General features: G+C 41.2%; 6 protein-coding genes across 6 annotated transcripts; 5 read left to right on the top strand and 1 right to left on the bottom strand.

Moving 5' to 3' along the window:
• Window positions 1–2,126: 2,126 nt before the first annotated feature.
• LOC310936118 (vomeronasal type-2 receptor 1-like) lies at window positions 2,127–13,640 on the top strand (the record flags this gene model as incomplete). The annotated part of the gene is made up of 10 exons (XM_083900157.1): window positions 2,127–2,323; window positions 2,518–2,812; window positions 2,936–3,022; window positions 3,331–3,600; window positions 5,069–5,275; window positions 5,370–5,645; window positions 11,051–11,278; window positions 11,378–11,501; window positions 11,577–12,473; window positions 13,069–13,640. The coding sequence occupies 10 exons, from the start codon at window positions 2,127–2,129 to the stop codon at window positions 13,638–13,640; spliced, it is 3,153 nt and encodes a 1,050-aa protein (XP_083756283.1).
• Window positions 13,641–21,174: 7,534 nt separating this feature from the next.
• Window positions 21,175–22,419, bottom strand: LOC310936117 (uncharacterized protein F54H12.2-like; the record flags this gene model as incomplete). The annotated part of the gene is made up of 1 exon (XM_083900156.1): window positions 21,175–22,419. The coding sequence occupies one exon, from the start codon at window positions 22,417–22,419 to the stop codon at window positions 21,175–21,177; it is 1,245 nt and encodes a 414-aa protein (XP_083756282.1).
• A 42,813-nt stretch (window positions 22,420–65,232) lies between these two features.
• On the top strand, window positions 65,233–197,612 carry LOC310935482 (extracellular calcium-sensing receptor-like; the record flags this gene model as incomplete). Its single annotated transcript, XM_083899393.1, has 9 exons — window positions 65,233–65,465; window positions 184,913–185,207; window positions 185,302–185,388; window positions 185,594–185,863; window positions 186,105–186,311; window positions 186,388–186,663; window positions 196,194–196,418; window positions 196,504–196,627; window positions 196,702–197,612. 9 exons carry the CDS (start codon window positions 65,233–65,235, stop codon window positions 197,610–197,612), a joined length of 2,628 nt encoding a protein of 875 aa, XP_083755519.1.
• Window positions 75,181–78,094, top strand: LOC310936108 (extracellular calcium-sensing receptor-like; the record flags this gene model as incomplete). Its single annotated transcript, XM_083900148.1, has 4 exons — window positions 75,181–75,396; window positions 75,496–75,619; window positions 75,695–76,591; window positions 77,562–78,094. The coding sequence occupies 4 exons, from the start codon at window positions 75,181–75,183 to the stop codon at window positions 78,092–78,094; spliced, it is 1,770 nt and encodes a 589-aa protein (XP_083756274.1).
• LOC310936107 (uncharacterized protein) lies at window positions 115,676–118,572 on the top strand (the record flags this gene model as incomplete). The annotated part of the gene is made up of 4 exons (XM_083900147.1): window positions 115,676–115,850; window positions 116,109–116,305; window positions 117,515–117,662; window positions 118,271–118,572. 4 exons carry the CDS (start codon window positions 115,676–115,678, stop codon window positions 118,570–118,572), a joined length of 822 nt encoding a protein of 273 aa, XP_083756273.1.
• LOC310935825 (extracellular calcium-sensing receptor-like) lies at window positions 162,188–166,088 on the top strand (the record flags this gene model as incomplete). The annotated part of the gene is made up of 4 exons (XM_083899785.1): window positions 162,188–162,262; window positions 164,674–164,895; window positions 164,987–165,110; window positions 165,184–166,088. 4 exons carry the CDS (start codon window positions 162,188–162,190, stop codon window positions 166,086–166,088), a joined length of 1,326 nt encoding a protein of 441 aa, XP_083755911.1.
• Window positions 197,613–288,358: the final 90,746 nt, after the last annotated feature.

Below are 288,358 nucleotides of genomic sequence, written 5' to 3'. Positions count from 1 at the left end.
TGTGGTTGTTAACAAACTCTAATGGTACTGTACTTACAAATGCATATCAGTGTTGTTAATGTTGTAATGTTATCATTATTGCCTTAGTGTGTTATGCTACTAATTTCTATCTAGTGTCTCTCTCTCTCTCCTTCTCTCCCTCCCTCCCTCCCTCTCTCTCTCTCTTCCCCCCATCTCTCTCACACCTCCCTTGTCTGTCAACCTCAATAAGAGCAAGACTGAGTCCATTGTTTTTGGGAAAACCTCTCCGGCCTTCCCCACCGATGCCCTGGGCCCTCTCACCTCTAACATCAGGACTTCTGTCAGAAATCTGGGCGTGATTTTTGACAGTGCCTTTAAATTTGAGCAGCAGGTTAGTGCAGTAGTACGAAAAAGCTTTTTCCACCTGAGAACCCTCGCTAAGACCAAAGCCTACCTGCACCAGAGGGATCTAGAGGGAGTCATCCATGCTTTCATAACATCACAACTGAACTATTGCAACGCTCTCTACACCGGCCCTCGCATCGCTCCTGTCTGTTTGATCCTGTCAAGGACGAGTGAGCCTCAAGAAAACTACCCCCAGACCTTGCTGCTCTCATGGACCTGACTGGCCGTATCGATTCCCGTTTAAGGCAGAGGGTGTGGGAGAGGACCCGGTCACCCCCCAGGTCCAGCCCACCTACCCCCCACTGTTCATGACTCCTCACTCTGAGCCCATGCAGGTTGATTGAGCTCTGATCACTCCCGAGGAGCATCGGCGCCATCGAGAGGTGAACGCCTGTTTCTACTTCCTTGGCTACCGCATCACACCCTCTGGCATAAAACCTGATGAGGACAAATTAAAAGCTATGATGGGGTTCCAAACCCCATCCTTCATGTCATTCATGATGGTCTGCTTTACTACTATGATCCCAAAGCCAAATGTGGTTTGCATCCCTTGAGATAGCTGGAGCTGCATCTGCATCTGAATCTGCATGCCCCCACATCAAATAACGACATCTAAAATGGCATTATGTCACTTCCTGCTGGGGGCTTACCACCCTCAACCAAAGGCAAATGATCATGTGAACCAGACACTCAAAACAGCCATTACTACCTATGTTGGGGACAAACACGTCATAATATCATATCATAAATATCTGCTTTGCACTGTGTACGGCCCCCCACGAAAGCAAAGGCCTTAGCCCTTCCATGATGTATGGTCGGGGAGCTGGACCACCAAGTTTCTGAAAGAATCATGGCTTAATGGAAGTATCAGTGACTCCAGAGATAGAGATATAATGTGCTGCACCTTGCATCAAGTTGACAGATTTGGAAGAGTGGTTATCAGTGTTAGATCAGGTTTATCAGTGAACTTCTTTCTCTGAGGCTTCAGTTATGAACGAGATTGTGATTGTCAAGAAGATAAAATTCACAAGAAGCTGCTCAGAAGCAGAAGACAGAAGAATCACAAGAGCGCAAAGCTCATGTGATTTGTGAGGAAGTGGTATTTGAAATAATATTAGAGAAAATAAAATAAAACAGGAAAGAACACAATAATATGAATGATAAACAAAACATAATTCAGGTAAATATGAAGGATGAGATGAGGAGACGTAAATCTTGAGGTTGATGGGCTAGTGATGAGCATGGCTCGAGTTAGGGCCAGCTGGAACTAAGAGTCTCATGTCTCTACTGTAAATAGAACAAATATGGAAATTGGATATTCAATTTGAATATCTAACCATCTGGTTCAATGATAAATTGAACATTTTTATACCTGATCTCACCCCCACTAACATGAAAAGATACATTGTCAGGCATGTTTGTACCTAAATAAATCCTCCTTTCCTCTTATCTGAAGTACAGGTAGAGTCTGCTCTGAATCTCCCTGTAAAGAGCAGCAGCATCGTCAGTCCAGCCCAAACTCTGCTATTATTTTGATCGAGTGACCCCTTTTGGCAAAAACGACATACTGTGTGTTTCAATAAATAAATGAATAACTCAGTCTACAGCTTCTTCCTCTGCACTGATGGGTGGTGTGTTAAAAAATAAGCAACACTGCAAATACATAAAATGTGGTGCTATTGTGATGAGCCTGCACTTAGACAGGGACGAACCAGAGCAAAGTCATGAGAACATTTTTAGACAACAGTCTCCTCTTCCTAATGTTGTTCTCCTGCTTCTCCTCTGCTGTCTCCTCCTCTATTTATTCTTCCTCTTGTCAGTTTCAGGGACAGTTTGATCTAAATGGGATGAACAAACCTGGAGATGTGATTCTTGGAGGACTTTTCAGACTTCACTTCTTTACAGCTTATCCTGACCTGTCTTTTACCTCAGAGCCACAACAGCCTGTCTGCTACAGGTGAGTCTGTGAGGGAAACAGAATTAAGAGGCTACTGGAAAGTATAATATGATCTTATTGAAGTATTTAACTTTTATTAATGGTGTTGAAGCGCAAGTCACTATTTCCAGTATCTGATGTTATGAAAGGTGTAGCTTTCTCACATTGACTGTATGATGTATTTAAATGGTAAAAACTTTTATTTTATGTGTTAGTTTTACTGTGTTAGGATTCAGACTGGCTCAGTCCATGGTCTTTGCTATTGATGAGATCAACAGAAACTCAAACCTGCTGCCTAATGTGACTCTGGGATACAGTCTGTATGATACTTGCAACCAACTAGGAACTGCATTTCGTGAAGCACTGACCTTAGTCAGTGGTCAAGAAGAGCAAGTTACATTAGAGGAGAACTGTGTAGGAACTCCTCCAGTCCTTGGGATTGTGGGAGATTCTTCCTCGACTCGTACTATTGCCATATCCACAGTCTTAGGTTCGTACAGAGTGCCTCTGGTAAGTTTTTTTTGTATTCATACACTCATTCATTATTGTGATGTATTTTAAAATGTGATTCAAGTAATTAATGGAAAATTGAATGTCAGCCAACACTTCAATACATGCTCTGTTGTTTTGTAGGTGAGTTATTTTGCCACATGTTCCTGCCTGAGTGATCGACAAAAGTTTCCATCTTTCTTTAGGACAATCCCGAGTGACGGTTTTCAGGTGAAAATGCATAAAACAAATCATGTGCAACAACATTCTATGTACACTGCAGAGAAAAATAACCACTATTTGTGATTTGAGAAATGTTGATAGGGGTCAAAGAATAATAAAATAAAACAATTCACACAAGTGTCAAGTCTTTAGTGTGACCTACCCTTATACTTGAGTGAACCATAGTTAATGTTACTGGTATAAACCTGTTTGTCCTACTGTTTCATGTCCACAAATCTCTGCTGCTTGTTTAGCAGGATTTCTAGTAAAGATGATTCCAGCCTGTGCAGTAATCCCTCTGCTCTGTGTCCACATAGGTGAATGCTATGATTCAGATTCTAAAACACTTTGGTTGGACTTGGGCAGGTCTGATCATCAGTGATAATGATTATGGAGTCCACGCTGCCCGATCCTTTCACTCTGATCTGGGTCCAGCTGGCGGAGGTTGTCTGGCTTACACAGAAAGTTTGCCCCGTGTTTATGACCCTGCTGAACTAAGGAGAATAGTGGATGTGATGAAGAAATCTACTGTTCGCGTGGTGATTGTGTTTGCATATAAGGGTCACGTGATTAACCTCATGAAAGAGGTAGGTGTTGATGTATATTCAATAAATACAACTGTTTTCTCTGTAAATCTGACTGTTATTTTTGCATTTACTTAGTTTCTGGAAAAATATGTTTAAATGGTGATGTAACACCTCTGACTTGTTAAAGGTTCAACCAGGAGTATGTTAGAGTTAGAATGTTTATGCATCACTCTGTTTATGTTACTTTGTACTGTGTGTTTGGTTCATTTCTCTGGATTGTTCATAGGATTATGGGTAGTTTTGGTGAACTTGTTGTGGCCCTGAGGTCGAGAACACTCAACAAGTGTAAAACACTAAAAGTCATCATCAAGACTGGTAAAAGATATAGGACTTTTCTAGTCTTGATGACCACTCAAAACTACTTGAAAGTTACACTAATCCATCAAACAAATGATTCAGATTTTACTCTCACAAAACAAAATTATTATGTTGAATAAAGCATCACTTCAGGAAATAACATCTGGAAAAGTATTTAACTATTCTATTCTATTACTATTCAACAGTATTTACCTGGTTAGATATCATTAAGATTAAGATTAAGATTCCCTTATTAGTCCCACAGTGGGAAAATTTCCAATTTCTGCATTTTAACCCATCCGTGAGTTAAACACACACAGCACACAGTGAGGTGAAGTACATGCTAACCCAGAGGAGTGAGCTGCCTGCATTCAGCGGCGCTCGGGGAGCAGTGAGGGGGTTAGGTGCCTTGCTCAAGGGCACCTCAGCTGCGGACAGGTCGGGGTTCGAACCGGCTACCCTTCGGTCTCAAGCTTGAAGCCCTAACCACTAGGCCTCAGTTTTTAAAGTGTGATTTGTGCCCAATGCTTGATTTTGTAAAAGGGGGAGGAGTCTGGGTCAATGAGCCAAGCACTAGTTGGACAAGATGGTGATGAAGGAGTACCAGTGACAAAAGTGTGGACGAAGAAAGCCAGTGACAGCAGCTGGTGTTTGACCAGAGAAGCAATTGCTGATAAACAGTGTATATACTGCTTCTCTCATCAAATAACATCCGGATCAGCAAATAGTATCACTAGATGCACATATACACTGATTTACACCAGAAAAAATGGTTTAGGGTATTAGTTCCATTTTAAAAATGACCCACTATGTGGTGGGTTTGCCTGGATTCAATTGATTGGCAGAATTACTTTACAAGAGTACCTGGCTGCTAACAAAATATGGTGGACCCCTGCACCTCCACACCATAAGTCAATCCTCATGACTCAAACTGTTATAAGCAATAGTCATTCGCCACTTCTGTGCTTTTAGAATAGAGTTTGATGTCTTTTAACACTTAGATCAACTTCTGCTAAAGAGGTCGGCAATTTTGTCTGCAGTCAGGTCCTTCTCTTTTATTATGGTGCATACCTGTGTATGGCATCGACTACGTAAACTAAATTATTCATTATCTTATCTTTATCTAAAAAAAAGATGTATCTATATATTTGTTGACTCGTTCAATGTACAGGTGGTGAGGCAGAATGTGACAGGCCTGCAGTGGATTGCCAGTGAAGCCTGGGCATTAGGTGATGTGCTCCAGACTCCTCACTTCATGCCGTACCTGAGTGGAACACTGGGCATCTCCATCTGTCGAGGAGAAATACCAGGACTCAGAGACTTCCTGTTAAAAATACGTCCTGATCTACATCACAACAACACTGATGGAAACAACATGGTGAGAGTTAAATATTTCAATCTGACATGGAACTACCAAAAATTAAATAGTGTCATTATTTCAAGAAAACCTTTTTCTTTTATTTTATTTTCAGGTGAATCAGTTTTGGGAACACACATTTCACTGTAGATTTGCACCACCTCCAGCAGGTTGGGTGGAAGCTGGAGGAGAATTATGCACTGGACAGGAAGCTATAGAGAATGTGGAGAATGAGTTCTTGGATGTTTCAAACCTCAGACCAGAGTATAATGTGTATAAGGCTGTGTACGCTCTGGCATATGCTCTTGATGACATGCTGCAGTGTGAGCCAGGGAGAGGACCTTTCAGCAACAACACCTGTGCTCATTTACAAAGACTGGAGCCATGGCAGGTGAAATATCAGTTTCCCTAACATACTTTTAGGGCTCAATGAATGGTAAATGGTATGTAATTTGGGGGGTTGCTGTGAGCCTGGGCTGGGCTGGGTCTAGGTTATGGGAGGGATTGGGATTTGGAGTATTGGTGCTGTGCTGACCTTCTACTGGAATGTGGGAGTCATTGCCAGTCAGGAAACTGACACCCACAATAAGTGGTCACTCCTGCTTGCTCCTTATAGACCCCTTGGCAGACGACATCATGCACACGTCACCTTATCTCTAATGCATATGTCGGTTGCAGAAAGCACTATTGTGAGCAACACAACAACATGTCTAATTGTGCTGTAGGTTGCACTAATTGTTTTAACAAACAAGACAAAAGCCTGAAGTTTTACCGGATACTGAGTTGCACCCCTTTCATGGCTACCCGGAGACGTCTTTGGTTGCAAGACATCAGGAGGAGCGACTGTAATGAGCAAATGATAAAAGAAGCAAGAATTTGCCGTGCTCACTCCACATCAGTAAACATTGCGTGAATTTTTGGCATCAGGTAACAAGCTAACATGAACTTGTTCTGGTCACCCTTCCCAGAGGGTAGGAGTTGTAGGAAGCAGCCGGTAAAAATCTGGACACATGCTCACTTTCATAAGCATCCAGAGTCGTGTAGAACTTTAAGTTCTCCTTGGAATAATGGCTCGGAGTGTCAATCAGGTACGAGTGGATATCGGGCCACTGCAGACGGGGCCACTTCGTCTCATTATCCACTCACCGTAATCCACTCACCGGAGCCTAAAGCATATGTGTCATCAAGCTGTATCCCATTCACCAAGGTGAATTTCCAAGCGTAACTTGATTTATCACTAGGCGACATGCTGGCATAGTGGGAGGAAAACATCTCCTTTTTTTTTTAGCCGTCTGAATTTGTACATGAGAGTCGACCAACTTCACGACAACACTGCTACTTAAACTCTAAATGGTGACCTACTGCAACCACGCTGCGCGGGCATCAACAGTGTTCTTCAACAACCAAGAGCCCTATCGCTGCCCTGCTCAGCCTGTTACACCACATTTACACTTTGGGCTTTTGGTTGGACTGGTGAGGGGTTAGAGGCTGAGGCTGCTGCACAGTCCGCTTTACCATCCTCCTGGCATATTGGAGGTTTTGCCCTTGACATTCTCAGGGACCTGTCTCGGGTGCCCCTATCTGATAAGATTGATATTCAATTAATTTTTTTTTTAAATATATGTGACCCGCCACGGACCAAGCGGGAACAAGTCGGCTGAGCGCAAAACGAGAAAAACGTTGTTTTTTTTCAAAATTAGGGATTTCCGTTTTTTTCAAAATTACACAAGTTGAAGTTTTGAAGAAGCCACTACATGCTTCAAATCACAGTATTGTGGGTCTTAAAACCATAAACTTTGTGTTTGAATTAAGGTTGTTTTATCGCTGTGAATCGCTCCTAGTTTGGGTGTGGCGATCTCACATTCCAGAGCTTTTGTTGCTTTTTCAGCCAACTATGTGTGCAGTGTGTGTGTGTATGCAGTGCGAAATTAAAGCGTGGTTATCATCAAAGCAGTCATCATCAAAGCTTTGTTTGACAAAGGAAGGCAAAGAAAACCGGAGAATAAGTCTGTGGCTGAGCTTCTTCACAGAGAAAGCACAGAGATTGCTGGTGTGTGGACTGTTAGCATTTTAAGCTAGCGATCTTTATGCTAACGTGTTAGCAGACTTCATCGTCACAAAAACAACAAACAGATGATTATTCAGCGGCTGAAAGAGAGCAGGACACACACAGTAGTTGTCTGAGATGACGACGTGATGCCAGCACCGCCCTTATGGGTAAGTTTTCATATACGTTACGTTAGTGTTCAGTCACATACAGGGACGTATTTTCTTGTTATTGTTTCACTTGCTCCAGCACAAACATGTGAGATGATGGTGCACGCGTCACCGGCTGTTCTGGCTGTGTGCCTCCAAGCGTGCGAGTGGCGACACACGTGTTCCAGCGGAGAGTCCGCTTTTTTCCCTTTTTTTTGCCTCTCATTTTTATTATGGCTGTTCTGATGGTCAATAATGAACATTACAGCCATGTTTTTGAGCCTAAAATGAAGTAGTACAGTGTAGAATAATTACCACCATCGCATTGCTGCTGCTGTAAAAAAAAAAAAGTAGACAAAAAATTTGACATGTGGACCTAGACAATCGACTCTAAAAATGTGTGAAATTCCCATCCCTAATTATCAGCTCATTCAGGAACAGACTGATCCATTCACACTACACCACAGAAGCCACTTCAATGTATTTCATTAGTGTCTGATTTGATATTAGAAATATGTGTCTTTGATCCTTCTCTCTTAAGTATATATAGTATATTTTGTTTTCATGAAATAACAAAAACAGATGATGGAAATACAGTAGTACGCAGAAGTTTGGGCACCCCTGTAAATTTTCATGATTTTCCTTTATAAATTATTGGTTGTTTGGAAAATAAATTTCAGTTAAATATATCATATAGGAGACAAACACAGTGATATTTGAGAAGTGAAATAAAGTTTATATGATTTACAGAACGTCTGCAATATCAGCAGATTCTGGAGAACAATGTCCATGTTCTGTGTAGTAGTGTAGCTCACAACAATAGTATCTGTGCCCATACAGAGCAGGGTGTGGTTTCACTGACAGATTAGACCAGGAGGGGGTTGTGCTATGTAAATGTGATGATTCTGTCTCTTGGCTCTCAGAAGGTGTAAATCTTTGAGGCTGAAATTCTCCCCAAAGCAGTTTGACATTGTTGGAAAGCTTAGAAATCACACTTTTGGAATCTGTAAATAACTCCAAATGTACCGAAGTAGACTTGTGAACGCTTTTGCCATGGCTGGACACATATGTATTATTTTCATAATGGTGCCCCGTCTGAGGCTCTCAAATATACCAAACTTTGTCACAACTGTACATGTACAAAACGGCAGATATGTTGTTGTTAAATTTAACTTGAATTCTTGGAGTTTCGCTTGCTTGAATTTGATTGACTGATTAACTCAAACTTCCCGAGGGGCTTGGGAGTTTGCCAAACCAGTCTATGTGGTGTGTGGAAAGAGCATACAAATGTGTCCCTCCAGTTGTCCTGTAGGAGGTACTTCTGGTGTAAGGGGTGGATAGATGATTGCTATTGGCAGTCCCATCTCTGTATTCTTGGAGTGAGAGCTTGTGAACTCCTGCACAGAGTAGGGATGTCACGGTATGAAAATTGAACCTCACGGTTATTGTGACCAAAATTATCTCGGTTTTCGGTATTATCGCGGTATTTTTTAAAAAGTGTGTAAATATGTTCAGAAAGCATTGATAGTCCTAAAAGCTATGCATTTTTAATATACCGGCGGTGGGCGCTGCAGCTGTACTATCATGTTAACATTATTGACACAGTATTGTGGGTCTTAAAACCATAAACTTTGTGTTTGAATTAAGGTTGTTTCATCGCTGTGTGTCAATCCTAGTTTGGGTGTGGCGATCTCACATTCCAGAGCTTTTGTTACTTTTTCAGCCAATCAGCTGACGATCAGGAGAATACACATGGCTAATTAATATGCAGTACAGAGAGAGCGAGAGAGAGGGGAGAGATAGTGCATAGAACTTTCCTGTGCTTATGTGTGTGTGTGTGCAGTGCGAAATAAAAGCGTGATTGTCATCAAAGCAGTCATCAACAAAAGCTTTGTTTGACAAAGGAAGGCAAGGAGAACAGGAAATAATTGTCTGTGGCTGAACATCTTCACAATGACAGCGAAAGCTCAGAGACTGCTGGTGTGCGGACTGTTAGCATTTAAAGCTAGCAATCTTTATGCTAACGTGTTAGCAGACTTCATCGTCACAAAAACAACAAACAGATGGATTATTCAGCGGCTGAAAGAGAGCAGGACACACGGTAGTTGTCTGAGATGATGATGTGACACCAGCACCGCGCTGTACTGTTATGGGTGAGTTTTCATATACGTATATGTCCTGAGGGCTGTCGTCTCCTCCTTCGGCCATGATTCCAGCTTCGATAAAGTTTGAACATCAGGTTGTAGGCTACAGAATGCGCCTGCGCGGCAACTTCAGCAGACAGAGACGCTGGAAAGGCTCACGGTGCCTACACCGCGGGCGCGGTTATTCACCGAGATAATTTTTTTTTTTTAAATGAAGACGGTAATTATTATCGTCAAAAATTGTATCGCGGTTTACCGTTACACCGTTAACCGTGACATCCCTAGCACAGAGGTGTACTGGACAGAATTCACAATGCCGCCATGTACAATCGATTCTCTTCATAACTTTTATAGATAGGATTTGTAGGTGGTGTTTGCGGTGGAAAATCCCTGCCTCCACTGATTGAGGTGTGTTTTCTCATTTTAAGAGCTTAAGTCTTAGGAACATGTTCTTTACCCAATCCTTGTCTGTGCATGTGTTGCTGCGGTGGAAAAGTCGTTAATTTGCCATCTGGTCCATATCATCAAAAGTGTCCATTGTCCTCCTCCTCACATCACAATGGCAGATAAGCTGCAGCACTGTTGTGTGTCTACACTGTCCTCTCATTATGGACCAGCCTAACGTTTTAGTTTGTGCTTAATGGGAAAGTCTGTTAAAACAACAGAGAACTAGACTGCGTGTCTTATGTTCTCACTTTGTTAAGCGGTCTGCATTAGCTGTCACAGCGAGCAGAACACGCTGAAATGGAATCAAACACATGCAACAGATTTCATGGTTAAGTCTGAGTAAATGGGCTCAGTGTTAATGACATACAAGTCTGCAGTTATTTACATCCGCTACTTCATGTTAGCATCGTCAGATGTGGCAAAAATAAATGGGATTTATGCTGGATTTATCAGTATCCTCACATCTTCAACTTCCTGATTCCTTCATCTTACTCCAGAGTCACGTCAGAGCCTGGAGGGAAACTCTGGAATCTATCGATTAACTAATCGACAACTAAAGATAGCTGTGGACAGAAACGTGTTGTATTAGCATAATATTAGCATTAGCTAAGGCAGTGTAATGTAAATAATTGTTGTATTAACATTGTTGTGTTTATCAAGTGTTAACCACAAAATCTGTTGCTTGTGTTTGTTTTCATTGCTCAGTCTCCTTCTGCTCGGTGAGAGCAAGTTTCATAGTAGTGATACACCTCCACCATCTCTCTGGATCTGTGGGGATCCAGTGAATTTATCTCCTGTTACCCTGAAAACAGGCTCAGGCAATATCTCAGAAAACCTGTCTCTTTGGCTAAGTCAATGGCTATAGGGACCCCAAGTGCATCAGAGAACAATTGTTACATTATGTATCATCAACAGGAAATACAATATTGGATCCTTTAATGGCTTTGTAATGATTTATCTTCTATTTCTAATTCTGATAATTCTATGCATCTGATTATATTCTCCAAAGCTTATGCATTATATGGAAAAAGTCAACTTCTCAACAACATTTGGTGATCAAGTGTCATTTGATGAAAATGGTGATGCCTTACCTGTATATGACATCATGAACTGGGTGTGGCTCCCTGATGGAAGAACTAAAGTTCAGAGAGTGGGTGAGGTTAAGAGGTCAGCCTTCAAAGGTGAAGAACTCACACTGGATGAAGACAAAATCTTTTGGAACTTTGAATCCAAACAGGTTATTTCTTACTTTTCCAGATTACCATCTCTTTCCCTTAATCTTTATAGATGAGTCTAACAGACTGACTGACTGACAGACTGATGTTTCTCCACACAGCCTCCTCGGTCAGTGTGCAGTGAGAGTTGTCCTCCAGGTACCCGCATGGCCAGAAAGAAGGGGGAACCTGAGTGTTGTTTTGACTGTGTCCCTTGTTCTGAGGGAAAGATCAGCAATAAAACTGGTAAGTGTAAACTTTTAAACACCACAGTTCATAGATGTTGTATAAACATGTATCTCATCACCCTCTTTTTCTTAGACTCCATGGAGTGTACCAGTTGTCCAGAAGATTTCTGGTCCAGCCCCAAGCGTGACCACTGTGTTCCTAAGAAAACAGAGTTCCTCTCCTACCATGAGCCTCTGGGTATCTGTTTGACAACCACCTCACTGTTGGGCACATGTATCTGTGTTGTTGTTCTGGGCATCTTCGTCCATCATCACAGCACACCTATAGTTCGTGCCAACAATTCAGAACTCAGTTTTCTTCTCTTGGTGTCATTGAAGTTCTGTTTCCTCTGCTCGTTGCTCTTCATTGGACGACCCAGATTATGGACTTGTCAACTAAGACATGCAGCATTTGGCATCAGCTTTGTACTTTGTGTCTCATGTATCCTGGTAAAAACCATGGTGGTTCTGGCTGTGTTCAGGGCCTCCAAACCAGGAGGTGAGTCCAGTCTGAAGTGGTTTGGTGCTGTGCAGCAGAGAGGGACAGTTCTGGTTCTGACTTCTGTTCAAGCAGCAATCTGCACTGTCTGGCTTGTGTCTGCTTCACCAGTGCCTCATAAAAACACCCAGTATCACAGTGACAAGATAGTTTATGAATGTGCTGTTGGGTCCACAGTTGGTTTTGCAGTTTTACTTGGTTATATTGGTTTACTGGCTGTCCTCAGTTGTTTGTTAGCTTTTCTAGCAAGGAATCTTCCAGACAGTTTCAATGAGGCCAAACTCATCACTTTCAGCATGTTGATCTTCTGTGCAGTGTGGGTGGCCTTTGTCCCTGCTTACATCAGCTCACCAGGCAAATATGCAGATGCAGTGGAGGTTTTTGCCATCCTGGCCTCCAGTTTTGGCCTCTTGGTGTCGCTATTTGGACCTAAATGTTATATAATCCTGTTGCGACCAGAGAGAAACACAAAGAAAGCCATCATGGGTCGAGGTACTGACACTTAAATATAGCAAAATACACAAATAATGAATTGTGAGTTTAAATACACAGTCATTTATAATAATTACTGTATGTATTGAACAGAGAGACTTACTTTTCATTGGAACACAAAATCCAAAAGATAGTCCACAATTTTTAATGATTATATTCATTCCTTTCAACCCAAACTTCTTCCATATAGCTCCGATAAACTCCAGTCCACTTTCACTTTATGTGACGAGTTGGTGTAGGTTTTAATTTCCCAGTGCTCTGTTTGTGTGTGAGTAGTACATATAGTGCTGGCTTTGTGTCATCAAATGTATATTCTGTTAAATAAAAGTGCAGCGTAGAAATCCTTCCACTTTGTCATGCTATACTGTATAACAAATTAAAGAGCCCACCACCTGCCCAGGAGCAGACTGAACTGATGTGCAAACATTCATTGAAAAATACAGAGTTGCACTGTATGGCGCCCCTATCTCACCAGTGATGGCCTTGTTGCTGCAGGCTCATGAACTCCATGTGGTCATTGGACTCCTCCTGCACATTTGAGGAGAAACCAGAACAGTGAGCCCCTTTGTTACAAATGCTATCGCACTGGTTTCAGGTCCCGCATATGCCCAACCTTCCTCCAGGCTACCCACAGAACCAGGGTCCCTCCAGGTTAACAGGCTACCACCAGGCCTTTTGCAAGCCAAGGCTACCTCCAGCCTAACTTCACCAGGCCCAGGAAACCAGCAGCATCTGGCTACCTCCTGGCCCAGGCACCAACAGCATCCTGCGACTTTCAGGTCCAGGTCCAGGAACATCAGGCTACCACCAGGCCCCAGTAGCATCTGGCTACCACCAGGCCCAGGAAACCAGCAGCATCCAGCGACCACTAGGCCCAGGAACCAGTTGCATCCGGCTACCACCAGGCCCAGGCCCCACCCCAGCAGCATTTGGCTACCACTACGTCCAGGCCCCACCCCAGCAGCATCCGGCTACCACCAGGCCCAGGCCCCAGTAGCATCCGACTACCACCAGGCCCAGGCCCCAGCAGCATTCGGCTGCCACCAGACCCAGGACCCAGCAGCATCTGGCTACCACCAGGCCCAGGTCCCAGTAGAATCTGGCTACCACAAGGACCTGGCTAACAGCAACCATCAGGCCAAAAAAACAGTTCAGTGCTCCAACTGAGTTTCATGAGCCAAAATGGGCACAAAAGAAATTAAAAAAGACATAGAAGAAGAATAGGGAATACACCTTCTGTCAAAATTTTGATGGATGACCCCGATGACCCCCCTCAGGCCCCAGTCCCAGATTTTGAGATTTCAGAATTCCGACAAACGTCCTCATCAGATAGAGAGAAAAACCAATCGTATATGTTGGTAGATAATTCAAATAAAAAGAGGGAGCAACAGCAGAAACAGGAGCACATGGTAATCATTGAGCCCGAAGCATATAATCCCTGCCTTCTCTCTGACATCCCTGATGAAATTGAACCCAACATCTTTGGTGAATTCTGCGAACAACTCCCAAATGATTTAGGTGAGTTTTATTTTTGTCTCAACATGTTGTCAATGTTTAACTGAATGATGAATTGATTTGTTTTATTGTTTTATAGATTTACAACCCCAATGGCAAACCGGAAATCAGCTGTATCAAATCGTACAGGATCAACCTCATCCTCCTCCTCCTCCTCCTCCTCCTCCTCCTCCTCCTCCTCCTCCTCCTCCTCCTCCTCCTCCTGCTGCATCCCCTGCTGCATCTCCTGCTGCTTCTCCTGCTGCTTCTCCTCACCCAGATCCGAGTCCCCTCACTGAGATCGGAGATCTGACCGCATCTGAACGGTGTCAACTACGTACTATCGTAAATATTTTTGGAGCTCTTCTTAAGCTTCTGATTTTTGTGTTTAAACTGTTGGATACAAATGTGTAATGTAAATCAAAACTAAAAATGGGTGAAAATAGTGAAGGCCTCCCAGCTCTTTTGTCACTCGTGCAAACAGTCACTGCAGCCCTCCATAGAGACATAAATCAGGAAACAAACTCAAGCGTTCAAGTAAATTCAGGAAATGCAGTATCAGACCCATTGTTACTATTAGAACAAGCTTTGGCGCAACTTAATCCACCTCCAAATGCAGAATTACAAACGGAAGAAAATACAGAGATAAATTCAGGAAATGCAGTATCAGACCCATTGTTACTATTACAACGAGCTTTAGCGCAACTTAATCCACCTCCAAATGCAGAATTACAAACGGATGAAAATGATGAAATAAACTCAAATGAGGAGATAAATTCAGGAAATGCAGTATCAGACCCATTGTTACTATTACAACAAGCATTAGCGCAACTTAATCTACCTCCAAAAGCAGAATTACAAACGGATGAAAATACAGAGACAAATGAGGAAATAAACTCAAATGAGGAGATAAATTCAGGAAATGCAGTATCAGATCCATTGTTACTATTACAACAAGCATTAGCGCAACTTAATCTACCTCCAAATGTCGAATTAGATACGGATGAAAATACAGACCTAAACTCAAATGTTCCATCGATCCAAGTTGGTGCAGGGGTACCCTCGTCTCAGGACGTAACGTCCGAGGGTGTTAGAGAAATACGACGCGAGCGATTTAACAACCTTGAAATAAGACGTCTGCTGAACTTTCCTCAGCCCCAAACAGCCCCTGATTATGCAGATTTTTATCATAATGTCATGGAGGGGTTTCAAGAGACAATCGAGAGAGCTCTCTCAATGACTAATCGAGGTGATGTTATTCAGTTTGAAATAATTGGAGAAAACTTGCGAAACCACACGCTGGTTACCCTCGATGATAACCAAAATGCCATGGAGGTTTTCCAAGATACACTCGATAGATTAGTGCAGTCTGGAAGGGAAATAATGACTGACGGTTCCCTGGAATTAATAGTCCAGGTGATTCAAAACCCCAGAGGCGGTGGTAAACGAAAACTTGAAAAAACAATAGATGTAGAGATTGTGACGAAAAAATTACGTCATTTGTATGTAGTACACAACAGACAGGATCAGCTCTGTTTTGCCACCAGTATCGCTCACCTGCTCCATCCTACATACAACAGTCTTCAGGCGGCACAGTATGGGAGGGAGCTACAGCATCAGGCAGGTCTAAATGATCAAACACCCGTGACCTTCAGTGATATAGACAAATTTGAACAAATTATCAAACGTAAAATAGTAGTGTTTTACAGGGTGGCGGAAGACAAAGCGCTCTCTCATTTTGAAACAAACTATCCAAAACCGTCTGAAACCCTTTTCCTCTTTCTATTGAATGAGCATTATTATGGCGTAAAAAACACCAAGGGCTTTATAGGAAGCAGTTACTTTTGTGACTTTTGTTTCAAAGGGTACAATTCCCCCAACAAACATTACTGTCAGGGTTTCTGCCCCATCTGCCAAAATGCGGCCTGTCCCCTTAAAAAGTTTCAACCAACAATGTGCAGCGATTGTCACAGGATCTGTCGCTCTCCTCTCTGCCTGACGTGGCACAAACAACCTCAATTCAGGCCCGTGGCTAAGGAGTATGCTAGTAACTGCGACTTGGTTAAAAAATGTCTAAAATGCAAAAACACATACTATGTTGCCATAAAGGGAGAAGGCAAAGCTCACCAGTGTCTAAAACCAAAATGTAGGATATGCGGGGAAAACACTGACAATCTGACAAACAGTCATCTCTGCTATATGCAACCTCGCATGGCAACTGAGGAGTACAACGACAAAATTATTTTCTATGATTTTGAAACGTTTGTGAATCGCGCTGGCGTGCATATTGCCTTCCTGGTCTGCACTAAAACTTTGCAAGGTTTAGAGTGGGCATCTTTTGGCCAGAAATGCGTCAAAGATTTTCTTTTAAAGTACAGGAGACCTCGGTACAGAGGCACCGTGTTCATAGCTCACAATTCAAAAGGTTTTGATGCCTACATTGTTCTTAACAGCATGCTTGAGTTGGGTTTAAAACCCTCCATTCTCATGCAAGGCAGTAAACTCCTCTGTTTAGAAGAACACGATTATAGTCTAAAATTCATAGACTCGCTGTCTTTTCTCCCTATGCGTCTGAGTGCCATGCCTGTGGCCTTAGGTTTCTCTGAACAAAGCAAGGGCTATTTCCCTCATCTCTTTAGCTCTGACCAGCACCTCCAATACGAGGGGTCATTCCCCTCGGCTCATTATTACGGCGTAGAGCGGATGTCACAGAAAGAACAGGAGCGGTTCTATGTCTGGTACCAAAAAGCGGCCTTGGGTCGTTTTAACTTTGAAACAGAAGCTAGACGTTATTGTAAAAATGACGTTGATATTCTGCTTCAGGGCTGTGTTACATTCAGAAAACAATTTCTCAGTGATACTAAAGTAGACCCCTTTAGCTGCATCACCATAGCCTCAGCCTGCACAAAAGTGTTTGTCACAAATTTTCTGCCTGCCAACTCTCTGGCCATTCCTTCGCCAGACGATTACAGACGACAATTTAAACGCTACTCCAATGCATCTATCCAGTGGTTAGAATGGGAGGCGCGCGACAAAAACATCTTTATCCAACATGCCTTAAACAGGGGAGAGAAACAAATTGGCCAATATTTTGTAGATGGTTATGCTGAGACAGAGGATGGCAAGTGTGTGTGGGAATTTCACGGGTGTTTCTATCACGGGTGTCCCACATGTTTCCAGCCCCATGAAACTAATCCATTAACCGGTGGAAGTTTTGGTGAGCTGCATGCTGCGAGCGAGGAAAGAATAAGGACGTTAAAGTCTGTTTACGGTCTCAACGTCCTCGTCATGACAGAACACGATTGGTGTGAAATGACTAAATCTCATCCAGGGGTGATAGAGTTTCTGAAGGAATTTCAGGCACCCACCCCACTTAGCCCGCGTCAGGCGCTTTTCGGCGGAAGGACAAATGCGTTTAGACTGAGATACACAGCTGCTCCAAACGAAAAGGTGCATTATGTCGATGTCACGTCGCTCTATCCTTATGTCAATTGCAGCTTTCCCTACCCACTGGGGCATCCTACCATCATCTACAGAGATTTTGACCATCCACAAAACTACTTTGGCCTCGTCAGCTGCGTAGTCTATCCTCCTCGAGGCCTCTATTTCCCTGTTTTACCTCATAAAACCTCACGCGGTAAACTAGTGTTTGCGCTCTGCCGCACATGTGCCGAAATCAATCATCAGAGCTCTCCATGCCACCACGATGATGAGGCCAGAGCCTTGACGGGGGTCTGGGTGAGTGTTGAACTGCAAAAGGCCCTCAAACTTGGCTACAGATTGGGTAAAATCACAGAGGTCTGGCACTTTGATAAGCAAAGCGATGCGATATTCGTAGACTATATACACACATTTCTGAAAGGTAAGCAGGAAGCCTCAGGTTACCCGCCTGAAGCGAGGGATCAAGAGAGCAGAGATAGGTACATCAGGGACTATCAGACTCATCAAGGCATTCTGCTGGATGCTGATAAAATTGAAAGCAACCCGGCCAAGAGACAAGTGGCTAAACTATGTCTCAACAGCTTCTGGGGAAAATTTGCACAGAGAAGCAACCTCACACAGACCACACTCATGAATGACCCACAAAAATTTCTCCACATGATGTTTTCAGGACTGTATGACATCAAGTATTTCCACTTTATCAATGACCACACGGCGATGGTGCAGTGGAATCATCACAAACGATGCGTTGTGCCCCCGGGTAAAACCAACAACGTGTTTATAGCCGCATTTACCACCGCCTACGCACGTCTGACCATGTACAGTTATCTAGAACGTTTACAGGAAAAGGTCCTTTACACCGACACAGACAGCCTCGTTTATGTCGTGAAAGAAGGGGAGACGCCTTTAGAACTCGGTGACTACTTGGGTCAGCTTACAGACGAGCTGGGAGGCGACAGCATTCAAGACTTTGTTGCGGCGGGGCCAAAGAGTTATGCGTATCAGACCAGAGATAAAAAAAAGACGGTGCTCCGCGCTAAAGGCATCACGCAAACGAGTGAAACCAGTCAAAGGGTCAACTTTGACAGTGTGAAAGAGCTGGTGGAAGGTTACATCAACAACAACGTGCAGGATGTAATAGAAATACCCCAACAACAGATTGTGAGGGATAAAAAGAGCATTGAACTAAAAAATGTATCATTTCAGAAAAAGTTTAGAGTGGTGTATGACAAAAGACGTCTCTTAAAAGAGGGAAAAAGTTTGCCTTTTGGTTTTTAGAATGGAGGAGGTTGATTTTGACCCCAGATTAAAAATGCCTTTTTCCTGTTTGATTGTGGGGCCGAGTGGGTGTGGGAAATCCTACTTTGTAAAAAGTGTATTAGAAAACTGTGAACATGTCATGAATGGTTTACCTGAAAATATTGTATGGATTTATACTTCTTTTCAACCCATGTACAAAGAAATGCAAAAGATGAATAAAATCAAGTTTGTCAAAGGATTGCCTGATTCTTTTGAAGATGAAGACCTGTTTCCTCCTGATCAACGTCATTTGATTATACTCGACGACGTCATTTTCCAGGCCTCTGACCATCCAGAAGTGGCTAAAATATTCACCCAGTACAGACATCATAGAAACATGAGCGTCATGATGTTGACGCAGAATGTGTTTCACAGGGGTAAATACAGTCGTACCATTAGTCTAAACAGCAACTATATGGTGTTGTTTAATAACCCCCGTGACAAATTACAAATCAAGATACTGGCTCATCAAATCTTTCCCACGCAAAAGAGTTTTTTCATGCAGAGTTATGAAGACGCAGTCAAAGATTCTCACGGATATTTAATCGTCGACCTCACGCCTTCCTGCCCAGATCGTTACAGATTGAGGACGGGTCTGCTTCCTCAACAGTGGCCAGCCGTGTACGTACCTAAAACCAAATAATATGTCTGCAAGATTAAAAAGAAACGGCCCCTTACTGACGGCTTTGTATCACGCCACACCCCGGAAACGTAAGGCGATTCTCTCCCACTGCTCATCAGACTTTCTCCAAGCACTGAGTGAGGTGGCGTTAAACCTCTTGAAGGGGAACATCCCACTCTCCCCTTGTCAGTTCAAAAAACTAAAAAGCCGAAAAAAATTGATCAGACAACTGGCTGATAAAAAAACCAGTCTGAAACACAAACGCCAGACTCTGCTCAAGCAGTCGGGTGGGTTTATTCTTCCATTGCTGTCTGCAGCCGTCCCACTCCTGGGTCAGCTTTTTGGAGGGATTTTCAACCGCAAGTCCTAAGTTGTTGTGTTTTTTTTTTTTTGTTTGTTTGTTTTTTTTTTTACGTTGTTGAATCAACCATGTCGAAAATGTTTCTTGTTTCACCTCATCAGTTGAACCGACTGACACGACAACAACCGTCAGACATGAGACAAACGGTTGAAAATGATCTGGATGCAAAAATGAGAGCCGTTTTAAATGAACCAGGGTTGAATCAGTATGAAAAAATGAAAAAATATGATGCCTTACTGCAGCGTTATCTCACACTCATGAAGCAGGGTCAGCAGGAAGAGCAACGAGTGTCTTTGACGCTGCATTCCCCCACCGAGAAGCCACCGGACGATAATGAACCCATAGCCGACAATGTCATGGATGATGTGTTAAAAAATATGCCCCCACGTGATCGCAAAAACACTAAATACATCATCGGGAAATTATCCCAGAGCGATGCGGGGTGGAATTCTAAAGGGGAATTTGTTTATAAGGGGATCGCTGTGAAAGGTTCTCATATGATTGATTTATTTAAAAACCTCTCACTCTCTTATAAAAAAAAAGCACAATCTGCACCCCGTGGCTGGATGAATTTTTTGGACACACTGGCAGGGCTGAACATTCCTCTCACTTCCATCCAAAACCCCAAGGCTAGAGGTCAATATGAACGTCTCAAATTTCACGGGCTGCAGCGAGATGAGGAAGAAGGAGAAGCAGAAGAAGAAGAAGAAGAGGAGGAGGAGGGGGAGTTTTTGCTGGGCCCCGGGGGCGCAAAAGCAAATCCCAAGAGGAGAAAAACCCCTCACTCTTCACACTGGATCAACTATTAATTGTTATTTTTCACTCAATAAAATGTATATCATTTAAAAAAAAAAAAAAACAGAGTCAAGCTGATTTTTTTTTAAAACTTTTATTCATCTTTTACAAACGGTAACATTCTCTAAACATTTGTAAAGCACACGGTACTTGTTGCATGAATGAGCTCTGACATTCTGATGCTTTGATGCATTTACGATATTTATTCACAAAGTTGGAAACTTTACGGTCATTTTCTATGGCATCCTCCTGGTACAAAGACAGCGTTTGTTTAAAAGATAACCCGCAGGCCCTCTGGCAGAGATAATAAACGCAATGCTGACCGCAGACTAGAGAAAAAAGGTGTTGAAGTTGATGGGTGTGATAAAAAATTTCTTTCACTCCTCGCTGATTTTCCAAAAACTGTAAAATGCTTGAGGGGTAATGACTAAAGTCTGGTGGAAATCCAAAAGAATCAAAAAAGGTGGCTTTACCCCCCGCTTCCAACGTTAAAGCTATCCAGTGTTCTCCGGGTCTATGGCTTTCATGCGTGTTGACAATAAAATAGGCAGGGAGTCTGAAACTAGACTTTAAAAGAGGTAACTGATCGCAGGGCCACACTCCACAAAAAATATCTCCCAACAAAGGGCTCAAAAGATTCTCTAGCTCATGATTGTTCATGACGATTGTTTCAATAAAAAAAAAAAAAATCAGTAATAGTCTACCAGCACCTGTCTTTTAGAATTGATCTCTAAAACAGAATCATAACAGGCATAAACCACCAGAGTCGTGGTCTGAGGCAGGGGGACCCTAAATCTCATCTCCAGCCTTAAACTCCCGCTGGAAACTGGAGACAAGGCCTCGGTGTCCTCTCCAGGATTAAGGTTAAACACAAACAGGGTGTATCCGTTTCCAAACTCTTGATGGTCGATGCTCAGAGGTAAATCTTTGAGATGTCTACCGGTGGCTGTAAACAGGTTGTAAAACTCTCTGACTGAAATCCCCTGGTTAAATTGTGGCTGAAAAGCTTTAGATGGGACCTGTCGACCATCTTGACAGAGGGCAATGTATTCCACATCATTGTGGACAAAATTAAAGGGTGATAAGTCTGGTTTCCCTGTAAAGGCCTCGTGATTTACCATTCCCAAAACAATATATTTTGGCATGACTCCGAGAAACAGGTTCTCTTGGCTGCATATTCTGGAATTTTGAGGGATGGAGAATGTTTTCACGTTAACGCGTGACAGAGGGTAAAGGGCGTTCCCTCTCTGCAGGGCAGCTGTGTGACCCAAACGGACGGCTGGGTAGACGGTGACTTTTTTGACAAACAGAGATGCTCCCAAAATTCTGAGTCTGAAATCAGAGACTGCGTTTCCCATGAGGCAAAAGGCGTTGTTGGCCCTAGTGAGTTTAATTCTGGCATCCACAGAATTCAAAAGAAGTCTTTCGCAAAAGAATATGTCCCCGTGAAGAGGACCCAACAGATGTACTTCTGCAGAGCGCGCGGTGAAGGCCGCTCTCTGTACTAGCCCTTTATTGGGGCCGTTGGGAGCTACGTCGATAGAATCCATAGCCCCCGCCGTGTCTTTGTAAAAAAGCCCCGCGCTGAATTGACTCTTTAGCGTATGTTCAGAAAAGTTGAGCAGGGTTTCAATCATGGCTCTGTAGGGGTGTGTGGCGCTAGACTGGGAAATTAATCTATCCCCCAGAATAACGTCGCATTGGCTGAAGAGGGTATTGAGAGGATAATTGATGAAACCCACAGCGGCGTCGTTGGCCAGGTTAGAACCATCGGGATTGGTAATTTTCACACGCAGGTGTAGCAAGGTGTCGTTAAGATCCAGGTATTTTTCACCATCTCCGGGGATAAAAAACTCGATGGGACCCCCGTCAGTCATAGCGGACAGAGGAGAAATTTCTGTGTAAATTTTATCGTCGATAGACAGCTGAGTCATGGGTGCTGAAAATAAATCCAGCTCTGCCAGAGTGCATTCGGATGATTTCTGATGTAAAAGAGCCATTCTTTTTCTTTTCTTTTTTTTTCTCTCTATTAAAATATGTCGATGCGTTGGAGAGACTTGTTTCCCTTTGACTTGCTTTTACCAACTGGTTTCTTCTTTTTCCGCTCTCTGTCTTTTGTGGAAAGACGCTGCCCTGGTGGGCGCTTTCTCATCCTGCGTGATAAAATCATGAGGCCCCCACTTCCTTCTTGCTGCTGCTGCTGCTTATTGTTAAATTTAGCCACAGTGTGATTGATCACGTCCGAGGCAATGTTGGAAGCGGCATTTTTGAGATGAGGTTTAGCGATGGCAAAACCTCTTTTCAACATGGGAAACACAAAACGAAACAGTCTGGAGAATATAGAACCTATACCTCGACCATACATCACTGGCGATCCATAAAAACCGGGTAAAGACCCTCCCACCTGACTTTCATAGTAATTTACAAAACGGTGAGGATCCGTGTGAATCATTTTGTTTTTCTAGGAGAAGGAGGAGGCGGGCTTAAAGTGAAGCTTCACAATGCTTTTTCCAAAGATAAAGTCGGCGCACCTGTTTCGATCAGTTTTGATCTCAATGCGAATACTTTTGATGTAATTTTTGGACAAGGGGAGGTAATGTATCCTTTGGTATCTAATGTTTATCATATCACCAAAAGTCCCGGCTACTTTGACTGTACCCAGCAGCGGTGAATAGCTATCACCGACCGATTGATACTGAATGATGTCTGTGTAGACATACAGATTATAAATCCCCCTTCTGAGGTCACAGGGGTAGATGGTTCGTCGTTTGGAGAGAGGAAACCATTCGTTAGGCCTCAGACCTAACATGTAGGCCAGAGGTGAAAAGGTCCGCATTTTAAACTGACCGATGCCTTCGAAATCGATGCATTTACTGATATTATTGTATGTGGCACCGAAGCTGGGGTCATACTTTCTAATCTGCGGAATCATCTGATCCAATAGTTCTTTTGGACGTTCATAATACCCCCCTGTTTTAGCAAATTTTACAATAATCAAGGGTTGTGGCTCGTCTGTATTTTTGTTAAGTTCCACATAAGACTGATGCTGAGGTAAATTATACCATGTATGTGGGTAAACAATTTCACACATCCCTACCATCCATTTTCCATGCAGCTCTATGGGTGTGGCCAGATCCACAGTGTAACACGAAGGCGTATTATCACTAAACAACTCTTTACTAGAGTTGGAGGGTAGAGTGACATAAAACCCCTCAGTCAGTGCCTCCATGTCTCTACTTTTTTTTTCGATTATGTCTCAGCAAGGCCTCGACGTTTGTCTTTTATACATTTTTCAAATCACTGGCTTTAACCCAGCTAATGAATTTTTCAGGCCAGTTTTTCCAGCGTACCAACACCTCTTTCTGACCACGGACGACGCGTCTTTTTAAAATTGTTTCCACTTGAAAAGTGTGATCTCTGGTCATTTTCACTTTTTGCAGCTCTGGTTCATAAAATGATCCCTCAATAGATTCTCCGTCGTAATCTATCAGTTTGTATACGGGGGGAAAACGAGGGATGCACTCTGATACAGTAAAGGTCTCGTCCGTAAAGCTCTGTTCATATTTTTTGTCAAACACTCCTCTCAACTTGGATATTCGGACAACGTCATCCTTTTTGAAATTCATCTTTAATGCACCCTTTGGTCTGATGGGGAATGTACCATACAGATTTTGAAAAACTTGAAAGGTGTTTTCAAAAGTCACCTGCATAGGCATCATTTTAATACTTGTGTGATAGCTGTGATTATAACTTTTCACCAAATCAGGTAGGACCTCCAGGTACCGCCTAGTGTTTTTAGCCGTAAAGTATCGCCACATTCTAGTTTTTAAAGTGCGATTAAATCTCTCCACTACAGAGGCCTTGAGATCGCTGGCTGTAGCAAAATGGATAATTTTGTGTTTCTTCATCAATGTCTTAAAAAGTTGATTAAAAAATTCTTTACCAGCATCCGTTTGAATCTTTTCTGGCGTCCCACTCTCTTTGAGGACAGATTCAAACGCCCTCACTACTTTGACGCCCGTCTTATTTTTCAAAACACGGACAAAAGCCCTTTTAGAAAATATGTCAATAACCGTGAGTAAATACTTGAAGCCATCATTGTGTTCTGCTAAGGCTTGCATGTCGCAGAGATCGGCTTGAAATTGGTTCAGAGGCCTAGGTGCAAAAACTCTGTTGCGAGGAAAATGTATTTGAGCGGGTTTATGCAATGTATATGCATCCTGTCCTGCTAAAAAATCTTTGACTTTGTCCAACTCTACTCTTTTACCCGTCTCATCTTGCAAAGCCCGACGCAGTCTTTCTACTCCCCCCAGGCTACCAGGGTGAGATGGGTCATAATAAGCTCTTTTCATTCGACCTTTTTCAGACATCTTATCGGGTCTGACAGACACGTTGAAATAAAAAGAAGTGACAAAATGTTTTGTTTATGTCAAGTTTATTCTCTCAAAAAAAAAACAATCATTTACCAAAAGGACAATCACACACAATCTGACCATCATCATCATCATCTCTGCCCTCCTCCCAAAACTTTGTCAGCGCATGCAGTTGAGACATTTCACTTTCAGCTTCATACATATCATCTATCGCGTAATCAACGCGATCGACTGATTTCAGCTGGTGCAGCATCGTCTCTGCTGTGATTCTGACCTTGAGGTTGCTCGCTCTGATGTTGCGCAGATTCAGTAAATGTTGAATGGCGGGAACGAAACGAGGGCCGTACAGTCTCTTTGTCAAAGGATAAAAACGAGTCTTGTAAAACCCATCTTGAAGGATATCCAGGCATTGGTGTTGTCTCTGGCTGGGATGGTCAATCAGGCATCCGTGGCAGCAATCCTTCCTGTCTTCCTTGATAGCCAACGCTAGCAGATGTAGCACAGCCGATTTTACACAGTCAATAAAAAGTGAAGACAAAAAACCATCCGTTTCGTCCACCGTCTGTAATTCAATCAGAGGTGGTGTCACAGGAGAGGCTGGTGGTGTCACAGGAGAGGCTGGTGGTGGTGGAGCTGGAGTTGACCCGTTCCAAGGTCCATTGATGGATAGATCTAGCGGTTTTTGTTGAGTTAAATCATTGAGCGTACTCAGAAAAGTGGTCTCGAGGCGTCTTGGTGCGAGGGGTCGCTTGGTAGTCTGCATGATGATGCTTGACTCGAATGGGTCTGAGAGTCGTTGGTGATTGGTCTTTTTATACGTTGAGAGAGAGAAAAGGGGAGGTTCTAAAAGGAAATATTTTTTTTCACCAATAGCAGGTCGATCCAATTGCGACAGTGGCGAAAGAGATGGCTGAATTTTTCATCCATTTCTCCCAACTTCTCCACCCAAGCAGCCAACGGTATGGATAATATAGTATGAAATACGCCACAATCTGAATTGAAACACTCCAGCACCAGATCATCACCTTCTTCTTTTTCCTTTTGACAAGTCAGGACTCTGACACGGAGAAACCATCGACTCGTGTGAGAGGCTTTCGATTCCCAAACAGCACTGAATCGCTCTTTTCCGGGAGAATCTGAAAATTTTCCTCGCTTAGCTTGTGGAGAAGCGACGTCCTCAGATTCCTTCTTCTTCTCATCCACATTCCAGTCACCACCGTTGATAAAGTGGGTTATCGTATGTTTCAAAACTCCCCAGTCATTGGAAGTCATCAACAATATGTTGCTGGCAGGGGTCCATTCTTGATTCTTTTCTCTCTGATACAGACAGAGTTCCCCCGTTCCATACTTGAAGTCATAGCCCCAGACGCCAGATTGTCCGTAGGCCTCCAGCGACCATTCCTGACGCTGCAATGTAGCCGACGGGAACTGGATGCGTCGCAGGAATGCAATATGCTTCTTTGGGGCCCTTGTGATACCGGGCACATGGCTAATGCTAATCGGTGTCTCGCTGATGCGGGCTGGAGTATGCAAAACATTTTGACCCATTTTTTCTGATTGTCTCTTCACTTCACAAACTCCAAAATGCAGCCCTATTTAAGCATCAAAAACGACTTGTTCTAACATGTGGAAGAGCACGTGATTGTTAGGGCGGGGCATGGTTAGTGGATAGGGACGGGGGGTGAAGGGGGGCGGGGGCACGTGGTGCACGTGGTGACGTCACAGTTGCTTAGGGGAGGGAGGGGTGATGGGCTAACAGGGAGGGGAGGGGTGAGGGAGGGGGGCCTGAGGGGCTAACAGGGAGGGGAGGGGTGATGGGCTAACAGGGAGGGGAGGGGTGAGGGAGGGGGGACTGGGGCCTGAGGGGGGTCATCGGGGTCATCCATCAAAATTTTGACAGAAGGTGTATTCCCTATTCTTCTCATAGAAGAGTTAAAAGCTGCTTTGAACATGATGGGCGAGGAATTGACGACCATACAGCACCGTACTATAATACATCTGATGAATGAAATCACAGAACTTAAAAAGCTGAACGAGCAGCAGCAGAACAATATTAACTTTTTGGAAGCACGTGTATCGGACTTAAGCAGTACACACGTATGAATGATGTCATTATAACTGGACTAGTGATCGAGCCTCTGTCTTATGCTCAGGCCACGAAGGGGGCTCATCATTGTCATCATCATTGTCAGGCACAAAGGTTTATATTAATGAGCACCTCACCAAAAGAAATGCAGATTTATTGCAAGAATAGCAAGGTTCTTGAAGAAGCGAGGGAAAATTCAGGCCACTTGGACCTCTAACTGCAAAGTGTTTGTTAAAATGAATGGCATACCTGAACAGGCTAAAGTACTGTGTATCAGGAGCATTGAGCAGCTCAAAAAGTTAGGCAGTACATAGATCATTCCCATGTGTCTGAACATATAGTTCCTTTTCTACTTTATTTAGTTTTTCATTGTTTAATAATTCTCATGTTGTCATGATTGATAAAATAAACATCTTACGCAATACTGGATACTATAACTTTGACCAAAGCATGCCAGACTTTGATCAGACCATTGATTTGATGAATATAACCTGTACAATAACATAAATTCCAACAGTGGCTACTACACAGAGCGGCAGTTCAACAATAATATCAAACATGAATTTGGGATATCCATTATTCACTTTAACAGCAGAAGTGTCACGATCTCACCTGCACCTTCCTCGCTCTGACTCTGCAGGGGGCGTGGTTAACCTACTTCCTCCAAGACGCCGGTGATTGTCTACACCTGCGCGGCTCCGCCTCACCTGCTCCAGATGAGCAATCAACTGGGCTTAAAAGCGGAGCCCTTCCTCGTCACCGGCGTCAGATCGTTTTCTCACGTACATGGTAACAGACATGCCTATCGCTCTCTCGCTGAAACTTACCTGCTCTGGAAACTCACCTGCCTGTCTTCGCTCCAGGTTGCCACGTCTCCTGCCGCTCCACAAACTCACTGGTTGTTTCCTGTTTCCCTACGCTCCTGGGATCCTCGTCTCTGAACTCGTGAGTTTGTTCCTCGCTGGAACACTGCCATCCTGCCGAGCCACCCCCGCAGTAGCTGCAAGGACATTTTTCCTCCTGTCGCTTTGTCTATCCCCCATCGCTTCCTTATTTTTGGAAGTCGCTTTTTGTTATTAGTTTTGTAAATAAATACTCTTTGTTTTGAAATTTACTTACCTCTCCGTCTGCTTCCGGGTCCAACCGTAAACTAATTCCTAACATAACGATCTGACCAACATGGACCCGGCGGACGTTGACGCCCTCAGACAAGCTATTTCCGCGCAGGGCGTTCTCATTGGCCGACATAGTCAAATCCTGTCGGAAATCACGAACTCGCTCCGTGAGTTAGCCGCTAACACCGCTAGGTCGGCTAATCCTCCTGTAGCCGCAGCCGCTTCCACTTCCGCTAATCCGGAGCGGGACGCGGTCCCTGGTAGCCTCAGATTAGCCACTTCCGCTAACTTGCCACGGGAGCCGTTTGTTCCTACTCCGGAGCGTTTTTCCGGTGACTTAGGTAAATGCACCATGTTCCTGTTTCGGTGTTCCCTAGTCTTCAGTCTTCAACCACTCACTTATCCCAGCGACAGTGCTAAAATCGCGTTTGTAGTTAATCTGTTGTCCGGACGAGCCGCTCAGTGGGCAACGGCAACTCTCTCAAACGCCGCTCCCGCCTCGGTTAACTACGCTTCCTTCACCTCTGTTCTCCGTAAGGTTTTCGACCACTCACCTCAGGAGGCGGATATTTCAACGCGACTAATCATCACTGAACAGGGTAATTCTTCCGTCGCTGATTTTTCGATTTTATTTCGCATCCATGCCGCGGAGAGCGGCTGGAATGATTCGGCGCTACGTGCGATGTTTGTTAAAAACCTGAGGGGGGATATTCGGGACGAACTGGCGACACGAAACGACTCTTTTGACCTCGACTCACTTATATCGTTAACCATTCAACTCGATAATCGCATTCAGGAGAGAAGTCGGGAAAGGGCGGCGAACGTTCGTCATCTAGCCAGTCCATCACAGTCTTCCTCCAATAGACTACCTACCTCGGCACCTACTCCTCTTCGTCTTACTCTTCCTCTTCCTATCTCTTGTTCACCTGAACCGATGCAGCTGTGTCGGACTCGGCTCACCTCCGCTGAACAGACGGTGAGGCTACGGAGTGGAGCTTGCCTGTACTGTGGGGGACTGGACCATCAGCGGAACACCTGTCCAGTCCTCCCAAAAGACTGAGCCCGTCAACACACGCAGGAGTGTTGGCGGGCGGTGCTGTTTCCTGCTCGGCCCACAAACGGGTGGTTCTTTCCGGTCAGCTTCGGTGGGCACAACAATCGATTTCCCTCTCCTGTCTGGTCGATTCTGGGGCCGACGATTGCTTCATCGACCTACAGACTGCAACCCAAGCCGGGATCCCCACGGTACCCCTCGAGGAGCCGAAGGAAATCCACGACCTCGACGGCAGAATCCTGGCTACCGTTACTCACCGAACTCAACCCATCACTTTGGTCCTCTCCGGCAACCACTATGAACTTCTGCAACTCTTCCTGATCCCGTCATCGTCATCTCCTGTCGTGCTGGGTCTTCCCTGGTTGGCGCTACACAACCCACGCTTCGACTGGACGTCGGGTCTACTTTCCGGCTGGAGTGTGCCTTGCCACTCTCGATGTCTTCGCTCTGCCATGCCTTCATCTGCAGTCGTTCCTGCGCCCAGGGCTCCGGACCTTTCCACAATTCCCAGGGTTTACAACGACCTCTGGGAGGTCTTTTCAAAAGAGCTGGCGCTCTCACTTCCTCCCCACCGGCCGTACGATTGTGGGATTGACCTTCTTCCTGGAGCTACGTTACCTTCCCGACGCATGTACAACCTGTCACAGACTGAACGTTCCTCCATGGAAGAGTACATAAACTGTTCTTTGGCCGCCGGACTCATTCGTCCCTCGTCCTCCCCAGTCGGTGCAGGGTTCTTCTTCGTTGAAAAGAAGGACGGAACACTGAGGCCCTGCATCGTCTACCGCGGCCTCAATGATATCACCGTCCACAATAAGTACGCCCTCCCTCTTATGGATGCATCGTTCAGCCCTCTCTGCAAGGCCAAGCTGTTTTCCAAGCTTGACCTGCGCAACGCCTACCATCTGGTGCGCATTCGGGAGGGCGACGAGTGGAAAACTGCATTTAATACTCCGGTTGGACACTTCGAGTATCTAGTCATGCCCTTCGGCCTGACCAACGCTCCAGCAGTCTTTCAGCACCTAGTGAACGACGTCCTACGCGACATGCTGGACAAGTTCCTGTTAGTTTACCTGGACGACATTCTCATCTTCTCCGAGACCGAGGAGGAACACGTCCAGCATGTCCGTATGGTGCTGCAAAGACTGCTGGAGAACAAACTTTATGCCAAGGCCGAGAAGTGCACCTTCCACGCTTCTTCCGTCCCGTTTCTGGGGTTCATCGTGGACCAGGGGAAGCTGTCACCGGATCCGGCAAAGATCAGCGCAGTCAAGGACTGGCCCACCCCCTCCACTCGAAAGCAGGTGCAACGGTTCCTGGGGTTCGCCAATTTCTATAGGCGGTTCATCAGGGACTATAGCAAGGTGGCGGGACCTCTGACGCGACTGACTTCTCCTCAACAGCCCTTCTCCTGGTCCGACGACACCGACGCCGCCTTCAAACACCTTAAGGTACTCTTCACCTCTGCACCTATTCTCTCCCACCCTGATCCCTCCCTACAGCTCATCGTGGAGGTCGACGCCTCCGACACGGGAGTGGATGCGGTGCTGTCCCAATGATCGTCTGCCGACCAGAAGCTGCATCCCTGCGCCTTTTTTAGTCGCCGCCTTTCTCCAGCGGAGGCTAACTACGACGTGGGGAACAGGGAACTGCTGGCTGTCATCTTGGCATTGCAAGAGTGGAGACACTGGCTTGAAGGTGTGTCACTTCCTTTTATAGCATGGATTGATCATAAAAATCTCTCTTATCTACGGGACGCAAAGAGACTCAATTCCAGGCAAGCACGTTGGGCCCTCTTCCTGGGTCGCTTCGCCTTCACCCTCACCTTCAGACCAGGCTCCCGTAATGTTAAACCTGATGCCCTATCTAGACAGTTCTCACCTGATCCACCTTCCTCATCTCCTGACCCGATCGTGACTCCATCCTGCATCGTGGGGGCTGCTTCCTGGCCTGTGGAGGAGACTGTTCGTCGGGCTCAGCTGGAGGAACCTGATCCTGGGAACGGTCCACCCAATCGTCTCTTCGTGCCCGGTGCGGCACGTTCGAAGGTTCTGCAGTGGGCGCACGGGTCGAAGCTTACCTGTCATCCCTGCAACAATCGTACGCTCCGGTTCCTTCGCCAACGGTTCTGGTGGCCTTCCATGCCAGAGGACACGTCAGCGTTCATCCAGGCCTGTCCCATCTGCGCTCGGGGTAAGACCTCCAACCGCCCTCCAGCTGGTCTCCTGATGCCTCTCGCCATTCCTCACCGCCCTTGGTCCCACATTGCGGTGGACTTTGTGACCGGTCTTCCACCTTCACGCCTGAACACCACGGTTCTGACGGTGGTTGACCGGTTCTCCAAGTCGGTCCACTATATCCCTCTACCCAAGCTACCTACTGCCACCGAGACTGGGGATCTGCTGGTTGACCACGTTTTCCGGCTCCATGGGTTCCCCCAGGACATCGTCTCGGACAGGGGGCCTCAATTCACCTCCCAAGTCTGGAGGGCGTTCTGCTCGGCTCTGGGCGCTTCCGTCAGTCTGACCTCCGGATATCATCCCCAATCCAACGGCCAGACTGAGAGAGCCAACCAGAGCATGGAGAGCGCTCTCCGCTGCGTGGCAGCACGTCACCCTGCTTCCTGGAGCTCCATGCTCTCCTGGGTGGAGTACGCTCATAATTCCCTCATCTCCGCATCGACTGGCATCTCACCATTCATGGCTGCTCTGGGATACCAACCGCCCATCTTCGACTTCCAGGAGGAGGAGATCGCCGTTCCTTCGGTCCAGGCCAACCTACGCCAGTGCCATGCGGTGTGGAGACAGGTGCGGTCCTCCCTACAACGATCTTCCTTACAGAGCCAGAGGCAGGCCAACTGTCATCGCACCCCAGCGCCAGACTACCAACCCGACCAGAAGCTCTGGCTTTCCTCCAAAGATCTCCCCCTGCAGGTCAAATCCCGGAAGTTGGCTCCACGATACATCGGTCCCTTTGCCGTCGATCGGATGATCAACCGGTCCGCCGTCCGCCTGAAGCTCCCCAGGTCGCTAAAAATCCATCCCACCTTCCACGTCTCGTTGCTGAAACCTGTGGTGGAATCGGACCTGGTCCCGCCCTCCAACCCTCCTCCTCCACCCAGGTTCATCGACGGGGGGGAGGCCTACACTGCCAGGAGAATCCTGGACAGTCGACGCAGGGGTCGAGGACATCAGTACCTGGTCGACTGGGAGGGGTACGGTCCGGAGGAGAGGTCATGGGTTCCACGCCACTTCATCCTGGACAAGAGCCTGCTACGAGACTTCCATCGGGACCACCCCGAGAAGCCTGGTCTAGCGCCAGGAGGCGCTCCTTGAGGGGGAGGTACTGTCACGATCTCACCTGCACCTTCCTCATTATTTTTTATTATTTGTATTGTGTTTTGCTGCTGCTGTGTTTCCTCACTCTGACTCTGCAGGGGGCGTGGTTAACCTACTTCCTCCAAGACGCCGGTGATTGTCTACACCTGCGTGGCTCCGCCTCACCTGCTCCAGATGAGCAATCAACTGGGCTTAAAAGCGGAGCCCTTCCTCGTCACCGGCGTCAGATCATTTTCTCACGTACATGGTAACAGACATGCTTATCGCTCTCTCGCTGAAACTTACCTTCTCTGGATACTCACCTGCCTGTCTTCGCTCCAGCTTGCCACGTCTCCTGCCGCTCCACAAACTCACTGGTTGTTTCCTGTTTCCCTACGCTCCTGGGATCCTCGTCTCTGAACTCGTGAGTTTGTTCCTCGCTGGAACACTGCCATCCTGCCGAGCCACCCCCGCAGTAGCTGCAAGGACATTTTTCCTCCTGTCGCTTTGTCTATCCCCTATCGCTTCCTTATTTTCGGAAGTCGCTTTTTGTTATTAGTTTTGTAAATAAATACTCTTTGTTTTGAAATATACTTACGTCTCCGTCTGCTTCCGGGTCCAACCGTTAACTAAATCCTAACAAGAAGTCTGTTTTTAAACTTTCTGAGTATAAAGGAATATTTAGCACATTTCAATAAACCATTTAATATTATAGCTGTATCAGAAATATAGATTAATGCTGATAGGGGCATTGATTTTGATTTACAGGGATACAAACTAAACTATGTTAATAGAGAGAGCAGATGTGGAGGGGGGGGTGGCACTCTTTGCTGACAAAGGTCATGTCAGTAATCATGGAAGATGTAATGGAGTGTATATGTGTCCAGCCATGGCAAAAGCGTTCACAAGTCTACTTCGGGACGTTTGGAGTTATTTACAGATTCCGAAAGTGTGATTTCTAAGCTTTCCAACAATGTCAAATGTAAATCTGATCATTTTTGAAGAAGATGTGGCCATTTGAATGTAGGCACTCCTCAAACTGCTTTAGGGAGAAATTCAGCCTGAAAGATATTGACCTTTGAGGAGCCAGGCCAATAGCTGCTCATTTGAATCACATTTACCCACCCAGTCTAGCTGTCAGTGACATCTGATATCTGTTAACCCACAGGACAGAAACAGTGTAGCAGTTTGAAAAAAAAAAAAAAAGGAATGCATGTAGTTCATGTCAATGTAGTGTTATTTGCCATAAGTACTTCAGTGGGATGATAGGAATCAGAATTTACTTTATTGATCCCCAGAGTGAAATTCTTCTGTTACAAAAAGCACTTGAATAAAAATGAGAAACAAGAAAGGTGAAAGATAGATACATACTTCAAATATCAAATAAAATATGAGTATATACAGTGGGGCAAAAAAGTATTTGGTCAGCCACCGATTGTGCAAGTTCTCCCACTTAGAATGATGACAAATATCTGTAATTTTCATCATAGGTACACTTCAAATGTGAGAGACAGAATGTGAAAAAAAAATCCTGGAAATCACATTGTAGGATTTTTAAAGAATTTTATTTGTAAATTGTGGTGGAAAATAAGTATTTGGTCAATAACAAAAGTTCAACTCAATGCTTTGTAATATAACCTTTGTTGGAAATGACAGAGGTCAAACGTTTGATGTAGGTCTTCAGCAGGTTTGCACACACTGTAGCTGGTATTTTGGCCCATTCCTCCACGCAGATCTTCTCTAGAGCACTGATGTTCTGGGGCTGTAGGCGGGCAACACAGACTTTAAACTCCCTCCACAGATTTTCTATGGGGTTGAGGTCTGGAGACTTGGAAGGTCACTCCAGGACTTCGACATGCTTCTTACGGAGCCACTCCTTCATTGCCCGGGCGGTGTGTTTGGGATCATTGTCACGCTGGAAGACCCATCCATGTTTAATCTTCAATGCTCTCACTGATGGAAGGAGGTTTTGGCTCAAAATCTCACGATATATGGCCCCATTCATTCTTTCCTTAACATGGATCAGTCGTCCTGTCCCCTTGGCAGAAAAACAGCCCCAAAGCATGATGTTTCCACCCCCATGCGTCACAGTAGGTATGGTGTTCTTGGGATGCAACTCAACATTCGTCTTCCTCCAAACACGACGAGTTGAGTTTGTACCAAAAAGTTGTATTTTGTTTTCATCTGACCACATGACATTCTCCCAATCCTCTTGTGGATCATCCATATGCTCTCTGGCAAACTTCAGATGGGCCTGGACATGTACAGGCTTAAGCAGGAGGACACGTCTGGCTCTGCAGGGTTTGATTCCCTGTCGGCGTAGTGTGTTACTGATAGTAACCTTTGTTACTTTGGTCCCAGCTCTCTACAGGTCATTCACCGGGTCCCCCATGTAGTTTTGGGGTTTTGCTCACTGTTCCCATGATCATTTTGACCCCACAGGATGAGATCTTGCGTGATAGAGTTGAACTTTTGTTATTGACCAAATAATTATTTTCCACCATAATTTACAAATAAATTCTTTAGAAATCCTACAATGTGATTTCCAGGATTTTGCTTTTCACATTCTGTCTCTCACATTTGAAGTGTACCTATGATTAAAATTACAGACCTCTGTCATCATTTTAAGTGGGAGAACTTGCACAATCGGTGGCTGACCAAATACTTTTTTGCCCCACTGTAAGTGTGAAAGAGAGTTCAATATTTTCCAGGACTATATTATTATCTTCAATACCAGTTCTTCCCCCACAATGTGGCTGTACCCACTCTGTCCATCACAGTTGATATGCGGGCTAAATGGTGACTTCACAAACGCAACCTCTTCTGCTTACTCTTCTGTGCTGTAAACCTTTGGTGCACGGCATGTGAAGTCTTTTGCCTCATCAGAACAGAAAGGCCTGATTTTTTCAAAAAGATACGTCTGCCTGTCCATGGTCCGTCCAGGTGGGGCCAGGACGGTCATCAAAGTGTTTGATTATGTCAGTCAGAGTGCATTTGCCAATTCTGAAAGAAAAAAAAATACTTGCCTCAGATCATGGTTCATGTTGACAGGCACTTTATCACTGAATCAGTATAGATTGATCAGTAGTATTGCTTGAATTATGTGTGAATGCCACACCTTTATGTGCATGAATCGCACGTGTAATTAACACGTTCATCGCACATAGTGTTAATCACATGTTTGATTCATGCATGCAAAGGTGTGGCATTCACACATCATTCAATGCAATGTTAGGTTTACAACACGGGAGTTTGGTCTCAAAGCATATGAATTATCAAACTGAACCTGCGGGTGTACAACATCTCAAAGAGGGCCATGACATGCTCCCCTTACGACTTATAATAGACTCATCTGACCGAACACAAGTTTCGAAGTGCGTATTATTTTTAACACGCCAATAGTGAGCTAGCCAATCTCTAGTGTAGCTAATAATCGTTTTGGCAACATAACATTCTGAAACGCACCAGAAGTGTGTTATCCACACGTTATTCTTGCACAGCAGAGGTCATATGCTCCCGTACATATCGATCAGATGATCGTAGCTTATAATACGATCATCTGACCGAACACAAGTTTCAATGTGCGCATCATTCTCATTGTAATAATACAGTACCGAGGTAGTGAGCTAGCGAGCTTAGCAAGCACAGCTAATGACAATGTAGCCAAACGGCGTTATGAAAGCACAGTGGATTATTAAAAGACAGCGTCCCTATGTGCGTCTGTATGTGACTTTGAAGGAACACTAACATAACATAGATTAACAACGTTAATGAAAACTCACCCCATACAATAACTAGAAAAAGTGTCCCTGTATGTGACTGAACACTAAGGTAAGAAAACCTTAGTGATAAGAAAACTCACCCATGATGAGATAGGACGGTGCTGGCGTCATGTTGTCATCTCAGACAACTACTGTGTCTGTCCTGCTCTCTTTCAGCCGCTGAATAATCCATCTGTTTGTTGTTTTTGGGAAGATGAAGTCTGCTAACATGTAGCATAAAGATCGCTAGCTTAAAATGCTAACAGTCCACACACCAGCCGTCTCTGTGCTTCCTCTGTCCTTGTGAAGACGTTCAGCCACAGACAATTATTCAATCAATCAATCAATCAATCTTTATTTGTATAGCCCACAGTTTACAAAACATAGTTTGTCTCACGGGACTTCACAGGCTTGGTAACATCCTCTATGGAGTTAGATTTGTGTCTTTATTATTCAATCAAAAAAAAGTTTACTTCAATCAAAATAAATGTTTTCAATCAAAAAAACATTCACTTCAATCCAAAAAAAACTTTTTAATAAAAAAAAAAATTGTTTGAGTGCAAAAATACATTTGAGACTCAAAAAATGCATTTGAACACTGTTTCTTTGATTGAAAATGTTTTCTTTGATCGAAGTGAAGGTTTTTTGGTTTGAAGCAAGTTTTTGATTGAAGTAATGCTGTTTTGCGTTTGGGCCATATTATGGGTAGGACAGTTGTGTCTTAATTATTCAATCGCAAAAAAAGTTGCTTCAATCAAAAAAAATATTTTCAATCAAAGAAAAAAAATTAAGTGTGGTTGTTTTTTATTGAAAATGTTTTTTTTTCGATTTGAAGTGAAAAAAGTTTTGAAGTCGTTTTTTTTTGTTTGAAGTGAAAAAAGTTTTGAAGTCTTTTTTTTTGATTGAATCATTTTGATACAAACGTTCCACAGTGGGCGGGTGCTTCCCCATTGGTCAGACATGTTTGAGTGACAAGTGTCTACACCAATGATGTCTTTCTGACAAGCAAGTCATGGTCGTCAGCAAGTCAGGTCGCAGTGCAGTGGCAAAACAGTATTAAAATGATTTGTGTCGTGTTATTATCCCACTCTGATGTTTCGATTAAACATAAAGCTTGGTGTTAGCTATCTCAGTGCACGAACATCTAGCTGATAACGTGAGCCCATGGCTCTGCACACTGAATGAATTGTTTGTTTTACTTAAGTACAGAGGCTTGCTATGTGCTAGTGGTATGTTATGTTATAATAAGTAACGTAATTAGTGGTCAAACAACAGTCCACAGGCCAACTGTTGCCCGCAGCCCTGACTGTTTAGCAGCAACAAGTAATGCAGAGCCTGTCTTCTCACACAGTCCACAGTACAGCTGATTGACTATCTCGCTCTCTCTCTCTCTGGCGCGCGCGCGTTCATGGGTAGTGGTCTCCCCACCATCAAACGCTCACAGACAGAGGCAGGTGCTTTTATTTTGAGAGCGGAACCGACATATGCCGTTCCGTACGGGAACGACGAACCTCCCCCCGGTGAGGAGGAGGCAGCCAGTGGGGGGGAGAGAAGGCGCAGCGAGACGAGTACACATGTCCGCGGCCCAGGGAAGCGGCGAGGTCCGGGTGGGGGGCGCTGTAAAGCAGACGGCCAGAGCCGCCTGCCACCTTCGCCCCGAGCCTTTCCAAGCCGACCTAGAGCCGGTCGTGGCTCACCACCGGCGTAGGAAATGCGCCCCGCGGGGGCCAGCCGACAGCCGGTGGCGAAGAAGACCCTGCGAGGGAGCTCTCTCCGCACACTGGACCCTACCTTACAGGCAGGGCTGCGGGCAACAGTTGGTGTAGACACTTGTCACTCAAACATGTCTGACCAATGGGGAAGCACCCGCCCACTGCGGAACGTTTGTGTCAAAATGATTCAAACAAAAAAAAAAACGACTTCAAAACTTTTTTCACTACACTCAAAAAAAACCTTTTCAATCAAAGAAAAAAAGTGTTCAAATGAAATTTTTTGAGTCTGAAATATTTTTTGCAATCAAACACTTTTTTTATTTGATTGAAAATGATTTTTTTGATTGAAGTGATTTCTTTTAATTGAAAATATTTTTTTTTTGTTTGAAGCAACTTCTTCTTTGATTGAGTTATAAAGACACAAATGTCCTACCCATAATATGGCCAAAATGCAAAACAGCATTACGTCAATCAAAAAATAACTTCTAACCAAAAAAACCTTCACTTCGATCAAAGAAAACATTTTAAATCAAAGAAAAACAGTGTTCAAATGCATTTTTTTGAGTCTCAAATATATTTTTGCATTCAAACAATTTTTTTCTTTGATTGAAAAGGTTTTTTTTGATTGAAGTGAATGTTTTTTTGATTGAAAACGTTTTTTTTGATTGAAGCAAACTTTTTTTTGATTGAATAATAAAGACAAAAATCTAACTCCATAATCCTCTGTCCTTAGACCTTCGACCAGGGTAAGGAACAACTACCAGGGAAAAAACCCTTATAACAGGGAAAAGGGTAGAAACCTTAGGGAGAACCACAGGTGAGGGATCCACTCCCTGGACGGACAGACGTGCAGTAGATGTTACCCAAAAACATACAATACACAATGACATAGAATAAAAAGTGAAAAAGTCTTTAAATGCCAGGGTCCATCTGGATCACTGGGTTTGTCACAGCCTGTAGTGAAGGCTGTTGTGGTCAGAGACTTGAAAATTAGTCCTCTTTCCTGTCCTGACCTCATGTCGTTCACTGGTGTCAGCAGAACTGTAAGAGATTAAAATCAGTTAGAGATGTGCATGTGGATTTATGTGCTATATCTAATGGGGGTACATCGGGTAAGTGGTGAGGGATGAAAAATCGAGAACGGGGTAGAGAAAGTGCGGCTCGTGCAAAGTCTGTGTGCTTAGTGCATAATGTGAAATTCCCCCAGCAGTCTAAGCCTATGGCAGCATAAGATATACTATTCTAATCAGGACATACCTGATCTAGCTTCGATTATAGGCTATGTTAAAGAGGTAGGTTTTCAGTCTCACCTTAAAGGCAGAGACCGAGTCAGACCGTCTGACTGAAAGCGGAAGTTGGTTCCACAGGAAAGGAGCCTGGTAGCTAAATGTTCTACCACCGATTCTACTTCTAGTTATTTTAGGAATAACCAGTAGACCTGAGTTCAGGGAGCGCAGCGGTCTATTCGGTTGATATAAAGTGATTAAGTCACAAATGTAAGAAGGTGCCTGATTATTCAGGGCCTTGTATGTAAATAGAAGTATTTTAAAATTTAAAATTATTCTCCTGTTCTCTTTGCCTTCCTGTGTTCAACAAAGCTTTGTTGACGACTGCTTTGATGACAATCACGCTTTAATTTGGCACTGCACTGCACACACACACACACAACCGCTGGAAAGCCATGTGTATTCTCCGTGATCGTCAGCTGATTGGCTGAAAAAGAAACAAAAGCTCTGGAATGTGAGATCACCACACCCAAACACAAAGTTTATGGTTTTAAGACCCACAATACTGTGATTTGAAGAAGGTAGTGGCTTCTTCAAAACTTCAACTTGTGTAATTTTGAAAAAAATGGAAATCCTTAATTTTGAAAAAAAATTTTTTGTTTTTTCTCGTTTTGCGTTTTGCCGACTTGTTCCCGATTGGTCCGTGGCGGGTCACATATCGCAATCGGGAGTGCCTTTTCTTCAATCGCAATTATGTATCTGAAAAGCCAAGTTTCTGAAAGAATCATGGCTTAATGGAAGTATCAGTGACTCCAGAGATAGAGATATAATGTGCTGCACCTTGTATCAAATTGACTTGATTTAGAAGAGGGAATGATTGGTTATCAGGTTAGATCAGGTTTGTCAGTGATGTGGAGGTTGTCTCTAGACCAAGATGTTGCGAACTTCTTTCTCTGAGGCTTAGGTTATGAATGAGATTGTGATCGTCAAGGTGATAAAACTCACAAGAAGATGCTCAAAACCAGAAGAGACAGAAGAATCACAAGAGCGCAAAGCTCATGTGATTTGTGAGGAAGTGGTATTTTAAATAATATAAGAGAAAATAAAACAGGAGAGACCACATGAATATGAAGGATAAACAAAACATAATTCAGGTAAATTTAAAGGAAGAGATGAGGAGATACTTCTTAAATCTTGAGGTTTTTAACTAAATAAAGCATCCTTTCCTCTTACCTGAAGAACAAATATAATTAAAGCAACCACACTTGAGATTCATTGCTGGTTATACAGTAGTGGCATGGTGGGGCATGGTTAGAGCGATGGCTGCTGGAGGAATGGGAGGAGTGGCTCAGCCGGTGATCAGACAGCTAGACAGAATCAGGTAATCAGTCAGCTATATAAGCACATTTGTAACCTGGTTCTGATCTCTGATTGCAGTAGGCCACAGACACAGAGAGAGAGACACAGAGAGAGAGAGAGAGAGAGAGAGAGAGAGAGAGTGTGGAGCAGAGACATGATTCGTAAGTTCATGCACGAGGATAGCCATAATTGGCATACATGGTTGGACACTCTGTTGTTTGCAGTGCGGGAGGTTTCCCAGGCCTCCATGGGTGTTTCGCCCTTTGAACTCCTCTTCAGCAGAAAACCAATGACCCACTACGTCCCAAGTCGAGGTCAGTAGAACCCCATCCCCACTGTTCACATTGTTGGTGTTGCACTGCTTCTCCCTCCTGAGTCGCCGGATCGCCGACCAGAACCTCCTCGAAGTTGTCCGGAAGTCTTTCTCCATGGCCTCACGAATCTCCTCCCACGCCCAAGTTTTTGCCTTAGCGACTGCTGAAGCCGCGTTGCGCTTGGCCTATAGGTACCCATCAGCTTTCTCTGGAGTCCCACAAGCCAAAAAGGCCTGGTAGGACTCCTTCTTCAGCTTGACGGCATCCCTTACCGCCGGTGTCCACCAACGGGTTCGAGGGCCACAGCTCTGGTCAGCCGCCTTGACAATGGAGGCGCGAAACATGGCCCATTCGGACTCAATGTCTCCCGCCTCCCTCGGGGCGTGGTGGAAATTCCGAGAGGTGGGAGTTGAAACTCTCTGTGACAGGGGATTCTGCCAGACGTTCCCAACAGACCCTCACTACATGTTTAGGTCTGACTGGTATCCTCCCCTGCCATCGGAGCCATCAGTTGACAGCTCCGCCCCTTTCTTCACCCAAGTGTCCAAGACATATGGCCGGGTCTGATGACATGACTATGAAGTCAATCATTGACCTATGGCCAAGGGTATCCTGGTGCCAAGTGCGCACATGGACATCCTTTTGCTTGAACCTGGTGTTCGTTATGGACAATCGGTGACAAGCACAGAAGTCCAACAACAAAACACCACTCAGGTTCAGATCGGGGGGGCCGTTCCTCCCAATCACACCCCACCAGGTCTCACTGTCATTGCCCACATGAGCATTGCAGTCGCCCAGCAGAATGAGGTAGTCACCAGCAGGAGCAGTTTCTAGAACCCCTCCTAGGGACTCTAGAAAGGGTGGGTACTTTGAACAGGTGTTCGTGCATAAGCACAAACAACAGTCAGCACCAGTCCGCACCCCATGGGTGCAGGCCCGACAACCAGACACTCGCCATTGTGCCCCTCCCCCTGGCCTGGCTCCAGAGGGGGGTGGCCCACTTACGGGCGAGGGAATATGTGATCCATTAATTTTATTCTTCATAAGAGGTCTTTGAACCACTCTTTGTCCGGTCCCTCACCTAGGACCTGTTTCCCTTGGGTGACCCTACCAGGGGCATAAAGCCCCCGACAACTGAGCTCCTAGGATCATTGGGACATGCAAACCCATCCACCATGTTAAGGTGGCGGCTCCTCGGAGGCGGATGATGTAGTCCTGTTTGCCTCATCGGGCCATGATCTCCGGATTTTACTGGAGCGGTTCGCAGCTGGGTGTGAAGCAGTTGGCATGAAAATCAGCACCTCCAAATCCAAGACATTGGTCTTCAACCGGAAAAGGGTGGAGTGCTCTCTTCGGGTCGGGGATGAGATCCTGCTACAAGTGAAGGAGTGATGGAAAAATGGAGCGAGTGATAGCCAGACAGATTGGTGCGGCGTCTCCAGTAATGCAAACTCTGCATCGGTCTCTCTTGGTGAAGAAGGAGCTGAGCCAAAAGGCGAAGCTCTCAATTTAGAGGTCGATCTACGCTCCTATCCTCACCTATGGTCACGAGCTGTGGGTAGTGACCAAAAGAACGAGATCGGGTACAAGCGGCCAAAATGGGTTTCCTCCGTAGGGTGTCTGGGCTCTCCCTTAGGGATAGGGTGAGAAGCTCGGTCATCTTGGAGAGGCTCAGAGTAAAACCGCTGCTCCTCCGCATTGAGAGAAGCCAGATGAGGTTTCTCCGGCACCTGGTTAGGATGCCTCCTGGACGCCTCCCTGGTGAGGTGTTCTGGGCACATCCCACTGGGAGGAGGCACCGGGGAAGACCCAGGACTCGCTGGAGAGACTATGTCTCCCGGTTGGCCTGGGGACGCCTCGGGATTCCCCCGGAAGAGCTCGACGAAGTGGCCCATGGGGGCAGAAATCTGGGATTCTCTGCTTAAGCTACTACCACCGCGACCCGACCTCGGGTAAGCGGTAGAAGATGGATGGATGGATGGATAGATGGATGGATGGATGGATGGACATTTCACTGTCTCGACATGAGCACAGTGAGTTGAAAGATTTGGGATTCAAAGTTTCTAAATGTAAACATGCATGTGATTGGCAACCAACTGACACACATGGTGCAGTATTCTGCTGCATACACAGGTACAACTGAAAGAAGACCCACAATCCCTGTGGGCAAAACACACATATGATGTTGGCCTAATCTAAAATTCTGACCCTGTCACTATCATTCCAAAACCACATTACAGACCACGCCAAAAGCAGTATCCTCTCAAAAATTAGGCTATAGAGGGTATCAAATCAGTGTTTGAATCACTACTGGCTGCAGGAATAATCATTCCATGCGAAAACTCTCCTGTACGCACACCCAGTTTTCCTGTTAAGAAAATCAGGGATGATTAAGATTAAGATTAAGATTCCCTTATTAGTCCCGCAATGGGGAAATTCCAATTACTGCAACCGTGAATTAGTGAACATACAGGGATGATTAAGATTAAGATTCCCTTATTAGTCCCGCAATGGGGAAATTCCAATTTCTGCAACCGTGAATTAGTGAACATACAGTGAGGTGAAGTACAAATGAAGAAACCCCTAACCCCCTCACTGCTCGGGGAGCAGTGAGGGGGTTAGGTGCCTTGCTCAGGGGCACTTCAGCCACGGACTGGTCCGGTCGAACCGGCTACCTTGCTGTCTCAAGCTTGAAGCCCTAACCACTAGGTCACAGCTGCCATGAGAGGCAGCCTACAGAAACAATATATAATATAATATGGGATTACTTAACAATGTACTTTTTACAGCCTCAAAACAAGTGAAATATACTAAATATAAGCATAAAAATGCTGGTTTTAAGATGAGATTACACTAATAGTAACCTTTTACAGCCTAGAAATAAGTGAAATATTCTAAATATAAGCAATTACAAAGAAAATCTTTCTTACTTTTAGAAAATTAAGCAAAAAAAGAAAAATATTACATTTAGAGAAAAATGGTTTAGTATTAGTGGAGAATGACAAAGCTCTGTCTTCATCTAAGCAGGTTTATCTTGAAACAAGGCTTACTACATCTTAAAACTAAACCTTAAAACCTAAAGCCTGTCCTTATTTTTAGAATATACATCTTATCACAACCAGAATGACTTATAAGAGCGTTCAACATTTATTTAACACTCAACATCATGAGCAGTGAGTCAGAGTTGCTATGCATTCTTACAATCAATCTTTACAACAGAGACATTTGAATATATTTTTTTCACATTCCACAAAAGAGAAAACATAATTCTCAGCTCTCTCAGTTATGTATCAGCATTTTTCAAAAAAATGTATCCTGAAATACAGGCTTCGATGAGGTAAAACTTAGACTCAAGATCTGCTGGGACCCCTGTGAGTAATTTAAGCAAATAAATAAGTGACACTAATAAACTTGTGAAATACACAAAACCATTGTAAGGCACAGCTAACAATAACAAGAACAACTGACATCACAAAGTACTGCTTGATATTCAGCTACTTCTCGGTAAAAGATTTCCAATCAGCCATTGCTTTCTTGTATGCACTAGTGGCATCTTGATCGTGGATTGTGTCGCCAATTACCTCTGTTTGAATAACAGAGAGGAGTGTTGCAACACATTTAGGGTATGTTAAATGCAAAGCGTAGTAGTATGCCATTAGCACCAACATCCCTTCTGAGAAATCTTCCTGTGGGAGGGCGGTCACAGGTACGTTACCAACAGCCACGATGGTGGTTGATCCATCAAAAAGTAGAACAGGGGAGGAGAGAGGGCGCTTCTCCAGGTACATGGTGGGGTCTTCCCCTGACTGGAACAGGAAAAAAAAGAACAATGTGTAGAGAGTGAGAAGACATACAAATGTATTGAAAGTGTATGATCATTTTTAGATTAAATTATCAGGTTGCAACCAATGACTTGAGCACTCTTAAATTAAATTCACATTTAAAAACTCATTATTATCAGATTGTAAGAAATAAACATGAATTACTTTACAATACGGAAGGGGGGAAACTGATGTAGGAATTTAGGATGGATTAATACCCGATACAAGCTGATGCAAGGTGGTATATTTTAAATGTTTCATTTTCATACAATTAAAGGTTTTGCAAAACATTGTTTGGTATTCCTTTCTGTGAACACCATTTGAGGGACACTAGAGGCACTTCTGTTTCCCCCTTTTGTCATAAATTAGATCATATATATGATTGATTAGGTGTATTGTCACTGTAAATGTGAACAAGCACAATAATGTGAGAAAATAAAGGCATTTCAAAGAGGACAGTAAGGAATCGACACTAATATTTTCTTACCTTCAGGATATGAAGAAGTGCCTCACAGCTATTCCCAAGTTTCTTTGGTGGTGAAGTTGGTGAGGGGAAGAGGGATGGGAGTGCATTGAAGAGGGCAAGTGGGAAATCCACTAAAGAATATAAAGATGAACAGAATGGTCTGATGTGGTATAAATATCAATACATATACATACTGTATGGTATACCAACTTACCACTGCGGATATCCAAAGGGAAAGGGGGTTTCAGGACTTTCTTCCACACACTGTAGAACTGCACCTTGGCACAGAATTCTGCCCATCTTCCTTTTACTTCCTTGATGTATCTGCTGTTGGTGCCACCTACTATGCGCCGTAGCTCATCCATTGCCTAAAACAGCATTGTACACAGTTAACAATGCATTGAAATTCAAAACACAGATGGATACACAGTAATTCACAGTAATTCAAGTTCAGGTAGTAAAAAAAAAAGAAACGTACATTTTGAACATCTTTGAAGCATGGATTTGCCTCAAAGATGTTTGCAGGTCGGTCTTCTTCCCTTGTAACATCTGCATCAATGAAAGCCCTTCTGGCCTCAAACTCAAGGTCCAAAATTTGAGCAACATCATTTTGATTGGGTTTTGCATTGGGCTTATTGTACATGTTGCTCAAGGTTCTGTAGTGCCTAGCCTGCATCTTCAGACTGTCCTGGCCCACTGAAATGACAAAAAACAGAGCCGAGACATTTCAATGTAAACACTTTAACAACAACACAGGGGAAATAAAGCGTGGTTAAAATACAATGCGCTATTTTTTGAGAAACTTTTATCCATTATCAGGGTAGACAGAGAGGTGTGCTGAGGTGGGCTTACCAACAACATCCTTTGCAGACGTGGTTGGTGAAGCAACCACAGTCGTGGGTGCGGAGCATGAGGCGGAATCAGATGGCAGCAGTGATGTTTCGGTGCGACTCTTTGGCTTCCTTGGCACAGAGGGGGATGGTAGTGGGGATACTTTTTTGGGAAATAATGAAAAAATTCTCAATACAATTATAAGCATGATGACAAGCAAAATCGGCATATATATATATATATATATATATATATATATATATATATATATATATATATAAACAGTGCATGTCTAGCCATGAACTCTGGTTCAACAAATGTGGACAACTATAGTTTCATTACATGATTAAACATTTTTTAGACAAAAACAAATTTGTATGACAGCACCCTTTTGTTTTTTTTGGCCACAATTTGCACACCTGCACTGGAGTTGTCCTCGCTGACGTCATCATTGCTCTCAAGAAGTATGGTATGATCACTCGAGTAGCTTGTGTCTGTCCAATCTGTCTCCGTGTCCTGGTTGTCTGCGCTGAAGAGAGCTGTCTTGCCCGCTCCTCTTTGTGGTACGGAGCCCTGCCTCTTCCTTGGGGATCTCATATTCTGGAGTCGCTTGTACATTTTGGTGTAGATGGTCAGCTGTGGTGAAAAAATGTTAGATAAGTTGTTTGTCTTGTTGCTGACCTGTCTACAGTTTTGGTTTAGAAAAATAAAAAATATTACTTACATATGGCATATTTGTATCAGCATCACGTAGCATAGGGTAATAGTCGACAATCTTCTGTGACATGGCTCTCATTTCCAGTTTGGAGGGGTAACTTACTTGTTTCCCCATGGTACTAGCACGCAGGATTGCAACCATGCTGGTGATTGTGTTCCTTACAAGTCTGCAACATAGCTCCTTTGACATCTTGTAGTTCTTTTCCTTTCCATTGCAGAGCAATGCAAAGTACTGACTATGCACCATGTCTAACTCTGAATCTGTGTACACCACATACTCTGGAGGGTCTGGCATTTTCATTGTTTTCTCAGCAGATATGGAGGTGGAGGCTTGAGGCTGGCATGGTGGCATGGAGCTAGTTGAGGGCATAATCCCACTTCCACTACAAGTGCTGGCATCTTGGTCTGTGGTATTTTCACACTATTAGGATTATGTAGGATGAAAACAAAATGCATTAGGACCATTAAAAATATGGTACAATGTAATTCTTATAATTACTTATTCCAATTTGTGTTTACATTTTGATTGATGAACTCCCAAAGTTTCTTTCTTCTGAGAAAATTTCCAGGACCAGGAAAAAGATCCTTCAGGTCATCCCGGCTTAGGCCTTTCAAAGCCTCCTCATCGACACTGGCAGCTGTAATATGACAAATAAATATCTTTAGATGAAGCAATGCCACGCTACAGTACCAAACAACATAAAGAGGTGCCATTTATCTCTCCCTCTGAGCTCCTCCAACACATTTGCAAACTGTTTATCTAGTTGTCTGTGCTATGAACCCTCCTTTTTGTGTAATTACTGTAAAGTCAGCGAAAATAATCATAAGCCTATCTCACAAAGATGCTTGTCCCAACTAAAATCGAGGGTAAAATGTTGGACTTTAAACATTAGGCTACCTTTATGCCATAATATAAATGTAAAAAATATTACCAACACTGAATTTAATTCATTTAAAATATTTATCAGCACATTTGGGCTGCAACTGTGGCTATTACTAAAAAAAAAATCAGATAATGAACAGCAAAATTACTGATTTGGTTTACTTTAGCTATCAGCTATCCTTATTGTCTCTACAAACTATATGTCAAAAGCATCAATACATCAAATATAAACTTTATTCATCACTTACCCTCCAAGACCGATAGAGTGGATTCGTCAAAAATATATCCATTCTGGATTAATCAGCTCCCCGAAGAATTAACAGGTTTACCTAGCAAAAACACACAGCCAAACAGAGCTTGTTAGTTAGCATGCAAAAGTGCACATGAGCTAACACCAGCTAGTTTGCTAAGCAAGTATCCCGGTGGAAGGCAATTGAAACGGTAACCGTCACAGCAACAATCTGCTCTAAAATATGATTTTGGCAAGTAATAAAAAATAAAATTCCAATTAAGTTTACTGACCTTAAGCCGCTGTTCCTTCACGAATGTAACGCGCCTCTTTCCGTTAATCGAGCGGGAAATCGCTTGGACGTAACGTAAATCCTGACGTCATTGAGGTGGGACGGTTGGGCATGAACTGAGGATTCAAACATTAACTTGTTAATAAAAGATTTTTAAAACAAAACATTTACCATCTTAAAATGAATGAAATAACATATAAGTGGCTAAATTGTGTGTTAAAATAATAAATACAAATGATCGCATGAGTGCCCCGCCCGCTCCCCCTTCCACCTCAGGGTCATCAGCCAGCGACAACAATATCGCCGCGCAAACCTGCCGCAAACAGTGCATCAGCAAAGACGGTTTGGCGTCATGGCTGTGTGGAGGTGTATGATATGTTTCGTCTTTGTTGCTCTCAGTCTTAAAGTCCTTCTAAGCCACATTAATGCAAGCCACAGTCGCAGCCCGGATTTTTGGGTGTACTGTGGTATTGATGGATGTGAACAGGACTTTAGAGTTTTCAACTCCTTCTTTCGCCACATTAAACTGACGCACCTTCAGTATTTTAGGACTGCATGCCCACCAAGTGGATGGAATACGACGCCTTCAACTCGCTCTTTGGGACTGGAAACATTTGGTGTGTCCGTTTTTGCCAGCTGTAGAACTCCTGCAGCGGACAGGACTGTGGCTGTCCCACCTGGTGCCTCTCTACCTGAACCGTCGCAGCAGCCTGACGCTGTCGGCCGCCTTGAATCCGTAAGTTTTCACATTTGTTTTGACCTCTCGGGGCCTATCACGCCAGTTAATTTGCTCTCTGTGTGATGCTGACTTGTGTAAAGTGTTTTATTTTATTTTGTTTCCCTCAAATAATGGTGTATTCAAATCGTGGCTTCCTTGAATCTATACCGGGAGTGCTCGTGTTAATCATGCAGGATTTGAGTAGCCTATATGACATACTTTCTCTTTCATATACAGTAATCATCTCCAGTGAATGCTAAGTTACCTCCGTAAACATGACGTTATTCAAGTCAAAACAAGCAACAACACTCGCAATGCATGTCCAATTTAATAAATTAATTATGTGCATATTGCGCGCAGCTGGAGCTGTGTGCAAAACGCATTGAACAAACTTCACACTTACCTTGGATATAGACGATAGAGCTGCTCAGGTCCAAGGCCAGTGAAGCGAATGTGGGATTAAAATTAATGTTTTTCCCCTCTCGTGTGTCCGGTTCCTCATCAATTAGTTATTATTCTCCATAAGGGGAAATGGGGTAAAATGTTTTCAACTACTGTAACGTTATACAGAGTGCAATAACTGTGTGGAAAAATTTTCTCATAGACTGTGTTATTTATGTGCTTTAGTTATTAATTTAGTTTTTAGTTGTAAACAAAATAGTACCCAGTAAAGTTAAGGTTACCTCTGTAATTAGAGATGGGTACTTTGCTGAATTTATATCTGATTTATAATATTGAAAAAACACTTTTCACTGTAAGAAAAAACAAAAAAAACAAACATTTCAAATCAACCCTGATTGTGTCTATCTACTCTTACTTATCACTTTCTGAAGGAGGAGGCTGTTGCTGTGACATCCAGAGCCAGACCTGATATTGGCAGATCTGCAGCGGCATTTGCCATCAGTGTCCGGGAACAGTGCCACTTGTCACAGGTAAATTTGTCTTGATGGACAAATGCTTTAATGGTACTCTTGATATCATATTTGTGAATAGTTCCTTGATACAATGTATATATATATAATTATATAACATCTAATATATATGTTATATAATTACCGTAATAATTAAATTCTATATTTTAATGTTAACTATGGGCCTGTTAATGATAATTATATGAGGAGAAAATATATATATATATAATTTTTTTTTTATATATATTTTCACAGAGAACTGTGAACAGTGTCATCTCAGGGGTGCAACAGTACCAAGCTGCTCTTCTTGACACGCTAAGGGAGAGAATCAGAAGGGTGTTTGAAGAGAATCCAGAGACAACTGCTCAGCTCCAAAATGAGGCTTTGGCTACATTTAATACATTCATGGATCCTTTCTCAACCACAGCATATGGACAGAATAAAACCATCCAGGAACTATTCAATCCAGTCAACCCAGAGGAAGTTGTAGTATCCCAGAAGATTTGTTGGGTAAAATGTGGTCCTTCAAGGGTCATGGCCTTAAGAAACAAACGTTTTTACTATGTACCACTCATTCAAAGTCTTAAGCAGTTACTGACCAATGCTAGAATCTTCACTATGTTGACCACTGTACCACAAAGAAGTAGAGAGGGATTCTTGTATGATTTTACTGATGGAGCCCTTTTTACATCCCATCCCTTATATTCTCAAAGGCCAAATGCATTGCAAATACTATTGTACACCGATGAAATTGAAATATGCAACCCTTTGGGTCCCCATGCCTCTGCAAATAAATTATTGATGTTTTATTATACTTTAGGGAATATTGATCCAAAATTTAGGTCCAAGTTGGCTGCTATAAGACTCCTTGCTATTGCCAAGGCAAATGATATTTCTAAATGTGGTGTTGATGTTATACTAAAAAGAATCCTAAAAGATCTGACACTTCTTTACAACGGTGTTAGGATTGAAACCCCAAATGGTGAAATTGAGTTGTTTGGTGCTGTGATAGCCGTATGTGGAGACACACTTGCCCAACATGACCTTGCTGGGTTTAAACAAGGTGTTGGTTTTGCTTATAGCAAATGTAGACATTGTGAATGCTCCTTTGATGATATGCAAAGTATTTTTGAGGAGAATAAGTTTTCTGAAAGAACTTTGGAAAAGCACATCAGGCAATGTCTTGAAATAGAGAAAGCAAGCACAGAGACATTGAAAGCATCCCTCAAAACCACTTACGGGATTAACAGAAGAAGCAGGCTAGTTGATTTTCCAGCATTTGACCTGATCAAACAAACTCCACAGGATATAATGCATGTAATTTTCGAAGGTGTTGCACCAATGAAAAAAAAGCTTGTGTTAAAAAACCTGATTCTGTCAGGACAGATGGAATTAGATGAGATTAACTCAGCTATTATAAATTTTCCTTACTCACCTCTAGATATTCGAGATAAGCCATGTCCTATTAGTGTCAGCACTTTAGCTGCATATGACAATAAAATAAAACAGTCATGTGGACAAATGTTAATACTTTTATTAAATACTACCTTTCATTTTTAATGATATGGACAATGTGTATGTCAAATTTATTCTCAAATTAATTCAGATTGTTCAAATTATCCTTGCTCCTGTTATTTCATTAGAAACTGTATTACGGCTCAGGTACATGATTGAACAACATCTGCATCAGTTCAAAGAACTTTTTTCTGAATCAAATGTAATTCCCAAGCAGCATTACATGCTACATCTACATAGCCAAATTATATATTTTGGTCCTTTAGTAAGGAGTATGTGTATGCGATTTGAAGCTAAGCATAGCTATTTTAAGCAGTGGGCTTCCAAGTTAAATTTCAAAAATGTATGTAAATCGCTTGCAAACCTTAATCAGTTCCTTGAATGTTGTCAAAATGAAATAGGCACTGAGCATTCAATTTTTTGCTAGTGAAAGAGAATCGGGGCCTGTCTCAGCTGTCAAAAATGTTGATTATGTTAAAAGAAAAGTCAAAGATTTTTTAGGCATAGAGGTCATGCAATCTGTTGTCTCTGTGAAATGGTACATCCTCAATGGTAATAAGTACATTAGTGGGAAATTATTTTAGATGTTGATGATGCTTTCCCAGTATTCGGACTGATAAAATATATTTTTGTGATAGACTCCTCTTTAGTTGCTTTTGAGTACCAGCGTTATGAAACACTGAATCTGAGTCCAGAGTTGCTGGCATATGAGGTGGCAGTTCCCAATGTTGCCCAGGCTACAGAATTTGTAAAACAACTAATTGACTGTATTTCCTATTTTCCAGTCAGTTTTAAAGACAATACCTTTGTTCCAATAAAATATAGTCTGTGTGACATTATTGCCCACAGACATTAATCTGGAGGAACAATAAGTATGTATGGGTGTATAATGTATTGGGTGACCCAGTTTGCCTGTTTTCTGTTTTGTGTTTCCTTTGCCAGTTTTGTGAACATCATCTGCTTGATACTAGAGAAATAAACTATGTTTTTCAGATGCTTTTTGTGTGACTCTTGAATCAAGCAAGTTGAGTTTGTTACTGAATCTTAAAACAAGATTTATTTGATGATACTTTGGGAGAGAGATGTAATATATCTTATTTTAACAATTATTTACCTCATATTAAGATGTCCTACCTATTTGAGACAAAAAAGATAAGATTTGCTTGATATAAGACTATAGTGTAAAGTTGAACACTTAAAATAAGAAATTAACTAATTAACAAATTATCTAACAGTTCTAAATATAAGGTTTTTTTTTCTTGGTAAGAACCAAATAATTTGCAGTGTGCACTTAGAATGAGCACACAGACTTTGCACGAGCCGCACTTTCTCTACCCCGTCCTCAATTATTCATCCTTCACCACTTACCAGATGTCCCCCCATGAGATATAGCACATAAATCCACATGTAGCACATCTCTAAATGATTTTAATCTCTTACAGTTCTGCTGACACCAGTGAACGACATGAGGTCAGGACAGGAAAGAGGACTCCGTCATCTTCAAGTCTCTGACCACAACAGTCTTCACTACAGGCTGTGACAAACCCAGTGATCCAGATGACCCTGGCTTTTAAAGACTTTTCACTTTTTATTCTTGAATATTATGTATTGTATGTTTTGGGTAACATCTACTGCACGTCTGTCCGTCCAGGGAGTGGATCCCTCACCTGTGGTTCTCCCTAAGGTTTCTACCCTTTTTCCCTTTTACAAGGGTTTTTTCCCTGGTAGTTTTTCCTTACCCTGGTCGAAGGTCTAAGGACAGAGGATGTTACCAACCCTGTGAAGTCCCGTGAGACAAACTATGTTTTGTAAACTGTGGGCTATATATATAAAGATTGATTGATTGATTGATATTGATCATTTATTTTCCTCATTTGGGCTGGCAGAGGAGCTGCTGCGATGAAAGATCACCATCTTTGGCACAATGCGTAAAAACTGACCAGAGCTTACCCCTCAGCTCCCGAGGCTTTCCAGTCAGAACTGCTTGGTAGGGACTGTTTGCTTGGGGTGAATACATATTTGGAGCAGCATACACTCTGTCAGGGGGAGGTGTAGCTGGGGTTGTGGGGCACGCCCGACATCCCATACAGTGGGGTGGCTACTCGGGACCGGCCAGTTGGCTGCAGCACCATGCGCTGTAGCTGTGGGGTCTGGCATTGTGATTGAGGCATAATCATAAATGCCGGATACAGGGGTACACGTGGAGACTGGTGGGGCTGGTACAGAGGCAGGACCCACATAGCAAAACTGGTCTGGCCCAGTGATGGGCCACACAAGCCACTCACACTTGGCCCACATACAGCAATGAATTACGGTCCTTTAGTGGCCCACATCTGGCATCCGAAACATGGGCCACATAAGGCCCACAACGCAGCCAAACTACAACCAGAGCTGGCCCTATTCTAGCCCTATGTTGGACCAAACCATTTTCAGAAGTGGTTCCTGATATCAGCCTTAATTAAACCTCAACTCAGCCACTTAATTTATGTGCCATATTTGATCCAGATTTTTAAAAAAGCTTCAACAAGTATAAGTAGAAATGTACATTTATTCAAGGTATATCAATCACATTTCTTTAACATCAAACAATGAACCAGGACTCTGCACCTTTATTGGCACCATCAGTATATGAACCAGGACTCTGCACATTTAAATACCGTCAGGTCATGAACCAGGACTCTGCACATTAAAATTGTCAGTCCATGAACCGGGACTCTGTACATTAAAAAAACTGTTAGTCCATGAACCAGGACTCTGTACATTCCAGAACACTTTGTGAGTCCATGAACCAGGAGTTTAACCTGTGGTGCTTTCCATTCCCTGCTTTCGCTTCATCCTCTCCATTCTGCCACCATCTCTATCTGGAGCCAGATGTAACCATCTTTTGATGGTTGAATTGATTTCCTGATCCGTGGCACCAGATGTAAGGCGGTTACGCCTTACAGCAGCTGAAACATACAAGGACAAAGCACAAATGATTTGACATGAACATTTGGTATTATTAGGTAATGGCTACTGTAATTCTAGTAAAACTGATCCTGATGACAATATTCTGGTGCCAGATCTTAAGTGTTTCCCCTACATCTGCTGCTTTGTACAATACATTTCAATGCATTTTTTTTGTCATTTATATACGTGTAAAAACAAGGATCGACAGTGTTACACAAACAGCTGTTTGTGAGTAGCAGGGTTCGTACACTTTTTTTTAGCAATAGTTTTCCATGACTTTTCAATGACTTCTCCATAACCTTTCATTGACCTTTCAAGACCGAAAATCGGTGCCATCCCACAGTCTTACATGAACGTCCATTTGCTTTGACTGCAAATCTTTAAGACTTTCATCAAATAAAAAAACATATGCAGTTTGTTGCGACACGTCTCTCATGATCAGCATTTTGCACGTCTTTCAGTAGCCAAAGTTTAACCCATTGACTCCGGGAAAGCATTGCCGCACTTCTACCACTGACGCCGGGAGAGCGGCTGCGCGTTTTATTCTCTCATAGACGCCGGTAAAGTGGATACATCAGTTTTCGGGGGTATCAGGGTTCCTCAAAAATTGTTTTGAGATTACTTCGCTCGAACATGGAGGACTTTGACAGCGGAGAGATTTCTGAAGGCAGTGATTTTGAGTTTCGTCTTCAATGACGTCATCGCTGATAACTTTGAACGCGCTGAACAAATCGACTGGGATTTATGGTTAAGACATAATTATGTTTGAAGACGACGAGGTCGGCGATAACGACGATAAATACCACCGTAATCGACGGAGTGTTTACAACCGCGCAGCAGGGGTGACAGTGGATTTACATGCAGATGCAACAGCGCTGTAAGCATCATCAACGTCACATGTGAAGCAGTCTGTTACAGTCATTACATGCTGTTCTTGTTCTTCACACTCCATCAGGACTAAATCAAGGCACTGACACAAGTTGATATAACTTTATGTTCTTACTGTTTTTTAATTGAAAATAGTTATTCACTTTAATTTTACATGTTTGTATCTAAATAAACTAAATTTCAGAGGAAAGCCACAGGTGTGAGCTCTCAAATACTTTTTGAATTGTGTTCCTATATCTGCTACATAGGCTGAGAAATCAGTCATTTAGTCGGCATTGAACCTCAGGTTTTAGAGACATTTTTTTTAGGAACTTCAGGTCTTAATGGGTTAAAGCTTTCCTTAAAAAGCCGCTCTGTCGTAACTTTCTTTCATACTTATTGATTTGAATTGTTATTTGAGTAATGCTTTAAGTAATGGCTAAAAGAGGAAGTGGTTGTATTCTGTAAAGGCTTTTTTGTTGTTCACGTTTTGGTTCACGCCTGCAGTATACACTTGCAGCCACTGTGTGGCATCGTTTGCATGTGAATTGCTGTCCCCTATAGGCGTCTCCTTTTTTTTTAGCTCCGAGTAAGAACACCCTCGGAAGTGTGTTGCCTTGTGTTTTTAGCTTCTCCGTTAGCTTTTGTGTTAGCCGGCGAAACCGACACGCCAGGACTGAATGATCGTCTCCGTATGCCTTATTTGCATAGACGCAGTTAAATCATATCACACTCGTTGAAACTACACTTTCCTGACATTTTGTCGTCGAATAGAGCATCTCAAAATCCATGTGAGGACTGGAGGGTCGCTAAGCACGGCGCCAGTGATCGGCTTGTTTCTGCACATTAGATCATTTTATTTATGTTTTACGCAACCAAAATATTATCCATGCAATATTTCCATGACTTTTCCAAAACTTTACAGGAAATTTCGTTTTTCATTAATTTTTCAAGGACCTATAAAATACATTTTCAATTTCCAAAACTTTTCCAGGATTTTCATGACCGTACGAACCCTGGAGTAGTCAGTATCAATATGTAATCAATAAAACTTACTATTTAAGATTCTTAAAAATAGAGTCTGTAGGTTTGATCATTGCAGTTTGTAAACACAACAGTCAAACTGAGCCACTCCTCTCTACCACAGTCGCCACCACACTTGAGTAGAAGCCCATAGTTGATTATTAAACAGGATTTCTTTTGTAGGAAAATCCTCTCAGATTCTTCAATTAAACATAGGTATGACACTGCAGGTATCAAGGCCAACTTACCAATAATCACATCAAATCAATCTCAAAAATCAAATCAACTGCAAGCGCTGGAAACCAATCTTTCCATTTATCGTTCTTGCCAGGGAGTTTGTGATCATCGCATGCATAATCCTCCACACACACTGGCGAATGTCCACTCCACCTTTGAGGGCCAGTGTGTTTACCTGAAATCATATTATCCCATAATTATGAACTTTTTCTTCTTTTTTTCAGAGAAATAAATAAAAGACACTGGAAAAGTTGTTAAACAAAGTTCTTAGATAAGAACAGTTCAATGAAATGTGGTCACTGTATATCATATGCCAACATACCAATTGTTTCTGAAGGTCAGGGCTACTCTGTAATTGTTCCTCCAGGCTCTGGAGAGAAGCAACATCTGGCAGTGGCAGCAAATTTTGATCAAGGCCCAACTCAGCCTCATCAATGGCTTTCATGCCCTGTAGGGTCTTAAAGATGATTCTCATTTGCTCCATGATCATTTCTTGATTTGTTAAAATATTACGCAAGAGGGCTGTGGATATAATGAGAAAAGACAAACAGAAAGACAGATTAGACATAGTATAAAACACATGTTCCATCGAATGCAATTTACTGAAGTATATAGTACACAAAATAATAGTGTTCTAACAGATGACCTGATATTATGTATCTAATCTTAGCAGAGAAAGCTAGTGTGAATACTCACAAGTTTGCAAGCTGGATGTCTGCTGTGTCTCACTGCTGGTGCGCCTCGTTGCACGGATCTCACAGCTGGTGCACCTTGGTGCATGTGCCTCACTGCTGGGGTGCCTAGGAGCATGCGTCTCACTGCTGGTGTGTCTTGGTGCATGTGTCTCACTGCTGGTGTGCCTTGGAGCACGGATCTCACTGCTGGTGCACCTGGGTGTATATGTCTCACTGCTGGTGCGGCTGTGTGGATGGATCAGAGGCTCAGGACTGCTGTGGCTGCTTCCATAGAGGTCAGGACTGCTGCGGCTGCTTGGATGGAGGTCACGACTGCTAGCTGGGTGGATATGCCCAGGGATTTCTGGAGCATTGGGCAATGAATCCAATCTATTAAGGAAATCAAATAAAATCTTAGCACTCTTAGCACTATCTGTTGTAACAAAATAGATCATAATATAAATAGGGATCGATGCTTCTAGACCTCATACAGTTAAAAACTACTGCGTAAACACAATTTGCTTGAAAATTATTTACAAAAATACTTCATTAAAACAGAGGCAATGCAACACACTACAGCAACCTTATGAACATTTTCTTAACTTAACTTAAACGTGTGTGCACAGTAAAACAAGCATGCAGTGCGGTATCTGTACCGCAGGTTACAGCCATGCCAGAACCTGCCTGTCCCGTTTCAACCGTTGCTGCAGAGAAAGATTTGATGCTCCACTCAAAAATGCGCGGTAAAACCTCACATAAGACCATTACTACAGTCTCACAATTTGATATAAACCAGACAAAGGAAGTGGCACAAGCGCCAAATTTAAGATATTACCAAACGCATTTCTATATTCATATAGTGCAAAGTATTCAACTAAATATTTGAGTTGAAGCAATTATTTGTCATTGTCAGGCTAGAAGGGAAAAAATATGCCAACGTCATGCTAGCCGAAGCTAGTGGCAGTAAGTACTGGCTTAATATGGGTACAAGCGAAAAAAAAAAACAGACAGACTCCTGCCAGCGCCCATGACAAAATGTCTGCTATTTCAGGCTAATTTATTCAGAATGAATAAGCAAGTTTAACAGCACAGTACAGTCCATCGTTTCATCAGCCACATTTTAGGCTAAAGCTAATCGTAAGCTATAGCTAGCCATTAGCGATTGTACTTAATCGTTAGCTATAGCTAAACGTTAGCGCCCTTGATAACATTCAGGCCAGACTCTAGACAGAAATCGTCTTTGTATGCCAACCATGCCAACTGCCCCAACGCAAACATGAAATTTATAAATTTCACTCACCACGTCTCTGTTGGATGCCTCGCCGAAGTGCATGGGCGGCAGCAGTTAATGTCACAGACAGGCGACTCGCTCAGCCAAAGGCGGGATTGTGTTTCCGGCAACGTCAACTGACCATCGCGCTCTCTCGCGCCCGCTCTCTCTCTCTCTCTCTCGCGCGCCCACTCTCTCTCTCTCTCTCTCTCTCTCTCTTGCGCCCTCTTGCTCTCTCTCTCTCTCCCGCTCGCTCTCTCGCCAGCTCTCGCTCTCTCTCTCCTTCTCACTCGATCTCTCTCTCTCCAATATGGCTTTTTCCCTCTCTCACACGTTTGAATCTCCAGATTCAAACGTGTGAGATTCAAACGTTTGAATGCATGGTGGCTGATAAAGGGGATTCATACGGCTGTTGGGGCTGTGTAGTATTTACCTGGTGGGGCAGTCCCTGTGTTGTTTTGGGCCTCACTGCCTGTTGGGGGTCCATGTTATGTTGATACGGGGTCATCATACCGATTATACTTTGAGGCGACAAGCCACCGTAGACTGGGACATTATGATCAGGGTCCACTGTGCCAGCATTTCGATTTAAAGCCTGTCTCACTTTGAAGTTTACTTCTGTTTGTGGTCGATAGGGAGTATCCTCCTGAGCGCCTTGCATTTTCAGGATTCCAAAGTGCTGCTTCTCCAGATAACTTAGGTGCTTGTACTGGGGTGGGTATTGTGTGTGGGTGGTGGCGGTATTGGGGTGTGAATGTGTGACTGTGGTAGATGTAGCCCTGGAACATAAACAGTGATTTTTTTTTTCTTTTCTCTTCAACAATAACCAGCTGAGTCATCATATGTCAGTAAATAAATGCGTAAGTAACAGACACTCTCCATAAAACAACCAAAACTCAAAGGATATTTTTAGACACATTCAGGTTTTCTTTCTTTCCTTTCCTGACAATCTCTTGGTCCTGCATGGAATCCGCAGATCCGGGTCACGGCACCAGTTGTAACCCTTGAAATCAGCTCCCTCTAGCACTGGTAATTCTAGGCCCTCGGTCTCCCTATAAAGTCTCTGCGTTGGGTATTTGGTTTCATTTGTATGGCGGAAGATGGAGAGAAGAACCAGGCATGGAAGCATAGGATCTGGGTTGAGCAGTCTTTATCTCAAAACTTCACTTTAAGGACAAGAGGTTGTCACTTAAAATACAAAATATGTCACACTGCCATCAAACTTCTCTCATGGTCTACTCCAGTAACCAACAATAACATAACCATCAGATATCAGGTGTGTGCGCGGGTGAGTGAGTGTGACTGTGTGTCTGTGTGTGAGCGCGTGCGAGTGAAAGAGTATGCGTTGGTGTGAAGGAGCGAGTGAATGTGACTGTGTGTGTGTGTGTGAATGAGCGAGTGAGTGTGACTGTGTATGTGTGTGCGTGTCTGCGTGAGTATGCGTGGGGTGGGAATGAGTGCGTGAGTGTGACTGTGTGTGTGTGTGGGGGGGGGGGGTGTGTGTGTGAATGAGCGAGTGAGTGTGACTCTGTTTGTTTGTATGTTTGTGTGCGTGTGCGCGCGTGAATGAGCGAATGTGGCTATGTGTGTGATTGTGTGTGTGTACGTGCCTGCGCGTGAGTACGCGTGTGGGTGGGAATGAGCTAGTGTGGCTATGTGTGTGTGTGTGTGTGTGTGTGTGCATGCCTCTGCAGGCTCTTTACATTAGTTCACCTCCTTACATTTACATAATCACACTGACGCTCCGTTGCTGCTTTTCAATGTGTGCGCTGTAACGTTTTTTCCGCTCCTGCTGTTTGATCCATCTGTGTTTTAAGCTGAGTTTCTGACCTTTCTGTGGGTATGCAGCATGTCAGAGTTTGTTAAAGTTAGACATTGTTTTATGACGCTCTTGTTGCTGCGTCTGACGTTGCCCCAGATCCCAGGGGCCAGCTCACGCAAACCATCCCAGCTTAGGCTGGTCAGACCAGCCTAAGCTGGGATGGTTTGCTGGACCACTGTGACCAGCTTAACCAGCTAAAGTGTCCAAAACCCCTCTAAACCAGCAAACCATCCCAGCTTAGGCTGGTCTGCCAGCCTGACCAGCCTAAGCTGGGATGTTTGCTGATGTGGAAAAATTGTATTTCTTACCTTTAAATATTACTATAAGCTCTGCCAGTTGCCACTCTGTCAGAGTGTTGGTGATAATGCGCGATTGATCTGAAACAAACCTGGAAATGACGATGCTCTAAAATGTCTTGTTTTTTTCCACAAACCTAAACAATTCAGTTTGAATGATTTATTTGTTATGTGGAGCAAAGAAAGAAAGCAAATATCCACATTTAAGAAGCTAAAACAATCAGAAATCTTGTTTTAATAATGAAAAAAGCTTAACGATTAATTTAGCAATCGATTGGGCTGGAGGGGCGAACGGTGAGCGTCATGGCGCACAAAAACAAAACGAGCTGACGCGAGCTCCACAGGCACGAACGACCGAGGAGAAAAGTGGTGCACGGGCACCAGAGCAAAAGCGACCTCGGACGAAAAACTGGCGACAGGAAATGAAAGCGGGGCCGAACTCTCAGGCGAAAACTCCCCTGGAACACGGAGTGGTTGACCGAGGACCAACTCCGCAGGTGAAGCATCCAGGTCCTCTTTAGGAGCCGAGCGCAACCCGAGCATCACCCAAGGCAAAAGATCCACCCAGCTAGCATCCGAGAGCGCAGCACGCAACGACGCCTTTAGCGACCGGTGAAAACGTTCACACAAACCGTTAGCCTGAGGATGGTAAGCGGTAGTACGGTGAACTTGTGTGCCCAGAGACCTTAACAGCACTGACCAGAGTTCTGAAACGAATTGAGAGCCTCTGTCAGAGGTGATGTCCGACGAGGAACCGAAACGCGCGACCCAAGCAGAAAGAAACGCACGCGCCACATCTGCAGATGTCGTGGAGGACAGAGGAACCGCCTCTGGCCACCTGTTGGTCCGATCCACCATTGTGAGCAGGTGTGTAAAACCCTGGGAGGGAGGCAGAGGTCCCACCAGGTCCACATGCACATGGTCAAAACGCCTGGCTGGAATCGAAAAAGGATCAAGAGGCGCCCTAGTGTGTTGGTGAACCTTAGCGTGCTGACACGCCACGCACGTGGCCGCCCACTCCCTGACCTCCTTGCGCAGGCCAGGCCAGACAAACTTAGACGACACCAGCCTCACCGACGCCCGGACTCCCGGATGAGAGAGCGAGTGAACCAAATCGAAAACCCGACGGCGCCAAGCAACCGGCACGACCGGGCGGGGGCGGCCGGTGGAGACGTCACAAAGGAGGGCGGGACCACCTTCCTGCACCACCGCCTCCTCTAACTCGAGACCGGTACCAGCGGACCGAAGTGCAAGAATATCTGGGTCACCAGGCTGATCGGCAGCCATCGCAGAAAAATCGACCCCGAGATGCACAGGACACACCAGCACACGCGACAGGCAATCCGCTTCACCCGCCACATGCTGAATGTCCGTCGTGAACTCGGAGATGGCTGCCAGGTGGCGCTGCTGGCGAGCAAACCACGGCTCCGTCACCTTCGCCATTGCAAACGTTAACGGTTTGTGGTCGACATAGGCTGTGAAAGAGCGGCCCTCCAACAGGAAACGGAAATGGCGCGTAGCGAGGTACAACGCAAGCAACTCCTGGTCAAAAACGATGTATTTGTGCTCGTTGTCTCGCAAACTACGGCTAAAGAACGCGAGGGGCTGCCACGCACCACCCATGCGCTGCTCGACCACCGCCCCCACGGCCACGTTCGACGCATCGGTCGTGAGAGCAATGGACGCCCGAGACACGGGATGCGCCAGGAGCGCCGCGTTGGCCAGGGCAGACTTAGCCCTGTCAAAAGCCCGGATTTGTTCGGCGGTCCAGTCGACCTGGTCGTTGGCCTTCTTCAGTCTCAGGGCCCTGTATAGTGGCTGCAGGAGGTGGGCCGCACGAAACAGGAAACGGTTATGGAAGTTTACCATGCCCAAAAACTCCTGCAGGGACTTGACCGAGACCGGACGGGGAAAGTTCGCCACCGCCTGCACCTTAGACGGCAAAGGAACCGCGCCCTGCGACGAAATGCGATGGCCTAAGAAATCGATCACCAGCAGCCCAAACTGACACTTCGCAGTGTTGACAATGTCGAGGCGCCGGAAAACCTGTCTAAGGTGAGACAGGTGCTCACCAGCCGACGGGCTGGCCACCAAAATGTCGTCCAAATAGACAAAGACAAATGCGAGGTCACGTAGCACCGAGTCCATCAGCCGCTGAAATGTCTGTGCCGCGCCCTTCAGGCCGAACGGCATACGCAAGAACTCAAAAAGCCCGAATGGCGTAATCAACGCGGTCTTGGCCACATCGTCTGCGCGCACGGGAACCTGATGATAACCACGCACCAGATCCACCTTAGAGAAAATAGCAAGGCGAACCGAAAAATCCTGAATGTGCGGAATTGGATAACGGTAATGCGTGGTAATATTATTCAGACGGCGAAAGTCACCGCACGGCCGCCAAGACCCGTCCGACTTGGGCACCATATGCAGCGGCGAGGCCCACGGGCTGTTTGAACGCCTCACGATCCCCAAACGTTCCATGGTAGCGAACTCCTCTTTAGCTGTAGCTAACTTAACCATGTCGAGGCGCCGCGCGCGTGCAAAAACAGGCGGACCCACGCCAGGAATGAAGTGTTCCACGCCATGCTTGGTAACCGTGGTAGAAAACGCAGGCGTCGTCAGCGACGGTAAATCTGCCAGTAAACGCTGAAACACATCCCCAGACGCTGAGAAGTTAGCATGAGTTAACAGCCCAGAGCCCCCCGTCTGACATGGGTAAGTAGCAAAAGACACAGCATCAATGAAAAGACGGTTAGCAACATCCACCAGCAAACCATTAGTACACAGAAAATCTGCCCCGATAATGGGAACTGTAATGGAGGCTATCACAAAGTCACATTCAAAACTGCGTCCATTGCAACAAACAGGCACAGTCGATGTGCTCAAACCACGGAGCAGGATCGCTCACCCAAAACTCTGGAAGCTTCACCAGCCCTGTGAAGCCGGCCAGTTGCGGGAGTTGGGGCATGGCTGAAAAGGAGGCACGTCCACCAGCTGTCGAAGAGGAGACACTTTCCTCTTCTTCTTCGAACATGTTCAAAACGGGGTCACCAATGTGGCAAGACGAGGAATGAAGAGACGCAGGTGAGTTTAACCAGGTTTATTGCCAGAACAGTAACAGCACATGTGCCCTGGAAAACAGGGATAACACTTACTGACCCACAACCCACCGGGTGAGAAGACACACCCCTCAGTGCCCGCCACAACATACATATTATACAGCCTTCCCAACACTGCGCTTAGTCTGCCATCAACGCCGAAACATACCCCTTGTATATATATATATATATATATACACATATATATATACATTTATATATATATATACGTATATATACATATATATGTGTATATATATATATATACACATATATATATATATATATATATATACATATATAAATGTATGTAATATACACATACATACATAATATACACCCTTCCCAACACTGCGCTTAGTCTGCCATCAACGCCGAAACACACCCCCCTTACACACAACCCCCCCCCCCCCTAAAGTACATGTGCCAAAATAATGATATTTTTTTCTCTTTGCCCACACCGATCGCTTTTTGGAGTATTGGTGTGTCATTAATATATAAACTGTGAAACAAAATATGAGGAAATATTTTTCATTGCTCTTCATGGTTTGAATGGATCACAGGTATTAGGACAGTAAATGTAAATCCTCTAAAAACAATAGTTCATGAATTCATTTTCTCAACCTGCCTTTGCCTCTTCATGGGAAAGAGGGACTATTATTGTTTTGATATGTTGATATGTTGTAGGTTTTAGCCATAACTTTTAATCTACTAACCAGCACTGCCTTGTGGCTTCCCTATTACACACACACACACACATACACATGTATATATATACACACATACACATATATATATATCAGGATGTATTATTTATACATATCATGACAATTATGAGCCATGCTTGCCCAGTCCAGCCTGGTCAGTCTAAGAGGCTGGCCATCCAACCATGTTGAGTATATTTATTGATATGCATAGCAAAGACATGTTTGAGTAGCCTGCGTGATGACGTCATGCAGGTCATGTGTGCCTGCGTGCACCTGTCGATTTTTGAGCGTGTGCAGAATAAATGGTCAGTGAGTTCCCAGACCGAAAAAGACGAAGTGTGTCTGTCCTTTTTCTCCCGTGAATATTAGTAGCTAGCAGGTGCTAGCTAACCACTTTGGAGACTGTGTAACGATAGACCGCTGCAGAAATGTCTAACGCTTCAAACCAGCTTGCCCAGCTTAACATCCAGGTTTTGCTGGTCTGTCTAGCTTGTCAGCTGGACAGACCAGCTGACTCCAGCCTACCAGCTGGGTTTTGCTGGTCAGGCAGGTTGACACCAGCTTAGCCTGACTGGGTGACCAGCCATACCAGCTGGCCAGCGACTGACACACCAGCCTGGCCAGCTTGTCCAGCTTGGTAAACCAACTAAACCAGCCTAAGACCAGCTTAGACCAGCTTAGACCAGCTAAAGCCAGCTAAAACCATCAATCATCCTAAGCTGGTCTAAGCTGTTTTTTTCAGCAGGGTGGTCAGGCGCAGCTGTACCTAGCCTTTACATTCCACCAGAGTCATAGGTCTTGATGAGTCTCCTCAACAGGTAGAGTCTGCTCTGACCCTCCCTGTAAAGAACAGCAGCATCGTCAGTCCAGCCCAAATGTTATTGTTTGGATTGAGTGACCCCTATTGGCAAAAACGACATATTGTGTGTTTCAATAAATAAATTAATGAACCAGTCAGAAACATGATTCAGGCCCGGCCCTACAGCTTCTTCCTCTGCACTGATGACTGGTGGTGTGTCAAAAATAAACAACACTGCAAATACATAAAATGTGGTGATATTGTGATGAGCCTGCACTTAGACAGGGACGAACCAGAGCAAAGTCATGAGGACATTTTTAGACACCAGTCTCCTCTTCCTAATGTTGTATTTCTGCTTTTCATCTGCTGTGTCCTCCTCTATGTATTCTTCCTCTTGTCAGTTTCAGGGACAGTTTGATCTGAATGGGATGAACAAACCTGGAGATGTGATTCTAGGAGGAATTTTCAAACTTCACTTCTTTACAGCTTATCCTGACCTGTCTTTTACCTCAGAGCCACAACAGCCTACCTGCAACAGGTGAGTCTGTGAGGGAAACAGAATTAAGAGGCTACTGGAAAGTATAATATGATCTTATTGAAGGATTTAACTTTTATTAATGGTGTTGAAGCGTAAGTCACTATTTCCAGTATCTGATGTTAAGAAAGGTGTAGCTTTCTCACAGTGACTGTATGATGTATTTAAATGGGAAACACTTTTACTTTTACATGACCTGTATGTTTGTGTCAGTTTTGATATTATGGGATTCAGACTGGCTCAGTCCATGGCCTTTGCTATTAATGAGATCAACAGAAACTCAAACCTGCTGCCTAATGTGACTCTGGGATACAGTCTGTATGATACTTGCAACCAACTAGGAATTGCATTTCGTGAGGCACTGACCTTAGTCAGTGGTCAAGAAGAGCAAGTTACATTAGAGGAGAACTGTGTAGGAACTCCTCCAGTCCTAGGGATTGTGGGAGATTCTTCCTCGACTCGTACTGTTGCCATATCCACAGTCTTAGGTTCGTACAGAGTGCCTCTGGTAAGTTTTTTTTTGTATTTCAACTCAATCATTATTGTGATGTTTTTTTAAAATGTAATTCAAGGAATTAAGGGAAATTGAATGACATGAAGGTGTGGTTATTGGAATATATATATATATAATATTATATTGAATCAATCTTCAAATTTCAGCCAGCAATTGAACACATGCTCTGTTGTTTTACAGGTAAGTTATTTTGCCACATGTTCCTGCCTGAGTGATCGACAAAAGTTCCCATCTTTCTTTAGGACAATCCCGAGTGATTCTTTTCAGGTAAAAATGCATCGAACAAATAATGTGCAACAGCATTCTATATATACTGCAGTGAAAAAGATTTTGAGTAAAGATGATTTCAGCCTTTGCACTAATCCCTCTGCTCTGTGTCCACATAGGTGAATGCTATGATTCAGATTCTAAAACACTTTGGTTGGACTTGGGCAGGTCTGCTCTTCAGTGAAGGTGATTATGGAGTCCACGCTGCCCGATCCTTTCACTCTGATCTGGGTCCAGCTGGTGGAGGTTGTCTGGCTTACACAGAAAGTTTGCCTCGTGTTTATGACCCTGCTGAATTAAGGAGAGTAGTGGATGTTGTTAAGAAATCTACAGCTCGAGTGGTGATTGTGTTTTCAAGTCAGAGTCGCATGCTCAGCCTCATGAACGAGGTAGGTGTTGATGTATATTCAATAAATACAACTGTTTTCTTTGTAAAACTTATTTTTATTAAACTTAGTGTCTGCCAAATAGATTTAAACCTCTGACTTGTTAAAGGTGGAACCAGGAGTATTTTAGAGTTAGAATGTCTATCCATCACTGTGCTCGTGTTACTGTGTAACACATGCTGAAAATGCTGTGCTTTCTTTTTCCATCCAAATGCAGAGTTGCATCTTTTGGTTCAATTCTCTGGATTGTTCATAGGATTATGGGTAGTTTTGTGAACTCGTCCTAGCCCTGATGTTTAGAACGCTCAACAAGTGTAAAACACTCAGTCATCATTAAGACTGGTAAAAGATATAGGACTTTTCTAGTAGCTTTTATGATTTTAATTTGATTTTTGTAACAGAAAAAAAATCAATAAAACAAATTCTCATTTGTCTGATTGATAATCAGTCCATTGAATTGCTTTAGGCAAATAACACTACATTAACATTAATGACATTCATTCCTTTCTTTGGGAACCCCCTGGGACCTCTTCATAGAACCCTTTTGGTCCCAAAACCTGTTATTGATAACCATTGTACAAACTACAACAATAGCTACAACAGATACCATATGTCACTGATAGCTAGACTGGGAGGGAGTTCAAAATGTCCCTCGGCTACTTGTTGCTAGTTTTTCCATGGCTGGGCACATTTTACCTGGTTGGATATCAGTTTTTAAAGTGTGATTTCTGCCCAATGCTTGATTTTGTAAAATGCCAGTACGTAATCTGAGAGCTGAGGAGGGAGGGGCAGTGGGGAGTAGTCCAAAGGGTGTGGTCCTGCATTAATTCTTACAACAAGTTGCAGCTTTGTAAGGTGCTCAGCGTTAGGAGCCTCTCAATTGCGACAAAACTGACAGCTCTACTGTTTATAAAAGGGGAGGAGCCTGGGACAGTGAGCCAAGCACTGGTTGGACAAGATGAAGGGTACCAGTGACAAAAGTGTGGACGAAGAAAGCCAGTGACAGCAGCTGGTGTTTGGCGAGAGAAGCAATTGCTTATAAACGGTGTATCTACTGCTTCTCTCATCAAATAACATCCGGATCAGCAAAAAGCATCACTAGATACACATATACACTGATTTATACCACAAAAAATGGTTTAGGGTTTTAGTTCCATTTTAAAAATGACCCACTATGTGGTGTGTTTGCCTGGATTCAATTGATTGGCAGAATTACTTTACAAGAGTACCTGACTGCAAACAAAATATGGTGGACCCCTGCACCTCCATACCGTCAGTCCTCATGACTCAAACTGGTATAAGCAATAGTCATTCGCCACTTCTGTGCTTTTAGAGAGTTTGATGTCTTCTAACACTGAGATCAACTTCTGCTACAGAGGTCAGCCATTTTTGTCTGCAATCAGGTCCTTCTCTTTCATTATGGTGCATACCTGTGTATGACATCGACTGTGAAAACTAAATTATACTTTATTAAGATAAAGTATAATTTAGTTTTCACAGTCGAAAAACTATTGATAAGAATAAATACTTATCAATATATTTGTTTACTTATTCAATGTACAGGTAGTGAGGCAGAATGTGACAGGCCTGCAGTGGATTGCCAGTGAATCCTGGTCATCAGCTGCTGTGCTTCAGACTCCTCACTTCATGCCGTACCTGAGTGGAACACTGGGCATCTCCATCCGTCGAGGAGAAATACCAGGACTCAGAGACTTCCTGTTACAAATACGTCCTGATCTACATCACAACAACACAGATGGAAACAACATGGTGAGAATTAAATATTTCAATCTGACATGGAACTACCAAAAAATAAATAGTGTCAATATTTCAAGAAAACTTTTTTCTTTTCTTTTTTTAGTTGAATCAGTTTTGGGAACACACATTTCAGTGTAGATTTGCACCACCTCCAGCAGGTTGGGTGGAAGCTGGAGGAGAATTATGCACTGGACAGGAAGTTCTAGAGAATGTGGAGAATGAGTTCTTGGATGTTTCAAACCTCAGGCTAGAATATAATGTGTATAAGGCTGTGTACGCTCTGGCGTACGCTATTGATGACGTGCTGCAGTGTGAGCCAGGGAGAGGACCTTTCAGCAACAACACCTGTGCTCATTTACAAAGACTGGAGCCATGGCAGGTAAAATATCAGTTTCCCTAACATACTTTTAGGGCTCAATGAATGGTAAATGGTATATAATTTGGGGGGTTGCTGTGAGCCTGGGCTGGGCTGGGTCTAGGTTATGGGAGGGATTGGGATTTGGAGTATTGGTGCTGTGCTGACCTTCTACTGGAATGTGGGCGTCATTGCCAGTCAGGAATGCCACCCACAATAAGTGGTCACTCCTGCTTGCTCCTTATAGACCCCTTGGCAGACGACATCATGCACACGTCACCTTATCTCTAATGCATATGTCGGTTGCAGAAAGCACTATTGTGAGCAACACAACAACATGTCTAATTGTGCTGTCGGTTGCACTAATTGTTTTAACAAACAAGACAAAAGCCTGAAGTTTTACCGGATACTGAGTTGCACCCCTTTCATGGCTACCCGGAGACGTCTTTGGTTGCAAGACATCAGGAGGAGCGACTGTAACGAGCAAATGATAAAAGAAGCAAGAATTTGCCGTGCTCACTCCACATCAGTAAACATTACGTGAATTTTTGGCATCAGGTAACAAGCTAACATGAACTTGTTCTGGTCACTCTTCCCAGAGGGTAGGAGTTGTAGGAAGCAGCTGGTAAAAATCTGGACACATGCTCACTTTCATAAGCATCCAGAGTCGTGTAGAACTTTAAGTTCTCCTTGGAATAATGGCTCGGAGTGTATATCAGGTACGAGTGGATATCGGGCCACTGCAGACGGGGCCACTTCGTCTCATTATCCACTCACCGTAATCCACTCACCGGAGCCTAAAGCATATGTGTCATCAAGCTGTATCCCAATTTCCAAGCGTAACTTGCTTTATCACTAGGCGACATGCTGGCATAGTGGGAGGAAAACATTTCCTTTTTTTTTAGCCGTCTGAATTTGTACATGAGAGCCGACCAACTTCACGACAACACTGCTACTTAAACGCTGAGTGGTGACCTACTGCAACCACGCTGCACGGGCATCCACAGTGTTCGTCAACAACCAAGAGCCCTATCGCTGCCCTGCTCAGCCTGTTACACCACATTTACACTTTGGGCTTTTGGTTGGACTGGTGAGGGGTTAGAGCAGGGGTGTCAAACTCAAATACAGAGTGGGCCAAAATTTAAAACTGAACAAAGTCGCGGGCCAAGGTTGAACAAATTAACCTTTTAATAGGGACCCAAACAAGTTTTGCATTGAATATTGAACAAGCAAGGCTTATATAACTTTATACTGACATGCAAAATCTAGTTTCAAATAATAATAATAATAATTAAAAAATATCAATGGCATATCAAATAAAATTTAAATAAAAATTGAATGCACCCTAAATACAGGATAAGCGGTAGATAATGGATAGATAAAAATTGAATGCCTCTTTTCTATTTGCAGCCTTCTGAGGTAAATATCAAAATAAACTTTTTCCACAGGCTAATAATAAATTTGAAAATAAATTTACAATAATGAATGAATCAAACATTCAAGCCTTGAAGTAGCAAGAGAAAGTGCATGAATAAAACGTTAATTATTGCTGAGTTTGCTACACTGATTTGCTTTAACACTGAATATGGAACAAGCAACGCTTATATAACTTAATAGTGCAAAATCAACTTTCAAAAAACTAACGAAAAAACATCAATGGCATATTAAATAAAATTTAAATAAAAAATTGAATGCCTCTTTTCTATTTGCAGCCTTCTGAGGTAAATATCAACATTAACTTTTTCCACAAGCTAATAAATTTGAAAATAAAATAACAATGAATACAAAACAACAGCAGAGCATTATGGGATTTGTAGTATTAGCTGTGAATGCGGTGTTACAACAGCGGTGCCGCTGTATAATACCGGCGGGCCAGCTCTAATGTTAATTTGATATTGCCTCAAGGGCCAAATGAAATTACACGGCGGGCCAAATCTGGCCCGCGGGCCAGAGTTTGACACCCATGGGTTAGAGGCTGAGGCTGCTGCACAGTCCGCTTTACCATCCTCCTGGCATATTGGAGGTTTTGCCCTTGACAGGCTCAGGGACCTGTCTCGGGTGCCCCTATCTGATAAGATTAATATTCAATTCATTTTTTTTTTTTTAAATATATGTGACCCGCCACGGACCAAGCGGGAACAAGTCGGCTGAGCGCAAAACGAGAAAAACAGGAAAACGTTTTTTTTTTTCAAAATTACACAAGTTGAAGTTTTGAAGAAGCCACTACATGCTTCAAATCACAGTATTGTGGGTCTTAAAACCATAAACTTTTGTGTTTGAATTAAGGTTGTTTTATCGCTGTGAATCGCTCCTAGTTTGGGTGTGGCGATCTCACATTCCAGAGCTTTTGTTGCTTTTTCAGCCAGTCAGCTGACAATCGGAGAATACACATGGCTAATTAATATGCAGCTCTCACTCAGAGAGAGCGAGAGAGAGAGAGGGAGGGGGAGAGAGAGAGAGTGTGTCGAATGTCCAGCGTGTATGTGTGCAGTGTGTGTGTGTGTGCAGTGCGAAATTAAAGCGTGGTTATCATCAAAGCAGTCATCATCAAAGCTTTGTTTGACAAAGGAAGGCAAAGAAAACCGGAGAATAAGTCTGTGGCTGAGCTTCTTCACAGAGAAAGCACAGAGATTGCTGATGTGTGGACTGTTAGCATTTTAAGCTAGCGATCTTTATGCTAACGTGTTAGCAGACTTCATCGTCACAAAAACAACAAACAGATGATTATTCAGCAGCTGAAAGAGAGCAGGACACACACAGTAGTTGTCTGAGATGACGACGTGACGCCAGCACCGCCTTATGGGTAAGTTTTCATATACGTAACGTTAGTGTTCAGTCACATACAGGGACGTATTTTCTTGTTATTGTTTCACTTGCTCAAGCACAAACATGTGAGATGATGATGCTCGCGTCACCGGCTGTTCTGGCTGTGTGCCTCCAAGCGTGCGAGTGGCGACACACGTGTTCAAGCGGAAAGTCCGCTTTTTTCCCTTTTTTTTGCCTCTCATTTTTATTATGGCTGTTCTGATGGTCAATAATGGACATTACAGCCATGTTTTTGAGCCTAAAATGAAGTAGTACAGTGTAGAATAATTACCACCCCTGCATTGCTGCTGTTGCTGCTGCTGTAAAAAAAAAAAGTAGACAAAAAATTTGACATGTGGACCTAGACAATCGACTCTAAAAATGTGTGAAATTCCCATCCCTAATTATCAGCTCATTCAGGAACAGACTGATCCATTCACACTACACCACAGAAGCCACTTCAATGTCATTCATTAGTGTCTGATTTGATATTAGAAATATGTGTCTTTGATCCTTCTCTCTTAAGTATATATAGTTTATTTTGTTTTCATGAAACAACAAAAACAGATGATGGAAATACAGTAGTACGCAAAAGTTTGGGCACCCCTGTAAATTTTCATGATTTTCCTTTATAAATTATTGGTTGTTTGGAAAATAAATTTCAGTTAAATATATCATATAGGAGACAAACACAGTGATATTTGAGAAGTGAAATAAAGTTTATATGATTTACAGAACGTCTGCAATATCAGCAGATTCTGGAGAACAATGTCCATGTTCTGTGTAGGAGTGTAGCTCACAACAATAGAATCTGTGCCCATACAGAGCAGGGTGTGGTTTCACTGACAGATTAGACCAGGAGGGGGTTGTGCTATGTAAATGTGATGATTCTGTCTCTTGGCTCTCAGAAGGTGTACATCTTTGAGGCTGAAATTCTCCCTAAAGCAGTTTGACATTGTTGGAAAGCTTAGAAATCACACTTTTGGGATCTGTAAATAACTCCAAATGTACCGAAGTAGACTTGTGAACGCTTTTGCCATGGCTGGACACATATGTATTATTTTCATAATGGTGCCCCGTGTGAGGCTCTCAAATATACCAACTTTGTCACAACTGTACATGTACAAAACGGCAGATATGTTGTTGTTAAATTTAACTTGAATTCTTGGAGTTTCGCTTGCTTGAATTTGATTGACTGATTAACTCAAACTTCCTGAGGGGCTTGGGAGTTTGCCAAACCAGTCTATGTGGTGTGTGGAAAGAGCATACAAATGTGTCCCTCCAGTTGTCCTGTAGGAGGTACTTCTGGTGTAAGGGGTGGATAGATGATTGCTATTGGCAGTCCCATCTCTGTATTCTTGGAGTGAGAGCTTGTGAACTCCTGCTCAGAGTAGGGATGTCACGGTATGAAAATTGAACCTCACGGTTATTTTGACCAAAATTATCTCAGTTTTCGGTATTATCGCGGTATTTTTTAAAAAGTGTGTGAAAATGTTCAGAAAGCATTGATAGTCCTAAAAGCTATGCATTTTTAATATGCTGGTGGTGAGCGCTGCAGCTGTACTATCATGTTAACATTATTGACACAGTATTGTGGGTCTTAAAACCATAAACTTTGTGTTTGAATTAAGGTTGTTTTATCGCTGTGAATCACTCCTAGTTTGGGTGTGGCGATCTCACATTCCAGAGCTTTTGTTGCTTTTTCAGCCAATCAGCTGACGATCACGGAGAATACACATGGCTAATTAATATGCAGTACAGAGAGAGCGAGAGAGAGGGGAGATATAGTGCATAGAACTTTCCTGTGCTTATGTGTGTGTGTGGGTGCAGTGCAAAATTAAAGAGTGATTGTCATCAAAGCAGTCATCAACAAAAGCTTTGTTTGACAAAGGAACGCAAGGAGAACAGGAAATAATTGTCTGTGGCTGAACATCTTCACAATGACAGCGAAAGCTCAGAGACTGCTGGTGTGCGGACGATCTTTATGCTAACGTGTTAGCAGACTTCATCGTCACAAAAACAACAAACAGATGGATTATTCATCGGCTGAAAGAGAGCAGGACACACGGTAGTTGTCTGAGATGATGACGTTACACCAGCACCGCGCTGTACTGTTATGGGTGAGTTTTCATATACGTATATGTCCTGAGGGCTGTCGTCTCCTCCTTCTGCCATGATTCCAGCTTCGATAATTGTTTGAACATCAGGTTGTAGGCTACAGAGTGCGCCTGCGGGCAACTTCAGCAGACGGAGACGCTGGAAAGGCTCACGGTGCCTACACCGCAGGCGCGGTTATTCACCGAGATAATTTTTTTTTTTTAAATGAAGAAGGTAATTATTATCGTCAAAAATTGTATCGCGGTTTACCGTTACACCGTTAACCGTGACATCCCTAGCACAGAGGAGTACTGGACAGAATTCACAATGCCGCCATGTACAATCGATTCTCTTCATAACTTTTATAGATAGGATTTGTAGGTGGTGTTTGCGGTGGAAAATCCCTGCCTCCACTGATTGAGGTGTGTTTTCTCATTTTAAGAGCTTAAGTCTTAGGAACATGACATGTTCTTTACTCAATCCTTGTCTGTGCGTGTGTTGCTGCAGTGGAAAAGTCGTTAATTTGCCATCTGGTCCATATCATCAAAAGTGTCCATTGTCCTCCTCCTCACATCACAATGGCAGATAAGCTGCAGCATTGTTGTGTGTCTACACTGTCTCATTATGGACCAGCCTAACGTTTTAGTTTGTGCTTAATGGGAAAGTCTGTTAAAACAACAGAGAACTAGACTGCGTGTCTTATGTTCTCACTTTGTTAAGCGGTCTGCATTAGCTGTCACAGCGAGCAGAACACGCTGCAATGGAATCAAACACATGCAACAGATTTCATGGTTAAGTCTGAGTAAATGGGCTCAGTGTTAATGACATACAAGTCTGCAGTTATTTACATCAGCTACTTCATGTTAGCATCGTCAGATGTGGCAAAAATAAATGGGAGCGGTGCTGGATTTATCAGTATCCTCACATCTTCAACTTCCTGATTCCTTCATCTTACTCCAGAGTCACGTCAGAGCCTGGAGGGAAACTCTGGAATCTATCAACTAAAGATAGCTGTGGACAGAATGGTGTTGTATTAGCATAATATTAGCATTAGCTAAGGCAGTGTAATTGTTGTATTAACATTGTTGTGTTTATCAAGTGTTTACCACAAAATCTGTTGCTTGTGTTTGTTTCCATTGCTCAGTCTCCTTCTGCTCGGTGAGAGCAAGTTTCATAGTAGTGATTCACCTCCACCATCTCTCTGGATCTGTGGGGATCCAGTGAATTTATCTCCTGTTACCCTGAAAACAGGCTCAGGCAATATCTCAGAAAACCTGTCTCTTTGGCTAAGTCAATGGGATGAGCCAAGTTCTTACATGCCAGTGGGCGTGTGAGAGGCTTTACTTTGCTTGTGTGAAGTCACCTGCCAGAGCTCTATAGGGACCCCAAGTGCATCAGAGAACAATTGTTACATTATGTATCATCAACAGGAAATACAATATTGGATCCTTTAATGGCTCTGTAATGATTTATCTTCTATTTCTAATTCTGATAATTCTATGTATCTGATTATATTCTCCAAAGCTTATGCATTATATGGAAAAAGTCAACTTCTCAACAACATTTGGTGATCAAGTGTCATTTGATGAAAATGGTGATGCCTTACCTGTATATGACATCATGAACTGGGTGTGGCTCCCTGATGGAAGAACTAAAGTTCAGAGAGTGGGTGAGGTTAAGAGGTCAGCCTTCAAAGGTGAAGAACTCACACTGGATGACGACAAAATCTTTTGGAACTTTGAATCCAAACAGGTTATTTCTTACTTTTCCAGATTACCATCTCTTTCCCTTAATCTTTATAGATGAGTCTAACAGACTGACTGACTGACAGACTGATGTTTCTCCACACAGCCTCCCCGGTCAGTGTGCAGTGAGAGTTGTCCTCCAGGTACCCGCATGGCCAGAAAGAAGGGGGAACCTGAGTGTTGTTTTGACTGTGTCCCTTGTTCTGAGGGAAAGATCAGCAATACAACTGGTAAGTGTAAACTTTTAAACACCACAGTTCATAGATGTTGTATAAACATGTATCTCATCACCCTCTTTTTCTCAGACTCCATGGAGTGTACCAGTTGTCCAGAAGATTTCTGGTCCAGCCCCAAGCGTGACCACTGTGTTCCTAAGAAAACAGAGTTCCTCTCCTACCATGAGCCTCTGGGTATCTGTTTGACAACCACCTCACTGTTGGGCACATGTATCTGTGTTGTTGTTCTGGGCATCTTCATCCATCATCACAGCACACCTATAGTTCGTGCCAACAATTCAGAACTCAGTTTTCTTCTCTTGGTGTCATTGAAGTTCTGTTTCCTCTGCTCGTTGCTCTTCATTGGACGACCCAGATTATGGACTTGTCAACTAAGACATGCAGCATTTGGCATCAGCTTTGTACTTTGTGTCTCATGTATCCTGGTGAAAACCATGGTGGTTCTGGCTGTGTTCAGGGCCTCCAAACCAGGAGGTGAGTCCAGTCTGAAGTGGTTTGGTGCTGTGCAGCAGAGAGGGACAGTTCTAGTTCTGACTTCTGTTCAAGCAGCAATCTGCACTGTCTGGCTTGTGTCTGCTTCACCAGTGCCTCATAAAAACACCCAGTATCACAGTGACAAGATAGTTTATGAATGTGCTGTTGGGTCCACAGTTGGTTTTGCAGTTTTACTTGGTTATATTGGTTTACTGGCTGTCCTCAGTTGTTTGTTAGCTTTTCTAGCAAGGAATCTTCCAGACAGTTTCAATGAGGCCAAACTCATCACTTTCAGCATGTTGATCTTCTGTGCAGTGTGGGTGGCCTTTGTCCCTGCTTACATCAGCTCACCAGGCAAATATGCAGATGCAGTGGAGGTTTTTGCCATCCTGGCCTCCAGTTTTGGCCTCTTGGTGTCGCTATTTGGACCTAAATGTTATATAATCCTGTTGCGACCAGAGAGAAACACAAAGAAAGCCATCATGGGTCGAGGTACTGACACTTAAATATAGCAAAATACACAAATAATGAATTGTGAGTTTAAATACACAGTCATTTATAATAATTACTGTATGTATTGAACAGAGAGGCTTACTTTTCATTGGAACACAAAATCCAAAAGATAGTCCACAATTTTTAATGATTATATTAATTCCTTTCAACCCAAACTTTTTCCATATAGCTCCGATAAACTCCAGTCCACTTTCACTTTATGTGACGAGTTGGTGTAGGTTTTAATTTCCCAGTGCTCTGTTTGTGTGTGAGTAGTACATATAGTGCTGGCTTTGTGTCATCAAATTTATATTCTGTTAAATAAAAGTGCAGCGTAGAAATCCTTCCACTTTGTCATGCTATACTGAGTGTTCTGTGTTCGAATCAAACTTCAGCGTGAGCTAACGTGTCCACGGTGAGGAGCTAGTTTCGGGTCTGCTGTGTGGGATGTAAGGTCTTGGCGTTGCTTCTCTGCTGGCTGGATATGACAGATAGTTCCCCAACAACTGTTTTCCACATACGGTTTGGATTAAAGCTAAACTTTCATCTGTTGGATTTTGTGAGTAAAAGCCTTCACCCTTTTTCTTTCTTGGAGGATTGTGGACAATTTCACAGTAAAGTGAATTAACCTGACTGCTTAGATGGAGTGAGTATCTTGGAAAACTGTGGGATTACGACTTATAAAAATAAATAAATAAATGATATGAACAAATTAAAGAGCCCACCACCTGCCCAGGAGCAGACTGAACTGATGTGCAAACATTCATTGAAAAATACAGAGTTGCACTGTATGGCGCCCCTATCTCACCAGTGATGGTCTTGTTGCTGCAGGCTCATGAACTCCATGTGGTCATTGGGCTCCTCCTGTACATTTGAGGAGAAACCAGAACAGTGAGCCCCTTTGTTACAAATGCTATCGCACTGGTTTCACGTCCCGCATATGCCCAACCTGCCTCCAGGCTACCCACAGAACCAGGGTCCCTCCAGGTTAACAGGCTACCACCAGGCCTTTTGCAAGCCAAGGCTACCTCCAGCCTAACTTCACCAGGCCCAGGAAACCAGCAGCATCTGGCTACCTCCTGGCCCAGGCACCAACAGCATCCTGGGACTTTCAGGTCCAGGTCCAGGAACATCAGGCTACCACCAGGCTCCAGTAGCATCTGGCTACCACCAGGCCCAGGAAACCAGCAGCATCCAGCGACCACCAGGCCCAGGAACCAGTTGCATCCGGCTACCACCAGGCCCAGGCCCCACCCCAGCAGCATTTGGCTACCACTACGTCCAGGCCCCACCCCAGCAGCATCCGGCTCCCACCAGGCCCAGGCCCCAGTAGCATCCGACTACCACCAGGCCCAGGCCCCAGCAGCATTCGGCTACCACCAGACCCAGGACCCAGCAGCATCTGGCTACCACCAGGCCCAGGTCCCAGTAGAATCTGGCTACCACAAGGACCTGGCTAACAGCAACCATCAGGCCAAAAAAACAGTTCAGTGCTCCAACTGAGTTTCATGAGCCAAAATGGGCACAAAAGAAATTAAAAAAGACATAGAAGAGTTAAAAGCTGCTTTGAACTTGATGGGCGAGGAATTGAAAACCATACAGCACCGTACTATAATACATCTGATGAATGAAATCACAGAACTTAAGAAGCTGAACGAGCAGCAGCAGAACAATATTAACTTTTTGGAAGCACGTGTATCGGACTTAAGCAGTACACACGTATGAATATCATTATAACTGGACTAGTGATCGAGCCTCTGTCTTATGCTCAGGCCACGAAGGGGGCTCATCATTGTCATCATCATTGTCAGGCACAAAGGTTTATATTAATGAGCACCTCACCAAAAGAAATGCAGATTTATTGCAAGAATAGCAAGGTTCTTGAAGAAGCGAGGGAAAATTCAGGCCACTTGGACCTCTAACTGCAAAGTGTTTGTTAAAATGAATGGCATACCTGAACAGGCTAAAGTACTGTGTATCAGGAGCATTGAGCAGCTCAAAAAGTTAGGCAGTACATAGATCATTCCCATGTGTCTGAACATATAGTTCCTTTTCTACTTTATTTAGTTTTTCATTGTTTAATAATTCTCATGTTGTCATGATTGATAAAATAAACATCTTACGCAATACTGGATACTATAACTTTGACCAAAGCATGCCAGACTTTGATCAGACCATTGATTTGATAAATATTACCTGTACAATAACATAAATTCCAACAGTTGCTACTACACAGTGTGGCAGTTCAACAATAATATCAAACATGAATTTGGGATATCCATTATTCACTTTAACAGCAGAAGTCTGTATTTAAACTTTCTGAGTATAAAGGAATATTTAGCACATTTCAATAAACCATTTAATATTATAGCTGTATCAGAAATATAGATTAATGCTGATAGGGGCATTGATTTTGATTTACAGGGATACAAACTAAACTATGTTAATAGAGAGAGCAGATGTGGGGGGGGGGGGGGTGGCACTCTTTGCTGACAAAGGTCATGTCAGTAATCATGGAAGATGTAATAGAGTGTATATGTGTCCAGCCATGGCAAAAGCGTTCACAAGTCTACTTCGGGACGTTTGGAGTTATTTACAGATTCCGAAAGTGTGATTTCTAAGCTTTCCAACAATGTCAGATGTAAATCTGATCATTTTTGAAGAAGATGTGGCCATTTGAATGTAGGCACTCCTCAAACTGCTTTAGGGAGAAATTCAGCCTGAAAGATATTGACCTACTTGAGGAGCCAGGCCAATAGCTGCTCATTTGCATCACATTTACATGGTCACAACCCCCCACCCAGTCTAGCTGTCAGTGACATCTGATATCTGTTAACCCACAGGACAGAAACAGTGTAGCAGTTTGAAAAAAAAAAGGAATGAATGTAGTTCATGTCAATGTAGTGTTATTTGCCATAAGTACTTCAGTGGGATGATAAGAATCAGAATTTACTTTATTGATCCCCAGAGGGAAATTCTTCTGTTACAAAAAGCACTTGAATAAAAATGAGAAACAAGAAAGGTGAAAGATAGATACATACTTCAAATATCAAATAAAATATGAGTATATACAGTGGGGCAAAAAAGTATTTGGTCAGCCACCGATTGTGCAAGTTCTCCCACTTAGAATGATGACAAATATCTGTAATTTTCATCATAGGTACACTTCAAATGTGAGAGACAGAATGTGAAAAAAAAATCCTGGAAATCACATTGTAGGATTTTTAAAGAATTGTATTTGTAAATTATGGTGGAAAATAAAGTATTTGGTCAATAACAAAAGTTCAACTCAATGCTTTGTAATATAACCTTTGTTGGAAATGACAATGTCAAACGTTTGATGTAGGTCTTCAGCAGGTTTGCACACACTGTAGCTGGTATTTTGGCCCATTCCTCCACGCAGATCTTCTCTAGAGCACTGATGTTCTGGGGCTGTAGGCGGGCAACACGGACTTTAATCTCCCTCCACAGATTTTCTATGGGGTTGAGGTCTGGAGACTTGGAAGGTCACTCCAGGACTTCGACATGCTTCTTACGGAGCCACTCCTTCATTGCCCGGGCGGTGTGTTTGGGATCATTGTCACGCTGGAAGACCCATCCATGTTTCATCTTCAATGCTCTCACTGATGGAAGGAGGTTTTGGCTCAAAATCTCACGATATATGGCCCCATTCATTCTTTCCTTAACATGGATCAGTCGTCCTGTCCCCTTGGCAGAAAAACAGCCCCAAAGCATGATGTTTCCACCCCCATGCGTCACAGTAGGTATGGTGTTCTTGGGATGCAACTCAACATTCGTCTTCCTCCAAACACGACGAGTTGAGTTTGTACCAAAAAGTTGTATTTTGGTTTCATCTGACCACATGACATTCTCCCAATCCTCTTGTGGATCATCCATATGCTCTCTGGCAAACTTCAGATGGGCCTGGACATGTACTGGCTTAAGCAGGAGGACACGTCTGGCTCTGCAGGGTTTGATTCCCTGTCGGCGTAGTGTGTTACTGATAGTAACCTTTGTTACTTTGGTCCCAGCTCTCTACAGGTCATTCACCGGGTCCCCCATGTAGTTTTGGGGTTTTGCTCACTGTTCCCATGATCATTTTGACCCCACAGGATGAGATCTTGCGTGATATTGAGTTGAACTTTTGTTATTGACCAAATAATTATTTTCCACCATAATTTACAAATAAATTCTTTAGAAATCCTACAATGTGATTTCCAGGATTTTGCTTTTCACATTCTGTCTCTCACATTTGAAGTGTACCTATGATGAAAATTACAGACCTCTGTCATCATTTTAAGTGGGAGAACTTGCACAATCGGTGGCTGACCAAATACTTTTTTGCCCCACTGTAAGTGTGAAAGAGAGTTCAATATTTTCCAGGACTATATTATTATCTTCAATACCAGTTCCTCCCCCACAATATGGCTGTACCCACTCTGTCCATCACAGTTGATATGCGGGCTAAATGGTGACTTCACAAACGCACCCTCTTCTGCTTACTCTTCTGTGCTGTAACCTTTGGTGCACGGCATGTGAAGTCTTTTGCCTCATCAGAACAGAAAGGCCTGATTTTTTCAAAAAGATACGTCTGCCTGTCCATGGTCCGTCCAGGTGGGGCCAGGACGGTCATCAAAGTGTTTGATTATGTCAGTCAGAGTCAGATTTGCCAATTCTGAAAGAAAAGAAAATACTTGCCTCAGATCATGGTTCATGTTAAAAGGCACTTTATCACTGAATCAGTATAGATTGATCAGTAGTATTGCTTGAATTATGTGTGAATGCCACACCTTTATGTGCATGAATCGCACGTGTAATTAACACGTTCATCACACATAGTGTTAATCACATGTTTGATTCATGCATGCAAAGGTGTGGCATTCACACATCATTCAATGCAATGTTAGGTTTACAACATGGGATTTTCGTCTCAAAGCATATGAATTATCAAACTGAACCTGCGGGTGTACAACATCTCAAAGAGGGCCGTGACATGCTCCCCTTACGACTTATAATACACTCATCTGACCGAACACAAGTTTCGAAGTGCATATTATTTTTAACACGCCAATAGTGAGCTAGCCAATCTCTAGTGTAGCTAATAATCGTTTTGGCAACATAACATTCTGAAACGCACCAGAAGTGTGTTATCCACACGTTATTCTTGCACAGCAGAGGTCATATGCTCCCGTACATATAACACAAGTTTCAATGTGCGCATCATTCTCATTGTAATAATACAGTACCGAGGTAGTGAGCTTAGCGAGCTTAGCAAGCACAGCTAATGACAATGTAGCCAAACGGCGTTATGAAAGCACAGTGGATTATTAAAAGACAGCGTCCCTATGTGCGTCTGTATGTGACTTTGAAGGAACACTAACATAACATAGATTAACAACGTTAATGAAAACTCACCCCATACAATAACAAGAAAAAACGTCCCTGTATGTGACTGAACACTAAGGTAAGAAAACCTTAGTGATAAGAAAACTCACCCATGATGAGATAGAACGGTGCTGGCATCACGTTGTCATCTCAGACAACTAATGTGTCTGTCCTGCTCTCTTTCAGCCGCTGAATAATCCATCTGTTTGTTGTTTTTGGGAAGATGAAGTCTGCTAACATGTAGCATAAAGATCGCTAGCTTAAAATGCTAACAGTCCACACACCAGCAGTCTCTGTGCTTTCTCTGTCCTTGTGAAGACGTTCAGCCACAGACAATTATTCAATCAATTAATCTTTATTTGTATAGCCCACAGTTTACAAAACATAGTTTGTCTCATGGGACTTCACATCTTGGTAACATCCTCTATGGAGTTAGATTTGTGTCTTTATTATTCAATCAAAAAAAAGTTTGCTTCAATCAAAAAAATGTTTTCAATCAAAAAAATGTTTTCAATCAAAAAAACATTCACTTCAATCAAAAAAAAACTTTTTAATCAAAGAAAAAAATTGTTTGAATGCAAAAATACATTTGAGACTCAAAAAAATGCATTTGAACACTGTTTTTCTTTGATTGAAAATGTTTTCTTTGATCGAAGTGAATGTTTTTTTGGTTTGAAGCAAGTTTTTGATTGAAGTATTGCTGTTTTGCGTTTGGGCCATATTATGGGTAGGACATTTGTGTCTTTATAACTCAATCAAAGAAGAAGTTGCTTCAAATAAAAAAAAAATATTTTCAATTAAAAGAAATCACTTCAATCAAAAAAATCATTTACAATCAAAAAAAAAAGTGTTTGATTGCAAAAAATATTTGAGACTCAAAAAATTTCATTTGAACACTTTTTTTCTTTGATTGAAAAGGTTTTTTTTGATTGAAGTGAAAAAAGTTTTGAAGTCGTTTTTTCTTTGTTTGAATCATTTTGACACAAACGTTCCGCAGTGGGCGGGTGCTTCCCCATTGGTCAGACATGTTTGAGTGACAAGTGTCTACACCAACTGTTGCCCGCAGCCCTGCCTGTAAGGTAGGGTCCAGTGTGCGGAGAGAGCTCCCTCGCAAGGTCTTCTTCGCCACCGGCTGTTGGCTGGCCCCCGCGGGGCGCATTTCCTCCGCCGGTGGTGAGCCGCGACCGGCTCTAGGTCGGCTTGGAAAGGCTCGGGGCGAAGGTGGCAGGCGGCTCTGGCCGTCTGCTTTGCATCACACCCCCACCCGGACCTCGCCGCTTCCCTGGGCCGCGGATAAATGTGTACTCGTCTCGCTGCGCCTTCTCTCGCCCCCACTGGCCGCCTCCTCCTCACCGGGGAGAGGTGTCCCGCTCTCAAAATAAAAGCACCTGCCTCTGTCTGTGAGCGTTTGATGGTGGGGAGACCACTACCCGTGAACGCGCGCGCGAGAGAGAGCGAGATAGTCAAACAGCTGTACTGTGGGCTGTGTGAGAACACGGGCTCTGCATTACCTGTTGCTGCTAAACAGTCAGGGCTGCGGGCAACAGTTGGCCTGTGGACTGTTGTTTGACCACTAATTACGTTACTTATTATAACATAACATAGCACTAGCACATAGCAAGCCTCTGTACTTAAGTAAAATAAACAATTCATTCAGTGTGCAGAGCCATGGGCTAACGTTATCAGCCGTTCATGCACTATGACGGCGTGAGATATCTAACACCAAGCTTTATGTTTAATCGAAATATCAAACAGAATGGGATAATAACACGACAAATCATTTTAATACTGTTTTGCCACTGCACTGCGACCTGACTTGCTGACGACCATGACTTGCTTGTCAGGTATGGTCCTCCATAAGTGCTAAGCTACACGTGTTTGCCGTGTTTCATTTACGCGTGTGCTTCACTCACGCACGTAAACAGAACGTTCTTCGGGCTAAGAGCTGTTTGCAGGGCTTGCAGGAAATGTTTGTTTATTATCCTACATATGTTGAAATACTTAGAGATATGCAGCTAAAGCTAAACCCCTGTAATATTTTCGAGTAGAGAACAAGTTATTGTAAATATGACGAAGATTCAAGTAAAGTAATGCCAGTCTTTTTTGTATGATCCGTAATATTATTTTAATCTTTACTATTTTCCATTCCAGGGTCATTTTAACCACACAGCCACTCAAACAGACAGACTTTGAAAGAACAAATGAACAGCAAAAGTAAGTAGAAATGTAATTTTGTAGAATCCAAATACTGAAGAGCATAAAATGTTCACACATGAATCTACTCCATAGGGAAACAGACACCAAAATGGCGGCCAAGGAGGTCAGACTGGTGTCGCTGGAGGAAACAGCTGTGGGATCCAGAGCAACAAACTGTGGCTGTTCTGATTTGAAGAGGATTTGAGGAGGGTGCACAATCCCAAAATTGCAGTAAATACGTTTCTCTCGTCTTCATAACTCAGAGGGAAACTACAGGCATTATCACTCCATACAAGGGTAAGATTTTAAGGAAAAAAAACTTGACAGTTTACGTAGGAGTATGAGTAAATGTATCTGACCTGACAGTATTTTTTATTTGCTGACAGATTCAGCTTGACTCGCACCACAATTCTGCTGTGACTTTACATTTGGTGGAAACTCTCTCTGCAAGCCAGGATGTGTGTGGAGTAGACTCTGGAGTCTTTATATGTAAGTAACTTCAATCTTGTTTGTGGTGTTTTTTTTAATATTAATGCTTGTTACCTCTCTTTTTGTCAGCAGCATGTATGACATACTACGAGACACTCCAGAAGAACTTACACATGAACAGATGAAGTCAGTCCGACCTTGCGGCCCAAGCAGAAGCATTGAGAGGTGCAGACAGAGACGAAAGAGGGTACGATTGTAATCAGTGCATGATGTCAAAATATTTTTTCTTGACCTTAATACTAAGTACTTAGTGTGACATTTTACTAAACTAACTGGTTAATTAGACAAACGCATACATACGTGTGTGTGTATATATATACACTCATGGAGCAGCACTAATTGTACTACTTGTGTTTCCAGCTGCTGGAAGCGAGGAGGGCTGTTTTAGCCAACGATGAGATGGACTTCTGCAGGGGCATCACAATTGACCTGATGTCTGATGAGGAGGATGGAGGACAAACTGTTTTTTGTAACCACGCAAGGCTGCATAATGGACCACTCTCTGCAAGACCTGCTCCAACTTATGACCCTGAAGCAGCCAAGATAGATTTTTCATAAAGCATGTTTGTTATTTGTGGTTTCTTTTGTAAATAAAGCTTCACTTTCTATATGTACTTTCCTATGTCTCTTATTCTCTATTGTGACGTGGAGTTATCACTAAATAATAATAGCAATAAGAATAATAATTAGTAGTATCATTAATAATAATGTTATTATTAATATCTGTTTTATTATAATCATTATTAAAAATGGTAGGTGCAAATGTCCATATGTTCAAAAGGTGAGTGAGGGGTGCTGTCCAACCACAGAGGATTTTACTTCGGAACTGTCTGTGGTTTCATCCAATGGTTGTTCGTGTCAGTCAGCGCAGGTCTGACGATCGCAACATTCAAATGCTAATTTGAGCCGTTCACACCTAGTGGGGGTTCGCGAGCGGGCGGCATGTTAATTATTTTTCTCTCTTCTCTACCTGTATCGCTCAATCGTCTCTCTTCTCTCGCTTTATTCTCCTTGTCCTCTCGCTTTTTTCTCTGTCTTCTCTCGCTTTATTCTCCGTGTCCTCTCGCTTTTTTCTCTGTCTTCTCTCGCTTTATTCTCCGTGTCCTCTCGCTTTTTTCTCTGTCTTCTCTCACTGTATCGCTCACTAGTCACCCTGTCTGTCACTCGCTCCTCACTGCCTTCATTTGTCCGTATTCAGGTTCGCAATATTTAGTGGGATGCACAGATTTGATTGGCTTTTAGTGGCGTCACATGGGATGGCTAAAGTCGAATGCAATTGGTCAGTGGATTTCCGGATTCGCTCAACCAGTACCGTAAAGTCTAGAGAAGCTGCGCCGGTCTATATAGAAGCACCTTGTCAACATTTAAAATACTTAAATAATTTATTCACTTTTGGTCCAGGTCCGTACAGGATGGCGTCTGGGTCCGGACTCGGACCGTGGTCCGCCTGTTAGTGACCTCTGGTATAGTTTTTCATGCAGGATATTAAACAGGCCAGGGAGGGCTAATGAACACTGCTGTGGACAGACCCCAAACTACAGGTGCCGCATCGCTAGGTCAAACACCAGTAATTGTTGGCCAACCAAAACCTGCACAGCTGCTTTTGTAGGTAAATGACCACAAGGTGGCAACATAAACCAGTAATCATACAAATCTATTACATTCCTCCCCTTTTAGATTTTTTTTTATAACAACCATTTTAAGTTTTTAGCAATACTTAGTAACAGCGTAACTTTTAATCTCACATATATATATATATTATTCCTTAACTTTTAGGTTTTTATTAAGTGTCTCCAGTGTTTTCTCGGTGGGAGCTGTCTGCACTGGGGGCTGTGATTGCCTCTGACTGGGATGTCTCTAACTCGTAGTGAACATCGGCCTTGTCCGGTGGGGGTCTATGGCAGTGCTTCACTGCCATGAACCCTTTACTAGCCTGTGGCTATGTGGGCGCCCTGGTGGAGGAGTCCTGGCCCCCAGTGCAGACGGCTTCCTGTGATGGTGTTTCCTGACCTGGCTCCTCTGTATCCAGCAACACGTTTCATAGATCTTGTTTGTGTGTGTATGTATGTATGAGTGTGCGTGCATGTTGAATAATAATAATAATGTTTTTTATTTGGAGGCGCCTGTCATGGCGCTCAAGGTCACCTTACAACAACAAAATAATAATAACAATAATGACAACAACAAGAAATAATAATAGTAGTAATAAAAATACAAAACCACTAAAAAACAATCAGTAATGAGAGATGTGTGTGTGTGTGTGTGGGGGGGGGGGGGGTAGATGGAGTAGGCCTGTTTAAAAAGGTGGGTTTTCAGAAGGGATTTGAAGATAGAGAATGAGACAATGGCCCTTTCTCAATACCCAAGTATGCCAGTACGTACTTGTTTGGCAAAGTGGCGACAGGTGAGAGGAAACCGACAACACCACCTCAGGGAATTCCACCCCGAGGAAGTCACTAATTAAAGTAACTCCGCCCATGTCAGGGCTCACCCCAGATTAAGGACACAGATTCAAAAAGCACTAGAGATGAGACGTGATTCCACAATTAAACAATTATTTTATTTTCACAACACGGCTAAAAGTATAATAAGATCATTCACTTTTCTTTTATTACTGTACCTGCACACTCAACCTACTCTACACGCCCACAAACGCCCGGGCTAGGGCTGGGGGCCTAATGCGGCTGGGAAAATATGATAAGAGAAAGGGGGTACTAATGTACACCACAGTGATTACCATAACCATCCAGGTGACACCCAAGTGCTGTTGAGGGACCAATGACGGACACCACCACAGGGGACCAGCCGCGATCTGCCCCACAGTTCCGCCCCGCAAAAAGACACAGAAATTGAGTCAAAACTCTACTTGCCTACCAGCAAGTAGAATACAATAGATCAAAATAACATACCATTAAAATTTTACAAAAAAATAAAACAACATGCACAACACAATCTAAATATTTTGATAAAGTAATCTAAAGAACAAAACAAAATAATCAAACAAAACATGCATTGGTTCAAATCAAACACTTCAAAATACACACACATACAAAATTAAACAAACTAGCAAACAAAACAATAACCATAATTCAAACTATCACATAAAAATATCTATTATAATAATAGCGGTGGTATTAATATCGGTAACACTCTTGAGTTTGAATGATAAAAAAAGAGAGGGCGACAGAACAGCAGTCGGCCATGGCTTGGAGGCTGAGAGGGCTGCGGGACTGTGATTCACATGCTGGCCGAATTACCTGCCAAGCCAGCAGAGAGCAAAAGTACTCAGAATACTGTGTCAACATCTATACACACAAAAACCGGCCTGCATATACACACCGGAGAGCAGCAGCGCAGTTTTCCCAAGCCGTGAGGAGAGGAAGAGAGAGAGAGAGAGAGTGCACGGCTCGATTTCCGTCCACAGCAACTAGAGACCACAAAGCCATTCAGTTACTCACCGGTAGCTCTTGTTGGGCACAAGAGCTACCGGCAGCTAAAGCACAATGTAGCCAGCTTACCTTCCGATGCCGATGTGTCCACCTACAATGCAGGGAGCACACTTCGGCTCTGCGAGAGGACGCACGCAGCTACAACACAGCTGACTCTGCAAACAACAGAGTGGAAGTATGTGTAACACCACTACCACTCGTCGTAACTTCATAGACATTCAAAACAATCCCGAAGCATAACCTACCGTACAATATTATCATGTTGATCACAGATTGAGCAGTCACGCCACACCGCGATCACAGCATGATGTTGATTCAGAAAAGACGGCACAGTGCAAATCAGAGGCGAAGTCACCCGCCCATATATATAACAGTGGGCGGCACTGCCCAGTCATTCCGCACTGATGGCTGAGTGAATTCTATCTGGTGATTTCAATGCAGGTCACGTGCCCCATCCTGTCAAATTCTACCCCCCCTTTTTGCATCGTTGCCCCGACGATGACACAAGAGACTTGGAGGGTTAGCACCAAGGTCTCAAAATGGCAAAGTGAGCATTAGAGACCGGTCCTGGAGCTTCAACTGCTTAATCTACCGCTACACTGGCTGCCCGAGGAAGTCGGTTGACGTTGGAATGTTGACCAGCTGTAGAGCGTTCGGTTCGTCTCAAGACCATCCGACGAGGACTGGGTTGGCCCGTTGGAGAAGAAGAGGAGTGGACTGCTGGGCCAGAACTTTCTGGTACCAAAGTTGTATCTGGGATTGGCTGAGCTCCTGCAGAGGTGACAATCAGAGACCCTCTGGACTCTGAGGAGTTTGACACCACCCCTGAAACCAGTGGACCATTCTCAGACCCACTGGGAGGGCTACCGGGCATGAGTTCTAGTGGTTGTGAGGTGTTTGCGGGTTGAGCCAAAGGCTCGGACGGAATTTGGGCCTTCAACATGTTGTGATATACATTCCATACCTTACACAAATCATTCACAGGAGCAATGGTGTAAACCGCTCCTTCACCTACAAGTACACGCAGCACCTGATAGACCACTGAACTCCACCTGTCTTGGATTTTGTGGCGACCAGAGTACTGCGGTCCTGAATGTAGACCAACTGGCCCACCTGAAAAAGTGCATCATGGACGCTCTGGTCTCTCCTTCCGATGACCTGCTGCAGCCAACAGTCTCTCTCGAGCGTCTTCAAAGGCAACCCCCAATCTGGCCTGGTGCTCCACAAGCCAGTCCTGCACTCCCCCTGGCACAGGGTCACAATCACGACCCAAAATAAAATCTACAGGGAGCCTTGGCTCCCGACCAAACATTACCAGAAAGGGGGACTCACCAGTACCATGGTGAGCGGTTGGTATTGTAGCAGAACAGTACCTGTTGCAGACAGGAAGCCCAGTCCTGTTTCCTGGAAGTTGGTAGTGTGCGCAGAAGATTGTTGAGTGTTCGATTGAACCTCTCGCACTGTCGTTTGCCAGCCAAGTGATAGGCGGTAGTACGAGACTTGGCTACTTCGTACATAACACATAGTTGGTGGATCAAAGTACTCTCAAAGCTCTTACCTGAGTGAGGTCTGAGTGGATGCGGCTGGGAACACCGAAACCTGAAAAACTACTCTGTGGACCGGACCTGTGCCACAGTGGAAGCTCGCTGTCCCGTGTTGGGACAGCCACAGTGTACTTGCTAAAAAGTCTGTCATCACGAGGACATTCTCTAGTCCAGCCATTCTCAACCTTGAGGTCGCGAGATGATTTCTGGGGGTCGCCAAATCATTTTGGAAAAATATTTTAAAAAATATTAAAAACATTTTTTTTTTTAATCAAAATTAATGTAGTGTCCGATCAGATGTTAGAATGACGACGAGCAGTTGGGCCGAAAAAGTACACTGGATACACCAGCTTTTCACCACCTGACCGCACTTTACAGACTGCTTTCCTGGCATGCGCACTTAACCCTACCCCACCCCCCCTTTATGTTTAGGACGGGGGTGAGGGGCACAACACAAGTGCTCTAGTCCACCCCGAGAGGGCTCTAACAGAGTGAAATCAATTGCCACAATTTCATTTGGCCTAGAGGCCAATAAGTAACTCATGAAAATGTGGCACTGACCCAGAGTTCTTTTCAAGCTGACAACGTGCACACTCTTGGACCCACTGCTTAATGTCTGCAGACATTCCCGGCCATTAACAGCGCTGTCGCACCAATTCACTGGTCCGGTCAATACCCTGGTGGCCATGTTCCTGGTGCAGTTGTCTCAATTTCTCTAATTAAAGGACTGCTGGTAAAACAAGCTGGAACTTTTCCTCACCCCCGTCTGAGCGGAAGACCCGATGGTATAAGACACCATATCGTGTTCAACCAGGCGATCCCATTGGCTCAACAAGGCCAAAGCTGGTCTTGGGATCTGTCGCCTCTCTTCTGGAGTAGGCGGGACCCATCTTTCAGAATTGGTGGAGTGTTTCGGTAAAGGATACCATGAGGACACTAATTAACACGTAATCAATATGTATGCTGTCTACGGAACAAACCTTTATTTATGCACGTCGTGTGAAATGTGTAGAGCGTCGATGTAGGTAGTGCGTTCCTGTTTAAAGAGCCCATATTATACCCTATTACCCCAAGTTAAACTAGTTCCTGATGCCCTAATGAACATGTCTGTGTCATGCTTTAGTCAAAATATCATAAGGATGAAGCACAATAGCAGTTCAATAACCCTGCCAAAACAGCCCTTTTCAGAATGCTCGGTTTTGTGCCTGGTCATTTACATGTGAATGAGACCCAGGTAAACACACACCCACTGCTTCCAGGGGAGTGTCGATCTAACTTACTATCCACAGCCATACTGTCACCACTTATCACCGATTGTCATGCACCGTCGTTCCAACCCCCGCTCTGTATACCCCATAGTAATGTCCGTTTACCCGTTATTACTGCGTTTCACCGTAATGCATAGAGTGACCACGATTTGGGCTTCTCGCGATCATAAAAAAACTAGAATCGAAGAAAAACGAGTAATGCGCTGCGCGGCGCTTATGTAAATTCCTATGCTAGAAAAACACCTTGAATGCACCAGTGTTACTGCAGCTGCAAGTAACGTGTGTGGATCAATAATTAGGAGAGAACGTGGAAACACGACAGAAAGGTAGCCTTTGGTTGAGAAGAAATGTAGGACAACATCTACATCTTTCTGCAGTGCTTTCAAATGCGTGCACTTCATATTATTGATCCACACATGTCACTCGCTAAAGGCCACATTACTGCAGGCACGTAACTGATGCGTTCAAGGTGTTTTTCTAGCATAGGAATTTATATACACGATCAACAGCAAAGGGCTTGTGAAGCTTGTGAACATTTTTTTCATAAATAAAATATATCCACTGGACACACAAGTCCTCTGAGGCTGGAAGTTTGTGTAAAACACTGTGCTCCGCTGTGCAGCCACTCTTCCTCCGTCGCCTGCACTCTCGTATTTCACAGGGACAAGGAGAAGCTACGGTGGAGCTGTGAAGTACTCTGCCTGGCGGGGTGCCAACATTCACGGTGAAATGTGTCGCTATGTTGTAATTCCGTGGGAGGTTTAAACATTGCGTGTTTTATCGCCTATACTTACACTAAGTGGAACCACTAAAACATGGCTGAGTCTTGTTTTTTCACATTTTGGGGACTGGTATGGCCCCCTGAGTCCCAAATATCAGTACTAAAATTATTAAAAAGTTGATTTTGCACAATATGGGCCCTTTAAGGACATGACTTTATGTGCTTTAGGTAGATGTTATGTCTGCTTAAATCTTTTTATCATCGATAGATTAACTGTAATCATTACAAATGTTGCTGTGGCTTACTTAGGTTCAAGAACCAGAAAGCCAAGTGGGAGGTGTAGAACTTCTAGCAGTTGCTCAGTGTGTGTGCGAAATCAAAGGGCGATTGTCATCAAAGCAGTTGTCATCAAAGCTTTGATGACCAAAGTGCTTCTTGTATATAGCTAATCCTTTAATTTGTTTGTCATCATCTGTAACTGATCATCAGAACTCGTATGCTTTGCCGGTTTACAACCTATTAAGTAGTGTATTAAGTTGTGTGTAGAATAAAACCTCTTAAAGACATTCGAGTTGTCCACCATACTTGTTCTGGTCGCCCTTTCCAGAGGGTAGTTTATTGAGCTGTAAGAAGCAGCCGGTAAATATCTAGACAGCTAGCATCGACCTCCAAAACAAAAGGGCGTCCAGAGTCTGCAAAAGCAAAAGAGCAGAAACCAACTTGGCTTAAAGGCCTCAAAACTCTGCTCACAATGAGCTGTCCATGCAGAACCCAATGCCTGTCCTTGTCTTTTCTTGGACCTGGTACCTACCAGTTCCGCTACCAACTTATGGAGGGGACCGGCCAGCTTGGCAACCGGTAATCCACGCACATGCGCAGACTCCCATCTTTCTTACGGACCAAAACAATCGGTGAACTACTCTCCCTTATCACCTGGGCCTCAAGAAGCTGGTTGATATGAGCTTTGACCTCCTCGTACCCCGATGGTGGAATGTGCCTGTACCTCTGCCAAGCTGGCACATCGTCCAGCAATGGAATGTCATGGGAGATGAGGTTGGTGCAGCCTAGTGATGTTCAAATGAAGCAATAAAGCAGTATTGAACCACTTTGCCAATTGTATTGAAAATGGGTTCATTCATTCAAAGGTTAATTTCAGTGACATCTAGTGGGGAAATGGTAGACAACAAACACAGTGTTCAGCTGATTCAGTAGAGATATCTGGGATTGGGGGAGGGTGTGCTTTAGGAAACAAAAAGTTGTTTTAAAAAGTTAAAAACCTTGCAGCCCTACTGGTTCCCTAAATGTTTCACGAATATTACATGATAACAAAATTAGATTTATAATATATAGTGTTGCTGGGCACTATACAGCGTTAAAGTTAACGCATGACACGTTTCCATGGCAACTGAAAAAGACACACATGGCCGATTGTTAAAATGAGTCTCTAAAGTAACGCTAAACTTTAAAAACAGACACACATACACAGGTATGCCGGTTATTTGTAGCGCAGCTCTTTTCCTTTAATAAACATACCGCTCCAGTTCCACTGTAGGCGCCCTAAACGACACTCCGGTGCCGCGGCACGAAAAACGACTATTAACAATCTTTTAACCCCGATGTATGATTAACGTGAGGCTCATTTTCAGGCCGAAAAAAACGGAATTCCGTTTATAAAGGGAAAAATCACACCCCTGATCAACGCTATCCAAGCTCCAAACTGACTGCAACTCTCCTTCAAAAACCCACATTTTGAATGGAGCCTGAGGGGTCTATATAGCTGTAAAACCTCTCGGCAAAATCTGAAGTCACGTGGTAAAGCCGGGCAGCGGAGCTCCGGACGTCATAATTTTTGGCTCCTCCCCTAAATGAAGCAAACCTCGATACTTCACGGAAACGCCCCCTTGATTACTCGACACACGCTTCGAAGCCTCGACGCTGTGACATCACTAGTGCAGCCAGGTCACCATCATGGGAAGAAAAGACTTGACTATATTTCTGCAACAAGGACCTCATCTCCTGCCGCTCTGGCTCCATCAAGATGGACAGGTCCACAGCCTCTACCCCAGTCTGCCAGGGACAGAAGACACTGCACCAAGTGGGTCTCTGACTACCAGGATGCAACAATTAGGAATCACCTTACCACACAGAGTCACATTTAAAGGTCCCCTATTGTGCAAAATCAACTTTTTAATCTTTTAGTACTTATATTTGGGACTCAGTGGGCCATACCAGTCCCCAAAATGTGAAAAAACAAGACTCAGTCATGTTTTAGTGGTTCCACTTTGTGTGAGTATAGGCGATAAAACACACAATGTTTACACCTCCCGACCAAGTGACGACAGTGCGGACATTTCACCGTGAATGTTGGCACCCCGCCTGGCAGAGTACTTCACAGCTCCACCGTAGCTCCCCCTTGTCCCTGTGAAATACGAGAGTGCAGGCAAGGAAGAAGAGTGGCACAGTGTTTTACACAAACTTCCAGCCTCAGAGGATGTTTGTGTCCAGAGGATATATTTTATTTATGAATAAAATGTTCACAAGCTTCACAAGCCCTTTGTTGTTGATCGTGTGTGTAAATTCCTTGAACGCACCAGTTATGTGCCTGCGGTTAGCGAGTGGCATGTGTGGATTGGTGATATGAGGAGCACGCGTTTGAAAGCACTGCAGAAAGATGTAGATGTTGTCCTACATTTCTTCTCAACCAAAGGTTTCCTTTCTGTCGTGTTTCCACGTTCTCTCCTCGTGTCACTTTCAGCCGATGTAACACTGGTGCGTTCAGGGTCTTTTTATAGCATGGGAATTTACATACTCGCCGCGCGGCACATTAATCGTTTTTTTTCGATTTTAATGTTTTTATGATCACGAGAAGCCAAAATCGTGGTCACTCTATGCATTACGGTGAAACTCAGTAACAACGGGTAAACGGACAGTACTATGGGGTATATGGAGCGGGGGTTGTGACGACGTTGCATGACAATAGGTGATAAGTGCTGACACTCCCCTGGAAGCAGTGGGTGTGTGTTTACCTGGGTCCCATTTACATGTAAATGACCAGGCACAAAACCGAGCGTTCTGAAAAAGGCTGTTTTGGCAGGGTTATTGAACTGCTATTGTGCTTCATCCTTATGATATTTTGACTTAAGCATGACACAGACATGTTCATTAGGGCACCAGGACCTTGTTTAACTTGTGTTAATAGGGTATAATATGGGACCTTTAACTCTAGATAACCAATGTAAGGGATTTCCAGGCCGTTTTCTGCACAGAGCTGTAACCAGTGACATGACGGAAGACGGTCATGATGCCATGGTGCAAACTGCTCTAAAAAGAAGCTCTCAGTAATAGGAGACACCATTGACCCTGTGTCCACCAAACATGAAATAGAAACCTCACCCATTGAAGCCTCAATGGTTGGACAAGACGACATCAATATGGCCGTAGGACCAACCTGTGAGCCCATCGACTCCCCATCTGAGCACTCAACAACTCAGAGGGCGTCAGTTTTCCGGCAGGTGAGAAAGATGAGATGGCCTGGCCCTGTTAGAGGGAAGTCCAGTAGCAGAATTAGCACGAGCAGAAACCCATTCTCCAACACATTCTACCACGAAATGCCCTGGCTGATGGCACCTTCGACAGATCAGCGGGCCACTGCGAGGTGGGTGAGTCTGTGTGGGACGGTTCTGTAAAGATGCTACTGTCTGAGTGAGCTGATTGAGCTGTTCCTGTTGATGCTTCAAAAGCCCCTTTAACTCCCCTAGCTCTTACCCATGTGAAGAGGTGCTGGGCGGGGACCGGTCTGCACTCTATACTGGAGGCCATTCGTTGAAGGGAGGGAGTAACTACGTCCTCTAGTACCCCCTGGAAACCCTTCTCTTTCCCACCTAATGGCTTCTGCACACACCTCCAGAAGGGAGATCACATTCGCATACTTGGGAAGTACATACTTGACAAGTACGACTGGAGTACATACTTGCCAAGTATGGGAGTACACGAGTACGATCTCTTCAATTGGAACAGCAGTGTAATTCCTTGTTCTACTGTTTGAATGGCGGGTGATGCCAAGCACTTAAGCCTCATTACCACCACCTACAGTGTTGATGAATGAACATTAGGGCTGTAACAATACACAAACTCACGATCCGATTTGTATCACGATTTTTGATCCACAGTTCGATACATTCCACAATTTTTTTTAATTTAAAAAACCTTTAATTTAAACAACATTTACTTATATAACAACTTAATGTAACATTTAATAACAAATATTTTGGAACACTGTGAACAGATTTGAACATAAATAAATAAATAACCAAAGATTTCTCTCTTTTCTTTAACAAAACAATACTCTTCAAAAATACAAAGTAAATGATCAATCAGACTGGGATTTGTCCCCAAAGCATGCTGGGAAGTGTAGTTCTTCATGAGAAGCAGTTTTGTTCCGGTGGAAATAACTTGTTTTGATAAACAGCAAAGGTAAGACAGCATTTCCGCTTGTATTTCTTGAAAGTCAGTTGTTGTTTTGCTCTTATTTTGGGGCTGGATCCGTGAATCTTGTTCGTAGAGTGATAAAAATGGTACCGTACCGGAATCTGTGAATTCTCCACTGTTTACATAATCACGCTGACGCTCCGGTGCTGTTTATAAACATGTGCGCTGTAACGGTTTTTTCACCTTGATCCATCGGTGTTTTAAATGTGTTTCGTGAACATAAGAATGGTTTATATGAGTTTCTGACCTTTCTGTGGGTATGCAGCATGTCTGTGTTTATTAAAGTTAGATGTGGTTTTATGACTTTTTCGCTGCGTCTGATGCTGCCCCGGTACTGGGGACAACAGTAAAGAAGAGATTACCGCGATTAAAAAATATAACGCGTTAATGATGACTGTAATCAATTAATCACAATTAACGCGATAATTTGACACCCCTAATAAAATAATAGTACACACACACACACTTTAACATTAATATTATACAAACGTTCACACTGTCAGGTCAAAACGTTTACATTAAAAACAAAACAACATGTCAACAACAAATGTATGGATGTACATTACGTCAAGTATGTAATGACAGAGCCGTCTGAGCCAGCAGATCATTTCATCAGGACAGGCCGAGGTGACGCTGCTCTGTGCCGGGCACTGTGCAAGCCGAGCGTCCGCAGAGGCGGAGCTGATCACCTCTGACAGCACCACTGTCATACTATAAATACGTCATATCTTATTACACAAACCACATGTTTGGATTCTAAATTACTAATTTCTCGCCTCAAATGATTTTAAAACTGCGTTCCGGGACACAGAGAAATATTTATTTCAGGTTTATATTAGTATTTTATCCTACTGTGTTCCGCTGAAATACATTCTGGGATATATGGCTTTCCCAAGTACGCTCAAGTCACCACCCGATTGCATACTTGAAAAATGTAAAATGGGTGGAGCGAGAACACTTCCGGGTATGAGAACCGTACTCCCTGCTCACGTTCTTGAGAATTGGAACAGAACTTGGACTGAGGCTGATGACGTTTTCACAAGTAGGGGAGTATGCGAGTACGGACAAGTACGCACAAGTATGGACATTGAGAAACGGCCAATGTTCCTGATGCCGGGGGGCAGGGAGTTCCCGAAGCGGGGGGCAGAGCGGCTGAAGGCTCTGGCCCCCATTGGTGGTCAGACGGGCAGGAGGCGCAAGGAGGGAGTGTCTGAGTGTCGGGAGAGGGGTGTTGATGTGAAGGAGGTCAGAGAGGTTATGGATGGCCTTGAAGGTGTGAAGCAGAATTACAAACAGAATTTTGAAACTTCCTTGGCTACCGCATCACACCCTCTGGCATGAAATCTGATGAGGACAAATTAAAAGCTGTGATGGGGTTTCAAACCTTGTACTTCATGTCATTCATGATGGTCTGCTAACTATGATCCCGAAGCCAAATGTGGGCAAGAGATATGTCATTTCCTGCTCAGTGGGTCAACTCACCAAGCAGGGTCTCATGGTTCTCATCTCGCCGCAAAAACCCTGGGAGTATGTAGGAGTGGATTTTGTTGGCCTACTGTTTCGGACTGCATCTGGAAATGTTTACTTATTGGTCATATTTGACTCCTTCTCGAAGTGGTCTTTGAGGTATTTGCCAGACATGGTGCCCCTACCTACCTTATCTCTGACAGAGGTTCACCCTTCATCAGTGAGTTGTTTGAGTGTGTTGTTTCCACCCTGGGGTCCGTACACAGCTTACCACTCTGAAAGCAAGGCAAAAAAGAGCATGTGAACCAGACACTCAAAACAGCCATTCATGCCTATGTTCGGGACAAACACACGTCATGGGATAAATATCTGCTTTGCACTGTGTACGGCCCCCACACAAGCATCAGGCCTCAGCCCCCTCATAACGCATCACTCCGGTGAGGGTATAAATTAGCCCGGTGTGCCATACCCAGAGACTCTGAGAGTCTCACGACCACACCAAAGATTTAGCACAGTCATGAAACACTCAGGCTTTATATATGGACCTACAGTTAGGTCCATAAATATTTGGACATCGACACAGTTCTCTTTATTTTGGCTCTATACACCACTACAATGGATTTGAAATGAAACAAACAAGATGTGCTTTAACTGCACATTTTCAGTTTTAATTTGAGGCTATGTACATCCAAATCAAGTTAGGGGACCAAAAAGTAATTGGACAATTGACTGAAAAGCTACTTCATGGACAATTGTGGGCTATTTCCTCATTATTTCATCTTCAATGACACAGGTAAAAGTTCTGGAGTTGATTCCAGGAGTGACATTTGCATTTTGAATCTGTTGCTGTTAACTTTCTACATGAGATCCAAGGAGCTGTCAAGGTCAGTGAAGAAAGCCATCATTAGGCTGAAAAACCAAAACAAACCCATCAGAGAAATAGCAAAAACATTAGGTGTGTCCAAATCAACTGTTTGGAACATTATTAAAAAGAAAGAACGCACCGGTGAGCTCAGCAACACCAAAGGACCTGGAAGACCACAGAAAACCACTGTGGTGGACGACAGAAGAATTATTTCCCCGGTGAAGAAAAAGCCCTTCACAACAGTTGGCCAGATCAAAAACACTCTCCAGGAGGTAGGTGTATGTGTTTCAAAGTCAACAATCAAAAGAAGACTTCACCAGAGTGAATACAGAGGGTTCACCACAAGATGGAAACCATTGGTGAGCCTCAAAAACAGGAAGACAAGATTAGAATTTGCCAAACAACCCCTTAAAAAAGCCGTTATAATTCTGGAAGAACATCCTCTGGACAGATGAGACCAAGATCAACTTGTACCACAGTGATGGGAAGAGAAGAGTGTGGAGAAGGAAAGGAACTGCTCATGATCCACAACATACCACCTCATCAGTAAAACATGGTGGTGGTAGTGTCATGGTGTGGACATGTATGGCTGACAATGGAACTGGTTCCCTTGTGTTTATTGATGATGTAACTGCTGACAAAAGCAGCAGGATGAATTCTGAAGTGTTTCCAACAATATTATCTGCTCATATTCAGCCAAATGCTTCAGAACTCATTGGACGGCGCTTCGCAGTGCAGATGGACAATGACCCAAAGCATACTGCAAAAGCAACCAAAGAGTTTTTTAAGGCAAATATGGAACGTTATCAGTCAATCACCTGACCTGAATCTGATTGAGCATGCATTTCACTTGTTGAAGACCAAACTGAAGGGAAAATGCCCCAAGAACAAGCAGGAACTGAAGAGCGTGTCAGTAGAGGCCTCACAGAGCATCACCAGGGATGAAACCCAGTGTCTGGTGATGTCTATGCCTTCCAGACTTCAGGCTGGAATTGACTGCAAAGGATTTGTAACCAAGTATTAAACAATGAAAGTTTGATTTATGATTGTTTAGTTTGTCCAATTACTTTTGGTCCCCTAAAAAGTGGGAGGCACATATAGAAAGTATTGTAATTCCTACACCGTTCACTTGATTTGGATGTAAATGCCCTCAAATTAAAGCTGAAAGTGTGCAGTTAAAGCACATCTTGTTCATTTCGTTTCAAATCCATTGTAGTGGTATATAGAGCAAAAAAAAAAAAAGAACTGTGTCGATGTCCAAATATTTATGGGCCTAACTGTATGTGCTCGTTGACCTTGTTAGGGTTAAGACCCACCTGAGGTCTGTGAAAGAAATTTCATTGGAGTCATCGGTGTTGGTGAAATCGTGTCTTTACTTCATGCATGAAGGAGAGAATCTGTCACCGAAGCTGGTCTAAATGTTCTCTCACTTTGCTTCAGAGAGCTCAAACATATATACAGTCACATCAAAGCAAGTTACAACTAGACAACACACTTTCTTTATGACCCACACATGTCATCCTGTGCCCCTCATGCTGACCCCTGCTTTTACGATCCCATCATTTGTTCACAGCTTGACTTTTGGTTAATTGTTATCTTTAACAACATGGAGAAAGCCTTACACTACAACCATCCACGAGAACAGGAAAACAATTTATTTCCCACATTCCTCTCTTTTGACACAAAGGGTCAACATAACTTATTTGGGAAATCACATGGTTTTATCAACTAATTCTTTACTGCAAACATAATGTTATAAGTTAACTTTTTTCCAAGTCTCAGAATACAGAATACAACAAAAGAAAAATAAAACAACAACATAAAAACAAAACATTTTTTCCAATCAGTTTGTTCAAAAAGTTCTGTCTTTTTCTGACAAATTTCTCTGTGAATTGTTTATCCACGCCTTCTGGGATCTCCTGGTCCTGCAAGAGTGACACACCCATGCCACTTCTGTGTCTTTGTTCTCCCTCAATGCTAACAGTGTCTTCATTCCTCGGTGGAGGAATAGGTGTCAAAGTATCAGTTGAGCAGTCTGAAGTGTTTGTGTTTGTTTAGAGTCCAAATCTATCTGATTTCGTTCAGCGTGCAGAACGTGTGTCCAGACATTCGCTATGGTCCCAGTTTCCCATCTGACTGTAGCCATGACACGAACGAGCAGGTCATCATATGCCTCATTGTCTGCGTCAATGTCAGAATGAGCTGCGAAAACAGAGTCCATTATGTGTACGGTAGTCAGCTGCTAACTCACCCTCCTGTTGTATTGTGTTGTGGATCTCAGCCAACACACTCTTAAGGTGAAAACATCAAACACAGCTTCAGCCAGGCTGGCCATCATGTCGTTGGACCGCACTGATCCAACAGCTGGGGATGTCGACCAGTTGGCCGGTCAGATGTTGACCCATCTGAGTTTAAAACACCTACAACACACAGCTTCTACCTCCTGTAGAGTTGGATTGTCATTTAGCTGTAGGTGTCCTGCTGTGTGTGTTTCTGAGGGAGGAGGGGGTGCAGTGCAGACTTGGGGACAGCACATGGAGGAGGCAGATTCAAACCTAAACACACTTTGGACAACTTTCAGCACAAACATATAGTCTTCAAGACACTCTTCAAATTACTCAGACAGACACTCAAAGTTATTTTTTCAGAGTTTTTCCTTGTTCGTCAGTCAGGTCTGTTAGTGGAGTCAGTGATTGGATCAGGGTCGTCAGTCACCTAGGTTATGTGTTCAGATGTTTCTTCACACAGTTAACTTCACTTATTCTAGATTACCTTAATTTCATTTAAATTTCAACTCATTTTTATTTTTAATTAATTATTTTAACCCTATAGTGTCTGGAATATATTTCAGATTTATATGTTAGTTTAGAACCTCTTCAGTCATTTTCACATCCATCAACAACATCCTTCAACACACTTCTTTTCTTATAATGAGACAAAACCATTTGTTTTTACACAAAATCATGTCACACATTCATCTTAAAAATTAATATTATCATTTATCAACTGGGCCTCTCAAAGCACTCTTGAACAGCTTCAATTCTCCCATTCATCCATTCACATTCATGCTCTACATATCACACATTCATCAGGAGCTGTTAAGGACTTGTGTCTTGATCAGGGACACTTCGTCATAAACAATCCTCTCATTAACCAGCTCATGCATCATATAAAACACAGAAACAAATTAAGCTGAGCTAACTTAGCCCCAGCCACACATCATCATCTTCATATTGATAAGAAATATATAGTTCTTATAACAAAATACAGAGTTCCTATCATTTATTTATTTAATTAATTAATTTATTGTTACTGTTGTTTTTATTACTCCAACACCATCAACTTCTATCATTTTATACCAGTCTTTTCAACATCCAAAAAAAAAAAAAAACACTTGATTACCATCCTCAATCCAAAACAAACTAACATCTCCTTTTCTCCTGTAACTTCACACAACTTCACACTTCTCCTCTCTGCCCTTTTATTTTTAACACAACATAACATCTGCCTGCAGCAGATCAAACATTGAATAAACCAATGCTCTTGACATGGTCTATCTTTTTGTTATAGAGGCATTTCCTCTCCTTTTCCCCCAACTTTCTACAGTCATTCTGGCTCCACAGCCTGCAACAACCCCATGCAACTTTTCCTCCTCACACAAGCTCTGCAGACTGAGCTCAGATCAACATACACAAAACAACACAAGACAGCCACAGACATGAAAACATCATAGAACAAAACAGAACAACACAAAACACTTAGGCCAAATTTGAAATGGTTTCCAATCTCAATTAAAAAAAATTTTTTTTTAAAGTCGACTTCCAAAAACAATATACCTGCTCGGTCTTGAAGCCAAACGAGGTGGTATTTTGCAACCCCCCAAAACTAATTTTCCGATGATTCGGCCCTCACGAGACAGTCATTGCCTTCAGTTAATTTAGGATTGATCCATTTATATACCCTTTTGTTTTCTACTAAATTTATTTTTTTTCTTCAGAGCTTCACAACTACAAAGCAATTACAGAATATCTTGACAGCAACCACACAAGAATTACCACTGTCTACCTAGGTTTCACTCATGTGCACTAGTCTCCAACGCCACACAGGAATTACATGAGACGGTCCCGATTACCACAAAGGAATTACACCGGACCAAATATTCAAACCACAAAGGAATTATAGAATATCGGGACAGCTACCACAAAGGAATTACAACTGTCCACCTATAGGTTTTACCCAATTTAAAAAACACCGTACTCACTTTTAAATAGATGGAGCGTCCACTGGTCAGTACCTGTTTCTGACGTCAGGCGGCATTCCTCCTCCTTGGTGGAGTAGAAATTTTCCTTACCGGTAATAATCTTCAGTCAGAACTCAGAACCTGAGCAGTGGAACGTCCATCCCATCCTCGTCGCCAAAATGTGAAAGAAATTTCATTGGAGTCATCGGTGTTGGTTAAATCGTGTCTTTACTTCATGCATGAAGGAGAGAATCTGTCACCGAAGCTGGTCTAAATGTTCTCTCACTTTGCTTCAGAGAGCTCAAACATATATACAGTCACATCAAAGCAAGTTACAACTAGACAACACACTTTCTTTATGACCCACACATGTCATCCTGTGCCCCTCATGCTGACCCCTGCTTTTACGATCCCATCATTTGTTCACAGCTTGACTTTTGGTTAATTGTTATCTTTAACAGGTCTGACACACAGTCCAAATACAGCTAAACTACCACCACTGTTCACAGGTCCATTCTGTGTCAGTCAGAAGTGGCTGGATGTCAACTATAGACTGACTAAGCTAGACCCTGGTGTGGATGGTATGATGGTTTGAGTGCTGATAGAGATTATTGTGCCAATGGCTGAATCTTTGCAAACTATTTTTCTGTTTGAACAATAAATATCTTGTTGTACAGTATATTAATTGAATATAGGAAATTCATTGGAATAGGGATTAGTATGATAATCTCGGGCATTATTGTCATTCACACATGATTCAAGCACAGCAGAACATGTTTGTGCTGGAGCTAGTGAAACAATAACAAGAAAAAACGTCCCTGTATGTGACTGAACACTAACGTTACGTGTATGAAAACTCACCCATAAGGAGATATAGCGGTGCTGGCATCACGTCATCATCTCAGACAACTACTGTGTCTGTCCTGCTGTCTTTCAGCCGCTGAATAATCCATCTGTTTGTTGTTTTTGTGACGATGAAGTCTGCTAACACGTTAGCATAAAGATCGCTAGCTTAAAATGCTAACAGTCCACACACCAGCAGTCTCTGTGCTTTCTCTGTCCTTGTGAAGAAATTCAGCCACAGTTCAGATATTGTCCGGTTTTCTTTGACTTCCTTTGGTCAACAAAGCTTTGATGACAATCACGCTTTAATTTCCCACTGCACACACACACACACTGCACACACAGACACACTCACGCATAACTGCTGGAACGTTCCAGACACTCTCTATCTACCCCTCCCTCTCCCTCTCTCTCTGTACGTGCATATTAATTAGCCATGTGTATTCTCCGTAAACGTCAGCTGATAGGCTGAAAAAGCAACAAAAGCTCTGGAATGTGAGATCGCCACACCCAAACTAGGAGTGATTCACAGCGATAAAACAACCTTAATTCAAACAAAAAGTTTATGGTTTTAAGACCCACAATACTGTGATTTGAAGCATGTAGTGGCTTCTTCAAAACTTCAACTTGTGTAATTTTGAAAAAAGCGGAAATCCTTAATTTTGAAAAAAAACAACCTTTTCCTGTTTTTTCTCATTTTGCGCTGGGCCGACTTGTTCCCGCTTGGTTCGTGGCGGGTCACATTTGTGTCCAGACATGGCAAAACAGGTCACAAGTCTACTTAGAGACATTTGGAGTTATTCTACAGATTCTTACAGAGTCTGAAATTTGATTTCTAAGCTTTCCAACAATGTCAAACACATGTAAATCTGATAATTTTTGAAGAAGATGTGGTAATTTGAATGTAGGCACTCTTCAAACTGCTTTACGGAGAAATTCTGTCTGAAAGATTTTGACCTACATGAGGAGCCAGGCCAATAGCTGCTCATTTGCATCACATTTACATAGTCACAACCCCCACCCAGTCTAGCTGTCAGTGACATCTGATATCTGTTAGCCCACAGGACAAAAAAAAGGCATGAATGTAGTTCATGTCAATGAAGTGTTATTTGCCTTAAGTACTTTAGTTGACTGATAAGAATCAGAATTTACTTTATTGATCCCCAGAGGGAAATTCTTCTGTTACAAAAAGCACTTGAATAAAAATGAGAAACAAGAAAGGTGAAAGATAGATACATACTTCAAATATCAAATAAAATATATCTAAGTGTGTGAAGGAGAGTTCAATATTTTCCAGATCATGGACTATATTATCATCTTCAATACCAGTTCCTCCCCCACAATGTGGCTGTACCCACTCATCACAGTTGATATGCGGCTAAATGATGACATCACAAGCGCACCCTCTTCTGCTTACTCTTCTGTGCTGTAACCTTTGGTGCTGAGCATGTGAAGTCTTTTGCCTCATCAGAACAGAAAGGCCTGATTTTTTAAAAAAGATACGTCTGCCTGTCCATGGTCAGTCCAGGTGGGGCCAGGACAGGATGACTGTCAACAGAGGGCAGAACTCCTGGGTTGCGCAGTAGCTGAAACTCGATAGGCTCTGCATCACTGTGAGTTTGAGCAAGCACCAAGCCTGGTCTGTTGGCATCAAAGCTGTGACAGAATAGAAGAACACAACAGGATATTTAAAACTAGGGATGAGGCCGATCCGATCCAGTATCAGTATCGGGTTCCGATACAGACGTAATTGACATATCGGAAATCTGTACGGTTGGATCGGAAATTTCTGATCCGTCTGTGTGTGTGTGTCTGCTGAAATGTCTCCTCAAGTGATTCCCTGAATGCTCTGTTAGCTGGCTGCAAAAAGTGGAATGGGTCTCCTGAACTGAGACATGTCTCGATGAGACGCAGAGAAATGATGCACGACTCCGTTCAGGAAATCCATTCCACAGTTTACAGCCAGCTAGCAGGCGAGCATGATTGAACCAGGAAGTTCAGCTCCGCAACCTGCAGCCGAGCCGACGTAATCCCAGCCGTCACCGTTTTAAACGCCTGCTCGCTGAGGAGAACAGTTCTGACAGCAGCATAAAAACAATGAAAATCACACTCCTCCAAGCCAGGGTTCACGTTAGCCGGTATATATGCCGTTTATGGCTGTTGTCACGTGAATTTAGCTGGCGAAAAAAAATATCGCCGGCCAAAATGTCTGGTGAAATCACTGATTAACACGGAGACGCTATTTATTTATTTAAAATGCCGGCATCGCGTTGTGTTTGGAGATTGAACATTCACGGCTTGTCTGTGACTCCGTTTATGTGTGTGTGTGTGTGTGTGTGTGTGTGTGTGTGTGTGTGTGTGTGTGTGTGTGTGTGTGTGTGTGTGTGTGTGGGTGTGTGTGTGTGTGTGTGTATGTGTCGCCAGGGGTCTGTAAAGTCGCTGTAAACGTTGTAAAAGTCGTACATATCACATTTGCCTGTATAAAGGAGTTTATTAAAGCCTTATAATCAAAATGATGACAAAAACAATCATAATAAGAATAAAGCAAACAGAGCATCCATATCGGAATAGTATCGGAGTATCGGCAGCTATCTAAAGTCAGATATCGGGATCGGATCGGAAGTGAAAAAAGGTGGATCGGTGCATCCCTATTTAAAACATGGCTCACTGTTTTCACGTGGAACACTATTAAGTCCATTCGTGATTTTATTATTTATAAAATGCAGAAGTTTGAATATAAATACCTAAAGTGCTGATAACTCTTGATCTGTGGGAGCTTTCGAAAGTAGGGACTTAACTATCACTCTGCCATCTGCCGTTCCAACAAGCTGCGGAATATTGAGTTGACTTTCAGGAGAGCTGTGTTCTACTACCTGTTGACAGCAAGAATCACAATGAAAATAATTATATTACTTTTCCAAAAAATCACATTTTACACATTACATGTTGCAGTCTAATAAAATGAACTAACCTGAGCGATGTCTGCCAAAGTATTGACTCTGGTCCTCATGAATGCTTGCTTGATTAGTCCAAAGCCACAGTCAGGGCAAATTTGGTGTGGCCAACAATCAGGAAGTGGATGCTGAGCGTGGAGTGAAGCTTGTGTCCAACCCGCCAGGCACCGTACCAGAGCATTAAGTTGTTTTTCTTTTGTCCAATGCAGTTGTCACAATGAAGATCCACATCTGTTTCTCCATCTCCAAAGTTGCTGAAGAAATTATGCATGTAGCTGATGACTTCATTGCTCCCTTTACTTGACGACATGCCTTCATCAATCAGAAAATTTACCTGTTTTTGCAGCCCTTCACAGGAGACACCAAACAGGCCACATTTCCGTGCAGTCAGGAAGTACATTGACCCAGGCTGATGAGGGTTTCAGGGAAAGTGCATCTGAAGAAAACAGGGGGAAAAGGATTAGATCTAATGAAAGCTGTTTATTCATGTCAGTCTAATAAATGAAACACTATAAAAACAGTACCTGCTGTACAAAATCAAAACTATAGTGCATCCTGATCTTCTTGCTTGCTGATGGGGCAGCAGTCATCTCATTGTACACAGCCCTCTTTTTTTGTACAAGGGCTAGATGATCCTGTTGCTTATTGATGGCTTGTGACTTTCTCTCATCTGGGAGGTTTGCACTTCGTATCAGCTGCTCATTATTGTGTTGGCACTATCACACTCTACATTCATTGCTTCCTATAGTTTGTTGTTGTTTTGTTGCTTCTGCTCCGTGTTTCTCTCTCTCTCTGTCACCTGCAGGAGGCGTGGTTGACCTAGTTCCTGAATGACGCCAGAGATGAGTTCCACCTGCGCAGCTCCTGCCCAGCTGCTCCTGATCAGTGATCACGCGGACTTATAAGGCGGGGCTTCGCACATCTCTGGTGTCAGTTCCATGTTTTCGCTCGCTTGGTAAACGTCTACGTACTTCGCTGCTAGAAATCCTGACATTACTCGTACTTACCTCACTTCCGTGTCCAGGTCACCGCGTCTCCTGTCGAGAGAGGATCACGGAGTTCCCACGGATTCCACCCACCTCCGGAATCGCTTCCTCCTCTTCCTCTCCACTCCCGTCGTCATCTCCACTCCAGCGTCGCTTCGCCGCTCCACTTCGATCTTCGTGGTTTCCCGACTCCGCTCATCACCATCACGAGTGAGTCCGTTCCCTGGAGGAACAATTACGAACTGTGTCGCCACGGAAGAGTCGCTGAGGACACTGACGCTGCTGTCGCTGGACATTCTCTCTGTCTCTAGGGTTGCCACCTTTCAGAAATGAAAATAAGGGACGCCCCACCGCGGCTCCTCGGGGCAATGACCACCACGGAGCCGACTAATCTAGGACATCTAGTTACGTGTGTTGTAAGGGTGTCGGGGGTTTTTCGGGGGCGATCTTTCCGTATCAGCACAGACTGGATTATTTCTCTACACGCAGTTTTATCTTTACATCCAATTATAATCTTTATGACGAGGATCGAGTACAGTCGCGATGACGTGCAGGGGATCAGAGTAGATCTTAGTGTTTACAACTCTTAACAGCGCACTTTTCATTGTTTTCACTCGGTGGTCTGAATCTTTTTGTAGAAGAGCTTTAGTTTAGTTGTAATTAAGGGAATAACCGATTAATCAGATGAGCTGATGTCTTTAGTTAACTGTGAGCAGCACCGGTGTGTTGCGTCTGTTGCTAGGCAACCGTGACACCAGCACGCACACAGAGGACCGGAGCCGGGGCGGCCGGGATCCTGCGTAGATCCTGCCACGACAAGTTTGATGGCCTTATTATTCCCTGTGTTTTATTTTCATCTTTATCTTTAGTGTTGATGTGTGTGTGACAGGATTGGATATTTAAGGAAATACGGAACAAACCGCGTCCCGTATTGGTTCAATACGGGACGCAACATTTAATTGCCAAATAAAGGACGATTCTGTATTTTACGGGACGGGTGGCAACCCTATCTGTCTCTGTCCCTGTCACTGTCACGTTAGCTTCCATTAGCGCGTGTGTGTTTTGTGTTATGTTATATATATGTATGTATGTATGTATGTATGTGTGTGTATGTTATTATTTGTTATTGTGTGTGTGTATGTATGTATGTATGTATGTATGTATGTATAATTATTATTATAAACTTGTTTTATTATACCTGCCTGTGTCCTGCTCTGCATTCGGGTCCTCATCTAGTTCTTGGCTTTCCCTTAAAAGGGAAAGCATAACAGGCACTGCCAGCAGAGATCTGTACGCGGCTCCTGCTGTGAGGGAGGAGCTGGTTCCACAGTGCTTTGAAGCTTGATTTACAAACTGCACGCTCACCTGAAAAGACAAATATTATGTTTATTCTAATGGCTCATAGTGTTAATGGTCAACATAAGCATTTGGCTATTGTATAGAAATCAATTTTTACACATACCAAGAACCTTAGCCTACCTCATGTATAGTCGCCACACTGAGGCCTTGGACACATGGGTTGGCAGCAACTTCACATGCCAATCCTTATGACCAGGATGTCGTCCAGGCAGCATGATGGCATTGTCTTCCGCATAGTTTTTTTATAAACCCCACAGCTCTGTCGATCTGTGCACGGCTGATGAACCTGCTAGGCCGTGGTTGTGAGCTCTTCTTCCTTAACCGTGGTGTTGCCTCATTCTCATCAAAGTGTTTGATTATGTCAGTCAGAGTGCCTTTGCCAATTCTGAAAACCAATAAGGTAACACTTTATTTGAATGGGGGTGAATAAGACTGTCATAACACTGTCATAATCATGACATGACACCTGTCATGAATATTAATGAATGCTTATGACAGTTGTCGTTAAGTGTCATTCGGTAAATTATGTCACCTTTGATGCAAAGTTGACATTGTTTGAGATGTCTATGTTATGACAACTTGACATAAGCCAAGACAATATACCCTGTCATAAACATGATATAGTAGACCTCACTGTCAAACTTTAAAAAACTACTTAGCTTTATATCTTAACATGACATTAAACTGTCATATGTGGTTCATTTTGACATTAGCTGTCACAAGACCATTATGATTGTGTCCTAAACATTGTGCTTTTCATTAGGATATCATTAAGTGTAAAAACACTGCCAAATGAGTTTATAACTGTCATATATAATTTGAACCTGTCATTAAGTGTAATTACACATTTAAATCAGGTTATAACAGTGTCATGACTGTTTTCTATGAATTCAAGTAAAGTGGAACAATTTGAACCTTTCATTAAGATGTCATTAAGTGTAATTACATAGTTAAATAAGGTTATAACAGTGTCATGACTGTTTTCTATGAATTCAAGTAAAGTGGAACAATTTGAACCTTTCATTAAGATGTCATTAAGTGTAATTACATAGTTAAATCAGGTTATAACAGTGTCATTACTGTTTTCTATGAATTAAAGTAAAGTGGAACAATTTGAACCTTTCATTAAGATGTCATTAAGTGTAATTACATAGTTAAATAAGGTTATAACAGTGTCATGACTGTTTTCTATGAATTAAAGTAAAGTGGAACAATTTGAACCTTTCATTAAGATGTCATTAAGTGTAATTACATAGTTAAATAAGGTTATAACAGTGTCATGACTGTTTTCTAAGTATTCAAGTAAAGTGGAACAATTTGAACCTTTCATTAAGATGTCATTAAGTGTAATTACATAGTTAAATCAGGTTATAACAGTGTCATGACTGTTTTCTATGAATTAAAGTAAAGTGGAACAATTTGAACCTTTCATTAAGATGTCATTAAGTTTAATTACATAGTTAAATAAGGTTATAACAGTGTCATGACTGTTTTCTATGAATTCAAGTAAAGTGGAACACTTTGAACCTTTCATTAAGATGTCATTAAGTGTAATTACATAGTTAAATAAGGTTATAACAGTGTCATGACTGTTTTCTAAGTATTCAAGTAAAGTGGAACGATTTGAACCTTTCATTAAGATGTCATTAAGTGTAATTACATAGTTAAATCAGGTTATAACAGTGTCATGACTGTTTTCTATGAATTCAAGTAAAGTGAAACACTGAACCTTTCATTAAGATGTCATTAAGTGTAATTACATAGTTAAATAAGGTTATAACAGTGTCATGACTGTTTTCTATGAATTCAAGTAAAGTGGAACACTTTGAACCTTTCATTAAGATGTCATTAAGTGTAATTACATAGTTAAATCAGGTTATAACAGTGTCATGACTGTTTTCTATGAATTCAAGTAAAGTGAAACACTTTGAACCTTTCATTAAGTCAAGAGATTTTTCCTTCATATATTTCAGCACAAAACAAAAAACAAACTGTTGCATCATTTGTATTACTTCTCAAACAGAGGGTTCCAGAGCATAGGATGTTTATCTAAAGCAGCATACATGTGAGAATTGATAGAACACAAGCAAGGATCTAGTCAGGAGAGAACATGATTAAGTGCCATGAGGCAAAGTTTGAGTCCGATATATGATGTTTACTTGACTTGTTTTTTTAAATCATGAAAAAGTCTGCCCAAGACACCATTGTAATGGCGTACACCTAACCAGTGGTGCCACTCTATCATCCTCAGATGAAGCTTCAGTGATTCAGGTGTACGATTACCTCTATGGCGTTATACTTCCAGCTTGTAGCTCTGTCACGCACGCTCAATATGCTGAGTATGAGCACCAGTCTCTCGATCAACAAAGTTTTTTTTATGGCAGACAGAATACTGACCATATCCATACTGAGCAAGTTGCCCCTTGTAGGCACGCCATTCATCAGTGAGAATGGATGTTCTGGGTCTTATATGGCGTCTAATTTGGCCTATAAGGGTTTGTCTTGTGCGATCCCTGACAAGTCTCAGAATGGGTCTTCTGGAATTCCCGTCAACCTCGAGCATCCCGAAGACCCACTGCCGCTCACGGCGCCAAGTGTTGCCACATCGACCACGATGGTACTGAAAGTAAATAAGAAAAGACAAAAACTTTAATAAGCTTTGGGTTTCAATATGTGTCCTTTCCACATGCACTGCAGGATAAAGTATTATTCTGCATTTTAAAAACAGGTCAGAGGGTGTGCTGCACAATCCTCATTTACAGCTTGTATATCGTCACCCACAAAAATATTTGCCCATGTCATAAGTTAAAAAAAAAACATAACAGAAAAAACTGAACCAAATAAAGATATTGGTTCAGGTTTTGAAAAACTTGAAAATATGACATACGCCAATATTTTAAGAGGGCAATGATAATGAGTTATTAATATTGACTGCCTGATTGTTGTCATGCGAAATAAAACAAAAGCATTTGCATTTCTCCTTGACAGTAACCATAGAGTTTTAAGGTTAACCATCTATATTTCTCCATTTTCTCCAGTGTTTCCACAACATGTGACCACCAATGTGCTGTACTCTCCTTAGTGCAAAATGGGTGTCGTCTTCTTATTCTATTGTTTTCCAACATATTTTTAAATCATCAGCCCTCTAAAATGTCTCTTCTATGTTTAAAGCAGCTGTGAGGAACTGTAATTTTTTTCTTGACTTTAACACCTCCCCGTAGACATGAGCACAACCGCCCCTTGTCATAAAATCTTGGTTTAAATATAGTACAGATGCATACAAATATACAGCCCACCTTTCGTTTGTGGGCAAATTTGCTCTCGTCGATAACAACAAATCGATGACCACCAATCCTCATTCCTCTTTTCCTCAGTCGCTTGAGGGCAGCAATGCACACCTTCAAATGAAGAAATAAAACATTAGCAAGTTGAGTTGTAACAATGCCTGAAGTATGGAATTTGATAAATATGTATGCACAAGTTTAGGACTAAAGTTACATTGCATGTGTCACTGAGTGTACCAAATAACTGTGTAGCAATATTGAATCCAATTGTCTACAGTAGTAACTTATCAAGCATCTTTTTATTACCTAATCAATTATAGTTAGAGACTAGTATGTAATGGGACAACCTTTCTGAGTACTTTCGCCATTTTTGTCAATGTCCTGGAGCTTGCTGCTATCCCCTCAGTGATCATGGCAAGTTGCTTCAACTGCATACCTTGTGCAAATCTGAAGGAAGGAGAAAGGTCATTAAGAAACCAAATTGACACGGCCTGCATAATATCCTGTCATGAAACTAAAAGTAAACTGTACTAGGTGAGCATGAGTTAGTGCCATTCCAATTTGTACTGTATGAGGTGCAAGAACTCCATTACTTTAAGGTATATTTTATAGTACATATACACTCACCAACCACTTAACCCTAACCTGTGACATTGTCAGAAAGGTGATAATTATACTTTATGTTTATTATTGAGGTTGTAATTGGTTTTTCTGGTGTACTGGAGTGCAATGTATTGAAAAGTGTTCCTAATATTTTGTCTACTATGGACAATAGTATAAGGAACACAGCTCAATATGATGTGCTCCAGTACACAAGCACCATCCACTATGTAAAGGATCCTACATCAACTACACATCTATAAATCACACTGCTAAATATATTAGTATAGTTATTTAAGAAACTTAAATTTGATTTCTTTAATATATGAATACTGTACCTGTGCATGAACTCAAGCCATTTTGTCAAAGGGATGTGGGATTTGCTGAATATTGAGCCACTGCGTACAGATCGTGGATAACTTTTATGATGCTTACAGACCCTGATGAAAAAGAAGGCAAAATCCTGAGAAGTAGACTACCACACAAAAAAATATCAAATAGCACATGATACGGGATAACTAGAACTTATTGTAGTGATTTCCAAAAGTTTTGTAACATTAATGCTACTGAAGTTATGGCTAATTTCAGACTTCTGGCTCTTTAATGACATGATCCAATTATAACTTTACACCCAAATGTTACTACTTGCTGCTATGTTGTCTGCCTTGATGGCTAATAACTGTTCTTAAATAACAAACGATAATATGGCTAGATTAGAAAGGTAGAGTTAGCTTCTGCTTACCACCACAGCCCATCCTTGACATGGCATGTCACTAGATGCATCCTTCGATTGCATTTTGCGCACTTCATCGTCCTCTTCATGATACCACGTTTCTGCATCCATCTAATTATTTTTATTTTGTTCTTCTTTGTATCTGAACGCCTAATAGTTTTTAAAAGTTCTTCCATTAGCGCCATAATTGCATCAACTGTTTACCCGTCTCATTTGGTTGCGTGTGTCGCGGTCGCGCTTAACGATTGAGAACCAAGTCACTTCGTCTTCCTCGTCGCTCTTTTGTAAGACAATACACGCTCAACTGACCAGACAGAACAGCGCCCCCACGTGTGTCTGCAGGGAAATGTCATCTTCATTCATGAAGACAGTCAGCAGATTTAAGCTTATGAAAGACGTCCACAAGTGTTTTATTTTTATCAATAAAATACACTCTATGCAGTAGAAAATGTATGAAACATATTTGTTAGTATTTCATCACTGTTTATGAAACCAGAGGTATGATTGTGGTGACCAAATGTACTTTTATTTTTATGTCATCTTTGGGTTTTTTGTTTAAAATATGTATATTATACACACTTCCTCAATGCTTTGGCAATATCGTTGTTGTAATAGTGATAATAGTGTTGTAGTTCAAAATTGAATTTGACCTGAATGCGCGCGCAATGTAACGTTACCTGGCTGTCCAATGACGGTTATAGATCTCTGCGCGTGCGCGACAGACCGGAGTGCAGCACATGGAAACAGAAGAGTATCAAGGAAACAAAGTACCTTCAAAGTTTGCTATCAGGTAAGCTAAAGCGAAATATGTCATTTGGGCAATTTTACTTTATTATATTTGGGGAGAACATGATAACATTGACGTAAGTCTTTGGCATTTTAGGTAAAGTTAGTTCAGCAATTAATTAGGGGTGGGAAAAATAATCGATTCTTCGATGCATCGCGATTCTCTCTAGAACGATTCCGAATCGATGCAGATAAGTTAATAATCGGAATTAAAAAAAATGAAAAATTACTTCGCCTGCTGCAACATTCTGTTCGCTTCGCTCGCTGCAGAGCCAGAGTTTCCGCCAGTGTATTATAAGCCTAGCGGGCCGCCAGGCTTTGCGTTGCTTGTTTATTTATTTAAAATAGATTTTTTTATACACCTCAGCTTTTTCTATACCGGGGAACAAGAGCGCACGTTCCCCCATGTAATCAGTGCAGCGCACGCTTGTCTAGGTGCCGTTTGAAACAAAAGTCACACTATCAAGTGCATCATTATTACAGTTACATTGTTCTTGTCAATAAAGATGTTATATTTAGGGATGCACCGATAATTCGGCGGTCGAAACAGAGCGAGTTCACTGTGGAACAGCACCTGTTAAACGCTGGAAAGTCTCTGCGCAAAAGTGAAACTTGGCTGCGTGCGGCACAGATTATGAACTCCCCGCGACATTCACTTCACAGCAGAGAACATTTTCTATGTTTGAGCAGTTAACTAAAGACATCAGCTCATCTGATGCATCGGTTATTCCCTTAATTACAGCGTTAAAGCGTCTTATTTCACAAAGATTAAGACCACGGGGTGAAAACGATGAAAAGTGCGCTCTGCTCTTCAGAGTCTGTCACCATGTTTCCCTCAGATCACCTGCACTTCATCATGACTGTACTCCATCCTCGTCATAAAGATCATTATTCTTATGTGGGGATAAAACACGTAGAGAAATGATCCAGTCTGCTTTAGATCAAATCAAAATCAAATGAGCGCTTGGAGACGCAGGAGCGACGAACGGCGCAGGAGAGGGAGAAGAGAACAGCGCAGGGGCGGTGTGCAGAAATAAAAGGGCTGTCTGCACCAGATGAGCTAGATGAGGGGGCACTACCACTTTTATATTTATGTTGATTTATCTTACTTTTAAATGAGTAGCAAAGTATTAAAGTAAAAAATTGTTGCATCGATAATCGGTTTAGAATCGAATCGTTGACCTCTGAATCGTAATCGAATCGAATCGTGAGGTGCCAAGAAATTCCCACCCCTACAATTAATGCTAGTTAGCCTTTACGTTCAAGTATTTTAATGGCAGCCTACAGGTTATAGTTTTCCCCCCAGTTTTCATCTAGCTAATTCTAAACAACTACAACATTACGTTTGCCAAAGTTGCCTCAACTATTGTAACGTTAGCTGCCATGACATGGTGTTGGTGTTCTTTGCTTTACACAGCTGTAGCTAGATGGAAACCCGTTTCACAAAAAGGGCGCATAGTGGGGTGACGAAGGCTGAGGAAGCTGAGGAAGTCCTGCTAGAAGTCGAGGAGGAGGCAAACGAGGACGAGACACAAGATGTGGAAGAGGTCCCTATTCCACCAAAGAAAAAGAAGTCAGTCAAATATTCCCAGAAGATACTAAGTAAGTCTAGTTATTTTCTTAATTATTATTTTGACTACTTTCGCCAGCAGGGCTTGAAATTAACTCCTCCCACCATCACAATAAATAAATAAATTGCAAGAGCATTGGGAGTATTGTGCTGGTGTACTGGAGTGCAATGAATGTAATGTATGTTACAGAATTTGACATAAATATAGGGAACGCAGCTCAATATAATGCACCACCACCATTCACTGAGCACAATAATAAACATAAAGTAATGCAATGCCCCTGTTCCAGTGTCTCCAACAGGGGCGTTGGAGTTGGCCAAACTTAAAGAACAAGCCAAGATGGATCGGCAGAAGATTGAACACCTTGAGGACCGCATTAAATACCTGGAGGAGGCCAACAGGGATCTGAAAAATGACAAGGACTTCCTACTTTCCCAAATGAAGGGACCCCCCAGCATGCCTGCATCTACTGGGAAAGGTAGAAATGTACTACAATTACAATATTCATGCAGTACTAGATATTCAGGGAAGTTGTGGGGGAGAAATTGAAATAGGCTGGATTTTCTGGAGTGCAAGGATAGTTTATTATATACAATTAATAATAATTATTGCATAATTGTAACACACCTGGGATGTCCACTTGATTGGAAATACTAATTTCCCAAGCCCTTCCAAAAACGTTTTTCCACGTGACCTGACGTAGGTCTGTGATGATTACATTGCTACGCATAAAGTGATATAAACCCTTACCCAGCTAGAAATGTTAGCCACTGAGATGGACTGAGCCATTGCTGCATGCTGCAGCTGCTGCCCTACTGACATGCTAACAGACACACGCACAGACGGTTAATTCACTGTTGCTGCTGCTAAAAGTTTGAAAAATTAACTCTGAGCTCTCCTCCTGCCAGTAAGCAGCTCTGGATCACTCTACAGCACAAAATAATAAAAGCCATTATCTGTAATAAAACAAAGGCTGTTTTAGGACATGTACAGTTGTCTGCTTTAATAAACTCAAGGCAGTACCAAGAGTGAGCCTGCATTGAAAAAAAAATTCCGGACTATAAGCCGCTACTTTTTTCCCACGCTTTGAACACTGCGGTTAATACTACGATGCGGCTAATATATAATATAGTTTTTTTTTTCCGACACTGTAATCACACTGTACATTTACTGTCACACGCAACTGTAAACTCTGCTGCTTCTCATAGCCTGCTCTTTCTATCGCTCGCCCGTTCATTCATTCACTCACACAGTGCCGCTCGCTCTCTCGCTTCACCACACACTACGCAAACACTTTATGCTCTGCCTCATTCACAACCAGAGTTACGCTATATTCTTATAACACTACAGATAACATGCTGGTGACGATGCAGCCAATAAGAATCAACACACGTCGGGTAGAAGCCACTGAGAAGCTCGCCGCTCAGGCAGTTAAAAGTTTAAAAATCTTCATGTGTAACATCTTTCTGTGTACGGTAAATATCTCATATTACAACGTGGACACCCACGGCTTATAAACCGGTGCGGCCTATATAAGTACAAAACTGATTTTCTTTCTAAAATGAGTGTGTGGGGCTTATATTCAGGTGCGCTCTATAGTCTGAAATTTAGGGTATTCTTTTTTTACTTTGTATCCTTATACACCTATATGCTTGTCCACCCACCCCCACCCCCCTTCTCCCAGCCTCTGGAAAGACTTCTTCATCTTCAAGTTCGATGTCTCCCTGTCCCACCTCAGACCCCAGCTTCTCGTCATCCTCAGAAGAAGAGGAGAAGAAGAAAAAGAAAAAGAAGAAGACCAAGAAGTCCAAGAAACAGCCGGATTCTCACGGACGTTCAAGAAGTAAGCACAAATATCGATCATCTTTATAACCACCCTAAAGTTGACAGTTTCTTAACTCCCTTCTATGGTTTATATTTGTATTACCACCATTGGCTTAGTTAATAATAATTTGATGGGACCTAAGAGTCGCTATGTTATATCCATGTCCCACGTTATATTTTAGTATTCTCTCTAAAAATCAATGATTTAGATCTCTACAGCCATGTATAGCTTTTTTGTTCTCCACAGGTTATTCTGTGGTCTTCACTGGTTTTGTTAGATATTTAGCCTCTGAAACAAAATCTACTTGCTGTACCATGCTGGTTCACTGTGCATCCTCTACCCAATCTGGTTATGTTTGGTACAGCTTCTGAGGCAGGTATTACTTGCTTGGCATCCTCCTTCCATGCTGGTGATGGCAGATATTGCTCCCCACAGAGGCAGGTAGTTAAGGAGCTAAATCTAATATAACCAGCCTAGAAGGAAGATGCACAGTAAACCAGCAGTATGATATGTAGGATCCTTTATCATCTGCTAGTACTACAGGACCTAAAGGATGCCAGATCGACAATGCCAATGCATGCCTGAAAAAAGCTGACTTTTTTTGTATGTTTTTCTGTTTTGTGAAGTGACCACAACGGATGGAGTTATCCGCTGCTACAAGAATGCCCTCCGCATATTCAACAAGTCTGGATCCATGAAAAAGGCCTTTGCCAAACTTAATGTTGACCGCAACACAATTGCGAGACCAGCTGTAATTGCTGAGCTAGCGATCACATATCCAGACACCTTCAAGGACCTGCTCCCAGGAGATGAGAAGATGTCGGCATTTGCAGAGAGGTGCAGGGGGGCTATAACAGAGATGGCTGAAACCATCACAGCAAAGAAAAAAAGAGGAAAACTCCTCCCAATAATGTATAAATATACTTAAGACTGTTCATTTAACTTGTTTATGTTAAACAAGTTATTCTGTTTATACATACAAAGTATAGGTTGGAACTCTCTGTTACAGGAGAAATTATACGAATATTGCAACAGTAATGCAACAATTGTGTTTTTTGTATATATTTTGTGTTGAAATATATGAAGGAAAAATCTCTTGACTTGTCTGTTGCTTTTGTTAAGGTATTTAAATCATTTAACTATGTAATTACACTTAATGACATCTTAATGAAAGGTTCAAATTGTTCCACTTTACTTTAATTCATAGAAAACAGTCATGACACTGTTATAACCTGATTTAACTATGTAATTACACTTAATGACATCTTAATGAAAGGTTCAAATCGTTCCACTTTACTTGAATACTTAGAAAACAGTCATGACACTGTTATAACCTTATTTAACTATGTAATTACACTTAATGATATCTTAATGAAAGGTTCAAAGTGTTCCACTTTACTTGAATTCATAGAAAACAGTCATGACACTGTTATAACCTGATTTAACTGTGTAATTACACTTAATGACATCTTAATGAAAGGTTCAAAGTGTTTCACTTTACTTGAATTCATAGAAAACAGTCATGACACGGTTATAACCTGATTTAACTGTGTAATTACACTTAATGACAGGTTCAAATTAAATATGACAGTTATAAACTCATTTGGCAGTGTTTTTACACTTAATGATATCCTAATGAAAAGCACAATGTTTAGGACACAATCATAATGGTCTTGTGACAGCTAATGTCAAAATGAACCACATATGACAGTTTAATGTCATGTTAAGATATAAAGCAAGTAGTTTTTTAAAGTTTGACAGTGAGGTCCACTATGTCATGTTTATGAAAGGGTATATTGTCTTGGCTTATGTCAAGTTGTCATAACAAAGACATCTCAAACAATGTCAACTTTGCATCAAAGGTGACATAATTTACCGAATGACACTAAACGACAACTGTCATAAGCATTCATTAATATTCATGACAGGTGTCATGTCATGATTATGACAATGTTATGACAGTCTTATTCACCCCCATTCAAATAAAGTGTTACCAAAAAGAAAAAATACTTTTTTCAGATCATGGTTCAAGCTAACAGGCACTTTATCATCTGACTGTGGGTGTGTCCATCCAAACTGAATCTGAATCAGTATAGATTGATCAGTAGTATTGCTTGAATTATGTGTGAATGCCACACCTTTATCTGCATGAATCGATCGTGTAATTAACACATGTTCATCACACATTGTGTTAATCACATGTCTGTTAATCACATGTATGATTCATGCATGCAAAGGTGTGGCATTCACACATCATTCAATGCAATGTTAGCTTTTGAACACGGGAGTTTCGTCTCAAAGCATATGAATTATCAAACTGAACCTGCGGGTGTACAAAATCTCAAAGAGGGCAGTGACATGCCCCGTTACGGCTTATAATACACTCATCTGACCGAACACAAGTTTCGAAGTGCGTTTTATTTTTAAAACGCCAATGATGAGCTGGCCAATCTCTAGTATAGCTAATAACCATTATGGCAACATAACGCCCTGCTGAAAAAACCAGCTTAGACCAGCTTAGGATGGTTGATGGTTTTAGCTGGTCTTAGCTGGTCTTAGCTGGTCTTAGGCAGGTTTAGTTGGTTTACCAAGCTGGACAAGCTGGCCAGGCTGGTGTGTCAGTCGCTGGCCAGCTGGTATGGCTGGTCACCCAGTCAGGCTAAGCTGGTGTCAACCTGCCTGACCAGCAAAACCCGGCTGGTAGGCTGGAGTCAGCTGGTCTGTCTAGCTTGTCAGCTGGACAGACCAGCAAAACCAGGATGGTAAGCTGGGCAAGCTGGTTGGATGGCCAGCCTCTTAGACTGACCAGGCTGGACTGGGCAAGCATGGCTCATAATTGTCATGATATGTATAAATAATACATCCTGATATATATATATATATATATATATATATATATGTGTTTATATATATGTATATGTATATGTGTGTATATATATATATATATGTGTGTGTGTGTGTATATATATATATATATATATATATATATATATATATATATATATATATATATACATATATGTGTATATATATGTGTATATATATATGTGTGTGTAATAGGGAAGCCACAAGGCAGTGCTGGTTAGTAGATTAAAAGTTATGGCTAAAACCTACAACAGGTCTATTGTGTTTGCTCTACAAAAATATATCAAAACAATAATAGTCCCTCATTCCCATGAAGAGGCAAAGGCAGGTTGAGAAAATTAATTCATGAACTATTGTTTTTAGAGGATTTACATGGACTGTCCTAATACCTGTGATCCATTCAAACCATGAAGTGCAATGAAAAATATTTCCTCATATTTTGTTTCACAGTTTATATATCAATGACCAATCAATGACACCAATACTCCAAAAAGTGATCGGTGTGGTCAAAGAGAAAAAAATATCATTATTTTGGCACATGTACTTTATGTGCCAAAAAACTTCAAAACTTGGTTGGGTCAAAATCCATCAACGTTGTCTGTGCGTCGAACGTCACACGTCATCACGTCGACAGAAGATGACGCAACACACACCTCGCCAGGTTCTGAAGACCGCGAAGCGCGAGCCACCACCGGGGAATCGGACCGGCGAAGGAAAACGGGAACAAAAGGTCTGTGCACACTACATACGGTATATAATTCACACTTTGTGTTGCGTTTTCTATTAAAGTAGTATATTTATATTGTCGAGGCTGGTGGGTTGGTTTGGATAACAACGTAGCTAGCCATTTAGCCGCTAGCATGGAAGCTCACAAGCTATCGTCTCCACCGGAACGTCTCTCTCGTCGCGGGCTAAATATCCCAAAGTCATGTAACGTTAACTCAATTTACTTTTTTATTTATGTATGCAATTTATCACCTACACGTACACAGACACATGCACACACACATACACATACGTACACACACGCACACACACACGCACAGACACACATACAGTTTTGAGGTGAGTTCGGAGTGGGATTTCGTCGGGGGGGGGGGGATGGGGGTGTAAGGGGGTGTGTTTTGGCGTTGATGGCAGACTAAGCGCAGTGTTGGGAAGGCTGTATATTATGTATGTATGTGTATATTACATATATGTATATATATATATATACATATATATGTGTGTATATATATATACATATATATGTGTGTATATATATATACATATATATGTGTGTATATATATATACACACATTGTTCAGGTCTGAATCCTTTTTTAATTGTTTTCTGTAATGTGAGCTATATGCCATAACCATTAAGACTTAAACAAAAAAAGTTTGGAATATTTTGTTATGTGCAGTGAAAGGTAGACTATTAAAGTTCAACTTTTTGAATTATGAATGCACTGAATCTTTTCCAAATAGTAATCCTAACAAAGACTCATTGTTCTTGTGGGCACCAGGAAAATGGTCCTCACAATGTCTAGTTTTAATTCTACTATAGTTGATAGACATTTGGTTCTTACTCACTCACATTTGCTCTCTTGCATTCTTTCTTCGTTTCTTTTTTTTTTTAGCCTGGAACAAACATGGTGGAGTATCTTCATGAGGCCAGATCCAGACCCTACACCTATGTCCTGACACTGGGGAATGACAATCACCATCCATCTCAGGCTATTACTATTGTTGCTGGAGAGGCTTTGGAGCATGATTCAGGCCATTGATGTCTGCTTTAAGGCAATTTCATCTTCGACATTGAATATCCAAAGCAGTGTAAGCATGGGTGGGAATTCCTACAGAGCGCAGTCTATAAAATGCCAGGAGGGAAGTCCAAACAGGTGAAGTTCCTTCAGACAAGAGTACTTGCGTGCAAGTAGAGCTAACTACCTTTTCTAATTTAAAAGCTGTTCTTGAGGCCAACAGGTGTTGATTGTTGACTTATTTTATTGTTTGTGTTCCAGTGACCTGAAAGATGCTTAATTTGATTTTATATTGTAGATAATTTTCAATAAATGTTTTTCAAGATTCCAGTATTGTTTAAGTGTTTATTGCATAATATATGCTTTGCGTGACCAAACTTTGACCAGCTTAACCAGCTATACCACTGTGACCAGCTTAACCAGCAATGGGACCAGCTTAAGCAGCTATGGTGCCCAGCTAGACCACTGTGACCAGCTTAACCAGGTATGGTGACCAGCTATACCACTGTGACCAGCTTAACCAGCAATGGTGACCAGCTAGACCACTGTGACCAGCTTAAGCAGCTATGGTGCCCAGCTAGACCACTGTGACCAGCTTAACCAGGTATGGTGACCAGCTAGACCACTGTGACCAGCTTAACCAGCTAAAGTGTCCAAAACCCCTCTAAACCAGCAAACATCCCAGCTTAGGCTGGTCTGCCAGCCTGACCAGCCTGGTCAATCTAAGCTGGTTTTTTCAGCAGGGCGTTCTGAAATGCACCAGAAGTGTGTTATCCACACTTTATTCTTGCACAGCAGAGGTCATATGCTCCCGTACATATCGATCAGATGATCGTTGCTTATAATACAATCATCTGATTGTACACAAGTTTCGATGTGCGCATCATTCTCATTGTAATAAGACAGTACCTAGCTAGCTAACTAGCGAGCTAAGCAAGCTAGCAAGCATAGCTAATAACAATGTAGCCAAATGGCATTATGAAACGCACAGTGGATTATTTATAGACAGCGTCCCTATATGTGTCTGTATGTGACTTTGAATGAACACTAAGATAACATAGATTAACGACATTAATGAAAACTCACCCCATAAGAAACTGAAAGGTATTCCGGCAGACTTCAGTGCCTCCGATCAGATAAGAGGTCCGTGCAATTATTTGCATGTCCTGCCACTCTCTTTCGGCCACCAGAGAATCCATTCGTATGTTGTATATAAGCTCAGGAGAAAGTTTGCGGCTACAGGACTGTGTCCCGCACAAAGAATTCTCCTTTCTTCTTCTGTGGCATTTGCAGTCAAAATTATGGATCTTTTCAATTTATTTTTCTTTATTTAAACAATATTTCTGATTGTTTTAGCTTCTTAAATGTGAATATGTTCTTGCTCCTTTGCTCCACATAACAAATAATTAAAAACAGAATAATTTTGGTTTGAGGACAAAACAAGACATTCGAGAACGTTGGGAACGTGGGAGAATAACCCTAACCCTAACCCTAACCCGAGGTTTGACAAACACTGATCAACGTTTCTTAACATTTTATGGATCAAACGATTTTTCGAGAAAATAATTGACAGATTAATCGAAAAATAATTCTTAGTTGCAGCTCTAGATATTATTGTCTTTGATGTACCCAAGGAACAGAACTGCCGGATCAGGCTTACCTGTATAGTAAGGACATAAACTGTGTATGGCTATAAATATGAGGAATAGATTTTGATGTCAACAGTCTCAATCTGCATCCCATTTTGTCTCCAGCACTACATGAGTGTGACCTGTTCTTCATGGTTGGATGGATGGTGGGACATTCTATCAATAATGGGGGCCCTGTTCTCTCGGGGTTTAGTCCAGCTGTGGTGGATGCCCTGACGTGGGGTGAAGGAAATGGCCACCACAAAACTATGTATCGAAGACTGCCCTGAAGTAGAACACAGGGAAACTAACAGTGTTGTGAGTTAACAAAAACAACTTTCCATGCTCTGTGGCAGATGGTCAGACACGGGCCAGTTGAAAATCAATCATCATTGATGTCATATCCACAAACTGGATAGTGTACTAATTTATCCTTTTCATACATTGTTGAAGTTGCTGAAGGATGATTGGACAGAGGACACTCTGCGGGGTAACCAACCTCTGCCTTGAGTGGTACTACCCAGTGCCAACTAAGGAGACAAACAGGATTTCGTTATTCCTGCAGCTGCTGTCTCATTCGGTATTTATATTTATATTTGAATATATTCATACAGTCATGTCTGAAAGTATTGACAGCCCCTGAAATGTGCACCATGTATAAAGTGAAGCACGGCCATGTGATGCTCTAAGGCATGGGTGTCAAACTCTGGCCCGCGGGCCAAATTTGGCCCGCCGTGTAATTTCATTTGGCCCTTGAGGCAATATCAAATTAACATTAGAGCTGGCCCGCCGGTATTATACAGCGGCAATCGCGCTGAGTTTAGCCGGCGATTTGGCAACTTTGATGGTCAGTATATGGTCAGTCAATTTATTAGCTTGTGGAAAAAGTTAATGTTGATATTTACCTCAGAAGGCTGCAAATAGAAAAGAGGAATTACATTTTTTATTTAAATTTTATTTGATATGCCATCGATATTTTTTAATTATTATTATTATTATTTGAAACTCGATTTCGCATGTCACTATAAAGTTATATAAGCCTTGCTTGTTCAATATTCAATGCAAAACTTGTTTGGGTCCCTATTCAAAGGTTAATTTGTTCAACCTTGGCCCGCGGCTTTGTTCAGTTTTAAATTTTGGCCCACTCTGTATTTGAGTTTGACACCCCTGCTCTAAGGTGTATTTTGCTTCCTCTGGCACTGATGATCAGTAGCATATAAAAGGGTAGGCAGAATCATTCAAACATTTTGGAATTAACCAACATTTCTAGAGGGATGACAATACTTTTGGCCATGACTGTATAAGAATTTTGTTTAAGAACTGCATGTAGAAGCATCTCTTTATGGTGTGGCAAAGTAGAAGTAACTTTGCTATTAACTGGATGAATGTAAATGGAGTAGTGACTAGAACCTTCTGAAGTTGGTGGGTTTGTAAACGCCTTTCAACCATTAATGACCATGTTTTGTAACAAACAGACCAGGCTTTTAATTGAAACCGCTCTTTATTTGTTTAAACCTGTACCTGCACCAGAACATGGAAAAGGACATGCTGCATACTGCTGTTGAATGGGCCGCTTGTCTTGTTTTGTACATTGGATTATGGCACAAGGGATTGTAACACTTTGTCATGTGTATTAATGAATGTAACAGGTAATTGGGAGAGCAAATGCACAAATGAAACAGATCAGAAAGGGGTTGAAGGAGACGGGCATCAGGCCACTAATCACTGAGCGACCAGATGTCATTCCCCTTCTGTTCCCCAGGCAGTCAGACATGAAACTCACCCCCCCAAGTAAGGTTCCAACTGCACGATTATTACAAGTATGTGCATCTGTCGTGGATTACATTAACATGGTTTTCCCCTCTGTTTAGCTGATCCTTGCAGCTATAAAGTGGCCCCTTGCCAAGGAGCAAGATAGTGACAGTGAAATCGACCCAGCTTCAGTCAGCACCATTGAAGGGTTTTTTAGAAGCTTTGTTGAGCAAGGTACAAGTTTGCATATTAAGTATTGAAAACATCATCATGTGTAACGGATGTAGAGCGAGAGCAGGTCTATAGAAAACCTTCATAAAAAGGCTGGTCAGCAAATTTGAGGAAAATGAATTAAACGGGTTAATTCCCAAAATTTGAGGGTGCTGAATTCAAATAATTCACACAGCTTTCCAATGGTCTATGGCAGGGGTTTCAACCTTTTCTACTTCAAGGTCAACCTATTCGTATTTTTAACAGGATGGGGCCCAAAAAATCCTTATTTTAGATAGATGGCATCTATATTGCATTAGGCTAATAACTAACTGTGCCTCAAATTGATGTGTTTAAAATATTGACATACATGATAAACTTTACCAATATTGTTCTCTATTAAAATCAGTTCTTCACTGGTTGAGAAACACTGGTGTATGGGATGTCAATATTACATGAAGTATGTAGTCTACCATTTACTTAATACATCCCACCACTCTCCCCTCTCCCCCTAACTGTCCTGAGCTCAGGACACTGTAAAGCAACTGGATATTATGCAAGCTTTACACTGTGGATTGTTCATTTGTAGCATTTATAGCCTGGTAAATTGTATTTATAAAATACATGGCAAAAACATTTTTTCTAGGTTGTTGGCATCATTTACAGATTCATAGAGAAAATATCCAACATTCCCCCAGTACATGTATTTGCCACTGATTTGTGATAAAAGTTAAACAATAATTATGATTCTTTTATTTATGGTGTATGTCAATTAGCATGTCATTAGTAAGAAAAAAAATACATATACAAACATAAATACATGTGTTAGGATGAGTTATCATATAAGGAAATTGCATGGTGATAGCTCAAATTTTTTTTGCATCTGATTTATCCTATTCACCCCTAATGTATTGTCTATGGAGGTCGATGTTTATATGCTAATTAGTGGACTTAACATGCAGAATTCAGCTTGGTAATGTAACTTGCATTACATTTGTTAGAAGTTCTCTTTTGTGAAGCTGCTCTCCCCTTGATGTCATGGAAAGAAAGTTTTTAAAACACAAATAAGAGGCAAGAAACCATCTGTAGTTTGAAGGTAATTTCACCTCCAATCCGTGCATATTGATATCTAGATTACTATATTTCGATAGGCTCCAAAGATTTTGTTCTTTAATCTAGTGTTACAATTCAGTATTATTTATAGCATAAATTTACAACACATACATTACTTATAAATTAGAGCTGGTTTCTTGTCTTGGTGTACTGTTTTTCACTTGTTATTACTTTCTCTTACTGTACTAAACCATCCACCTGCGATATATACCGTATAATATTTTTATTTAAAAAAAATAAAAAATTGATTTAGTATATTATAATACTAAATCAATTTTTACTTTTTTTTAATTAATTGGTGTAGCATCACCAGACCTTCTGCGGCAGGTGCTGAAATTTTTGACTGATTGGGAAAAGCCTGCTGAAAGCCTCATTCTGGAGGTGGTACAGTCACATGGGCGTCACCACATGCCAACAGCAAGCACTTGCTATGAGCGCTTGTGCATTCCTGACCATTACAAAACTTTTGTGTCCTTACAGTCTGATCTCATGATTTGTCTTCGATCTGTGGAGAGTGTGTGTCAGTCACATTGTTTATTCCTCCAAAAAATGTTCAACGTACGGCAGAATAGCCAGATAATGTCAACACCATGGGACTCAGATGGCTGCATGGTTGTCAATTAGGTGCTTCAATGCCTCCAGTTGCTTGGGAGTGAGGCGGCTGTCCAACTGAGGAACATTTACTCCAACTTGTGGTTCTGGGACCTCCCCACTTTCCTCCCAGTCAATTTCATGAATGTTCATATCCTGTTAAAAGGGAACCAAATTCTAGATTTTAAAAGTCATGTCATGTTTTTTTGTCATGTAGGATTTTGACTTGGCTTACAGTTCACATCTGTATTGTCATTACAGAATGTTTTTGGCAATAATGGTTTGACTAAACACATTTGCACAAATACTATGATTCAATGTGTTTTAATTAACTCTTTCGGGTCAAGCATCCCCCTTTATTTATTTTTTTAAACATCTAATGTTGTGTGAGGTTTAGTCCTGGCAATATACAAGTAACACCACTGGAAACCCTGAATCTTGCCAAAATGCCAGTAAATGTACAGACCTACAAACAATAAGCCTAATGATTCTGATGAAGAAATTTCTTTCACAGCATACCGTTGGTTATGGACACTTTTTCCAGCTATAAAGCAGCCACTGTCTGGTCCACGCATGGTAAACATCAAACGAGCAATGCCAACATTCTCCCATCCTTGATCTGCTCGCACTCTGAAGATGTTGATACAGAGTAAACATGTAATGGTAAAGAATGCTAGTGGTAAAACTGAAAATATTTACCTTTCCCATATTATTTTGGTAATTATCAAATGTCTGATCAAAAAATTACCTGAGTGAATAGCCAAATTCCTGTACAGCCTGGCAGAAGAAGGCTAGGTGGGTGTCAGACTGGTTATTGTCTGCAGCCTTCACCCTAAAAAAGGCTGGGTTATTTCATTAACCCAACAGCTGGGTTATGAAATGTGTAACCCAATTTGGGTTATTATATGGGTATTGGGTTATTATTTGGGTTATTTTTGTGCAACCCATGCATTGGGTTAAATACAGTTGGGTTATTTCATCAACCCAACTGCTGGGTTATGAAATGTGTAACCCAATTTGGGTTATTATATGGGTATTGGGTTATTATTTGGGTTATTTTTGTGCAACCCATGCCCCTGCTGAAAAAAACAGCTTAGATTGACCTGGCAGACCAGCCTGACCAGCCTAAGCTGGTTTAGAGGGGTTTTGGACACTTTAGCTGGTTAAGCTGGTCACAGTGGTCCAGCAAACCATCCCAGCTTAGGCTGGTCTGCCAGCCTGACCAGCCTAAGCTGGGATGGTTTGCTGGTTTAGAGGGGTTTTGAACACTGTAGCTGGTTAAGCTGGTCACAATGGTCCAGCTTAGGCTGGTCAGGCTGGCAGACCAGGCTGACCAGCCTAAGCTGGGATGGTCTGCTGGACCACTGTGACCAGCTTAACCAGCTAAAGTGTCCAAAACCCCTCTAAACCAGCAAACCATCCCAGCTTAGGCTGGTCTGCCAGCCTGACCAGCCTAAGCTGGGATGTTTGCTGGTTTAGGACACTTTAGCTGGTTAAGCTGGTCACAGTGGTCTAGCTGGTCACCATACCTGGTAAAGCTGGTCACAGTGGTCTAGCTGGGCACCATAGCTGCTTAAGCTGCTCACAGTGGTCTAGCTGGTCACCATTGCTGGTTAAGCTGGTCACAGTGGTATAGCTGATCACAGTGGTATAGCTGGTTAAGCTGGTCAGAGTTTGGTCACGCAAATCATATATTATGCAATAAACACTTAAACAATACTGGAATCTTGGAAAACATTTATTGAAAATGATCTACAATATAAAATCAAATTCAGCATCTTTCAGGTCACTGGAACACAAACAATAAAATAAGTCAACAATCAACACCTGTTGGCCTCAAGAACAGCTTTTAAATTAGAAAAGGTAGTTAGCTCTACTTGCACGCAAGTACTCTTGTCTGAAGGAACTTCACCTGTTTGGACTCCCCTCCTGGCATTTTATAGACTGCGCTCTGTAGGAATTCCCACACATGCTTACACTGCTTTGGATATTCAATGTCGAAGATGAAATTGCCTTAAAGCAGACATCAATGGCCTGAATCATGCTCCAAAGCCTCTCCGGCAACAATAGTAATAGCCTGAGACGGATGGTGATTGTCATTCCCCAGTGTCAGGACATAGGTGTAGGGTCTGGATCTGGCCTCATGAAGATACTCCACCATGTGTGTTCCAGGCTAAAAAAAAAAAGAAACGAAGAAAGAATGCAAGAGAGCAAATGTGAGTGAGTAAGAACCAAATGTCTATCAACTATAGTGGAATTAAAACTAGACATTGTGAGGACCATTTTCCAGGTGCCCACAAGAACAATGAGTCTTTGTTAGGATTACTATTTGGAAAAGATTCAGTGCATTTATAATTCAAAAAGTTGAACATTAATAGTCTCCCTTTCACTGCACATAACAAAATATTCCAAACTTTTTTTGTTTAAGTCTTAATGGTTATGGCATATAGCTCACATTACAGAAAACAATTAAAAAAAGGATTCAGACCTGAACTGACCTAAGAAGCCACAAATTGATTGAGGGTCTATCATTACAATAAACATGTTCTGAAAATGTGTGCAGCCCACCCATTGAAAAAAAAAAAAAAAAGGAAATTATTTTTAATAAGAATTTATACAAAAAAGGAATGCAGTCAACTCCATAACTATCCAAATTATCACTATGAGTAGTGCAGAATTGATATGCTGTGGATGGGGGGAAAATTGGTATTTCTTACCTTTAAATATTACTATAAGCTCTGCCAGTTGCCACTCTGTCAGAGTGTTGGTGACAATGCACGATTGATCTGAAACAAACGCAAAAAGAAATTGTTTGCTCCATAAAATAACAGAAAATCTTTTTTTTTCCACAAATCTAAACAATTCAGTTTTAATGATTTATTTGTTATGTGGAGCAAAGAAACAAAGCAAATATCCACATTTAAGAAGCTAAAACAATCAGAAATCTTGTTTAAATAATGAAAAAAGCTTCAAACCGATTCATCGATTATCAAAATAGTTGACAATTAATTTAGCAATCGATTGTTTCAGCTCTATATTAACTATTCAGATATCACCATGCCAAAAGCAATGCATTCAAGCAGCAGAATGTAATCCAATGTGAAGATAACAAGCTTTTTTGTGGGTGAAAGAAACAAATCCTTCCTCTCGCCCTATACATACATATATATATATATATATATATATATTTATATTTATATGTATATATATGTATATGTATATGTATATGTATATGTATATGTATATGTATATATATGTAATATACACATACATACATAATATACAGCCTTCCCAACACTGCGCTTAGTCTGCCATCAACCCCGAAACACACCCCCTTACATATATGTGTATATATATATATATATATATATATATATACATATATATACATATATATACATATATATATGTGTATATATATATATATATATATATGTGTATATATATATGTAATATACACATGCATACATAATATACAGCCTTCCCAACACTGCGCTTAGTCTGCCATCAACGCCGAAACATACCCCTTGTGTATATATATGTATATATGTATATATATATATATATATATATATATATATAGCGCAGTGTTGGGAAGGCTGTATATTATGTATATATGTGTATATACATATATAGATGTATATACATATATATATATATATATGTGTATATATATATATGTAATATACACATACATACATAATATACAGCCTTCCCAACACTGCGCTTAGTCTGCCATCAACGCCGAAACACACCCCCTTGAGTTAACGTTACATGACTTCGGGATATTTAGCCCGCGACGAGAGAGACGTTCCGGTGGAGACGATAGCTTGTGAGCTTCCATGCTAGCGGCTAAATGGCTAGCTACGTTGTTATCCAAACCAACCCACCAGCCTCAACAATATAAATATACTACTTTAATAGAAAACGCAACACTCGCGGCTCACTTCTTGGAGTATTGGTGTGTCATTAATATATAAACTGTGAAACAAAATATGAGGAAATATTTTTCATTGCTCTTCATGGTTTGAATGGATCACAGGTATTAGGACAGTCCATGTAAATCCTCTAAAAACAATAGTTCATGAATTAATTTTCTCAACCTGCCTTTGCCTCTTCATGGGAAAGAGGGACTATTATTGTTTTGATATATTTTTGTAGAGCAAACACGATAGACCTGTTGTAGGTTTTAGCCATAACTTTTAATCTACTAACCAGCACTGCCTTGTGGCTTCCCTATTACACACACATACACACACACATATATATATATATACATATACACACACACATATATATATATATATATATATACCGAGTCGTATATATATATATATATATATATACGACAAACTGATCATTCTCGTCGCAGCGAGCCAAGCTGAAGGTTTGTGCACACTTTATATTTAATCCACATTGTCTGTCTTGCGTTACGTAATAAAGTAGTATGTTTATATTGTCGTTATCATTGAAGCACACACGGAAGCAGTTTACCAAATGAATGGATGAAACGTTCATAATACCCGCGGGCTCTTTGGCATGTTTAGTGAGTTAGCCAGCTAGCTCGCTGGCTCGCTAACCTGGCAGCCGGCAGGCAGCGGGCTAATTACCCGGCTGGTTTGCTCACCAGCCCGGTACTCAGCCAGCTCGCCGGTTCGTTGGGCACGCGTGAGCTAACAGGCCAGTTCACCTGCATTTACGTTGCTAGCATACACGTAACGTTAAACCGCCAGTTCGCCGGTTCGTGCGAGCTAACTAACAGTCCAGTTGTTTTGCTAGCATACACGTAAACCGCCAGCTCGCCGGTTCGCTGGATGCAATTTAACAAAGCAACTACCAGTGAACTAGCCTGTTAATTAGCTCGCGCGCACCCAGTATATCGGCGAGCTGGCGAAGTACCAGGCGGGCAAGCAAAGCATCGGGAATATTAAAAACGTGTGAGTGCTGATCTGAGAGCATCGCTGCCCACGGCCAAAGTTGTGGCTGATTTGCGGGCTTGGCGCACGATCTTATGGGGCCACATAATTCAGTATGTCTCCTGAAATCTTTATTACCTGTAGATCAGACAGGACACTGGGCTGAATAGTTCTAGATGGCCACCACTGTTTATTATATTAAGCCAGATTTTGTCTTTTAATGAAGTTATTTGTCTATTATTGTTCCAGGTCAATGGAGACGTTTGTTGTTGGAAAAACAAACACAGTGGCAGCTGACAGACCTCCTTGATAGTTTTAAAGGTAAGCGCATCATTTTAACACTCACAGCAAGAGGGCCTGCATAGCTAGGTAAAGGGATTTTTTTGAAAAGTCATGTAATTGACTGCATTGTATTTTAGTGCTCATTCAGTGTTTCTTGTGTTTTAAGTTAATAAATTGTTACTGAAAATGCATTTTAAATCTAATAGCTTCATGTAATTAGCCCCATATTTTAAGCTGTTCTCCATTGTAAAAAATGAAGATGTTTTTGTGTTTTGTTTTTGTCTTTCAGATATGATGAAGAATGAAGAAAGTTATCTTCTTTTAGATGAGGGGACCATCAGGCAGTTGATCATGAAAGTGGGCCCCAGGCTCAGGTTTCTCAGAAACTTTAGATCACTTGTAAGTAGTTAATATCCCTGCAGACGTGAGAGGTTACTACCCCTCCCCCCCCCCCAACACACACACACACACACACACACCCGCACATTATTTTCTTATTTTCATATTTTTCATTTCTTTTCTTTCTTGGGTGTTTATGTTCAAAATGTAAAGTTGCATTGAATGTATATAGTTACCTCATGCTCATAACAAGTAATATATGGGACAGTTGTATAGAGATGTAGATGTGTAGAGATATAGATGTATAGAAAGATAGATAGATAGATAGATATAGCAAGTTAATGAGCAAGATTGTACATATTCATGTTGTTTTGCACTGCTGTCGATTGTTTTGCATGTTAATCATCTGAAACGGAATAAATATTTTTCTAAGATTATAACATTGTTTAAAAGTGTTTATTGCATAATATATTTGCATGAGCAAATTATAGGATGTATTTTAGAGGGTTTGTAATGTAACTGTTTAAGAGACGGGTATTCTGTTAGTAAAACACAACATCATGATAATCACCATTTTTGAGGTAGAATTATCCCATTGCAGTTTATATGAGTCAGCATTTGGGTGGAATATTCTATGAAGTATAATTTGCATAATATTTAACCAATTCATATGGTATAATTTACCCAGGGTTGATATTAATTTGACCCATTATTTGAGTATAACAATTAACCAATTCATATGGTAGAATTTACCCAGGGTTGAAGTGAATTTGACCCAGTGATTGAGTATAACAATTAACCAATTCATATGGTAGACTTTACCAAGGGTTGAAGTTAATTTGACCCAGCATATGGGTTAAATATTTAACCCATCCTGTTGGGTTAAACTGGACAACCCAATATGTTGGGTCAAATTGACTACCACTGGGTTGGTCCAATAGTTACCCAGCATTTTTTAGTGTGTTCAAGTACATTATCTGAAATATTAAAGTGTTGGGTTACTACAAAGTATTGTTATTCAACCCAATCAGTGACAAACAACATCTGTTTTCCACATTCTTCCATAATAAAACTGGCATTTTTATTAAAGGGGAAATCGGGTGTAAATTAACCCATAGCCCTGTTGTTTAAGCTCATCACATGCAGTCCATAGGGACAACATTTTGAGAAAATTTGGCCCAATTATAGACAAAGATAAGATCAGGCAGCTGTAGCTGACATAATGGGGCATCTCTCCTTAGTTTTGGTTTGAGATGCACCACTTTGCTTAAAGCTGCGTCACGTTTCCCTTTAAAGGGAAACCAAGATGTTTAGGAGGAGGACCCGGATGCAGACAGGACAACGGTAGGTAAGTAAATAAGAGAATTCATTAGCTACCAGGTTTACAAATGCTAACAGGAGAATATACAACACGAATGTACGAGGGGAACGGAATGCAGCTGGGCCAGATACCAACATCGGCTCCTTCGTGGCAACAGTGTTCGTTCGGGTGTTCACGAGGAACGGACTCACTCGCAGGTGTACCAGGGAGGAGCACTGATGTCCACGAGGATTGCGGAGAGAGGCGGCTGCTTCGTCGGTGTGGAGGAGAAGAAGGATCTGGTGAGTCACAGGAGGCAGCGATCCCGGAGGAGTTGGAATCCGCAGCGACTCCGTGTTTCTCTCCGGAGCAGGAGACGTGGTGACCTGAAGACGGAGGCGAAGGTAAGTAGCGATCTATAAGAGTCAATGTTTCTAGGAGCGAGGTAAGTGTGTCTTTACCAGCTGAACGAAAACGAGGAACTGACGCCAGAGAATCCCGAAGCTACGCCTTATAAGCCCACATGATCGCTGATCAGGAACAGCTGGGCAGGAGCTGTGCAGGTGGTGGTAATCACTGGCGTCATTCTCCTGAATGTGGGTCAACCACGCCCCCTGCAGGGACAGAGAGAGAGAAAACACGGAGCAGGAACAACAACAATAAAAACAACAAGAGTCATGGAATGTGGATCGTGACAAGCTGCCTGTCCTTAACTTTTCTGCAGCATGTAGTGAGCTTAAAGAACATGGCTATGGGTTAATTTACACCAGATATCCCCTTAAAGTAAACTCAAAAAGGATACTGTCTATCTTGAGGTAAGTATAAGTTGTATAAGTGTGACCTTTGTCATTGGGCTCTGCTGCTTTTAGGTACAAATTTCAAGGAGGCAGTTGGATGGAGCACTGGACTGGTTTATTGCTGCAACATGGGACAAACACTCAACCAGTCTGCTGTTAATACACATGAAGTTTACTGTCGCTCGAACTATAAAAAAAGAGGAGTTCCGTATTAGTACACTCAAATCACGCACACTCTGTACTATTCATAGCTAGCTTAAACACTCTTCGCACGTGTCAGTAGCTAACCTACACACTCTTTGCACATTCCTGCAATAATTAGTCACAAAGCAATAAAACCACAGGTTTTAGCAGCGTTTCATTAGACAAGCATCTCATACAGTAAATGCAGATGGATTTTATATGTCAGATGAAGCATAATTTACATGTACAACGGAGTTTTATGTCCGAGCGAACAGAACGACAACTTACCTACAGCGCATCATTTGACTTCTGAGCACTAAACAAGATGTGCAGCATTAAGTGCAGCACAGCCTTCCGCTGTGGATTTTCAAAATAAAATAACGTTGGTTGTAGTCCCAAGTTTGACAGGAATTTACAATAAAAACAAGTAATTATCACACCGTTACATACACCCCCGTTAAACTCCAGACAAATCCAGAGTACCATTAACGGAAAAATAAACAGAAAAATAAATGTGGGGTTGCTCACAGTGAAACCACATCACCGATGCGAATTACAGCCGATACAAAATCCTCCCCTAGGGAGTGCAAAAGGATTAGGAGGAATACTTTCCACAGACCAGTAAAAGGTGCCATATACACCTTTCGAACATCTCGTTCAAGGCAATACACATTGCATACCCAAGCCCACAAAAACAAAACAAATAACACCTGGACGTAGCCCAACAATACTGGGGGGGTGCAGGAGGGGGGTAAACAAAACAACTACAACTACAACAAAAAGAAATCTCCTGCCATTAAGACCTTAAACAGTACATGGAAAAATGCATACACAGGGCTTGAACCAGGAAAGGTCTGCTCAACCTTTTGTGTCGACATCTCATGAATCAGCTTTTTAGAGGGTCTGACATGTCTCCCATATCTGGTAGCAACTGCACCACCCTCGCCTACATGAGCACTAAGGGGCTGTGAACAAATAGCAGCGCTCCCACCATCACCTTCCACGGGAGTCAAGGGAGAGATTTCTGGCACAGGTAAATGAGAAACACTGGCAGGGACTGAGTCAGGTAAGTGATTCACACCAGTAGGGACTGAGTCAGGGGAATGCATTAGCCAGTCCATAGTCCGGTTGTAGCCATCTGCATCATCCACCTCCACAGAGTCTCGACCACTTGTGCATGCCAGATCCTGGTCATCCGAATCCACAAGGAAAGCAGGAGATTCATCCACGGTAAGAAAGTCAACCGGGAGAAGAAGGTTTCGGTGCACAACTCTCTCTCTGCCAGTTATGTCATCTCTTATCCTGTATACGTTGATCCCAGACCTCACTGACACAACATCATAAGGTGTGGAGTCCCACTTGTCAGCAAGCTTCCTTTTTCCTTTCTCACCACGGTTGGCTAACAGCACTCGATCTCCCATAGCCAGTGGAGAGCCCTTGACTTTCCGGTTGTACAGCCTGGCATGACGTGCTTGTTCATCAAGGCTGTGTTTCTGAGCGATCCGTGAGGCCTCACTCAAATCCCGCTTCAAATTTAGGACAAACTCGTTATGACTGATCACTTTGTCATCTTGAATCACATGCTGAAACATGACGTCGTCAGGGAGACGTGGAATCCGTCCATACATGAGGTAAAATGGGGCAAACCCGGTCGTTTCATGCACTGTACAGTTGTAGCAAAAGGTTAGAGTCCTCAGCATCTGAGGCCATCTGGCTTTTGCAGTTGGAGGGAGGGTTCTCAACATATTCCCCAGCGTCCTATTAAAGCGTTCTGTGACACCATTACCCATTGGGTGGTAAGGCGTGGTGTGCGACTTCTTCACTCCCGCCATCTCCAAAAGTTCTCTCAAGAGCCTGCTTTCAAAGTTGGCCCCCTGATCCGAATGAAGCCTCTTAGGAAACCCATATACACAGAAGAAATCATCCCACAATCGACGGGCAACATGTTTGGCAGTTTGATTCCGACAGGGAAAGGCGTGCGCCATTTTAGAGAAGTTGTCAGTTATAACCAAGACATCAACCACTTTTTTGTCAAAACAGCATTACTTCAATCAAAAATTTGCTTCTAACCAAAAAACCTTCACTTCGATCAAAGAAAACATTTTCAATCAAAGAAAAACAGTGTTCAAATGCATTTTTTTGAGTCTCAAATATATTTTTGCATTCAAACAATTTTTTCCTTTGATTGAAAAGGTTTTTTTTGATTGAAGTGAATGTTTTTTTGATTGAAAACGTTTTTTTTTGATTGAATAATAAAGACACAAATCTAACTCCATAAGTATTTGGGAGTAAATGTTACAAAAGGAATAGATAAGTTATATGATGCAAATTATACTAAAATAAATCAAGAAATTCGGAGATACTTAGAGAGATGGTCCACTATTTTTCTAGACTTTAGCTCAAGGATAGAAATAATCAAGATAAATATTCTACCGAGGCTCTTCAATCTCTACCGGTAAAGATTCCAACGAAGCAGTTTACTGAATGTAATCAAGGTATATTTGGGGAAGGAAGAAACCTCGGATCAGGTACAAAACTCTGCAGCTCCCTAAAGACAAGGGAGGACTGGCTCTGCCAAACCTCGAGGAGTACTTCTATGTAATAACCAGAAATACAATCGAAATATGGAACACCGCACATGAACAGTATCGATACTTGCAAATAAAGGATTATTATGAGAAAGAGATAAAATCTGATACTGATAATGAGAATGTTGAGGTATTTCGGAGAGCTTATGAAGGTAAAAAATGTAGAGTATGTCACGATCCATTCCACTTTCAACATTTCTGCTTTTAGTTTGTTTTGTCCTTTGCTGCGCTCTGGTGGTTGTTCTCTCTCTCAGCAGGGGGCGTGGTTGACCCAGTTCCTCAGATGACACCAGAGATGACTCCACCTGCGCAGCTCCTGTCCAGCTGTTCCTGATCAGCGATCACGCGGACTTATAAGGTGGGGCTTCGCACTTCTCTGGTGTCAGATCCATGTTTTCACTCCGCTGGTAAGACGTTTACTTACCAAGCTAGTAGAAACTTTGACTCCAACCTGCTTACTTACCTGAACCTTCCTCTCAGGTCTCCACGTCTCCTGCTGCTGAGAACAACACCGACTCTCCCGCGGATTCCATACTTCCGGGATCGCTTCCTCCTGTTGTGTCTCCAGCTTGCTCGTCATCTCCATTCCCACACGAAGCAGCCGCTTCGCCACAGACTCTCTTGGACATACGTTGCTCCTCCATTACATCCTGAGTGAGTTCATTTCCTGTGTCGCTTGTAAACATCTGGTAGTTAATAAAAGAATACTTTTACTTACTCTGTCCTGTCTGCATTCGGGTCCTCATATTATATTCTCTACATTTCCTTTAACGGCAACGTAACAGAGTAATCTCAATCCTTTATAAAAGTTTGATGTCATGCCGAAAGTCTTCCTCCCTTTATATCAAAGAAAAATGGGAAAAGGAATTGAACGAGCAAATAACAGGGGAAGAGTGGTTTAATATTTGTGAAACAGTGCACGTCCACTAGCTCCAAGATCTGGAGAGAATTCAATTGGATGAATGTGGTCAGATTTTTTATAACCCCAAAGATTAAACAAGGGGCTATGTATACTGGGACAAAATATCGAGGGGCTTAAAAAAAAAAATAGGATACGAGATACCAAGCACATGTAAAATACTCTACTTGTGGAATTTAACACAAGATACAATACAAAAAGAAGATGAGTATCTTGTCAAAGTACTGCTGTCAGCCAGCAAAAAAACAATTACCAGAATGTGGTATAAAGTAGACCCTCCGACTGAGGAGCAGTGGATGTGCACTGTAAAAGAGATTCTTGTAATGGAGAAAATCACACACAAACTGAGACTGAGACTACAAGAGACACAATTTGAGGATAAATGTGAAAAAACAGCCCTCCTCGCTTCCAGCAGCTGGAAACACAAGTAGTACAATTAGTGCTGCTCTATGTGTGTATATATACACACACACGTATGTATGTATGCGTTTGTCTAATTAACCAGTTAGTTTAGTAAAATGTCACACTTAGTACTTAGTATTAAGGTCAAGAAAAAACATTTTTAAATCATGCACTGATTTCAATCGTACCCTCTTTCTTCTCTGTCTGCTCCCGGCTGCACCTCTCACTGCTTCTGCTTGGGCCGCAAGGTCTGGCTGACTTTATCTGTTCATATGTAAGTTCTTCTGGAGTGTCTCTAGTATGTCTCGCATGCCGCTGACAAAAAGAGAGGCAACAGGCATTAATATTAAATATAAAAAAAAAATGTATGTTACTTGCATATAAAGACTCCAGAGTCTACTCCACACATATCCGGGGCTTGCAGAGAGAGTCACACATGAATTGTGGGGCAGGTCAAGCTGAGTCTGTCAGCAAATAAAAAATACAGTCAGGTCAGATACATTTAATTATACTCCTATGTAAACTGTCAAGTTTTTTTTCCTTAAAATCTTACCCTTGTATGGAGTCATAACGCCTGTCGTTTCCCTCTGAGTTATGAAGACGAGAGAAACGTATTTACTGCAATTTTGGGATTGTGCACGCCTCTTTTCCTCTTCAAATCAAAAACAGCCACAGTTTTTTGCTCTGGATCCCACAGCTGCTTCCTCCAGCGACGCCAGTCTGACCTCCATGGACGCCATGTTGGTGTCTGTTTCCCTATAGAGTAGATGTCTGAACATTTTATGCTCTTCCGCTGAGTGGCACAGTTTTAGCGTCTGTTTGAGTGGCTGTGTGGATAAAATGACCCTGGAATGGAAAATAGTAAAGATTAAAATAATATTCCGGATCATACAAAAAAGACTGGCTTTACTGTACTTGAATCTTCGTCATATTTACAATAAGTTGTTCTCTACTCGGAAATAATACACGTCTTTAGCTTAAGCTGCATATCTCAAGTGTTTCAACATATGTAGGATAATAAACACACATTTCCTGCACGGCCTGCAATCAGCTCTTAGCCTGAAGAAATGTTTACTGGTGTGAGAAACACACACTTACGCAAATGAAACACGGGCAAACACGTGTAGCTTAGCACTTAGCCGCCTATCGCTAATGCTACACGACAGAACATATACACAAAGACAGTTTCATTGTTGGAAATATAACTTGAGCTGCAGGTAATCCACCAGTTATTGTTGACACTGCTCCTTCGTTTAGATGAAGTCTTGTGCTAAGTCCAGCATGGTTCTGCCCGAAGTTTGAATAACACTTCTCTGTGAAGCGGTTAGCACACACACAGAGTTTTTTGGGAATGTAGCAGCTGCATTCCCATCAAAAATAAAAGATATCCACTCCACTTTTCTGTCCTCATCGACAGGAAGAATGTGGAGTGTCTGGTGTTGGTTATTACAACCTAATACAGAGCAAACATTCGCTAATTCATTATGAAACATGTTCTCAATCGATAAGCTCCAAAGACAGTTCATATTATACATACATTATAAAGCAGTTTTTAGTTGTTAATGTCATGTCCAAAGCCACTGCATTCAAACATGTCCTTGCTAAAGTTTCTTGGCTTCATCTCCACCCAGACAGACATTTTAATGACAGCCAGTAGAAGTTTGGAGTTTGCAGGGAACAGACACATCACACCAAGAATGGTTTCTCCCTGTAGAACACATTGCTGGAAGATGTGTTGTAAACACATCCACTGTGCAGTTAAACTGTACTAGAGAAAAGGTGACAGTAGTCATACCACTCTGCACTGGCTGAAATTTAGAACAATTCAGTTCAAGTCTTGTGGCACTTTCTCTGGAAACCGCTGAAGTGTAAAAATTTAAATTTTTTCATATGTAGAACCTTCTCTTCTTTTTTGAGGGCAGTTTATATAGATATTGTTATATAATATAAAACATGTTTACAGTTTTAAACTGTCAGGCACCATTATAGATTTTTTAGTTTTCTCATCATTCATAGTAAAGTTACCATGAACAGCTGGGAATCTACACACAAGGTTGATACATGGCATGCCAGTCTAAAGGTGTGGTGGTATAATCCAGTTTTTAACCACATAATACATTTAAATAATACTCCAATTGTTCAAAGAAATAATGGCTCTTCAAAATTTAAACTTAAATTCCTTCTACGTTGAAACAAACTAAGAACAAAACTTACATCTATTGAGCAAAACTCAATGGCTCCTGAGACTGTATCTTTTCCGTGGAGACACACACTCCTGATTTGCATTTGAACAGATCAGAGCATGGTCATTTACATGTGAAAACCTTACCCGCTCCTAGGAGCAGGAGGGGTGACTTTCTCACCTAGACTGCAAGTTTACGGCAATTCCTGGCAGTTATCGGCAACTGACTGAAACACCCAGTTGACTGGGAGTTTCACAGCAATTCTCAGGGACGATAACTGCCACAAAATCCCTCTTTTCATGCAGTGTGTCAGACACTCCAGGAATTTCTTAGAGACATTAAGTCCTGGATGACCTGTAACTTTCAACTTTTAAACTCCGAAAAAAATGAGGTCATTATAGTCGGCCTTAGAGAAAAACTTTATGACCACATTGTCACTTTATGAAAATTCAAAACATTCTGTCCTTAAAGGACGCTGAAAAACTAGTTCATGCTTTTGTTACATCTACATTACATTACTGTAACTCATTATCACAATATTCCAACAAGTCTGTTAAAACCCTTCAGTCAGGAAAAAAACAAACCCCATGCTCCGATATCCTGTCTATGTACAGTGCCTTTAGATAATATATGTAACGATTTGGCGCTATATACAAATAAAATTTAATTGAATAGATGAGGACGGTGAACAGGACAGTAGAACAGTGGCACGAGCCACCACTAAGAGTACAGTATAGTTTTTGCTCCTACTGCCTCAAAATTATTCAACATCTCATGAAATGAAACAGAATAAAGCTATACCTTGCGTGAGTAGCCATCAATGGAACCAAAGATAACCATGTTGTATCTGATGGATGATCAGAAACATCACTTTAATGTGACAACTGAGGTATTATATATTGCACCTGCCATATGCATTAGCTTATAAGAGCAAAGTTTACCTGATAAGTTTGTGATTGGTGTTTATGTGCACAAGGTACTATGTGCATGGAACTGAGTATCTTCTACTGCACATCCCAGCTGCCTCATTCGCGTTAGTATGCCGAGGCTGTCGACACAATGCTTAGAAGCTCTCACACGGTCCCATCGGACTCGATGGCCAAGACCCAAAAGTATCCCTTGACTGCTCTGTAGCCTGAATGTGGAGCTTCGCGTTTAATTTCAGTGACAAGTGCATCAAGTTCTGCATCTGTACAGGTACTGTACAGTCCCCGTTATGAGAGGTTATGGTCAGCCATACGGCGGTACAGTGTGGAGCGCGAAACCACAAGAAAATCTGCAATTGTAGACATGGGTATCATACATTCAAGTCATCTCCCGAGTGGGGATCGCAAAAGAGATCCTGACTGATCAGGGCACATCTTTATGTCACGTACACTACGCAAGTTATACGATTCGGACTAGTGTGTACCATCACCAGACCGACGACCTGGTGGAGCGGTTTAACAAGACACTAAAGAACATGATTCGTAAGTTTGTGCACAAGGACAGCTGTAATTGGGATAAATGGTTGGACCCTCTGTTGTTTGCAGTGCGGGAGGCTCCCCAGTCCTCCAAGCTGTTTTCGCCCTTTGAACTCCTGTTTGGCAGAAAGCCTCGGGGTGTCTTGGACCTGGTTAAGGAAAACTGGGAGGCAGGTACAAGCACCAACAAAAACGAGGTACAGCACGTCCTGGACCTGCGAGCAAAACTCCATTCACTGGGTCAGTTATCAAGGGAGAATTTGCTCCAGGGTCAGGGACATCAACAGTGGCTGTACAACAGGGACTAAACTTAGACAGTTTTAACTGGCAGATAAAGTGCTTGTATTACTACAATCGTCTATCTCCAAATTACTAAGTGGCAAGGACCATTTGTGGTCACACAGCGAGTGGGGGCTGTTGACTATGAGGTTGTGCATTTTGACAGGGGCGGTCCAACACAGATTTACCACCTCAAAATCCTAAAAGCCAGGAGGGAGGTGACGTCTGTTTAATAATACTGGACCAATCAAAACATAATATGCTGGAACACAGCTGTAAAACATTGTAAACAGTAGTAAGTAGATGCATCATGTCGTTCGGAATCACGGCTAAATAGGAATAATAAATAACAAGTAGGGCTGAACGATATATCGCATTTGCGATAGTATTGCGATATGATCAAGTGCAATTTTCTAACCGCAAAGGCTGCGATTATACGCTGTTCATGTGACATGCGCATGTAAAACATGTGATGTAATCAAACGAGATCGTCTAACCACAAACGCTGCACTCTGGTCACTCTGCTCCCTGCGCGCTCACATGCGCGCGTTGCAAAGGACGAGTCACGGCCCGTTTTTGTGAATGGAATAGGTGAGGGCGGGTCGGTAAGGTGACTATGGAGCTTCGGCCGCTGTCCGAACAGCTGTTCAGTGACTGTGTGTGTCCAAGCGTGTGTGTGTGCGCGTGTGTAGTGCGAACGAGCTTGCGCTAATGTTAAGAACGGGGGTGGACACAACAATAAGCCGTCTACACGATTGAAGACGGCATCTCACCCAGTCAAGATCCTGCACTCTGGTGGACACAACAAGAGCAGGTTCAAAAACCTGAGCCGTCTGGAGACACACCTGTGCCAGCGGAGAGGTTCTCTCTGCTCCGCTTTTTTTTTTACCCTCATTTTTATTATCGCTGCTTTGATGTTCAATAATGGACAGTTTTTGAGCCTAAAACGACGTAGTACACTGTAGAATAGTTAGTTTCCACCCCCGCATTGCTGTGGTTGCTGCTGCTGTTAAAAAAATCGACCCTTGGACCTCGACAATCGACTCTCAAAATGTCTGAAATTCCCATCCCTAGTTACGCCATATGAACACACTTCAAAACGGGTTGTGTGTATATTTTATTTATTTATTATTATTATTATTACAATATTTAATAACTGTCTAGCAGTTCACAGATGTCGAAAAACTGAGTGTGGTAAAGCCACATATTTTTATAAATATGTGTGTGTATATATATATATATAAATAAATATCTGCAATCTGCACTTTGTTTGACTTGTGACTGACTATCATTTTAACACCAGGGTTCCTTCTCAGCACTTTATGTTCAGATGTTTGTAAGTTCCAAATATGCTATTGTGATTGAAGTAGTTAAATAAAAATAATTTATTCATGCATCACCTCATGTCATCATAACAGAGGTCTGTCTTCCAGGAAAGAACAGTTTATTTTTAATGTAATATAGTATTGGCCATACTTATGATGTATTGCTTGTCTTTGTTTAATAATACAGAAGATTAAGACCTTAAAAAAATAATCGCATCGCAATCGCAATATTGGCACAAAAAATCGCAATTAGATTATTTTCCATAATCGTTCAGCCCTAATAATAAGAGCACCAGAGTACAGTACGCACACAGTACGGCTGTTCACTGTGTTTCTTTCATTCATTGCCACAAAACAACTTGCAGACACACGTCAGATTGCTAAATGCTAAAATAGCAGTCAGACATAAATATATATATATATATAGATATATATATTTATATAGTTGTATAGTTGTTTGTTTGGCGTAATTTCAGTTTTGTACCTTGATACTTCTTCCCTGCTATACCTCAGAGTCTATTACAGGCTTAGACCTTGTAATTAGCATGTAATTAGTATGCTTTTTCCACCACTGAGATCAGCAGTACAACTGGTGAATGTAAACTTTTAAACACCACAGTTCAGAGATATTGTATAAACATGTATCTCATCACCATCTGTTCTCACACACCATGGAGTGCACCAGTCGTCCAGAAGATTTATGTTCCAGCCCCCACCATGACCACTGTGTTCCTAATGTATTTATTTTTATTTTAACTTTATTTTACTAGGGAAGTTCCATTGAGATTAAAAACCTCTTTTTCGAGGGAGTCCTGGCCAAGAGGCAGCAAATGTTACAACGTTACAATATACAAACTACAAATAAAAGTATGAAAAACAGTTACAAGTAAAAGATGTCGTCTCAAGTGCTCTCACTCTGGATTTAAAAGAATTCAAAGAAATCAGTTCAGTTAATTTCCAGTCTTTTTGCAGCATGTTCCAGGTAAAAGGAGCAGAGTATACAAAAGCCTTTTTTCCCAGGTATGTGCGGGCAAATGGAACAGAAAATAACGGAGTCAGGGCTCTACAGGTAGTTATAAACCTCAGAGAAGCATGATAAACAGTGTCAATCTTACTCAGATATTGAGCTGAGGCATTCAGATACATCAGGTCTCCATAATCTAAAATGGATAAAAAAGTTGCAGTGACGAGACGCTTTTTCACCTCAAAAGAAAAATAACATTTATTTCGCTAGAAGAAACCCAATTTAAGTTTGAGTTTCTACACAATGTAATAAAGTATAATCTTGTTTATTGATGGAATCACACGGAGACACATCTGGGTTGGGTCAACTTCTATTTACTTCCTCCATATACCTTTTCAGGTTAACCACACCACAACACTGGTAACATACTCCACCTAGTGGTAGGAGTCATATATACACATACATCACATCTTCCCTTTTCTAAGATATTCCCCAAACTCATCTACCTATTGACTAAACATTTCACAGTTTAACAAAGTCAACAACTGCTTTGAAACACTCATAATAAAACACTATGAAATACTGTTTGAGTGCACTTTCTAATCTTATATAATTTCTGATATAAAACCAACCAGAATAAATATAAATTGCTTCATCCACACTAACTACTTCAATCAAACTTAACCAAAAGTCTTACATTAAATGACTCTCACTACATACTTAAATGCTGCTTATCACTGACAATAACGGTTTGGTCTCTTAATTGGCCTGCCACACCTTGACCTTTTAACTGGTTCTTCTCTATTCACAGTTGGTGTCACCGTCCCTTCCAGTGGTGATTGCACTGGTGACTGTGCATGTGATGTCATTGGCCTATCAGTCTCTTCAAGTGTACTGGTGACGGGATAAAAGTCCTCCACATCTACAGAGCGTGATTTTGGAAAAGTCATTTCTCTGGTTTTCAGCAGGTGTCGCCGATTTCTCCTGTAGGTGTTTCCCTCTGGAGTTTGGATTATCACCGACCTGGGGTTGTCATGTGTTGTCACGAAGACTGCTGGTTGCCAGTTATCTTTGACTCTCACTCTCACCTTCTCTCCGTCCATCAGAAGCGGTAACCATCTTGCTCCTCTGTCAAAGTACTGCTTTTGTTTCAGCTGCCTCTCCTTGATGTCATGGTGAACATTGTCATACAGCTGTGGTTTCAGCAGCTGTGCTGATGTTGGCAGTTTAGTTTTCAGTCTTCGACCCATCAGCAGTTGGGCAGGGGACAGTTTCACTCCATCCAATGGTGAGTTCCTGTATTCCAACAGAGCAATGTACGGATCACTTTGGCTCTCTTGTGCTTTCTTCAGTAAATTCTTTACTGTCTGTATTGCTCTCTCACTTTGTCCATTCAACTGGGGGTATCCCGGACTGGACGTGGTGTGTACAAACTCCCAGCTCTCTGTGAATGTCCTGAACTCAGCACTTGAAAATTGTGGACCGTTGTCTGACATGACCTCGTCTGGAATGCCATGTCGTGCAAACATCGATTTGAGAGCTGTCACCACATGTTGGCTGGTCGACCCAGTGAGTTTAGCAATTTCAGGATACTTTGAATAGTAGTCCACACACAGCAGATAATCACCTTGCTCATAGTGGAACAGATCTACTCCAACCTTTGCCCAGGCTCTCTCTGGAATGTCATGGCAGATGAGTGGCTCTTTAGTGCTGCTCCGCCTGAATGTGTTACAAACGGCACACTTCATTACAACCTCTTCAATCTCCTTAGCCATGTTAGGCCAGAACATGACGTCTCTCGCCCTTTCTTTACATTTGACAATTCCAAGATGAGCTTCATGGACTCTCGCAAGCATGTCTGCTCTCAAGCTACTCGGAACGACAAGTCGCGTGTTCTTAAATAGCAGACCATCAGTACAAGTAAGTTCCTCTCTGAATGTCCAATACTTTCTGATGTCTGCCAGTATATGTTGTCTTTCTGCTGGCCATCCTGCTTGGACCATATCCATAACCATCTGCAATTCCTCATCAGCCGCCGTTTGAGTTCTGAATGTGTTCAGTTTCTCTTCTGTAATAGGTAGTTGAGATGTGAGCAGATGGACTTGTAGTTCATCTTCCAGGAGTTGCTCTGTTTCCTCTCTCAGGTAAGCTCGACACAGCGTGTCTGCAATGTAGAGCTCTTTCCCAGGCTTGTAGCTGACCCGCAAATCATAGGGTTGGAGGCTCATCAGCATCCTCTGGAGTCTCGGTGGAGCCTTCTGGAGAGATTTCTTAAACACAGTCTCTAACGGTTTGTGGTCTGTTTCAACATGCACTGTCTTGCCATATACATATTGTTTGAACTTCTCACACCCATAGACAATCGCCAAAAGCTCTTTTTCTATTTGTGCGTACCTCTTCTGACAGTCAGTCAGCGCTCTTGAGCCATAGGCCACCGGCTGTCCATCCTGGATTAACACTGCTCCCAGACCTTCAGAGCTTGCGTCGACAGACAGTGTTATATCCTTTTTCACAGCAAAATACCTGAGCACCGGGGCTTTGCTCACAAGCATCTTCAGCATTTCAAAGCTTTTCTGCTGTTCCGCCTCCCAATGCCAGGCTACGACACTCTCCAGGAGTTTCCGGAGCGGTGCACTCACGTCAGAGAGGTTTGGGACAAACTTTGCCAGATACTGAAGCATCCCTAAAAACCTCAGTAGACCTGCCTTGTCTTCTGGTTCTGGCATGTCCTGTATAGCCCTGACTTTCTCTTGGTCTGGTTTCACTCCCTCCGCAGACAGAATGTGGCCGACATATGTGATCTCTGTCCTTTTGATCTTACATTTGTCTTTGTTTAGCTTCAGGTTGATGCTCGTGATCCTGTCCATCAGTGCTCTCAGTCTCCTTTCATGCTGTTCCTCGTCTTCACAGCACACTAAGATATCATCCACTATGTTTACAACTCCCTCCAAGCCTTCCAATCTCTGTGCAATGCACTTCTGAAACACTTCTGGAGCCGAAGACACTCCAAAGGGAAGTCGCAGGAAGCTGTAACGTCCATACGGGGTGTTAAATGTACATAACTTGGAACTCTCCTCGTCCAACTGTACTTGCCAGAAGCCGTGATTGGCGTCCACTACAGAGAAAACCCTTGCATTTGGCATCACTGCGATGATCTCTTCAGCTGTGCGTAGTGGATGGTGTTCTCTTTTTATAGCTTTATTGAGATCTTGGGGATTGATGCAGATTCTCAGTTTGTTTGGTTTCACTACAGTGACCATACTGTTCACCCAGTCTGTGGGCTCAGTCTGCTTTACAATAACTCCAAGATCCTCCATCCTATCCAGTTCCGCCTGTATTCTGTTCTTCAGTGCTATTGGCACTTTCCGTGGTGGGTGAATGACCGGAGTGACATCTGGATTGAGCTGGATGTGGTGCAGTCCTGGCACACACCCTAGACCATTGAACAGATCATCATATTCACTCAGAATGTCAGTATTGTGTTTCTTATCTACACTGTACACTCTTCTGATTAGTCCTAGTTGTGTGCAGGATTCTCTTCCAAGGATAGCAGGTGAGTCTCTCTCTATGATCTGGAATTCCAGCTCATATTCCTTGTCTTTGAAATCACACTTGAGCTTTGTCTTGCCCTTTGTTGCTATCGTGTGGCCAGAGTAAGTAACAAGCTTACATCCTGACTTCTGTAGTACAGCATCCTTGTTTGAGATTCTCTCAAAGTCTCTCACTGACAGCACGTTTATGGGCTGAAATATGTGCCACCAGAAACTGAATTTGAATCGTTAAACTTGAATAATTGCATTAAAAAACTGAATTTGAATCATTTATATTTGAAATTGAATTGCTAAACTCGAATAATTGCATTAAAAAACTGAATTTGAATCGCATAATTTGAATTTGAATTGCTAAACTTGAATAATAGCATTAAAAAACTGAATTTGAATCACATAATTTGAATTTGTATTGTTTCATTTGAATTATTGCATTGAAAAACTGAATCAAATCAAATTCAACACTCCATATCTCTTCGTATTCGGTTCTCACGATTCAGATTCAGTTCTCACAATTCATGACTGTAGCTCTATCCTACCGGTAAGTTTCACTTTACGTTAGTTTGTTTACTTGACTGGGTTTGTTTATGTGCTACTGGTTAGCAGATGAGAGGCTGACAAACTCTCATCTCATCTCTCATTGCTAAGTTAACGTTAGCCTACATTTACGTTACCTTAGCTGAAGCAGCCAGATAGATCTGAGTTTGTCAGCCTCTCATCTGCTAACCAGTAGCACCTAAACAAGTCCAGTCAAGTCAAAAAACTAGCGTAAAGTGAAACTTACCGCTAGAATAGAGCTACAGCCAGTGGTTAATGAAGCCGTCGTGGCAGCTCTTTGGTTTGAAATCAAGACGAACACATTATTAATTCATTCGTCTGTTAACCTTTCCTGCTTTCCTGCAGTGATTCTTAAAAAATATATGGAGGATTGTGGTCTCTGTGATGCTTGGCGCTCCCGGAACCCAGCTACGAAAAAATACACCTTCTTCTCACCGGTACACAACTCATACTCACGACTTGACTTCTTCCTGACCAGCAGCTCAACTTTAGCAAATATTGCAGACACCAATATCCACCCTATCACTATCAGTGACCATGCACCGGTCTCACTAAACATAACTATAAAGGCAGTTACCCCACCAAACAGAAACTGGAGACTTAATACATCTTTGCTAAATGACCCAAACTTCATCAAATACATCGAGGACGAGTGGGCAACCTTTCTGGAGTTCAATAACCTACCAGGAACTTCGCAATGTATCCTGTGGGAAACGGCTAAAGCAGTAATAAGGGGTAGAATAATCTCCTTCTCCTCATTTAAAAAGAAGAAAGACAATTCACTAGAAATAGAATTAGAACAGAAAATTAAAACACTGGAGACTGCTTACACCACCTCTACGCTTAGAAAACTTCGAACATAGTAACAAATCCAGTAGGTTTTTAGCTAACCAACTTAAAATAAATAAGGAAAAAACAACTATCCATTCCATAAAAGGTCCTGACGGGAACTTAACCCACGCACCGGAGGAAATAAATAACGTCTTTAGAGATTTCTACAAAAACTTATATTCTTCCAATAATACCTCATCTAGTACAGAGATAAACACATTTCTAAACTCTATAAATCTGCCAACACTTAACAATGAACAGATCAGCACCATTGAATCTCCCATTTCAACGGTAGAACTCTATGATGCCCTCCACCACATGCCAAACAGGAAAGCCCCAGGACCAGACGGATTCCCAGCGGAATTCTACAAAACATTTTGGCCCATACTGGCACCCATATTTCATAAAATGGTAATGGGAATTAAGGAAAGTGGCACTCTCCCCCCACACATAAACACAGCACATATCTGCCTCCACCTCAAACCAGATAAAGACCCCTCACTCCCATCCAGCTACCGACCAATCTCACTCATAAATGCAGATCTTAAAATCATCTGCAAAGCCTTAGCGAGGAGACTGGAAAAAATCACCCCCTTCATAATTCACCCAGACCAGACAGGGTTTATCAAGGGCAGACACTCAACAAATAATACGCGCAGGTTAATCAATATAGTAGACTATTGCACAATCAATAAACTTAAATCAGCAATTATGTCACTAGACGCAGAAAAAGCATTTGATAGAGTAAACTGGAAATTCCTTCTTGCGACAATGGATAAATTCGGATTCAAACAAAACTTTGTCTCCTGGATCAAAATTCTTTATAGTTCACCCAGTGCCTCGGTCAGGACAAACGCTCAAACATCTCCAAGCTTCAAGCTCCAGAGAGGCACCAGACAAGGTTGTCCACTCTCCCCCTCACTGTTTGCCATATTTATAGAACCACTTGCAGCTGCAATTCGAGAAAATGGAAATATCAAAGGTATTCAAACAGAAAATCTGCACCACAAGATAAGCCTATATGCGGATGATGTATTACTCTTCCTTCAAAACTCACAAAACACTCTCTCTGGTACTATCTCACTAATCAATAAATTCTCAGCAGTCTCAGATTACTCAATAAATTGGACAAAATCAACTATTCTACCGATCAACTCCGACTTCAAAACATCTTTACCGACTCCTTTGAAATCAGGCAACATTAAATACCTGGGAATTAGTTTATCCTCTAGGATCTCAGATCTAACTCAACTAAATTATACACCGCTACTTAAAACAATTGAAAATGACCTCCAACGATGGACCTCTCTACCCATATCACTTATGGGTAGAGTCGCCACTATAAAAATGATGATCTTACCAAAAATTAATTACCTCTTCTCTATGATCCCCACCAAACCTTCACCAACCTGGTTTAAATCATTAGATTCAGCTACCACAAAATTCCTGTGGAAAAATAAACCAGTACGTATAAGTCTAAAAACCCTTCAAAAAGTAAAAACCTGTGGAGGATTAGAACTTCCAAACTTTCATAATTACTTCCTGGCTAATAAACTACAGTATGTCCAAAAATTGATAAAACCTGACCCACTGGACAATCAATGGTTAGACATAGAAAAAACATTCTGTAATTAGAACAAGGTTTAGAACTAGTAAATGGGAACTAGAACTACCTCCAATAATAAATCAATTTCTAAACCTCACATCTCCCAGAAGATTATCAAAAACGTATGCTCTACTGACAGAAAATGACACAATAATCTCCTTACCAACTAAAAAATGGGAAACAGACCTATCATCTATCATAGCATCAGCCCAGACGAAACTTTTTTGAGACAAATATCAGCTAACATGTTCAAAATGATTAAAACCCCAGACTTACAACTCATACAATACAAAGTTCTACACAGAATACACTACACAGGACAAAGAATGTTCAGAATGGGGTTTTCACAATCAAACACCTGCTTAAACTGTAATGAAGACAAAGCTGATAATTACATTCATGCTATATGGATGTGCACACCTGTACATACATTCTGGTATAAGATATGTGAGGACCTATCAGCATGCCTAGACCACACTATACCACCTGTGTCCCGCCCGCCTCCCGGCTGGGCTGGGGTCGGTGGTTTGGGCTGGGGGGGCGGTTGTGGAGCTCCGGGGCGCTGGTGGCTGTGGCAGGTAGTTGGGTCGGCTGTCGGTCTGTCGGGGGGAGCCCCGGGGGACCTGGCCGTGGCTCTCCATGACTCCTGGGAAGGGTGATGGTGGGCGGCGAGCTGGTCGCTCGGCGGGGGCTGACTTTGGGCGCCCTGCCCTGGGTGGACGGTGGGTCCCTGTGCCGGGTGGGCGTGGGGTCCGCTGTGACAGGTCTTACGGCCTCTGACCCATACCTGTGTGAGGGGGCTTGCCCGGGGCGGATCCGGGACCCTGCTGCCTCCTGTTTCTTGGGGGCCCCCGGCTGGGATCCCTACATGAGCCTCTGCCGGTTCCCCTCTGGCGGGGAAGTCGTTTGGTTGGCTCCGGGGTAGGCGTCGGGGATAGCTGTGGCGGGCTCCGGCCTGCCTCCTGGGGGGGCGGTCTGGGGGAGGCTCTACTGTCCCTGGTGATGGGCTGGGCTGCCCTGGGGGCCTGGGTGGGTCCCGGGTGTGGGGACCTGGGGCCTCAGGACCTGCCTCGGCGTGTGGTGGGCTGGTCTGTGCTCGTGGTGCCGTCGTCTCCTGCCCCCTCGGGGCGTGCTCTGCGCGTGGGGGGTGCCGGCTCTGCGGCACCCTGCCCTGGTCCTGTGCGGGGTGGACTCGCGGCTGGCCCTGGGTCGGGCGGCGGCGGGTATCTCCGGGCCCGGGGGGCTGGTGGACGCCCCGTGTGCCTGGGTTACCGCCGGTCTCCTTCCGTGGGCTGGGGGGCGGCAACACGGTTTCACCACGGATTCCCGACCACACCAAGTGACAACCTCCGCACATACATATATATGGATGCGCGAATACACAGACATACAGATACACACACAGACAAACTCTGGTTCATGATAGAACCAATATAAAATGATACAACCGTTATAAACAAGATCACCTTATCTATATGTGGTTGTTAACAAATTCTAATGGTACTGTAATACAAATGCATATCAGTGCTATTAATGTTGTACTGTTGTCATTACTGCCTTAGTGTGTTATGCTACTAATTTCTATCTAGTGTCTCTCTTTCCCTCTCTCTCTCGCTCCCCCTCTCTCCCTCCCTCCCTCCCCCTCTCTTTTCTCTCCCTCTTTCTCCCCATCTCTCTCACACCTCCCTTGTCTGTCTGTAACTTTTATCCTATTCACTGCTACATCTGCTTCGTCGTGTAGTGCTTTCATGTGACTTTGCGTTACCTCACTTGCTCAACAGATATCCACAGCTTTTATCAGGTTTAAATCCGTCTCTCTGAGCAGTCTAGCTCTCACAGTGGCATTGCTTATGCCACAGACTACGCGGTCTTTTATCAGCTCATCTGTAAGCTGCGCAAATTCACAATCCTTCGCCTTGTTCTTTAGGTCCGTTACGTAGGCATCAATTGTTTCGTTCGGCCCTTGGACTCGAGTAAAGAACACGTGCCTCAGATAGGTGATCACAGTAATCTCTAAACATGTCCTTAAGTCCGTTAAAACCATCCACATCTTCATCAAAGTCCATGGTATTAAATACCGTTATCACTTCATCTCCAGCAACATGAAGGAATGTCGCACATTTTACCTTCTCACTCTTCTCCGCGATGCCCGTCGCGATGAGATAGAGTTCAAACTTCTGAATCCACGTTCGCCAGTTCTCTGCCAGATTTCCCTCGAAGCACAGACTGGTCGGAGGCTTTAATTGTTCCATTTTTGACTTCTGACACCATGTAATAAAGTATAAACTTGTTTATTGATGGAATCACACGGAGACACGTCTGTGTTGCGTCAACTTCTATTTACTTCCTCCATATACCTTTTCAGGTTAACCACACCACAACACTGGTAACATACTCCACCTAGTGGTAGGAGTCATATATACACATACATCACACACAAGATTGTCAATGTGGGGCTTGAAGGTGAGGGAGTCGTCAAGCAAGACACCAAGATATTTGTATGTATCAACCACCTCTATGACATTTCCCTCAACAGTGAAGAAAACAGGGTTCCTCTCCTACCATGAGCCTCTGGGTATCTGCTGACAACCACCTCAGTGTTGGGCACATGTATCTGTGTTGTTGTTCTGGGCATCTTCATCAATCATCACAGCACACCTATAGTTTGTGCCAACAATTCAGAACTCAGTTTTCTTCTCTTGGTGTCGCTGAAGTTCTGTTTTCTCTACTCTTCATTGGACGACCAAGATTATGGACTTGCCAACTAAGACATGCAGCATTTGGCATCAGCTTTGTGCTTTGTGTCTCATGTATCCTGGTGAAATCCATGGTGTTTCTGGCTGTGTTCAGGGCCTCCAAACCAGGAGGTGAGTCCAGTCTGAAGTGGTTTGGTGCTGTGCAGCAGAGAGGGACAGTTCTGGTTCTGACTTCTGTTCAAGCAGCAACATTTTTTTGTTTTGTTTAACCCTTCCTGTCCAGCAGGGAGTCCTACCATCCTGGGGCCTGTTTCACAAAGCAGTTTCAACAAACTCTGAGTCTAACCCTGAACTCTGAGTTGATCTACTCTGAGAAAGGAAACTCTGAGTTTTCGGTTTCAAAACAGCTGATTTGAGTTAGTTTGTTCAACTCGGAGTAGTTTCACCTCGAGTTAAGCGCGTGCGCCACAAGTATAAAAAGACAGCATGAATGGAGCCCCGTTTCAACGAGTCACCATGACAACGAGGAAGCGGAGGGTGACGTTATTCACCCACTGGAGTTGGAAAATATTAATGCGTGAATTTGAGCAAGTTTTTAGAAGGAAGTGTAACAGCAGCAAAAGAGAGGGAGACGACGTCGGAGAGAACACTGATGATGATGATGAGGAAGTTTAAATGTCGTCCTTTGCACAATCACAATAATATTACAGCGGGAAACTGCTTGAGTTGTAGATTATTAATTTATTTAATTTAGGTGTAATCCCGTGGGGGAGAAGCGCAGTTGGCAGCAGTTTAATATGAAACATAAAAACATTGTTCAAACAGGTAAGACCTCGGTATAATCTCATGAGATTAACCTCATTTTGATCATGTTTTACATGAAGTAAATATGAAGTGGCTGTTTGACTGTACAGTTGTTTTATCCCCAAAATAATGATGTTTTCACACATAAATGACTTCTCATTCTTTATATCACGTTCAAGTGCTCTGCATCTATGACGTTCTATAAAAGAAACGTGTAAATTTGTAAATTTGTAAGTACATTTTTTTTTTTTTTTTTAAACCGCAGCGCAACACACAATATCTGCTGTGATGTGAGAGCGTGACTCCGGTTGTTAATGTTGAAATGTAAGGACTGATTAGGTTGTGAATGTAAATGATGAACTGTGACGTGAAACTGTACCGCTCAAAAAGAAAAGTAGCGCAGTAATGCTGCACCTTCATCCACGGGATCACTGTCAAAAGCACATGGTTGTGAAAATAGTCTCCACCTAATATAACTTGTAATGTAGATGACAGAACAGACTTCAACACTCCCCAGGACTCATTCACTCAAACACACACACACATGCAACGCTGGGGGTCGCCAAATCATTTAGGAAAACCGCTCGGTTTAATTTTGATTTAAAAAAATCAATTTAAATTTTTTTTTTTTTTTTTTATATATATATTTTTCTATGATTTGGACCCCCAGAAAGCATCTCCCCCAGAAAGCATCCCCTATTGGACCTGACTTCTGGGGGGTCGCAAAATCATTTTGGGAAAAAAATAAAAAATTTAAACATTTAAAAATTAATTAAAAAAAAAAATTAATAAAAAAAAAATATATATATTTTTTATTCTTTTTTTTAATTATTATTTTATTATTATTATTTTTTTTTCTTCTATGATTTCTGGGGGTCGCCAAATCATACATAAAAAATATATTTTTTTATATATATTTTTCCAAAATGATTTGGCGACCCCCAGAAAGCATCTCGCGACCCAATTTGGGGACGGGACCCCAAGGAAACAGTTCCGCTCAAAAAGAAAAGTGTCTGGAAATGTAAGAACATATATGAGGTCTGATAATCATCTCCAGACGAATATTTAATTCTCTGCGCAGTAATGCTGCACCTTCATCCACGGACATGGTAGTGAAAATAGTCTCCACCTAATATAACTTCTAATGTAAACGCAGAACAGAAGCAGAACTATACTACGCTAAAACTCTGCTGACTGAATGAATGAGGAAATCAAATACCGTGTGTGTCTGAAAGAGGGCGGAGACAGAGAGAAACTCAAGGTTTGCGGAGAAAAACCTGGTCCCGACCAGGTTAGTTTCAAAGAGCATGTTACCATGGTAACTGACCGAGAGCTTAAGTTACCTCTCTCTGTGAAACAGGCTAGAGTTACTCCTCTTTCTCTGGTTTGACTTACCTCCCTTTGTGAAACGGAAAACTCAGAGTTTCCCTCATTTCAGGGTTAACAGACTCAGAGTTTTCACTAAACCTGCTTTGTGAAACGGACCCCTGGCGACAACCACGATCCCGCCCACAGGGCAGAACAGCAAAGACCACTGAAGGGGTTCCTGCAGCAAAATGAATGCAGTGAATGAATTAAAACGCGCAGGGAGATTTTGTTTAGTACCCTGTCAACAGGGATAAATATGACAAAGACGTGAGTGGGAGCGTGTGTGTGTGTGTCTGTAAATGCCATGGGATCCGAGCAGCACACACACACACACATACAGATTAAAAAGAAATGGTCAGATCTAAAGGTGGAGGTGAAGCGGAGGGTTTCTACTCACCGCTGAAGCGAAGTGACCGCAACAGGTCATACAAGTAGCTGCTCACAATACTCATCGCTCGTGCGTAAAGATGGCAGGATATTAAACACTTGACTTAATTGTTTTATTTATTTCTCACTATTAATGAATGCAGAAGTGCGCCGTGGCTGACAGAGCCATGAAAATGTTTCCTATTAGCGTAAACAAATTCTGTGACGGCGCTTTTATAGCAATGTGTGTGCAGTCAATAGCTCTGATTACATTAGGAAAACCGGCTCTCGCTGAAAATTGCGCGTTAATGTTGGCCTGTTTAACACCATTGTATTGCAGTTTGATGTACCTGGATGACATTCGGATGATTCCGTCCCACACAGCTGGCATGGCTCGGCTGAGGGTTGACTGGCACACTCCTGACCGAAATCAGCTTATGATTTATGAATTATGAGCCATTTATCATTGTTTGCAAATAAATCCTTGCGTTCCCTAAATACTCGCTCACGTCGGATTGCACCATTTGCAAGGTGTTAATTGTTCATAAGTGTGTCTCTGATGTGCACATCACTCTGATGACTACTTGTTTTCACATTATTAACAGTTTCCCAGCATCACCACTAAGTGTCGCCAAAGGAACAATAGCTGTAGAAACGTGCGTACGCCAGCCATGAAGTTGGCGTGGGCACCTCACATTTCCACGGTCATTTCATATGTCATACATCTGAATGTGAGTGTGGAAAAGGACGTACGCCACATTTTTTTGCGTACGCAACCTTTGTACATGTGGCCCCAGGCCTCCATTTTTGGCCTCTTGATAGTGCTGTTTGGACCTTAATATATATATTTTTCTTATCATACAGTAACACATGTAGAGAAAAAATGTGTGCAGAAATAGTACATTCACAACATAAATGTGTTTAATTTAATATAATAATACTGGGAATACTGTTCTTGGTTTGAGGTTTTTTTTGCCAGTCTGTGGCAGTGAGGGATATGCATCACATTAAAGCTGAAACAGTCTGTTTGTTTGTTTGTGCTTACACACCACTTGCACTTGCCAATATGACCAGCAGAGGCCGCCAGAGGCTTTTGGTGTGAATGGAGCGCAGTCTGCCATGTCTGATTGCCTTGTTTTGGAAGTTCTCCTCATAAGAAGCTGCAGTAGAAAAAGCCAACAAATGCATTTTCTCAATGACCACTAACAACATCACAGTCTTTAACTGTTTCAAATGACACGGTGTCACTGTACTTGTATGATTGTGTTTTATCTGTTTTGCCTGATGTTTGTGTCATGTTTTTGCTACTGCTCAGCATCAGATTTTATTTTATTTTTGTCTTTTAAAAGAGGTTTAAATAGATAGTTTAATTAATCAGTCAGAACCATTCAGGCCCGGCCCTACAGCTTCTTCCTCTGCACTGATGGGTGGTGTGTTAAAAAATAAACAACACTGCAAATACATAAAATGTGGTGCTATTGTGATGAGCCTGCACTTAGACAGGGACGAACCAGAGCAAAGTCATGAGGTTATTTTTAGACAGCAGTCTTCTCTTCCTAATGTTGTATTTCTGCTTCTCCTTTGCTGTGTCATCCTCTCTTTATTCTTCCACTTGTCAGTTAAAGGGACAGTTTCATTTAAATGGGATGAACAAACCTGGAGATGTGATTCTAGGAGGAATTTTCAGACTTCACTTATTTCCTGATTATCCTGACCTGTCTTTTACCTCAGAGCCACAACAGCCTACCTGCTATAAGTGAGTCTGTGAGGGAAACAGAACAAAGCTGATAGGAATTAAGATTATTAATACTTCTTTTCGATGCTGTGTAGTTAATGTTAAATTACTATATTGTAGGTGTATGAACGTTTAATTCATGTTGATTAATTTATTAGGGTTTTAATTTTAATGCTTGTTTTTGTCAGTTTTGATATTGTAGGATTCAGACTGGCTCAGTCCATGGTCTTTGCTATTGATGAGATCAACAGAAAGTCAAACCTGCTACCTAATGTGACTCTGGGATACAGTCTGTATGACAACTGTGTCCAAGTAGGAATTGCATTTCGTGCAGCACTGACCTTAGTCAGTGGTCAAGAAGAGCAAGTTATATTAGAGGAGAACTGTGTAGGAACTCCTCCAGTCCTAGGGATTGTGGGTGATTCTTCTTCTACACGTTCTATTGCCATATCCACAGTCTTAGGTTTGTACAGAGTGCCTACGGTAAGTTTTTATGTCTTTTCACCTAAACCATTATTGTGATTTAATTAAATGCCAGGATGCATATAACATTCCTATTAATATTTAATTTACTGTATTAATTTAGATCCAAATGAAATTAGTTCAACAAATGTGTGACCAGTAATCAACCTTAAATCGTGGCTGTTATTCATGTTATTGTCTGAGTTTTTTGTAAAGATACATGGTGCGTTGTTTTACAGGTGAGTTATTCTGCCTCATGTTCCTGCCTCAGTGACCGACAGAAGTTTCCATCTTTCTTTAGGACGATCCCAAGTGATGCTTTTCAGGTGAAAATCTATCTACAAAAAGAAAAGAGTGTGTCACCAGTCATGTTATATGTCTCATTGACAGAGTTGTGTGGTGTCAGAAATGCAACACTTAAAGACAGTGATTATGAGTCTTTGATTAACCTGTTGAGCAGGATTTTTAGTAAAGATGATTCCAGCCTGTGCACTAATCCCTCTGCTCTGTGTCCACATAGGTGAATGCTATGATTCAGATTCTAAAACACTTTGGTTGGACTTGGGCAGGTCTGATCATCAGTGATGATGATTATGGATTCCACGCTGCCCGTTCCTTTCACTCTGATCTGGGTCCAGCTGGTGGAGGTTGTCTGGCTTACACAGAGATTTTGCCCTGGGGTGATGACCCTGCTGAAGTGAGGAGAATAGTGGATGTGATGAGGAAATCTACAGCTCGGGTGGTGATCGTGTTTGCACATAAGGGTCAAATGATCCAACTAATGAGTGAGGTCAGTGCCAATAAATTTATGTCAATGTATATATGTTACAACTCTGGTGGTGATGGTGTTTGCATATGAGAGTCACAGATTAACTCTGTGATAGATGTTGTTGTGAAAATATATTATTAATGAAATTTCTTTTGTAGAATCTAAAAGCTTTCTGCATCATGTTATACCTGTAATTTGTTATTTGCTTTGAGTAAGACAGTAAACTTAGAATACAGCAACAAGTCGAGACATTTCTCAGTGACAAGTAGCTTGTTTAAAAGCACTGTAGTTTCTGTAATTTCTTTCAGACCCCCGTGGGCATGTAAAGGCCTTTTTAGTCGTGCAAAATAAGGGACAAACTGCCTGTAATAAGACATGAAGCGCACTACCACTACTACTATATTTGACTTTTGTCAGGCTTACACAAAATGGCAGGCGAGAATCCAAAAACACGACACAGAAAACAGAACAGTGCAGATCTAACAGGCAGTATTTATTCGGAAGGCAAAATTCAAACCAGGAAGTCAGTCTGCGCGGCAAACAAATCCAACAAGGAGACGACAGACAGGAATCAAACCAGTAAATCAGTCCACGAGGCAAACAAATCCAATAAGGAGCAGGCAAACGGGAAGGTCCACAGGTCAGAAACAGGTTCAGGCAATATCAGAAGCAAAGAGAATATAACACTGGATAACTAGGTTTGGCGCTACAATCTGGCAGAGGGCAAGGGGAAATGGGCCAGGAGAGTTAGTGAACAGAATGAAACAGACAATGAAAAATGTTATGCTAAGGTTGAAACCGTGACAACTTTGGTCTTGAGTAGGAAGCACTTTTTGGGCTTAAGATTCAAACCATGTACATCAAGGCATCCAAAAACTAGATCTAAGTTTTCTAAACGACTGTCAAAGTCCCTTGTAAGTACAGGGACGTCATTGTCCTTGTATTTTCATAAACCAATAGCACCTTGAAGGCTCGGTCACCAAGAACCACCTCCATTAGGTGTTGAAATGTTGCGGGGCCATTTCAGAGCCCAAATGGCATGTATGTCCATTAGTACAACCCAAGGTGTGGTTACAGCCTTTTTCTCCTGGTTTGGCTCAGCTACAGCCACCTGGAAGTACCCCATCATCAAGTCCAAAGAGGAGAAGGGTTGTGCATGACCCAGAGCATCCAGCTACTCTCCTCGGGAGTGGGTAGGCGTCTCAGTGTGTCACATTAATTAGCTTCCTGTAATCACAACAGAAACACACAGACCCATCTTTCTTCCTCACCACAACCATAGACGATGCCTATGGGCTGCAGCTCTCCTTTAGCACACACTTTGCTATAATAATAATAATAATAATACATTTTATTAATAAACACTTTTTAAAACACTCAAGGACACTCTACCGAGAAAAAAACAACACAATAAAACAACAGAGAAGGACGGCACAGTAAACAGAAAATGGAACAGTGAAACTACAGAGAGTAAGCTATTTTTTTAGCAGATGAGTTCTGGATTCAAAGAGAGGAAGAAAGTCAGAGTTCCGGGTGTCCGGTGGGAGTGAATTCCAGATATGGGGAGCAGAGCTTTGGTTTAAAGATCTGCTTGCTATTATTGATGTGGGATTGGAATGATGGTGATTTTATGTAAAGCACTTTGGGTACCGTCTGGCTATTGTAAAGTGCTATACATATAAAACTTGATTGATTGATTAATTGGTGAGCTGTCCTGGATGACACCCAGACTCTAACCTGAGGGGAGGGGGAAACTGTCAATAATGAGGGAAAAACTGTCATCATGAATCAGTGGAAGTGGATATTAAATTTGTGGAAAATATTGCCAGGGGGAAGGAGGTAGATGAAAAAGAGAAGGGGCCCCAGCACTGACCCCTGGGCACACCTGCAGTGACAGGGAAGGGCTGGGATCTGAATGATCCAAGCCGAATGATCTGATAATGAAATGATAAGAGTAATGGCCAAAGGCCGCACTCACGTCGAGGAGGATGAGAATGGTTCGTCATCCAGAATCAACTTCCATGAGGAGGGTGTTGGTGATTTTTGTGAGAGCAGTTTCGGTCCTATTGCGGGGGCAGAAACCAGACTGTAATTGTTCATCCAGGATGGGAGTGGAGTTGAGTGGAAACAGTTTTTTTTTCAAATTGTTGGTGATGAAACGCAGGTTAGAAAGGGGGCGGGGGTTATTGAACTTATCGGGATCTGAACCAGTTTTTTCAGTATTGTGGTGACAGGCTGCAGCTTTAAAGTGAGGGAAAAATTCCAGTCAGGAGTAAAGAGTAGGTGATGGCAGAAATGAAGGGGAGGACAGACAAGAGGCAGGATTTGACCAGAGCTCTGAGGAGGGGGATCCAGGTGACATGTGGAGGGCTTGGATTTACAGATTAATTATGTTCTGAAGAATGGTTGACCCTGTGGGAGAAATTCAGAGGAGGAGCAGGTTGAAGAATTTGAAATTAAGTGCTGGTGGATTTTATGAATTTTCTCATTGAGAAACTGCATTAGGGAGTGACAGGTGTCAGTTGAGTGCAGGTCGGTGGGTAGGGAGTCTGGGGATTGGAGTAGTTAACAATAGATTTTGACATCAACATTCGACAAAGTCTGCAGCTCAGTTAAATTATTTTAGATGTGAGCAGTTAAGGGTCCATTCCTCTTACTGCATATTACTAAGTTTGGTGCAGCAGTGGAGGGAAGAGGATACACTCCGGTTCAGGAATAAATTCCTGAAGCCGAATGCTATCATGGAGGACATGTCAGGGAATACTCACAGTGGGAGAGGGGAGGGAGCGGAAGTAGAGGGAATAAAACACTCAACTTGCTGCCTAGCACTGTCTGGCACTGACTGGTGATTCTTGGTGAGAAACCAAGAATCACCAGTCGTTCTTCAGATGTTTGTTTCCTGATAATCCTCTCAAACCAATTCCATTTGCAGCTCTACCGTTCGTTAAAAAGGAACCTTTAGATAACAACATACACGCCAAGCTCTTTCTCCACTTTCCTAGACCCGCCCCCTCACACACGCTCCACATCCTTTGTGTTCTCCCAATGGTCCAAAAGCCAGTCAGTCTTGTGAGCTCATCACACACAGGTGGTGAGGCAGTATGTAACAGGCCTGCAGTGGATTGCCAGTGAAGCCTGGACAACAGCTGCTGTGCTGCAAACTCCTCACTTCATGCCGTACCTGAGTGGAACACTGGGGATTGCCATTCGTCGAGGAGAAATACCAGGACTCAGAGACTTTCTGTTACAAATACATCCTGATCTACATCACAACAACAGTTATAGGAATAGTATGGTGAGAGTTGTGTGACATCCCTCTAATTTGATGTTCATGTGAATACTATTTAAGGATTAATTTGAAAATGATTCATTTTCCAGGTGAATCAGTTCTGGGAACACACATTTCAGTGTAGATTTGCACCACCTCCAGCAGGTTGGGTGGAAGCTGGAAGAGAATTATGCACTGGACGGGAAGTTCTAGAGAATGTGGAGACTGAATTGGTGGATGTTTCAGACCTCAGGAAAGAGTATAATGTGTATAAGGCTGTGTACGCTCTGGCGTATGCTCTTGATGACATGCTGCAGTGTGAGCCAGGGAGAGGACCTTTCAGCAACAACACCTGTGCTCATTTACAAAGACTGGAGCCATGGCAGGTGAGATATCAGTTTACACTCCATCTCACGTAACTATTTGGTTTGTGATGTCCTGATACATTTTAGTTTTCCCTGGATTGCAATTGCAGGTCATAGAGTAAGTTAATAATGGTAATACAATGTGACTTACAAGGTGTAAAGACATAATGTCTTTATTCCTGCAATTATCAGTATGAATTTTTAATTGTAGGCACTGCTGTGTTCACATAATACTTGCTAAACATAAGTTAAATAATACAGTTAAAATAAGTCATTTCCATCTAGGCCTTAATAATATGGCCTAAAACTAAGATCACAATATTTTAGGCTATAGGGCATCACTCAATACATTTTGCAATAATTTCAAATTCATCCACTTGAAGCATAAATCAACACCAGTTTGTTGATTAAAATAGACTCGTCGAATGGAGGTCTGTGCTTAACAAATGTATTAGACCAGCAGTCCCCAACCACCGGGAGGCAGACCGGTATCTTCCTGTGGAAGACCACTCGCCGAACACACTGGCGGAAGCTTGCGTCTTTCTTTAGTTTCAAACATGTCTTTGAAAGATTTTTGAGTATTTGTTTTCACATTTTTATGACAGGTGGTCTAATACCTAGGCACTGTACATGACAACCTTCATTTATTTTTTCTGTGATTTTAAATGATTAAAATGTATATGTATAGTAGTAGTATGTAGTATGTATATAGTAGCTCTCAACTGCTGTGCATGTTGAGAAAATTGTGAAACAACAATTGAGCCATCATTTTTCTTGTTTTCCTTATATATCTTACTCCAATAATCAAAGCTTGTGTATTACTTGGACTTGGTAAACTTCAGCACAACATTTGGGGATGAGGTATCATTTGATGAAAATGGTGATGCCTTACCTGTATACGACATCATGAACTGGGTGTGGCTCCCTGATGGAAGAACAAAAGTTCAGAGAGTGGGTGAGTTTAAGAGGTCAGCCTTCAAAGGCATAGAACTCACACTGGATGAAGACAAAATCATCTGGAACTTTGAAAAAGTAAGAAATTACCTGTTTGGATTCAAACGACCAACTCTTTCCCTTAATCATGATAGATGAGTCTAACAGACACTGATTTAACTCCACACAGCCTCCTCGGTCAGTGTGCAGTGACAGTTGTCCTCCAGGTACTCGCATGGCCAGAAAGAAGGGGGAACCTGAGTGTTGTTTTGACTGTGTCCCTTGTTCTGAGGGAAAGATCAGCAATACAACTGGTGAGTGTAAACTTTTAAACACCACAGTTCAGAGATGTTGTATAGCATGTATCTCATCACCCTCTTTTCACAGACTCCATGGAGTGCACCAGTTGTCCAGAAGATTTCTGGTCCAGCCCCCAGCGTGACCACTGTGTTCCTAAGAAAACAGAGTTCCTCTCCTACCATGAGCCTCTGGGTATCTGCTTGACAACCATCTCACTGTTGGGCACATGTATCTGTGCTGTTGTTCTGGGCATCTTTATCCATCATCGCAGCACACCTATAGTTCGTGCCAACAATTCAGAACTCAGTTTCCAGCTTTTGCTGTCACTAAAGTTCTGTTTCCTCTGCTCGTTGCTCTTCATTGGACGACCAAGATTATGGACTTGTCAACTAAGACATGCAGTATTTGGCATCAGCTTTGTGCTTTGTGTCTCATGTATCCTGGTGAAAACTATGGTGGTTCTGGCTGTGTTCAGGGCCTCCAAACCAGGAGGTGAGTCCAGTCTGAAGTGGTTTGGTGCTGTGCAGCAGAGAGGGACAGTTCTAGTTCTGACTTCTGTTCAAGCAGCAGTCTGCACTGTCTGGCTTGTATCTGCTTCACCAGTGCCTCATAAAAACACCCAGTATCACAGTGACAAGATAGTTTATGAGTGTGCAGTTGGGTCCACAGTTGGTTTTGCAGTTCTACTTGGTTATATTGGTTTACTGGCTGTCCTCAGTTGTTTGTTAGCTTTTCTAGCAAGGAATCTTCCAGACAGTTTCAATGAGGCCAAACTCATCACTTTCAGCATGTTGATCTTCTGTGCAGTGTGGGTGGCCTTTGTCCCTGCTTACATCAGCTCACCAGGCAAATATGCAGATGCTGTGGAGGTTTTTGCCATCCTGGCCTCCAGTTTTGGACTCCTGGTGGCGCTGTTTGGACCCAAATGTTATATAATCCTGTTCAGACCAGAGAGAAACACAAAGAAAGCCATCATGGGTAGAGGCACATAGTGATAAAAAAACTGCCTGTGACAAAAGTAATCCATATTTTATTTTAGTTTTTATAATATAGTAACACAGGTACAGTAAAATGTGTGGAGAAAAACTAAATTCAAAACATAAATTTGTTTAATTTATGATAATAATACTGGGAATGGTGTTCATGGTTTGAGGCCTAATAAAAGTTTTGTATCAATCTCTAAATACAAACAATTTTTCTCATTCATCTGTTTTTTTGTTTTTGTTTTGCCAGTCTGTCACAGTGAGGGATATGCATCCCTTTAAAGCTGAAACAGACATTGCATTAGCTTAAACATGTACTGTCTGTCTGTCGCAATTGTCTGACCTGCGCTGACTGAAGCCCAATTTTTACTGCTGCGTAAAGTGCTCTACGTCGGTTACGCAGAGCCCTCTACTTCGTCGGAGAGCCTCTCCATTGTCTCCGGCTGCATGAAATATTTTGTGTCTGTTACTCCGTCAAGGGACAACGGAGACGGCAAGGGCTGCGATTGGTCCTCGGCCAGTCTCTGGGCGGCATCAACGGGCATGCGGTGGGTGCACTGATGATTATTTGAGGTCGTACAGGGTGTAGAAGTTCATCAAATTTGCCAGCCGACTTTCGGAAGTACCTGAAGTGGGTTTCTTCGTCCATGTCCCTCATCGTTCCAATAAGACTAAAGATTACTAGATTAAATTTGCCTGCCATTAGTCTTGGTACATTTAGTGGACGTTCATACCACCTCCGGACACGTCTTTCACGTCTCCATTTTTGTATCAAAAGTATCTATGTTTCAATGTTATTCAGTTGCAACAACAACAACAGTTTTTCTCTCTCAGACACCATTGCTCACTGTAGCCAGAAGCACAACAACCTTGCGTAGCGACCCCTACTGATCGGGCGGGAAATGACCCTGCTGAACTAAGGAGAATAGTGGATGTGATGAGGAAATCTACAGCTCGAGTGGTGATTGTGTTTGAAAATAAGAGTCACATGATTAACCTTATGAAAGAGGCAGTTGTTGTTGATGATTTCATATAAATTGTATACAGATGCTCTCACTGTAAAACTCTGTTAGTTTTGCAAAATCATATTGGTTTGTATCAAATATGAAAAGGATGAAGTATGAATTTATATTATTTGTTATAATTAAATGTACGGGTGGTGAGGCAGAATGTTACAGGCCTGCAGTGGATTGCCAGTGAAGCCTGGACATCAGCTGTGTGCTGATGTGCTCCAGACTCCTCACCTTATGCCGTACCTGGGTGGAACACTGGGCATCGCCATCCGTCGAGGAGAATTATGGGGGCTCAGAGACTTCCTGTTACAAATACGTCCTGGCCTACATCACAACACTACACATGGACATGATATGGTAAGAATTTAGATGTTCAATCTGATAAAAAATTAAATAGTGTCAGTGTAAAAAACAACAATTGTTTACAGGTGAATCAGTTTTGGGAACACACATTTCAGTGTAGACTTGCACCACCTCCAGCAGGTTGGGTGGAAGCTGGAGGAGAATTATGCACTGGACAGGAAGTTATAGAGAATGTGGAGAATGAATTGGTGGATGTTTCAAACCTCATACCAGAATATAATGTGTATAAGGCTGTGTACGCTCTGGCGTATGCTCTTGATGACATGCTGCAGTGTCAGCCAGATAGAGGACCTTTGCTCCTTTACAAAGTCTAGAGCCATGGCAGGTGACATATCAGTTTACACTCAACTCTTCATTTCACTTCATCCACTGTGTTTCTCTTAGAGTTGAACAACGTGTCTATTATTAATTGATTATGAGATTATGTCTCATTTCAATACAATTTAATACGTTTCTACTCTTATGGTGAATAGATAATTTAGTAAATAATAATTAATAGACTAAAATTATAGATGCTCCTCTTTGAATCGGCACCTTATCATTGTGGAGTTTGAGTGTCCTAATTATTTTGCCCCCGGTAGGGTCTTCCTTGGCAACTCTGAAGACTCAATATGAATTGAAATAGAATAGAATAGAATTCAACTTTATTGTCATTGCACATGTCACCAGTACAGAGCAACAAAATGCAGTTTGCATCCATTCAGAAGTGCTGTTAGCAATTAAATATGTATGTTACAAATGTACATGTATACAAATATAAATATATATACACAATATAAAGTATACAGTATACATATATATAAAAGATAAATATGGTATATATGGCGGTTGATTATAGTTATGGGTGGTAAGCATTTATTTACAGCCGGGGAATAATTATTTTGTACATGTGATTATATTTGCAGTATTTACAGTATTGCACAGAATATGATAAGGTGCGGGTGGTTGTCACTGGTTCAGTCCAGGTGTTATTGTCATGTATGTCCAGAGGGAGCGTTCAGGAGTGTAACAGCTGTTGGAAAGAAGCTGTTCCGGTACCTGGTGGTCTTAGTCTGGAGGCTCCTGTAGCGCCTCCCAGAGGGCAGGAGGGTAAACAGTCCATGAGCTGGGTGACTGGGGTCTTTGATTATTTTCCCAGCCCTTTTCAGACACCGCTTCCTGTAGATGTCCTCTATGGCAGGAAGTGGTGCTCCAGTGATGCGCTGGGCGGCTTTCACCACCCTCTGCAGCGCCTTCCGGTCCAAGGCAGAGCAGTTCCCTTGCCAGACTGTGATGCAGTTGGTCAGGATGCTCTCGATGGTGCAGCGGTAGAAGTTTTTAGAAGAGGACAGATGGTTCTTCCTTAGGGTCCTCAGGAAGAAGAGGCGCTGGTGAGCCTTCTTGACCAGCTTGGAGCAGCCGGTCGTCCAGGTGAGATCCTTAGAGATGTGGACTCCCAGGAACTTGAAGCTGTTCACACGCTCCACCACCGCCCCGTTAATGTGGATGGGTGAATGTGGTTCAGCAATCCTCCGGAAGTCCACGATGAGCTCCTTGGTCTTCTCGGTGTTGAGCAGCAGGTTATTGGTGTCGCACCACTCAGCCAGACGATCCACCTCCTCCCTGTAGGCGGTCTCCTCATTGTCTCTGATGAGACCGATCACCGTGGTGTCATCTGCAAACTTGATGATGGTATTGGAACAGTCGACAGGTCTGCAGTCATGGGTGAAGAGGGAGTAGAGGAAGGGACTCATCACGCAGCCTTGTGGTACACCGGTGTTCATGGTGATGATGGATGAGCTGCTGTTGTCCAGCCGGACATGCTGGGGCCGGCTGGTCAGGAAGTCCAGTAACCAGTTGCACATGTGGGAACTGGTGCCGAGGTCGGTGAGTTTCCTGATGAGTTGAAGGGGGATGACTGTGTTGAATGCTGAACTGAAGTCTATGAACAGCATTCTGGCGTATGTGTTTTTATTGTCCAGATGTGAGAGGACAGACTGCAGCGCTATAGAGACTGCATCCTCTGTGCTCCTGTTCTGACGATATGCAAATTGGTGGGGGTCCAGGGTGGGGGGGAGACAGGATTTGAGGTGTGCTAGGACCAGCTGCTCGAAGCACTTTGTAATGATGGGGGTGAGGGCTACCGGGCGGTAGTCATTGAGGCTTGGTGGCTTGGAGTTTTTGGGTATGGGGACGATGGAGGTGGTTTTGAAGCAGGCCGGTACCACAGCATGCGCCAAGGACAGGTTGAATATGTCCGTCAGCACTCCTGCCAGCTCCCCAGAACACGCTCTGAGAACACGTCCAGGGATGCCATCAGGACCTGAAGGCTTGTGGATGTTGATCTTGCTCAGCACCGCTTGCACGTCAGTGGGGGAGAGAGTCAATGGTTGGTGGCCTGGAGTCAAATCTGCCTTGGTTGCAGTTGTTGGGTTCCCCCTCTCAAAACGAGCATAGAAGTTGTTAAGCTCATTAAGGAAGGAGACATCAGAGGAGGCGGGGGAGGGGTTGGTGGTCCTGTAGTCTGTGATGATCTGGAGCCCTTGCCACATACGTCGGGGGTTTGAGTTGGAGAAGTGTTCTTCTACCTTCCCTTTCTAGTGGTGCTTGGCCTTCTTGATGCCCCTTTTCAGCTCAGCCCTGGCTGTTTTGTAGGCCTGTGCATCCCCTGACCTGAAGGTGGTGTTACGGTCCTTCAGCAGGAGACGGACGTCCTGGTTCATCCAAGGTTCTGGTTGGGGTACATGGTTATTTGTTTCTGGGTGGTGACGCTGTTTACCGTGGTGAAGATGTGGTCCAGTACAGATGAGGCATACTGATCCAAGTTTGTGCGGTTGAGCCTGTTCCAGTCTGTGTTCTTGAACTGGTCCTGGAGCACATCGTCTGTCCCCTCTGGCCACACTTTTATTGTCCTCACAGTGGGTTTCACACGTTGGATGAGTGGTGAATACCGAGGTGTGAGGAACAAGGAGAGATGGTCTGAAAGTCCAATGTGGGGGAGGGGTGTTGCTTTGTAGGCTCCAGCCAGGTTGGAATAAACATGGTCCAGAGTCTTATCCTCTCTGGTGTGGCAGGAGACATGTTGGTGGAATTTGGGGAGGACTGTCTTCAAGTTGGAGTGGTTGAAATCACCTGCAACAATAAAATCAGCCTCAGGGTGTTTGGTCTGTTGTTTGCTAATGGCAGCATAAAGTTCTTTCATTGCTAGCTTAGCATTAGCGTCCGGGGGGATATACACTGCAGTGAGTATGACGGTGAGTTCTCTTGGGAGATAATGAGGTCTGCATTTAACCATTAAAAACTCCCCATTAGATGAGCAGTGTCTCTTGGTAGTAGTAGAGTCCCTGCACCAAGCTTTGTTAATGTAGATGCACAAACCTCCACCTTGGGTCTTGCCGGAGTCGTCTGCTACCCTGTCGGCACGGTGTGTGTGACGTCCTGCTAACTCAATAGCATTGTCCGGGTAGTTGTCGTTAAGCCATGTTTCCGTGAAAATCATGACATTTGAGTCCATAATCCGTCTGTTGTTGGTGATGGAGAGCCGTAATTCATCCAGTTTGTTCGCCAGGGAACGGACATTGGCAAGGAAAATGCTGGGTAAAGGGAGCCGGTGCGGTGTTAGCTTTAGCTTAGCTCGTAGTCCTCCGCGCTTACCCCGCCTTTGTTTACGTTCTCTCCGCCACCTGCATGCACTTCCGCCCGGCCGGGAAGAGTGAGCAGCCTCCGGTGTTCTGGAGATCTCTGGGATGAGTCGGAGATCGGCGATAAAACCATCGGAGTTTTGAGTTCAGATGTCTAGAAGCTCCTGTCTGCTGTAGGACAGCAACGCGGAGCATTTCTCGGCAAATAATCCGGTCAGGAGCAGGTAAAAAATCGCTAAATAGCAGATTCTGAAGAGACGCTGAGCCTCGCGTTGTTCACGCGCCGCCATCTTGGTCGAATAGGATATCAGAGAGGGTTTCAGGGGTCTCACCCTGGAGCCAGGCCTGGGGTTGGGGCCCGTGTGCGAGTGCCTGGTGGCTGTGGGGCCCGGCCTGAAAACCCCTGATGTTACATGATCTCATTCCCCTGTGGATCCACCAGCTGCATTAGGAACATGAACATGCCGATGATGTCCAGCTTCATATAACTCACTGCCTGCTCAACAGCTGTGCTGGCTGTCCACTTTCACCCCAGACCTGGTTTTGACACCAGCTTGCTTTACCAGGTCATCGTTGGAGTCTGCGAGACTCAACTACAAAACTACAGTTTTGGCCTCTGGGTGGCGCTGTTTGGACCCAAATGTTATATAATCAGAGAGAAACACAAAGAACACCATCATGGGTCGTGGCATTGGATCATAGAAACTGCAGGAGACCAAGTTAGTAAATTCTAGCGAATATTTAGATACAAAAATACAGCTAAAATAATGTTTCAATACTTGTGAGTGAATTAGAACAAATATTGATGATAAGTTCTTGTATTTAAATGTAAAATTTAATTTATAAAATAAATTCATGATCTCTTTTTTCATATCTGTTTTCCATCATGCAATTAACAAATCACAGGACAGCTCCTCAGCATTACATATCAGTAAAGACAGAAATAACCCTAGGCCAAAAGAGTCAGCTGTTTTCAATGTTTATGTATGTTATCATGCTGCGATGTCGTTTAAATGCCCATTCAGCACTCTTGGTTACTCTCATCATCAATCAATACAATATTCCCTTGCATTTTGTTTTCACCAGAAATAACATACCAGAAACATGCAAAAGATACTTGCACTGAATGTCTCCATCTCGCGCACGCGCAGGTCGGGTGTTCTTTCCAAAACATGACCCCTGATGATACCAGCTCGCTTATACCTTCCGCTGACATCAGAGAATCTGTTCCTTTTCATCCTCTGGCTTTGCAGGTAGACACACGTCAGTGAGCTCTAACTCAGGGGTCTCAAACTCAATTTGCCTGGGGGCCACATGAGTTAGATTCTGGATGACGCTGGGTGGCATCAAGTAAGTATTCAAATGTACAACTGTCAAGACACTTGGCCAGGCTTTTAGCTCAGATTTTTTTAGACGGTGTCCCCCCCCTTGCCCTCCAGCGTTTAATAGGTGCTGTTCCACAGTGTACTCACATCTCGTTGGAATTGTTTTATTGGTGTTCCAAACTGATCTTGGACAGACTCTAAGCGGGTATAGACAGGCACGTGCTGGCCGCAGTTTTTGCATTTGCCATCACAACATCGTTTCGGTGGTTAGCAGGGGAAACGGGAGGAAAAAATATGGCGTCTTAAGGACGTCCTGCCTATAGGCGGATTTCCACTGGATGCATTACAGCCACAGCACGTCAGCGGCGCGGTTTTGCTTCGACCTCTGCCCAGTGGCAACCCCCACCAGGCGCGTAACAGCCTTGGGAGCCAGGGGTATTCACGGAAGATCACGCGATAATCTCGAATGGACGCAAGTTCGCAAGATCCCGCGATAGACTGTGTGTATAAAGTAAACAACAACAACACAGCTTCTTTCATTCTCTGACGTGGAAGAACTGTTGATCTGGCCATCTATCCTCAATAGTGTGCTTCTACCATGGGGAAGTTTGCTAGTGGTTTCTAAAGTTGTCTGGTTATATGTAGTTTCATTATGTACTCCTTTTCTGTGCTGTATTGACAATGTAATTACATAGTTAATACTGTTAAAAGTACAGTTATTAATAACATTCTTCGTTTGTTTATTTATAAAACAAAAGCTTTCATTCTTCATAATTATATATTTTTATATTATATATTTTGGTTTCATCCTCTCAACCTGCAAAGAAGACAACAAGGCGATTTTCACCATCTGGTGGCTGAACTAAGTCTGGACAGCCAACGCCACCAACAGTATTTCAGGATGAGTGCTGAGCAAATGGATGAACTTCTATCCCTCATTGGCCCTGAAGTGACCAGGCAAAGCACCAACTACAGAGCTGCCACAGAACCTAAGCAGAGACTGGCTGTAGTAATAAGGTAAACCACAAACAACTGAAATCACAGACCACAAGCTGACAAAACAATGTGTTTAATACTTAAATACACCAATAAAAATGTTAACATATAAATAAGAAGTATATAAAGTGACTGTTTACAAAATAGCAAAAGTGAAAAAGATAAAAGATCTTAGAAAAAAAAAAGAATACAGTCACAAAAACAACAAACACGTTTTTCTCCTTTCACATTTACTAAATGTTTGTGTAGTATGGCCCCGTAGCGTTCGGATCTACTCAGTCAGACTTCAGCATTTCAGCAAATGTAAATGACTCAGTTTGTGAGGCAGAATGTCCTTGAGTGGGGCCAGGCGGTGCTCTAGGAAGAAGGGGAGAAGAAGGGTTGAAAGTGGGAGGAGTGAGGTATTTGTTCCAGAGCGGGGGGAAGGTAAAGTTGGAGGTTGTTCTTGATCAGTGGTTTGCTGATCCTGGCCTCTTTCAAGGTTGTGTAGAAGTGACAGGATCTGAATTTTTGCCTGTTGCCGACTGTCCTTATTTAACCTGTGCAACATTGGCTCAAGGCAAAGTGGTATGCCTCATCGAGCTCCCCATCAGGCATATGTGGTTTTGGCACCAGCTGCTCCAGCAAAGACATCAGCCGCTCCCCAATGTCGGTGGGTTGTCTTTGGACCCTTCTGGTTTCCCGGGTAGCCTGCGCTGCAACAGCCGGTGTTGATCGTCTCTCCCTGGGGCTACGGGACCTAGATGTAGATGCTGTGGTTGATGGAGCCAGAGATGTAGAGGGTTGTTAAATGCCAGGGGTGCTGGGGCGATACTCAGACCCTGACAACGACTGAGGGGTACCTGGCCTTTCCTCGAGCTGCTTGCGGGTGGAGGGAGTGGGCCAGTCCTTGACCGCGCAGATCTTGGCAGAGTCTTAAGGACGGTGAGGTGGAAGAGAGAGAGCGAGGTGCTTAGAAAAAACCTCATGGTCGTGGTATTCGCTGGGGACAGAAGTGAGGTTAGGAGGCTCGGAAACAGTCTCTGGAGTTGGGGTAGGAGCTGGACGAGCCGAGCGGAGGCACCGGGAGTGGCAGTTGGTGCTCCATCAGGAGAGTTGGCCATTGGTCCAATCGGGAGACCCAGAACGATGGGAGCCTGCTCTACAGCACTCCTGCGTGTGCTGGTGAGCTCAGTCTTTTGGGCGGTTTGGACAGGAGGCGAGGAGATGACCTGGTTGTCCACAGTAGATCGTTTGTTTTGTTGTGTCTCTATTAAAGGGACACTGTGTAGTATTTATGGGTTTATATGACCCAAATTCCACTTTTGTATACATATTATGTGCTCCTGCATTGTCTAGTCCAGGGGTCTGCAACCTGCGGCTCTAGAGCCACATGTGGCTCTTCAGCTACTCTGCAGTGGCTCCTTGTAGCTTTAGAGAACAAGGCGACAAATAAAAGTGTTTTAAAATGTTGTGCATCACATCCAACGTCGACGTAAAATGCAATATTAAGTACACATTTGGATGTGTCCTGTCCATCTTTGGATCCACATGCCTTTTTCTCAAGTATGAACGACACACAATCCAAATGTTTGCTTAATTTATTTCAAAGTGGGTTCATTTTAATTTCAATAATTTGTCACAAACAATGAAACAATGGAAGAACCAGGTCTACATCAATATGTGTTTTATTTTTGCTCCACTTTATAAGAGGTTGGGTATAAACTGAACATTTTGTAGTTCTTAAAGTTCATAAATGAAAAGAACTATTGCTCTTTTATGCATTATATCTGCATAAAAACCTTTTTTCGTGTTATCTTTATTTTGTGGGCTGTTTTGCGGCTCCAAATGGATTTTAATTGGGTGGAGAGGTCGACAAAAATGGCTCTTTTCATCCTAAAGGTTGCAGACCCCGGTCTAGTCGCTGTATAATATTCTTTGTTTCATTTTCATAGTGTTTCAAAAAAGTCTTGTAAAATAACATGGTCGCGGGCCCCTACTGCATTGCCAAGACGCCATGTTTCTACTGGAGCCTGTATAGACAAACGCGAGAGAACAAATCAAGCTTCTCTTTACTTGTAGTGGAAAGTCCCGCCTCCACTCTCTCCGCTTCGTCTGCTACGGCCGCGGTAGCTCGCCCTCTCCCTCGCCTCACGAACCTCATCTGCTGACACGGAGAAAGATGACAAGGACGACATATGACCGGCTGCGGATACCATATCGCTCAGGGAAGGGAGGGGGTGAGCAGAGGAGCAGTTCTTTGTTGTAGATTTCAGCCTCTCCTCTAGATGGCACTATAAACTACTTACTTCACCTTTAAGGAGATACGTCTGTAGGTAGGTTCGACCCGGAAATGCAGACCGAACACGAGAAGTAAAATCAGAGGTTATATTTATTGGTCTAAGGTGTACAAATCGTGAATCTAAGCAAACAGGAAGTGAGTATGAGAAGTGAGTGGTGAAGCCGAAATGCAGCTGAGCCGGAGTAGATCAGAAGCTTCACTGTGATCGTCAAAGTCTGTGGTTCACTCTCTCTGAGCAGACAAAGAGTAACAGGAGTCCCAGAAGACGAGGAGGAACACTGGAGAGAAGCGGCACAGACAAGATGAGATGAAGATGAGGAAACACACATTTACAACAGCTCAGTTAAGGTGACGAGGTGCAGAAATGTGCAAATAAGTAAAACGAAATAAAAAGATAAAGATAAGAGTAAAAATAGGATAAATAAAATAAAATACAATATGGTAATAAATTACACTGTTAATATAAGTAAAACTAGAATAAAATAAAATACAATATGGTAAAAAATAACACTGTAAATATAAATAAAACTAGAATAAAATAAAATACAGTATGGTAAAAAATTACACTCTAAATATAAGTAAAAATATAATAAAATAAAGTAAAATAAAAATACATAATATGGTAAAAATTACACTCTAAATATAAGTAAAACAGTAACAGTAAATAAAAACGTATAGATAAGAGTAAAAATAGAATAAAATAAAAATGCAATATGGAGAGATAGCACACAGAGCAGTATTGTTTGAGGCTTCAATAATGTAATTAAATGTACTTTTGTAATTGATACAGACCTTCTTGGTTGGATGTAGGGGATAAGGACGGACATTATGCCTATAATATATAGTATATATAGTATATAATATTTCCATTCCTTTTGTGTGCCACCTGCCGATCCACTTGGAAGGCTTTTTTTTCTGTTTTTGACAAATCAGCTGAAACAGAGAAACACAGGTGAATATCAAATGTTCACATATAACTTATATTTATTTGCTTCTTCCCTCACAGGTACATTAGTGATGGGATCGGCAGTTCATTTGATTGCACTGAATCACTTGAATCAGTTAAATAAAATGATTCGTTCAAAAGATTTGTTCACCGAATCGTTCAGTGCTTAGCAGGAGCTCAGTGCCCTGCTACGTGACTCACCTCCTCCCTGAGTGCAGTACGCACCGCCATCACTGGTCCTTTCGAAGTCCCCCACTTGAATGACCCTGAACCCGTAGTTCGAGTCCACAAGTGCCAAAAACCCTATGGAGAAAGTTTTCTTATAATTGAAATACTGACTCCCTGTCAGTGGTGGGGCTTGGATTGTCACATGCTTCCCATCTATTGCTCCTGGACAGTTTGGAAAATTCCACTTTTTCCAGAAGCCGCCAGCCACTTCCTCCGTCTCTTGTGTTGGGGCCTGGGCAGGAACCTCTCCATCATGATTTTTTTCAATTGCAGCACAAACCATGTAGACTGCAGTAGTGAATACCCAGAGGCCATGTACCTTAGTGTTGTGTCGGTCAGTAGAGATTCGTTCGAAAGTATGAATCATTTGAGTGAACGAACTGACTGGGATCACTTCATGAACTAATTCGTTCCTTTCTTAGTTCAGTTGAGCTCAGCAGCGAGCGTGGCGGCCGGGAGTGGAACTGCCGCGTTCTGTGAATCACTTGTGAATCTTCGGCAAACGACGCCAGCCAACGTGCGCCGAGCGGGGAGGGAGTTACTCGCAATTCTGGATTTCCACTGGACGCGGAACGGCAGCGGCGCGGTCGCCATTGCAAATCGCTTCCATTCAATGAGAGCATTTCCACCAGACGCGTCTCAGCAGCGGCCCAGAAGCGGCTGGCCGTAGCGCTATCGATAGGAATCAGTTCTTTTTTTTTTTCCGTTGCCGCTGCTGAACCTGGTAAATTTCAATGAAGCAGATCGCACAAGACAGGAAGTCCGACACTTAATCAAAGTAAAACACTTCCGCCCCTCTTTCAAAATAAAACACAATACGCAGGTCATATAGCCTGTCACAACTTCACATCAACATTACGTCGTGACCGGTGCTACCAGGTAAACAGTCAATTAATCATAGCGTCTCAGAGAGTCATAATGTACGACGAGAGACTGATTGTTGAAGTGGAGAAACATAAAATCATTTATGACATCAGATCAACAGTTCTTCCATGTCGGAGAATGAAAAGAAGCTGTGTTGTCGTTTCCTTTATACACACAGTCTATCGCTATCGGTCACACAGTCTATCGCTATCGGTCGCACTGTCAGTCACTGACTCAGTCATGATTCACTAACGAACTGAGACAGAGAGAGCTGTCATGGAGGGAGGACATCAAACACGTTCACGGTCACTGACTCTTCAAGAACACACGGTGTGTGCGTGTGTGTGTGTGTGTGCGTCACTAAACGTCACCAAAACCTCACAGGCAGGTTTCCGCAGTTCCAGGCACATTTAAATACAATAAATAATCACAACAATCACTATTTAATGTAACTATCTGAATCAGCTATAGATACATCATCTATATCGATTGTCCCGTTGCCTCTGATATCAGATCATAGGCTGTTGGTACGCGTAATGGAAACGCAGCCTTCCCACTAAAATCATACCTTATGAGACCATACCCTGGAAAGAACCTCACTCACCAAAATAGAATTATCAATTACAGACTTTCAAGGGCAAGGATGGTGGTTGAGAATGCTTTTGGCATTCTTTCCTCCAAGTGGAGATTGCTGTATCGCAGGATCAACCTGCACCCACAAAATGTTGACACCATCATTGTAGCTGCCTGCCTTCTCCATAAGGGAGAAACCTACCGCCGATGCGCAACATGGGAGGAAACAGGGCCTCAAGAGAGGCCTGTCAAGTGAGGGAGCTCTTCTCCACCTATTTCAGCTCCCCACAAGGCAGTGTGTCTTGGCAAGACAGGATGGTGTAAAGATTTTTTTTAAAGTGTGGATGTATATATTTATTAATAGATGGGCGATGTTTTTTATTGTTATATTCATCTAAAGATGGGATCATTCATTGTAAATAAAACATGTTAAAAAATTTGCCTGCTATTGCATTCTTTTCAGCTCCCTCACAAAATGTAGTCTGAACTACAACCCCTGTTGTAAATGCAGTGCCACTCTGCCTGCAATCATATTAGCATAAGAAGGGTAGAGACTGAAGTTGATGCACTTCCCCCACAGTTCACTTTTTCAACAGTTAACTACAGGGTAGTTACATTATCAATAGGTAGCCTCGTTATAACAGTATTACATATGTGTATACACCTTTGACACCAATTATGTGTGAAATATGTGACCTGCCACGGACCAAGCGGGAACAAGTTGGCCGAGCGCAAAACGAGAAAAACAGGAAAACGTTTTTTTTTTTCAAAATTAGGGATTTCCGTTTTTTTCAAGAAGCCACTACCTGCTTCAAATCACAGTATTGTGGGTCCTAAAACCATAAACATTGTGTTTGAATTAAGGTTGTTTTATCGCTGTGAATCGCTCCTAGTTTGGGTGTGGCGATCTCACATTCCAGAGCTTTTGTTGTTTTTTCAGCCAATCAGCTAACGATCACAGAGAATACACATGGCTAATTAATATGCAGCTCTCACTCAGAGAGAGCGAGTGAGGGGGAGAGATAGGCCTGGAACTTTCCAGCGTATGTGTGCAGTGTGTGTGTGTGTGCGAAATTAAAGCGTGATTATCATCAAAGCAGTCATCATCAAAGCTTTGTTTGACAAAGGAAGGCAAAGAGAACAGGACAATAAGTCAGCTGTGGCTGAGCAGCTTCTTCACGGAAAGGGACAGAGAAAGCACAGAGTAGGCTGTGTGTGGACTGTTAGCATTTTAAGCTAGCGATCTTTATGCTAACGTGTTAGCAGACTTCATCGTCACAAAAACAACAAACAGATAGATTATTCCGCGGCTGAAAGAGAGCAGGACACACACGGTAGTTGTCTGAGATGATGACATGACGCCAGCACCGCGCTATCTCCTATTGAATTGGACTTTTGGAGGCGAACAGACGTAAAACTGCGACGAAAAGAAAGCACGCCCGGACCTCTTATCTGATCGGAGATACTGAAGTCTGCCGGAATACCTTTCAGTTTCTTATGGGGTGAGTTTTCATTAACGTTGTTTATCTATGTTATGTTAGTGTTCATTCAAAGTCACATACAGACGCACATAGGGGCGCTGTCTTTTAATAATCCACTGTGCGTTTCCTAACGCCGTTTGGCTACATTGTTATTAGCTGTGCCTGCTTAGCTCGCTAGCTCGGTACTGTATTATTACAATGAGAATGATGCGCGCATCGAAACTTTTGTTCGGTCAGATGAGCGTATTATAAGTGGTAAGGGGAGCATGTCACGGCCCTCTTTGAAATTTTGTACACCTGCAGGTTCAGTTTGATAATTCAAATGCTTTGAGACGAAACTCCCGTGTTCGAAACCTAACATTGAATTGAATGATGTGTGAATGCCATACCTTTGCATGCATGAATCACACATGATTAACACAATGTGTGATGAACGTGTTAACTACACGTGCAATTCATGCACATAAAGGTGTGGCATTCACACATAATTCAAGCAATACTACTAATCAATCTATACTGATTCAGTGATTAAATGCCTGTTAACATGAACCATGATCTGAAACAAGTATTTTTTTATTCTTTTTCAGAATCCTGGGCATACGGATTGTTATGTGAAGTTGCTGCCAACCCATGTGTCCAAGGCCTCAGTGTGGCGTCAATACATGAGGTCGGCTAAGGCTCTTGGTATGTGTATAAATTGATTTCTATACAATAGCCAAATGCTTATATAGACTGCAATATGTAATGTGTAACATGTGATTTTTTTGGGGGAAAAGTAAGATAATTATTTTCATTGTAGTTCTTGCTGTCAACAGGTAGTGGAACACAGCTCTCCTGAAAGTCGCCTCAATATTCCGCAGCTTGTTGGAACGGCAGATGGCAGAGTGATAGTAAAGACCATCGACTGGCAGACACATCTGAGTCCCTACTTTCGAAAGCTCCCACAGATCAAGAGTTATCAGCACTTTATGTATTTATATTCAAAATTCTGCATTTTATGAATAAAAAAATCACGAATGGACATGATATTGTTCCATGTGAACAGTGAGCCATGTTTTAAATATCCTGTTGTGTGTTCTATTCTGTCACAGCTTTGATGCCAACAGACCAGGTGTGGTGCTTGCTCAAACTCACAGTGATGCAGAGCCTATCGAGTTTCAGCTACTGCGCAACCCAGGAGTTCTGCCCCCTGTTGACAGTCTTCCCGTCCTGGCCCCACCTGGACTGACCATGGACAGGCAGACGTATCTTTTTGAAAAAATCAGGCCTTTCTGTTCTGATGAGGCAAAATACTTCACATGCCCAGCACCAAAGGTTACAGCACAGAAGAGTAAGCAGAAGAGGGTGTGTTTGTGATGTCATCATTTAGCCCGCATATCAACTGTGATGGACAGAGTGGGTACAGCCACATTGTGGGGGAGGAACTGGTATTGAAGATGATAATATAGTCCATGATCTGGAAAATATTGAACTTGCCTTCACACACTTAGATATATTTTATTTGATATTTGAAGTATGTATCTATCTTTCACCTTTCTTGTTTCTCATGTTTATTCAAGTGCTTTTTGTAACAGAAGAATTTCCCTCTGGGGATCAATAAAGTAAATTCTGATTCTTATCAGTCCACTGAAGTACTTACAGCAACTAACACTACATTGACATGAACTACATTCATTCCTTTGTTTTCAAATAGCTACACTGTTTCTGTCCTGTGGGCTAACAGACATCAGATGTCACTGACAGCTAGACTGGGTGGGGGGTTGTGACCATGTTAATGTGATGCAAATGAGCAGCTATTGGCCTGGCTCCTCAAGAAGGTCGAAATCTTTCAGGCTGAATTTCTCCCTAAAGCAGTTTGAGGAGTGCCTACACATATGTGTCCAGCCATGGCAAAAGCGTTCACAAGTCTACTTTGGGACATTTGGAGTTATTTACAGATTCCGAAAGTGTGATTTCTAAGCTTTCCAACAATGTCAAACACATGTCCATCTGATCATTTTTGAAGAAGATGTGGCCATTTGAATGTAGGCACTCCTCAAACACGAAAGTAGGGACTCAGATGTGTCTGCCAGTCGATGGTCTTTACTATCACTCTGTCATCTGCCGTTCCAACAAGAACCACAATGAAAATAATTATTTTACTTTTCCCCAAAAAAATATCACATTTTACACATTACATATTGCAGTCTATATAAGCATTTGGCTATTGTATAGAAATCAATTTATACACATACCAAGAGCCTTAGCCGACCTCATGTATAGACAACACACTGAGGCCTTGGATACATGGGTTGGCAGCAACTTCACATGCCAATCCTTATGCCCAGGATTCTGAAAGAAAATAACAAAATACTTGTTTCAGATCATGGTTCATGTTAACAGGCACTTTATCACTGAATCAGTATAGATTGATCAGTAGTATTGCTTGAATTATGTGTGAATGCCACACCTTTATGTGCATGAATTGCACGTGTAATTAACACGTTCATCACACATTGTGTTAATCATGTGTGATTCATGCATGCAAAGGTGTGGCATTCACACATCATTCAATGCAATGTTAGGTTTCGAACACGGGAGTTTCGTCTCAAAGCATTTGAATCATCAAACTGAACCTGCGGGTGTACAAAATCTCAAAGAGGGCCGTGACATGCTCCCCTTACGACTTATAATACGTTCATCTGACCGAACAAAAGTTTCGATGTGCGCATCATTCTCATTGTAATAATACAGTACCGAGCTAGGGAGCTAAGCAAGCATAGCTAATAACAATGTAGCCAAACGGGTTTATGAAACGCACAGTGGATTATTAAAAGACAGCGTCACTATGTGCGTCTGTATGTGACTTTGAATGAACACTTACATAACATAGATTAACAACGTTAATGAAAACTCACCCCATAAGAAACTGAAAGGTATTCCGGCAGACTTCAGTATCTCCGATCAGATAAGAGGTCCGGGCGTGCTTCCTTTTCGTCAGCTTTACGTCTGTTCGCCTCCAAAAGTCCAATTAGATGGGAGATAGCGCGGTGCTGGCGTCACGTCATCATCTCAGACAACTACCGTGTGTGTCCTGCTCTCTTTCAGCCACTGAATAATCCATCTGTTTGTTGTTTTTGTGACGATGAAGTTTGCTAACACGTTAGCATAAAGATCGCTAGCTTAAAATGCTAACAGTCCACACACAGCCGTCTCTGAGCTTTCTCTGTCCCTGTCCGCGAAGAAGCTGCTCAGCCACAGCTGACTTATTGTCCTGTTCTCTTTGCCTTCCTTTGTCAAACAAAGCTTTGATGATGACTGCTTTGATGATAATCACACTTTAATTTGTGCACTGCACACATATGCTGTACATTCGACACACTCACTCTCTCTCTCTCCCCCTCCATCTCTCTCTCTCTCCCTCTCTCGCTCTCGCTCTCTGAGTGAGAGCTGTATATTGATTAGCCATGTGTATTCTCCGTGATCGTCAGCTGATTTGGCTGAAAAAGCTACAAAGGCTCTGGAATGTGAGATCGCCACACCCAAACTAGGAGTGACTCACAGTGATAAAACAACCTTAATTCAAACACAAAGTTTATGGTTTTAAGACCCACAATACTGTGATTTGAAGCAGGTAGTGGCTTCTTCAAAACTTCAACTTATGTAATTTTGAAAAAAACGATATCTCTAATTTTGAAAAAAAAAAACGTTTTTCTGTTTTTCTCGTTTTGCGCTCGGCCGACTTGTTCCCGCTTGGTCCGTGGCGGGTCACATATTGTCCTTGTATTTCTCTATTCCAGAAAGGATACAAAAAAAGAAATGGTTAAACGTTATTCAGTCTTGTATTTTAAGACACAAAAATAATATTTAAAGACATTAAAAAGGTTCAGTAACTTTGCACTGATAAGAACAAGGCAAGACATAGGTATTAAGCTATAATAATTAACAATTAAACAGTTTACAGATACAGTAGTTGTAACAATCAGCCATTTAACATTATTTTTAAACAGCTGAGTTACTATAAACGCACAAGAGATTCTTGGGGATGAAAGCAGTAATCAAAAGTATAACAAACCTTCAGTAATGTCACCGAAACTCAGTGCCTTCTTAAACAGACCAATATGCATAAGAGCAGGTGTAAAGGAGTTAACAAGACACACCCCGTTAAACATATAGTCAGTCAGCGCTGAACACCAACAAAAAAAGAAGCAACACACTTGAATTGAATGACGCGATTAGCACCGTATATTATAAAGGCATCCCTTATCCCGTGCAAATCACACCATTCTTGAATTCCCCCCCCTTTCTGTCCCAGTCCACAAAAGTAAACTAAAAGTCCAAACTAAACGAATACACTTTCGGAAACGCCACAAAAACAAAAACATAACCCACCACAAAAAGGCAAAAAGTCAGCCGCCATTTATTAAAAATTTTCATTTTTAATAAATGGTGTAAATAACATTCTGAGTTGTGGTTTTCCAATCAAACATCAAAACACCTTAATAAAACATTAATATAACAATCTACAGAGTCATTCAGTACAAATCAGTATGATTTGGGGTTTATTTTGGGCCCTGCCCCTACAGCTTCACTTCCTCCTCTGCACTGATGGGTGGTGCTACAAGATTAGTCAACATGGGCAGCTACAAATCAATAAAATGTGTTGATATTGTGATAAGACTGCACTCAGAAAAGGAGATTAGTCAAAGCAAAGTCATGAGGGCATTTTTATACAACGGTCTCCTCTTCCTAATGTTGTATTTTTGCTTCTCCTCTGCTGTGTCCTCCTCTCTTTATTCCTCCTCTTGTCAGTTAAAGGGACAGTTTCATTTAAATGGGATGAACAAACCTGGAGATGTGATTCTTGGTGGACTTTTTACAATCAACTTAATTTCAACTGATCCTGACCTGTCTTTTACCTCAGAGCCACAAAAGTCTGACTGCTATGGGTGAGTCTGTGAGGGAAACTGCACAAAACTGATGAAACCTATAGGTTCTAATCTATAGGTAGACTGTATGTGGGATTAATGTGAAATACTTACAGTGTGTGTATATATTTATCTGATTGAACTCATGTTGAACAATATGTAGTTGTGAAACATGTAGCTTTGTATTGTTCCTATTTAATGGGTTTCTTATTCGTAAACACTTTTGTTGTTGTTAGTTTTGATATTGTAGGATTCAGACTGGCTCAGACCATGGCCTTTGCTATTGATGAGATCAACAGAAAGTCAAACCTGCTGCTTAATGTGACTCTGGGATACAGTCTGTATGATAACTGCATCCGACTAGGAATTGGATTTCGTGCAGCACTGACCTTAGTCAGTGGTCAAGAAGAGCAAGTTACATTAGAGGAGAACTGTGTAGGAACTCCTCCAGTCCTAGGGATTGTGGGTGAATCTTCATCCACACGTTCTATTGCTATATCCACAGTCTTAGGTTTGTACAGAGTGCCTCTGGTAAGTTGAAATAAATTATATACATGGACATAAAAATCAACATTAAAATAATTTTTAGCATGTTGAATGAAATAAAGTCTGTATTGTTTTACAGGTGAGTTATTATGCCACGTGTTCCTGCCTCAGTGATCGACAGAAGTTTCCATCTTTCTTTAGGACGATCCCAAGTGATGCTTTTCAGGTGAAAATCTACAAACATAATCTCTACAAAAAGAAAAGAGTGTGTCACCAGTCATGTTATATGTCTCATTGACAGAGTTGTGTGGTGTCAGATATGCAACACTTAAAGACAGTGATTATGAGTCTTTGATTAACCTGTTGAGCGGGATTTTTAGTAAAGATGATTCCAGCCTGTGCACTAATCCCTCTGCTCTGTGTCCACATAGGTGAATGCTATGATTCAGATTCTAAAACACTTTGGTTGGACTTGGGCAGGTCTGATCATTAATGATAGTGATTATGGATTCCATGCTGCCCGATCCTTTCACTCTGATCTGGGTCCAGCTGGTGGAGGTTGTCTGGCTTACACAGAGATTTTGCCCCGGGTTGATGACCCTGCTGAAGTGAGGAGAATAGTGGATGTGATGAGGAAATCTACAGCTCGGGTGGTGATTGTGTTTGCAAATCATTTTCTTATGATTAACCTATTGAAAGAGGTCAGTCCTGAAAAATGTATGTAGCAAAAATCACTTAGCCTTCAAAAAAAGAGAAAGAGATTTCATGAATTCTATTTCACGTGTCAAATATTAATGCTGCTGCTAATGTTTACGAGTAAGATTGATTACATATGACATTAACTGTTTAACTGTTTGTGTATGACATTAACTGTGGAAACTAAATTATATTTTACTTGTATGAAAGTATGAATTCATATACATGTGATAATACAATGTACAGGTGGTGAGGCAGAATGTGACAGGCCTGCAGTGGATTGTCAGTGAAGCCTGGACATCAGCTGATGTGCTTCAGACTCCTCACTTCATGCCGTACCTGGGTGGAACACTGGGCATCTCCATCCATCAAGGAGAAATACCAGGACTCAGAGACTTCCTGTTACAAATACGTCCTGATCTAAATCACAACAACACTGATGGAAACAGCATGGTGAGTATTTCATTCTGATCTGGTATGTTTAGGAAAAAAATATACTGTAATCAATTTCAGATGACCTATGTTGCAGATGAATCAGTTTTGGGAACACATATTTCAGTGTAGATTTGCACCACCTCCAGCAGGTTGGGTGGAAGCTGGAGGAGAATTATGCACTGGACAGGAAATTCTAGAGAATGTGGAGACTGATTTCCTGGATATTTCAGACCTCAGACCAGAGTATAATGTGTATAAGGCTGTGTACGCTCTGGCGTATGCTCTTGATGACATGCTGCAGTGTGAGCCAGGGAGAGGACCTTTCAGCAACAACACCTGTGCTCATTTACAAAGACTGGAGCCATGGCAGGTGAGATATCAGTTTACACTCAACTCTTCACTTCACTTAATCCTTCATATTTCTTTTGGAGTGTGAAGGGTTAAGAAATTATAGACCAAATCCTACTTCTGGGATTAGGCAAATTGGACACTGGAAATTGACCATAGGTGTGAGTGTGGATGGTTGCTTGTCTCTGTGGCCCTGTGATGGACTGGCGACATGTCCAGGGTGTGACCTGCCTTTAGCTCTATGTCATTTGGGACTGGCACCAGAGCCCCCCGTGACTCTCATGTGGAGGACAAAGCGGTAGAATATGGATGGATGGATCCTCCTTCGGGTATTCTTTATGTGAAAATGTCAAAAGTGACATTTAATGTATCGGAAGTAGGGAGGCACCGAAATGAAAATTGTTGGCCCAATCCTAAAACTGTAAATCACGAAATACATAAAGAAATTATGCCAATTCTGTATCATTGTTTTTTAATCTAATTCTGTTGTTATGGCTGGGACTGTGTGTACTTAGCTCACTAAAGTCAAGGCATCAATTATAGATACTAGCCTATAGGAAGTATGTATTCCTATAGTGGGAGCTGAAGAAGATTTTTCAGTTATGTTAATGCATGATAAGGAATGTAAAGGCAAACATAATACAAACACTGTGCAACCTCATTAGGCACAACGCAAATGTTTTCTTGTGTTTGTATTATGGTCGCGATATGCTAATGCTAATTGTAGCCTCGCTAGCATACCTTTCACAGACAGACAGACAGACGCAACTTGCTTTATAGATAGATAGATAAATATTAATTCTTCAAAGAATAAATCAATTAAAAAGTTATGAAAATATTTTTGAGGATTTCATCAAACATATCAGACAATGAGGGTACATGCCCCTCATCTGGTGCAGGCAAACAAGCCTTTTTTTCTGCACTGTGGGAGAAGTGTTTCATCTTCAACCTCTACAAGGGCAAAGATGAGGCCTTAGACTGGGGCAAATATAGGGGCCTCAAGCTCACGGACCACGTCATGAAGGTACTGAAACGTGTGTTGGACTCAGCTATCCATAAGATTGTGTACATTGACGATCTTCAGTTTGCCTTTGTGCCTGGTAGAGGCACCACGGATGCCATATTCATTGTGCGTCAGCTAAACAGGGGAAGTTCATTGCTGCAAATATTCATCTTTACTTTGCCTTTCTGGAACCAGATAAGGCTTTTGACCGAGTTCCCAGAAGGTGTTGAGGAGTTGGCTGTGAAGGTGATCCAGGCTATGTATGCTAACGGCTCGTCTGCGCGGCAACGCACAATACAGTGAGGAGTTTGGTGTTGGAGTGGGAGTGCATCAAGGATCGGTCCCCTGCTGTTCATTCTTGTCCAAGAAGCTCTGTCCCGTGAATTCCGCACCGTGGTTCCCTAGGAGCTCCCTTACACCGATGACCTGGTAATCATCGCAGACTCACTGGAATAATGCATCGTAAGGTTGAAGGCTTGGAAGTTGGGCATGAAACGCAAGGGCCTATGGGTTATCATGAAAAAGACTAAGATCATGATATCCGGCCAAGGTCTGAACAAACTGAAGGACACTGGTTCCTTCCCATGTGCGGTATGTCGTTCTGGCGTTGGTGTCAACTCAATCCAGTGCACCGAATATGAGTTCTGGGTCCACAAGAAATGCTGCGGCATAAGAGGTAGCTTGTCAGGCGTACAGAAATACATCTGTCCGAGGTGCCAAGACGAAGCCAGACCACTAGATGGTTGCCCTACAACACAAGTCACAGTGGACGAGGTGGTGCTGGACGTGGAAGCCAGCTTCTGTTACCTCAGGGACATGCTCCGTGCTGGTGGTGGATGTGAGCTTGCTGCCACAACCAGATGTTGCGTTACCTGGGGAAAGTTTAAGAATCTCCTTCCCATCCTAACATCCAGGCTACTACCCTTCAAAACCTGTGGCAATGTGTTCAACTCCTACATATGTTCAGCTATGCTAAATGGGAGTGAAAGTTGTGAAACCCTACCTGTTACGTTTCCCTTTAAGGGGAAACAAGATCTTAAAGAGGAGGACCAGGATGCAGACAGGACAAAGGTAAGTGTATTAAATACGATTTTATTTCCCTTTAGTGTACAGACTAGCATGGATGGAAAATAGCACTGAGCTAACTAAGCAGCGGAATGCAGCTGAGCCAAACGTATGGCGATTCCTTCGTGGCAACAAAGTTCGTGGTGACGTTCTCTCGGAACGGACTCACTCGAAGTGTAGATGTATGAGTGGAGATCCACGAACGTTGAAGACCAGATCCGACTCGACCACAGGCTTGAGGAGGGAAACGTGGAATGTGGGATGGATTCTGAGGGACTGGGGTAGTTTGAGACGGATGGAGGTGGCGTTGATGATTCTGTCAATGGGGAAGGGACCGATGAACCTAGGAGCCAGCTTGCGGGACTCGACCTGGAGGGGGAGATCCTTGGTGGATAACCATACCTTCTGGCCTCGGGTATATTCTGGTGCCGGGGTGCGATGACGATTAGCCTGTTTCTGTGACTGGAGGGAGGCTTTCAGGAGTGCTGCTCTGACCTGTCCCCATACGGCCTGGCATCGTTCCATATTCGCTTGTATGGAGGGAACTGCTACCTCTCTCTCCTGAAAATTGAACAAGGGGGGTTGATAGCCCAGGGAAGCCATAAAAGGGGATACGCCTGTAGAAGCAGAGGTGAGGGAATTGTGCGCATACTCTACCCATGGGAGAAAGGAGCTCCAGTCCTCTGGATGACGAGCGGCGACACATCGTAGAGCCACCTCCATGTTCTGGTTCGCTCGCTCGGTTTGGCCGTTGGACTGGGGATGATAACCGGAGGATAGACTGGCCGAGGCCCCCAACGCCGAGCAGAAAGCCTTCCACACTTGGGAAGCAAACTGAGGTCCGCGGTCTGATACAATATCCACCGGGAATCCATGGATGCGGAAGACCTGTTGGACTAGGACCTCGGCCATCTCCATGGCAGTGGGAAGTCCGGGGAGGGGAATATAGTGGACCGACTTCGAGAATCGGTCCACGACAGTCAAGACGGTTGTGTTGGTGTTAGATGGGGCAAGTCCTGTGACAAAGTCCACAGCTATGTGCGACCAGGGGCGATGGGGAATGGGTAGGGGGTGCAGGAGACTGGCAGGAGGGCGGTTGGACGTCTTGCCTCTGGAACAGGTGGGACAAGCTGAGACAAATGTAGCGGAGTCTTGGGACATGGTTGGCCACCAAAACCGCTGTTTGATGAAGTGAAGAGTGCAGGCTGTTCCAGGGTGGCAGGCTAACTTCGACAAGTGGCCCCACTGGAGAACCTCGGAACGCATGGTCGCCGGGACAAACAGGCGATCAGGAGGTCCACCTCCCGGGTCAGGTTCTGTAAGTTGAGCCCGGTGGACCCTGGTCTCCACTGGCCAAGTTGCTGCGCCCAGGATGCAGGAAGGGGTTAGGATCGGCTCAGCCTCGGAATCAGGAGGGTCGGAAGAGTAGAGCCGGGAAAGAGCGTCAGGTTTGACGTTCCGAGTGCCAGGACGGAACGTCAGGGTAAACTTAAAACGCCCCAAGAAGAGAGCCCAGCGGGCTTGTCTGGAGTTCAGGCGTTTGGCGTTCTGTAGATAGGCTAGGTTCTTGTGGTCGGTCCAAACAATAAACGGCTGGGCGGTCCCCTCTAGCCAGTGCCTCCATTCCTGGAGGGCCAGGACGACAGCCAGGAGCTCCTTGTTTCCAACATCATAATTTCGCTCCGCCGGAGAGAGACGGCGGCTGAAGAAGGCACATGGATGGAGCTTCTGATCGTCGTGTCTACATTGGGAGAGGACCGCCCCCACCCCGGTGTCGGATGCGTCAACCTCGACCACGAACTGGGACTCTGGATCAGGATGGTTGAGGATTGGAGCTGACGTGAACATCTCTTTGAGACGGATGAAGGAAGTCTCGGTGTCATCGGACCACAGGAACGCCTGTTTGGGAGAGGTAAGCTTTGTGAGAGGTTCGACAATGCGGCTATAGTTCTTTATGAATCTCCTATAAAAATTTGCAAACCCCAGGAAGCGTTGTTACTGCTTCCGGGTGGTGGGGGTGGGCCAGTCCTTGACTGCCGAGATTTTAGAGGGGTCTGGGGCCAGGCTGTCCTGTTCTACAATAAACCCCAGAAAAGGGACAGATTGGGTGTGGAAAAGAAATTTTTCGGCTTTAACGAATAGTCTGTTCTCTAAAAGTCTTTGAAGAACTAGGCGGACATGCTGGACGTGTTCCTCCTCAGTCTCGTAAAAAATTAAAATGTCGTCTAGGTAAACGAAGAGGAATCTGTCCAGCATGTCGCGCAAAATGTCATTTACTAGGTGTTGGAAAACCGCAGGTGCGTTGGTGAGGCCGAAAGGCATGACCAGATATTCGTAATGTCCAATAGGTGTGTTGAACGCGGTTTTCAACTCATCCCCCTCTTTGATCCGGACCAGATGGTAAGCGTTACGTAAGTCCAGTTTCGAAAAAATCCGGGCCTTACTGAGGGGGGTGAAAGCGGCGTCCAGGAGAGGAAGAGCATATCTGTTCTTTAAAGTGATGTCATTTAGTCCACGATAGTCTATGCAGGGACGGAGTGACCCATCCTTCTTTTCGACAAAAAAGAACCCAGCTCCGACTGGGGAGGAAGAGGGGCGAATTAGTCCAGAAGCCAGAGACTGATTAATATAGTTCTCCATGCTCTGGCGCTCATTTCGGGAGAGGTTTTTACAGTCTCCTCGAGGGAAGCGTGGCGCCAGGCAGGATATCTATCGCACAGTCCTAAGGACGGTGAGGAGGTAGGGAAAGTGCACAGTCCTTAGAAAAAACCTCTGCGAGGTCGTGATAATCCTCGGGAACGCCAGTGAGGTCCGGAGGTTCAGGATGTTTGTCGGAAGGGCAGGAATGTGTCGGTTGAGCGGATCTGAGGCATCGGGAATGGCACTGGACGCTCCAACTGGCGAGTTGACCTGAAGCCCAGTTGAAGGTCGGGTTATGCTGTGCCAGCCACGGAAGACCCAGAACCACTGACGCCGATGAGGCCGGAATCAGGAATAGTTGGACCTCTTCCACATGATTACCGGACAGGATCATGGTGATGGGGATGGTGCGAAGAGTGACCTCTGCCAGCAGGTTCCCGTTGAGGTCAGAGATGATCTTGGGTTGAGGGAGAGGGATCGTAGGAATTTGCGCTTGTTCAGCCAGATGGGTGTCGATGAAGCGGTCATCGGCTCCCGAGTCGACCAGACATGACGTGGAGATCCTCTCTTGGCCCCAGAGAAGTTGAGCCGCCAGAGAAACACGAGTAGGTGCAGGACAGGTCCAGTACCGATTGCTCTGCAACCACAGATCCATAATTAGATGGATTTGCGGTGTCAAACAATAACGTTAACAATAACTCCTAACTTTATAAACGTCTTCTTCTTTTTTTTTTTCCTTCAAAAAGCCAAATACAAGCTGCAACCACTATTTAATGTGATTGCTGGGCCTGCTTGTTTGAACACAGCAGCTGCATTCTTGGCTTTATGTTATATGGGCACATGAAGATCACTTAACTCTGAGGAGTTGTGATCTGTATTTGTTTTTCATGTGTCAGCGCAGAAAAGGTCTTTTCACAGAAATATGTGGATGCAAATGGAAACGGTACATCGGTTGCAGCTCTTAACAATGCTGCATACTCTGTTGCTACTGATAACCAGAACTCTTCAAGTGTGCATGCCGAGAAAACAGTCTGTAATGTGTGGTGAGAGGAGAGATCTAGCAGGGCATCCTGCAGCTCTGATGGCAGGTGATGCATGGTGGAGGTAGTGAAAGGCTGGTGTATCCAGTCGTACTTTTCCGGCCCAACCGTTCGTGGTCCTTCTAATGTCGGACACTACAATCATTTTGATTAAAGAATAAATACATTTAAAGAATGAAAATAAAAATGATATTTTTCCAAAATTAATTGGCGACCCCCAGAAATAATCTTGTAACCCCAATTGGGGTCGTACCCCAAGGTTGAGAATGGCTGGTGTAGAATGTCGTGTTGGTAAAACACACATGCGAGTTCACTGTAAGTTTGACGTGACTTGTTTATTTTCATTAGCCTCTACCTTAGCATGCTATACTGTTACGCCCCAGTGGAACCTGACCGGCCTGCTATAGGATGTCTCCCCCCCACACGTCATCACGGATACACCACATCTCCCCTTTCTAGAATCAACGGGTACTTTTCCATACTCTTTTAAAGAGCAAAATTACAAGTTCAACCGGGTCGGTTTTATCACAGCTCTCCCAGACCTGGTTCTGGAAGTTGGGGTAGATGGTGGTTCTGGAACATTTTGCTGCGGTGATGTTACTGCATGTTTTTCCTCTAAAAGTCTTACCAGAACTGCTCCCCAGATCTGCTCAGCTGCACCGCTGGCTGCTGTTCTGCTCTGGCGAAGGCTGCATGGCGATAAGATGGCATCTATTTCGCCTGATGATCCCATGGGGTCCCTCCACCAGAAAAGAGTGGGGTGAGGTGGGGCTTGGTCTGTGACCCACACGTCCTGTCCAGGAGTGTAGAGCCTGTAGAGGTTTCGTGCTCGGTGTTGCAGATTGTAGCATTTTGCATCTTTCATTTTCCTCTCCTTTTCCTTCCAAAGTACGCCCTCCCTCTACACTTGACCACGCCTTGATGACCTTTGTGCAGCTTGGCGAGAATGTCGTTTCTCATCGAGGGTATAACTTTCTCCTTTTAACAGGAGACCATCCTGTACCGTGAGGAGAGCTCGTTCAGTCCAATACAGCTCGAGTGCAGGTTCCTTGGTGCCATGGTCTGCCCATCCTTCTGCACACAGCTGCATCACACGTGCACTGTATCTGCTATCCATAGACATTTCCTTGCCACATGAGATATGGCGTATGAACATCGCATCAGACGCATTCTGTAGTGTTGGATCCGAGGGGCTAGATCATCCAATACTTGAGACCCCAGGGGACTCAAGAGAGGCTTATGATCCGTCTCCAGTTGAAAGTGTTTCCCAATCAGGAAGTTACGGAATCTCTCACAGGCCCAAGTCAGGCCCAATGCCTCCTTTTCCACTTGCATGTATCTCTGCTCGGTTGGTGTGAGAAACCGCGACATGTAGGCAGTTGACCTCCACTCTTTGTCCCATTTTTACATCCTAGCCCATATGACGATACATCATACTTGGCTCGCACCGGTGGTAACGTCAATGCATCCTTCAGGTAGTGTTGTGTCGGTCAGGAGTGATTTGTTCGAAAGTACGAATCATTTGAGTGAACAAACTGACTGGGATCACTTCATGAACTGATTTGTGTCTTTCTAAGTTCAGTTGAGCTCAGCAGCGATTGTGGCGGCCGGGAGAGGAACTGCCGCGTTCTGTGAATCACTCGTGAAGTCGTTTGCAGACGCCGTCACTCACTCGTGAATCTTCGGCAAACGACGCCAGCCAACGTGAGCCGAGCGGGGAGGGAGTGACTAGTAAGAAGAACTGTGTCTGCCGTTCTGCTGGGATTCGTTTGTGCCGTCAGTCACTGACTCAGTCATGATTCGCAAATGAACTGACACACAGAGAGCTAGTGAACTGTGGCTGTGGACGTGAAACCCGCGAATGAACTGAGAGCTGGTGAACTGTCGCTGTGGACGTGAATCTCGCGAATGAACTGAGAACTGGTGAACTGTCGCTGTGGACGTGAATCTCGCGAATGAACTGAGAGCTGGTGAACTGTCGCTGTAGACCTGAATCTCGCGAAAGAACTGACACAGAGAGCTGGAGCTGGTGTACTGTGGCTGAGGAACGAACTGACACACAGAGAGCTGGTTTACTGTGACTAAGGAACGAACTGACACCCAGAGAGCTGGTGCACTGTCGCTGAGGACATGAATCACATCCGCTCTGTCACTCACTATGACCCGCGGCGCGAACGTACTGCACTCAGTGAGGAGGTGAGTCATGTAGCAGGGCACTGGGCTCCTACTTAACACTGAACAATTGGGGGGAACAAATCTGCCAATCCCATCACTACCTTCAGGTCCCCGAAATGCTCTGGCCTGCTCGACGCCCCACATCCAGCAGTTCTTTTTTGACAGTAGTTCACACAGGGGTTTGTACCTTTCCGCCAGATGTGGGATAAACTTGCCCAGCTGGTTTACCATGCTGAGAAAAGATCTCAGTTCAATCACTTTTACTGGCTTCTGCATTTTCTTCACAGCCTTTTCCCAGATCTGGGCTGATGCCACTGGTGGTGACCACAAGAACCAGGAAGCTCACCTCAGACTTTGACAGGTCACATTTTTCTGTGTTTAACATGATGCCTGCCTTTTGGATCTTCTCAGCACTCTTCCTGTGAACAACCCCACACCAGCACATCATCAATGTGGCACACCATGCCCTCGAGCCTTTCAGTGACCTCACCATCCTGTTCTTTAAATGTTCAGGAGCTGATGCTATGCCAAAAGGTGTCAACTTCGCTGAATCTTCTGTCAGGGGAATCTGCCAGAACCCCATATTTGCATCCAGCTTACAAAAAATGTTTTCCTCCCCGTAGCTGCAGTCTGGCAACCCCCACAGCATCAAGTGGACTCTTGCTCGGTCCCAGGAGTGGCTTTGTTGCTCTGCGGAGCATGGGTGGATTATCCTTATACAACTCCCGGAAAACAACATGCGTTAAAACTGACGTCGGCACCTGTGTCGATTTTGAACATCAGACTGCTGTCGTGGATGTTGATGTTGACCATCCAAGGATCGCCGTCAGCCGTGATGCTGCCGAGGAAGATGACTCTTTTTTCTTTCGGCTTTGAAAAGTCGAAGGACTCCGGAGGCTGGATATTGAATGTAGCACACAGTACTGGCCCCACGACTACTCTCTGTCCTGCCGTTAGCTGCTGGCTGCTGCCACTAAAATCTCCTCCTCCATGACTCATCCTGTCCCCCAATCACTTTTTCTTTTGCATGTGTCCTCCTTTTCTTCACTCCATGCCAACTACAGGACTTCTGACACCATGTTGTGTTGGTAAAACACACGCGTGAGTCCACTTTAAGTTGGACGTGACTTGTTTATTTTGTTAGCCTCTACCTTAGCATGCTACACTGTAACGCCCCGATGCAACCTGACTGGCCTGCTATAAGACGTCTCCCCCCACACTTCATCATGCACAGACTATCAGTTAGAAGATGCTTTAGTGCTGCAATTAATGGAATAACTGTTACAGATGCATCACATGAGCTGATCTCTTTAGTTAACTGCTCAAAGAGAGAGAATGTTCTCTGGTGTGAAGTGAATGTCGCAGGGAGTTCATAATCAGCGCTGTATGCAGCCAAGTTTTGATTTTGCGCAAAGAGACTTTCAAGCATTTAATAGGTGCTGTTCCACAATGTACTCACATCTTATTGGAATCGTTTTATTGGTGTTCAAACTGATCTTGGATATACTCTAAGCGGGAATTGACAAGAAGTATGCTGCACGCAGTTTTTGCATGCGTCATCACAACATCAACAACGAGCACTGTACTTTAAATGATTTCCCCCATTTGTCCCTAATCTTATTTTCATAGATTATGCATTACATGGAAAAAGTCAACTTCACAACATTTGGTGATGAAGTGTCATTTGATGAAAATGGTGATGCCTTACCTGTATATGACATCATGAACTGGGTGTGGCTCCCTGATGGAAGAACTAAAGTTCAGAGAGTGGGTGAGGTTAAGAGGTCAGCCTTCAAAGGTGAAGAACTCACACTGGATGAAGACAAAATCTTCTGGAACTTTGAATCCAAACAGGTAACTTCTAACTTTCTTAGCCAACCATCTCTTTACCTTAAGCATTACAGATGAGTCTAACAGACACTGATGTAACTCCGCACAGCCTCCTCGGTCAGTGTGCAGTGAGAGTTGTCCTCCAGGTACCCGCATGGCCAGAAAGAAGGGGGAACCTGAGTGTTGTTTTGACTGTGTCCATTGTTCTGAGGGAAAGATCAGCAATACAACTGGTGAGTGTAAACTTTTAAACACCACAGTTCAGAGTTGTTGTACATGTATCTATTCCATCACCCTCTTTTCTCAGACTCCATGGAGTGCACCAGTTGTCAAGAAGATTTCTGGTCCAGCCCCCAGCATGACCACTGTGTTCCTAAGAAAACAGAGTTCCTCTCCTACCATGAGCCTCTGGGTATCTGCTTGACAACCACCTCACTGTTGGGCACATGTATCTGTGTTGTTGTTCTGGGCATCTTCATCCATCATCACAGCACACCTATAGTTCGTGCCAACAATTCAGAACTCAGTTTTCTTCTCTTGGTGTCGCTGAAATTCTGTTTCCTCTGCTCGTTGCTCTTCATTGGACGACCCAGATTATGGACTTGCCAACTAAGACATGCAGCATTTGGCATCAGCTTTGTGCTTTGTGTCTCATGTATCCTGGTGAAAACCATGGTGGTTCTGGCTGTGTTCAGGGCCTCCAAACCAGGAGGTGAGTCCAGTCTGAAGTGGTTTGGTGCTGTGCAGCAGAGAGGGACAGTTCTGTTTCTGACTACTGTTCAAGCAGCAATCTGCGCTGTCTGGCTTGTCTCTGCTTCACCAGTGCCTCATAAAAATACCCAGTATCACAGTGACAAGATAGTTTATGAGTGTGCAGTTGGGTCCACAGTTGGTTTTGCAGTTTTACTTGGTTATATTGGTTTACTGGCTGTCCTCAGTTGTTTGTTAGCTTTTCTAGCAAGGAATCTTCCAGACAGTTTCAATGAGGCCAAACTCATCACTTTCAGCATGTTGATCTTCTGTGCAGTGTGGGTGGCCTTTGTCCCTGCTTACATCAGCTCACCAGGCAAATATGCAGATGCAGTGGAGGTTTTTGCCATCCTGGCCTCCAGTTCTGGACTCTTGGTTGCGCTGTTTGGACCCAAATGTTACATTATCCTGTTGAGACCAGAGAGAAACACAAAGAAGGCCATCATGGGTCGTGGCATTGGATCATAGCTACTGCAAGAGACCACATTCGTCAATTCTAGCTAAAATGTACACACACGAATGCAGCTAAAATAATGTTTTAATATATATTTCAAAATTATGTATATGACAAAAATTATTAGAAGTAATTGTATTTAAATGTAAAATAACTTGTTTAAATGGCTATTCTCTTTTCCAGCATGCTATTAAAATCTATGTATGTTTATGATTCTTTTGATGCCCAGCTCAATGTACGGTCATTCAGATGCATGAACTCTCTCTCCTTACCAGCTCCTCAGCATTACATACATACCACTTCTTAGCTGACCCTCTTTTTGGAGTCCCTGCTTGAAAATGGCATGCCCAAACTAAAGAATAAATCTCTGCAGTTACATGCTCTATGTGGATTATCTTGGTATCAAAATACAGATACCACTTGTGAGAGTGTGTAAGTTTCACTGTAGATGCCACTGTGTCAGAGTAAATGTACATGGAACACAGCATAACAAGGATGATTTTTTTCTCTCACCTAAAAAAATATTGTATTTTAAAGCGAATATCACCTTTAAAATATGCAGTAGGAGCTTAAAAACTCATGGAGGTCATGTAACAACATGTGGACATGAGCTGTGCAAAGTCTGATGCTGTTGAAGTGAAGCAGAGTAAAGTTGCAGAGGTTTTAGTAAAGAGATGTCTAGGTGTTCTCTCTTTTGGCACAGTTTGGCACAATCTGAGGGACAAGCTAATTATCGCCGGTATCCCAGAGCAAGAAGAAGAAGACCCAGAGCTGATAATTAAAAACTTTATTCAAAAACAGCTCAAACTATCAGCGGATACTGTTGGAAACATCAGCTTTCACCGTGTTCACTGGCTGGGAAGGAAGAAGCAGGATGACCGCAGACCGAGGCCCATCGTCGCGAAATTCGAGCATTTTAAACAGAAGGAGCTCGTTAAAAGCCGAGGCAGGGAGCTGAAGGGCACCAACTTCAGCATGAACGACCAGTTCCCCGGAGAGATTTTACAGCGTTGTAGGATTCTTTTCCTGATCAGGAAGAAGTTCACTGAGGAAGGATCCCGGGCAGTCATATCGGTGGACAGACTCTATGTCAATGGTCAACTGTTCCGTGATTGGGAGTCTACCCCCTGACTCATCTGAATCCTTAAAACAGGTGAACGATAATACCCCAAGCTCTATGCAGAATTGTTTCTCTTTTTCTCTTTATAGATATTATACATAACACACATCTCAAAGAAAGAAGGATGAGTAAGGAAGTGTTTGTTTTATGTAAGTTAGTTAGTTTATTAATGTTGGTGATGCTTGTCTTCCCCCTTCGTGTTCTCCCCTCTTTGTTAACACGCACTGTCATCACCCTCAGTATTAGTATGAACATACAAGTTCAGGCACACGCAGGCATATACACACAGTACACATTACAGGTTAGATTTAATAGAACTACACGCGCATACAACTACACGCGCATACAACAATAACACAAGCAGGCACAAGCATATACAAACATACACGCACGCAAAAAATCACTGAGCTCACATTGCGAGGCATACTTTAGGCATGGCTATGACATTAAATCTTGTCACTTGGAATGTACGTGGAATTGGCTCACAGGGAAAGAGATTAAAAGTTATTAATCACCTAAATCATGTAGTTTTGTCAGGCTTCCTTCTTCTTGAGAACACCAGGTGATGAGATGATGATGTAGAATAAGACTCTGTGACACAAGACTTCACCAAACAAAGAGATCTTTATTATGTAACGAGTCAAGTGTCAATTTCAAGCACTGCAGTTGCTTGGGAGCGCTTCAGCCGAATTCTCCAGAAGCACTGTGTGAAAGAAATTTCATTGGAGTCATCGGTGTTGGTTAAATCGTGTCTTTACTTCATGCATGAAGGAGAGAAACTGTCACCAAAGCTGGTCTAAATGTTCTCTGACGTTGCTTCAGAGAGCTCAAACATATATACAGTCACATCAAAGCAAGTTACAACAAGACAACACACTTTCTTTATGACCCACACATGTCATCCTGTGCCCCTCATGCCGACCCCTGCTTTTACAATCCCATCATTTGTTCACAGCTTGACTTTTGGTTAATTGTTATCTTTAACAACATACAGTAAGCCTTACACTAAAAACTCCCTCACGGGAACAGGAAAACAATTTATTTCCCACAACTGCCCAACAGTCAGCAAGACTATACATCTTATAGGAAATTTGGCCATCCTGCTATACATCACCTCCTGCCCTTATAAGGTCTTCTATCTTTAGTCACACATAGTTGCCCCTTCACAGCATAAACAGACTTCCCTTGTAACCATGTGCACCTAGCCTCCCCTCCTTCCTGAGGAACCTTGTAGCCATGTGGTGTGTATGCATCAGGACTCCTCACATCCTGGGGAGCCTTGTGCTCCTTGGTGTGGTGGAATGGGCCTTGAGCATTTGAGGTGGAATTTCGCTGTGTTAATGTGTTCATCTAAGACACTTCATTCCCCCCTTCGGGACTTCATAGAGTCCCGAAATACAAAATAATTAACACAGCAATGTTGTTTGGCATATGACATAATCACACTTGCTCGTGGACTCCAACAAAGTCCTCCTTGTTCGGTCTTATTAAACTATTGAAGCATCTAATTTTAAAAACTTAAATTTTTAGATCAGCTAATTAAGTAATTTCCTATTTGATGTCCTATTCACACATTATTTTAACTATTTCAGACTAGGTAACCTACTCACCTACCTTAATCAGATCATATTCGGCTACACTTAGCCTCACCTGTCAGATCCCCTTCCAGTCACACTCCTGTAAGCTAAATCTCCTTTTGAGTGTAGGTGTAAGGGAACCCCACAGATCAGCCATTATCTCCCAATCAGAAAAACCACCCCTCCTAAAAGGTGGGAAAAAGACTAGGAGACCTTTCTAAACTTAGCTTGGAGAAACTCTCATCCACTTAGCCAATCAGGATAAGAAATCTCCTTTAAAATTAACAATTAATATTTATTCTCTAATTGAATGACTCTTTGCCAATCAGTCATATAACACACTTTTAACACTGAAGATTTCAAAACATCTAAAACATCATTGTTAGAAATCACACTCCAACAAAACAAATCTCCATGTTGTAAAAGACACCTAATAAAAATAAAGAAAACATAAAAACACAGTTTCTATATCTAAACATTCACACATCTGTCATCTGATGTTATTTAAATGTTGAAACTTCAGTAGCATCGCCTCCCAATGCGATATAATATGATGTAATGTCCAGTGTATGCTGACTCAGTGAATCCTGCTTCTGTCATGTTCAGGAACCACAGTCCACTTTCTGCTGTTCAAGTTGTTGCTCTCTTGCACTTCAAGATTTTCCTTCTATTTGCATTACTCTCAGACCCCATGCTGCTCTTGATCTTGTCGTCCACTTCCTTGTACCGGCTTAGTTGACACCATCCCATGCTCCTCCAGACTGGACTGCTGATGATGGTCTCATCACAGTTCAGGCTCCTTCTCTCATTGGCTCAGTCCACTTCTTTTGGACCTCCCCTCGGGTACACAGATTCACAGGCAGCATCAGTCACTCAACTTCCTTGTCCCCAGCTGAGCTTCCACCATCTTTCTGAAAGTAAACAAACTATGGACACGCCTATGGAGGGCAGTCATCTAATGTGGGTTATTTCATAAAGACAATGCTGTTATATAATTCAATACATCATGCTTTTTCAAACAGTGGGTCCTTATGGGTCCTCTCAGCAGCTGTGTTAGCATAGGTCGACCTGTTAGCATTTCATGCAGTGTTAGCACTGGTGTGAATTAACATGCAGTAATTCATGGTTGTAAGTAGCCAAACATGTATTCAATTCAGTTTAGTGGTTGTACACATTTCATTTAACTTTGTCATTAATTCTCTAAACCAAACCTTGATTTTGAATAATGATAAACAATAATGACAAACAACCACTCACTTCCACACTCACATCTCAATTTACAGCATCCAATATACCTAATCCCCCTGCTTGGAGATTAAACTTAGAATAAATAATATTCAAAACATTCCCAAACATTTTTCATCAACTACTTCTTCTCATTTTTTTCCCAACTGTTTCTTATCCTTTTTATCAGCTGTTTCTGCTCCTTTTTTCAACTGTTTCTGCTCGAAGGTTGTCCAATGGTGTTATTTCAATCCAATGACTACAGTGGTTCATCACTATCAGAAGTTATTACTTTATTGTTCCTAATGCCTACACGATTCATAACTACATATTTAAATTCTCGATCTAGTAATGGGATTCTCAGTGAACTATTAAACTACCAACAAAGAACATACATTAATTACATTATTTCATGCACAAATTTAAATTATTCCATTAAATGTATTTTGTTGTTCCAAAATTTTTTAATGTATTTATTTTATTGTTCCAAATTGTATTTCCATTATTCCCCCCTCGCACAGATTCCAACTGTGTGAATCCTAAGGGAAATTACAATTATACAATCACCTTTTATTGTAGAATGGTCTAATAAAAAGAATAAAAAAATTAAATCATGAGCCACCAACATACATCTCCAGAGAGAAAATTAGAACCTTTGTACTTTTTCACACAGTTCTTCCCCATTGATTCATGAAAATTTGGGCAGAAGCCAAATTTTGGTTATTTTGGTCGTCACATTTTCAAAAGTTCCCCCTTATAGAAATATTCTCCCCACAAATATATTGGACTAACACCTTCACGTTGAGAAGGCTGAGCTCCATAACCACATTCTCCCCAATCAGGGTCAGCTCATGAACTCCTGCAGTTTCCAGTCTCACCACATCCACAGCACAGATGTGGCAGCATCCTTCACTCATTGTTCATCTGCTGTATGTGACACTGTCAACGTTACTGTTCATCACTGGAACTTGGGTCTTCTTCTCGCATTTGACAATCCTCAAAGAGGTATCTGTGCCAGCTTTCTTTGCACTGTCTCACTTTGCATCTTAAAGATGTGTTCGCTCTTTAACACCTCTGGGTCTTCTTAGTGGGAGATTCGCCTCGTAATCCTCTCCACATCACCTTTTGACAAAGGTTGAAGTTAGTCTCATCTTCAATGGGAATCATCATCCAGCCTTTTCCCTTTGGAGTAATTAAAAAATAGTAACCAACCAGGAGAACGTCTATCTGGTGGGTGCATTACCTGTAATCAAATGTACCTCCTTTTGGCCAGATAAATTCCATCCATTAGACCCATTTTTCTGACATATTTTGACTGTCCTTCATGAGGTCAGGATGTTTCTTGAATACCAATTAATCTTGATATTTATTCCTGTAAACTTTTAAATTAAATACATAATTTTATTCAAACTAGGCATTCGTTGGTAAATGTTTCAATTCTACAGCAAAATACAATTAATTATGAGAAATAGCCTAAATATCAGAATTAATATATCAATCTATCTGCATATATGTGACCCGCCACGGACCAAGCGGGAACAAGTCGGCCGAGTGCAAAACGAGAAAGACAGGAAAACGTTATTTTTTTCAAAATTAGGGATTTCCGTTTTTTTCAAAATTACACAAGTTGAAGTTTTGAAGAAGCCACTACATGCTTCAAATCACAGTATTGTGGGTCTTAAAACCATAAACTTTGTGTTTGAATTAAGGTTGTTTTATCTCTGTGAATCGCTCCTAGTTTGGGTGTGGCGATCTCACATTCCAGAGCTTTTGTTGTTTATTCAGCCAATCAGCTGACGATCACAGAGAATACACATGGCTAATTAATATGCAGCTCTCACTCAGAGAGAGTGAGAGAGCGAGAGAGCAGGGAGAGAGGGAGGGGGAGAGAGAGTGTGTCGAATGTCCAGCGCTTATGTGTGCAGTGTGTGTGTGTGTGTGTGTGTGTGTGTGTGTGTGTGCAGTGTGTATGTGTGCAGTGCGAAATTAAAGCGTGATTATCATCAAAGCAGTCATCATCAAAGCTTTGTTTGACAAAGGAAGGCAAAGAGAACTGGGGTCCGTTTCACAAAGCAGGTTCAACAAACTCTGAGTCTAACCCTGAACTCTGAGTTGATCTACTCTGAGATAGGAAACTCTGAGTTTTCGGTTTCAGAACAGCTGATTTGAGTTAGTTTGTTCAACTCGGAGTAGTTTCACCTCGAGTTAAGCGCGTGCGCCACAAGTATAAAAAGACAGTATGAATGGAGCCCCGTTTCGACGAGTCACCATGACAACGGGGAAGCGGAGGGTGACGTTCTTCACGGCACTGGAGTTGGGAGAACACTGAGAGAACACTGCTGCTGATGAGGAAGTTTAAATATCGTCCTTTGCACAATCACAATAATATTACAGAGGAAACTGCTTGAGTTGTAGATTATTAATTAATTTATTTAGGTGTAATCCCGCAGGGGAGAAGCGCAGTTGGCAGCAGTTTAATATGAAACATGAAAACATTGTTCAAACAGGTAAAACCTCGGTATAATCTCATGGGATTAACCTCATTGTGATCATGTTTTACATAAAGTAAATATGAAGTGGCTGTTTGATTGTACAGTTGTTTTATCCCCAACATAATGATGTTTTCACACATAAATGACTTCTCATTATTTATATCACGTTCAAGTGCTCTGCATCTATGACGTTCTATAAAAGAAAAAAATGTAAATTTGTAAGTAAAAAAAATAATTTAAAAAACCGCAGCGCGACAAAGTTTCTGCTGTGATGTGAGAGCGTCTCAGGTTGTTAATGTTGTAAATGTAAGGACTGATTAGGTTGTGAATGTGACGTGAAACTGTTCCGCTCAAAAAGAAAAGTGTCTGGAAATGTAAGAACATGTCTGACGTCTGATAATCATCTCCTGATGAATATTTAATTCTCTGCGCAGTAATGCTGCACCTTCATCCACAGACATGGTTGTGAAAATAGTCTCCACCTAATATAACTTCTAATGTAAACGCAGAACAGACGCAGAACTTTACTACGCTACAACTCTGCTGACTGAATGAATGAGGAAATGAAATATCGTGTGTGTCTGAAAGAGGGCGGAGACAGAGAGAAACTCAAGGTTTGCGGAGAAAAACCTGCTCCCGACCAGGTTAGTTTCAAAGAGCATGTTACCATGGTAACTGACCGAGAGGTTAAGTTATCTCTCTCTGTGAAACAGGCTAGAGTTACTCCTCTTTCTCTGGTTTGACTTACCTCCCTTTGTGAAACGGAAAACTCGGAGTTTCCCTCATTTCAGGGTTAACAGACTCAGAGTTTTCACTAAACCTGCTTTGTGAAACGGACCCCAGGACAATAAGTCAGCTGTGGCTGAGCAGCTTCTTCACAAGGACAGCGAAAGCACAGAGACGGCTGTGTGTGGACTGTTAGCATTTTAAGCTAGCGATCTTTATGCTAACGTGTTAGCAGACTTCATCGTCACAAAAACAACAAACAGATGGATTATTCCGCGGCTGAAAGAGAGCAGGACACACACGGTAGTTGTCTGAGATGATGACATGACGCCAGCACCGCTCCTATCTAATTGGACTTTTGGAGGCGAACAGACGTAAAACTGCGACGAAAAAGGAAGCACGCCCGGACCTCTTATCTGATCGGAGGCACTGAAGTCTGCCGGAATATCTTTCAGTTTCTTATTGGGTGAGTTTTCATTAACGTTGTTAATCTATGTTATGTTAGTGTTCATTCAAAGTCACATACAGACGCACATAGGGACGCTGTCTTTTAATAATCCACTGTGCGTTTCATAACGCTGTTTGGCTACATTGTTATTATTTCGCTAGCTCGGTACTGTATTATTACAATGAGAATGATGCGCACATCGAAACCAGAATCCTGGGCATAAGGATTGGCATGTGAAGTTGCTGCCAACCCATGTGTCCGAAGCCTCAGTGTGGCGTCAATACATGAGGTCGGCGAAGGCTCTTGATATGTGTATAAATTGATTTCTATACAATAGCCAAATGCTTATATAGACTGCAATATGTAATGTGTAAAATGTCTTTTTTTGGGGGGAAAAGTTAAATAATTATTTTCATTGTGGTTCTTGCTGTCAACAGGTAGTGGAACACAGCTCTCCTGAAAGTCGCCTCAACCTTCCGCAGCTTGTTGGAACGGCAGATGGCAGATTGATAGTAAAGACCATCGACTGGCAGACACATCTGAGTCCCTACTTTCAAAAGCTCCCACAGATCAAGAGTTATCAGAACTTTAGGTATTTATATTCAAAATTCTGCATTTTATGAATAAAAAAATCACGAATGGACATGATAGTGTTCCATGTGAACAGTGAGCCATGTTTTAAATATCCTGTTTGCTTCTATTCTGTCACAGCTTTGATGCCAACAGACCAGGTGTGGTGCTTGCTCAAACTCACAGTGATGCAGAGCCTATCGAGTTTCAGCTACTGCGCAACCCAGGAGTTCTGCCCCCTGTTGACAGTCTTCCCGTCCTGGCCCCACCTGGACTGACCGTGGACAGGCAGACGTATCTTGTTGAAAAAATCAGGCCTTTCTGTTCTGATGAGGCAAAATACTTCACATGCCCAGCACCAAAGGTTACAGCACAGAAGAGTAAGCAGAAGAGGGTGCGTTTGTGATGTCATCATTTAGCCCGCATATCAACTGTGATGGACAGAGTGGGTACAGCCACATTGTGGGGGAGGAACTGGTATTGAAGATGATAATATAGTCCATGGTCTGGAAAATATTGATCTCTCCTTCACACACTTAGATATATTTTATTTGATATTTGAAGTATGTATCTATCTTTCACCTTTCTTGTTTCTCATTTTTATTCAAGTCCTTTTGTAACAGAAGAATTTCCCTCTGGGGATCAATAAAGTAAATTCTGATTCTTATCTGTCCACTGAAGTACTTACAGCAAATAACACTACATTGACATGAACTACATTCATTCCTTTGTTTTCAAACTGCTACACTATTACTGTCCTGTGGGCTAACAGAAATCAGATGTCACTGACAGCTAGACTGGGTGGGGGGTTGTGACCATGTTAATGTGATGCAAATGAGCAGCTATTGGCCTGGCCCCTCAAGAAGGTCCAAATCTTTCAGGCTGAATTTCTCCCTAAAGCAGTTTGAGGAGTGCCTACATTCAAATGGCCACATCTTCTTCAAAAATGATCAGATGGACATGTGTTTGACATTGTTGGAAAACTTAGAAATCACACTTTTGGAATCTGTAAATAACTCCAAATGTCCCAAAGTAGACTTGTGAACCCTTTTGCCATGGCTGGACACATTTAGTTACTTCGTGTTTATCTCTAATTCCAAAACACACAAACAAACAAAATAATATTTTTCTTTTATTAAAATGTATACATTGATGGGTTTATCACACACTTTCTTTCTTTTTCTTTTAGTTTCCTCCTTTGCTGGCGCATTCGTTCTTCAGGAAGAAGGCGTCAGAGAGGGCGTTTTAGAGTCGTTTGTATATTAATGTGTGGGTGGAACGAGGGCGTGGTGTGTTACTCATTCACCTCCACTCAGTTTCACGTTTGATGGGATGTATAAAGAGAAGGTGCGCAGGACTCGGCGTACGAAAGGTTTTATAAATCTGAGAATGTCTTTGCGTATGTTCTTTTAACATTTTGTGAGCACGCCCTCTTTTAGTATGTAAGCTGCACACTGTTTTATATGAGGCCCCTGGTATGCATTGAATGATCAGATGTACAAGACCTGTGAGAAAGCAGACAGGAACAGGGACAAACACCAACAGAGACCAAAAACAAACACAGCCATAACACCTAAAAAAACATCACATTACATTAAGTGTATTAGTCTCAGCAGATATTAAGAATAAACACTGAGGTGAATTAATAGAAGCCTATCCACAAAACAAGTACTCACACAAAACTATGACCAAATTGCTATGGCTTTCATGTAAAATCAATCAGCAGGGCACCGCAGGGAATTGAACCCCGTCCTGGTAAACCAGGAGTCCAACACCAGTGCTTTTTGCTTTTTGACACTACACAGAAGGAAAAGCAAAACCTGCCTTAACAACAGCATATTATGACATAATTGCATAAAATGCTAAGATGTCATAAAAAAAATGTTCTGCTGTTAAGTCAGGAAAAATAAACCTATCCACACAACAACAACAACAACTACTTACAAATACTTACACTGTTTGACTCTCCTCATGGAACTTCCCTGGACCTGTTCCACCTCATGACTGGTCAGATGTACCTGTAAGACCTGTGAGAAACAGGACAGGAACAGGGACAAACAGCAAAAGAAAAACACAACCAAACACATCCTCAACACTAAAAAACACAACCTAACACAGCCACAACACTAAAAAAAGAGTCTATTAGACTCTGCAATGACTAACAATGCACAGTGATGTGAATCCAAACGACCTTATTTACACACAAACAAGAACACTAACAAACCATGAGGACAAATGCATATCTACAAGTCCTCTTCCTCATCAAAACCATCAACTGACATCAACGCACACAAAATCCCCTCATGATCACTAAAGTAAGTGGGACAAACAACAGACCCAACAACACTGTGAGGACTTTAAATACACATGATCGATTAAAGTGCCTCTCTCTGTGGTTGGTCCTGAGACGCCTTGAACATAGCCTCGGTCGGTTACAAACTTGCAGATTGATGATGATTTCAAAATGTCATCGTTGAAATCCCCCATGATTGCGACAGTTTGGCACTGTGTATCCAGCCAATCGATTAATTTGACAAAATGTTCTTTAAACAAAGACATGGGATATGAAGGTGGTCTGTAAATCACGGCTACCAATATCTGATAACGAGTAAATTTAAAGATTAAACATTCTAAATTTACATCAGGCATTCGGAGTCTTTCGTATGCCACACTGTTTGAAATGTACATGCCAACTCCGCCATGTTGTTGTCCTTGCAAAGCAATTAAGGCCTGATTGTTGCTCGAGTAGGATAAACTGCGAGGACAACTATGGAATGTAAAGCCATCTATGTTTACGTTTTGGGCTGGTGGACCAGCTGGTAGCCATGTCTCTGTAACAGCAATACAGTTAAGCTGCAAATGCTGTGTACATTTTGCCAAATCTGCAAGGTGAAGGGTTAAGTTTTGGACATTCATCAAGAACACAGTGAATCTGTGTGTGACGAATATGTTGTCTTCGAATAAAGGTTCAGTCAAACTTTCTATGACGAACTTGGGCATATTGTCAATTGCACCCTTAATGTCGTCCCTGCAATATATCGCCTTCTCTTTAAAATCTTCAATTATCAATCCTGACAAAGTTCGAACACGACTTAATGCGACGTAGGCTTGCCCAGCTGAAAAGACCTTCTTAAGACAAACCACAGCGTTGTCAACAGTAAGCCCCTGAACTTTGTGCACTGTAACAGCCCATGCCAGCTTAAGGGGAAACTGCCGCCTCATTCCGCCCTGGTTCGTAGCCATTTCCTCTTCTGGTTCGATGGCTGTGGAACCAATCAAATCTATGAGAACATTTGGTGACTGCTTCCTCCTCTGTACACCTACATGCGCTTCATCAAACTTCACATAGATTTTAAGAGGAAAGCGACTAGTCTCTGATGTAACTATCTCTGTTACAGTGCCACAAACTCCATTAACAAGACCATCCATCACGTCAATGTTCTTAATCAACATAACCCACGCATTCTTGCCGAGCAACAACGTCTCAGCCAAACACGTGTGAGATGTTTTGATATGATGGCGCCCCTTCAGCTCAAGCTTTCCTGTTTTCTTACTGTTGACATAATCTTGAGCAGCTATCTCCACATAATCGGGACAGGTCTCCTTTAGCTGCTGAGTGTTGTGCCCATTTACTTGCAAATTTGTCGGGTAAATGTGTAAAGCTGGGCCGACTTCACCGGTTTCACAGTTTTTCAACGTCACTCTGCAGCATGGGGACGCCCTTTGAACGAGTTCTAACTCTGTTCAACAACTGTGCAAACTCACCGTCCTTCTGTCGCACTATCTCAGTGAGTTCTACAACCGTGAAGCTCGACCACAAGTTTACGGGACCACTGTCAACGTACAGGGGTTTACCTCTGACCGGAGGCAGCTGGAAAAAATCTCCCACGGCATGTGGGGAATAGTCACCGGTCTGTTTAATTTGTCTCAATCTGCCGTGAATATAAGCCAAGAGGTTATGGTCCACCATTGATATTTCATCAATTATCACTATCTGCAAATCAACATATTTAGCCCGCAAAGCATTGAGCTTCTCTTCACCCGAAGGGGTGTATGGCAAGCTCACATCCTTTTCAATGCTAAATGTTGTGTGAAGAGTAGACGCATGCAAATTGAATGCAGCAATCCCAGTGGGCGCAGTTAACAAGACACAAATGTTGTCTGGTTGACGACACACTGGTGACAATAACCTCATTGCCTCGTACTGAATGGCCTTGATCAAGTGACTCTTCCCTGTCCCGGCACCACCTGTGACAAACAAATGGAACGGATCAGGGTTTTGCCCGTTGATCTTGGCCAAACACCACTGACGAATCTGATAGAAAACAGACAGCTGGGTTTCATTCAAAGACCTAATCAAAGCCAATCCGTCACTTCTGCACAGGATGTTGGATTTCTTTTCCAAATCTGTAACCTGTTCACGAGTGACCGCCAAATCTGGTATGTTTTCCGTTTCGTTTTCTTCCTCAGCCTGTCTGCTCTCCATCCGTTCCTCATTGGTCTCAGCTCGCTCGACCTCTTGCTCTGGGCACAATTGGGCCCAGGCATCTTCAAATTCATCGACAAGGTCTACATTTTCCTGAATATTTGTCAATACTGCCGAGTCAATCTTTTCAAAGCTGCCTCTGTTTTGGTCAACCACTGATTTGACAGACTGCAACGACCCATCACTCAACCCGACGTGACCATCCTCGTAAAACTGCTGAAATGATTCGAAAGCTGAAGGCTTCAACTGTACGTCGACACGATAGGGCAAAAACTGCAAAATAGTCCTGTGAAATAATTCAGGATTTTTGGTCTCAGAAACGCGCATGTAACGAACAACTGCCGGTTGTGTTCGTGTCCTTTTAGCGATAAAACCGCAATTGTTGGTCAATCTAATTGGGTTCTTCGATTTTTGATTTCTGCTCAGAATCCGATATTCTGAAGCAAACGTTGCTATGCACATGTCGTTAAATGTGCTGTCGTTTGGACGATTCTTGTAGCGCTCAACCAAACTAGTCATCCACATGTTTGAAGTGGTAAGTTCATTTGCATTTCCCATTTTCTTCAACCGACTTATAGGCAGGCTCATTTTCACAACATTTTCCTCTGTCGGAACAAACACCACATTCCTAGAATTTTCCCTGAGATACATGTTTGTCAGTCTATAAACTGCTTCTTGAGCACACACATCTCTGTTGTGAAGATAAACACTGCCTAACTTTTTCAGCGCATCTTTCGCACTGCCGTTGCCTTTCGCAGCCTCTTTCTGCGCATTGGCCAACAACAATCCCATCTCCCGCTCTGCCTTGGAAATGTAAGAAATGATGTACACAATGCAGGCATATGCGTCGACCACATACTGGATGTCCAAATTTGCATTCCAGCATTTTAGCAGTGGCTGACTATACTGATTAATCCAAATTGATTGAGGCTGCCTTTTCAACACAATGTGCGTTTTCTTGGCACAGCGTTTGTATGCAGCCTCAAAAAGGGCTTGACTGATACCCAAAGATTCAAACAAATGTTCTGTGCTATCAAAGGTAAGGTCCTCATTTGACACCGCCGTCTTGATAGCCGTCAAAATTTCACAGGCAAGCTCCCTAGGCATCCTCTGAGGCTTGTCCTCACCCCGTTTCCCACAGGTGCATCTTACCTCATTTGTGTCGACATCAACATCCTTACAATGGCACGTGTTTTTGTTTGCCTCATCGTCTGCGTTGCGGCATACAAATGTCCGTGAGGAGACCGGTCTGGGAAAGTTGAACCGACAAACCGTTTTCTTCTTCTTGCAAGTTTTGGAATGCCTCTTGGAATGCTGCTGCACAGATGTCACGATGTCCAGTAACCCTTCGTCTCGTGAAGGCAGTTCACAAGTTACGTACCTGTCGATGAATTGAACTACCTCTTCGTCTGTGTTTTCGTCAATCTTGGGGGCATTTTCGATCCAAAACAAGCAATGAACGTGAGGTGAACCTCGCTGCTGAAATTCCACTCGGTAAAAGAAGTCGATAATTTTACTGATCGGATGCGATGGAGACTTGAGAACCTCGTTAAGAAAAACGTGCCAGAGGAAATCAAACATCCTGGCTGCAGTGACAGGATTACGTCGGAGCAGGTCACATCTGTCTGCCCACTCCAAACTTTCCACTGTCTGAGTTCTCCCTTCCTGCTTCAAAATAGTTTTCAGAAGATTAGTCCACCGTAGATCAGCAGAAGAAAACGAGCAGAACCACGTAGGAATACCCAGCTGACAGACGCAAGCGATCAAGTCACGATGTACTCCTTGCCAAAAAGACGGGGTACCTCTGATCGGCTTCAGAAAACGATACCCTTCGTCAAACTGCAAAAGCTTCTTCAAAGATTCTTCATCTTTCAACAAGCTTTTGCTCACCCTTTGCGTCGCACCGCCTCCTCTGCCTTTTCGCAAGGCAATCAACACACCGGACACAACCTGCTGAATCTCTGACATATACTGGCCAAAAAAGATGTATTCTACATTCTGCGCAAACCTGCCATCAGCATGTAGAATCCTGTTATTTAGATATTGTGACATTGTCAAACGATATGGCCTATTCTCGTGATAGGTGTTACGCCCGAGGGGAAACAACACTGGGAAGCATTTGGCTTCATTTGCGAGATCCGACAGCATTCTCACTGGATTGTTCCCTTCTCCTGGAGCCAGATTCAGTATGGCGTCGAAATACTGATCTAAGACTTCCTGTCCCACATCAACAGGCAGGAGACAGGTGTCCTGGAACATACAGTGCCGCTGGCGATCATGCAAGAGCTCATCCTCAGCATCTGCTTCACCACCATCCACTGTGTCACCTACTCTTTCCTCCTGGCTCAGCACATCATCGAAATAGCGATCCAAGGATTCCTCTCCAACATCAACAGGGATGTCCTGTAGCACACAGTCCTGCTGTCCATCACGCAAAGGTTGATCTTGAACATGTGCAGATGCTTCACCAGACCCTACTCTGGCATCACCACAGCCTCTTCATCCGGTTGTCTCTCCAACTCATTGAGCCACTCCTCATTGAACTCAATGTGTTTATAATGCACATTAGCCTGTTTTAAGTAGCGCAAGGCTTCTCTAATGCGCAACGTGTCAACATATTGATACCTGTAATGCCCTTTGTAAGTTAGCTTACGTTTGAGCTTTACAGGTCGCAAAGACCCTTCCATAGTGGAACGGGGCAGCACATTGCTAGTCTGAACAATGTTAGCTGGAACACACGTAACAGGACCGTGTACTCCGTTTTGCCCGCCCTTTGGCAATGCCAACATTTTCATAAACGGAATATGCAATGCAATCAAGTGCTGCTCTAAACTATTCAAACACGCCAACTCGGGTGGAACAGGATGAAGCTCTAATCTATTTATTGCACATTAAGGTGGCATGTCACCTCTCTTAATTTTATGATGACATGTGAAACAAATCCAAATCTTACCTCTAGCTGTATCCAACCACTGACACGGCATTACACACTCATCATTACAGCGATGTAAGAAATCTTGTTATGCATTTTTCAGCAATAGCAGCCGATTTTTTACTCTCTCTGTAATCATCTATGGAACACACCCGAACCTGATGTTTAAAAAATGATCTACGGCAGGAACAACACGCAAACTCTGGACCGTCGTCGACTTTTTCCAAAAAATTATCCCGAATAACATAAAAATTCTGACACTTATCTTTAATTTGTTGCATCTTCAGCTTGTTAGCTGCTGCAACACGTCTCCTATGGGCCAGATTTCCATGATACTTCCGTGTACTCATGGCTCCCTGTGCTTTCTATCTGAACTATATTTTTGTTTGCTCGCAGCTTTTAGATTTTGCCTGTGCGTAACGTTTTCCCGGTATTTTCGTTTGCTCGCGTTTTTTTTATTTTGCCTGTGCGGTACGTTTTCCCAGTATTTATGTTTGCTTATGTCTTTTACAGTGTGCCTATAACACTCATTTCCCCAATACTTCCTTTTAATCTTGTCAGTCGCTTTCACCCGATTTAAATTTTTTTTACGATATTGAATTCTCTTTTCGGTGATATATTTCCTGCTCATGTGCTTTGTAATGCGGAATCTAATATTTTCTACACTTTCTGTCTCCACCTGACATGAAAATGTTTTGGTACTCTGTCTTAGGTTGTACACCTCAGAAAAAGACACATTGTCTTTGCAGAGTCCATAGCAACCATCCTGCTGAGGCACACAAACACAAACAACAAGGTCATAATGATTGCCGCCTTTATTGTTCAAGTAGATGCCCTCTGTAGAACTGCAACCACTGCAAGTATATTCAAGCCACCGGCCATCACAATATGTGAAGATATTCACACTTAAACAATCTGCCGTGGCTTGAATCTCAACCTCAGTAGCCCAGCTTCCAACATACTGCATCCTACTGGCTTCAACGTACTGAGAGACTGAAGAATACTCATCTCTTAAAAAGAACACCGGCTATAAAACTTGTAGTTCTTAAAAGATAAATGTTAGTATCAGTTATAATAAATTGATATAAAAAACCTTCTTGATGTCTTCGTTTTTATAAAATTTGGAAAAATAGTTTAACTCGTAGGTCGCCATTGTTGTTTACGTCGCAATGCACTCTGGGTAGTGACGTATAAAGGTTGACTGGGGGCTTCGGGACCCTGTTGTGACTGTTCAGCATAAACATGTCATCTGTTCAGCCTTTTCAATTTGAACCCGAGCGAAACATACAGGAGGAGGACAGCACTGACAATGTTTCACAAAACGAGCATCAAAATGAAGCGCAAGAAAGACGGGATGAGGCGAGAGTGGGACAAAACCTGTGGTGTACGTGCGGCAACTGCGTCTCCATATATGGATATACAGTGAAGCGGCGACTGCAGACGCGGGTTGTCTGCTCAGGAGAGCATCCAGCGTCTCTTGTCTCTGCCGCTTTTTAACGCGGATTTCACTCGCTTCACGCGGGCGTTTAGGCTCCTTATGTGGGAGAATTGTCGGACAAGCATTTGGTTTAAGTCTCCGTTTGTATCCACCCGCTCCGGTGAGGTCTTTTAGCAGCTGTGGGCGACTTTCGATTGGCTTTTATCGAAAGGCAACAAGGGAAGTGCTGAGAGTTTACACAGCTTTCCCACTGACAAGAAGAGGAGAAAGGAGTGGGAAGATGCCTGTGGAAGGACACAACTTCCTAAAGATCCGCGGCTGTGTTCTCGACATTTTTCGCCATAAGCATTTGAGGCTTTTAGTCGCCCACAGCTGCTTAAAGACCTCACCGGAGCGGGTGGATACAAACAGAGACTTAAACCAAATGCCTGTCCGACAATTCTCCCACATAAGGAGCCTAAACGCCCGCGTGAAGCGAGTGAAATCCGCGTTAAAAAGCGGCAGAGACGAGAGACGCTGGATGCTCCCCTGAGCAGACAACCCTCGTCTGCAGTCGCCGCTTCACTGTATATCCATATATGGAGACGCAGTTGCCACACGTACACCACAGGTTTTGTCCCACTCTCGCCTCATCCCGTCGTTCTTGCGCTTCATTTTGATGCTCGTTTTGTGAAACATTGTCAGTGCTGTCCTCCTCCTGTATGTTTCGCTCGGGTTCAAATTGAAAAGGCTGAACAGATGACATGTTTATGCTGAACAGTCACAACAGGGTCCCGAAGCCCCCAGTACAACCTTTATACGTCACTACCCAGAGTGCATTGCGACGTAAACAACGGCGACATACGAGTTAAACTATTTTTACAAATTTTATAAAAACGAAGACATCGAGAAGGTTTTTTATATCAATTTATTATAACTGATACTAACATTTATCTTTTAAGAACTACAAGTTTTATAGCCGGGGTTCCTTTTAAGATTTTCTTGTATTCTTCCGAAGCCGATTGCAGCTGCTTCACAGCAGCATTTCGGATCTTCTTGTGGCTTTTCTGTGAACCACTCACAGCTTGGGACACTGCTCTGAAAAAACAGTTCCCATCAGCCACAATGCTCTCAGTCCTGCATGGACTTCCCAATGAACCAACTGATGTAGACACTGGTGCAGAGTTTCACAAACTCCACATTCAGCTGTCTACATACAGCCTGAGCAAGGTCTTTGCTAATTGGGTTATAGACTAGCTTTCTTGGATTCACACCACCGACACATTCAACATCTGAATCATCCACAGTGACACACCTATCACTGCTTCTGACTGGGGCTGTGTGACTGACCGTAACACTGGCGATCTCAAATGCACTGCTGCCTCCCCCAAGGGCTGCAGCCAAAGCACAGATGTGATCCTGAACACCTTTGACACTGCTGAAATATGACAACGCCTTGTCCATAACCAGAAATATCAGGCATTCCAGCAGCATCACGCGAATGGGAATCTACAAAAGCAAAGTGGCCGTTCTGACATATAATTGCCTACGTACTGCCACACACCGTCAGAAGACAAGTGTCGTACGTAGCAAACACCTTTTCCAGTCCCTTTTCGAGAGTGTGACGATGACCACCCTCGATCAGGGACACATCCACCTCACCTAAAGCTCCACTGACCGCTTCAGGATATCCAAAATAACAGAGGTGCCCATCAATCACTGACTGTATGGGCAGCTCTGAAACGCACAAAATTTCGTACCTGTCATCGATCACATTGCCTTCTCGCAATGATGTGTACAACTCGTCACCTAAAAGGATAACAGTGTCCACATCTTGGGTTCGCCAGGAAAATACACAGTTGTCTGTGTGTTTGGCGAGGCTTATTAAAGCCACAGCCATACACTGGACTCCAGCATATTTAAATAGCGAACCGTCCCCCTGATGAAATGATCCTCGCACCGTGCGACCATCCACCCTGGGAGGCCCGAGATCCTCTGGCTCAGTTGCACCATCATGGTCAACCTGAGCCGCAACCTGAACCTCGAGAGACGTACTGGCCTCAAGTGCGTCTACATCCTCGACCGCTACGGAAGGGTAAGAAAGAGTAACATCACCTTTGCTGGATCTAGGTGTGTGATGACTCTCCTCCTCCACCACATCCATGGCAGGAAATGGCTCCACAGACACCTCGTCCACACGCGGTGCTGCCTCCACCTAGGGAAAAAACAATTGAAAAGCAGTGTTTTTAATATATCGATATCGATAGATATTGATATCTATACATATAAAAGACCCATGTCTTTACTTTATTACTACTAAAACGCTCTTCTACTCAAGACAAGTAATTTTTAGTTAACTCAAATGTTGGACAACGACAATAAAATGACAAACCTTCTGACTGCGGGAGGCAGTCGCTCTCCTGCGTCGCTCCACCACATTCTAACGACAGAAAAACAAAGTTACAATTTTTCAGCAGTCTTCGTTCTTAGTTATTCTCTAATTTCTAATTTTCTCTAATAAATTGAGAAATATAAGCAAACTTAATCATGGACAGAAATGACTGATATAATGAATATATTTATCAGCAAAAAATATCACGTTCTAACCTGATATTTTAAAAAAACAAAAACACTATGAAATTACGTTTTAAAACATAATTCCCTTACCACCACAGCCCTGGTTGGTAATGGCCACTCCTCCTCCAGGTCCACCTTGGAATAACAAAAAATAAACAAATCAAGAAGCTGTATAAGCCGTATGTTTTTCCACACTTAATTCCCTTCGACACCTTTAAAACGTACATGTTGAATATGGAATACAAAGTTTGAGGTCATAGCAACAAACACTGCACATTGTTCACACCCACGCAGGCACACACACAAAATTATCCCAAAAAATAACACTGCAACAAACTGGATTACATATACAAAAAATAATAAAAAACTGGAATACATACTTAAGTAATACCTTAGTGGTGTATTTACTTGATGCCACATTTATGCATTACATTCAAATTGATCTGAATACTTTAATATATGATATGATTATTTGTTCCAGACACTCCACACAAAGTAGGTAAGAAATACAGCATGAGGAAACGAGAGCTAAATATAGAGATAGAAATAAAACAGTCAAACGGGCAATACAATAAAATCAAATAAAATATACAATTAAATAATACAATAACGTGGACAATCAGGAAACATATACAATATACAGTTAACGTCGGTGTTAAAAAGAAGTGAAGTGAGAATGAGTTATCGTTTATTTTGTATAAAGAGTCTGATCAGACTGATCAGAGGGAGGAGTTGTACAGGTTAATGGACACAGGCAGGAATGACTTCCTGTGGCGCTCAGTGGTGCATTTACGAGCAATTAGGTCTCTGGCTGAAGGTGCTCCTCTGTTTGACCAGAGCGTTGTGGAGAGAGTGAGAGCCAGAGCCATACTGCAGTATCGCCCACACCATCGACAGCATCCTCCTGTCTGACACTGCTGTCCAGGTTCACCCCCACAACGTCACTGGCCTTTCTGAGCAGTCGAGTCTGTTGGCACCTGCTACTCTCAGTCTGCTGCCCCAGCACACAACAGCAAACACAATAGCACTGGCCACCACAGACTTGTAAAACATCCGCAAGAGGATTTGTATCCATTTCTGCTACAGTGTTACAACTGTGCTGTGATAATGACACATTTATGCATTTAATTCCAATTTTTATGAATTAATGACACAGAAGAAATCACTTAATGGTGTGTTTTAAATAATGAACAACACATGTATGCATTTCATTAATTACTATAATATACATTACCATAGCAGATACTCCACCTTGTGGCCAAAAACAGAAACCACACATCTGTATGTGCTTGCAGAACTAGAGCACAGATACCATTTTGTGGACTACACTGCTTCACAGATCATTACATTGTAATTCTAATCGTCATTACATGGTGCAATGCATGTTTCATGGTGTTTTTCACACATATATATATATATATATATATATATATATTTTTATTACATTTTCTGATAAAAGCACAGACAACAAAACAAGGCCACAAACAACAGATTACCCAGTATGTGATATACACAGTACAATGTATGTACACATATATACACAATTTTATGTTTTTCATTCCAATTTGAATGATGAATGATTGACACATTCAAGCAATTATTTAATAGTGCTTTTCTTGTTGTAATTTTGGCACTTTCATTCCTCCGTAAAAGAATAGGGGATTTGTGAATGCACACGTGTGTGTGTGTGCGAGCGTGCTGGAAACGTACCATCGGTGCATCGTCCTGATGAATGGATTTCGCCGACCTCGTCTGAATTTTTACCATCTGATAGTACACAGCAGCAAGTTTAAATAATCTTGAAGTGACACAGTGACCTTGATAAGCAGGAGGTGGGAAAACGTACCTTTGCAGGTGGAGACTGTGTGGGGCTGGGTCCAAAAGTCCTGGTGCTCCTGGTGGGTGACGGTTTTCCAGGCTGCTGTTAACACATGATGTTAGATGTCAGTAAAATGAAGCTCACCACCTAGTGTTTTGTTTTAATACGTTATGTTTTATTCAAAGGAAAATGTGTCGAGTATGCTGCAAGTGTTTTAAATGACTAAACTGTCAGAAGGAACATACTTGCTCAACAGGTGAGTGTGAGCACGACGCTGCCGTTGATCTGGTCACTCTGGTCGGTGCATTTGTCCGAGTCACCTACAAACACAACAAATCAAAAGGCATTTAGTGACACAATATACTCAGTTGATATTAAACAAACAGATAACTGTAAACTAATTTAAACAGGCAAAAAAAAAAAGTAAAGAAATGTAATCTAATGTAAACACCTTGCTTCGCGTCCTCTTGCTTGGGGTTTTCTGCAGACACAACAACAGAGACAAAACCTTTAAGTTTACCTTCACCTTACAACAGTGATGCATTTCGACTCTCACAATATTGGAAATTTTAGAAAGTCTGTACAACAATGAATACAACTACGACTTCCTAAATAACTGTTAAGACACACAAAGTCTTAACTGTACAGTACCTTTGGAGTAGGCGGACTGACAGCGATGTCGAGCTGTGATGGAACAAACTGATCGAAACACATCCAAGACATCGCTGGAGAAGACCACAGGATTCGGTGGAATGGGACGAGCCTGTGACACGGCTGGCCCTTGTGGGAAATAAATTGTTTTCCTGTTCCCGTGAGGGAGTTTTTAGTGTAAGGTTTTCTGTATGTTGTTAAAGATAACAATTAACCAAAAGTCAAGCTGTGAACAAATGATGGGATCATAAAGAAGGGGTCCGCATGAGTTGCACAGGATGACATGTGTGGATCATAAACAAAGTGTGTTGTCTTGTAACTTGCTTTGATGTGACTGTATATATGTTTGAGCTCTCTGAAGCAAAGTCAGAGAACATTTAGACCAACATTGGGACAGATTCTCTCCTTCATGCATGAAGTAAAGACACGATTTAACCAACACCGATGACTCCAATTAAATTTCTTTCACATTTTGGCGACGAGGATGGGATGGACGTTCCACTGCTCAGGTTCTGAGTTCTGACTGAAGGTTATTACCGGTAAGGAAAATTTCCACTCCACCAAGGAGGATGAATTCCGGCTGACGTCAGAAACAGGTACTGACCAGTGGAAGCTCCATCTATTTAAAAGTGAGTACGGTGTTTTTTAAATCTTGTGTGAAACCTAGGTGGACAGTCGTAATTCCTTTGTGGTAGCTGTCCAGATATTCTATAATTCCTTTGTGGTTTGAATGTCGATATATTCTATAATTCCTTTGTGGTTTGAATATTTGGTCCGGTGTAATTCCTGTGTGGTAATCGGGACCGTCTCATGTAATTCCTGTGTGGTTTTGGAGACAAGTGCACGAGTGAAACCTAGGTAGAAAGTTGTAATTCCTGTGTGGTTGCTGGCAAGATATTCTATTAAAGTCTATCAGAGGATGGATACTTGTGAAGAAGTCAGGCAAATAAATTTAGTAGAAAACAAAAGGGTATATAAATGGATCAATCCTAAGTTAACTGAAGACAATGACTGTCTCGTGAGGGCCGAATCATCGGAGAATTAGTTTTGGGGGGTTGCAAAATACCACCTCGTTTGGCTTCAAGACCGAGCAGGTATATTGTTTTTGGAAGTCGACAAAAAAAAAAAAAAAATGTTTTAATTGAGATCGGAAACCATTTCAAATTTGGCCTTAGTGTTGTTTTGTGTTGTTCTGTTTTGTTCTATGATGTTGTCATGTCTGTGGCTGGCTTGTGTTTTGTGTTGACCTGAGCTGACCTGAGCTCAGTCTGCAGAGCTTGTGTGAGGAGGAAAGGTTGTGTTTTTTGCATGGGGTCATTGCAGGCTGTGGAGCCAGAATGACTGTAGACTGTTTGGGGAGGAAATGCCTCTATAACAAAAAGATAGACCATGTCAAGAGCATTGGTTTATTCAAGGATGTTATGTTGTGTTAAAAAAAAAAGGGCAGAGAGGAGAAGTGTGAAGTTGTGTGAAGTTACAGGAGAAAATGAGATGTTAGTTTGTTTTGAATTGTGGATGGTAATCAAGTGCTTTGAAGGTTTTTGGATGTTGAAAAGAATGGTATAAAATGATAGAAGTTGATGATGTTGGAGTAAAATGGTGAATTAACTGTTTCTAAGAGCTGATTTCTTGTGATGAACAAGAAGAGCTGCTTCTGTGGGGAGAGTCTACAGGCTGAACTCACAGAGAGACAGAGAGAAGGGAGGTTTCAGAATAAGAAAAGTAAAGTCATGAAAGATTGAGGAAAGTAGTAAAAAGGGAAATGTGTTGAAATTGAGGTTTGTTTAAAATGTTTGAAATATATATACATATATATTTAAAAAATAAACAATAAAAACAACAGTAACAATAAATTAATTAATTAATTAATTAATTAATTAATTAAATAAATAAATGATAGGAACTCTGTATTTTGTTATAAGAACTATATATTTCTTGTCACCATGAAGATGATGATGTGTGGCTGGGGCTGAGTTAGCTCAGCTTAATTTGTTCCTGTGTTTTATATGATGCATGAGCTGGTTAATGAGAGGATTGTTTATGACGAAGTGTCCCTGATCAAGACACTAAGTCCTTAACAGCTCCTGATGAATGTGTGATATGTAGAGCATGAATGTGAATGGGTGAATGGGAGACTTGAAGCTGTTCAAGAGTGCTTTGAGAGGCCCAATTGATAAATGATAATATTAATTTTTAAGATGAATGTGTGACATGATTTTGTGTAAAAACAAATGGTTTTGTCTCATTATAAGAAAGGAAGTGTGCTAACGGATGTTGTTGTGATGTGAAAATTATTCAAATGGTTACAAACTAACATAAATCTGAAATATATTCCAATCACTATAGGGTTAAAATAATTAATTAAAAATAAGGTAATCTAGAATAAGTGAAGTTAACTGTGTGAAGAAACATCTGAACACAAAATCTAGGTGACTGACGACCCTGATCCAATCACTGACTCCACTGACAGACCTGACTGACGAACAAGGAAAAACTCTGAAAAAATAACTTTGAGTGTCTGTGTGAGTAATTTGAAGAGTGTCTTGAAGACTATGTGTTTGTGCTGAAAGTTATCCAAAGTGTGTTTAGGTTTGAATCTGCCTCCTCCATGTGCTGTCCCCAAGTCTGCACTGCACCCCCTCCTCCCTCAGAGACACCGCAGCTAAATGACAATCCAACTCTACAGGAGGTAGAAGCTGTGTGTTGTAGATGTTTCAAACTCAGATGGGCCAACATCTGACTGGCCAACTGGTCGACATCCCCAGCTGTTGGATCAGTGCGGTTCAACAACATGGTGGCCAGCCTGGCTGAATATGTGCTTGATGTTTTCGTCTTAAGAGTGTGTTGGACTGAGATCCACAACACAATACAACAGGAGGGTGAGTTAGCAGCTGAATACCGTACACATATGGACTCTGTTTTCACAGCTCACTCTGGCATTGACGCAGACAATGAGGCATATGATGACCTGCTAGTTCGTGTCATGGTTACATGTGTCAGATGGGAAACTGGGACCATAGCGAATGTCTGGACACACGTTCTGCACACTGAACGAAATGAGATAGATTTGGACTCTAAACAAACACAAAAAACTTCAGACTGCTCAACTGATACTTTGACACCTATTCCTCCTCCGAGGAATGAAGAAAGACTGTTAACATTGAAGGAGAACAAAGACACAGAAGTGGAATGGGTGTGTCACTCAGGAGATCCCAGAAGGCGTGGATAAACAATTCACAGAGAAATTTGTCAGAAAAAGACAACTTTTTGAACAAACTGATTTTTTTTTTATGTTGTTGTTTTCTTTTTCTTTTGTTGTATTCTGTATTCTGAGATTTGGAAAAAAGTTAACATATACCAATATGTTTGCAGTAAAGAATTAGTTGATAAAACCATGTGATTTCCCAAATAAATTATGTTGACCCTTTGTGTCAAAAGAGAGGAATGTGGGAAATAAATTGTTTTCCTGTTCCCGTGAGGGAGTTTTTAGTGTAAGGTTTTCTGTATGTTGTTAAAGATAACAATTAACCAAAAGTCAAGCTGTGAACAAATGATGGGATCGTAAAGCAGGGGTCGGCATGAGGTGCACAGGATGACGTGTGGGTCATAAACAAAGTGTGTTGTCTTGTAACTTGCTTTGATGTGACTGTATATACGTTTGAGCTCTCTGAAGCAAAGTCAGAGAACTTTTAGACCAGCTTTGGTGACAGATTCTCTCCTTCATGCATGAAGTAAAGACACGATTTAACCAACACCGATGACTCCAATGAAATTTCTTTCACACCCTCCCTGTAAAAGACACATGTAAAATGTAAATTTGTGGTTGCTTTCTTTGTCAAAATGGCAAAACTCTACACAGCTTCAGGGTCATCAAGTTACAGTGTGTGAAACCTTTACCGTCCTGTGTGGTCCAACAACTGTCAATGCAAAGGGTTTTTTTTTGCGAGGGACAGTTGCTTCTCCGGTCACCACCAGCTTCGGAGAAAAGCGTCTTGGAGAGGATGATGGTGGAGGCGAAACCACTGGAGCTGCATTTGGCGGTTCAAAATGCTTGTCTGCAACACCCCACAACAGCTGCGCCAGGACGCCCATCCCGTCCGTGTCACTGAGGTGCACCTGCAAGAATGTGCGTTTATAGTTCATTTATGTCCAAGAACTGGTCAAACTTGATATTAAACATTACATGTGCCCTTTGCCTCGAAATTCTACTTACATCGTCTCTGCACCACAGCCAAGGCTCAGAAAACTTGAAGTGCTCAAAGCTGGACAGGTACAGGACACCTCCAAACAAACAAACAAACATTCATCGATCAAACAATTAATTACTGCAACTTTCAGCATTTGAGGAATGACTGATTCATTTTATCAGGTTTAACAACATTTAGGACATTCGACAGGTATCTGCACTTCAAATTCAATCCATTTGTACATACCCATTTTTGCTGCCACACGATGAAACTCCTGAGTCAGGAGTACTTGAATGCCAACCTCAACGTTCCGTCTCGGAACAAACTCCAAGACAGACAGCTGTGAAAATAAGAAGTCAGTCAGTACAAGACATCATAGCCATTGAAATGAAAGAAATATCGCTTTTAAAAAAATATACATTTTAAAACACAAGAAATTCACCTGAGGCCAGCGACTACGGATAGTAGTCAGAAGCAGGTTGAAGTCTTTCCCTGACTGGACGATGGTGCGGTTGGCTGACAGGTTGTTGCCAGGAGCCAAAAGACAGACCAAGTCAGGGATCCGATCGAGCTTAGACTTCCTGACCTCAGTCCTCAACTGCGCTGCAGAGGCCCCTGGTGTGCTCATGAAGCCAAAGGAGTCATTTCCTTCGACCTTCTGACACACTCCATCTACGAAGCCTCGTAGATGGGAGTCACCAATGACCAACACAAACTGCAACATGAGAAGAAATGTTTTTAGAAGTGTCACAAATAATTCACAGAATTAAAAGCTCTGCGCATCAATGATACAGAAAACCATACCTTTTTGTTTGGTGACTCAGCTGGTACAACCATTTTGTGTTGCAGCCCAGTGAACTCTGAGACTGCCCATGGTTGCACTCGCCTACGATGACCAGTCCCGTGACCTATTTAGAAATGGGGAAGAGGAAAAAAAGGGATGTTCAACTAGTAAACATTATTTATATAAAGACAATAATGCAAAACACACAAACACACACATAAACCCTCCACAGAAATAGGTTACATACAGGCACGGGAAGGTGCATCATCCAAACGAGCCGCGGGCCTGGCTGGTGGCGTCCCTTCCTGGAGTCCGTCCAGGTCCAGTTTGGTCCAGCGCAGCTTCTGGGCCTGGGAGCGCTTCCCCTTCCGTGGCATTCTTGAAAAAAAAGCAGCCAAGGAAACAATACACTAGACTAAACTAAACAAATCTGATCTAATCTAATACAAACATACTACTCTAACTGTTTAACTGATAGTAAAAATGCTAGAATAGAAAAGTTTAACAAACACTGAGGTGATGAAGATGATCCTAGAAGTCTCTGATGCAGTCTCTCGCCAGAAGCTCAAGCCAACCAAAAGATCCCAAAGGAAAACTGGTGCAATCCGAAAGTCTTCAAACATATGAAAAAAAGAGACAGAGGGAAAAACAGGAAAGATTATGTAGTGGATACAGCAAACATTTACAGAGAGCAGAAAGATGACACATCACACTGTCACAGGTAATGACACGGCCTGAATTCTTGTTATAGGTTTCTAGCCATTTACTCAATTTCACATCGTAAAAAGTTCTCCACCAATTATACAATCAAGATGTCATTTAAAAACAGACAAAATTAAGATATCATATTTTACAGCTTCTAACAGTGGTTCAACAGGACATTCCAAACACCTCCTAAATCTCCACTTTTGTAACTTTCTTTTTAAAGTTAAACTTTTTAAATAATTTTTAAGTAGTGAGCAGGTGCTTCATGAGCTGTACCTTAGACCATGTGTGGTTTCACACACACACACACAGAGAGAGAGACAGACGGAAATATACCACTTTACACATGATGTACGGTAAAATAGCTCTCTTTAAAAATTAACCACATAACACACACACGGGAAGCCTGCGAAATCAGTCACAGACAGGCATATCACAGGAATGAAAAATATATAATTTGCTCTCTCTCTCTCACTCACACACAGATATATATCACTTTACACATTTCTGTACAGTAAAATAACTTTCTTTAATTGACCACATAAGACACACGCACACACATCAGAAGCCTGCAAAATCAGTCACAGACACACATATGTCAGGAATGAACAATATATCAATTATCCTTACACAAAAGAACCAGACTACCAGATTTCCTTCTATGAACAACAAATTTCAGATAAACTTGGATCATAATCCCCCATTATAAAACACGCTTTACAGTGAAGACACAATCTCCCCACATTATTCGAGCCTTCTCAGATAAAACGGCCACGTCAACATACCGTTTAATATAATATATAATAGCCATAATTGTTTAAAAGTTTTAACAAGCAGAGAAATAGAGAACGCACAAGTATATACACACAGTCTCACAGTCTAAACATAGCGCGGGCTTCAGATGAGGATCTAAAGCATAAAAACTTGCTTGTGCCTTTGAATTAATCCTCACAAAAAATACAAAAAAAACACACTTTTGTTTGGTCAATATACAACAGTCAAGACATATTTCACATTAAGCAAAAAGTATTGGACCAGCAGATCTCCTTCAATAAACACCACATTTAAGCCTCAAACACACACAGGTATATACCACTCTACACATTTCTATACAGTTAAACAACTTTCTTTAACAATTAACCACACAAGACACTCACACACGGGAAGCCTGCAAAATCAGTCACAGACAGGAATGAAAAATATACCAATTTACACATTTTCTGTACAGTAAAATAACTTTCTCTAAAAAGTTCCGCTTCATACCAAGGACAACGTCAGACACGCACACACACTGCCTAACGCTCAACGAGCTACATCATGGCTTTAAATTAATCCTTACAAAAAAGAACCAGACCTCCTATGAACAACACATTTAAGATAAACTTGGATTATAATCCCAGAAAACACGCCTTACAGTGAAAATACACAGTCTCCCCACATTATTCGAGCCTTCTCAGATAAAACGGCCACGTCAACATACCATTTAATATAATATATAATAACCATAATTGTTTAAAAGTGACAAAGAAACGAGCAGCGTACCGAGGGACACGCGCTTCACACACACAGTCTAAAAATAGCCCGGCCCTCAGCATGGAGGACAGAAACCATAAAAACTCACTCATAGCTTTAAATTAATCCTTACAAAAAAAACCTTGTTTGGTCAATGTACAACAGCACAGACATGTTTCTCAAAGCCAACATTTCCAGATGAAATCATTCTCTCACACACACACACACACACAGCTCCAAGCAATGCAAACACAGGAAAAATGCTTCCCCACTGTCACAGGAATGAAAAATATACAAATCTGCACATCCGTGCACAGTAAAATATTTTCCTCTAAAAAACTTCTCTGAAATAACCAAGTGCACCACGAGGCCATGGAGACACATGCTAATGCTAACGGGCTAAGAGGCTAAGGAGCAACAGAACAGCGTACAAACACACGTTTACTATCGACGAAAACAACTTTCTGACATGAGCACATTCAAATTAACAGTAAAACAACATGGTTTGATAATGAAAAGGTTGAGCTGCAGTTGTACAAACATGTTAATGAGCAGACACATACACATTGCACAGAGAGACACAGTCTCAGTCTAAATATAGCCCGGGCCTCAGCAGCGTAAAAACACATTGGAAGCTTTTCAGAAAAAACAGCAACGTTAACATAACGTATAATATAATATATAATAGCCATAATTGTTTAAAAGTTTTAACAAGCAGAGAAATAGAGAGCGCTAAAGTGTATACACACAGTCTCACAGTCTAAACATAGCACGGGCTTCAGATAAAAACTCGCTTGTGCCTTTAAATTAATCCTCACAAAAAATACAAAAAAAACACACACTTTTGTTTGGTCAATATACAACAGTCAAGACATATTTCGCATTAAGCAAAAAGTACCAGACCAGCAAATCTCCTTCAATAAACAACACATTTACGCCTCACACACACACACAGGCATATACCACTCTACACATTTCTATACAGTTAAACAACTTTCTTTAACAATTAACCACACAAGACACACACACACAGCTCCAAGCAACGCAAACGCATGAAAAATGCTTCCACACTGCGTCAAAAGTAATGAAAAATATACCAATCTACACATCCTTGCACAGTAAAATATTTTCCTCTAAAAAGCTTCCCTGAAAAACCAAGTGCACCACGAGGCCATGGACACACAAGCTAACGAGCTAAGGCTAAGGAGCAACACGAACAGAGTACAAACACACGTTTAATATCGACAGAACAACTTTCTGACATGAGCACATTCAAATTAACAGTAAAATAACATGGTTTGATAATGAAAAGGTTGAGCTGCAGTTGTTCAAACATTAATGAGCAGATAAATACACAGAGCAGCACAGACAGACACACGGTCTCAGTCTAAATATAGCCCAGGCATAATCGCGTAAAAACACATTATTGGAAGCTTTTCAGAAAAAACGGCCACGTTAACATACCGTATAATATAATATATAATAACCATAATTGTTTCAAAGTGACGAAGAAACGAGCAGCGTACCATGACACCTTTACACACAGTCTAAAAATAGACACACACGCACTGCACACAGACACACAGCTCCAAGCAACGCAAACGCATGAAAAATGCTTCCACACTGCGTCAAAATGAATAAAAAAATATACCAATCTACACATCCGTGCACAGTAAAATATTTTCCTCTAAAAAACTTCCCTGAAAAACCAAGTGCACCAAGAGGCCATGGAGCACATGCTAACGCTAACGAGCTAAGCTAACGAGCTAAGGCTAAGGAGCAACACGAACAGCCTACAAACACAAGTTTAATATCGACAAAACAACTTTCTGACATTACCACATTCAAATTAACATTAAAAGAACACGGTTTAATAATTAAAAAGTTGAGCTGCAGTTTTTCAAACATGTTAACGAGCAGACACATACACAGAGCACAGAGAGACAAGTATTTCACTCACCAGATTAGGTGCCAGTCTGACGATTAGGGGAACCGCCCCCAACATGGGGGAACCGCCGGCCCCACATGCGGCATTCACAGACCAATCAGAGCTCACCTGGAAAAACAGACCACTGGTCCTGACCAATGGACAGGTGTCACAGACAAATACACAGAGCGACACTTTTTTTATTTTCTTTTTTTCTGAAGATTTCGGGGAACCGCCCAAAATGCTACAATTACAGACCAATCAGAGTTTACCTGGTCCTGAGCAAGACAGGTGCCACACATATGCACTGACCGTGACTCTCAAGACACCGCATGAGCGGGGGAGGAAGTAGTAAGAAACATCCGGTTTACTTTTCAGAATAAATATATATATATATATATATATATATATACCGGATATATGCACCGGAAGTGCCCTGTAACTCACCCGTATATAGGAGAAGGGTCTAACTCCGGGCCGGAGTAACCACGCCATCCCTCCCCTTACCATTACGGGCACTCCCCTTACACGCGGGCACGCCTCCTCAACACTGATTGGGTGGAGATCACGTCTGACGTGATGACGTTGTCGGCAAATGTAATCCAGTTAATTTCTACTGGATTGTCGATGAAACATGTTCCCTATTAAAAATACAAAAGACATGTAATTAAATATTAAATATTAAAATTCTCTTACAGAGCAACATGACCTTTCCTGTTGGAGCAGGCCCTGAGCTGAGGCAATGTGACTCAGACACTTTTCAGTGTCCGATTTGCCATTTGAAGATTTGCAACATTTGCATATGACACATGCTGGCACAATTCTGATTGTGATGATGATCGTCTACAGGTGCCATCGGATGCAGATGACCATATATACAGCAAGATGCCGTACATCTTTCCTGCAAAAGACTTGGTAAGTCTAACAGTTCTTTCATACATCAGTAAACACACAGATGTGTTCTGTCTCATTCAAACTTATCTGTGTATCCATTTAGGGCAGTGATGTTACTATGGTCGGCTCCGATGATGCATCCACAAAGAGTCTTGTGGTACGTAAGGAAGTGCAAATAATCAGGGAAAGAAATTGTCTTATTCAAAGTACTTGAATATATACAGTGTTGCATATTTATGCATTGTATAATTTCATTTTAGGAAAGGGCCCAACAGGCAAGAAAGAAACGGCGTGAGTCCAGTTGCCTGTTAATTAAAGCAATTACTGAGGATCAAGGCATGCTGCAACACCTTCAAGTGAGTTTGTCAAAAAGCATTTTGTGTGGGATTTATTTATTTATTGTATTTATATATGAATACCCAAACTAAAAACCTATAATATACTTATAGAAAATCATCAGCGGCAGCACAGTGTCTCCCTGGGCCAAGAAGGAGGACAGGGTCGTCATTCTTTTTGAAGAAGACAACCAAGTGGACAAGGTGATGAGCTTCTTGTCTGGAGTACTTGAAAGTACAAAGACAGACAAGAAGAACACTGATCCAGTGGCTTTCATCATGGATGTACTTTTGCCAGAGGTGAGATATCAGACACTGATTCAAAGACTACATATTTTATATAACTGCATATGTCTCCTTTTAACACATGGTCACTGTCCAACACAATCTTAATCTTCATGACATAGGCAACAATATTCGCCCTGGCAGTTGTACACTCCATTTCCCTGGACAAAGCCACTGAGATGTACAAATGTGGAAATAAGTTTGTTTGAGGTAAGTCAGATAGTTTATAAAACTGTTAAACCAACTTTCACAGCAGTGTATATTCACAAATGTATGTGAGTGTCATTAATAACTTCATCATTTTGTTGTATCATTTTGTCTTATCAGTGAGATAACGCTGCTCAGTGAATAGCTTCAGTGCCAGAGCCTGTCTGATGAAGCAAGGCTCACACTCAAAAGCCTCTTGGCCAGATTCCAGAGCGCTTTAGAGAGTGAGGACTTTCTTCAGCGACTGTGATTCGAGTCAAACTGTTTTCCATCCATCTGTCCATTACCTACCACTTTGTCCTCCACTGAAGGGTCACGGGGGGTGCTGTGCCTATCTCAGCTGACATAGGGCGATAGACGGGGTCACACCCTGAACAGTTCACCAGTCCATCACAGGGACACATATAGAGACAAACAACCGTTCACTCACACTCACACACCTACGGCCAAATCACCTAATCCCCAAATCTGCATGTTTTTGGACTGTGGGAGGAAGCCGGAGAACCTGGAGAAAACCCACGCACACACGGGATGAACATGCAAACTCCATGCAGAAAGACCCTTGTTCCAGCAGGGGCTCTTTGTCAAAAGTGTAAAAAGTTTATTTTGTGTTACACAAATAAAAATAATATATCATTAATTTCTTGTACTCATTACATGGATTTGAAAGTTATACAACTTTCTGTGCAGAATCAAGTGTTTCAGAGCTTTTGTATGGCTTCATTCGTCAAAATATCCACTGATGTCCAACTGTGTTTGATTCAGATACCAGAGTTTCACATATCTACCTGGAAATAGGTAACAACTCCTTAATGACATAATCAGCAATAGTTTAGTTTATTGTTGATTTTGTTGAAAGCTTTGTTGAGTGATTTCGTAGTTGTACCTCATGGGAGTGTAAAAACAGAACAAGTAGACTTCTATAGTTCTAATACTTTTTCTGTCAAACAGACTAATAAGACATTCAAAAAGTGTAGGCTATTAAACACAACTTATTATAACCTACAGTTTGCTGTGATCATGGAAGTTTGCAAAAATAAATTAAATTACTCACAAACGTTACATTTTACAGAAGCTATTGCCGTCACAGTGGAAATGTTTTTTGGGGATCAGTATTACGTTATAATGTGATACTGTAATATATAAACGTGATCATTATATTTTATAAACGTGATCATTATATTCTATAAACGTTATAATTATATTTTATGAACGTGATACTTTATTTTGTAAACGTGATTATTATATCAGAAACGTGATAATTATGTGTATGTGTATAATCTGCATTTATATATTTTAGCAGTTTGGCTATATTATTTAATAGTTTACAAAGTGGCTTTAATTATTCATAAATTGCATACAAAGTACACTTATGTGTTCATAAATGTCAGCGAGTATTTTATTCGTCTCTATTATTGTCGCACACCGTGGTAAAAAGTCTCTCTCAATGAGTTTGCATGGGATACGCGTGTATAAATAAAGTTTCGACAAAAGCAAACGTCACAGGTCAGAGGAGAGGTGCCTGCGTGTAAGGGGAGTGTTGAGGAGGCGTGCCCGCGTGTAAGGGGAGTGCCCTTAATGGTAAGGGGAGGGCTGGCGTGGTTACTCCGGCCCGGAGTTAGACCTACTTGGTATATATAGACCGATTGCCTCGAAACTTGATAGGTGTCTGCAAGCTATGACCTGCACACAGGAAGTGGGTCACCCGAAACCGGAAGTGCCCTGTAACTCACCCGTATATCGACCGATTGCCTTGAAACTTGATAGGTGTCTGCAAACTATGACAAGCACACAGGAAGTAGCTCAACCGAAACCGGAAGTGCCCTGTAACTCACCCGTATATCGACCGATTGCCTCGAAACTTGATAGGTGTCTGCAAACTATGACAAGCACACAGGAAGTGGGTCACCCGAAACCGGAAGTGCCCTGTAACTCACCCGTATATTGACAAATTGCCTCGAAACTTGATAGGTGTCTGCAAGCTATGACCTGCACACAGGAAGTGGGTCACCCGAAACCGGAAGTGCCCTGTAACTCACCCATATATTGACAAATTGCCTCGAAACTTGATAGGTGTCTGCTAACTATGACCTGCACACAGGAAGTGGGTCACCCAAAACCGGAAGTGCCCTGTAACTCGCCCATATATTGACCGATTGACTCGAAAAACACAGAGTGCAGAGTCCAGGACTTACCCGGCCTGCTGGTGGCTTTTGGCCTGGCGGTGGCGCCGGCGGAAACGAGGACCCGCCCATCGCTGCTCGCAGCTTTAATTATTATTATTTTCCTATTAAACATTTTCATCATATCTCAACTTTCTTTCCCTGGTCACTACTTTTCACAATCTTTCTCCTTACTTCTGAAACCCCCCTTCTCTCTATCTCTCCAACTCTCTGTCACTGTGTGAGTCCAGCCTGTTCAACTCTCCCTACAGAAGCTGCTCCTCTTGTTCACCACAAGAAATCAGCTCTTAGAAACAGTTCATTCACCATTTCTCAATAGCTTCATATCATGCATGCTATAATAAGTTCAGCTAAATATAAACAAACACATTTTGTTTTATCATTTTATACTGGTCTCTTCAACATCCAAAAACCCCAAAAGCACATAATTATCATCCACAATCCAAACACACAGTAACAGACAATTTTCTCATTCAATTCCATACAGCTTCATGCAAACTAACACACTTTTCTTCCTCACACAAACTCTGCAGACTGAGCTCATGTCAACATGCACAAAACAACACAAACCAGCCACATACCTGAAAACATCAAGGAACAAAACAGAACAACACAAGACAACACAAAACAACACTTAGGCCAAATTTTAAATGGTACTTAATCTCAATTAAAAAATTTTAAGTCGACTTCCAAAAGCAATAAATCTGCTCGGTCTTGAAGCCAAACGAGGTGGTATTTCTCAACCCCCCAAAACTAATTTTCCGATGATTCGGCCCTCACAAGACAGTCATTGCCTTCAGTTAATTTATGATTGATCCATTTATATACCCTTTTGTTTACTACTAAATGTATTTGCCTGGCCAGGCTTCTTCACAATTATCCATCCTCTGACAGACTTCTCTACCATGTGTGCACACTATTACTCTCAACTTCTCTTTTCATCTGCAGTTTCACTTCTTTGATTAAATAAACCTGTGCACAGGATTTCACTCTTTTCCTCTAAATAAACCTCTACGCAGGATTTTCCTTTTCTTCTTCTTCTTTCATCAATTTTCACGCTTTCCGCTACTTGACCTGACTTACAGTTACTTAATTTCTCCTGCAGTGCCCAAATAGTCTAGTCCACGCTACTCATTATTCTTTTGAGCTACTGTTGACCTGCCACTCCACCTGACCTACAGATACTTTATTTCTCTTGCAGTACTAAAATAGTCTGGGTCAACAGTAGTCATTCTACTTAGATTTCCCTACTGTTAACAGTTCCCTACCAAACTTTCTCAAAAGTATAAGTGAATACCATGCCTTACAGTTCAGCGAAGATTGGGGCCCTTCTTCGAGATCTTGCACCGTTTACCAGCTTTACTGTTAGTTACTCATTAGCTCTTTTGCCAAATTACTAACCAATCTGTCCCTAATTTCTTAACTTCTTCTTTAATCTAAAATAAATTTTCGCGGGCCCTCTAATTCACACATATTGGTACTTTTATTCCTCTATATGGCCATTTAGTCTGGCTTACGCTACTCATTATCTACTCATCTACTACTCCCACACCCGGGAGAACAAGACACTGGAACTTTTATATGCAAATATAAAGGGAGCGTACACCTCCGCCCCCCTCCCTCCACTCGGCCGCTCTGATCACAACCTGATACGTCTGCGCCCTGAATACACACCTGTGGTGAGGAGGCAGCCCGCACAGAAAAGAACTGTAATGATGTGGAATGAAGAAGCCAAGGAGAGGTTGAGAGACTGCTTCGAGACAACAATCTGGGAGACTTTCTCTGATGGAGATAACATCAATGGCTTCAATGACTGTTTCACTGATTACATTAAATTCTGTGAGGAGAACGTCGCACCAACCCGTAGGGTGCGGTGCTTTGCCAACACCAAGCCATGGGTGACCCCTCAACTTCAAGTCCTGCTGAACAAGAAGAAGAGGGTGTTCGCTTCAGGGAGCAGAGAGGAGCTGAAAGAAGTCCAGCGGGAGCTCAAGAAGGCAATCAGAAAAGCTAAGGACGTCTACAAGAGGAAGCTGGAGGAGCAACTGGGGCAGAGCAGGACGAGGGACGTGTGGAGAGGCCTGAAGAACATCACAGGTCATGGACAGAGTGGAGCCAGAGTCACATCAGGGGGCGACCAGAGATGGGCCACTGAACTGAATCAGTACTTCAACCGATTCGATCAGGGCCCCCCTCCCCCCTCCACTTCTGCCCCCCACACTTCACACGCCTGCTCTCCTGTGGACACAGACACCACCCCCCCTCACGCCCCCCTCTCTGTGACAACTGAGCAGGTGAGGAGAGAACTGAGGCGACTGAAGATCAGGAAAGCTGCAGGACCTGATGGGATCAGCCCCAGACTGCTCAGGGACTGTGCTGACCAACTCTGTGAGGTGGTCACGCACATCTTCAACTTGAGCCTCAGACTGGAGAAGGTCCCGGTCCTGTGGAAGACCTCCTGTGTGGTTCCGGTTCCTAAGACGATGCACGCAAAGGAGCCGAGCCACTTCAGACCCGTCGCCCTGACCTCTCATCTGATGAAGACCATGGAGAGGCTGGTCCTCAGTCATCTTCGCTCGGTGGTGAGCTCTGCGGTGGACCCGCTGCAGTTCGCCTACAGGCCAAAGATCGGGGTGGATGAGGCTGTCATCTACCTGCAGCACCGGGCGCTGACTCACCTGGAGGCCGCTGGGAGCGCTGTGAGAGTCATGTTCTTTGACTTCTCCAGTGCTTTCAACACCATCCGACCGGCGCTGCTGCGGATGAAGATGAAGGACGCAGGAGTGGGGACACAGCTGGCTGCATGGACCACCGACTACCTCACCAACAGGCCGCAGTATGTAAGGCTGCGGGACTGCAGGTCTGAGGTGGCCATCTGCAGCACCGGGGCACCTCAGGGGACGGTGCTCTCACCGTTCCTCTACTCCCTCTACACCTCGGACTACACCTACAACTCCAGCAGCTGTCACCTCCAGAAGTTCTCCGATGACTCAGCCATTGTTGGCTGTGTGTCTGGGGGGGACGAGCTGGAGTACAGGTCGGTCATCAAGGACTTTGTGGACTGGTGTGAGAGCAACTTCCTGAGCTTGAACACTGGGAAAACGAGGGAGATGGTGATCAACTTCCGGAAAAAGACCACACCTCACTCAACGGTGAGCATACAGGGCTCGGACATTGAGCTGGTTAGCTTCAAGTACCTGGGTGTTCACCTCAATAACAAACTGAACTGGAACACTCACATCGACGCCCTGTACAAGAAGGGCCAAAGTCGCCTCCACCTCCTGAGGAGACTGAGGTCCTTCGGTGTGTGCAGACCTCTATTACAGACCTTTTATGACTCTGTGGTGGCCTCTGTCATCCATTGCGCTGTGGTTTGCTGGGGAGCAGGCAGCACGGACAGGGACAGAAAGAAACTGAACAGGCTGGTCAGGAGGACCGGCTCTGTCCTGGGCCGCTCACTGGCCTTGGTGGAGGAGGTGGGACAGAGGAGGACATTATCCAGACTGTCCTCCATTATGGACAACACACTCCACCCACTGCACCTGACTGTGGAGGGGCTCAGCAGCTCCTTCAGCAGCAGGCTTCGGCACCCTCAGTGTAAGACAGAGCGCTACCGAAAGTCTTTCATCCCCACTGCTGTTCGGATATTTAACTCCTCGTTTTAAATGTCCGCCCATTTACATACTTACCTCTGCTTATGGTGTAAAATTCAAATTCAGTTTCTTTATTCTGGATTTCTCTTCTGTACTGAGTGCACATCTCGGTTTAGTTCCTTTCTACACTGTGTATACTACTTGGATATTGTGCACTCTTGTCTTATTTTTATTCTTATCTCTACTGAATTACTTACCCTACATTAGAGTGTGTAATTTAATTTAATTCTTTTTTTTTACCATATTGTATTTTATTTTTATTCTATTTTCACTCTTATCTTACATTTTACTTCGTTTTACTTATATTAGAGTATATTGTATTTTATTTTATTTTATTTCTTACTCTATCTTACATTTTACATCTTTTTACTTATATTAGAGCGTATTTTTACCTTATTGTATTTTATTTTATTAGAGTCTTACTTATATTTAGAGTGTGATTTGTTTACCATATTGTATTTTATTTTTTACCCTATTTTTACTCTTATCTTTACGTTGTCTTTCTTCTTACTTATTATGCCCTTGCACATTTCTGCACCTCTTGTCGCCTTAATTGAGCTGTTGTAAATGTGTGTTTCCCCCCCAGGGGAGGAATAAAGTCATTCAATTCAAAAATTCAATTCAATTATTCTCTCTAACTCCTACTTTTAACTCTACTATACATCACCTCCTGCCCTTATAAGGTCTTCTATCTTTAGTCACACATAGTTGCCCCTTCACAGCATAAACAAGAACACATGTTAACCTTTGCATCCCTGTGCTGGCTAACTGAAGCCCATACATGGCAATGTCCAGGCAGTCCTGCAGACTTCCCTTGTAACCATGTGCACCTAGCCTCCCCTCCATCCTGAGGAACCTTGTAGCCACGTGGTGTGTATGCATCAGGACTCCTCACATCCTGGGGAGCCTTGTGCTCCTTGGTGTGGTGGAATGGGCCTTGAGCATTTGAGGTGGAATTTCGCTGTGTTAATGTGTTTATCTAAGACACTTCAATCACCTAAGCACAGATATTGCCCTTCTACAGGAAACTCACATAGTTAAGGCCAGGGATAATGTGCTCATGTCATCGCAGTTTCCTCATACATAACTCCAAACAGAGAGGGGTTGCCATTATGATAAATAGGAAAGTAAATTTCTCTCTAAACAACACGATTATAGACCCAGAGGGCAGTAATAGTTAATATCCGTTCAAGGTACTAACCTATGCATTGCCAGCATTTATGGTCCAAACGTTGATGATCCCTCCTTCTTTCATGTACTTTTCACTGCACTTTATGCACACTGTAAAACAGCACTTATAATAGGAGGGGACTTCAAACTAATTTGCAACCCAGGTTTGGACAGGCTCAGTACAGGAGGGACACAGCATAGCTGGCAGTCAGTGGATATTCTCAAACAGTACATGAGTGATTTTGGTCTTTGCGATGCTTGGCACTCTCTTCACCCAACACGGAAGGAATATACATTCTTCTCACCAGTTCACCATTCACACTCTGATTCATCCCATCACTATTAGCGATCACGTGCCAGTCACAATCAGCATGGGCAATAAGAGAATTGCACCATCACCTATAAACTGGAGATTTAATAATTCATTGCTTCAAGATCAAGACTTTATTAACTACTTTATAAGAGAATGGGACATATTCCTGGAAATAAATGAATCACCTGAAATCTCATCATGTGTTCTTTGGGAAACAACAAAAACAGTAATGAGAGGTAAAATAATCTCCTACTCATCACACAAAAAGAAACAAGAAAAAATAGTAATCAAAATAGTAATAAAATCAAAATTGGAACATGAAATCAAAAGTCTAGAACACAGGTGTCAAACAGGCGGCCCGCGGGCCGGCCCGCCAGTGGCTCCAGTCCAGCCCGCCGAGCCTCCAGGCCGGACTGGGTCGGTACTACCGAGTATTTGCATAAAATGAAACAATACCTGGAATCGGTACTTGAACGCATCCTTGTAACATTATCCGAGTGGAAGAGTAGTTGATTTCCTAAGCTGACTTGAACGCAGCAATGCTCGCAAAGAGCATGATGACGTAGTTTGTTAACGTCCGTCATTCATTGGCTACGACGTTTGAGCGTCATGACATCAATGTGCTGTGTTGCCAGCTGTTAGCTCCGGTGTATGGAGATGCTAGTGCTTGGGGTGCCTGGTTTCTGGAGGGGCTGGGAATATGCAGTCCCTGCGCATCTAGTGCTGGTGCCTTTTGCTGCAGGAACCCCCTTGGTGGTCCTTTGCTGTTCTGCCCTGGGGGCGGGACTGTAGTTATCCACGGGATGGTTGGCCATCGGGTCTGCTCTGCCCTGCAGGGCTCATTGGGGGTCCTGTTCTTCAGTGCTGCTTGTGCCTGCTGACCGGATCGACGTGGTAGGGTGGTGGAGTCCCAGTCTCACTAATCGGTGCACCATGTGACAGACTTACATGCACACACATACTAACACACAGACATACATTCTCACTAACATTAACACACACCATACATATAGCTACAGATCAGAGATGGGCGACTCGAGTCTAGTGACTTGACTCGAGTCAGATTTAAGTCGCCAGATTGAGGACTTGTGACTTGCTTGATCAACAGTGAGAAAAGACTTGACTTGACTTGGACTTGCGATCCATGACTTGAGACTTGACTTGGACTTGCACGAAATGACTCGACAAGTCATTGCTGTTTTGCTTAATTGGTGAATAATAATAAAAATATATATTTTCGAATGGATGTGTCCTGTTGCATGTGGGCAAACCTGGCAACTGATAATCTCTCTACTACGTGATGTGCCCGCCCATCTCAAGGCCACATTATACTTCTCCGACTGCTTATGCGTTATCCGACTGCGTCACCACGGAGACACATCAAGCCTTCATACTTCTGCGTCATGGTGATGGATACGTGCTGCAATTTCCCACCCGATCAGTAGGGGTCGCTGCACAAGGTTGTTGTGCTTCTGGCTACAGTGAGCAATGGTGTCCGAGAGAGAAAGACTGTTGTTGTTGAAACAGTGGCCGTTTCTCACTTTTCTGTGTCACAGAACGCAGTTTTAAGATCATTTGAGGCGAGAAATTGGCCATTTAGAGTCTAAACATGTGCTTTGTGTGTTAAGATATAGCTTATTTATAGTTTGGCAGCGACGTTGTAAGCTGAGATCCGCCCCGCGTCTGTGGAAGCTCGGTGCGCACTGTGAGCCGGCACAGAGCAGCTTCGCTCAGCCTGTCCTGAGGACCAATCGCAGCTCTTGCGGTCTCCGTTGTCCCTTGACGGAGTGACGGACACTTAAAAAATATTTTGTGCAGTCGGAGACTCTCTCTCTCTCTGAGTGAATGGAGGTGTGAGTGCTGAGAGCGTGTGAGTTACTGGAGTTTTTCAGTGGTATGAGTGTTTTTTGTTCGTATTTACTTTTCCTTTTGCTCCTATTTATGTGTTTATAGTTTGTCTTTTTTTTGAGGTGTGTTTTGTTGTGTTTGGTGTTTTCTGGTGGTGGTTTTTGGTGGTTGTTGGTGAAGCAGCATTTGTTTGGCACGATGCTGGTCGCGGTGGCTGCTGCCGCAGAGTTTGAATGGCTGACTCGTCGTCACGCCATCAAACTCATGCCGGCTGTGCAGTGTTCGGTGGAGGAGGCGGGTTAAGCAGTAGGAGAGGTGGTGGGGTACGGCAGCGTTAAGTCTGCCTCCCGAATGAACGGAGTGATCGTTATCTTCCTGGATAGCACTGACAAGGTGGGGAAAGTCGTGGAGAGCGGTGTCGTGATACGCGACACCTTCACTCCCGTTCTCCCGCTCGTCAGTCCTGCCACCAAGATAACGATCTCCAATGCTCCCCCGTTCATTAAGAATGATGTGTTGGCTAAAGAGTTGTCTCGCTACGGTCAACTAGTCTCTCCTATAAAAATGGTGTCTTTGGGCTGCAAATCTCCGCAGCTAAAACACGTCGTGTGTCACCGGAGACAGGTGTACATGATCCTCAAAGACACAACAAGTGATCTCAAACTGTCTTTTTCCTTCAAAGTCGAAGGTTTTACATACATGGTCTTTGCCTCGTCAGAGTCTATGAAATGTTTTGGTTGTGGTGCGGAAGGACATTTGGTCCGCTCCTGCCCGGCTGCTGGGCCGGGTCGGTGCCGGCGGCGGTGGCTGGGTCGGTGCCGGCGGCTGGGTCGGTGCCGGCGGCCGGGTAGCTGCCGGCGGTGGCGGCTGGGTTGCTGCCGGCGGTAGCCCCGGTGGCTGCCCCGGTAGTTTCCCCGACGCCCGCGGGTGTTGCGGTGGCCTCAACCCTGGAGGATGGTGAGCCTGCGGGGCTAGCGGTGAACTCCGTGGGCCCCTCATGCTCAAGCCTCAGTGACGTGAAACAACCCGAAAAAATTTGAGAAAAAATGACTCCAAACGAACCAGTTAATTTAAATGGTTTTAGTGATGATGAAACAATGTCTGTTGACATAAATAATGATTTTTCTGACGATGAAATTAAAATCTCTCAAAAGAGAAAAAACCATGACTCTCAGAAACCACACACGAAAACAAGGAAAATGGTGAAAGAGTCAAAAAGTGCAGCAGAAACAGAGAGTGACTTCTGTCTCACTCAGGATGAGCCAACACAGAATCTCTACTCTCCTGAGGAGATTAAGAAGTTTTTAAAGAAAATCAAAAGTACCAGACTTCCTGCTGTAGAGGACTATTTTGATGACCTCAGACTGTTCATTCAGTCAGCTCTCACCTCTCACCAGGAAGTCTGGGAAAACTGAAAGTGTCCTCTCAGACAAAGAAATATATCGCCTAAAAAATGTCATTATAAGAGTGAAAGCACAAATGGTCTCAAATGAAGAGGACTTTTAATTATTTATGCTTTTATTTACTGACATGTTTTATCACGACTGTTTTCTTTTTTAATCTCGCTCCACTAATGTGTGATTTTAACATCAGCATTTTAAATCTAAACGGAGCCAGAGCTGAAAAGAGCTGCTCTTTTTAAACTTATGGAGATAAAGAAAATAGACGTGATGTTTTTACAAGAAACCCACAGCACAGCTGAAATAGAGAGTGATTGGAGGATGGCTTTTAATGGGCAGGTCATTTTAAGTCATAAGTCCAGTCTGAGTGGAGGGGTGGGGATTTTATTTGCCAGAAGTTTTTTACCAGTTTCTTTTGTGACTGAGGAGATTATTCCAGGTGTTTTATTAAAAGTCAAAGCTCAGTTTGAAAATGTAAAGCTTGTGTTTTTAAATGTCTACGCGCCCACCAATGGGGTGGATAGGATGGCATTTTTAAACATTTTAAGTGATACTGTAAGAGCTAGTGGTACGAATTATTATATGTTTTTAGGGGGGATTTTAACTGTACAGTTGACCCAACCTTAGACAGGAATCATCCTGAACCACATCCTGCATCATCCCACAGGATCAGGCAGCTGATAGAAGAACACGAGCTGTCTGACCTGTGGAGGGGTTTCAACAGTCGTCACAAACAGTACACTTGGAGCCACACAAGTGGTAATCTTTTATCTCTGGCCAGACTGGACCGTTTTTATTGTTTTAAACACCATTTTAATATTTTTAAATGGTGTTTTATTCAGCCTGTGGGTTTTACTGATCACTGTCTTGTCTCCTGCTCCGTTTTTATTAAGAATGTTCGTTTAAAGAGTGCCTATTGGCATTTTAACACAAACCTTTTAAAAGACCAGGCTTTTAGAAATGCTTTTAAGTTGTTTTGGTTTAACCACAGAGAGAGCAGGCCTGCCTTCCCCTGCATTCAACAATGGTGGGACTTTGGAAAACCCAAATCAAACAACTTTGCCAGCAGTTTACTTGCAATGTCACAAGAGACTTAACCCGATCAATGAAGGATCTGGAGAGACAAGTAGGAGACCTGCAGTCTTTAGCAGCTTCTACAGGAGATCGAGGGATTTTAAACTCCCTCAAATCTAAACAATCGGCCTTAGCCAACCTGCTGGGCGTTTCAGCACAGGGAGCTCTGGTCAGGTCTCGTTTCATGAACACCTCAGAAATGGACGCACCCTCCCAGTTTTTCTTTGGGCTGGAGCAGAAAAATGGACAAAGGAAGACCATTCACTCTTTACACACGGGTGGTGGCTCTGAAGTCTCAGATTCTTCTGAGATCAGGAAGTTTGCTGCCAGTTTCTACAAGGAACTGTTTAAGAGTGAGTGGACAAATAATCCAGATGTGTACAGCAGCTTCTTCAGGGGTCTCCCTCAGGTCAATAACGACCAAAACTCCCAGCTGGCAGCAGAGTTGAGCCTCCCGGAGCTTCTTGCAGCTTTAAACAGCATGCACAATGGCAGAGGGGTTGGACGGCCTTCTGGTCCATCCTAGGACAGGACCTGCTCGAGGTGCTAAACCACAGCTTCCGGAATGGAAGACTCCCTCTGAGCTGCAGGAGGGCTGTCATCTCCCTGCTGCCAAAGAAGGGAGACCCTCAAGACCTCAAAAACTGGAGACTGGTCTCGCTGCTGTGCACGGATTATAAAATCCTGTCCAAAGCCCTAGCCCTGAGACTGAGGGAGGTGATGGCGTCGGTCATCCATCCTGACCAGACTTACTGTGTGCCCCGCAGGCTCATAAGTGACAATGTCATCTTAATCCGTGATGTTTTGGACCTCTCCAGTTCATTGGCTGTAGAAACTGGACCATAGACCAGGAAAAGGCTTTTGACCAGGTTGAACACCAATATTTATGGCAGACTCTGGCTGCTTTTGGGTTCAACCAAGGCTTTATAGCCATGATCAGGGTTCTCTACAGTGACATTGCGAGTATTCTGAAAATAAACGGCGGACTCAGTGCTCCGTTCAGCGTCCAGAGAGGGATGAGGCAGGGCTGCGCTCTCTCTGGTATGTTGTACTCTCAGGCCATCGAGCCTCTGTTCCATAAGCTGAGAAAAAACTTGAATGGTGTTTGTTTCCCCCAGTGTGAAGTGGCTTTTAAACTGTCTGTCTATGCAGATGATCTCATAGTGCTGGTCAACACACAAAAAGACATTGACATTTTAATTGACACTGTTAATGATTTTACTTTGATTTCTTCTTCGAAGGTGAACTGGGGGAAGAGCGAGGCTCTGATGGTCGGGGAGAGGCTGGGGGATCAGCTCAGGCTGCCCGGGGGTCTAGTGTGGAAGAAAGAAGGTCTCAAGTATCTTGGGATCTTTTTGGGGGACGAGACCTACAAAAAGAAAAACTGGGAGAACGTGGTTGAGAAGGTGAAGGGGCGCCTCAACAGATGGAGATGGCTCATCCCCAAAATGTCGTACAGAGGTCGCACCCTGATCCTAAACAACCTGGTCTCGTCCGCCCTGTGGCACCGTCTGTCCTGTGTTGATCCTCCAGTTTCTCTCCTAACAGAGGTACAACGGGTTTTAGTCGATTTTTTTTGGGCCGGGATGCACTGGATCCCACAGTGTCCTCTTCCTGCCCAAAGAGGAAGGTGGTCAAGGCCTGATTCACCTGGCCAGTAGGGGAGCTGCCTTCAGGCTGAATTTTATCCAGAGGCTACTGACGGGACCAGAGGACACCCTGTGGAGACCCTTATCTCAGTGCATCCTGAGGCATTTTAACAGCCTGAGTCTTGATTTTAATTTGTTTTTAATGAATGGCAGTATTTTATTCTCATCCTCCCTCCCTAGTTTTTATAAAAGTGTTTTTATGGTCTGGAACCTGCTGAAGAGGGAGAGACAGCAGGGGAACTCCCTGCACTGGCTGCTGCAGGAGCCCATCCTGTACGGGTCGGTACTGGACCACTCGAGCTGGGCAGGACCCACATTAGCTGGACGGCTGCAGGCGTCAGGCATCTCCACGCTGGGACAGGTGGTGGAGCTGGCTGGACCCCAGCTGGAGGATCCTGCTGAGCTGGCATCCAGGTTGAGATTACATTCTTCCAGGGTGACGAAAAACATTCTCGACCATTGGAGTAAAAAACTGACAGGTCAGGACACCCTGCTTTTAAAATCTTTTAAAGACGGTTCTTCCTCCCCCAAGAAGGAGGATCCTTTTTCCTGCCACCTTCCTGGCTGTGGATTTTAAAGACTGCTCTGGGCCTCTGTTAGAGGCAGTACCCCGGTCTCCCTGGAGGGGGCCTCAGGGAAAATTCTCTATAAACTGATGGTAAAAACCCTGAACAGGAAAAAATTAGATGGACGGACAGACACTCCCTGGAGGAGACACCTTGGACCACAGTGGAGGTCTCTCTACAAGCCTCCACTGTGCAAAAGACATGGAGACCTGCAGTGGAGGCTTCTTCATGGGATTTTAGCAGAAAACTCTTTTTTATCTTTGATAAAACAACCCACGGAAGACAAATGTCCTTTCTGTGGACTGACCCTGCTGAAAAAAACCAGCTTAGATTGACCAGCCTAAGCTGGTTTAGAGGGGTTTTGGACACTTTAGCTGGTTAAGCTGGTCAAAATGGTCCAGCTTAGGCTGGTCAGGCTGGCAGACCAGCCTAAGCTGGGAAGGTTTGCTGGACCACTGTGACCAGCTTAACCAGCTAAAGTGTCCAAAACCCCTCTAAACCAGCAAACCATCCCAGCTTAGGCTGGTCAGGATGTTTGCTGGTTTAGAGGGGTTTTGGATTATATTTAATAAGAATTTATACAAAAAAGGAATGCAGTCAACTCCATAACTATCCAAATTATCACTATGAGTAGTGCAGAATTGATATGCTGTGGATGGGGGGAAAAATGGTATTTCTTACCTTTAAATATTACTATAAGCTCTGCCAGTTGCCACTCTGTCAGAGTGTTGGTGACAAAGCGCGATTGATCTGAAACAAAGGCAAAAAGAAATTGTTTGCTGCATAAAATGACAGAAAACCTGATCAGTGTTTGTCAAACCTGGAAATGACGATGCTCTAAAATGTCTTGTTTTTTTCCACAAACCTAAACAATTCAGTTTTAATGATTTATTTGTTATGTGGAGCAAAGAAACAAAGCAAATATCCACATTTAAGAAGCTAAAACAATCAGAAATCTTGTTTTAATAATGAAAAAAGCTTCAAACCGATTCATCTATTATCAAAATTGACGCATGTACACATAAACATAGAAAAACAGAAAACAAGTCCAAACAATGAAATAATTGCAAAATTTTACACTGAGTGTCCAGAAGTAACATTGTAAAGATGTAAAGACAATCCGTATTACAGGTACACAAATCCTTGTTACAGGTACACAACTACAAGTCAGTTGATACAAGTGCTCGAATCTGCTTGAGTTTCAGATACTTTTTCTCCTCGCGCTTGGTGGTATAAGTGGTGCAAAAGGATTTGTAACTTGTGCACGCCGAGCGAATCGATCGATAAGAAAACAAGGCTAAGAGTGGGCGGGGCTTAGGAAGCTCTCTGCTGAGTTTTGAGTGACAGCTCGGAGTCGCAGATTCACGACATTAAAAGTGTCAAATATACGAGAAACTAAAGTCGCAGATTTATGAGATTAAAAGTACATTTCCATTTTATTAAATATATAGACTCACGCCCACCATTTCTCCTGCTGTTTATGTGTTTTACATATGAATCGTATCTATATCAGTTCAGTCTGTGGGCTCCCGGCTGCCTCGCTGCGCTGGGGGAGAGACGGTCTTTGTGGGTGACAGCGGCTGGATAACCTGCCTTCACCAGCTGACTGACAGACATTTACTCAACCAGAATAGTTTTAATATCGGCTTCATGAGAAGGAATCAACAGTGTTAAACTGATTAATTTACTTATTTTCTTCGCCCAGGCAAAGCCGTGATCGCGCACCTATCTCTGAGGAGAGGCGGAGGAGGGTGCCGTGTCTTGCCAAGCGTAGCGACAACAGTAGTGACAACAACACATTGGCGTGACAGATTTTAATTTTTTAACTTTATTTTCTTTAGTTAGTTTTAAAAATAAACTTATAACAGTAAGTGAGTAGTTGTAGAGGGAAGAAACCTTGATATCTGACAAGGTTTGATTAGTTAATAGTGTGAAAAGGTGAAAAAAATGGATAAAAGCGGAGCTCCAGGGGGTGTGTGTGTGTTGCTTGTTGTATCCGCTCTGGGGCTCCAGGGAGGCGGGTAGGTGGTGGTCGTTGTCCCTGCTGTGGTGCTCCAGGGTGTGGAACATCGAAATTTGTGAAAATGAAGAAAATAGCAAAGTTAAACTAACGTAAAACAGTTATTATTAATCTAAATAGTGTGTTTAATGTGTAAAAAGTTGAAAAAGTATAAACGTGGAGCTCCGTGGGGAGATTTGTGGAATTATACTCAATATATCCTCAGGGTTCTGTGCTTGGACCTATTCTTTTTACCCTGTACATGCTGCCATTAGGCAACATTATCACACAACATAGATTTTCATTGTTATGCAGATGACACTCAGCTATATGTATCTGCACGACCGGACGACCCAAACCCATCTATTAAACTCCAGGATTGTCTCATAGACATACAGACGTGGATGACTCGTAATTTTCTGATGCTTAACACAGAAAAAACTGAGGTCATGGTCCTTGGGCCAAAAGATATAAGAGCAGCACTTGGAGCTCTAAACCTAGGCAGTAACACTCCAGTCCCTTGCACTACAGTAAGGAACCTAGGAGTCCTGTTTGACCAGGATTTATCGCTGGATGAACATATTAAGCATATATGTAGAACAGCCTTCTTCCACCTTCGCAACATCAAGACAATTAGAAATATTATATCAAGACAAGACTCTGAGAAACTTATCCACGCCTTTATAACCTCTAGGCTGGATTACTGTAACTCCTTACTCTCTGGATGTCCTAGTAAGTCCCTGAGAAGCCTTCAACTGGTCCAGAACGCAGCAGCACGGATACTGACTCGAACCAGACGACGTGACCATATAACTCCTGTCCTGGCTTCTCTTCACTGGCTCCCAGTGAAAAGTAGAATCGATTTTAAAATACTTCTACTTACATACAAGGCCCTGAACAATCAGGCACCTTCTTACATTTGTGTAATCACTTTATATCAGCCGAATAGACCGCTGCGCTCCTTGAACTCAGGTCTACTGGTTATTCCTAAAATAACTAGAAGTAGAATCGGTGGTCAGACAGTCTGACTCGGTCTCTGCCTTTAAGGTGAGACTGAAAACCTACCTTTTTAACATAGCCTATAGTCGAAGCTAGATCAGGTAGTCCTGATTAGAATAGTCTATCTTATGCTGCCATAGGCTTAGACTGCTGGGGGAATTTCCCATCATGCACTTAGAATGAGCACACAGACTTTGCACGAGCCGCACTTTCTCTACCCCGTCCTCGATTTTTCATCCCTCACCACTTACCCGATGTACCCCCATGAGATGTAGCACATAAATCTACATATAGCACATCTCTAACTGATTTTAATCTCTTACAGTTCTGCTGACACCAGTGAACGACATGAGGTCAGGACAGGAAAGAAGACTCCGTCATCCTCAAGTCTCGGACCACAACAGTCTTCACTACAGGCTGTGATAAACCCAGTGATCCAGATGATCCTGGCATTTAAAGACTTTTTTTTTTTCTTTTTTTTTTCACTTTTTATTCTTGTCATTGTGTATTGTATGTTTTGGGTAACATCTACTGCACGTCTGTCCGTCCAGGGAGTGGATCCCTCACCTGTGGTTCTCCCTAAGGTTTCTACCCTTTTTCCCTTTTACAAGGGTCCCGTGAGACAAACTATGTTTTGTAAACTGTGGGCTATATAAATAAAGATTGATTGATTGATTGATTGATATATTAAGCACATGGACAGGCTAACTTACTTTTATATTCTTCCTTCGTAAAAAAAAAAAAAACTCACTTCCGTCAAACCACTCCCGTCCCAGCCCACAGACTGAACTGATATAGATACGGTTCATATGTATAAAACACATAAACAGCGGGAGAAATGGTGGGCGTGAGTCTATATATTTAATAAAATGGAAATGTACTTTTAATCTCATAAATCTTCGACTTTATTTCTCGTATATATTTGACACTTTTAATGTTGTGAATCTGCGACTCCGAGCTGTCACTCAAAACTCAGCAGAGAGCTTCCTAAGCCCCGCCCACTCTAAGCCTTGTTTTCTTATCGATCGATTCGCTCGGCGTGCACAAGTTACAAATCCTTTTGCACCACTTATACCACCTAGCGCGAGCAGAAACAGTATCTGAAACTCGTAGAAGCAGATTCGAGCACTTGTATCAATTGACTTGTAGTTGTGTACCTGTAACAAGAATTTGTGTACCTGTAATACGGATTTTTGTACCTGTAAAAAGGATTTGTGTACCTGTAATAAGGATTTGTGTTAAGAAGGTATAAAAATTTTTTTACAACTTCAACTTTACGGTTACACATTTGTGACTTTCATGTACAACTTCAACTTTACGGTTACACATTTGTGACTTTAGTTTGCGCATGTGAAATCTGCAGTTACATGTGCTTATGACTTTTGCACCAAATATACCTTCATAGTTATTTTCACTTTTTTAAGTTTATATCATGTGGCAGGAGAAAAAAAAAAGGAAAATCTCCAAATGAGCTTAACTCACTCTAATGTACACATAAATATAGAAAAACAGAAAATAAGTCCAAACAATGAAATAATTGCAAAATTTTACACTGAGTGTCCAGAAGTAACATTGTAAAGATGTTATGTTCACTTTTTAAGGTTTTTATCATGTGGCAGGAGAAAAAAATGGAAAATCTCCAAATGAGCTTAATTCACTCCAATGCGCAGGTAAAAATAGAAAAACAGAAAACAAGTCCAAACAATGAAATAATTGCAAAATTTTACACTGAGTGTCCAGAAGTAACATTGTAAAGATGTTATGTTCACTTTTTAAGGTTTATATCATGTGGCAGGAGAAAAAAATGGAAAATCTCCAAATGAGCTTAACTCACTCCAATGCGCAAGTAAACATAGAAAAACAAAAAACAAGTCCAAACAATGAAATAATTGCAAAATTTTACACTTAGTGTCCAGAAGTAACATTGTAAAGATGTTATGTTCACTTTTTGAGGTTTATATCATGTGGCAGGAGAAAAAAATGGAAAATCTCCAAATGAGCTTAACTCACTCTAATGTACACATAAACATAGGAAAACAGAAAACAAGTCCAAACAATGAAATAATTGCAAAATGTTACACTGAGTGTCCAGAAGTAACAATGTAAAGATGTTATTTTCACTTTTTAAGGTTTATATCATGTGGCAGGAGAAAAAAATGGAAAATCTCCAAATGAGCTTAACTCACTCTAATGTACACATAAACATAGAAAAACAGAAAACAAGTCCAAACAATGAAATAATTCCAAAGTTTTACACTGAGTGTCCAGAAGTAACATTGTAAAGATGTTATGTTCACTTTTAAAGGTTTATATCATGTGGCAGGAGAAAAAAATGGAAAATCTCCAAATGAGCTTAACTCACTATAATGTACACATAAACATAGAAAAGCAGAAAACAAGTCCAAACAATGAAATAATTCCAGAATTTTACACTGAGTGTCCAGAAGTTACATTGTAAAGATGTTGTGTTCACTTTTTAAGGTTTATATCATGTGGCAGGAGAAAAAAATTGAAAATCTCCAAATGAGCTTAACTCACTCCAATGCGCAAGTAAACCTAGAAAAACAGAAAACAAGTCCAAACAATGAAATAATTGCAACATTTTACACTGAGTGTCCAGAAGTAACATTGTAAAGATGTTATGTTCACTTTTTAAGGTTTATATCATGTGGCAGGAGAAAAAAATGGAAAATCTCCAAATGAGCTTAACCCTGTAAGACCCAAATTAAGAAAGACCTAAAAAGAAAATTATTTGACCATTCAGATGTTGTTGTAGGAGGCCTGAGATGCAGAAATCAAAGAGTTTTTGGAAAAAAAATGTTTTTGTAAGTTTTTACAGAAACGTTGTAATTTTACAACGTTGGGCTTTGGTGGTAGCAGAATTTCTGTGTTTTTACTCACTTTGTCTGAACAACAATTCACAACAACTAAGTTCATTTGCAAGTTTGATTGCTTACTTAGCTCCATAAATGTATATAACATTTAAAAATAATCACACATTAGTCATATTTTTATGAAATAATTTATTAAAAATAAATACATAAATAAATAAACAGGATAAAACTCTAGCTTTTTCTAGCAACTTCTTCATTCCTTTTTTCTTTTCATGACAAACTTTCATTGTTAGTGAAAGTCCTAAAAACAGTTCTTGTCCTCTGAATAGCAAAGGTGAACATCACACTTGCTGCATTGTGTGTTGGTGAATCCTTTATTGCAGCATCCTCTCCCTGTCTTCATGTCCTTGCGTACATCCAATGGCAGGTGTGCACATCTCTTGGATGGTCTCTTCTGAGCATTCAGAGGCTTTCATGATGTCACTGTCTGTGTTGCTGGGCTCTCTTTGCCTGAAGATGATAGCCAGACCAGAAAAATCTGTGTTGGGACTGATGAAATATTTTTTCGGCCAGCGACACCTGTCACGGTGCATGGTGTTTTCATATGATTTTGGCTTGATGTCGACATAATTATAAGCTGGACAGTCCATGGGTGGTTGGTTTTCTTTGTCCACTTGTTGACAGACATCTTCTTCTGAGTCTTCATCACTCCCATCAGTGTCATTGAGTTCCATCTCAACTTCACTCTCTCCAGTTTGGATGATATCAATCACATCCTGCACACTGTATCACGGCTCTTGCTGGTGGCATTCTGGGAAAAAAAAGCAATGAATTAACATGTATAAATATGCTTTTTATATAGTAGTACATAATCTGAAGGAATAGATAGGGTGGTGGACCAAGTGCTCTGGGTAGAAATGTTTAGATACTGTCTGCTGATTGTAAGTCGCTTTAGACTAAAGCATCTGCTAAATGCCCTAAATGTAAATGTAATTGTCTGAGCCTATGGTCTCTACTTATCATACTAAAAGAAAAACATGCAAACCCCCACTTACATCCACACCCCACATTCAGGAACATTTACACCTTTCCCAGAACTGAGTTGTCTGTTGATATCTTCTTTGTGGACAAAGACATGGGATTTTAGCTCAGTCTGATCAAATTAACTATATAATTTTTTAGACATAACACTTTTAAATCAGTCAAAATTGACCAGAACACAACACAAGGGTATAATGTATGTAATGTATACTGTTCATGTATAAAGAAAATCCTCTGTTTCAGGCAGTGATGTTGTGGAGTGAATATCACCTGTTTGTGTCCACTGAAACAAGCCTGCTATTTTTGCTACCACCAAGACCCAGTGTTGTAAAATTACAACAAATATGAAACAAGCTCTAAATGAAATTTGATGCATCTATTTCACAATAACTAAATATGTACATGCTCTACACATTATAATAACATCCAAAAAAAATATAAGAGACATTTTACTTACTTTAATTTGATGAATCCAGTCCAATGAAACAAAGAGATTTTGTTCGGAGGAAATCTTGAAAAGTTGTGTGCGTTCATGGCCATAAAGTGGAACTTATAAACAAATGTAACATCCACTAACATTGTTAGACTGAACAGTAAGACCCAATGACTATGTACATGTGGTAAAAAACCAGATAAAATATAACAGATAGTTTTTAGGGATGGCTAAAGTTAACGTTGTAATTTTACAACCGTGGGTCTTACAGGGTTAACTCACTCTAATGTACACATAAATATAGAAAAACAGAAAACAAGTCCAAACAATGAAATAATTGCAAAATTTTACACTGAGTGTCCAGAAGTAACATTGTAAAGATGTTATGTTCACTTTTTAAGGTTTATAGCATGTGGCAGGAGAAAAAAATGGAAAATCTCCAAATGAGCTTAACTCACTCTAATGTACACATAAACATAGAAAAACAGAAAACAAGTCCAAATAATGAAATAATTGCAAAATTGTACACTGAGTGTCCTGAAGTAACATTGTAAAGATGTTATGTTCACTTTTTAAGGTTTATATCATGTGGCAGGAGAAAAAAATGGAAAATCTCCAAATGAGCTTAACTCACTCTAATGTACACATAAACATAGAAAAACAAAAAACAAGTCCAAACAATGAAATAATTGCAAAATTTTACACTGAGTGTCCAGAAGTAACATTGTAAAGATGTTATGTTCACTTTTTAAGGTTTATATCATGTGGCAGGAGAAAAAAATGGAAAATCTCCAAATGAGCTTAACTCACTCTAATGTACACATAAACATAGAAAAACAGAAAACAAGTCCAAATAATGAAATAATTGCAAAATTGTACACTGAGTGTCCTGAAGTAACATTGTAAAGATGTTATGTTCACTTTTTAAGGTTTATATCATGTGGCAGGAGAAAAAAATGGAAAATCTCCAAATGAGCTTAACTCACTCTAATGTACACATAAACATAGAAAAACAAAAAACAAGTCCAAACAATGAAATAATTGCAAAATTTTACACTGAGTGTCCAGAAGTAACATTGTAAAGATGTTATGTTCACTTTTTAAGGTTTATATCATGTGGCAGGAGAAAAAAATGGAAAATCTCCAACTGAGCTTAACTCACTCTAATGTACACATAAACATAGAAAAACAGAAAACAAGTCCAAACAATGAAATACTCGCAAAATTTTACACTGAGTGTCCAGAAGTAACACTGTATAGATGTTATGTTCACTTTTTAAAGGTCACATAGAGTGGTCCTATTGCACATATATGTGAGTTATGGAGGTCTATTTACATATATTAAGTTGTTTTTATGGTCACAATCCTCCTAGTTGATGTAAACGAGCCGATAGAAATCTGTCCTTTTCGAAGCGCTTGTCAGTCGCGCTATTTCAGCCATAAATCTCGCCCGAGAAAACAGAGTATGTTGTGATTGGCCAGCCAGCGTAGAGCCTTCCCACCTGTGTTGTGATTGGCCAGGTATCTGGAAGTGACGTAATCTATCACATCAGCTCTCAGAAGCGCAGCTCCCCCTCTGGAGTGGTGGATGCATTGCTACTCATTATCAAAACATTGTTTTAACAGTGTTTAAAAATAGCTTCGTCACGACTCCCCGCCGCAGTCCCTTTATGACTTTAAACCGGAGTCCGACCCAGAGTCAGAAGACACTGTTGCTCGTGAAACACCTCCACAACGGACGTTATTCTTCTTCTGCGGTTCAATGTACGCAACCAGATGTGTCCGGACTACCGCCCGGAGCAGGACGATCGGTTGTTCAGGAGAACCGCTGCTTACGTAACTATAACGGGATTTTCAGTGATCTCGTTGAGCCCTGAGATTACAATAAAACACAACGTTCTCAGCAGTGGCTGAACTGTTTTTTTCGAACCGCCAGGCTTCATAAACAAGGTAATGACGCAGATACACACTAAAAAAACAGCGATAATAGGAACTTCCGGTCTAGTTCCGCTTTAAGGTTTATATCATGTGGCAGGAGAAAAAAATGGAAAATCTCCAAATGAGCTTAACTCACTCTAATGTACACATAAACATAGAAAAACAGAAAACAAGTCCAAACAATGAAATAATTGCAAAATTTTTCACTGAGTGTCCAGAAGTAACATTGTAAAGATGTTATGTTCACTTTTTAAGGTTTATATCATGTGGCAGGAGAAAAAAAATGGAAAATCTCCAAATGAGCTTAACTCATTCTAATGTACACATAAACATAGAAAAGGAGAAAACAAGTCCAAACAATGAACTAATTGCAAAATTTTACACTGAGTGTCCAGAAGTAACATTGTAAAGATGTGATGTTCACTTTTTTAAGTTTTATATCATGTGGAAGGAGAAACAAATGGAAAATCTCCAAATGAGCTTAACTCACTCTAATGTACACATAAACATAGAAAAACAGAAAACAAGTCCAAACAATGAAATAATTCCAAAGTTTTACACTGAGTGTCCAGAAGTAACATTGTAAAGATGTTATGTTCACATTTAAAGGTTTATATCATGTGGCAGGAGAAAAAAATGGAAAATCTCCAAATGAGCTTAACTCACTCTATGTACACATAAACATAGAAAAACAGAAAACAAGTCCAAACAATGAAATAATTCCAAAATTTTAGACTGAGTGTTCAGAAGTTACATTGTTAAGATGTTGTGTTCACTTTTTAAGGTTTATATCATGTGGCAGGAGAAAAAAATTGAAAATTTCCAAATGAGCTTAACTCACTCGAATGTACACATAAACACAGAAAAACAGAAAACAAGTCCAAACAATGAAACAATTGCAAAATTTTACACTGAGTGTCCAGAAGTAACATTGTAAAGATGTTATGTTCACTTTTTCAAGTTTATATCATGTGGCAGGAGAAAAAAATGGAAAATCTCCAAATGAGCTTAACTCACTCTAATGTACACATAAACATAGAAAAACAGAAAACAAGTCCAAACAATGAAATAATTGCAACATTTTACACTGAGTTTCCAGAAGTAACATTGTAAAGATGTTATGTTCACTTTTTTAAGTTTATATCATGTGGCAGGAGAAACAAATGGAAAATCTCCAAATGAGCTTAACTCACTATAATGTACACATAAACATAGAAAAGCAGAAAACAAGTCCAAACAATGAAATAATTCCAAAATTTTAGACTGAGTGTCCAGAAGTTACATTGTTAAGATGTTGTGTTCACTTTTTAAGGTTTATATCATGTGGCAGGAGAAAAAAATTTAAAATTTCCAAATGAGCTTAACTCACTCCAATGCGCAAGTAAACCTAGAAAAACAGAAAACAAGTCCAAACAATGAAATAATTGCAAAATTTTACACTGAGTGTCCAGAAGTAACATTGTAAAGATGTTATGTTCACTTTTTAAGGTTTATATCATGTGGCAGGAGAAAAAATCGAAAATCTCCAAATGAGCTTAACTCACTCTAATGTACACATAAACATAGAAAAACAGAAAACAAGTCCAAATAATGAAATAATTGCAAAATTTTACACTGAGTGTCCAGAAGTTACATTGTAAAGATGTTGTGTTCACTTTTTAAGGTTTATATCATGTGGCAGGAGAAAAAAATTGAAAATCTCCAAATGAGCTTAACTCACTCCAATGCGCAAGTAAACCTAGAAAAACAGAAAACAAGTCCAAACAATGAAATAATTGCAGAATTTTACACTGAGTGTCCAGAAGTAACATTGTAAAGATGTTATGTTCACTTTTTAAGGTTTATATCATGTGGCAGGAGAAAAAAATGGAAAATCTCCAAATGAGCTTAACTCACTCTAATGTACACATAAACATAGAAAAACAGAAAACAAGTCCAAATAATGAAATAATTGCAAAATTGTACACTGAGTGTCCTGAAGTAACATTGTAAAGATGTTATGTTCACTTTTTTAGGTTTATATCATGTGGCAGGAGAAAAAAATGGAAAATCTCCAAATGAGCTTAACTCACTCTAATGTACACATAAACATAGAAAAACAAAAAACAAGTCCAAACAATGAAATAATTGCAAAATTTTACACTGAGTGTCCAGAAGTAACATTGTAAAGATGTTATGTTCACTTTTTAAGGTTCATAGCATGTGGCAGGAGAAAAAAATGGAAAAATCTCGAAATGACCTTAACTCACTCTAATGTACACATAAATATAGAAAAACAGAAAACAAGTCCAAACAATGAAATAATTGCAAAATTGTACACTGAGTGTCCTGAAGTAACATTGTAAAGATGTTATGTTCACTTTTTAAGGTTTATATCATGTGGCAGGAGAAAAAAATGGAAAATCTCCAAATGAGCTTAACTCACTCTAATGTACACATAAACATAGAAAAACAGAAAACAAGTCCAAACAATGAAATAATCGCAAAATGTTACACTGAGTGTCCAGAAGTAACATTGTAAAGATGTTATGTTCACTTTTTAAGGTTTATATCATGTGGCAGGAGAAACAAACAGAAAATCTCCAAATGAGCTTAATTCACTCTAATGCGCAGGTAAACATAGAAAAACAGAAAACAAGTCCAAACAATGAAATAATTGCAAAATTTTACACTGAGTGTCCAGAAGTAACATTGTAAAGATGTTATGTTCACTTTTTAAGGTTTATAGCATGTGGCAGGAGAAAAAAATGGAAAATCTCCAAATGAGCTTAACTCACTCTAATGTACACATAAACATAGAAAAGCAGAAAACAAGTCCAAACAATGAAATAATTGCAAAATTTTACACTGAGTGTCCAGAAGTAACATTGTAAAGATGTTATGTTCACTTTTTAAGGTTTATAGCATGTGGCAGGAGAAAAAAATGGAAAATCTCCAAATGAGCTTAACTCACTCTAATGTACACATAAACATAGAAAAACAGAAAACAAGTCCAAACAATGAAATAATTGCAAAATTTTACACTGAGTGTCCAGAAGAAACATTGTAAAGATGTTATGTTCACTTTTTTAAGATTATATCATGTGGCAGGAGAAAAAAATGGAAAATCTCCAAATGAGCTTAACTCACTCTAATGTACACATAAACATAGAAAAACAGAAAACAAGTCCAAACAATGAAATACTTGCAAAATTTTTCACTGAGTGTCCAGAAGTAACATTGTAAAGATGTTATGTTCACTTTTTAAGGTTTATATCATGTGGCAGGAGAAAAAAATGGAAAATCTCCAACTGAGCTTAACTCACTCTAATGTCCACATAAACATAGGAAAACAGAAAACAAGTCCAAACAATTAAATAATTGCAAAATTTTACACTGAGTGTCCAGAAGTAACATTGTAAAGATGTTATGTTCACTTTTTAAGGTTTATAGCATGTGGCAGGAGAAAAAAATGGAAAATCTCCAAATGAGCTTAACTCACTCTAATGTACACATAAACATAGAAAAACAGAAAACAAGTCCAAACAATGAAATAATTGCAAAATTTTTCACTGAGTGTCCAGAAGTAACATTGTAAAGATGTTATGTTCACTTTTTAAGGTTTATATCATGTGGCAGGAGAAAAAAATGGAAAATCTCCAAATGAGCTTAACTCACTCTAATGTACACATAAACATAGAAAAACAGAAAACAAGTCCAAACAATGAAATAATTGCAAAATTTTTCACTGAGTGTCCAGAAGTAACATTGTAAAGATGTTATGTTCACTTTTTAAGGTTTATATCATGTGGCAGGAGAAAAAAAATGGAAAATCTCCAAATGAGCTTAACTCATTCTAATGTACACATAAACATAGAAAAGGAGAAAACAAGTCCAAACAATGAACTAATTGCAAAATTTTACACTGAGTGTCCAGAAGTAACATTGTAAAGATGTGATGTTCACTTTTTTAAGTTTTATATCATGTGGAAGGAGAAACAAATGGAAAATCTCCAAATGAGCTTAACTCACTCTAATGTACACATAAACATAGAAAAACAGAAAACAAGTCCAAACAATGAAATAATTCCAAAGTTTTACACTGAGTGTCCAGAAGTAACATTGTAAAGATGTTATGTTCACATTTAAAGGTTTATATCATGTGGCAGGAGAAAAAAATGGAAAATCTCCAAATGAGCTTAACTCACTCTATGTACACATAAACATAGAAAAACAGAAAACAAGTCCAAACAATGAAATAATTCCAAAATTTTAGACTGAGTGTTCAGAAGTTACATTGTTAAGATGTTGTGTTCACTTTTTAAGGTTTATATCATGTGGCAGGAGAAAAAAATTGAAAATTTCCAAATGAGCTTAACTCACTCGAATGTACACATAAACACAGAAAAACAGAAAACAAGTCCAAACAATGAAACAATTGCAAAATTTTACACTGAGTGTCCAGAAGTAACATTGTAAAGATGTTATGTTCACTTTTTCAAGTTTATATCATGTGGCAGGAGAAAAAAATGGAAAATCTCCAAATGAGCTTAACTCACTCTAATGTACACATAAACATAGAAAAACAGAAAACAAGTCCAAACAATGAAATAATTGCAACATTTTACACTGAGTTTCCAGAAGTAACATTGTAAAGATGTTATGTTCACTTTTTTAAGTTTATATCATGTGGCAGGAGAAACAAATGGAAAATCTCCAAATGAGCTTAACTCACTATAATGTACACATAAACATAGAAAAGCAGAAAACAAGTCCAAACAATGAAATAATTCCAAAATTTTAGACTGAGTGTCCAGAAGTTACATTGTTAAGATGTTGTGTTCACTTTTTAAGGTTTATATCATGTGGCAGGAGAAAAAAATTTAAAATTTCCAAATGAGCTTAACTCACTCCAATGCGCAAGTAAACCTAGAAAAACAGAAAACAAGTCCAAACAATGAAATAATTGCAAAATTTTACACTGAGTGTCCAGAAGTAACATTGTAAAGATGTTATGTTCACTTTTTAAGGTTTATATCATGTGGCAGGAGAAAAAATGGAAAATCTCCAAATGAGCTTAACTCACTCTAATGTACACATAAACATAGAAAAACAGAAAACAAGTCCAAATAATGAAATAATTGCAAAATTTTACACTGAGTGTCCAGAAGTTACATTGTAAAGATGTTGTGTTCACTTTTTAAGGTTTATATCATGTGGCAGGAGAAAAAAATTGAAAATCTCCAAATGAGCTTAACTCACTCCAATGCGCAAGTAAACCTAGAAAAACAGAAAACAAGTCCAAACAATGAAATAATTGCAGAATTTTACACTGAGTGTCCAGAAGTAACATTGTAAAGATGTTATGTTCACTTTTTAAGGTTTATATCATGTGGCAGGAGAAAAAAATGGAAAATCTCCAAATGAGCTTAACTCACTCTAATGTACACATAAACATAGAAAAACAGAAAACAAGTCCAAATAATGAAATAATTGCAAAATTGTACACTGAGTGTCCTGAAGTAACATTGTAAAGATGTTATGTTCACTTTTTTAGGTTTATATCATGTGGCAGGAGAAAAAAATGGAAAATCTCCAAATGAGCTTAACTCACTCTAATGTACACATAAACATAGAAAAACAAAAAACAAGTCCAAACAATGAAATAATTGCAAAATTTTACACTGAGTGTCCAGAAGTAACATTGTAAAGATGTTATGTTCACTTTTTAAGGTTCATAGCATGTGGCAGGAGAAAAAAATGGAAAAATCTCGAAATGACCTTAACTCACTCTAATGTACACATAAATATAGAAAAACAGAAAACAAGTCCAAACAATGAAATAATTGCAAAATTGTTCACTGAGTGTCCAGAAGTAACATTGTAAAGATGTTATGTTCACTTTTTAAGGTTTATATCATGTGGCAGGAGAAAAAAATGGAAAATCTCCAAATGAGCTTAATTCACTCCAATGCGCAGGTAAACATAGAAAAACAGAAACAAGTCCAAACAATGAACTAATTGCAAAATTTTACACTGAGTGTCCAGAAGTAACATTGTAAAGATGTTATGTTCACTTTTTAAGGTTTATAGCATGTGGCAGGAGAAAAAAATGGAAAATCTCCAAATGAGTTTAACTCACTCTAATGTACACATAAACATAGAAAAACAGAAAACAAGTCCAAACAATGAAATAATTGCAAAATTTTACACTGAGTGTCCAGAAGTAACATTGTAAAGATGTTATGTTCACTTTTTAAGGTTTATATCATGTGGCAGGAGAAAAAAATGGAAAATCTCCAACTGAGCTTAACTCACTCTAATGTACACATAAACATAGAAAAACAGAAAACAAGTCCAAACAATGAAATACTCGCAAAATTTTACACTGAGTGTCCAGAAGTAACACTGTATAGATGTTATGTTCACTTTTTAAAGGTCACATAGAGTGGTCCTATTGCACATATATGTGAGTTATGGAGGTCTATTTACATATATTAAGTTGTTTTTATGGTCACAATCCTCCTAGTTGATGTAAACGAGCCGATAGAAATCTGTCCTTTTCGAAGCGCTTGTCAGTCGCGCTATTTCAGCCATAAATCTCGCCCGAGAAAACAGAGTATGTTGTGATTGGCCAGCCAGCGTAGAGCCTTCCCACCTGTGTTGTGATTGGCCAGGTATCTGGAAGTGACGTAATCTATCACATCAGCTCTCAGAAGCGCAGCTCCCCCTCTGGAGTGGTGGATGCATTGCTACTCATTATCAAAACATTGTTTTAACAGTGTTTAAAAATAGCTTCGTCACGACTCCCCGCCGCAGTCCCTTTATGACTTTAAACCGGAGTCCGACCCAGAGTCAGAAGACACTGTTGCTCGTGAAACACCTCCACAACGGACGTTATTCTTCTTCTGCGGTTCAATGTACGCAACCAGATGTGCCCGGACTACCGCCCGGAGCAGGACGATCGGTTGTTCAGGAGAACCGCTGCTTACGTAACTATAACGGGATTTTCAGTGATCTCGTTGAGCCCCGAGATTACAATGAAACACAACGTTCTCAGCAGTGGCTGAACTGTTTTTTTCGAACCGCCAGGCTTCATAAACAAGGTAATGACGCAGATACACACTAAAAAAACAGCGATAATAGGAACTTCCGGTCTAGTTCCGCTTTAAGGTTTATATCATGTGGCAGGAGAAAAAAATGGAAAATCTCCAAATGAGCTTAACTCACTCTAATGTACACATAAACATAGAAAAACAGAAAACAAGTCCAAACAATGAAATAATCGCAAAATGTTACACTGAGTGTCCAGAAGTAACATTGTAAAGATGTTATGTTCACTTTTTAAGGTTTATATCATGTGGCAGGAGAAACAAACAGAAAATCTCCAAATGAGCTTAATTCACTCTAATGCGCAGGTAAACATAGAAAAACAGAAAACAAGTCCAAACAATGAAATAATTGCAAAATTTTACACTGAGTGTCCAGAAGTAACATTGTAAAGATGTTATGTTCACTTTTTAAGGTTTATAGCATGTGGCAGGAGAAAAAAATGGAAAATCTCCAAATGAGCTTAACTCACTCTAATGTACACATAAACATAGAAAAGCAGAAAACAAGTCCAAACAATGAAATAATTGCAAAATTTTACACTGAGTGTCCAGAAGTAACATTGTAAAGATGTTATGTTCACTTTTTAAGGTTTATAGCATGTGGCAGGAGAAAAAAATGGAAAATCTCCAAATGAGCTTAACTCACTCTAATGTACACATAAACATAGAAAAACAGAAAACAAGTCCAAACAATGAAATAATTGCAAAATTTTACACTGAGTGTCCAGAAGAAACATTGTAAAGATGTTATGTTCCCTTTTTTAAGATTATATCATGTGGCAGGAGAAAAAAATGGAAAATCTCCAAATGAGCTTAACTCACTCTAATGTACACATAAACATAGAAAAACAGAAAACAAGTCCAAACAATGAAATACTTGCAAAATTTTTCACTGAGTGTCCAGAAGTAACATTGTAAAGATGTTATGTTCACTTTTTAAGGTTTATATCATGTGGCAGGAGAAAAAAATGGAAAATCTCCAAATGAGCTTAACTCACTCTAATGTACACATAAACATAGAAAAACAGAAAACAAGTCCAAACAATGAAATAATTGCAAAATTTTTCACTGAGTGTCCAGAAGTAACATTGTAAAGATGTTATGTTCACTTTTTAAGGTTTATATCATGTGGCAGGAGAAAAAAATGGAAAATCTCCAAATGAGCTTAACTCACTCTAATGTACACATAAACATAGAAAAGGAGAAAACAAGTCCAAACAATGAACTAATTGCAAAATTTTACACTGAGTGTCCAGAAGTAACATTGTAAAGATGTTATGTTCACTTTTTAAGGTTTATATCATGTGGCAGGAGAAAAAAAATGGAAAATCTCCAACTGAGCTTAACTCACTCTAATGTCCACATAAACATAGGAAAACAGAAAACAAGTCCAAACAATTAAATAATTGCAAAATTTTACACTGAGTGTCCAGAAGTAACATTGTAAAGATGTTATGTTCACTTTTTAAGGTTTATAGCATGTGGCAGGAGAAAAAAATGGAAAATCTCCAAATGAGCTTAACTCACTCTAATGTACACATAAACATAGAAAAACAGAAAACAAGTCCAAACAATGAAATAATTGCAAAATTTTTCACTGAGTGTCCAGAAGTAACATTGTAAAGATGTTATGTTCACTTTTTAAGGTTTATATCATGTGGCAGGAGAAAAAAATGGAAAATCTCCAAATGAGCTTAACTCACTCTAATGTACACATAAACATAGAAAAACAGAAAACAAGTCCAAACAATGAAATAATTGCAAAATCTTTCACTGAGTGTCCAGAAGTAACATTGTAAAGATGTTATGTTCACTTTTTAAGGTTTATATCATGTGGCAGGAGAAAAAAAATGGAAAATCTCCAAATGAGCTTAACTCATTCTAATGTACACATAAACATAGAAAAGGAGAAAACAAGTCCAAACAATGAACTAATTGCAAAATTTTACACTGAGTGTCCAGAAGTAACATTGTAAAGATGTGATGTTCACTTTTTTAAGTTTTATATCATGTGGAAGGAGAAACAAATGGAAAATCTCCAAATGAGCTTAACTCACTCTAATGTACACATAAACATAGAAAAACAGAAAACAAGTCCAAACAATGAAATAATTCCAAAGTTTTACACTGAGTGTCCAGAAGTAACATTGTAAAGGTGTTATGTTCACATTTAAAGGTTTATATCATGTGGCAGGAGAAAAAAATGGAAAATCTCCAAATGAGCTTAACTCACTCTATGTACACATAAACATAGAAAAACAGAAAACAAGTCCAAACAATGAAATAATTCCAAAATTTTAGACTGAGTGTTCAGAAGTTACATTGTTAAGATGTTGTGTTCACTTTTTAAGGTTTATATCATGTGGCAGGAGAAAAAAATTGAAAATTTCCAAATGAGCTTAACTCTTTCTAATGTACACATAAACATAGAAAAACAGAAAACAAGTCCAAACAATGAAACAATTGCAAAATTTTACACTGAGTGTCCAGAAGTAACATTGTAAAGATGTTATGTTCACTTTTTCAAGTTTATATCATGTGGCAGGAGAAACAAATGGAAAATCTCCAAATGAGCTTAACTCACTCTAATGTACACATAAACATAGAAAAACAGAAAACAAGTCCAAACAATGAAATAATTGCAACATTTTACACTGAGTTTCCAGAAGTAACATTGTAAAGATGTTATGTTCACTTTTTTAAGTTTATATCATGTGGCAGGAGAAACAAATGGAAAATCTCCAAATGAGCTTAACTCACTATAATGTACACATAAACATAGAAAAGCAGAAAACAAGTCCAAACAATGAAATAATTCCAAAATTTTAGACTGAGTGTCCAGAAGTTACATTGTTAAGATGTTGTGTTCACTTTTTAAGGTTTATATCATGTGGCAGGAGAAAAAAATTGAAAATTTCCAAATGAGCTTAACTCACTCCAATGCGCAAGTAAACCTAGAATAACAGAAAACAAGTCCAAACAATGAAATAATTGCAAAATTTTACACTGAGTGTCCAGAAGTAACATTGTAAAGATGTTATGTTCACTTTTTAAGGTTTATATCATGTGGCAGGAGAAAAAATGGAAAATCTCCAAATGAGCTTAACTCACTCTAATGTACACATAAACATAGAAAAACAGAAAACAAGTCCAAATAATGAAATAATTGCAAAATTTTACACTGAGTGTCCAGAAGTTACATTGTAAAGATGTTGTGTTCACTTTTTAAGGTTTATATCATGTGGCAGGAGAAAAAAATTGAAAATCTCCAAATGAGCTTAACTCACTCCAATGCGCAAGTAAACCTAGAAAAACAGAAAACAAGTCCAAACAATGAAATAATTGCAGAATTTTACACTGAGTGTCCAGAAGTAACATTGTAAAGATGTTATGTTCACTTTTTAAGGTTTATATCATGTGGCAGGAGAAACAAATGGAAAATCTCCAAATGAGCTTAACTCACTTTAATGTACACATAAACATAGAAAAACAGAAAACAAGTCCAAATAATGAAATAATTGCAAAATTGTACACTGAGTGTCCTGAAGTAACATTGTAAAGATGTTATGTTCACTTTTTAAGGTTTATATCATGTGGCAGGAGAAACAAACAGAAAATCTCCAAATGAGCTTAATTCACTCCAATGCGCAGGTAAACATAGAAAAACAGAAAACAAGTCCAAACAATGAAATAATTGCAAAATTTTACACTGAGTGTCCAGAAGTAACATTGTTAAGATGTTATGTTCACTTTTTTAAGTTTATATCATGTGGCAGGAGAAAAAAATGGAAAATCTCCAAATGAGCTTAACTCACTCGAATGTACACATAAACATAGAAAAACAGAAAACAAGTCCAAACAATGAAACAATTGCAAAATTTTACACTGAGTGTCCAGAAGTAACATTGAAAAGATGTTATGTTCACTTTTTTAAGTTTATATCATGTGGCAGGAGAAAAAAATGGAAAATCTCCAAATGAGCTTAACTCACTCGAATGTACACATAAACATAGAAAAACAGAAAACAAGTCCAAACAATGAAACAATTGCAAAATTTTACACTGAGTGTCCAGAAGTGACATTTTAAAGATGTTATGTTCACTTTTTCAAGTTTATATCATGTGGCAGAGGAGAAACAAATGGAAAATCTCCAAATGAGCTTAACTCACTCTAATGTACACATAAACATAGAAAAACAGAAAACAAGTCCAAACAATGAAATAATTGCAACATTTTACACTGAGTGTCCAGAAGTAACATTGTAAAGATGTTATGTTTACTTTTTTAAGTTTATATCATGTGGCAGGAGAAAAAAATGGAAAATCTCCAAATAAGCTTAACTCACTCCAATGCGCAAGTAAACATAGAAAAACAGAAAACAAGTCCAAACAATGAAACAATTGCAAAATTTTACACTGAGTGTCCAGAAGTAACATTGTAAAGATGTTATGTTCACTTTTTGAAGTTTATATCATATGTCAGAAGAAACAAATGGAAAAGCTCCAAATGAGCTTAACTCACTCTAATGCGCAAGTAAACATAGAAAAGCAGAATACAAGTCCAAACAATGAAATAATTCCAAAATTTTAGACTGAGTGTTTAGAAGTAACATTGTAAAGATGTTATGTTCACTTTTTAAGGTTTATATCCTGTGGCAGGAGAAAAAATTGGAAAATCTCCAAATGAGCTTAACTCACTCGAATGTACACATAAACATAGAAAAACAGAAAACAAGTCCAAACAATGAAACAATTGCAAAATTTTACACTGAGTGTCCAGAAGTTACATTGTAAAGATGTTGTGTTCACTTTTTAAGGTTTATATCATGTGGCAGGAGAAAAAAATTGAAAATCTCCAAATGAGCTTAACTCACTCCAATGCGCAAGTAAACCTAGAAAAACAGAAAACAAGTCCAAACAATGAAATAATTGCAGAATTTTACACTGAGTGTCCAGAAGTAACATTGTAAAGATGTTATGTTCACTTTTTAAGGTTTATATCATGTGGCAGGAGAAAAAAATGGAAAATCTCCAAATGAGCTTAACTCACTATAATGTACACATAAACATAGAAAAACAGAAAACAAGTCCAAATAATGAAATAATTGCAAAATTGTACACTGAGTGTCCTGAAGTAACATTGTAAAGATGTTATGTTCACTTTTTAAGGTTTATATCATGTGGCAGGAGAAACAAACAGAAAATCTCCAAATGAGCTTAACTCACTCTAATGCGCAGGTAAACATAGAAAAACAGAAAACAAGTCCAAACAATGAAATAATTGCAAAATTTTACACTGAGTGTCCAGAAGTAACATTGTAAAGATGTTATGTTCACTTTTTAAGGTTTATAGCATGTGGCAGGAGAAAAAAATGGAAAATCTCCAAATGAGCTTAACTCACTCTAATGTACACATAAACATAGAAAAGCAGAAAACAAGTCCAAACAATGAAATAATTGCAAAATTTTACACTGAGTGTCCAGAAGTAACATTGTAAAGATGTTATGTTCACTTTTTAAGGTTTATAGCATGTGGCAGGAGAAAAAAATGGAAAATCTCCAAATGAGCTTAACTCACTCTAATGTACACATAAACATAGAAAAACAGAAAACAAGTCCAAACAATGAAATAATTGCAAAATTTTACACTGAGTGTCCAGAAGAAACATTGTAAAGATGTTATGTTCACTTTTTTAAGATTATATCATGTGGCAGGAGAAAAAAATGGAAAATCTCCAAATGAGCTTAACTCACTCTAATGTACACATAAACATAGAAAAACAGAAAACAAGTCCAAACAATGAAATACTTGCAAAATTTTTCACTGAGTGTCCAGAAGTAACATTGTAAAGATGTTATGTTCACTTTTTAAGGTTTATATCATGTGGCAGGAGAAAAAAATGGAAAATCTCCAAATGAGCTTAACTCACTCTAATGTACACATAAACATAGAAAAACAGAAAACAAGTCCAAACAATGAAATAATTGCAAAATTTTTCACTGAGTGTCCAGAAGTAACATTGTAAAGATGTTATGTTCACTTTTTAAGGTTTATATCATGTGGCAGGAGAAAAAAATGGAAAATCTCCAAATGAGCTTAACTCACTCTAATGTACACATAAACATAGAAAAGGAGAAAACAAGTCCAAACAATGAACTAATTGCAAAATTTTACACTGAGTGTCCAGAAGTAACATTGTAAAGATGTTATGTTCACTTTTTAAGGTTTATATCATGTGGCAGGAGAAAAAAAGTGGAAAATCTCCAACTGAGCTTAACTCACTCTAATGTCCACATAAACATAGGAAAACAGAAAACAAGTCCAAACAATTAAATAATTGCAAAATTTTACACTGAGTGTCCAGAAGTAACATTGTAAAGATGTTATGTTCACTTTTTAAGGTTTATAGCATGTGGCAGGAGAAAAAAATGGAAAATCTCCAAATGAGCTTAACTCACTCTAATGTACACATAAACATAGAAAAACAGAAAACAAGTCCAAACAATGAAATAATTGCAAAATTTTTCACTGAGTGTCCAGAAGTAACATTGTAAAGATGTTATGTTCACTTTTTAAGGTTTATATCATGTGGCAGGAGAAAAAAATGGAAAATCTCCAAATGAGCTTAACTCACTCTAATGTACACATAAACATAGAAAAACAGAAAACAAGTCCAAACAATGAAATAATTGCAAAATCTTTCACTGAGTGTCCAGAAGTAACATTGTAAAGATGTTATGTTCACTTTTTAAGGTTTATATCATGTGGCAGGAGAAAAAAAATGGAAAATCTCCAAATGAGCTTAACTCATTCTAATGTACACATAAACATAGAAAAGGAGAAAACAAGTCCAAACAATGAACTAATTGCAAAATTTTACACTGAGTGTCCAGAAGTAACATTGTAAAGATGTGATGTTCACTTTTTTAAGTTTTATATCATGTGGAAGGAGAAACAAATGGAAAATCTCCAAATGAGCTTAACTCACTCTAATGTACACATAAACATAGAAAAACAGAAAACAAGTCCAAACAATGAAATAATTCCAAAGTTTTACACTGAGTGTCCAGAAGTAACATTGTAAAGATGTTATGTTCACATTTAAAGGTTTATATCATGTGGCAGGAGAAAAAAATGGAAAATCTCCAAATGAGCTTAACTCACTCTATGTACACATAAACATAGAAAAACAGAAAACAAGTCCAAACAATGAAATAATTCCAAAATTTTAGACTGAGTGTTCAGAAGTTACATTGTTAAGATGTTGTGTTCACTTTTTAAGGTTTATATCATGTGGCAGGAGAAAAAAATTGAAAATTTCCAAATGAGCTTAACTCTTTCTAATGTACACATAAACATAGAAAAACAGAAAACAAGTCCAAACAATGAAACAATTGCAAAATTTTACACTGAGTGTCCAGAAGTAACATTGTAAAGATGTTATGTTCACTTTTTCAAGTTTATATCATGTGGCAGGAGAAACAAATGGAAAATCTCCAAATGAGCTTAACTCACTCTAATGTACACATAAACATAGAAAAACAGAAAACAAGTCCAAACAATGAAATAATTGCAACATTTTACACTGAGTTTCCAGAAGTAACATTGTAAAGATGTTATGTTCACTTTTTTAAGTTTATATCATGTGGCAGGAGAAACAAATGGAAAATCTCCAAATGAGCTTAACTCACGATAATGTACACATAAACATAGAAAAGCAGAAAACAAGTCCAAACAATGAAATAATTCCAAAATTTTAGACTGAGTGTCCAGAAGTTACATTGTTAAGATGTTGTGTTCACTTTTTAAGGTTTATATCATGTGGCAGGAGAAAAAAATTGAAAATTTCCAAATGAGCTTAACTCACTCCAATGCGCAAGTAAACCTAGAATAACAGAAAACAAGTCCAAACAATGAAATAATTGCAAAATTTTACACTGAGTGTCCAGAAGTAACATTGTAAAGATGTTATGTTCACTTTTTAAGGTTTATATCATGTGGCAGGAGAAAAAATGGAAAATCTCCAAATGAGCTTAACTCACTCTAATGTACACATAAACATAGAAAAACAGAAAACAAGTCCAAATAATGAAATAATTGCAAAATTTTACACTGAGTGTCCAGAAGTTACATTGTAAAGATGTTGTGTTCACTTTTTAAGGTTTATATCATGTGGCAGGAGAAAAAAATTGAAAATCTCCAAATGAGCTTAACTCACTCCAATGCGCAAGTAAACCTAGAAAAACAGAAAACAAGTCCAAACAATGAAATAATTGCAGAATTTTACACTGAGTGTCCAGAAGTAACATTGTAAAGATGTTATGTTCACTTTTTAAGGTTTATATCATGTGGCAGGAGAAACAAATGGAAAATCTCCAAATGAACTTAACTCACTTTAATGTACACATAAACATAGAAAAACAGAAAACAAGTCCAAATAATGAAATAATTGCAAAATTGTACACTGAGTGTCCTGAAGTAACATTGTAAAGATGTTATGTTCACTTTTTAAGGTTTATATCATGTGGCAGGAGAAACAAACAGAAAATCTCCAAATGAGCTTAATTCACTCCAATGCGCAGGTAAACATAGAAAAACAGAAAACAAGTCCAAACAATGAAATAATTGCAACATTTTACACTGAGTGTCCAGAAGTAACATTGTTAAGATGTTATGTTCACTTTTTTAAGTTTATATCATGTGGCAGGAGAAAAAAATGGAAAATCTCCAAATGAGCTTAACTCACTCGAATGTACACATAAACATAGAAAAACAGAAAACAAGTCCAAACAATGAAACAATTGCAAAATTTTACACTGAGTGTCCAGAAGTAACATTGAAAAGATGTTATGTTCACTTTTTTAAGTTTATATCATGTGGCAGGAGAAAAAAATTGAAAATTTCCAAATGAGCTTAACTCACTCCAATGCGCAAGTAAACCTAGAATAACAGAAAACAAGTCCAAACAATGAAATAATTGCAAAATTTTACACTGAGTGTCCAGAAGTAACATTGTAAAGATGTTATGTTCACTTTTTAAGGTTTATATCATGTGGCAGGAGAAAAAATGGAAAATCTCCAAATGAGCTTAACTCACTCTAATGTACACATAAACATAGAAAAACAGAAAACAAGTCCAAATAATGAAATAATTGCAAAATTTTACACTGAGTGTCCAGAAGTTACATTGTAAAGATGTTGTGTTCACTTTTTAAGGTTTATATCATGTGGCAGGAGAAAAAAATTGAAAATCTCCAAATGAGCTTAACTCACTCCAATGCGCAAGTAAACCTAGAAAAACAGAAAACAAGTCCAAACAATGAAATAATTGCAGAATTTTACACTGAGTGTCCAGAAGTAACATTGTAAAGATGTTATGTTCACTTTTTAAGGTTTATATCATGTGGCAGGAGAAACAAATGGAAAATCTCCAAATGAACTTAACTCACTTTAATGTACACATAAACATAGAAAAACAGAAAACAAGTCCAAATAATGAAATAATTGCAAAATTGTACACTGAGTGTCCTGAAGTAACATTGTAAAGATGTTATGTTCACTTTTTAAGGTTTATATCATGTGGCAGGAGAAACAAACAGAAAATCTCCAAATGAGCTTAATTCACTCCAATGCGCAGGTAAATAATAGAAAAACAGAAAACAAGTCCAAACAATGAAATAATTGCAACATTTTACACTGAGTGTCCAGAAGTAACATTGTTAAGATGTTATGTTCACTTTTTTAAGTTTATATCATGTGGCAGGAGAAAAAAATGGAAAATCTCCAAATGAGCTTAACTCACTCGAATGTACACATAAACATAGAAAAACAGAAAACAAGTCCAAACAATGAAACAATTGCAAAATTTTACACTGAGTGTCCAGAAGTAACATTGAAAAGATGTTATGTTCACTTTTTTAAGTTTATATCATGTGGCAGGAGAAAAAAATGGAAAATCTCCAAATGAGCTTAACTCACTCGAATGTACACATAAACATAGAAAAACAGAAAACAAGTCCAAACAATGAAACAATTGCAAAATTTTACACTGAGTGTCCAGAAGTGACATTTTAAAGATGTTATGTTCACTTTTTCAAGTTTATATCATGTGGCAGAGGAGAAACAAATGGAAAATCTCCAAATGAGCTTAACTCACTCTAATGTACACATAAACATAGAAAAACAGAAAACAAGTCCAAACAATGAAATAATTGCAACATTTTACACTGAGTGTCCAGAAGTAACATTGTAAAGATGTTATGTTTACTTTTTTAAGTTTATATCATGTGGCAGGAGAAAAAAATGGAAAATCTCCAAATAAGCTTAACTCACTCCAATGCGCAAGTAAACATAGAAAAACAGAAAACAAGTCCAAACAATGAAACAATTGCAAAATTTTACACTGAGTGTCCAGAAGTAACATTGTAAAGATGTTATGTTCACTTTTTTAAGTTTATATCATATGTCAGAAGAAACAAATGGAAAAGCTCCAAATGAGCTTAACTCACTCTAATGCGCAAGTAAACATAGAAAAGCAGAATACAAGTCCAAACAATGAAATAATTCCAAAATTTAAGACTGAGTGTTTAGAAGTAACATTGTAAAGATGTTATGTTCACTTTTTAAGGTTTATATCCTGTGGCAGGAGAAAAAATTGGAAAATCTCCAAATGAGCTTAACTCACTCGAATGTACACATAAACATAGAAAAACAGAAAACAAGTCCAAACAATGAAACAATTGCAAAATTTTACACTGAGTGTCCAGAAGTAACATTGTAAAGATGTTGTGTTCACTTTTTAAGGTTTATATCATGTGGCAGGAGAAAAAAATTGAAAATCTCCAAATGAGCTTAACTCTTTCTAATGTACACATACACATAGAAAAACAGAAAACAAGTCCAAACAATGAAATAATTGCAAAATTTTACACTGAGTGTTCAGAAGTAACATTGTAAAGATGTTGTGTTCACTTTTTAAGGTTTATATCATGTGGCAGGAGAAAAAAATGGAAAATCTCCAAATGAGCTTAACTCACTCTAATGTACACATAAACATAGAAAAGCAGAAAACAAGTCCAAACAATGAAATAATTGCAAAATTTTACACTGAGTGTCCAGAAGTAACATTGTAAAGATGTTATGTTCACTTTTTAAGGTTTATATCATGTGGCAGGAGAAAAAAATGGAAAATCTCCAAATGAGCTTAACTCACTATAATGTACACATAAACATAGAAAAGCAGAAAACAAGTCCAAACAATGAAATAATTCCAAAATTTTAGACTGAGTGTCCAGAAGTTACATTGTTAAGATGTTGTGTTCACTTTTTAAGGTTTATATCATGTGGCAGGAGAAAAAAATTGAAAATTTCCAAATGAGCTTAACTCACTCCAATGCGCAAGTAAACCTAGAATAACAGAAAACAAGTCCAAACAATGAAATAATTGCAAAATTTTACACTGAGTGTCCAGAAGTAACATTGTAAAGATGTTATGTTCACTTTTTAAGGTTTATATCATGTGGCAGGAGAAAAAAATTGAAAATCTCCAAATGAGCTTAACTCACTCCAATGCGCAAGTAAACCTAGAAAAACAGAAAACAAGTCCAAACAATGAAATAATTGCAGAATTTTACACTGAGTGTCCAGAAGTAACATTGTAAAGATGTTATGTTCACTTTTTAAGGTTTATATCATGTGGCAGGAGAAAAAAATGGAAAATCTCCAAATGAGCTTAACTCACTTTAATGTACACATAAACATAGAAAAACAGAAAACAAGTCCAAATAATGAAATAATTGCAAAATTGTACACTGAGTGTCCTGAAGTAACATTGTAAAGATGTTATGTTCACTTTTTTAAGTTTATATCATGTGGCAGGAGAAAAAAATGGAAAATCTCCAAATGAGCTTAACTCACTCGAATGTACACATAAACATAGAAAAACAGAAAACAAGTCCAAACAATGAAACAATTGCAAAATTTTACACTGAGTGTCCAGAAGTAACATTGTAAAGATGTTATGTTCACTTTTTTAAGTTTATATCATGTGGCAGGAGAAACAAATGGAAAATCTCCAAATGAGCTTAACTCACTCTAATGTACACATAAACATAGAAAAACAGAAAACAAGTCCAAACAATGAAATAATTGCAACATTTTCCACTGAGTTTCCAGAAGTAACATTGTAAAGATGTTATGTTCAATTTTTTAAGTTTATATCATGTGGCAGGAGAAACAAATGGAAAATCTCCAAATGAGCTTAACTCACTCTAATGCGCAATTAAACATAGAAAAACAGAAAACAAGTCCAAACAATGAAATAATTGCAACATTTTACACTGAGTTTCCAGAAGTAACATTGTAAAGATGTTATGTTCACTTTTTTAAGTTTATATCATGTGGCAAGAGAAAAAAATGGAAAATCTCCAAATGAGCTTAACTCACTCGAATGTACACATAAACATAGAAAAACAGAAAACAAGTCCAAACAATGAAACAATTGCAAAATTTTACACTGAGTGTCCAGAAGTAACATTGTAAAGAAGTTATGTTCACTTTTTTAAGTTTATATCATGTGGCAGGAGAAACAAATGGAAAATCTCCAAATGAGCTTAACTCACTCTAATGTACACATAAACATAGAAAAACAGAAAACAAGTCCAAACAATGAAATAAATCCAAAATTTTACACTGAGTTTCCAGAAGTAACATTGTCAAGATGTTATGTTCACTTTTAAAGGTTTATATCATGTAGCAGGAGAAAAAAATGGAAAATCTCTAAATGAGCTTAACTCACTCTAATGCGCAAGTAAACATAGAAAAACAGAAAACAAGTCCAAACAATGAAATAATTGCAACATTTTACACTGAGTGTTCAGAAGTAACATTGTAAAGATGTTATGGTCACTTTTTAAGGTTTATATCATGTGGCAGGAGAAAAAAATGGAAAATCTCCAAATGAGCTTAACTCACTCTATGTACACATAAACATAGAAAAACAGAAAACAAGTCCAAACAATGAAATAATTGCAAAATTTTACACTGAGTGTTCAGAAGTAACATTGTAAAGATGTTGTGTTCACTTTTTAAGGTTTATATCATGTGGCAGGAGAAAAAAATGGAAAATCTCCAAATGAGCTTAACTCACTCGAATGTACACATAAACATAGAAAAACAGAAAACAAGTCCAAACAATGAAACAATTGCAAAATTTTACACTGAGTGTCCAGAAGTAACCTTGTAAAGATGTTATGTTCACTTTTTCAAGTTTATATCATGTGGCAGGAGAAACAAATGGAAAATCTCCAAATGAGCTTAACTCACTCTAATGTACACATAAACATAGAAAAACAGAAAACAAGTCCAAACAATGAAATAATTGCAACATTTTACACTGAGTTTCCAGAAGTAACATTGTAAAGATGTTATGTTCACTTTTTTAAGTTTATATCATGTGGCAGGAGAAACAAATGGAAAATCTCCAAATGAGCTTAACTCACTCTAATGTACACATAAACATAGAAAAACAGAAAACAAGTCCAAACAATGAAATAATTACAACATTTTACACTGAGTTTCCAGAAGTAACATTGTAAAGATGTTATGTTCACTTTTTTAAGTTTATATCATGTGGCAGGAGAAACAAATGGAAAATCTCCAAATGAGCTTAACTCACTGTAATGCACACATAAACATAGAAAAACAGAAAACAAGTCCAGAGAACTAAATAATTGCAACATTTTACACTGAGTTTCCAGAAGTAACATTGTCAAGATGTTATGTTCACTTTTTAAGGTTTATATCATGTAGCAGGAGAAAAAAATGGAAAATCTCTAAATGAGCTTAACTCACTCTAATGCGCAAGTAAACATAGAAAAACAGAAAACAAGTCCAAACAATGAAATAATTGCAACATTTTACACTGAGTGTTCAGAAGTAACATTGTAAAGATGTTATGGTCACTTTTTAAGGTTTATATCATGTGGCAGGAGAAAAAAATGGAAAATCTCCAAATGAGCTTAACTCACTCTATGTACACATAAACATAGAAAAACAGAAAACAAGTCCAAACAATGAAATAATTGCAAAATTTTACACTGAGTGTTCAGAAGTAACATTGTAAAGATGTTGTGTTCACTTTTTAAGGTTTATATCATGTGGCAGGAGAAAAAAATGGAAAATCTCCAAATGAGCTTAACTCACTCTAATGTACACATAAACATAGAAAAACAGAAAACAAGTCCAAACAATGAAATAATTGCAACATTTTACACTGAGTTTCCAGAAGTAACATTGTAAAGATGTTATGTTCACTTTTTTAAGTTTATATCATGTGGCAGGAGAAACAAATGGAAAATCTCCAAATGAGCTTAACTCACTGTAATGCACACATAAACATAGAAAAACAGAAAACAAGTCCAGAGAACTAAATAATTGCAACATTTTACACTGAGTTTCCAGAAGTAACATTGTCAAGATGTTATGTTCACTTTTAAAGGTTTATATCATGTAGCAGGAGAAAAAAATGGAAAATCTCTAAATGAGCTTAACTCACTCTAATGCGCAAGTAAACATAGAAAAACAGAAAACAAGTCCAAACAATGAAATAATTGCAACATTTTACACTGAGTGTTCAGAAGTAACATTGTAAAGATGTTATGGTCACTTTTTAAGGTTTATATCATGTGGCAGGAGAAAAAAATGGAAAATCTCCAAATGAGCTTAACTCACTCTATGTACACATAAACATAGAAAAACAGAAAACAAGTCCAAACAATGAAATAATTGCAAAATTTTACACTGAGTTTCCAGAAGTAACATTGTAAAGATGTTATGTTCACTTTTTTAAGTTTATATCATGTGGCAGGAGAAACAAATGGAAAATCTCCAAATGAGCTTTAATCACTGTAATGCACACATAAACATAGAAAAACAGAAAACAAGTCCAGAGAACTAAATAATTGCAAAATTTTACACTGAGTGTCCAGAAGTAACATTGTAAAGATGTTATGTTCACTTTTTTAAGTTTATATCATGTGGCAGGAGAAACAAATGGAAAATCTCCAAATGAGCTTAACTCACTCTAATGCGCAATTAAACATAGAAAAACAGAAAACAAGTCCAAACAATGAAATAATTGCAACATTTTACACTGAGTGTCCAGAAGTAACATTGTAAAGATGTTATGTTTACTTTTTTAAGTTTATATCATGTGGCAGGAGAAAAAAATGGAAAATCTCCAACTGAGCTTAACTCACTCGAATGTACACATAAACATAGAAAAACAGAAAACAAGTCCAAACAATGAAACAATTGCAAAATTTTACACTGAGTGTCCAGAAGTAACATCGTAAAGATGTTATGTTCACTTTTTTAAGTTTATATCATGTGGCAGGAGAAACAAATGGAAAATCTCCAAATGAGCTTAACTCACTCTAATGTACACATCAACATAGAAAAACAGAAAACAAGTCCAAACAATGAAATAATTGCAACATTTTACACTGAGTGTCCAGAAGTAACATTGTAAAGATGATATGTTCACTTTTTTAAGTTTATATCATGTGGCAGAAGAAACAAATGGAAAAGCTCCAAATGAGCTTAACTCACTCTAATGCGCAAGTAAACATAGAAAAGCAGAATGCAAGTCCAAACAATGAAATAATTGCAACATTTTACACTGAGTGTTTAGAAGTAACATTGTAAAGATGTTATGTTCACTTTTTAAGGTTTATATCATGTGGCAGGAGAAAAAATCTCCAAATGAGCTTACCTCACTCTAATGTACACATAAACATAGAAAAACAGACAACAAGTCCAAACAATGAAATAATTGCAACATTTTCCACTGAGTTTCCAGAAGTAACATTGTAAAGATGTTATGTTCACTTTTTTAAGTTTATATCATGTGGCAGGAGAAACAAATGGAAAATCTCCAAATGAGCTTAACTCACTCTAATGCGCAATTAAATATAGAAAAACAGAAAACAAGTCCAAACAATGAAATAATTGCAACATTTTACACTGAGTGTCCAGAAGTGACATTTTAAAGATGTTATGTTCACTTTTTCAAGTTTATATCATGTGGCAGAGGAGAAACAAATGGAAAATCTCCAAAAGAGCTTAACTCACTCTAATGCGCAATTAAATATAGAAAAACAGAAAACAAGTCCGAACAATGAAATAATTGCAACATTTTACACTGAGTGTTTAGAAGTAACATTGTAAAGATGTTATGCTCACTTTTTAAGGTTTATATCCTGTGGCAGGAGAAAAAATTGGAAAATCTCCAAATGAGCTTAACTAACTCTAATGTACACATAAACATAGAAAAACAAAAAACAAGTCCAAACAATGAAATAATTGCAACATTTTACACTGAGTTTCCAGAAGTAACATTGTAAAGATGTTATGTTCATTTTTTTAAGTTTATATCATGTGGCAAGAGAAACAAATGGAAAATCTCCAAATGAGCTTAACTCACTCAAATGCACACATAAACATAGAAAAACAGAAAACAAGTGCAGACAACTAAATAATTGTAAAATTTTACACTGAGTGTCCAGAAGTAACATTGTAAAGATGTTATGTTCACTTTTTTAAGTTTATATCATGTGGCAGGAGAAACAAATGGAAAATCTCCAAATGAGCTTAACTCTTTCTAATGTACACATAAACATAGAAAAACAGAAAACAAGTCCAAACAATGAAATAATTGCAACATTTTACACTGAGTGTCCAGAAGTAACATTGTAAAGATGTTATGTTTACCTTTTTAAGTTTATATCATGTGGCAGGAGGAAAAAATGGAAAATCTCCAAATGAGCTTAACTCACTCTAATGTACACATAAACATAGAAAAGCAGAAAACAAGTCCAAACAATGAAATAATTGCAAAATTTTACACTGAGTGTCCAGAAGTAACATTGTAAAGATGTTATGTTTACTTTTTTAAGTTTATATCATGTGGCAGGAGAAAAAAATGGAAAATCTCTAAATGAGCTTAACTCACTCGAATGTACACATAAACATAGAAAAACAGAAAACAAGTCCAAACAATGAAACAATTGCAAAATTGTACACTGAGTGTCCAGAAGTAACATTGTAAAGAAGTGATGTTCACTTTTTAAGGTTTATATCATGTGGCAGGAGAAAAAAATGGAAAATCTCCAAATGAGCTTAACTCACTCGAATGTACACATAAACATAGAAAAACAGAAAACAAGTCCAAACAATGAAACAATTGCAAACTTTTACACTGAGTGTCCAGAAGTAACATTGTAAAGAAGTTATGTTCACTTTTTTAAGTTTATATCATGTGGCAGGAGAAACAAATGGAAAATCTCCAAATGAGCTTAACTCACTCTAATGTACACATAAACATAGAAAAACAGAAAACAAGTCCAAACAATGAAATAATTACAACATTTTACACTGAGTTTCCAGAAGTAACATTGTCAAGATGTTATGTTCACTTTTAAAGGTTTATATCATGTAGCAGGAGAAAAAAATGGAAAATCTCTAAATGAGCTTAACTCACTCTAATGCGCAAGTAAACATAGAAAAACAGAAAACAAGTCCAAACAATGAAATAATTGCAACATTTTACACTGAGTGTTCAGCAGTAACATTGTAAAGATGTTATGGTCACTTTTTAAGGTTTATATCATGTGGCAGGAGAAATAAATGGAAAATCTCCAAATGAGCTTAACTCACTCTATGTACACATAAACATAGAATAACAGAAAACAAGTCCAAACAATGAAATAATTGCAAAATTTTACACTGAGTGTTCAGAAGTAACATTGTAAAGATGTTGTGTTCACTTTTTAAGGTTTATATCATGTGGCAGGAGAAAAAAATGGAAAATCTCCAAATGAGCTTAACTCACGCAAGTAAACATAGAAAAACAGAAAACAAGTCCAAACAATGAAATAATTGCAAAATTTTACACTGAGTGTCCAGAAGTAACATTGTAAAGATGTTATGTTCACTTTTTAAGGTTTATATCATGTGGCAGGAGAAAAAAATGGAAAATCTCCAAATGAGCTTAACTCACTCCAATGCGCAAGTAAACATAGAAAAACAGAAAACAAGTCCAAACAACGAAATAATTGCAAAATTGTACACTGAGTGTCCAGAAGTAACATTGTAAAGATGTTATGTTCACTTTTTAAGGTTTATATCATGTGGCAGGAGAAACAAATGGAATATCTCCAAATGAGCTTAACTCACTCTAATGTACACATTAACATAGAAAAGCAGAAAACAAGTCCAAACAATGAAATAATTGCAAAATTTTACACTGAGTGTTCAGAAGTAACATTGTAAAGATGTTGTGTTCACTTTTTAAGGTTTATATCATGTGGCAGGAGAAAAAAATGGAAAATCTCCAAATGAGCTTAACTCATTCTAATGTACACATGAACATAGAAAAGCAGAAAACAAGTCCAAACAATGAAATAATTGCAAAATTTTACACTGAGTGTCCAGAAGTAACATTTTAAAGATGTTATGTTCACTTTTTAAGGTTTATATCATGTGGCAGGAGAAAAAAATGGAAAATCTCCAAATGAGCTTAACTCACTCTAATGTACACATAAACATAGAAAAGCAGAAAACAAGTCCAAACAATGAAATAATTGCAAAATTTTACACTGAGTGTCCAGAAGTAACATTGTAAAGATGTTATGTTCACTTTTTAAGGTTTATAGCATGTGGCAGGAGAAAAAAATGGAAAATCTCCAAATGAGCTTAACTCACTCTAATGTACACATAAACATAGAAAAACAGAAAACAAGTCCAAACAATGAAATAATTGCAAAATTTTACACTGAGTGTCCAGAAGAAACATTGTAAAGATGTTATGTTCACTTTTTAAGGTTTATATCATGTGGCAGGAGAAAAAAATGGAAAATCTCCAAATGAGCTTAACTCACTCCAATGCGCAATTAAACATAGAAAAACAGAAAACAAGTCCAAACAATGAAATAATTGCAACATTTTACACTGAGTGTTCAGAAGTAACATTGTAAAGATGTTGTGTTCACTTTTTAAGGTTTATATCATGTGGCAGGAGAAAAAAATGGAAAATCTCCAAATGAGCTTAACTCATTCTAATGTACACATAAACATAGAAAAGCAGAAAACAAGTCCAAACAATGAAATAATTGCAAAATTTTACACTGAGTGTCCAGAAGTAACATTGTAAAGATGTTATGTTCACTTTTTAAGGTTTATATCATGTGGCAGGAGAAAAAAATGGAAAATCTCCAAATGAGCTTAACTCACTCTAATGTACACATAAACATAGAAAAGCAGAAAACAAGTCCAAACAATGAAATAATTGCAAAATTTTACACTGAGTGTCCAGAAGTAACATTGTTAAGATGTTATGTTCACTTTTTAAGGTTTATAGCATGTGGCAGGAGAAAAAAATTGGAAAATCTCCAAATGAGCTTAACTCACTCTAATGTACACATAAACATAGAAAAACAGAAAACAAGTCCAAACAATGAAATAATTGCAAAATTTTACACTGAGTGTCCAGAAGAAACATTGTAAAGATGTTATGTTCACTTTTTAAGGTTTATATCATGTGGCAGGAGAAAAAAATGGAAAATCTCCAAATGAGCTTAACTCACTCCAATGCGCAATTAAACATAGAAAAACAGAAAACAATTTCAAACAATGAAATAATTGCATAATTTTACACTGAGTGTCCAGAAGTAACATTGTAAAGATGTTATGTTCACTTTTTCAAGTTTATATCATGTGGCAGGAGAAACAAATGGAACATCTCCAAATGAGCTTAACTCACTCTAATGCGCAAGTAAACATAGAAAAACAGAAAAAACAAGTCCAAACAATGAAATAATTGCAACATTTTACACTGAGTGTTCAGAAGTAACATTGTAAAGATATTATGGTCACTTTTCAAGGTTTATATTATGTGGTAGGAGAAAAAAATGGAACATCTCCAAATGAGCTTAACTCACTCTAATGAACACATAAACATAGAAAAGCAGAAAACAAGTCCAAACAATGAAATAATTGCAAAAGTTTACACTGAGTGTCCAGAAGTAACATTGTAAAGATGTTATGTTCACTTTTTTAAGTTTATATCATGTGGCAGAAGAAACAAATGGAAAAGCTCCAAATGAGCTTAACTCACTCTCATGCGCAAGTAAACATAGAAAAGAAGAATACAAGTCCAAACAATGAAATAATTGCAAAATTTTACACTGAGTGTCAATAAGTAACATTGTAAAGATGTTATGTTCACTTTTTAAGGTTTATATCATGTGGCAGGAGAAAAAAATGGAAAATCTCCAAATGAGCTTAACTCACTCTAATGTACACATAAACATAGAACAACAGAAAACAAGTCCAAACAATGAAATATTTGCAAAATTGTACACTGAGTGTCCAGAAGTAGCATTGTAAAGATGTTATGTTCACTTTTTAAGGTTTATATCATGTGGCAGGAGAAAAAAATGGAAAATCTCCAAATGAGCTTAACTCACTCTAATGTACACATAAACATAGAAAAGCAGAAAACAAGTCCAAACAACGAAATAATTGCAAAATTGTACACTGAGTGTCCAGAAGTAACATTGTAAAGATGTTATGTTCACTTTTTAAGGTTTATATCATGTGGCAGGAGAAAAAAATGGAAAATCAAATGAGCTTAACTCACTCCAATGCGAAAGTAAACATAGAAAAGCAGAATACAAGTCCAAACAATGAAATAATTGCAACATTTTACACTGAGTGTTCAGAAGTAACATTGTAAAGATGTTGTGTTCACTTTTTAAGGTTTATATCATGTGGCAGGAGAAAAAAATGGAAAATCTCCAAATGAGCTTAACTCACGCAAGTAAACATAGAAAAAAAACAGAAAACAAGTCCAAACAATGAAATAATTGCAAAATTTTACACTGAGTGTCCAGAAGTAACATTGTAAAGATGTTATGTTCACTTTTTTAAGTTTATATCATGTGGCAGAAGAAACAAATGGAAAAGCTCCAAATGAGCTTAACTCACTCTCATGCGCAAGTAAACATAGAAAAGCAGAATACAAGTCCAAACAATGAAATAATTGCAACATTTTACACTGAGTGTCAATAAGTAACATTGTAAAGATGTTATGTTCACTTTTTAAGGTTTATATCATGTGGCAGGAGAAAAAAATGGAAAATCTCCAAATGAGCTTAACTCATTCTAATGTACACATAAACATAGAAAAGCAGAAAACAAGTCCAAACAATGAAATATTTGCAAAATTTTACACTGAGTGTCCAGAAGTAACATTGTAAAGATGTTATGTTCACTTTTTTAAGTTTATATCATGTGGCAGGAGAAACAAATGGAAAATCTCCAAATGAGCTTAACTCACTCTAATAAGCAAGTAAAAATAGAAAAACAGAAAACAAGTCCAAACAATGAAATAATTGCAACATTTTACACTGAGTGTTCAGAAGTAACATTGTAAAGATGTTATGTTCACTTTTTAAGGTTTATATCATGTGGCAGGAGAAAAAAATGGAAAATCTCCAAATGAGCTTAACTCACTCTAATGTACACATAAACATAGAAAAGCAGAAAACAAGTCCAAACAATGAAATAATTGCAAAATGTTACACTGAGTGTCCAGAAGTAACATTGTAAAGATGTTATGTTCACTTTTTAAGGTTTATATCATGTGGCAGAAGAAACAAATGGAAAAGCTCCAAATGAGCTTAACTCACTCTCATGCGCAAGTAAACATAGAAAAGCAGAATACAAGTCCAAACAATGAAATAATTGCAACATTTTACACTGAGTGTCAATAAGTAACATTGTAAAGATGTTATGTTCACTTTTTAAGGTTTATATCATGTGGCAGGAGAAAAAAATGGAAAATCTCCAAATGAGCTTAACTCATTCTAATGTACACATAAACATAGAAAAGCAGAAAACAAGTCCAAACAATGAAATATTTGCAAAATTTTACACTGTCCAGAAGTAACATTGTAAAGATGTTATGTTCACTTTTTTAAGTTTATATCATGTGGCAGGAGAAACAAATGGAAAATCTCCAAATGAGCTTAACTCACTCTAATAAGCAAGTAAAAATAGAAAAACAGAAAACAAGTCCAAACAATGAAATAATTGCAACATTTTACACTGAGTGTTCAGAAGTAACATTGTAAAGATGTTATGTTCACTTTTTAAGGTTTATATCATGTGGCAGGAGAAAAAAATGGAAAATCTCCAAATGAGCTTAACTCATTCTAATGTACACATAAACATAGAAAAGCAGAAAACAAGTCCAAACAATGAAATATTTGCAAAATTTTACACTGAATGTCCAGAAGTAACATTGTAAAGATGTTATGTTCACTTTTTTAAGTTTATATCATGTGGCAGGAGAAAAAAATGGAAAATCTCCAAATGAGCTTAACTCACTCTAATGCGCAAGTAAACATAGAAAAACAGAAAACAAGTCCAAACAATGAAATAATTGCAACATTTTACACTGAGTGTTCAGAAGTAACATTGTAAATATGGTATGTTCACTTTTTTAAGTTTATATCATGTGGCAGGAGAAAAAAATGGAAAATCTCCAAATGAGCTTAACTCACTCTAATGCGCAAGTAAACATAGAAAAACAGAAAACAAGTCCAAACAATGAAATAATTGCAAAATTTTACACTGAGTGTCCAGAAGTAACATTGTAAAGATGTTATGTTCACTTTTTTAAGTTTATATCATGTGGCAGGAGAAAAAAATGGAAAATCTCCAAATGAGCTTAACTCACTCCAATGCGCAAGTAAACATAGAAAAACAGAAAACAAGTCCAAACAATGAAATAATTGCAACATTTTACACTGAGTGTCCAGAAGTTACATTGTAAAGATGTTATATTCACTTTTTAAGGTTTATATCATGTGGCAGGAGAAACAAATGGAAAATCTCCAAATGAGCTTAACTCACTCCAATGTGCAAGTAAACATAGAAAAACAGAAAACAAGTCCAAACAATGAAATAATTGCAAAATTTTTCACTGAGTGTCAATAAGTAACATTGTAAAGATGTTATGTTCACTTTTTTAAGTTTATATCATGTGGCAGAAGAAACAAATGGAAAAGCTCCAAATGAGCTTAACTCACTCTCATGCGCAAGTAAACATAGAAAAGCAGAATACAAGTCCAAACAATGAAATAATTGCAACATTTTACACTGAGTGTCAATAAGTAACATTGTAAAGATGTTATGTTCACTTTTTAAGGTTTATATCATGTGGCAGGAGAAAAAAATGGAAAATCTCCAAATGAGCTTAACTCATTCTAATGTACACATAAACATAGAAAAGCAGAAAACAAGTCCAAACAATGAAATATTTGCAAAATTTTACACTGAGTGTCCAGAAGTAACATTGTAAAGATGTTATGTTCACTTTTTTAAGTTTATATCATGTGGCAGGAGAAACAAATGGAAAATCTCCAAATGAGCTTAACTCACTCTAATAAGCAAGTAAAAATAGAAAAACAGAAAACAAGTCCAAACAATGAAATAATTGCAACATTTTACACTGAGTGTTCAGAAGTAACATTGTAAAGATGTTATGTTCACTTTTTAAGGTTTATATCATTTGGCAGGAGAAAAAAATGGAAAATCTCCAAATGAGCTTAACTCACTCTAATGTACACATAAACATAGAAAAGCAGAAAACAAGTCCAAACAATGAAATAATTGCAAAATGTTACACTGAGTGTCCAGAAGTAACATTGTAAAGATGTTATGTTCACTTTTTAAGGTTTATATCATGTGGCAGAAGAAACAAATGGAAAAGCTCCAAATGAGCTTAACTCACTCTCATGCGCAAGTAAACATAGAAAAGCAGAATACAAGTCCAAACAATGAAATAATTGCAACATTTTACACTGAGTGTCAATAAGTAACATTGTAAAGATGTTATGTTCACTTTTTAAGGTTTATATCATGTGGCAGGAGAAAAAAATGGAAAATCTCCAAATGAGCTTAACTCATTCTAATGTACACATAAACATAGAAAAGCAGAAAACAAGTCCAAACAATGAAATATTTGCAAAAATTTACACTGAGTGTCCAGAAGTAACATTGTAAAGATGTTATGTTCACTTTTTTAAGTTTATATCATGTGGCAGGAGAAACAAATGGAAAATCTCCAAATGAGCTTAACTCACTCTAATAAGCAAGTAAAAATAGAAAAACAGAATACAAGTCCAAACAATGAAATAATTGCAACATTTTACACTGAGTGTTCAGAAGTAACATTGTAAAGATGTTGTGTTCACTTTTTAAGGTTTATATCATGTGGCAGGAGAAAAAAATGGAAAATCTCCAAATGAGCTTAACTCATTCTAATGTACACATAAACATAGAAAAGCAGAAAACAAGTCCAAACAATGAAATATTTGCAAAATTTTACACTGAATGTCCAGAAGTAACATTGTAAAGATGTTATGTTCACTTTTTTAAGTTTATATCATGTGGCAGGAGAAAAAAATGGAAAATCTCCAAATGAGCTTAACTCACTCTAATGCGCAAGTAAACATAGAAAAACAGAAAACAAGTCCAAACAATGAAATAATTGCAACATTTTACACTGAGTGTTCAGAAGTAACATTGTAAATATGGTATGTTCACTTTTTTAAGTTTATATCATGTGGCAGGAGAAAAAAATGGAAAATCTCCAAATGAGCTTAACTCACTCTAATGCGCAAGTAAACATAGAAAAACAGAAAACAAGTCCAAACAATGAAATAATTGCAAAATTTTACACTGAGTGTCCAGAAGTAACATTGTAAAGATGTTATGTTCACTTATTTAAGTTTATATCATGTGGCAGGAGAAAAAAATGGAAAATCTCCAAATGAGCTTAACTCACTCTAATGTACACATTAAACATAGAAAAACAGAAAACAAGTCCAAACAATGAAATAATTGCAAAATGTTACACTGAGTGTCCAGAAGTAACATTGTAAAGATGTTATGTTCACTTTTTTAAGTTTATATCATGTGGCAGAAGAAACAAATGGAAAAGCTCCAAATGAGCTTAACTCACTCCAATGCGCAAGTAAACATAGAAAAACAGAAAACAAGTCCAAACAATGAAATAATTGCAACATTTTACACTGAGTGTCCAGAAGTAACATTGTAAAGATGTTATATTCACTTTTTAAGGTTTATATCATGTGGCAGGAGAAACAAATGGAAAATCTCCAAATGAGCTTAACTCACTCCAATGTGCAAGTAAACATAGAAAAACAGAAAACAAGTCCAAACAATGAAATAATTGCAAAATTTTACACTGAGTGTCAATAAGTAACATTGTAAAGATGTTATGTTCACTTTTTAAGGTTTATATCATGTGGCAGGAGAAAAAAATGGAAAATCTCCAAGTGAGCTAAACTCACTCTAATGTACACATAAACATAGAAAAGCAGAAAACAAGTCCAAACAATGAAATAATTGCAAAATTTAACACTGAGTGTCCAGAAGTAACATTGTAAAGATGTTATGTTCACTTTTTTAAGTTTATATTATGTGGCAGGAGAAAAAAATGGAAAATCTCCAAATGAGCTTAACTCACTCTGATGTACACAATAAACATAGAAAAACAGAAAACAAGTCCAAACAATGAAATAATTGCAAAATTTTACACTGAGTGTCCAGAAGTAACATTGTAAAGATGTTATGTTCACTTTTTTAAGTTTATATCATGTGGCAGAAGAAAAAAATGGAAAAGCTCCAAATGAGCTTAACTCACTCTAATGTACACATAAACATAGAAAAGCAGAAAACAAGTCCAAACAATGAAATAATTGCAAAATTGTACACTGAGTGTCCAGAAGTAACATTGTAAAGATGTTATGTTCACTTTTTTAAGTTTATATCATGTGGCAGGAGAAAAAAATTGAAAATCTCCAAATGAGCTTAACTCTTTCTAATGTACACAATAAACATAGAAAAACAGAAAACAAGTCCAAACAATGAAATAATTGCAACATTTTACACTGAGTGTCCAGAAGTAACATTGTAAAGATGTTATATTCACTTTTTAAGGTTTATATCATGTGGCAGGAGAAACAAATGGAAAATCTCCAAATGAGCTTAACTCACTCCAATGTGCAAGTAAACATAGAAAAACAGAAAACAAGTCCAAACAATGAAATAATTGCAAAATTTTACACTGAGTGTCAATAAGTAACATTGTAAAGATGTTATGTTCACTTTTTAAGGTTTATATCATGTGGCAGGAGAAAAAAATGGAAAATCTCCAAGTGAGCTAAACTCACTCTAATGTACACATAAACATAGAAAAGCAGAAAACAAGTCCAAACAATGAAATAATTGCAAAATTTTACACTGAGTGTCCAGAAGTAACATTGTAAAGATGTTATGTTCACTTTTTTAAGTTTATATTATGTGGCAGGAGAAAAAAATGGAAAATCTCCAAGTGAGCTAAACTCACTCTAATGTACACATAAACATAGAAAAGCAGAAAACAAGTCCAAACAATGAAATAATTGCAAAATTTTACACTGAGTGTCCAGAAGTAACATTGTAAAGATGTTATGTTCACTTTTTTAAGTTTATATTATGTGGCAGGAGAAAAAAATGGAAAATCTCCAAATGAGCTTAACTCACTCTGATGTACACATAAACATAGAAAAGCAGAAAACAAGTCCAAACAATGAAATAATTGCAAAATTTTACACTGAGTGTCCAGAAGTAACATTGTAAAGATGTTATGTTCACTTTTTTAAGTTTATATCATGTGGCAGAAGAAAAAAATGGAAAAGCTCCAAATGAGCATAACTCACTCTAATGTACACATAAACATAGAAAAGCAGAAAACAAGTCCAAACAATGAAATAATTGCAAAATTGTACACTGAGTGTCCAGAAGTAACATTGTAAAGATGTTATGTTCACTTTTTTAAGTTTATATCATGTGGCAGGAGAAAAAAATTGAAAATCTCCAAATGAGCTTAACTCTTTCTAATGTACACATAAACATAGAAAAACAGAAAACAAGTCCAAACAATGAAATAATTGCAAAATGTTACACTGAGTGTCCAGAAGTAACATTGTAAAGATGTTATGTTCACTTTTTTAAGTTTATATCATGTGGCAGAAGAAACAAATGGAAAAGCTCCAAATGAGCTTAACTCACTCCAATGCGCAAGTAAACATAGAAAAACAGAAAACAAGTCCAAACAATGAAATAATTGCAACATTTTACACTGAGTGTCCAGAAGTAACATTGTAAAGATGTTATATTCACTTTTTAAGGTTTATATCATGTGGCAGGAGAAACAAATGGAAAATCTCCAAATGAGCTTAACTCACTCCAATGTGCAAGTAAACATAGAAAAACAGAAAACAAGTCCAAACAATGAAATAATTGCAAAATTTTACACTGAGTGTCAATAAGTAACATTGTAAAGATGTTATGTTCACTTTTTAAGGTTTATATCATGTGGCAGGAGAAAAAAATGGAAAATCTCCAAGTGAGCTAAACTCACTCTAATGTACACATAAACATAGAAAAGCAGAAAACAAGTCCAAACAATGAAATAATTGCAAAATTTTACACTGAGTGTCCAGAAGTAACACTGTAAAGATGTTATGTTCACTTTTTTAAGTTTATATTATGTGGCAGG

This window comes from Microchirus variegatus (genome assembly GCF_963457635.1).
Source record: "Microchirus variegatus genome assembly, chromosome: 13".
Classification (NCBI taxonomy): Eukaryota; Metazoa; Chordata; class Actinopteri; order Pleuronectiformes; family Soleidae; genus Microchirus; species Microchirus variegatus.
This window is presented reverse-complemented; position numbering and strand designations above follow the sequence as displayed.